The 247912-nt window shown below is 46.3% G+C and overlaps 5 protein-coding genes and 2 long non-coding RNA genes across 28 annotated transcripts; 3 read left to right on the top strand and 4 right to left on the bottom strand.

The window, feature by feature from the left end:
• Window positions 1-3673: 3673 nt before the first annotated feature.
• On the bottom strand, window positions 3674-20742 carry FOXRED1 (FAD dependent oxidoreductase domain containing 1). The gene is made up of 10 exons (XM_032946800.2): window positions 18683-20742; window positions 17595-17705; window positions 14502-14620; window positions 13936-14030; window positions 11298-11399; window positions 10090-10148; window positions 8748-8962; window positions 7824-7953; window positions 5605-5709; window positions 3674-4648 (listed from the first exon to the last, which is right to left on the bottom strand). Exons 1-10 carry the CDS (start codon window positions 19118-19120, stop codon window positions 4394-4396), a joined length of 1629 nt encoding a protein of 542 aa, XP_032802691.2. The 5' UTR covers window positions 19121-20742; the 3' UTR covers window positions 3674-4393.
• A 2886-nt stretch (window positions 20743-23628) lies between these two features.
• Window positions 23629-30379, top strand: LOC116938994 (uncharacterized). The gene is made up of 2 exons (XR_004402355.2): window positions 23629-24666; window positions 26443-30379. It is a non-coding gene; the product is annotated as an uncharacterized LOC116938994 (long non-coding RNA).
• On the bottom strand, window positions 25630-35335 carry LOC116938993 (thioredoxin-like). The gene is made up of 5 exons (XM_032946801.2): window positions 35161-35335; window positions 32886-32990; window positions 31164-31226; window positions 28612-28677; window positions 25630-26475 (listed from the first exon to the last, which is right to left on the bottom strand). The coding sequence occupies exons 1-5, from the start codon at window positions 35185-35187 to the stop codon at window positions 26413-26415; spliced, it is 324 nt and encodes a 107-aa protein (XP_032802692.1). The 5' UTR covers window positions 35188-35335; the 3' UTR covers window positions 25630-26412.
• Window positions 35336-52831: 17496 nt separating this feature from the next.
• Window positions 52832-86969, bottom strand: ATF6B (activating transcription factor 6 beta). The gene is made up of 17 exons (XM_032946802.2): window positions 86651-86969; window positions 76975-77057; window positions 74538-74646; window positions 73484-73578; window positions 72976-73156; window positions 71766-71930; window positions 70751-71166; window positions 69446-69631; window positions 67546-67640; window positions 65689-65844; window positions 62415-62528; window positions 61443-61536; window positions 60736-60800; window positions 59739-59853; window positions 57759-57843; window positions 56682-56857; window positions 52832-56282 (listed from the first exon to the last, which is right to left on the bottom strand). Exons 1-17 carry the CDS (start codon window positions 86721-86723, stop codon window positions 56133-56135), a joined length of 2358 nt encoding a protein of 785 aa, XP_032802693.2. The 5' UTR covers window positions 86724-86969; the 3' UTR covers window positions 52832-56132.
• A 16846-nt stretch (window positions 86970-103815) lies between these two features.
• LOC116939283 (uncharacterized) lies at window positions 103816-140668 on the top strand. The gene is made up of 5 exons (XM_032947491.2): window positions 103816-104249; window positions 128264-130080; window positions 130555-130802; window positions 132094-132332; window positions 135340-140668. The coding sequence occupies exons 2-5, from the start codon at window positions 129757-129759 to the stop codon at window positions 136170-136172; spliced, it is 1644 nt and encodes a 547-aa protein (XP_032803382.2). The 5' UTR covers window positions 103816-104249; window positions 128264-129756; the 3' UTR covers window positions 136173-140668.
• An 8473-nt stretch (window positions 140669-149141) lies between these two features.
• LOC116938997 (far upstream element-binding protein 1-like) lies at window positions 149142-216402 on the bottom strand. Of its 22 annotated transcripts, none has more exons than XM_032946820.2 (23): window positions 216273-216402; window positions 202458-202560; window positions 193775-193837; window positions 188265-188303; window positions 176259-176298; window positions 174804-174932; window positions 173953-173999; window positions 172865-172936; window positions 171577-171646; window positions 170767-170920; window positions 170260-170406; window positions 169271-169369; window positions 168685-168787; window positions 165858-165967; window positions 163896-164046; window positions 163460-163626; window positions 162736-162818; window positions 161761-161894; window positions 160541-160636; window positions 159946-160023; window positions 159180-159248; window positions 156830-157020; window positions 149142-154454 (listed from the first exon to the last, which is right to left on the bottom strand). In XM_032946820.2, the coding sequence occupies exons 2-23, from the start codon at window positions 202507-202509 to the stop codon at window positions 154446-154448; spliced, it is 2103 nt and encodes a 700-aa protein (XP_032802711.1). In that variant the 5' UTR covers window positions 202510-202560; window positions 216273-216402; the 3' UTR covers window positions 149142-154445. The 22 variants fall into 22 exon arrangements, with proteins under 22 accessions (XP_032802711.1, XP_032802697.2, XP_032802700.2 ...); XM_032946806.2 differs by lacking the exon at window positions 216273-216402 and adding an exon at window positions 215357-215478; XM_032946809.2 differs by lacking the exon at window positions 216273-216402 and adding an exon at window positions 215324-215478 and having other exon boundaries at window positions 170308-170406; window positions 171577-171640.
• A 106-nt stretch (window positions 216403-216508) lies between these two features.
• LOC116938998 (uncharacterized) lies at window positions 216509-227254 on the top strand. Its single transcript, XR_004402356.2, has 2 exons — window positions 216509-217383; window positions 222230-227254. It is a non-coding gene; the product is annotated as an uncharacterized LOC116938998 (long non-coding RNA).
• The last annotated feature ends 20658 nt before the right edge of the window (window positions 227255-247912 follow it).

Consider the following 247912-nt stretch of genomic DNA (forward strand, 5'->3'; position numbering starts at 1 on the left):
GCTTTTTATTATAACTATTTGCATGTTATAAATGATTTTGACCCTTTTATCTGGCAACAAAACTGACACCTTTTTACAAGGGATCATGTTTACATTAACCACAATACCTGCGGTCAAAATGCAAACCAAAAACAGCACTCTGATAATGTTTGCTTTGTCCTTGAAATTGATTGGTCCACACCAGAGATATGTGCATGTTTTGTTAACGCCCACTTATCCACACATAATTGCCATGAGGTCTGGGTTAAGCATATGAAACTTGATCATGAATGATTGTAGTTTGTATTGAAGTATGGAACCTAAGGATTTTTCAGAACAATATAAACAATAAGGTCTCAGAGTACATGCGGATTAGATCCATATACAGTGAGGGAAAAAAGTATTTGATCCCCTGCTGATTTTGTACCCAAGATTTGACGGTACATGGCCCCGTCCATCGTCCCTTTGATGCGGTGAAGTTGTCCTGTCCCCTTAGCAGAAAAACATCCCCAAAGCATAATGTTTCCACCTCCATGTTTGACGGTGGGGATGGTGTTCTTGGGTCATAGGCATCATTCCTCCTCCTCCAAACTAGGCGAGTTGAGTTGATGCCAAAGAGCTCCATTTTGGTCTCATCTGACCACAACACTTTCACCCAGTTGTCCTCTGAATCATTCAGATGTTCATTGGCAAACTTCAGACGGGCATGTATATGTGCTTTCTTGAGCAGGGGGACCTTGCGGGTGCTGCAGGATTTCAGTCCTTCACGGTGTAGTGTCACCAATTGTTTTCTTGGTGACTATGGTCCCAGCTGCCTTAAGATATTGACAAGATCCTCCCGTGTAGTTCTGGGCTGATTCCTCACCGCTCTCATGATCATTGCAACTCCACGAGGTGAGATCTTGCATGGAGCCCCAGGCCGAGGGAGATTGACAGTTCTTTTGTCTTTCTTACATTTGCGAATAATCGCATCAACTGTTGTCACCTTCTCACCAAGCTGCTTGGCAATGGTCTTGTAGCCCATTCCAGCCTTGTGTAGGTCTACAATCTTGTCCCTGAGATCCTTGGAGAGCTCTTTGGTCTTGGCCATGGTGGAGAGTTTGGAATCTGATTGATTGATTGCTTCTGTTGACAAGTGTCTTTTATACAGGTAACAAGCTGAGATTAGGAGCACTCCCTTTAAATGTGCTCCTAATGTTAGCTCGTTACCTGTATAAAAGACACCTGGGAGCCAGAAATCTTTCTGATTGAGAGGGGGTCAAATACTTATTTCCCGTCATTAAAATGCAAATCAATTTATAACATTTTTGACATGCGTTTTTCTGGATTTTCTTGTTGTTATTCTGTCTCTCACTGTTCAAATAAACCTACCATTAAAATTATAGACTGATCATTTATTTGTCAGTGGGCAAACTTACAAAATCTGCAGGGGATCAAATACTTATTTCCCTCACTGTAACCTCCACGCAATTGCGAATTCGTGTAAGTTGGGGTTCCCATTTATGAGTGTATATAAAATGTAAGAGTGCATATAAAATGTATATAAATGCACATAAATGTTTAATAAAGTACTATACTGTACAGTAAATGATTAACTAATCATTGGTAGCATCCAGGTCAGATAGAACACTCTATTTTTTTGGACTCATTTCTTGTGCGGGCGATACAGTTACATGCCCTCAAATGCATCGTTCGCGTGATGGTAGGGGGTAATGTGACTCGCTTTCCACCCCGTGCGTGTAGTGAAAGTACGAATAATAAGTGCAATTATGAATTGGGGTCGGTCGCGTATCTGAGCCTGCGTACTCAGAGACCTTACGGTAATACTAATTACGCCAATTCTCCACTACCAAAAATAATCTATTCAAGGGATATAACCAGAGCTGTGCCTGGCCGCCTTTGTCTTCCCAGTGGCGATCTTTACATGCCGCACCAGGTATTCGGGGGGGGGGGGGAGGTGGGGGAACCAGGACCAGTTCAGATAACCGCCAGCGTGTTGTAAATCGGAATCAAACTCGGCAAGCCAGGCTCAATAGGAGAGGGGACAAACACAGGCATGACAACCAGTGAGGGAGGAAGGCCGTTTCACACTTAAACACATGTGCTACAGACACACACCACATCTAAGGGCTAACTTTCATGAGTCGACATACATCACAAGGGGCAATTAAGTGGGTCAGGTATGGCGGTTGCAGATTCCAGGATCCACTTTTCTACTTCATCCAAAGAGCCTTGGCACCATACTCGATAAAAAAAAGTCAGTGCAGATATAACCTGGTGTGTAGCGTATGATCATTGCCACACATTCGGTGTATTCTCACTACTCGTGTACTTGCTTAAAACAGACTGTTAGCTGTAATAGCTTGGCTGTAGTGAGGCTGTGGGTTCGCACAACCGGTAGGATGTTTGTTTAAATACCGCGTTTCAGTGTGATCACTGAAAAAAATATTTTAAAAAACTACCATTGTAGTATGGTGTTGTAGCTTAAACAGTGAGGGCGAGTGAGTAGATTACATGAGTGGGCAGGTGTGCGTGTATGGCACGGGTACCGTAGCGCACTGCATTGTATGAACCCTGGATGTAAGCATTTTGGTTATTGAGTTTAACATTTGGATAGTGTGGCAACCGACCTTGACCCGCATTTTCTCTTTCACGTGGTGATCAAACGACATATCCTAGTTGAGTATGGTGTCGAGGGTCTTTAGATGAGTAGAAAACTGGATCCTGATGTCTGCGACCGCCACATCTGATTCTCCAACAATTTATTTCGCTTGAGCCTGAGTGCCAACCAGCAGTAACCTCCAATTTTCCTGGATTAAGCAGCATTTAGTTCCATTTAGTTCCATGCAAACCAAACGAGCACTGCTCGCGTGCAATCTTCAAGGTTACTGAAGCTCTCCTTATCTCACTTTGACTTCACTGCAGTGTACAATCGTGTATCATTAGCATATTGATGGAACTTGATGTTATGGGATGAGATGACATCTCAGCTTGCAAAAGAACTCGGCCGTCGGAGGAGCCCTCGTTTACAGACACCACCTGCATGGTGGTGGTTTTATCCCTTCTCCCCCACGTTGCCTCTCCCGTGCCTCACGCTAAATTTTCACCCAGTTACCTCTTTCTTTGAAGTTGTAGAATTCGCGTGGTTAACCCGAGCCCCCTGAAGAATGTTTTCTTTCCTACATCACTCACACCCCGTATGTCTAGAGGGGCTACTTGAAACTCGCTCCGTCACTGGGGACGGCCAAACAACACGCCCGCCCATGCCACCCTCGGACTGACCCTCGACGCACGGGGCTGTAGGGTCAAGCCTGGCCTGGACCGGAAGTGCACCATTGCCACCATTGCCAAACCTGGGTGCAACAGCTGGAGGAGCCGAACTATGTGGACAGCCATCCGGACAACTCTGGCTGTCGGCGGCCAAATATACTCACTGGGCGACTCCGCTGCCAGTGAGTACACGCTACGTGCTCTTACAGTGCCAAGTGTAGTTTTAGTTGGGCGCCGTGGGCACCTGTAGCCCTGTGCTTGGGAGGTATGGCTCACAGAGTGCGAGGGTCGATCTCGGCTCACGCCTCCGGCACGGAATATGTAGAGAACCACCAAGAGGCATCGGTCAAAATTGTATCCGAAGGACCCTCGATCTCAAACAGCAGGCAACAAGTCACATCGAGGGGGAGCCCAGTCACACACCTTGTATTTCCCATTTATTTATCCTTCAACACTCTCTCTCACAATGTAAAATCAATTGCATCAATAATAATTTTGGGGGAAAATCTTGTCCCGGTGTGTCTATAGCAGCAGACCTGTCAGGATCACACAAATTACAGGGCAAATGTCCAAGGCCAGGGAAGACAAGCACCAATGAGTTTGCACAAGAAACACATCGTTGTAATCAAAGCTCTCAGAGGGTAACGAGGCTAAATAAATGACACGGGCCATGAGAACAAGGCAAGGCTAGAATCAATCTCCCATTGTCGTATATGAAATGAATTGACATCAACACAGTAAATCTGGATTTGAACAACACAAATCAAATGCAATTTAAGTACAGTTCGGGGGCATAAAAACAACGTAAAGGCAAGATCTACCATGGGTGAATGCACGTTTGATAACATTCCAAATCTATTCTTATTAACCCAGGGCCACGTCAGCGCTCAAGCAATGATCAAATGGCATTTTATGAGTGGGCAAGGAACTTGTCATCGCGTGTCCCTGGAAGCCCTATTCGGCCATAAGAGAAAGGCCGCCGCCCCCCCCGCCATCCATCTTTCCGTTATACAAGTGGTTAAGGTGCGAGTTCACGTGTGGCGGCCCGCCAAATGTATCCTATTCCTATCCAAGCCCTCCGAAAGACCCCACTCAAGCCTCACACCGCTGGTGCCCACCCTCCCCCCCCCCCCTCTAGCGGGCGTCACACGATATAGTCCTCGAGCAGCGGCTCGCCGTCTAGGATGCGCATGGGCGCGAGACGGCGCAGGTCGAGCGTGGTGAGCTCCCCGTCGGCGAGGATCTCGGCGGCGGCGCGCCCCGCGGCAGCCGCGTGCTGCAGCCCGTGCCCGCTGAAGCCGCCCACGTGCAACAGGTTGGGCACCTCGGGCAGGAAGCCGATCACCCCGTTTGAGTCAAACTCGTTGTGCTCGTAATATCCGGCCCACGCGCTGCGCACCTGGTGGTGGGAGGGGGGGGGGGGGGGGGAGATGCGAGGGAAGGGATGCGTAGGCGCAATGGGACGCGAGCCACAAGGGGTGGTCGTGAAACGACGCGGCGGTAACACGTTTGCCGCTTGTGGTTTGCGGTGAAGCCGCCTTAGTGATCTGGACCACGCCAACCTGCATGGTTCATGAGCCAGGCCAGCTTGAATTTCAGAGATCATGGGAAATGCAGCATGAGCATGCGGGCCGTGACACTGGTACGATTTTAAAACATACACAACAATTCTGAAAGTAGTGCAGTGGTTAGCACATTGTGCTACAAACCCGGCGACATTAATGTAATTCCTGCTCACAGCTAACATCGGCGGTGGATATTTGAACCTGTCCTAGGCCTCCCTTAGATCAACTCGACCTTAAATGGGTACCTTGTGTGGCAACAAATCAGCACCGGAGAGACAAAGGCGGGCCAGGCATGGTGTTACCCATCCACAGCAGTGCATACTAAATGTGGTGGTACCTGCTATGATTACAGCAGTGCATATTGTGGTGGTACCTGCTATGATTACAGCAGTGCATACTGTGGTGGTACCTGCTTTCACTACAGCAGTGCATACCGACTTTGGTACCTGCTTTCACTACAGCAGTGCATACTGTGGTGGTACCTGCTATGAGAACTGCAGTGCGTACTGACTGTGGTGGTACCTGCTATCATTACAGCAGTGCATAGTCTGGTGGTACCTGCTTTTAAAAAATAAATCGCGCTTGCCAACCGCCAGGCTTACGGCATGGTACCTGGCAAAACATGTTTTACATAAGCCCCACCGTTTGAGAACCAAATCCCTTGCAAGCGCGTGAACACACAGACAGAGAGACAGACAAAGAATGACATATATAAGATGCTCACTAAAAGCAGTCTGTTAAAGGTTAAACTGGGGGGGATATTTGCCTCTGCCGCACGTGCTAGCCTCACCTTGAGTGACTGGAATGCCGGCACACGGTGTGCCAGGAGGGGCCACACCTTCTCCTGGAAGTAGTCGTAGTCCACGTCCAGGTTGTCCACGCTCGGCTCCTCGTCCTAGACAACCCCACGCAGCCCGGCCCCAATTACGGATTCACCCGGCGCAAGCTCTCTACGCTCTATTCCGCATCGCCAACCTTATGATCTAAAATGTGTTTATTTATATACCCTGGAGAGCCACACTAAGTTCAAGCACTTTTTTTTAAGAGGGCCCTGTGTTGGGTTTTTATTTGAAGATCTTTAAAGCCAATTATTGATGAGTGTTTTGACGTGGGAGGAAAGTGAAGCACCCGTAGGAAACCCAAGCGTGCAAGAGGTGGGGGGGGGGAGGCAACACTCTATCGTGGTCCAGATGGAAACAGATTGAGATTAGTCCACTTGTTGTATTGCATTCTGCTGGCGAGCCAGGGTATGGCTCCTCCTTGACGCCCATGGGAAGGGAGTTTCCACAGTGCTGGATTACAAGGTCACGTACATAGCCACCACTGCCAAAACATTACTTTGTCCATCACACAAAAAAATAAACACGCTCATCAATAGCACTGCCTTAATAAATGTAATAGGTGCTGTTTCGAGCAATGGTTCTTTTTCATTGGGCATAAATAAAGCAGGGCCATTTCTCACAACGTCACCTCGTATATATTTCTTTTTCAGGCCAGTGTTATTGACAAATATGTTGACCTATTTGTAAATTGCACTTGTGCACAACTGTCAATACAGTGGAAGCAGCGTCAACAAATGATAAGTTTAGTTTTCACCGTAACATTTTAGTGTCAAAAGTACTTGGTCCATCATGGTGAACTTTATCACAGTTAACTTTCTGATCTCTATCGTTTCCTTCACCAATAGGACGGAAATCGTACATCAACACGTGCAGGCCTTTTTGTTAATCCACTGCTGGATGAGGGCCTACCCACGTCGCGCAACATCGTGGGAGTTGTACGGGTTGGTAAAAGCGGGGAGCATACACGTAGAAGCACCGAAGTCGAATATAGCAAATGGATATTGCTACACTGCCTTTTGTTGACAACGCAGGAACCACACCAGCCTTCAGCTCGTGTTTTATGTATGTTGAACTTCTTTTGCACCGTACGTAGCCAACCGTGCTAATTTTAGGTGCAATGGTCACCCATTCAAGCACCATCCAAGCTCAACCATGATTAGCTTCAAAGATCTGACGAGAAGAAATTTGAACTGGTGGATCGTTTTTCAGGCCTAAAACCTCCCCACATTCCGACAGCAGCTGAACAGACAGGAAACCCTCGTCATTTGAGAGGCAATTTAAAACGCCGATGCGACGTTCCAAATAGCCAACTCTAAAAATAATACAATTTATAACGCACGCACTGTTGCGGATCGAAGATGCAATTCTGAGGCGCGGAGCCGAGCTTAGTGTCAGATTGCATCGCGCGGTTCCAGGGAGACTCCATTAAATGTTGAGCTGAAGAGATACATTTTTAGATGCTGTTTGAACTAAGATCATTATTTTACGGATGAGAATAGGGATGGCGTTCCAGATGACGGGGGCTACAACGGAGAAACGACAACAAGCAATTACAGTCCTTGTCCTGGGAGTTTCAAGGAGGTTCTGCGTCGCACCGCAACGATTTTTACAATTCAAGTGTAAGGCGTCAGCAGAGAACTTAGGTATGGCGGGTCCCCGGATAATTCTGGTTGAAATGGGAAGCCAATGAAGGGCACGAAGGATGGACAGGGAATCAGGGCGAGGGTTGCAGGGGCCGTGGACAACTCGGGCAATGTGATTTTGGAGGCGTTGGAGCTTATTTTTGTTGCTTATAGTGGACCAGACGAGGACGGAGTTACAGTAGTCAAGCCGCGACCCAACGATGCTGCAGGCGAGTGTATTCGCGATGTTGGAGGTGATGAGCGGACGTAGATAGCGGAGGACCCTGAGATGGTAGTTGCGAGAATGAGGTTGATATGGATGTCAAAGAAGAGAGTGAGATCGAGAGTGACGCGGAGAAATGTCAGATGGTCGGAGAACGGAACGAAGCGATTGAGATGACCGATTTCTCCTCACATTCGTAACAGTATTGCGTCTGCACCGAACCAAACATTTATTTCGTTTCATTCATCTTCCATTGCATTATTATGGCCATGAGCTCGATGAGGACGAATGCACAGGCGTTAGTTAAAACATGTGCGCGTACCGGTGGAGGAGACATGCCCCCGATGTAGTTGCCTGTGATGCCCTCCCTCCTGAAGTAGGCCCCGCTTGGGTCCACAACGAGGGGACAGTCCAAGCCCGGCCCATCGGGGCAGTGGAACACGTACACGTACCTGGGCCGGCGGCGGGCGGCACCACCACCACGGCATCACCACGCCACAGTTACATCACCGTCAGGCCAAGATAAAAGCAGCGCACTGCAAATACTTCATCACACCAACGCTTGCAGAAGTTTGCCCCCTCCAGAAGATTATTTTGGCCTAATTTTCCATGCTGGCCAAACATCATGTGTATCCACACTTGTGCATCAAGAAGCTGGGGTGGGAATTTAATAAACCTGTCAAGTTTATTTTCTGCAGCGGCAGGTGACTGAACCGGTGGCTTCTGGAAGTCGTGTCGCTAACTCACCATTTTGCCTAAAATAACAAATGCCGTTGAATTTTTCGTGCGTGTGTACCGCTGCCAATGCCATTATAGTTTTTTATTTGTGATTTGGGCATTTATACACACACACAGAAAGTTGCGTACCTTCACAAGGGCAAAGAGAACCCGTATATTTCAAACTATTTTATCTCTAAAGTTCGTTTTTTTACTCTTGAGGAAACACTAAAGTGTGAAGCCTCAAATGGCCTCCGCAGATTCATGAGCCGCACCCCAGGACTGCTACGTGCCTCTAGTGCTCCTACTGCCGCCAGTGATCGGGCAGAGTATGTCAACCAAGCAACACTGCAATTCGGAGAGAATTGATATGTTCACATTTCTTGACTATGGAGATGTGCTCATTAAGTACCACGGCTTCCAATGTGCTCAAAACTACGTGTAGATAACCTCACATACACAGCCACTCACGCCACATTGTAGCCACGATCAAAACCCCGTGCCGCCGCCGCCCCCTCACCACTGTCACCTTTTTCTAGGCCCAATGGGCAGCTGCGGGAGCAGGGGGCCGAACTCGGGCCGCGTGTCCGGCAGGGTGTGGGTCACACGGCCGTACGCGCCCAGGCCCTGCGCGCCCGAGCCCAGGGCGGCCATGCGCGCCACCTGGCCCATCCAAGCGCCCGTCGCGTTCACCACCATCGAGCAGTCCACGGGCTGGTACACGCGGCTGTGGGGCGCCATCACCTGCACCCACGTGCACGTACGCACACACACACAACACACACGTATACACATGCACACAGACGCACTTACACACACTCGCATAACAAAAACACTTGTATATACAAAGACAAAGATCACCCGTATAGCCTCAACATACTGTTGGGGCAAGTGCTGTTAGCGAGCACCTATAAAGGCCGGCAAGGCACACAAGGGGGTGGGTGGCCAACACCACGCCCGGCCGCCTTTGTATCCCTAGCAGCGATGTTTACACACCGCACCAGGTACTCATTTGAGGCTGAGTCGACCTAGGAGAGGCCCAGGACCAGTTCAGATCATCGTCACTGGTGTTTGCCACGAGCGGGAATCGAACCCGGGTCGCCAGGTTCGTAGTGCAGCGCGCTAACCGCTACACCACCGCTCCCCACATGCACACATACAAACACAGGTGAATAGATACTGGTAGATAGCCAGGTAGAGCGGTAGGTGTGTATGCAGTTAGGGAAGTATATGTGTTGGTGGGTAAATAGCTAAATAGGTGGATGGCAAGGTAGATTGATGTAAAAATAGGTAGATGGGTGACTGGGTAGGTAGTTTACTGTCAGATAGGCAGGAAGCTAGATACACAATTAGGTAGGTGGGTATTAGGTATGTACCAATGCATTGGTTTTGTAAAATTGTAGATTGTATGGATATAATGCAAATGTGTGTTTAGAGGTGCTTAGTTTAGTACTGGTAACTAGGTAGGGAATTGCATCTGAAGGTACCTGGGTAAGTATGCACTCATGAAGGTGAGCAGGCAGATAAGTAGATGTGTAGTTGGATAGGTTAGTGGGCAGGCAGGTGAATATGTTTGTAAGTACGTAGAGGGGTAGGCAGGTAGGTGGTATTATTGATGGGTGGGTAGGTAGGTAGTGGATGTAGGTAGTGTGTGGGTAGGTATATAGCTAGGCATATAGGTGGGCAGATAGGTGGGTGCTAGCGCGGGTAGGTAAGTAGATGGGTAGGCAGATGAGTAGGTTGGTAGGTGGGTACGCTGACTTATCAGTGGGTGTGTAGGTAAATGGATAGGTAGGTAAATAGAAGGCAGGTGGGTGGGTAGGTAGGCTGGTAAATGGATAGGCTGGTGAATGGATAGGCAATAGACTTACATAGACCTTGTGAATGATCGGATTGCTGCTGCTTCCCATCCAATTGGAGAACTTAAACCCTATGACATGGGGATAGGGATAAACAATTCCTAACATTACGCATAATGAGACTCACTGCATTCACCATTCTTCGGGTTTCATGTGAGACTGACGAAGGCTCTAACCGCCAAACTAAGGCAAGCCAACCGGGACGTGTGAGCCGAGGAGAAATATCACCACAACAGGCATGCGCGGGCACCTTGTGAAATATTCTGCTCATTGGTGATCTCCTACTGTTGTCGGAGATCACCAATGACCATCGCCAGCAGGGTCATCTACAAGATGTCCTGCATCCAGTCCCTCCTCCACTGGTTTCCTGTTAGCCCCAGCAGAGTCGGCTACAAGATCACCTGCTGCCTGTGCCACCACCGCGCCTCGACTCTCGGTCATCCACCGTGTTGTTTGCTCGCTCCTGTCACCCTGCGATACAGCTCAAGGTGGAACTCTGCAGGAGCGTGACTAGCGCCCTTCCTTCTCGCCACACCAAGAACCAGGACCTGCACTGCCGGGCGTCGTTTCGCTGTGGCAGTCCTCGCCGTCTGCGACACGGCCAGCATCCGCCGCACATTCCCAGCAGCGTTCAATCTACACTGACATTTATCATCATCGTCAAGATCCATGGGCAGATAGCCCGTAGGTGTCCACTGCACATTTTATCATTTATTTCCACTTCTTGTACCAATATTCTCAGGTAGTGGCCACATCTTTCTGGCACCAATCTGTTATGTCGTCATCAAGCCATTCTCTGTTAGGTCTTCCTTTTTTTCCGGTTCCTTCCATTATTCCGAACAACACACTTTTAATTTTCCTGTTGTTGTCCATCCTACATATCTGTCCAAATAGTGCCAGTTTCCTTCTCATCACTGCGTGCATCATCAAGTCTTCTTCTATGTGCAACCTTTTTATTACTTCTACATTGGTCACTTTGGGTCGAGCTTATATGCAATATCCTTCTGTATAAATATATTTCGAGTGCCAACATCTTAGATACTTAAAAGACCCCACTGGCTCTTGCCTGGTTTTCGAGTGACAATGAGCTTGACTGCGCGTCTCAAGAGTCACGGTCATTTGCGTCCATGAAATATTGCGCGCATTGCAAATTGCACGACTATTATTATTAGGGCTTCGTGTAATCCAGTGAAGAGTTACTCGGCAATGTGGGGACGTACCGGTGACCTCGCCGCTGTAGTAGTAGACGCCCATGGAGAGCGCTTTCCTGCGCAGCGCCTGCAGCAGAGCCCAGGGGTCGAACCAGCCCTCGTTCTCCAGCCCTGGCCGAGATACCGCACCGTCGTGACAGCCACATCACCGTCAGCGAGTTCCCGTTGGGGGTGACGATTGCATTCACAGGGCACGTTCGTTCAATGCCTCGACAACTCGAGGCGCCTTGCATCAATGTATAATCGCAACCACGCCGATGCTCTTCAGTCATCTAGCCAAGAGAGCTCCTGGTGGCAGGTGACGCCGTGCGGCACACGGTGAACGCACCGCCGGCCTGAACGAGGGAATTAGTCTGCCAGGAGCAGGCACTGTTGTAGCTCTGTAGCGTTTCCCAAGCAATTTGTAATTAATTACATTTGGCAAATTTGGACCCTGACACCGGCATGCATATATGCAAACTGTCATTAAAAAATGTAATCAGTAGAAGAGAACCCTCCTAAAAAAGGGTCTTGAGACTCTGTGAGGTTTTCCTGGATACATTTGTCGATTAAAATTAATTCTGTAACATATTACTGTTTAGCAAACTCGCCCAGCAGTGAGTTGGCTGACTGCTAAGTTACCAAGTTGCGTTGGCTGCGGAGAGGGGGGGACTGTTGGACTGCCGATTGGCACGCGTAACGATCCAGCCCTTGCACGCCATTTGATTGTTATGTTTGAGGGTCACCGGTGCCTGTCTTTTTCTAGACCTGTCCAAAGCTTTTGATACAGTAGACCACAACACCCTGCTTAGTAAACTAAGTTGCCTCGGTTTTTCCGAAAACGCAGTAAAATGGCTACAAAATTACCTCTTTTCTCGCACCCAAACTGTATTCACAGATGGTTGGAGGTCAAACAGTGTTAAGATAACAAAAGGGGTTCCACAGGGTTCCATTCTCGGCCCCGTTTTGTTCTCTCTTTATGTAAATGACTTGGGCACTGACCTGGATCATTCCAGGGTAAATCTTTTTGCAGATGACACGATACTGATTACTGTTGGCCGCTCTCCGGATGACGTGATTGCTAAGCTACAGGGTGATTTCAACTACAACATCAGCTAGTTGCTCTTAAACTAGTCCTGAATACCTCCAAAACCAAGGTGCTATGCTTCTCACCAGGACTAAAGCAGGAAGTTATTTTCCCCAATTACATTCCTTAAATAATTATCAAATAGAGCAAGTCAAGCTCTATAAGTATGTTGGGGTCGTCCTGCTTTCAAAACTGAACTTTTGAAGATCACATTGATTATATTGGTAAAAAGACAAAAATAAAAATTGGTTTTCTGTATTGACACAAGCACTGCTTCCCCCAATGTTCCGTTTGGAATTAATAAAAGCTACCATACTGCCTCTACTTGACTACTGTGACAACGTGTATAAATCAGTCCCAAGTACTGTACTGAAGAAGCTTGATTCCATCTATCACTCGGCCTTAAGATTTATATTGAACTGCCCATACAGGACTCACCACTGTGATCTCTACATTGGGTCAAACTTAACATATCTGAATGCTCGACGGCTTGTACACCAGATCTTATTTATTCACGATGTACTTACAAAAAAATCCGCAGACTACCTGCTGGATCGCCTCTCTGTTTCAAAGAACAAATTTGACCTCAGGTCTTCGCTCATTTACCAGCTTCATATTCCCTATTGCCGTACAAAACTGGAGGAAGGGCCTTTGCTATTGATGCCCCCAGGGTCTGGAATACTATTGCCAATAAACTGCAACTTGAATCGCTACCAATGAGATCGTCTCTCAAAACTGCTCTGGAGGAGTTGTACACCCCTAGCTGCCACTGCTATTCATTGGCGTAAAATAAAATAAAATGTTTCGCTCCGGATGACGCTGCAAAGTATTATCTGTATTTTGATTTAGCGTGCTGATCTTAAAGGTGCATTGAAAAATGTGATACTCCGACTGATGCTTCTGTTGTTGTGGAGTAACTCATGCAGCCAGCTGTGGCTCTAGGATTTGGTGTTACATGTTATTTATGTAGTTAATTGTAAAAATTCGGTCACAGTCCCTGTGATCACTGTTACGTTGCAATTATGGCTTTATTTTTTGGTGATTTCGAAAAGTTTTTTGGTTTGGACATGTTTGTATTGTTGTAGTACGGAGTTAGACTGATGGCCTTAATCTAAGTTTTCTTGTGGTTATTGTTGTTGTTGTTTGACTTGCATCCCACTGGGATTTTTTGCACACAGCGTTGGTGTACGGTGCTTTTTTCAGGAATATTTTGCTGGTTTTTTTCATGGACTTTCTGTTTGCACAGTCACATAGTCACTTTAAGATGTTTTTCTTGTTCGTGTTTTTGTTTTTTTGTTTGTTGCGGTTGCACCCGATTCAAGAGCCGAATGGCTCACAGGGCTATACCAAAATAAATAAACTGAAAACTGAAACTGAAAAAAGTTGCATATTTACGTAATCATTTGTATCGTTTCTTGTTTGTGTTTGAGCCATTCCATGAGTCTAAAGGTCAAAATGTCAAATATTTGACATGGAATTTGCATGAATTGTAGATTATTGGTGACCATACCACATGTTCCAGGATCAATGTTAATCATTGAACTGATGAACTTGTTACAAACGAAGCAGGCAGTGCATTACCATATGTAGCCAAGGCGATTCCCTCTGTGTTGATCCAGGGGAACTTGGTCTTAAGCTGGGTAGGTGAGAGGAGATCCACCTTGCATTTCTCTCTCCTGTGAGCACCAACACAGCATGGTGAGGCCACGGATACCAGCCCCGTAGATTCCTCGGTGCCGCAATAAACTAATAATAACAAATATTTGACAGAAGTCTACTCAGCCTATCGTCTCTCTGGGGTTCACATAATAAATTATTACGTGGGAAATCAACAGTGAATCATCAAATCAACAAACTGGCATCTGCCACTGGAATGTAAACTCTTCTACTATTTCAATGCCCATTTGGGCAGGGAGACAATTTAGCTCGTCCTGTCTTTTTAAAAACCTAATCTAAACCATCTTGAAGTAACGTTCTACGGACCACTATACAGGCATATCAACGGCAGCGCAGAAACAACTGTTCACTCGAGGGGGCAATGCAGCACACACACAAGTCCCCTGCAGCAGCCACAGCCACGCACGGGAGAGGCCCTGTGCCGGGCTACGTGGCCACTGCCTGTCTCTGCAGGCCACAGTTTCTCTCACAGCAGATTGCGGTGTTTCTCCTCCATGGCCGCTGCCTCCTTTTCGCTGGCCAGCATGAGGTATCCGGATGGGTTGAAGAACACCTCGGGGGGGTCCTCACCCGGAATGGTCAGGTGGTCCTGCAGCAGTTGACAGACACAGGACTCGATGGCAGCAGCAGCGGAAAGCGACGGAAGGGACAGTTCCACAAATTTGGCAACCTCGCAGGGGAAAATGTGAAAATCACATATGATAGTTTTCGAAAATATGCCTTATTTATGGAACGAGTCAACGGTCTGACACAAACATTACTACTATAATAAGCCAAGAATGTGTGTGTCCCGTGCGTGATGTCACTCCACATGAGGCCCACCCCTCCCACGTGACATCACTGCACATGAGGCCCACCCCCCTCATTAATATTAATGAGCGGGTGGATTTTTACACTTACGCAGGTCAAGCGGGAAAAAACTACAAATTTTGCAAATTCGCTTTAAGTTTGACGTATCTTTATTGAAAGTGAATCTAATAAATAATTATGTGCATCAACAAAGTGGATTTGGTGTCTTTATTTATTTCTTCAGCCCTTGAGACAAAAGGTAAGTCTTCTACATTATGCTAAATTGACATTTCTTCGTGATTTTCCAGATATTGTTTCGAATTCAAATTTATTTGAACCCCAGCAACCGAAAGCAGAAGTATAGAGCAGTGATTTAAAGCTTTCGTGACTGCAGTAATTCATATTCTTAGCTCTTTCGGTAAAGTAACGTTAATAAAATAATATATAATAATATGTATTATATATTTTATTATTTAATATATATTTCATTATTTTATTGTTTCCCTTCAACGTGACTTTACCGAAAGAGCTAAGAATATAGAGCAGTGAATTTGAACAAATTGAAGGTCAGTTATATACAGTGCTACAGTGAACTGCAGTGAAGTATTTTATGACTTCGTTTTGTGCCAGATTCACTGCCATTAAATTTACACAAGATACAATTGTATCTGGCTCAATTTTTCCATAAATATTACAGCTTCCATCCTAGGAGGGGCAAACAAACGGTATGACACATACAGTGAGGGAAAAAAGTATTTGATCCCCTGCTGATTTTGTACGTTTGCCCACTGACAAAGAAATGATTAGTCTACAATTTTAATGGTAGGTTTATTTGAACAGTGAGAGACAGAATAACAAAAAACAAATCCAGAAAAACGCATGTCAAAAATGTTATAAATTGATTTGCATTTTACTGAGGGAAATAAGTATTTGACCCCTCTGTAAAAAATGACTTAGTACTTGGTGGCAAAACCCTTGTTGGCAATCACAAAGGTCAGACGTTTCTTGCAGTTGGCCACCAGGTATGTACACATCTCAGGAGGGATTTTGTCCCACTCCTCTTTGCAGATCTTCTCCAAGTCATTAAGGTTTCGAGGCTGACGTTTGGCAACTCGAACCTTCAGCTCCCTCCACAGATTTTCTATGGGATTAAGGTCTGGAGACTGGCTAGGCCACTCCAGGACCTTAATGTTCTTCTTCTTGAGCCACTCCTTTGTTGCCTTGGCCGTGTGTTTTGGGTCATTGTCATGCTGGAATACCCATCCATGACCCATTTTCAATGCCCTGGCTGAGGGAAGGAGGTACTCACCCAAGATTTGATGGTACATGGCCCCATCCATCGTCCCTTTGATGCAGTGAAGTTGTCCTGTCCATTAGCAGAAAAACACCCCCAAAGCATAATGTTTCCACCTCCATGTTTGACGGTGGGGATGGTATTCTTGGGGTCATAGGCAGCATTCCTCCTCCTCCAAACACGGCGAGTTGAGTTGATGCCAAAGAGCTCCATTTTGGTCTCATCTGACCACAACACTTTCACCCAGTTGTCCTCTGAATCATTCAGATCTTCATTGGCAAACTTCAGACGGGCATGTATATGTGCTTTCTTGAGCAGGGGGACCTTGCGGGCGCTGCAGGATTTCAGTCCTTCACGGCGTAGTGTGTTACCAATTGTTTTCTTGGTGACTATGGTCCTAGCTGCCTTGAGATCATTGACAAGATCCTCCCGTGTAGTTCTGGGCTGACTCCTCACCGTTCTCATGATCATTGCAACTCCACGAGGTGAGTTCTTGCATGTAGCCCCAGGCCGAGGGAGATTGACAGTTCTTTTGTGTTTCTTCCATTTGCGAATAATCGCACCAACTGATGTCAGCCTTGTGTAGGTCTACAATCTTGTCCCTGACATCCTTGGAGAGCTCTTTGGTCTTGGCCATGGTGGAGAGTTTGGAATCTGATTGATTGATTGCTTCTGTGGACAGCACACTCTTAAAGGGAGTGCTCCTAATCTCAGCTTGTTACCTGTATATAAGACACCTGGGAGCCAGAAATCTTTCTGATTGAGAGGGGGTCAAATACTTATTTCCCTCATTAAAATGCAAATCAATTTATAACATTTTTGACATGCGTTTTTCTGGATTTTGTTGTTGTTATTCTATCTCTCACTGTTCAAATAAACCTACCATTAAAATTATAGACTGCTCATTTCTTTGTCAGTGGGCAAACGTACAAAATCAGCAGGGGATCAAATACTTTTTTCCCTCACTGTAGAAGAGAGGGAACTGACCATCAGCATTCCCAGCAAGTCAATTTCTTTCAAGTACGTCCAACACCTGCGGTATATTACCATTGCTCCAATATCAACAGGGCACCATGGTGGCGAGATGTGAACTACCTCGCGTAGTATGCAGGACGTCGTGGGTTCAATCCCAACCCTGACGCCTGCATATTTGGAGTTTGCATGTCTCTCTCCCCGTGGTTGCGTGGATTTTTCTCTTCCGAGTCCTCTGGTTTTTCCCTCCACACTTAGAAACATGCGTTTAGGTTATTTGGCTGTTATACATTTGCACATGATAAGTCACTTAGCTGCCCTCTCATTTGTGGTCAGGTCGCTTCTGAAAAAGAGCTATATCGCCCAGTGGACCTTACCTGATAAATTGTAAAATGAGTTTAATGAATATGGATACATTATTTTTTATCTGAATAACAGTCTATATCGGTTCGCATACTATGCCCACGTACCAAGCTGCTTCCTATGTATTATACCGACAGCTGTGTACCTTGATGTTGCGCAGAAAGAAAGCCCCGTACATGGACATGTGGATGTTTTCGGGGAGGCTGAACTGCTGCCGAATGCCACCCACAGCAAGCACGGACGACGCACGCTTGTACTGGAGGCAAAAGCGTGGAGACAGAGCATTCAGGACATTATTTTGCATGGCAGCAATATGTTCAAGAGATAAATTCCAATGTTGAGGTCTTCTAGCCACGGCGAGAGGGCTTCGGGAGTTTGTGTAGTTTTGCTATTCCTCTGTTGAAGGAGCGTGGCCTACAGTGGTGTTATATATGGTACTCTTCAACATATCTCGATCTAAATGTTGAACTTCTTTCACACCATACATAGCCATCCGTGCTAATCAGAGACAAATGCACTAATATATGGGTCTCTATGTATTTCTACGGGTCTCTATGTATCTCTGTGTCTCTATGCACATCTACGGGTCTATTTAGCTCCACGTCTCTATGGGTTTACTATACGGCCCATAGTTTATGGTTGTACGGCCACAATCCCACTGTGCCTTGTCCCCAATTTGACGATCATGAAGGAGCTGAGTGCATCGGTCTGTTGATGCTCTGATGCGGTTGGTGGCTACATCGGCAACCATCTCGAATGAGGCGTCTATTCTGGACGTCCACATATCACTCAAGTGGGATACTAACAGAGGAGGAGGAATCATCATCCCCCGCCAGCAATGTCCATAGGCACAGCTGCCACTGGGGGTGCCCTTTCTAAATATTTGATCAAAGATTTGACGTTTCGTGACTGCGGTGGATCAATACTCCTTGGTTCTTTCGGTAAAGTCACGTCGGTATAAAATACAATTAATTGAATTTATTTTACAAGGAGTATTTGAGTGTCACACTTATTCAGTGCGGGGTTGTGAAGGCATGGAAGCATAGACGACGGAACACAGAGGGACGAGTACGAGAATGGAATTTTGCTGCGCTGCCTGTTCAGCCGGGTGGGGGGTCAACCCCTCCGGGTCCGACTGGGGGGGGGGGGGTCAACTCCTCCGGGTCCAGGCCGGGGTCTCGACCCCTGCGTGACCCCCCCAACCCCCTGCCCCCGCTGGCCTTCGCTCCCCACCTGGGGGTCTTTCTCCACGAGCAGGACGCGCTGGCGCTTGCGCAGCGTGGTGCCCTTGCGCGCCAGCCAGTAGGCCGTGGACCAGCCCATGACGCCGCCGCCCACCACCACCACGTCCGTCTCCTCGGGGGGCAGCTCGGGCAGGTTCGCGTCGCCGCACACGGTCGGCACGTCGCCCTCGGGCAGCAGGGCCGCCACCTTGGTGCGGACGCTGTCCCAGGCATCGCCAACGCCGGCGGGGGTCCGTCGCCACGAGCTGAGGCGGCACACTGGACCCGCGAGCGGAGGAGGAGAAGGGGAGGAGACCACGGCCTCGCCTAGCCGCCCCGCCGGCTTCGGGGCCACCCTGCCCGGCTGCAGGAGGCGGCCGAAGGGGGTGGCGGGTCGGGCGGTGGCGCGCACCGCGCTCGAAGCGGCGACCGCGATGGCCCAGCTCATGGCGGTGTCGTGGAGAGTTCCTTCTTGTCGATGCGTGGATGTGGATATGGCAGTGAAGCGCGTTACAAAGCGTTACCCATTAACGTATCCGTGTAAACTATTGACGTATTGGAGCGCGCTGGTTGTGTTATATTTATTTTTTGTTGTTGTTGTTGTTGCAACTTGTGAGGTTGGTGATGGTTGCTGCTGTGCCGCCTGCCGTTGTTCGCGAGCTTGTTGCGGCCGTGATGTAATTTAGTTGTACACTACTCCTGACAGCGCTACACCAACACGCGTGTTTCACTGACAGTACAACACAACACGTGTGTTTCACTGAGTACAATACCAACACGTGTGTTTCACTGACAGTACAACACAACACGTGTGTTTCACTGACAGTACAACACAACACGTGTGTTTCACTGACAGTACAACACAACACGTGTGTTTCACTGAGTACAATACCAACACGTGTTTCACTGACAGTACAACACAACACGTGTGTTTCACTGAGTACAATACCAACACGTGTGTTTCACTGACAGTACAACACAACACGTGTGTTTCACTGACAGTACAACACAACACGTGTGTTTCACTGACAGTACAACACACGTGTGTTTCACTGACAGTACAACACAACACGTGTGTTTCACTGACAGCGCTACACAACACGTGTGTTTCACTGACAGTACAACACAACACGTGTGTTTCACTGAGTACAATACCAACACGTGTTTCACTGACAGTACAACACAACACGTGTGTTTCACTGACAGTACAACACAACGTGTGTTTCACTGAGTACAATACCAACACGTGTTTCACTGACAGTACAACACAACACGTGTGTTTCACTGACAGTACAACACAACACGTGTGTTTCACTGACAGTACAACACAACACGTGTGTTTCACTGACAGTACAATACCAACACGTGTTTCACTGACAGTACAACACAACACGTGTGTTTCACTGACAGTACAATACCAACACGTGTTTCACTGACAGTACAACACAACACGTGTTTCACTGACAGTACAACACAACACGTGTGTTTCACTGACAGTACAACACGTGTGTTTCACTGACAGTACAATAACACGTGTGTTTCACTTACAGTACAACACAACACGTGTTTCACTTACAGTACAACACGTGTGTTTCACTGACAGTACAACACATCACGCGTGTTTCACTTACAGTACAATACAACACGTGTGTTTCACTGACAGTACAACACAACACGTGTTTCACTGACAGTACAATACCAACACGTGTTTCACTGACAGTACAACACAACACGTGTTGTGTTTCACTGACAGTACAACACAACACGTGTGTTTCACTGACAGTAGAACACAACACGTGTGTTTCACTTACAGTACAATACCAACACGCGCGTGCACGGCCATGTGTGTTACTGTACAGGACAGGTCAGGCCTCGGAATCGTTAATCGAATCGCAATTGTACAGCGCGATTCAGCTTCGATTTTTTTCTTACACATTTTATCATACAATTTCAACACGCTTCCGCGCAAACAAACGGTAGTTAACATCGTTTAAGCCAGCTTTAAATAAAATAACAATTGCAATCTTGACCACCGGATAGGTATTTGCGAGTGATGTCATTCAGAGGAAATCGCTGCCTGGATCGATGACTAACTTTCACGATGCGACGATTCCACACGGAGCGGGAGGCGTGGCCGGATTGCCGTGCCCCAATGACCTCATTGGGTCTTAATGTTGAGGCTGCAGCAGGAATCTGATGAGCTATGAAGCTCTTTATTCACAGATGTCCAGTTGAGCAGGGGGTCAGAACGTTAGAAAGCACAATAGCAGTGCAAAGTATAGGAAATGTAAACAAATCACTTAAAAATAGATACACATTTTTGGGGGGTATTTTTACAATGGAAAACTATTGAACTTCTCACCCAGAATCAGAATATTTATCCTGGAGGAATCCGATGAACTAGAAAGCTCTTTATTCACAGGTGTCCAGTAGAGGAACGGGGTCAGAACGTTAGAACAACAACATACAATACAAAAGCACAATAGCAGTGCAAAGTATAGGAAAGGATAAACAGATCGCTTTTAAAACTATACAAATAAAACGAAACTATGTTTTAATATTACCATGTTAAATGTATTGACCCCCCCGCCCCAACCCACCCAGTGGTGGGGTTAGGGTCACTACCCAATCTCCCGATTACACAGAGCTGGACTCAAACACATTTGTAAATAACAGTGACCTCAAAAGGAACAAAAAATATGAGGGCCATTGTCCGAAACGTCAGCTGTTATGGGCCTTCTTCATAGCACGATGTGCTGTGAACAAGGGCCATTGCCTGAAACGTCGCCACGTGTTTTTTGTTCCTTTTAAGGCCACAGTGTTATTGACTAATGTGTTGAGATGTGACGATTATCTGAACCGGTCCTGGGCCTCCCCTATGTCGACTCAGCCTCAAACGACTACCTGGTGCTGTGTAAACATCACCGCTATAGGGAGACAAAGACGGCCGGGCGTGGTGCTGGCCACCCACCACCTCATAGGTGCTACTCGCTCACGGCACTCGCCCCAAAAGTCTGTTAAGGCTACACGGGGGATCTTTGTTATATGCGCACCACTGCCAACGCAGCAGCAACATCGCCGAATGATTGAATGTACCGGATTATCCACTGCTGGATGAGCACCTCCCCACGCCGTTGCGGGTCGTCGAGGCTTGAATTTAACCATACTTCACTTAGCCGCGCGGGTTCGTTAAAGTAGTGGGATACGCAGAAAAAAGGTGGGATAATGCCACTGTAGGAGAGCACAGGTCATCCATAATAAAGTAGGGGTTTTTTGGGGGTTAGGTCGCGTAAATATAAATGTCTCGTTAAAACCCGCCACCATCCGACACGGTCAATTAGTAAGGCTTGTGACGTAAATAGAACGTGCCAATTAGTTAATACTTCAGCACACCGGTGTGCTGGAGAGTAAACCCGCAACATTTTAGTTATTTTTTTACACGCTTTCTATTAACTCACTCTATCTGTTGTTGTATCCTCAAATTTTGCAACTCAATTTTAACCCACTTCCCAATGTGGTATCGACTGCAAACGTGGTATACTTATGTCTTACTAATGACAATACTGTATTCTATCATTACAAATAAAATATATATTTTTAAACATTATTTTTTAAATGTTATGTTTCGCCTTGGGTCTAATTGTCCACGGTAAACTGACGTTGGCTGTAAATCACCACGGGTCCCCTTACGTTGTGGCAAGCTTCGGGGCCACTTCCTGGAGTCGTGGAGTTCTTCCATTACTAGTAGGGTACATTTCATTAAAGCGTGTTTAAAATAAAAGGTTTTTTATATTATTTTTTCCTGTAAGCTCTCACCTACTCTCAAATAATTTGTAGGGGGGCAGGGGGTGGGGGTTGTCCCATATAGGGAAGTTTATCTGCTGTCATTTATAAAGTAGAGTAAAGCCCTCTTGTGCAGAGCCTTAGCTGGACATTTGAAATCTGTAAAAAAGGGCTTCATGGCTCATCGGATTCCTCCAGTATAAATAAATATTGTGATTCTGAAGATGGCATCCTCACAACGCCCCCCCCACCCCCGTCCTTCCCCCCATCCCCCCCAAAGCTCAACCTCTCTGACCTATGTGCTGTGAAGAGGGTTGTTTGGTGGATCGCATACATGTTGTGAATCTCCTTTATCCGTGGGCTTCGAGGTTTTAACTACCTCGCCTGCTTTACAGGAGGTCGTGGTTTCGATCTGTTATATATTTGGAGTTTGCGTGTTCTCCCTCCACGTGGTCGCGTGTATTTATCTCCGGGTCTGCCGTGTTTTCGCTCCACGTTTAGAATCAACACACGTTTAGAGTACGTGGATGCTATACATGTCCACGTGATAAGCCACTTCGTTGAGCTATCATTTGTGGCCGGGTCGCTTCTGAAAAAGAGCCTTACAGCTCAGTGGGCCTTAACCTGGTCAAATAAAAAGTGTAGTCATACACTGGCTCACAAAGAGAAGTCAATAGAGCAAACACGTGGGCTCCACATGTGCCGGTTGTATGGGATAGAGGATTTCCCCCTCGCACGCGTGAGTTTTGTCCAGGTGCCCCGGTTTCCTCCTACATGTATAAACACTCAGTATTATTGGCGCTGGTTCGCCATGTGTCTGCCTTGGGGGCCGTCCATAAGTGACGTCACGCACCTAGGGGGGGGGGGGTCAGACATTTGTGACGATGTGTGACGAGGGGGGGGGGGTGAGAAATGTGACGTCACATCAAAATGCGCAACTTTAAATATAGACAACACGTTCTACTTAATTAAATATACTTTTTTTAATAAATGTTTTCTCCTACAACATCAGAGCGCAGCGCCACATTAAATACGCACTACAATATCATAAGTTTAAAACGATTTAAAGCATGTTTTATATTTTTTTGGGGGGGGGGCAGAGCTTTGTGACGTCATATTTTAGGGGGGTCTGACTTTTTGTGACGTCGTGTGACGAGGAGGGGGGCGGGGTGTCAAAAATCGTGTGACGTCATTTACGGACGGCCCCTTGTCTGTGCTTCCTCATCGCGCCTCTTCGTCGTCATCCTCTATGAGTGTGGTACAGTGCATTACAAGTTGAAATTATTATTTCCAAAACATCACCTGTCATGTACTTTTTTTTCTTTTTTTAAGGCCACGGTGTTGTGACAAACGAGTTGAGTGTTGTGCGTGTGTGTGTTATTTCTGCTTGTGCAGGCGCAGCAGCAGAAATCACCAAATAATTTGCCCAGATAAAGGCGAGAAAAAAAACAATGGCCATTTGCTACAAGTTCGTTGTTCAACTGAAGGATATCTGTCGGAACGACACATCACGGAGTATGCATCCCCAAGGCAGTTATTTGAAAGTGGACCGGTCTCATAACGATGACAATACAGTGGTGAACGCTTTTGGGGAAAATGTTACATTCTAATGCAGAGCAACATAGCAGTGTGCCTATATAAGAAGAAGGTGTTCCATCATAATAGAGCGCCTGTCATAATTACCGAAGAAGACACTGAGTGTACTGCGAGCGATGGTTTCAAATAGACACCGCAGCCCTGTTATGTTGCCGCTCGCCGTTTCCTCCCCGCTCACGTGAGCGTTGTGATGGTGCTCCGAGCAAGAGTCAAACAGCCCACGTTGCCACAGCTGGGGAGACGTAGTCTCGTGCGAGTCACTTAAACACTCATGAAGAGGGTCCTGTCAGAAGACGTTTTGCCAAATACCTCCTTGCTGCTGAGAAATACTTGTGTGTACAAAAGAGGGAACCCTAAATAGCCGGACATGGCCACGCGCGAGTATAAACAACACTCAAATATTGGAAGACGTCAACAGCCTCCTTTCTGTACTGTCTTCTCCTGGGAGCTCCAGGATGGACCATCCGTGCCCCCACCGTGCCAAGATCTGCAGGTCACGGATTGGCCTATTCACCCATGGCCAGCCAGGTCCACCTTACAACACAGATAAGTGACAACCTGGAGGGAAATCATACTCGACTACGAGTGATCCCAGAAGATCCCCTGGTGTCGCAGGTAGGTGTTTCACTCACGAAGATGATCTCCTCTGTGATTCACAATCCATGCCCGCCAAGTAGAGGACTTCAGGTGCCCTCCATGCGTTGCTACAACCGCACTGGGGACACGTGCCGCGGAATGATTTACCCTCTGGTGATTCCATCGTTCATCACGACTCGGGGTCACAGTTCAATTCAAGAATGGATTCTTTGTTTGTCCTGGTTTCACTGTCTCCATTGTTTCTCCTTTGTTCTGCTCAGTGCACCTGGCACTGAGCAGAACAATGCACCAACCCTCTAAATCTTAAGGAAATAATCTGGTTAAGCCAACTGGCGGTTGAATACAGAAATTGAAGGTTTTAGAAACCACAAGTCGAGGCAATGTATGTATTTTGAACTTCTTTAACACCGTACGTAGCCAACCGTGCTAATAGGAGGTGCAACAGCCTCACCTTTATGAACTTTGTGCAGCTTGGCGTATTCATGATGTGGAGTGGTGGTTGGCACATTTGTGCTATGAACCTGGCTAGTGTGATTCTCAGCCATTGCTAACATCAGTGGTGAGTGATATCTGAACCTATCCTGTGCAAAATATTAATTAACTTGCACTCACCGGCATGGTGAAGCAAGGTCGAATAACCTCCATGTAACACAATGTTTGCAGCTATTTTCCACATCAATGTCAACCCACTAATATCAAAATCTGTTCAACAGTTTTTAATCATCAGCAGCCAGGACTATCCACTGCTGGATGTCTATCCACTGCAGTTTATAAACCCAAATTAAAAAATGTTACATCCATCGTAACAATTTATGTTGTTAAAACAACTGTAGTTTTGGTACTTGCTAATTAAGTGGCAATTGATATGACATTGCAAAGTAATAAATGCAAAGATGATCACACCTATAGGTTTTTAAAATTATAGATTACATTGATGATTACGTTTTATGAAAACACCTTGATGCACGTAAGCAGCTGTGAGCATGTTACCAAGTTTAAAGTTTATTTTGTTGAACTGGGTGACAACTCAAGAGACCAAGATGAGTCTCTCTTTTGCAAGCGTGACCTGGGGTTACCAACAATGACAAAAGCAAAAACCCAGTCAAATAAAGTACAGCAATGAAGCGAATAGAAATGAGAGCATATACGGAGTTGACTGCGTTATTGGCTGGACCACATAAAGCAACATTGGGGGCTCCCTGCAAATGTCATGGGGAATTCCTTGGACATTTAAATTACGTGACCAATTATGATGTTGATATAAGAAACACGTGATCGATGTTTTTTTTTTAACGGCACCACGTGTTTTTTAACGGCACCACGTGTTAAAACGCCAAATAAATTCACACAATCATTTAATTGCAAGGCCATTCAAAACGGACATGCATGATGTAGGTTTAATTTAATGCAAATGTAATCATGGTAAATGATGATGAAACTTTATGCTGCTGGAGGAACTTTTAATAGAGGGGGCCATTGTTGCCAATTCACCTAGGTCTGGACCCAATACCACTTGAGTCTGCCACCTTTGAGGTCCACAAAAACCTGGAAATGTCAAGGGAAGAAGAATAACACAATACCGAAAGACAGGAGAACAGCGTGTGATGTCCCAAGAAGACTTAGAGACCGCCAGTGATGATTATCTCAAAAAGCGCTCACAGTGGGAGAAGCCCATTTCCTTGCACATTCGGTGCCACGATTACACCTTAGCCATGTTTTTCATTCCGTGCTCTGACTGAACCCCTTTGCTCCCACGTGCCGTGTTCACTCGTATTTCTCTATCCGTTTTCTCAGGTTTCCTTGGCTCCCACCCTCCAGTTTTTCCAGCTGCAATAAGAGAGAAGAAAGCATGAACGTATTGGAGAAATGAAAACAAACTCGGAAAGCAGCACAGTTACAATGCCTAGCCTACCATCGGGTGAAATACCCCAGACGGCCTATGAAAAACCGGAATACATCATGAGCCTGTGGAATTCGTGCTACTTAAAGTGACCGAATTTCTGGGAGAGAATTTCTGGCCAGCTCCTCCCTCCGCCAGCTCCACCCACTATTAAAATAGCCACGTCCACTCAGTCACTATCCCGCCCACACAGCGCGTAGTGTCCTCCTCACTCAATCTGACTTTGGCCCCACGCACTGCTCATGGGTCACGTCCACTCCCCCTGCCAACCCCACCCACTACTCCGGTAGCCCCACCCTTTCGCACGCATCACCGGTTGAATAGAGACGCCAGAAAGGACTTAAATCGGGACAATATTCTGGTTTTCACAAATGCTTTGGGACGCCGGGAATGTTTTTTGTGAAGCTGGGACTGTCTCAGCCAAACCGGACCATGATTTATTTTAAGTATGTTGAATTTCTTTCGCGCCCTACATAGCTAACCTTGTTAATCGGAGGTGTGGCAAGACACTGGGTTTTTAATTTTTTTTAATGTACCGCTGAATATTTATTCCATTAAACACGTGTCGCAAAATCAACATGACGGATACCAATTTACACTGAAAAATATAAATAATCTACTCACTGACAGAATAAAACGTCATACATCCTATATTTATTTTCTGAATAAACGCATTTATGATGCAGTGGATGCGAACAAAAACTATAGAACTGAGCTACATGTGACAAATTCCATCCTATCAGAGACTGCTTTAATTAGGAAGCTACTGCAAAAACAGCACATTCATAAAAAGTACACTTACACCAATGGCTGTTAACAGGACACAAACACATTTCAGAAAAATGAAACATCGCTCAAGTTGCACAAAATAAAATAGGGCAATTTAGTTTAGCAAGGATGACGTTATTGCTTCTGCTTGTTAATATACATTTAGTGAGTTTGACGTTTGATTTTTATATTACATTTTGGTAAAAATGTCCAGGACAGAAAATAAATACGGTAGAAATCCAAAAAAGTTGCAATTCAATAGCCCACGAATTCCTGTAATTTGCTGACTATCGGCGGTTCACGAGCGCTCCCATAATCCACGGCGCACTGCGGTGGATCGCAAACCGCGATGCGTAGAAGTGAGCAAGGCTCACGGAGAGCTGCAGAGCCACGCTGCAGCAAGAGCGGAGGTAAGATTTTATTTTTTTTACGAGCAGAGAACCCATTGCACTGCAACGGGAAATAACAGACAGCTGTCATTCATAATCTGATTTTTCATGTTCGGAAATGCCAAGATAATATCTATTGTGTGTTTTTTTATATATATCGTCTAGGATGTAAATACTCTTCTGGTGACAAAATTGCATTAATCGAAAAGTTAGAGCGATTTAAAATGAACCGTGTCAGTCTTCTGTGTTCGTTACTCCCACCTCTTCGATGTCGTTATCTGTTAAACGTTTTCCGAATTTCTTCCGCCTTTTCAATTCAACTTAATGTTTATTTGTTACACTGAAAATCCCGCTTAGCCAGTTACCCAGCTAGTTTCGGTGGCAACGGCCTGTAGCAGACACTTAAAATCGAGTTATTGTTGAGGTGAAGAGGACTCCTGACAGCAGCTAGCCAAGATTTATTGAGTAGAAAAGCATTTTTGCACTTCTAAGATTTTGATATCAGGTCGAAAATGTTTTTCAAAATCGTCTAATATCGATCCAATGTGGAAGATTTTGTTCTTAGAAAAATTGTAGCCTTTCATTCTCGAATTGACCATGGCTTAATTTAGCCACTAGTTACGTGCTTTGCTTCGCCTGTCATCTGCAATTTATTTGTGGATTAATGTAATCGCGTGGCTAATTCCTCCCGTAATCCGTGGCACACTACATCACCGCGGAAGAGAGGTCTTACCTCCGCGGTGCACAGCGGATTACAGGATCCATCATATGGTTCCCCCTGTATCAACATGGATGATTGGATTTTGGCTGTAAAATTATTTCCGATTGGTACAGATATGTACAAGGCAGTGTGAATGATGACGATGACTATGATGAGCGTTGGTTCATTTTCAATTTGATCACTACCTGGATCCCGTCCTTGAAGAACACGAATGTTGGCATGCAGTTGATGCCGAAGCTGCTCAAAAGATCCTGCGTGCAAAGAACAAAAACAAACATCAGAGAGAGAAATAATCTACAATCAGTGAGCCCCAGCCAGTGGAATGTGGAGTGTGTGCAATGCACAATATCAAATAATTATCTCTGCGGTGGAGAATATTCAGGCCATAGAGCATGATGGAAACAAATTCCACAACATGACATTACTTCTGTGAGCAACGTCTAATCACTTTACGCATAACGATCGATGATTTCTTGGCATAAGAGGTAAACCAATACTATATTTTGTATTAGCGTGCATAATTTCATTGTTGATTCCAGCAACAACGCAGACACAGAGGGGAACATACCTACACAAAGCCAACACTGACATTAATCAGGGGCAGAGCCACAGGGGGGGCTGAAATTTTGGGAAAGTCGGTAATCGGGATAACCGGATATCCGGCTGCTGCAAAATGCTGCAGGCTGCCACCTTGTGCTGCCCTGCAGGCTGCCACCTTGTGCTGCCCTGCAGGCTGCCACCTTGTGCTGCCCTGCAGGCTGCTTGAGCGGCAGCCTTTAGAACTTATCGAACTTATTAGCCACATCAGCGGCTCCGACCTATTAATAAACTCCGCGTTCAAATCCAATAAAATTTGTTTTATACATTTGTGGTGCCCATTGGAAAACATGAACACTGGATATCTCAGAATATTGACGTCAGTCCCCCCAAAGTCAAAATCCTGGCTCACCCCCTGACACTAATACACGTACAAATACCTCAGTTAACCCTATACAAAAATCTCTCGGTGATGAAAGGCATTTCCAGAAACTTCAGCAGTTATATAGATTTGTTTTTCCTTTGAAGGAAGTAGTATTGTTGATGAAGGTATTGAGTTCAATTATTGATAACCAGAGGCAACACTTCAAATATTCGTTTAAAGTTAACCACTCAATCACTAACCTTGATGTGAACATCATAGCCTCGGTCAAATTATCTTCACATTCCTTATTGCCGTACAAATACTGGAGGAAGGGCCTTTGCTATTGATGCCCCCAGGGTCTGGAATGCTATTGCCAATAAACTGCAACTTGAATCACTACCTATGAGATCTTCACTCAAAACTGCTCTAGAGGAGTTGTACACCCCTAGCTGCCACTGCTATTCAGTGGCCTAAAATAAAAATAAATGTTTCGCTCCGGATGGCCGCTGCAAAGTATGATCTTGTGTTTTGATTTAGTGTGCTGATATTGAAAGGTGCATTGAAATTTTTTTATACCCCTACTGATGCTCCTGCTGTTGTGGAGTGACTCATGCAGCCAGCTATGGCTACAGGGTTTGGTGTTACATGTTGTTTATGTCGTTTATTGTGACATTTCAGTCAGTTCCTATGATCACTGTTACATTGCTTTTATGGCTTTATTTTGGTAATTCGAAAATGTCTTTTGGTTTGGCCATGTTTGTTTGTTGTGGTACAGTGTTAGAATGATGGCTTTAATCAAAGTTGTCTTGTGGTTATTGTTGTTGTTTGACTAGCATCCCACTGGGATTTTTGCACACAGCGTTGGTGTACGGTGCTTTTTCTGGAAGATTTTGCTGTTTATTACTGGATTTTTCTGTTTGCGCATAGTCACTTTAAGATGTTTTTCTTGTTCGTGTTTTTGTTTTTTTGTTTGTTGCGGTTGCACCCGATTCAAGAAGAGCCGAATGGCTCACAGGGCTATACACCAAAATAAATGAAACTGAAAACTGAAACTGAAATCTGGTGATGCTGCTGACATGATGGCGGTGGTGCACGAGCACCAATAACATTCGTCGTTATCGCTGCGTGGCCTCAAAAGAGATTAACAAAAATATATAATGTTTTGATTTAAAGCTTTCGTGACTGCAGTAATTCATATTCTTAGTTTTTTCGGTAAAGTCACGTTGAAGAGAAACAACAAAATAACAAAATATATATTATTTTGTTATTTTGTTGTTTCTCTTCAACGTGACTTTACCGAAAAAACTAAGAATATATATATAATGTTGTTTGGTTCTTTTGATAAAGTCACGAAGATAGAAAATTAAATACAAATAAAAATAAAATAATTTTATATAAAATATTATTTTTATTTTCTATCTATTCTTTTCAATCAAAAAAACATTTTTTTTATATCTACTTGACTTCACCGGAAGAACCAAAGAAAATGAATTCCTGCAGTCACGAAAGTTTTAAGTAAAAAAATATATAATAGCTGACGTTCCAGGCAACGGCCCTTCGTAGCACATGCGGCACAGCTGCTGGTTTGGGGATTGCACTTAACGCCATTTAAAGAGAATCACATTTAGTTAGTTACCTATAATAGTAGCTAACGAGTAACAGACAATAACTATCGCCAATCAACTCTCCGCAATACAAAAGCAGATGTTCCACTCACTGGTAATACTCAGTGTTACGGTTAATAATCCTGGCTGGCCATCAGATATTCAGGGCGTATGTGCGCACTCGCATATGGGCACGCGTTTGCAAAGCATGTTCGTGTGTTTAGCATCTTACCGCGGCCTCGTCCACATCGACCTCGCAGAACACAGCGTTGTACTCCTCCTTCTCGGCCATTGTCTAAACAGAGGGCACGACCGAAACATTTCCATCATTCGTGATGGCTTAAGGCTACGATGATTTTGTCGTGGTTGACTCAAGAGTGAAGTTCACGGTGGGGGTTTCGAGGACACAGGAACACCACGGCACACATTCCAGCTTGCTCGATCTTCACGGCATACCGAAGCAGCAAATCCTAACTGCGGCACGTGTAACTGAGGGAGTTGAGAGGGCCAGGGGTGGTGGCTGACGGCCGTCTGCCTTCGTGGAAAGGGGAGGGGGGGAGGAGTCGGGGCTGGATCGGCTACCGAACGACACGGAGGAGAAGTTCGTCTGTCCCAGCGTGAATAACTCTGAGCTGCTTTCTTTTCCGGTGATTCTGACAATATCGAGGAACACCGGGGACTTTGCCTTGCACCGGTTGCAAAGCGCTGACCAGGAGGAACGCAGTGTGAATTAAATAAAGAGGTCGTCTTTGTGCAGTCGTTAGCGAGACACACTGGAGCGGTGTTCTATATTGGAAGGCCCGCGGGCCACTGGCAGCCCCTGGTGGCCTTTAGTGCAGCCCCTGACGTGGGGTGCCTGACAATACACAAATGTAAAAACACCCCTTGCAGCCAGTGACAAAGCAAGCAAAACGTTACCGCAAGCCCAATCGCCCCAAGGGGCCCACGTATTCATTTAAAACAAAAAATAAAATCAATGGACCCGCACTTGGATGGTGCAGTGAGCCCACTTTTTCCCCCTTTCATTTGGGCCCCTGTCGCCTCGAACTCGGGGCTGCTGTTCATGGAACTTTTGTACTCCCCCCACCACCGCCGCCGCCTCTACGTTCGGTGATCGGCGGCGCATCGTATCGGGCTCGCGTTGAATTGTAATTAATTGATTAAAAGTGGAAAGCCAAATACGGCCTCGGATTTTAATCCTAATAAATACGGCAACATTAACATAACAGACGTTTATGAATCTCTATCATCCGCATTTCTCTTCTCTCATGTAAACTCCACCTTTGTCTCTTTTGTTGTTCCCCCCCAATGCAACATGCATTGTGTACATCTCTCTCATGTCGCTACATCTCCGTCTCATATGTGCGTCTTCTCTCTCTCTCTCTCACACACCACACCTTTATCTTTCGTCTACGGTTATGTAATCTCACCACATCTAATATCTCTTTTGACATTTCACGAGAAATGTATCAATCCAAAGAGGGAAGCCCAAACAAAGTATGTTCTATAACGCGGTAGTAGTTGCGTTCCTGAAGAACACCGCGTTGTGGAAAAAAAAATCGTGATTGTAATCAATAATATACAATATAGGTTAAAGCGCAGTCCGCGAAAGCACGTGAGATGCGTACGCAGGCTAAACAAAGACTGACGCACGTGGGTAGCATCTACAAGCATCCAGCAGCATCCCATCCTTGTGTGATGTTACGCCAAGACAGCCGTACAACCGCTTATTCCTACTCACACAAAATAGTTCTGTTCACTCGATCGCGTTAAATCCAATTCGCATCCGCGTTATATATATTTAAAAAAAAAAATGTGTTCCCGAATACATTCACCGCGCAATATCCAATTCGCGTTTTGAAAACCACTCGCTGTCGGAGAACAGACTGTTACGTTATCTTCTTCGGGCCCCCAGTAGGCCAACAACGCCAACGGACACCTTCCCTGTACGTACGTGGTATGGTTCTTTGATTTGCTGGCACGGGCCACACCACTTTGCCGTGAAGAACAGAATGATGAGACGGCTCCCTGCGCATCCCTTTATCTCGTCAAAGTCGCTCTGGGAAGAAAAGTAAAATGTTACATGCCCGGCGCGTGAGGCCAGCAGGGACTCAATTAAAACTAAACGAATAAAAACATAATACAATTTTGATTTAAAGCTTTCGTGACTGCAGGGATGCATATTCTTGGTTCTTTCGGTAAAGTCACCAACACGTAGAAGGGAAACAATAAAATAATAAAATAATATAAAACAATAAAATTCTCACGACGTTTCGACTGCAACACAAGAAGCAATCATCATCAGGTGTGAAAACCACAGCAAGAAAATAGCAGCCACTTTTTTAAAATTTTCTTACTGTGGTTTTCACACCTTATGATGATTGCTTCTTGTGTTGGAGTCGAAACGTCGTGAGAATTTGATTGTTTTATATTTGTATTATTTTATTGTTTCCCTTCTACGTGACTTTACCGATAGAACCAAGAATATAATACAATTTGTTCATTTTACCAGGTAAAGCCCACTGAGCTATGTGGCTCTTTTTCAGACGCGACCTGGCCACGAATGATAGCTGAAGGAAGTGGCTTATCATCATCACGTGGAAATTTATATCAGCCAAATAATCTGAACGCATGTAGATTATAAATGTGGAGGGAAACCCGGATCAACATCCACGTAACCACGGATAGAGAGAGCGAGAGACACGCAAACTCCAAATATACAACAGGCATCAGGGTTGGGATCGAACCCACGACCTCCTGTATACCAGGCGAGGTAGTTAACATCTGTTAGCCACCGTGGTGATGATGATGATGAGCGAGAGAGAGACACGCAAACTCCAAATATACAACAGGCATCAGGGTTGGGATCGGACCCAGGACCTCCTGCATACCAGGCGAGGTAGTTAACATCTCCTAGCCACCGTGATGATAATGAGCGAGAGAGAGACACGCAAACTCCAAATATACAGCAGGCATCGGGATCGAACCCACGACCTCCTGCATACCAGGCGAGGTAGTTAACATCTCCTAGCCACGGTGATATTCACCAACGCGATGGTGCTGCTACTGCAAGAGCACCGGCAGGGTCGTCTCTCTCGTCTTTCTGCAATCCCTTTGGACGGAATTTCTTCATCGACAGTCTTTTACAGCGCTTTCTCTGTTCTAAACGTGCGCATCATGGTGGCCAAATATTCAGGCGATAAATGACAATGTTGAGGTCTGCTGGCCATTGATACTGCCATGCCAACAAATGTGGGTTTCTTTGTAAATCAATAATCGAAACGATAACTGTCGCTTCGATTATATCGGTAGAGTAATCGATTACTTCAATAATCGAATACCCCACCTCCCCCTCCAGCCATAATCATCATCAACCCGCATCACTTAACTTAACCTCGGGACATGAGTCACAGCAAAGTGGAGTAGATATAAAACCATTACACGCAAGGGTGAGAACGAAGGCAAAGTTATTCCCTATTCCGAGCCAGAAGTCTCCTGTCCCACTCAATAATCTCTCATCGTCATCAGCAACAGCACAATGTCTACAACCGTTGCAAAACGCCAGTCTTTTTTTGCGGCGTAGACTTGGGGAGAGCGACTGGGCAGGAGAACGAAACAATGGCATCCGCCAAACATGTGATCGCAATCAATTTTGACAAATTAAATGCGGCACGTTTGAGAGCAACCCCTATTCAGCAGCACTCGTCCCTGGTGGCAGGACTGAGCCATGAGTGCTGGAAAGTTCTACGTTTTGCTGTGGTAGGGCCAAGTCAGCCCGTAAGAACATGACCAATGTGCATTCCCTACGAGGCGTCAAACACAGGTTTTAGACTTGTAACCTTGGCAGAGTTGCAATGCTGCCAATCCACAAATGGACTTTAACCAATAAAGAGGCACCATTCATGGCTGAACCTGCACAGTACATACACATGCATCACGCAATCCAAACAGATTGAACCAGTGGCAACCAACAAAAAAATGCGGAGTTCCTGTATCTCAAAGACAAAGATCCCCAGTGTAGCCTGTAACAAGACTGTAGGGGCAAGTGCTGTTAGCGAGCACCTGGTGAAGGCTACCGGCACGGCACACGAGGGGGTGGGTGGCCAGCACCACACCCGGCCGCCTTTGTCTCCCTAGTGGCGATATTTACACATCGCACCCAGGTACTCATTACACCTACCACGCGCACACACGCAGGCGCGCATTTAAAAAAAAGATGCACCACTTGCCTGGCTTTGAAGATGTTTCAGACCCATGTTGGATGGTGGCGCGTGTCGACGTCTCCTGCCGAGGAGGAGGAGAGGCACCTGGCTCTGGCGAGAAGGCGGTCGTACGGCGGCAGTGATGAACGAGGGCTCTCTTGAACGCGAAGGTTGTGGAGCTGTGGGTGCGGTCCCTGGGTCTCCTCCCAGCAGGGGCACTCAGCACCTTGCCTGCCCGCCCATCCCCACCACCCCCCCAGGGCTCCCCACCCCACGATGGAGCGTCTCACGCAAGAGGGGCGTGCGAGAGGCGTAGGCGAAGCTAAAATTAAAAAAAAATTCAGGCGGCACCCATGCAGCTCAAGGTGCCCTACCTGCATTCATGAACACACACACACACAAACAGGAAGAAGCTAATACCGTCTCGAAATCAGATCCGAATAATTTCGTAAAGAACAAATGTGTCTATGTTGTCTGTACCTCTCAACTTCCATCTTGCTATAGTTTCTGTTTTGTATCAGCATTTCTCTCATCTCACTCCATCTCGATCTCTTAACTAAAATCTCTTCCGTCGTCTCACGAGGAGTTTAGGAAATTGAAAGTGCCGTGGGGAACTCAAAAAATATTTTTGTTTTACTTTGAGCCCCCAAACATACCACCGAACAGAGGTGGTCACCGCATCGCGCGCTTCTGCGATCGTCTGGAGCGCTCTTCCTTCCGATATTAGGACAACACTGGAGCTATGCAGTTTTAAATCTACATTGAAAACGTATTTTTTTAGAACTGCTTTTTGTGTTTAGTGTGTTTCTCCTTCCCCCGCACCTCCGTTTAGCACAGTTGGCCCAGTACGGTGGGGAAAAGGTTCAATATACATACACAAACATTGCCCCACGCAGTGCGGTAATGATGCCACGTGTCATGTAGGATCCACTGGGAGGACCGATCGCGTGGTCGGTCACGCTCTTCTGCTGTCTCGAAATCACCTTCTTGCCGGAGTTTTGCTCTCAAGGGTGGATGGGTGGTGGGATCGCATTCGACGCGATGACGATTAATTAGCGTTACAAGTGCCGTGGTGAAATGTACATTGCGTTGAGTGTCTTGAGGGCGATTGATTTAATAATTGAGAGAGATTATTTCCAGATCGACCCTACCCACTGTTTTAAAAATATATAAAGGCACCATATGGTGACACGTGGCAAAACATGCTTGGCATGAGCTCAGTGCCGGATTATCCGAGTAGCAAAAGTAGCTACATATGTAGCTACATATGTAGCTACGGGCCTCGCCCTTTCAAGGGCAACGCGCTAATTGCCTTCAAGCTATCAGTTCGGGTTCAGTGATTGTGCACTTGCTCTATTGCTATAGTACTATACTGCCTTCAACTTTTATGAACGACTGGGTGTTTAAGGTTAGCGATTTGTCTCATTATCAAGCTGTATAGCAAATGAAAAATAATACAATAACTTTACTATGCAAGTAAAACATTTGTTTTAACATGTTTTAATTTAGGGCCCCTTTATAACATATGATACAGGGCCTGCACTAGCTTAATCCGTCACTGCATGAGTCCCCGGGGTGAGGAATTAAATGGGCATCCCTACCCAAATGTGCCTCCTCTTAGTAACCTGGCCCCCCGGTGTCAACTGAAAACTGGCGGAGAGAATGTGATGACGAGGTGTCATGGCATCAACAAAGATTCGAAGGCGTTTGCTTGCAATTACTTTTTTGTTTTTCAATCCTGCCTTTCACTGAAAAGAATTCACCGGGGGCGTGCGCGTGCATATTGAGCGATAAGTCAATGCAACAACTTGCTTTTTGTACCAGGCGTGATTCAACCGTGATTATAAGGTGTAATTTTAGGGTGTGGGTGACATAACCAGTCGGACCGTGACCTTGTTGGCAAAGAGCACCTGCACGAGTTCTTTACCAAACTACAAACCACCCACCCAGCAACCAAGACGTCAACAACAAAACCTCGCCGCCGACTCAAGTCCCGATCCTCCCCCCTCCCCGCCCTTCTGAGATCGGGCTGCTTGCCGTCACCGTCCTAGAATCTCACCCAGGTACGGGCGAACGGAGTGGAACAACGCGGACGTCCAGAATAAACGCCACGTTCGAGACCCCGACAAACATCGCACATCTCCTGACTTTGACATTACTCGTAGACACCGGTGTGACCAGCAACCAGATCAGGACACCAACAGGCGGCTGTGCACATCTCCGGAAAAAAAATGTGAAAGTAAAGACAAGTGTTGCACACTCGAAATGAAGGACGTTGGGCAAGTGCTCCAAATCGAGGGCAAACACATTTATTGTGAAATTTTGATTTAAAGCTTTCGTGACTGCAGTAATTCATATTCTTAGCTCTTTCGGTAAAGTCACGTTGAAGAGAAACAATAAAATAATAAAATATATATAAAACAATAAAAATTCTCACGACGTTTCGACCATAACACAAACGGTCGTCATCAGGTGTGTCGGTTTGCATTAATTTGAATATATACATTTATTGTGGTTAATCTGTAGAATGCAACAGCACGTGGCGTCATACGCAGCAATCCTCAACCGAGTCGCCATTAACCACGTGACTGGTGTACACGTCCGGTTAATCATTAACCCTGCTAGACCCCCTCCACCCACAGGCCCAACTCAGTCATCACATGCTGGTGTACACACGTGCATTGATGTACTGCACAGCACATAAGGACTTATTAAAAGAGTGGTCCATTCCTCATGTGCCACACAAGCCACAGTAGTGTGATTGTGGCAATGCAACCCAAACTATGGACCATATAGAAACCTAGATTTGAAGCTTTCGTGACTGCAAGGATTCATACTCTTTAGTTATTCTGCTGTCACCTGAAGACGGAAGCTTGTGTTGCCTCCGAAACGTCGTGATTTAATTGTTTTATTTTATTTTACCTACTTGACTTTACCGACTAAAACCAAAGAGTACATATAGAAACCCACTGGAGTCTGCACTTCTTCAATGGAGGAGGAATAGAAAGACTACAACAACTCTCACCTGAAGCCCTCGTTGTCGTTACTAGTAGACCTCAATGTTGATATTTAGCTCCCGAACATATTTCCACGATACGCAAGAATATAACCACACACACACACCTCTTTTCCACGTATAGATTAATGCCTCCTCCTCCAAGCCGTCGTCATATGTCTCACACTCCTACGCTGTAACAAGTGTCTCAAAACACTATTTCACGAGGGCTCTGCTTAATTATGGACGTTAAATATTGTATGCGTGGGAAGATATAGCGTAGTGCCTGGAGAACACCCACTCATTAGGAGACCAACACTCAAATATTGTACGGATGGGTAATCAGCATACTTGCTGGATTATCTTACGGGCACGTTTGAACTAAAATAGCGTATCATATGCGCATAAGTTCACAAGGTTATGCCCCAAGTAAAGTATATGAACATGCAGACTTCGCCTGCAGCTCATCTCACGTCACCTGCAACGATCATCGCCATTCCTTGGAGGGGAGGAGAATACGGATGAGCTCAATTTATTTAGCTGCGATTAGAACGCCTCCCTTGCCTGGGAGCTCATGCTTGTTTACTACGATGAATGACATCGCTGTTTAATTTACGGTGGATATCCAATTTTACTACCTAAAGGTGGGGGGCGGGGGGGGATGTTGGGGGCGGAAATCATTATCGGTGCGTGCGACTCCTCTTACCTGCACGACGAAATGCAATTAATAGCAGATTATGGGATGAAATTTGCACGCAAATCAAGCGGTGGTGAAGTGGCTTCTTCGAGCGCACTGTGCTGCCTGAGTTTGATTCCCAGCCGCGGCTAAGATCAGAATAATTGAGCATTTTTAAAATAAATCTAAAAATTTACTCTTTTAAACTTGCTTTTAATTAGGATTCTATTATTGTGTTATTTCTACGATGCCTTCGCTAGAAATTTGTTACAACGTGATTTTATTCTGCCTAGAATTTCATTTTTATTGTTCTTGCCTGTAAAGCACTAAGGATTGCATTTTTTGCACGAATAGTGCTATAGAAAAAACGTTTGATTGATTGATTCAGTAGCCCTCCGATGCTTTTTCGGGTTGTACCGCGTGTTGTTGGGCACGATGTCCGGCGTTTCGCTCCATCGTGCCGAAAAACGCACCGTGCAAGCTGAAAACACATCGGCGAGCTATACAGCAGCGGTTTCGGTGGCGAGCGAAAATCCGAGCCGGTACGGTGTGGGGAGGACTTCATCCAGCAGTGGATTGACAAAGGGCTGTAAATGAACTCATAGGTAAGTGCGCATAATAGTGTTTAAGAAATGAGAATAGGATTTTTCGGTGATTTGATTCACGCGCGTTGATAAAAGGAAGACTGGTTAAAAGAGCAGCAGAGGACACGCATGATATTACGCAATTTGTTGAGGCCATCGAGACCAAAACTCTTATTTATTTTTTTCAAAAGAGATATGCCATGCGCATTTGACCTCTGAGTATTCAACGAATTGTCATTCATTTCCCGCACCTCCGATTAGCACAGGTTGGCTACGTACGGCGCGAACGAAGTTCAACATACATCAACATACCTACATACAGTGAAGTATTTTGGTGATTCTTCTGTCGGCATTGGTGCGCATGCACAATTAACATAAAACACTAAACACACATCAATAATACTGTGGCCTTAGAAAATGTAGATTTATAATAGGCGAAGTTTTGGCCAATGGCCCTTCATCATAGCACATCAATTATTATTCATGTATTGTTACGGTGCCTTCAGTCGTTGTTCTGGAAACCGGGAGATCGATGATTGATGTTAGGTCACCGGGGTTGATGATGGCCACGAGTCGTGATTTCTCGCCGAACAGTGGGCCACATGGAGGCTGCCATGATTCATGTGTTATGAGGAAGAGCCGTTGCCCAGAAATGTTACCGATTATATTGTTGCTTATTTATTTACGGCCACAGCGTTGTTACTGAATAATGCACTGAATGTTTTTTTTCCTTCACGAAGTGAGATGAGCAACCAGTATGCAGGTCGTCACAGACATACCCACACCAAATGGCCACCGCTCACATTCACATAATTGGGCCATAGCTGGGAGCGATTTAAATACATTTCCCCCCCCAAAAAAGCCCCAAAGTGATGACATTCGTCGCGCGGTGAGATACTCGGCAGGTGAACAACCTCCTGCAGTGACTGCGGCCACCCTATCCACACGGTGGAACTCATCGCAATCAACTGCATCATTCTACTTGGGCCCCGCTCGCCGGCGGACTGGGCAGCGTTGGTCGGGCGACTCGCAAAAGCTGTCACCACATTTGCTCGCAAACTTAAACGTGGACGTGTGTTTTACGCGTAACTTGCCATACACTTCAAGATGCTGAGGCTGAAAGGGAAGTTTGAATTACGATTGAAATGTCAACCGTCCTAAGAAATGCATGTTTTGAATGAAATATTTATAATGTTTTAAATTATACATAGACGTATGTCGTGTTTTTTTTACTTTTCAAAAAAATGAAGCTTAATTAAATGCTTCGTGCCAGCAGCTCGTAAAGCTGCATTCCGGTTGAGTGGCGAATGACAACTTGCCCTCGTATTAACAATACAAGAATTCACCAATGTAATTAAATTCCCAACGCGCACGTTCCATATATACATACTGTATGCATCCCAAGTTTAAGAATCAACTACAGCAATGTTGATTCACATGTAGACCATGAGCCAAGTGTTTGGTCGGTACCACCTAGAGGGTTAACTGCCACCCCTGTCCACCATTGGGCAGTATCCACCATGGGTAGAAAGATTCGTGTATACACTTTTTCACACGCACAATTCATATTCACATTTCGTGGACGTTTCATATCACATCAAAAACATGATGCAGTCATTTTTAGTCTGTTGATGGTCGGCGATGCGGCAATCGACTCATCTCGACGAGCTGTACACAATGCACTATTCAAAGTTGAATTTTTCGACAATGGATTTTTTTTATGCTAATGTTTTGCGTTTCGACATCGCGGAGTAGCACTGATTTCGGATTTATTGGTACCCCAGTCGCAGAGTTAAGTACACCTCTGTAAAAAAAGTGTCCCAGAATTAAAATATTTATATTGCCTCGGCCATTTTGTATTATTTGGTACCCCGGGGTACCGCCATAAGGATCAAATGTTCAAAGAAATCCATTGTTAGTGCTTACAACCCTGCGTTGTACCAATAATACATTTTGGGCCAATCCGAATGTGTGATCACTTTTCACAACTTAATCATTAACAGAATCACACCATTACATATGTAGTGACATCAGAGATGTCACTGTATGGTGCCGGCCCAGAAGGGTCGTGCCAATTGATGTTCCGACAATGTGGACAGCACCGTGTGGGTGGCTGTGTGTAATACCAGTCCTAGCGGGGCTTGGCGAGAACTGGTATAGTGCGTGTACCACGCACAGCGTGTGGTGGGGGCTCCCCCAAGAGGGAGGGGGTGTGTGTCAGCCCAGGGGCAGGGTTGCCCCGGGCCATGGCACTCTGGTTGACCCCGTAGACACGTGATCCGGAATGTCCATACAGGGGGCCCAAGGTGGGGGGACTAGGGTCTAATCACGTGTCCGGAGAGAGCTCTTGAGAAGGATCAAGGACGGAGCGGCCCCGACCGGAGAGGGATATAAGGCGGGTCCCTGAGAGGGACCGGGGTCTCTCTTCGTTCTACAGGCTGGAAGTTCCATGTCTCAAGCTGGAAGCGCCTCGTCCTACGGTGGACCACGTGGTCGGAGACCCGAGCGAGGGTCCGACCCTTTGTAGCAGTAACTTCCCTGTATAGTGTAGTTAGCATGGTGGTCACCACCCTAGGTTGTATCTGGTAAAGGGCAGTTACCCCTTTGCGTTACAGTGTTACAAATAAAGGTGTTGCCTCTAAAAGGAACAACGCCTGCGACTCAGTTGGACTCACTACAACTGGTGTCAGAGGTGGGATTCACAATAGTTACTCAGCTAGCCGTAGACTATGTCCAAACGTCGCAGACCACGTACCAGGACGTCGGACAGCGAGGACGAGGACCTCGTGCCGCCTACAGCTCCAGAGGATGCGGGGGAGATCCTTCTGGTGGGGCAGGGCACCAGCTGGCCGCTCGATGCTTCGCCGTCGGCAGGGGCGTCCCTCCGAGAGGTGCGCGGTTGCCTCGCGGAGCTCCTCCTTGCTGCGGCTTCGCTTTTGGCGGAGATCAGCCCCGCTGTCTCGCCGGCGAAGGAGGGAGCAGCCACGCCGCTCGTGAAAGGCGACTCCGCCGCTATTTCGCAGCAGGCGGGAAACTCGACGGCGCAACCCGCGCTTTCGGCCGCCATTTTGTCATTGGCGCAGAGCGCGCAGCCCGCCAAAATTGAAGACGCGCCGTCGGTGCCGATGGACATCCTGGCTCTCCGACGGTGACTTTCCTTCATTAAGGAGTTCGCGGTTACTAGTGGCGACTGGGTGGCTTTCAAGCGGCGATTCCTCATGAATGCTGACTTGGCGGGATGGACAGAGGAGGAGGCGCTGCGTGCGTTGCCCGCCGCCCTCGACGACGATGCCCTTGCAGCATTTCTCGCCATCAGCAGACGGTTGGCATGGACGGATGGCATGGTCGAATGGCTACATAGGATTTTGACCTCCATGTTGAGCCACCAGGTTAGCGAGTCACAACTCAATTGGGATTTTCATATCCCTGCGGTCCTCGCTGCTTACAGGATGGCCCTGCACGCATCCACTGGCTCCTCGCCGTTTTTTTCTAATGTATGGGAGGGAATACGCCCCCCCCATCGATGTACAGTTACGGGCCATGCCGGCGAAGTACAAATCTAGGATTTCGGACTCTGTTCGCTTCACTATTCAGAAGCTTTCCGAGATGCGGTAAGCCTCCAGGGTTAATTCCGAGTCACGACAATTGGCCAACAAACGGCTTAATGGTGTGTGTAATTCTCTATATGAATGGACGCCTGGGGACAAGGCCTGGTTGCACTGCCCGCAGGTGCCGGTGGGTACGTCGCCTAAACTACTGCAACCCTGGCGGGGGCCGGTCGATGTCGTTCAGGTTGTTCGACCGTAGTAGTGTGTCCAGATCAACTTCGGTCGGCGGAGTTGGTTCGTGCATCCCTCTCGCCTGCAACCGTTTATCACGCCGTGCGAATTCGTTTCATCTCCACATCACAGGGGCCGAGTGTTGATTGTGTCCGACGAGCCGGGGTGTGTGCCCGTTGAGGTTGGTCCTCAGCGGAGCAATTCTGTCCCGTCCCCAGGAGCCGCGCGACTGACGTCCCCTGCACAGTCGCACATACCAGAATCGCAGGTTCCAAGCACGGAGGATCCGTCGACCCGGCCTACTGCTCTCCGTGAGGAGCCGGGTTCGGTGGAACATTTGCACATTCCCCCCAGGTCCTCCAGGGTGAGCGAGTCCACCTTCCCTGGGGGACTCACTCAAAGACTTGGTTTTCGTGATCCTCTTGCACACACGCTCCCACGCTGTCGGTTGTTTGTCACGCTCGCTGGGTCCTGGCGGTCATTGCCTGAACCTGGCCACCATCGAGCTCACGAGCGTTGTTACACGGCGAAGGTGGGAGGTGTGATGGTACGGGGGATCCCGTGGTTTTTGCGTTTCCTTATTTAATTGTTGCTGTGTTGATGTTATGGGTTCGTGGTTTGCGCCCCTCTCTTGAGGTTGTTTGTACATTCGTATATAGTGTAATTTTTGTACAGGTGGGTTGGGGTATTTATTTCTGTTCTTGTTATTGTTGAGGCACACTGTGGTTTTTTTTGCTCGTGCATTTCACTTATTGTTCGTTGAGGGGGGAGTTTACAGCCGGGACGGCTGGATGCTACGAAGGGGGACGGTGGTGTAGTGACATCGGGGATGTCACTGTATGGTGCCAGCCCGGAAGGGTCGTGGCGTGCGATGCATTATCATTGCGTACACCCCGTGGTGGGTGTAGTACCAGCCCTAGCGGGGCTTGGTGAGGGCTTGGTGAGCGCTGGGATAGCGCAGGCACAACGCATAGCATGCAGTGCGGTCTCCCACGAGGGGGAGTGGGAGAGTGTCAGTCCAAGGACAGGATTGCCCCGGGCCATGGCACTCTGGTTGACCCTGCAGACACATTATCTAGAGTGTACACAGAGAGGCCCCCAGGTGGGGGAACTAGGGGGTGATCACGTGTCCAGGGAGAGCTCTCGAGAGGGATCGAGGGGGAGCTAGAAGGCTCCAGAAGGCGGGCGGGGCCAGGGGCAGAGTGGCCCCGACCCGTGGGGGAATATAAGGTGGGTCCCTGAGAGGGACCGGGGTCGCTGCATTCTACAAGCTGAAGCTCCACGTCCATCAGCTGAAGCTCTACGTCTCAAGCTGGAAGCTCTACGTCCTAGGAGGCAAACACGTGGTTGTGGACCTGAGTGAGGGCCCGACCCTTCGTAACAGTAACTCCTCTGTATAGTGTAGTTAGCTGGGTGGTCACCACCCTAGGCTGTTACCCCTTCACGTCTGCGACTCAGTTGGACTCACTACACAAGCATGTAAACACTTACATATGTTGCAACTGAATGTACAGAAGGTCGGTTACCACATATATTCCAAATACATACATTCACCAGCACACAAAATCTCTTCCAAGGTTAAATTGGACCATCATCAACATGATGGTCGTAGTAACTGGGCTCCACCACTGGGCTCCACCACTGAACTGGGCTCCACCACTGAACTGGGCTCCACCACGACGGGAATGTGGACTTTCCAAAGATCAGGAGCAACAGAAGAACCCATCACTGTGTAAAGGATGTGGGGTGTGTGGGGTTCAACATACATACATTGCCACTGATGCAGAGAAAGCAGTTAACACGCACTGACAAGACGCCAGCTCTCGTTTCATTTCGCAGTAACATACAAGTTCGTGAAACATGGAACACACTTCTCAATTCGATCCGCATCTAATACTTCACCGATGACAGCACGAGGATGATTTATGCCCAGCAGTCACAGCAAAATTCATGCCAGCGGGTGACTCTTTTTGACGCTGACTTCAGTGCTACCCTTTCAAGTTTCAGTATATTAATGAGCATCGACAAGTTACCAAAGCCTCCGTCATCGAACGGCTGGAATAATATGCAGTATAAAACTAAGCAATGAACCAGCCCAACCCTCAATCGTGTTCTGTACACTTGTATAATCTAAATGTATACACGATCTTTAACAGCGGGAGTGGTGAATGCGTGTGATCAGCCACCAAATAAAGTGAGTGCCCAAATTCTTATACGTGCTTCTCGGACGAATATTTAGGGTGCCACGTTGGCGAGATGTTGACTACCACGCCTGGTATGGAGGAGGTTGTGGGTTCGATCCCAACCCTTACGCTTGCTGCGTATATGGAGTTTGCATGTCTCCCTCTCCCCGTGGTCGTGTGGATTTTTCTCCGGTTACACCGGGTTTGCCCTCCACATTTAGAAACATGCGTTTAGAGTATTTGGCTGCTATACATTTCCACATGATAAGCCACTTCGTTGAGCTATCATTTGTGGCCAGGTCGATTCAGAAAAAAAGCTCTACAGCTCAGTGTGCCTTATCTGGTAAAAAAAAAATTGTAAATATTTAAGTAGCTGTAATAGTTTAACGTTGTTTAGAACACTATCGACATTTGCATTGTGTAGGGACGTGGCCATGAATGCACAACGAATCCCAGACACTTTTCTCACAAATGCGGAAAACCACGGATCACGCGTACACACACACACTACACCAGTCCTGGCTTACAACCGCACCTTGTAGAACGTGATTAATTCTTAAAATTGTTCAGGAATGTGAATGTACGAATAAAAACAGCTCTGCATATGTAATACCCTCAGATTATTAAATTCCAGGTAAAAAGACATGTTGGGGCGTTCAACCAAACTGCTTTAACACGCTCTGGCAGGGCCAATTCCATTCCCGATCACGCGTGACGAACCTTTCACGCTATTACTGTACACAAACCCATCTGGGTGTATATGGTGCTTGGAGGACTGAACTCACAGTTGCAAGATCTCATGAGTTCAAATCTTGGGTTGGCCCATCATTACTCCTGTCAAAGATGCAAAAATAACAACAAAAAACCCCAACACATTTGTCAATTACACTGCCCCTAAAAAGGAACAATATAGGTGACAATTTCAGCAACGGCCCTTTCTTTATAGTATAATGATCATTGATTAAGAGAACCCCCTATTATAGCCACTGAAGCTATGCACTTTTACATCCGGATTGAAAACGTGTTTCTTTAGAACTGCTTTTTGTGTTTAGGTTGTTGTCCCTCCAACTTGCGCACCTCCGATTAGCACGGTTGGCTACGTATGGTGCGAAAGAAGTTCAACGTACATATATACGCCTACAGGGCAGTGTTATGGACACGTTTGTGGGTTGAGTTTTTGTTTTGTGTGCTCCTGGGTGAGTAAAACAACTGCCACTTTTTGGAGAGAAAGACCTATACAGTACATGGTGGAAAATGTGGAATTTCCACCAATGGCTCAGCATTGTCAGTGGAGCCAAGCACCGTCCCACAACCGTCTGAGCAGGTAGACGAGCGGCACTGGTGAGTCGCAAGCAGCACCTAATTCGGGCACGCGCAAGAGTCTCCCATCCGTGTCCAAGATGACAACGAGCGTGGTATTTGTCTGACGCCATCTACACGCTAATGTATCGATGTTCATGGGCATGGGCAATTTCAAGAGGGCTTCGTCAGTCCTGCATATCTAACGGTAGTTTGCGATGAACTACTTTGGGAGCTGAAAAGTGCTCAGAGAATTTCCGTAAACCTTTGACCCTTGTGTTTAGCAAAGCAGAGCGGATATTTACTTACTGTCATGCAGATCGTTTAAGCTATGTTGAAAAGTACGTGCACACACATCGTGTCCTGGTTACGTATTGAAATCGTACAGGTGTAGTGACTGACTCAGAGACACTAAGAGTAGGAGGCACTGTTTATTAACACAGCCTAATGGTTAACACTTGGTGACTACGGTTCCCAGTCAGGACAGCTGGTAGACTGCCTGACTGGCGACGCCGAGATGGTGAAGACGGAGATGACGGTGATGACTCCAGCAGCAGCACCACGGGGATCCCCCCACTCCAAACGACAGCCCTGAGGTCCCCTCCCGGGGCCCCTCTTTTACTCTCAGCGTGGCTTGGCTCCGCCCCCAGCCACATCCCTTCTGGAACCTTCCAGCAGGTTCTCGATGTGTCCCTTCTGTGACCTTTCCCCTAGATCCCTCTCTGGTGTATCACATGGCCTGCCGTCAGTCAGGGCTGCTGTAACTGCAGATCCCCTTCCCTGCCAGCAGCCAGCGCTATGCTGCTGCATGACTGATTCTATGTCACTACACAGGTTTACATCTTTCGTACCTATAAATGCCATTTTTTGTCTGTTTGTCTGTGTGTCTGTGTGTGTGTGGACGACATTTGTGAAGGATTTGGCTCGCAAACCGAGAGGTTTATGTTTTAAAAAAAGTATCCAGGTACCACGCCATAAGCCCGGTGGTGAGTCAGCACTATTTCATTTTCGCATCCGTCAACTTTAAAGTAGTTTAATTAACCATTTAATGCTATTTATTATTGATTTACTTGTGCCGCTCAACGCGCGCCAAAGCACGCATTTGCACATGCACAACAAAGCTGACTGGGGGTTGCCCCTAGCAATGGACACCTACCATCGATGGACGTCAGGGTCGGTTCGGGGATCTGGAGACCGTGGGTGAGGCCACGGAGGTTGTGTAAGGCCGTGGCACTCTGAGTGAACCCGGCTGGACACGTGACCGGATCAAGGTGGGGGCCGGGGGCCCCGGGGGTACCTTAGGGGGCCACGTGGACAGCCGAGGAGCTTCGAGAGGGTTCTGGAAGAAAGGCGTGACCGGGGTGGGGCCCGGACACGCGAAGGCACATATAAGCAGCCTCCTCACCAGGCTCGAGGCTGCCCGTGTCAAGAATGAAGATACATTGTGAAGATGCCTCCTAAGAAGAGTCAAGTCTCTAGTCAGCGGACCCGCCAGTAGCCCACCTGGCTGGGTCACGCTAGTGTATCCGAGATTCCGTGTTAGCGAGTGACGGTGTGTGTTAGTTAGAACAGGTCCGTGTATACCACCCTATGTTAAGTGTAACGTATTGGTGTTAATAAATTGTGTTGCCTCCCAAGAAGTCGTGTGCGCCTATCTGAGCCCATTACACAAGGTTACGATTCAGGAGCCCCGTCAGCCACCTACTGACTGGGATCGATACTGACCGCCCGTATACATACACCTGCTGTTGAAACCTCGAGCAAATGGGACCTTAGAAACTCAAATTACACTATTGCTGCAGAAATAAATAACTGGGAGGTTCCCATATGTATTGTGCCACTAACAAATGAAATATATACATATTTCAACACAAGCGGTCGTCATCCTGTCACTGATGACGACCGCTTGTGTTGCGATCGAAACAACGTGATAGTTTTTGTAAACTTTATTTTCATTTATTATTTTATTGTTATTATTTTTTCTATTTGTAAAATTAGGGATTTCGGTTATGTTACTATTTTTGTTTTATGGTTTATTTACCAGGTAAGGCCAACTGAGCTATGTAGCTCTTTGTTTAGAAGCGACCTGGCCACAAATGATAGCTCAACAAAGTGGCTTATCACGTGGAAATGCATAGCAGCCAAATACTCCAAACGTGTGTTGATTCTAAATATGGAGGGCAAACCTGGAGGACCCGGAGTAAACTCCACGCCATACAAGGGCATGTTTTGAGGGGAAGTATCACATAATCGTTGTTTGAGGTCTCCTTCTCAGCGAGTGACCTCTTCCAATGTCACGTAGGGTTTGCCGGACGGCAGCAGAAATTTGAATCATTGACCCCGAGCGAACAAACTCTGTGATGGGCACACGAGCCGCTACATTACCCATCCATCAAACACATCCTCCTGATGGATCTTTACACGTGTTTAGAAGTTCGCTATATGACCCAGGATGTTATGAAACCGTATCTGTGTGAAACTAGACATTAGACTCTCTGCCATTTTTGTCGTTTGTTGAAACACAAGTAAACGTTGACGTTGGAAAGTTCCTGAGATGAGCAGTGTTCTTCACTAATTTTCAGAGGTGGTGGTGGTGGTGGGGGGGGGCACTTTCACCGACACATCACCAGTGTGAGGGCCACAACACCGCCTGCACGGGGTTGTTTTCGCATTTCGTGTATTATCGGGGGCCGCCAGTGGCCAGCAGACTTTGCAATGACGAACACTTCATTAAAGCTCACGCGTGAACGATGGACGTTTTCACGATGAAAATCCTGTAGGGCTGCTGACACGTAGATCCTCGATTACCGTGCACTCAACGTGCGCGCGATGCCGACGGAGCGAGCCGCGCGCCTTCAAGAACGAAACCCATGGCCAGGGATGCGTCCGTTCCTGACGCAATGCCGTCAAGGGTTTTAGGATTACAAAGTGTTTCATGACGCTGATCTAAATACCCCCAAAAGCAGATTTTTAAGGTTGGTCATTAATAATCAAAGACGGTTTCGAGCAGTGGTTTCTCAACCTCTTGTGGCGACTGAACCCCTTGGTTGAATTTTGGTTCTTAGAAATAAATGTATAAGGAACGTTAATATTGTAACCAATTGTAACTTTTGTGAGTATTATCCTAAGCAGCCGGTAACTGCAAACGACAAAAAAATTGTTCGCAGATTGTTTCGGATCAATGAGTTCAGAAAGGTCTTCGATATATTCTAGGTTACCATATGGGTTTTCATTTTATCGTAGTTATTTTATATTGGCATATTCATACATGATTATTCACCAATGACTCTCGTGTACGATGTAATATCACACGTTTGTAAATCACCTCGCGTACCCCCATGGATCCGCACAACCCCGGTTGGCAACCCACTTGGTTATTAGCTATCGTCAAATTGCGGCTGAAGTTTAAATTAGTTGTCGTAAAATGTGGACTAGAATACACGAATAAAAGAAAGCCTTAATGATAGATAAGTGTGCAGACCAACGAGCGCATGGCCATATGGTCACGAGTTAAACTAAATACACTATTTGTATTTTACCAGGTAAGGCCCACTGAGCTATAGAGTTATTTTTCAGAAGCGACCTCGTCACAAATGAAGCGGCTTATCACGTGGAAATGTATTGCAGCCAAATACTTTAAACGCATGTTGATTCTAAATGAGGGGGAAACTAGAGGATCCAGAGAAAAATCCACGATCTCCTGCATACCAGGCGAGGTAGTTAACATCTCACCACCGTGGCAACCTTTTAAAATAATTTCAGCACCACTTGTTGGACGTGCAAGGGCGGTTACCCCCAGGGGAGAGAGGGGATGCCCCCCAATGGATTTCATTTCATAGGATCTTGGTCGACGCACTGCTGGATGAAGGCCTCCTTCACACGCCGTATGGGTTACATGGGGGTTGTTGGGTCATACTTCACCATGCTGGGTCAGTGCGGATTAGTAAAAAAAAACTATGTGATTTGTAACGCCGATCTTTACTTGTGCAGTATCCATAGTTCAATATTAATGTCATTTTATTGAGGGACTATTATATCTTGGTGTGGTCTGGGACTTTAAATTTTTGCTGCCTTGCCAAGAACTTATAAAATGCATTTTTGTTTATATTTCATGACTAACCATTTCTCTATTTTGTACTCCTATCGTTTGTTTGTATTGTTTGATGTTGCAACTTGCTGACCCGCCCATACTGGAGACCTGTGATAAAGAACGTCACAGCTCATCGGATTCCTCCTCCAGTCTAAATATTCTGATATAGGACCGGGTGATAGGACTTGACAATGTTGTTCACGTGATAGTCCAGAGAGGGGTCTAGGGCAGACATGGGCAAAGTACGGCCCGCTGGGCTTTTTAATCCGGCCCGCCTAACTTCTCCAAATATTATTATAATTATTAAATTAAATTTTACCTTTCTCCTGTAATGCCCCCATTTCCCCATTAAATGGCGCACTTTTACCGGGAGTTACGACATGTGTTTGTATTGTTCATGTTCGTGCAATTTGTTAAATTGCCTTGCAAATAAATGCATTGCTACCTGTTAAAAGGCCAAATCCTTTCATGTAATGATTTTTACATGTCATTTATATCAGTTCACACAAACACTCCATCCGTTCCTGGCCCGGCCCCTCTTGTCAAATTTTAGAACCCATTGTGGCCAGCCAGTCAAAAAATTTGCCCACCCCTGGTCTAGGGAAAAGGTCACGGAAGGGGCACATCGAGATCCCGCGAGTAGGTTCCAGAAGAGGGCGTGGCCGGGGGCGGAGCCAGGCCACGCTGACAGTAAAAGAGGGGGCCCAGGAGGGAACCTCGATGCTGTCGTGTGGAGTGGGATCCCCGTCGTGCTGCTGGAGTCTTCACCGTCGCCAGTCAGGCAGTCTACCAGCTGTCCTGACTGGGAATCGTAGTTACCAAGTGTTAACTGTTAGGCCGTGTTAATAAACAGTGCCTCCTACTCTTAGTGTCTCTGAGTCAGTCACTACACAGGTATGAGACGTTTTCACCAGTGGACCAACTTCTCCCATCAGACAGAGGCACTGCCCACTACTCATTATTAGCACAGACACCAACTGCTAATTACAAAGGAGTGGATATGGATTGACAATTAGAGCGAAACAAAATACTTTTTTAGGTGACGTGTCCTTTGTGCACAGAGCAGCTCAAGGATTTGGTGGAAAAAAGCATGTTGAAAAGTAAAAAAAAATTGCAATATTTACTATTTTAATGACTTATCCAGGAAAATCGTAGGACTTTTTCAGGTTCCTGCAATAGGTTTTAATTTTAAGATGTTTTCAGCCAAGTGTTTTTATACGCGTGGGAGGAAACCGGAGAAAACCCACTTGCGCAAGATGGCAGCACTAGCCCCATATAGATGGAAACAAATGGTGATTAGTCCACTTGCTGCACTGCCTTCTCCTGGAGAGCCAGGGTATGTGGTACCTCGATGCCCACGGGAATGAAGTTTCACGTGTGTGATCCACAAACCCTCACAGTGCGGAATTACAGCCATGAATAGCCACCACCGCAGATGTCTTTTAGTATTGTACCACACCTATGCATGTTATATGTTGAACTTCTTTTGCAAAGTATGTAGCCAATCGTGCTAACCGTACGTGGCCAACTATAATAAACGTCATTCCCCCACTGTTGTGAGCTTCTTCAGGAATAACCCAAAACACCAGTTGCGGTGGTTCGGGCCACCTTGTAAGGACGGCCCCCAATAGACTCCCGCTGGAACTCTACCGGGAATGTCCCAATGGGCGGAGATCCCGGAGCTAGCACAGGACACGCTGGCAGGACGATGTCGCTCGGCTGGCCTGGGAACACCTGGAAATTCCCCAGAAAGAGCTGGAGTCTGTCGCCAGGGAAAGGGAGGTCTGGACCGCCCTACTCAGCACGCTGCCGCCGCGACCCTCACCAGGACAAGCAGACTGAGAAACGAACACCTGAGACCTACACAGCCCAACCTACGCAGTGAAAATGAATGGGGAAGGTGTTCACGTTCACCGTATACTCGTTTTTGGGGATAATGGGCATTCGAGATAAAACTATGCAAATAGATGTGGCATAACCCTTGGAAGAGACATGCAAGCAAGTTCAAAAGGAGCAAAAACAAGTCTCATGAAAGCTCAACAGTCATTCTCAAAAGGTTCCCCCCACAGAAGGGACACAAATGAAGCCACCGTAGGTCGCACAAACCCTTTTCTTTACTCAACGCAATCCATAAATATCACGTGAAAAACATTAGGTTTTAACAAGCACTTGGCATATTCTTTAAAAAAAAAATAAGTTTCTGAACAAAATGTGAAAAAAGGATAGAACAAAACATTTGGTGATACGCTTATAACAATGCTTCTGAAAAATAGATTAGCCAATTGTCGCAAACTACCATATTTTATATCTAGAGCTCCATAACATTGTTCTCATCGTCTGTTTTTCAACAGAGTAAATGTTAATTTAAATAACTATACCGTCACACACTTAAAAATGCTTACATTATTTAGTAATGTGCAGCATGTTTAGACTGATTTTTATCATCAGAAAAAATGACCGTCGGAAATGTTCAATACATTTAACTCAAGACATGTTGAACCGATACACTTCACATGGTGCATCAATGTGCCAACAAAAGTATCTTTATGGGGGGGGGGAAAGTGTTTGGAAAATAGCGATGTAATGTGACACACGTGAAGAGAAAAGCGTCTGAGAAATGGCATCCACCAAGGAGATAAAGCAGTGAAATCAATTCGGGTAAAGGTGTTAGGTGGATTATTACATCACAGGTTGATAAGAGATGGTGGTGGCTTGGTGAGGTCTTCATCCAGCAGTACATTGACCGTGGCTATGAAGAAGAGAGTGATTTTCTCATCAGGCTTATTTATAGTTGTGCCGACTAGACAGCCACCCTTCAGTCGACAAATTCTGGCACGTTATTGCTTAGTTGCCATCTGTGTGTCACAGTCAATGCAAAAGATGTGTAATGTGGCTACATTTTACTTCAAAATTGTAAATAATTAATCTAAGTTTCGATCGTAAATTCATTGGGGTTACATGTATTTACTTGGTTCGTTAAATAGTTAGAAACAGTCAGATCAATAACAATGGAAATCATACACAACCATCAGTTGCTAGTTCATTATAACTAATTTTAATGTTTTCTCAACAAAACTTCAGTGACACATTCAAAAACGTACAGAGCATATTGGATGCTGCCCTGGTGTAACGGTTTGCTCACTGGACTTGCAACCCAGAGGTCGCCAGCTCGATCTCCCATCCAAGCATTATCCAGGCTTAATTCCACTTAACTTCCGAGGTCTGACGCATTCCGGGCGAGTTGGTCATACAAGGGAGTCCAGCAATTGTAATCACAACGATGCACACTTCCTAAAGCGTGACCCTTGACAAACTAGTCTCATCAATATTCCAATGAAAAGTGTCACTCAATAGATATGAACGTTGCAAGCCCCATTCAAAACTTTAAAACGGACTCAAGAGCAACACTTCTAAAACATTGGACAGAAGACACTTTCTCAAAACGTACAGAAACCATCATGGGTCATCTGGGTAGGTGGCACTGTGGCAAGAGCGCAACTCAATCGGAAGGTCACGGAGGTCATATTACAGTCAACAATCAGCCCATCATTTATCTGGGGGCTGATAAAAATGAGTATCACTTTGCGGGAAGTCAACAGTGGTTAATCCTTGGGAGACTCGATTTCCACCACCAACTCTAAATAGCTCAAACATCATGAAAGGGACTCTCTCCTCAAGACACTTTGCATTGCATTGGTTTCACGTGTGCCGTATTAGGAGCAAAGGGGGCACAAGACATTGGCTTTCGCAGGCTGAGTGCAGATTGCGCTGAGAGCAGGAATGGGTTAATACAATTAATTAATCATTGAGCCTATGCTTCTCATGAAAAAGTATCCCGTCATATTGGCCCAACGTTCAGTTTTTTTTTAAACGTCAGTGCAGCATTTAAGTACTGTAAGGGACAAAACAAAAACTAGACGTTAAATTAAAAACAAAACCATTTGAATAAATCATTTCCCACACCAAATTCTGAAGCAGTCGCCATAATTTTGGTTTCTATTGCAGAACAAATAATTGGACCCGTTAGCATTTATTCCCTTTGCAATGCTAACGACTAAGTACTACATATACCTACTATAGGTCAGAGGGAAAATAATCATGTATAAATATTTATAACCTCTACAATATTCCAACAAAGACAACAAAAATAGTCAGACTGGGAAGTCATGACAAGCAGTATAATCCACAGGCGAAATCTGGCCAACATTATTATATGCAAAAAATATGTATGTAAATGGACACACACACATATGCATACATGATCCACATACATATATACACAATGTATATGTATGCTATCCTAGTATGGACTAACGTCTGCATACAACTGGATCAAATATTCTATGTGTATATTTTTAAATAATTAAAAAAGTGATTCATGTTTCTATTAAGCTAATAGGCATATAACGAATAATATTAACAGTACATACACATGACATGCCAGTTAATGTTGCAGCCAGTAAGTCGCACACTATCGGACAGTAATGTACAACAGATAATGCCAGATGAAGCCGGGTGACACAAACCAAGCCAGTGGTCAATGATTATAGGGGAGGCAATGTGCGCACCTCAGATATAAAGGCCGATGGGCAATGCGGGCTGTAGTACACTTGGTCCTAGACAGGTCTCTGATGTGTATTGTGAATAAAGTCAATTCGCATTCATTAACAATTGGCAGAGCTACGGTCTCTGACAGCATCATAGAGGGAGTTCTAATGGGTGGGGGAATTTACCCATGGTAAGCAATTTGCCATTGGTGAAATTTATTGATGACAACTGAAATGCGCGCTGTGTCAGGATTACGAGTTAGGTGAATGCATAAAATTGTTTAATGTCCTGCATTTCTTCTCACTGCACAGTGGAAAGTTCATAGGGTCACCAAGTATAGCTGACCTATCCAGAATTTACAGCTGTGTTGGTTAAACGCAGTAGGGAATCACCCTCAAATGTCTCGGTCGGGGATTGGAGCATTGCATAAAATGCCAACGTATTTCTCATGATTCTGGGAGGAGGTGACATGAGTAGCTTTCTAAAATATATACTGAGAAATATTTCCAAAGCGCTTTGCATATTAAATGCTATTAACAGTTAATTGACGAAAATGCGGTGTTCCTGGTTGGCTAACGCAACGCAGCTGTATGCACCGACGTGGGGAACTGTGCAGGGTTCTTACAGCCTGACATACGGGTGTCTGCGGTGCTGCTGCATTAACATCAATGCCTGTTGTAAACATTTTTGAGAAAAAAATTACCCAAAATTGTCTTTCCTTCTGAAATACAGTCATTTTGGGCACTCGGCTCCTCATATCTTTTTCAAAGGTGATTGTTGTGGGGGACTCCTTTGGGTGACGTGTATAACAAACGACGTGAAAATAATTTAAAATCGTTCGCGCCCTAAAAGTCGCCCTCCCCGTCGATGCTCACGGGGACCTGAGCATTCCTGTAGGCATCCGAGGCGTTCTGGGAAGCCGCCCGTTCGAGCCGCCGCCTTGAGAGGGCCGCTCTCGTGCGCAAGGGCGGCTCGTCCCCCCTGTGAGCGGGGTCCTGCTTGCGACACAAAGACAAAGAGTTCCCCCCCCCCGTGTAGACTTAACGGACTGTTGGGAGGCCATACGCACAGAGCACGGGTCATATCGCAGCAGCAACGTGACGTCATGAGACCACAACAACTCCAATCCTCAGATTCAGTCGCCACCGCGTCCCACGTCCAACCTAGAATCGATTGCAACACTGCCCACCCCCCCGCCCCCCAAAAAAAAAAAACCTCCCATGTGGAATTTACCAACCTCATCTCGCATTACTAGCCCCCCCTTCCCTTCGTCAATCCAACGACAAAAGGCACGATGACATTACGACCCCACGCAAAATGGCCAATGCGATGATTATCCTGCATCTTGTAAAGTATGACGTATCGTCGCGAGCCTGGCGGGGCACCGTTTGCACCTGCGGACTCGTGTCCTTGTTGGTGGAGTAGGAACCCGTGGCGTTGTCGTGGGACGCTCGACGTAGGCTGGGCGGCACCGAGGAGCTGCGGATGCGCACAATGCGCGTGTTGGTCACCTCGCAGTCCACCTGCATCATCGTCTCGTAGCCGGCCGGGCCAGCGTCCACCAGCGAGTCTGCGGGCAGCACCCACAAAAGCACGCACAAAGACAAAGACCCCCGCCCCCCCACGTAGTCTTAAACAGGCTGTTGGGGCAAGTGCTGTACGCGAGCAGGCTATGAATGCCGGCGCGGCACACGAGGGGCAACTGCACCAAGCGCAGTCGCCTCTGTCTCTCCAGCGGCGATGTTTACACACCGCATCAGGTACCAATTTGAGGCCGAGTCAACCTCGGGGAGGCCCAGGACCAGTTCAGATAGTCGTCACGGGTGTTGGTCCTAAGCGGGAATTAAACTCGGGTCACCGGGTTCGTAGCGCAGCGTGCCAACAGCTGCGCCACCGCTCCCCTCAACACACACATGACAAGCAGACACGGTTATTGCTCGTGTAGCATCACAGAGGGTGAGGGGGTTATGGTGGCGCAGTTTGTCAAATAATTTGGCAGTATTCAAAAGTTGTAAGTGCCCCTGATTTAAAAAAGTGTGCGATGGTAATCATCTCCATCGGCGGCAATTACCCCGTGGATAAAATTCCACAATCATATGGCTGAGGTTAAAATACTCCCAGCGAGGGGACATGGAGCAATGAGATCAGTCAGTGAGCAGGAACTGCACTGATGATTGTATTACAGGATAACGAGAGATGGCGATGGGCTGCAGAGGTCTTCATTGAGCAATGAGATATATCATGGCCGATCATGATGATGGCAGTGGCCAATCTTTGCATCGAATGACCACGACTGATGTCCTACAAAGTGGTACACATTTAATCAAATTTGGATTGACTGAGGTGACACCTGCTTGGGTGTCAACCCATCTCAGCTGGGTGAAAACAGGCTTTTAGATACGCGATTGACAGTGGCGAGGGCAGTGGTTATGATGTGTGTATGTGTGTGCTGCATTCATGAATGTTTGTACCGTTGAGAGCCATTGCCGGCATGACCAAAGACATCTTGGGTCTCCGTGTCTTATTGTGGCTCATAGCGGGCAGCAACAGATGATCCTTGGGAGTAAAAGCATCATCCTCCTTATAAATGTACATAAATCAAGCCTTGTCCAGCAGCCTCGCATTATAATCCGCACTCAGGGAGGTAACTCTACCCACCTCCCTCTGCTGTTCTCATAGTCTGGCTTTCCCCTTGTTGTACGTCCACATCATTCACTGGCAAGGTCCGTCTGGGCTAACAGTCTAAAGTGGTACATGCGGCATTAATAAACACCCACTTAAAGGTGCATGGTGATACACAAAACAACATCCGTGACTTATGATTCAACCAATTATTTGGTGATACTGCACGAGCACAATTAACAAAATAACTCATTCGTCAATAACACTGTGGCCTTAAAAAATAAATATATAGTGAGCTACGCTTAAAGCAATTATGTGACTTCATCATAGCACACAAATGTATGACTCATGAGATCATGAAACACCTGTGGAAGGGACAGACTGATCCTAGCCTTCAAATTTTAATGTAAATCATATGCAAATGAGGCAATTGTACAGTATCTTCATAGACCAGTGTCTAATTCCACTGAACTGATACTCAAATAGTGTACATTAGATAAGCTACTAAAGGGTGCGTTTCATCACTTCAATCAGTTCAAAAACCTAGTAAATATAACCAGCTGAATGAATGGTTACACTTACTAAGCTATGACTGCCATTTATTGACATGCAGACACACAGCAGAAGTGTTTGCCGTATCTGAAAAGTATTTCATTCAATCGCAGACAACGCCTACCCGTCACACTGCGAGAACCAAACACGCCTGGTATGGTATTCATGGAGGGAAATGGAGAGCAGGTTTGATAACCAGTTTGTCTTAACAAAAAAAGAGGCAGCAACATTCCAAAGTAGCCTTTACTGAACAAAGTGAGAGCCCACCCATAGCCGAATCCCTCTACCTAACTATACATTTATTAGCCTTTGCTTCCTTCGGTAAAGTAACGTAGAAAGAAAATAAATTAAATAATAGAGTACGACGTTTCGATTGCAACACAAGCAACCGTCATCAGGTAGAACTACATTTGAGAGAGAGACACACAGACAGACACGGAGAGACACAGACAGACACACAAGCAGAGAGAGACAACACAGACACGGAGACACACAGACAGACACACAGTTCTACCTGACGACGGTTGCTTGTGTTGCGATCGAAACGTCATACTCTATTATTTTATTTATTTTCTTTCTACGTGACTTTACCGAAAGAACCAAAGAGTAATTCCTGCAGTCACGAAAGCTTCAGATAAAGTTTATATATTTATTTTACAATTCAGTTCGTGAATAAAGAACAAGTTCGTCTTGGAACATGACAATAACATACATTGAACTACACCTGCTAATTTTACGGGGTCTTTCATGTCCGCTTCATGGAACTTATACACTCTCACTGCAATTACTGTGCAAGTTGGCTCAATGGTTATTACAAATGAATGCTGGTCTACCCGGCTACCATAATTTATGCTCTATATTTTTGATGCTATCTCATATCAATAATAACACTTAAGATGAAAGTATATCTCTGATAAAACTTTACTTGCAAGCAAATCCAATTAAGTAAAGGCAAGGCAAAAAGGTACAGCCCTGCAACCGCCTGTTCACACCACTGCTGACAAGAAGGATCGTCACTAGACGGAGCTCTCGAGAAACCCCCTCTAAGCGGGTATTTGGCCTACTTTTCCACACTGATCAGATGTTTTAAAAGAGATACCCACAATTTACCCCACCACACATGGCCTGCTGATGGACTCTGCGTACCCATTTTATACCACCGGTTGGACGGGGGCGATGAGATTTAAGGAACCCGCCTGTCGTTTGAAGTGCCGCGCCCTGGGAGACTGAACGGCAACATTTGTATTCATAAAGTAAAAGAGCAAAGCGATGCTCACCCGGCTAAAGGACACAACGTAGAAGGTGTCATCTTGTCTGTCAATCGCCTCCAGGAAGTCTATGTATCCCTGCGCCGGGCCTCCATACAGCTGAAGCTGATTGGAGGGCATTGCCCTGTTTCCACAGACACACGCACACACAAAACATGACTCCAACGTGCACCAAGAGACCACGTTATATTCCCGATGCCATCAATGCCTCCTCCCTGCTACCACTGACGAAGGTGAATACCGACGCAGTGGCGTGTGTGTGTGTGCATGCGTATGTGTACGTCACATATCCGCATTGGCCAACTAAGCACCCACATCCAGTGCAGTTGTTGAGCATGAGGGTGTAACTGTCATTTTATACAGATTATCAGAAATCTGATCTCATCGCAGAGAGTAAAGTGTGACTAATCTTATGTTAAAGCTATGGGTAAATAATTTATTATTCTAAAAAAAACTCGTTACTCATATTTTTATGTGATTATAAGTCGAATGCTTTGCAGTTTGGGGGTTTTTGAGGGTCTGATGCACGAAAAGGTTGGACACGAGATCTAGAGCATTATTCTCATATATTTAAAGTAACACACGAACAGGAACCAAGAACACCGTGAGATCACTTAACACAAGGTCTAACTATGCTAGACAGCCCATCAACAGTCCGGTTTGGCATGCTCTGCACAGAGGGCCAGGAGAGACACAACCTCCCTGGAAGCTTCAATTCCTGGCGCACTGTCTTCTGTGACCAGAACGCAGTTGTTATGACAGCCGTATTGGCAGGAGTGGAATGGGTCTCTGGGTCATCCCGAAAACGAGCAGGCAGTCCGATGGACCTCTCCCCGTCAATCGGGGAATCACTCTTCAGCCTGACGACTCCTGATAACGCCCTCACAGCCGCCACCACCTCTAAAACACCTCCTCTTCAGCCCCTCACTGGCTTACGCTCCACATAGCATGGCTGTAACAGTTGCCTTGTACTTTGTAGAAATATAATCTATATATATACACCCACCTGGTGGCGTCAGGGTGAGGTATGGACAGGATTCGCCCAATGGATGACCGCTTGGTGGTGAATTTCTGAAGGAGACAGAGGCAAGGCTCTCAACACGAAGATCGCCCACGGCACTTGCGCCAAATCAAGCACGTAATTGCAGAGTCGTCAGGCCATAAAGCATGAACGACATTTGTTCCTGCGTTCAACGTAGGGTGGTGCTTATGCATACGTTTGGAAAGTATTCCGATTATTTGTCCAATCTAGTTCTATCCAAGATAAGATAAGATACACTCAAGGTCACAGCATGCAGTTTGACAACGATGAGATCTAGTAATACTGTGGGTCATTAATAAAGCTTGTCTACATGTACACAGGAAGGTTTGGTCTGTGTGTGCGTTTGCCTTGAGGGGAAATGGGTTTTGCATGTGGCAATTCTTTTGTGCACAGCACTATAATACCAACTACCTGGGTTCAACTCTCAGCCACAAACAACACCATATGGTATATGAACCTGTCTTAGGCCACCCCTAGGTCGACTCAGCCTTGAATGAGTACCCAGTGCAGTGCGGTGACATTAGCACTGGGGAGACAAAGGTAGCCAGGTGTCGTGTTGGGACACCCACTTCCTCGTGTGCTGTGCCAGCCTTCAGAGGTGCTCGCGAACATCACTTGCCCCAACAGTATGTTAAAGGCTACATGGGGGGCCTTTGTCTTTGTATAGGTACCGGTGGGCTGGGCGGCTTGGGCTGCCACCGTTTAGTCACTTTGCGCCGCTCCACCTCGTGACGGTACACCCAGCCTCTCAACTCATCTGCAAGCCTGCACACAGACACACACACGCCAAATCAATCAACAATCACACACACCTCATCAATGAGATTTCAAATATATAAGAACCGCTGAAATACTGGGTTCGAATATGGGAAACCACCTGTGATGAACCTGGGTTCTCAAGAATCCAGTTCAGGTTTACCTTGTTTAACAAAACAAACTTGAAAAATGCATTCAATCACGATGGCATTAAACACCCATAATGTTAATTATGATATTTAAATTCACACAGCATATTCCAGCTTTGAAGAGCTGGAATAATGTTGGTTTGAAGGTGTGCTTGTGTGGGGATGAGGCCAAGTGAAGAGTTTTTTGCCACGACCTACGAAGACCATTTTCTGACACGTGATGATGTGATGTCACACTGCACCACTGTAAGAGTTCTGAATAGAATTTCTCTGTGGTCTCATGGCGTATCACCAAGAGTAAAACTGGAATTTAAATGTAAAATAAACATGTGTCTTCATCCTCACAGCATCCTTTGGCCAGCGATCGTACAAAGACGGTCACTGCATCGCGCACTTTCAGACGCGCTTCCGTAGCTGTCTGGAACGCTCTTCCTTCTGATATTAGGAAGCCGTATTCTTGGTTCTTTCGGTAAAGTCACGTAGATAAAAAAAAAATCATTACAAATAAAATTAAAGCAAAAAACCCACGTTTCCATTGCAACACAAGCGGTCTTCATCAGGCAGAGAGAAAAGTCAAAATTAGGAAGCCACTGAAGCTATGTTATTTTAATCGACATTGAAATACAATTTATTTACAACTTCTTTTGGTATTTAGTTTGTTGTCCTTCCCCCGCACCTCTGATTAGCACATTTGACTATGTACAGTTCGAAATAAGTTCTACATACATACATACATACCGGAGAGACTCGGTCTTATTGAAGTGTGGGCAGGATGGTGGCCGGAGGCTGGGTAGGGAGCTGTTCACAGTTACCAGCAGCTCTTTTCCATTGGCCAGGGATGTTGTCTTGTTCCTAAATAACAACAAGGCAGGGTGCATACATTCACCTCTTATCAAAGGCAGGTACAATAGGTGGTGATGTGTTGAACTTTCAAAGTACTCGTCGCAACATGAATGCTAATATGTGCGTACGCTAATAATCATAAGTGCCACCTGGGCAGTGATGGAAATTATACATTTTCAAGGTGACAACAAGCCTATACATTACACACTGTTGACTCTACACAAAGTAGTAATCATTGTATTGACATCAGAGAGGTGACGGACCGAATTTAATTCGATGCAGGATTTTAAATTAACACTTTAGAATTGTCAGTGAGCACTTTAACCAGTGTCAAACGGCCAGATCAATATTTTGATCAATATTGGCCATGTGTGCCTGAATAGAAATGCTGCTTTTAGATGCAGCTATGAATCCAAAGTGTATCATATACGCCAAGGAGTTTACGTTGCAAGATATGTAAAATGTCAATATCCGGATTAAATGGTGGATATTCCATGTTTATTACCCACAGCTGCTGAGCACAGGCCCCAAAAAGACAAGCTGCCAGCAACAAACAACACTATAAAAGTTGTAATAGATAAGAGCTAAGACGTTTCTTGAACTGAGCAAGCTAATAAGAGCTTGAGAAAAGAGACGATGGGAGAACATTCTAAAGTCAAGTAGCATGAGGCAAGAAGCAGGGGTAAACAAAAAGATTTCCAAAACCATGAACAAACACAAGATCCAGGTCCGATTTAACACAGTACATAAAATTTGTGATCTGATCTCATCTGTGAAGGACAAGATTCCTGACATGCAATATCCCGGCGTCTACAAACTAAGCTGTATCTGCGGCAGCAGTTACATTGGGGAAACTAAGCAACATGTCTCGGACCATGTCCATGAACATAAAGCAGATTTAAAACACGGTAGGACCAATACTTCTGCCGTCGCTGATCATTAATTTAATAAGGCTGGCTCAGACGAAATAGATTTCTCTAAGATGATGGTACTTTGCAAGCCTACTGGCTATCAACAAAGATTCGTTCATGAAGCCATCCATATATACAGACAGAGACAATTTCAACCAAGAGGAAGGTTATAGACTCAGCAATTATTGCAAAAATGTCATCAACCACTTTGGGTCATGACTTGACTTGTGTTTTCTTGTCAATCAACCTCCAACTTCAGCAGTGTGGTGTGTCGAGCGGGGTGCAGGGATTTCTTGGCGGCCCTTTGCTGCATTGCCATTGCTGCTGCATTTGCATTGCTGCAGCGCCCATGCTCCTGGTGCATGGGCGGTGCTACGCCCATCCCTAAACCTTTATAAAGTTTGCCTTTAGAGGCTAACTCCTTTGCCTGATGACGACCGCTTGTGTTGTGATCGAAACGTCGTGATATTTTTATTCACTTTATTTTTATTATTTTTTCTATCTACGTGACTTTACCGAAAGAACCAAAGAATAAGCAGAGAGGAAGTTCATTGATCTGCATGATGTTCAGATGAACACTAAACCAACGTTTTTTACTTTACCAGGTAACCTGGCAACAAATGATAGCTCAACGAAGTGTCTTACCATGTGGAAATGTATTGCAGCCAAATACTCTAAACACATATTTCTAAATGTAGAGTGAGAAAACTGGAGGATTCAGAGAAAAATACATGTGACCATGGGAAGAATATGCAAACTCCAAATATACAGGCGTCAGAGTCGGGATCAAACCCACAAACTCCTCCTGTACACCAGGCAAGGTAGTTAACATTTCGCCACGTGGCACTCACTGATTATGATAACCACCACTTGCTTCCCACGGTGTCACTCATTGTGTCTCATTCCGAAGAATAATGATTTGTTTTAAAAAAAATGTCACTTTGGAACCTCCTTTGCCAGTAGCAAAATATGATAATTGTTTTTTTACCCTTCTATCTGGCAACAAAACTGACAACTTTTTTTTCTGCGCCTTTTGGCGTCATCTGGTCCAACACCATGTGAGACTAGGCTCTAAAGAAAGCAGTCTCGGGTGTGGACCAATCAATTTCAAGGACAGTGCATACATTATCAGAGTTATGTTTTTTGTTTGCATTCCGACCGCAGGTATTGTGGTCAATGCAAACATGACTCCTTTTTAAAAAAAGGTGTCAGTTTTGTTGCCAGATAAAAGGGTAAATAAAAAACAATTATCAAAATTTCACTTGATCAGCCAACCGTCCTATACATCCAAAGAGAATCCCATCAGCAAAACTGACGATGCACAGTGGAGTGGGCCCATGTCCAATTTATCTAGAATTTGCCCAACCTCAACAGATCTTGGAAGCTAAGCCTGGATAGTGTTTTTGGATGGGCAACAACCAAACAATTGCCATGTTGGTTGTGTGACTTCACGGTGGGCAAGTGAAGAGAATAGTGCAGCAAAATCCATTGTTGTACTGTACTTCTAGGTTTTCGTGTATATGGTCCTCGCCTTCACCAACCTGCAGTGACAAGCGTAGTGATGTTTGGTCAAATTACCACCGCAACCGCACGGGCTAGGAAAAGGCTCTCAGCCGTAGTGGACTGAGCAAATAGGGGTGAAGGTTAATTGCCAGACAAGTGTGGACAATCGTAGATATTGGTAAGTAAACAAGATTTTTCCAGATTGGTTTGAGAGGCCAGTAATAGAATGAGCCAAGAAGAGGCCCCTCCTCCAGCAGTGGACTAACAAAAAGCATGTCAGAAAGAGAATCAAAATATGTACTTATACTGGAAGAATCATATGAGCTATTCTGCTCTTTCTCACAAATGTCCAGGAGGGGTGGATCAAAACGTTACAACAATACAAAAACATAATAGTGCAAAGTATAGGAAAGGTAAATAAATTATTTAAAATATATATATACGAATGAAACCAAACTATTTTTATCTTACCAGGTAAAGCCCATTGAACCATTCACTTATTGCTCAGAAGTGACCTGGCCATAAGTGATAGCTGAACAAAGTGACTTATCACGTGTACATTTACAGCAGCAAAAGAGTCTAAATAATAAAAATGCATGTTTCCAAATATAAAAAAAAAAATCCACGCGACCACAGGGAGAAGATGCCAACTTCAAACATACAGTAGGCGTCAGGGTCGGGATCGAACCCCCGAGGAGGCCGGCTAGCCAACAGCGTGCATGCGTGCGTGCTTGCTTGAGCGCTGGGTGGCATACGTGTAGACATGGTGCTTGCGGGGGCTGTGCGGGTGGGGCTGGGTGTGGAAGGCAGGCGGCTCGCGAGGCACTGCCAGCAAGTGCCGCCCGTGTCTCAGCGTCAGCTCCGCGGGAGGCTGAACCGCGCCCAGCGGCACCGTGTCGCTCTCCATGAACCTGCACGCGACACGTCCGCACATTAACGAGTCGGCGCTCAGCACCGGCACCACGGACATCGATGATGGCCATTGTGTATTCTTTAGCCAAATAATTGTGCACCAGTATGGACCAGAAGTAGTCACACTCGACATGTTTGATGGCCAACTCAAAACTGCAATGGAGTGTGTCACGGGGTCGACTTGAGGGCTACAAACACCCTGAGCTGCCCGTGCTGTCACACCCTATCTCCCCCACCCACCCATTGCAACGCTGCAAACCTCTCCCAAATGTAATCACGATTGTGCTATCGGCATCATGTAATGAGACAAGGAGTCCATTTGAAAATCTTGCGGAGGAGTACAACCCTTTGTGCGAGATAATAGCCCACAAAAGTGGATATCACAGAACTGCTTTTGGAATCTCTTCCAGCGACATCTGGTCCACACAGATGTAGCACTTTTCCACCTGCCCTGCTACAAGCAGCAATGTTCATCGCATGACAATCAAACTGACATTCAAACCAAATGATGTGCAAAATCAAATTTATTGCGATAGTTTTTTTGTGCAGTCATTGATGACGAGGCCGAAACCAATAACTTATTCCACCCGAGATCCCGGTTTAACCACGGTCAGCTGCCTGGAATCAGACCCAGGATCCCAAGTTGTGACAGCCAAGTGCTTTGACATGTGACACCCCTGCATCAGTTATGAACATATTATCACACAGCAAACATATTCATTGGCAGACTCAATCCAGTAGCGGAAAATTGTACAAACGTATGGCGAGGGGTTAACCACTCCATAGATAATCCCTATCGACTTTGCCCAATGTGTATTTTTTACCAACCCTGCAAGCACTACCTGGTCATATCGTGAGGACTGCTGTGCAATCAAAATCACAAACAGCTCTCCAGATGTCCATGTCCCTCTCTTTGTACAGCATCTCGATACTTGTTCACATTTAGATGTCATGTAATGTATCACATGATATACATAACTAGACTGAAAACTCATTTCTTCAGAACTGATATTTTTGTGTTTAGTTTGATGTCCTTCCGCCCCGCACCTCCAATTAGGATGGTTGGCTACGTACGGTGCGAAAAAAGTTCTACATACAGACTTGCCTAATGTAAGCAGGGGAATGACACTTAAAAATGATTACAAATGATTACAATTAAACCACCAAAAAGGCAATGTTAACTTCGAATGTGGGTTTTTGCAGCCAATATATTGATCCAAGATTCATAATTGGTATAATAGATCAACAATGATCCATGTTTGTTTTCAAATTCTGACAAATAAACAAATATGGATAAAATATAATGTACTGTTCTTATAATCTATGTGAAATTTAATAATAAGTGTTGAGTTAGCGCGACCAAAGAGTGCTGTGCAGGAATCAAGTTCCACTGCGGGATCTTGGTGAAGAAACCGTTGACGCGATGCGAGACACACTCAAACGTGGCACATAAAGAGCCGACAAACTACTTGCTGCACTGCCCCCAACAGAAAACGTTGCCGCCCTGCATACAGGTGCCTCGCACACGCGATGAGCCTTTGAGTTGCCGTTGTTGTAAGTGTGCGTCAGCGCCACCACATCCCATTTAGTGCGTCGAGGTGGAGAGGCGATCGTGTGTTTTGCGGTGGCAGCGAGACGTGCGTCGGCATGCTTGCGCGCGTGCTGTGCTGTGCGGGTGCGCGCATGTTCGCGAGCGTTACCTGCCAGGACTCCACGTCAATGCCAGGAAGCAGAAGAGAGCCATGACGCACACAGCGCGTCTGCCCGATACGCCGCCTCCTTTCAACTGGGTGTTCTAAGTAAGAGAAGCGCGCACGCAAGCACACACACACACACGTGACTTCGAATTAACCCGACTGTAACAATAGGCCGTCCCGATGCTGAAGTGCAGCGTAGCGGTTCTCCACTTCACTTGATAGGAAACACGCAGGCAGGTTTCATCACCAACGTGGCGACGTGCTTCACGCACACCCACGTGCGTGATTCACCATCAGCCAGACCGCTCGAATGGAAATCCCTAGCTGTGATGCGCAATGCAGTCATGTCTGGGCAAATCTTGCCTGCTTTATGCATCGATTGCACACACACACACACGTGGATCACTGTCAGGCCACGGTTGTGCGTTCAGTGCTCAGTTCTGCACTCCTTCAACGGAGGAACAGCACAAACTCTCTCCTGAAGCCCTCTCATCGTGGCTAGCAAACAACAACATTGGCATTTAGCTCCTGAAATATATTGCTATAAGCAACGACAGAATTAAATAAAGATGAAGAAAAAAAAACACATTGAAGCAAAATATTCATTTAACAGGGATGTTTTTTTTAATCTGCTCAGAGCAGCAGGATTTCCTCACAACCAGCAACAAGATCCAACATCAATATATCTTATGGAGATGTAAATTTATCAAGATCAACTGAAATACATGCATCGAATTGTGTGTGTGAGAAGCATTTATCTAAGATTTGTTAAAATAATATTTTTTTGCTAACATTCAGGATGAAAAAGTTGCACGAAGGAGAAATTGAAAAAAGATGAGGTGGCTAGTATGAACAAAAACTGGAATTAATTAATAAAATTGTGACCCAGAATTGCAATGAATCGAATCTCTGGAAGAATGAATACCTAATACTTGACAATACTGGAAATAATGGTACTAGATCATGATATAAAGATGCCATACCAATCAGGAATATTTTGAGGCGGAGTCGACCTAGGAAAAGCTAAGGCCAGGTTTCAGCTACCCAACACACTAATGGCGGCTGTGCATCTTTGGCCAGGAATCTTTGAGAGATTCGCAACATTAAATTATTAATACTGGAAGAATCCGATGAGCTGTAAAGCTCTTTTTCACAGATGTCCAGAGCGTGTGGAACTGTCACGCCATCGGCACAGTGGTCGTCCTTGCAGGATGGCTGAAGTGGATGTGCAACTCAAGCAGACAGTGAAGGGACAGTGAAGTTGAAGCACTGTACTAACAACCATAACACCCCCCCCCTTTCCCAGGCACACAAAGGCAAATTTACCCTATATAGCCTTTCAGGCGATAAAGACAAGTGCTACATAACCAGTACCAAAACCTGGCTACCTTTGCGAACCCAGTGCAGACGTTTGTTCACTGCACACTCAATTGATGCCGTGTCAACATAGGTAAGGCCCAAACCTACGTTGAATATTCCATTTGCATTAGCCAGGAAATTAATCCAGGTAGGCATGATTACCACGCAGCTCACATGGGTGGTCAGTTGCCTCGTTATCACTCTTCTATCCCTACGGTGATTACCTTTCCCACAGATATCACTCCTTGATTCCTCCACCCATGCTGGGGATGCGATCTCGCCAATACTGTTTTGTCTTGTTCATACTGTATTCCACCACCATACTGCAGGTCAAACACTTTATCTTTAAGCTTCCTATCTCGCACTGCGCGATGTTGGACTGACCTCCCATTGTATATACGTTCAACTTCATTTGCACCGTACGTAATCAACCGTGCTAATCGGAGGTGTATTTTTTTCTCCCCCCAAGTTCTAACAACCTTGCTCAATTAAAGAGCCGCCCGATAAACCTTTACCCTATCACAACATCGAAACGGGCACCTACCTCGGTTATCAGCCCTTCCAGCCTCTGCTTGAGCTCCGCGTTGTCTCTCCGGAGCCGCTCGTTCTCGCCCAGCGCGTCTCGAAGGCGCGCCTCCAGGCCCGTCACGTACTCCTTCTTCTTGCGCCGGGACTGGCAGGCCGACTCGCGGTTCTTGATCATGCGCTGCTGCCTCTTCAGCACCTTCACCTGCTCGCACAACGGCACGGCATTCCCTCGTTATTCGAGAATACGTTCCGGAGATGCTCGCACCTCCGATTAGCACGGCTGGCTATGTACGGTGTGAAAGAAGTTCAACATGCATACATATGAATGGTAAATGTTGCCGAAAATGATATTGGCACATGAAAATATTTTTAATGAATAACCTGGAGTACAGAAATAGCTATTAAAAACATGAACCTAACACAAAAAATATAAAATTGGTTGTAATAAACAAAGTAAATAACAATAAATATTAAATAGTTTATAAATTAACATGAATAAAATTAAGATGCTGCACTTTCTTACATCACATTCTCTCATCACTTCATATCACTTTCTTTCTCTCTCACTCACTGCAGTCGTGAATATTTCCAGATGTGATTCGTGGATAGGCAAAATTGCAGATAGCCAAGTTTGTGAATAATGAAGGAATGCTGTACAAAAAACTCTGAGAAAATGTGGAAATTCCACGTCGTGGTGGCCAAGGGCCAGTCTCCCTCACATAGAAATCCACTTGTGTACATAATATATGGTTTGTTTCTGTTTGTAAAGATCCAATATCTCCATCAATATGGCATTGAAAAGTGCAAGGGCAGAAACTGCCTTTCGGGGTATAGATGCAAGCTACCAGAGATTGCAATATGAGACACTGCAAAGTTATGAAACAAACTATAATACAAACACCCCTTTATCGTTACTGACAAAACACTTTGTGTGATTTAAAGCAAAATATAATTGAGAAAGTATCCTTATCAAAAAAATGCGACCATGCCCAATATCCTAATTTCCAGATACATTTGTACATTTTAGCCATCATGGGTGGATAATGCCAGATTAAGTGAAAAACCAAACGTTAAGATTTCCCTGTGCAATCATTGGTGCATGGGTTGAGACCACCAAACTAACTTGACTTGGAAGTCTGATTAAATCAGATATATGAAAACTATATTCATACCTAGACCATATTCATCAGTAAATGCACAGTAACTCCGACAAGGCCATCAGTATGAACTCACTGAGCCACCTAGCCACTTCCGCTAGCCACACCGTCCAACGGCAACATCTGACAAATCACGTTGAAATCTTTGTGCGGGCCCAACGTACGTCGACATCCCTGCCGTACGGGTCTCTCGACGGCGGTTGTAGCGGCACGATCCTCTTGACGACGGCGGCAGCGGCGGCGGCGGCAGCAGTGGTGGGTGGTGCTGTACTGGCAGGCGGTGACAGGCAGGCGCCCGGCGCAGAAGCAGACACGGAGCCCACAAACGTCGGAGAACACAAGCCAGCCACCGATGTACCAGTCACCCCGTTTGCCATCTTGGTTGTCAGGCCATTGGCCATTCCCTTGGCAACAACGCCATTAGCTGTGCCATTGGGTAGTCCGTTTGCCAGGCCACCCGGGGGCAGGTTGCATGGTCCATGTGCGAGCTGCGTGCGGCCGAGTCCAGGCTGCGGCTGCTTGAGAAGGCACTGGGCTGGCAGACGAGTGAGCCCACCTGTGGATAGGACCACCGGTTGGGCTGTGTGTGTGCATGGATGACAGGGACGGAGGGGTCACAGGGCAGTGTGGGATAAACGAGGACGTGGTTTAGCTAAAATAATTCTCTAGTCATCGTGAATGAAATACACTATTCATATTTGCATCAAACATACGAGTAGTACGTATATGCTTTGTCTGCCGAGCGTCACGTGATCACAACTGATATACGAGTGCTTTGATATACGAGTGCTTTGGATTAAAAAACGTTTCTGGAACGAATTATGCTCGCAATCCAAGGTTTTACTGTACATAGATTTCAAGAAACAAAGCAGTTCTACTTACGTGCCCGTGCTTAATTTGTGTTTTCTATCATTTATCTTCTAAATAAATTCCGGCATGTCTCACACCCCCAGAAAGGGCATCTCGCACCCCAGGTTAAGGACCACTGCTCTTTATGTTATCCACTATTCATCTCCAACCAAGGGGTAATAATGTTTAGTCAACCCCTGAACAGGATTTAAACTCATTTTTAAACCGTTTAATTTTGAGCTGAGGTATCACATTGTGTGGGGTGCGTTCTGCTGCGCCACTGCTAAGCGACGGGAGATGAACTGCAACCTTCAGGTCACATCAACCAACCAGCAGGCTTTGCCTGGAAAGCGATGGTTTGCGGCACCAGGGAAGTCACCGGCTGCAGGATAAGGGTTTTGGCGGTGTTGGGTGCTGCAGTGATGCCAGAAGACAGGGCAAGGTTGGACTGCAGCAACTGGGGTGCCTTCTGCTGGCACTGAGTTGGCACCAACCCTAGAAGGAAGATAAAGTTTTTTCATTATTTATATATTTTTTAGGCAGGAAAGTATCACTAAGTCTCATGGCTCTCTTCCGTGTGTTTAGATTGTTGTCCTTCCCCGACACCTCTGATGAGCACGGTTGGCTATGTAAGGGTGTGAACGAAGTTCAACATACATACATACGTACTGCCCATGATGATTGCTGTATATAATTTAAATTGAGTCATTTGTGGGTAATTTTTCTAATTTGGCAAATTTGGACCATGCCGCCAGCCAGCACACAATGACTGACGATATGGGATCTTCAATGTCCAATATGCACTGAAGCAGACTGCGTGTATTTTACATTTAACACACCCGCAGTGTTCACCAGGCCAGCTGCTGGATTAAAATCGTGAACAACTGCAACAAGTGGCAAACATCCTTTCACTCGGTCATGTCACAGCCGAAGTACACATTTGTACACGAAAAAACACAATTCACATATGATAAACCATTAATTGGAAAGGAATGTGATACACTCAATCAAGCAAGGGTCCATAAATATTTAACTCTCTTGACCAACAGTAGTTACAAACGCTCCAAGTGGTGCTGTTGTCACGGCAATGAGTAAATTGTAAGCTTGAACACTGACACGCAATGGCCTAACCCTTACCAATTAGCTCATCCACCTTACAGATCAAGAGTACACTGGAAATTTCTCACAAAAGTTAGGAGGCAGCTACAGGTATCACTGTTACCTACATGTCAACTGTCCTAGTGTTCATCACAAAGCAATTAAGCCTACATTTTAAATCCTCAAGAGCTAAAATGTTGAATAAAGGAACAAGCCAAACTTAACATGAGTTTTTGTGGCATCATTGAAATCTGGCTTAATCACAGATAAGTTGAAATCTGGATATGAACCGAGGATGTCAGTGATGTCTCTGGGCCACCTGGCCACCGTGGCCTTCTACCAGTTTCCCCCCTCTTGGCAGTTGCATTTTCCTCTCACGCTCCATGTCCAAACGTGCCAGTGCATTAAGTGACTTGCTCCTCGGCCTAGCTAGCTCGCCCACCTGTGGCCGGTGCAAGAGCCTCATGTTTGGGTTCCCGTTTGGGCCACTCCAGGATGGCCTGGGTGTGGCTGGGTGGGGAGCCTGAAGCCTGCGTCCGTGGCGGGGAGGGAATGTCCCCTACACAGTACGGCGGTGTTGGCGGCCCCTCCAACTTCACTCCGAGGCACGGTGCAGCGCTTGCCTGCGTTGGGCAGGGAGAGTTGAGAGGTGACGCAAGAGGCTCTTGATTTCACAATTTATTAAAAGTTTAATGTCATGGAGTCTCTCCATGAAAAAACAAGTGTTGTGCGGTGTGGGGTGCTTGTCTCCACCGGTGGCCACGAGCCACATTCCTATGATGGGGGTTATCTTACCCACAAGACCATCATTGTTGGGTTTATCTCACAATAATATTATTTTATGGACACGAAGAATGATGGCCCTGGGTTAAGATAACCCAGTAAATCACCGACTACATTTTTCCTTCATCTATATAAAAATCATCTGCATTGTCCCTGCTTCCTCGTACCGCCTGCTTTTGTGAAGACTCCACCACGGTGCTGATGAGGACCTCGGACGAGTTGGATGAAGGTGGAGAGGGAGGCTCCTCCTTTATTAGCACGTCTGCATTAAAACAAACCAAAATCACCTCCATTGGACCACAGTGAAAAAGGAAATGCTCTGTAAAGCACAGGCAAGTGGACTAAACACGAGGAAGAGGCGGTGTCAAATCAACCCTGCCCCTTATAACACAAACAAAAAGCTCACACGCGTTCCACACTTAAACCAATGGGACTTGTGCAAAATCCACCCACAAAAACCCTTGACATCTGTATGCTGCCGCTATCGGTAGACATACTGAATTTTACAAGCAACGCACAGCATCAAGAGGGCCACAATGTGAAGCTAGTGATTCACTCACATCGCTACCCAAGGATGTAGTGGGTCCACACATGCATTAGCCAAAGATAAAATAACACGTGACATAACTTCCTGATGGGATGCATGCAAGGCTAGGGGCAGGGTAAGGAGCCAGATAAGATAACAATTGTCTGATTGGCCACAGAAACGATGCCAGATGAAACCATTTCCTTTATCACTCCATTGTGACCTGAAATAGTAGTTCATTGTGCTGCACATAGCAATGACAGCTTAAAGCTCGAAGCATGAATTATTCTCATTCTACGTGACTTTACCGAAAGAACCAAAGAAGATGAATTATCCTGTTCTTGAGCCTGTAAAAATCACCATGTGTGAACCAGGATTTATGAACAGAGGATGACTCAACTTTTGCCAATACTTTGCACTATTAGGCTGATGCAATTGAGTGACAGTGGCCTCAATCAAGAGTCTTGCGTCACCTCCCAACGCTCCCTGCCCACGTCACTTAAAGAAAGTGTCACTACTGAGAGAGCACGTAAGCATCAACAAAGCTTTAAAGCTTTAACAAAAGCTTTAAAGTTTACCAAGCAATGATTACCGTGAGAATGAAACAACAATGTGGCATGTCGGAAGACTTACTCGTGTGCGTTCACACTAAAACTCTTCCACTCTCAAGACTTGCAAACACCTAGCACTTGTACCTTGGAAAATTTCGGTGTAAACGTGTGACCAGGGGTCACTGGAGGACGACGATGACGAGGAGGGGGAGAGAGATTCCAGCTTAAGCTCGATATCGTTGTCCTCGTCCATCTGTGAGAAGCGCAAGTGTGCGTGCTGTGAGATGCTTTCGTTTTGGTTGGTCAAGTAAAGTAAATATCCCGAGAACAGGAATTAGAATGGTGACAAAGCCTTTGCCGTTGCAGCCCCAACGTTTTGAAACAACCTTGTAAACACCCTGAACATCGCAAATCTTCCATCAAAAAATATACTGAAGCAGAAGTTGTGATTTGTAACTTTGATCCTTACCTGAGTATTATCTATAGTTCAATGTTAATTTGCCATTTTATTGAGGGACTTACTACTGTGTGCTATTATCTTGGTGTGGTCTGGGACTGTTTTGTTTTTGTTTTTGCTGCCTTGCCCAATCTTGAGAAATCTGACATATATAGTTAAAGCATTCATGATTTATTTATCTTTTGTGGCTTGCTTACCATTTTCTCTAGTTTGCACTCGCAACGTTTTTTGTATTGTTCACTGTTGTAAATCGCTGACCCGCCCAAACTGGAAACCTGTGAAAAAGAGCTTCAAAAGCTCATCGGAATCCAACTGCAGTCTAAATAAAGATTCTGATTCGGATTCTGTTTTGGCGAATTGGCTGGATGACTCGCAGGGATTATTCCATGTTGGAGCACTAAACCAGCAGGGCAGAGCCCTGGTTTGAATCTGTTAGTCCATCTGCAATTAAGCTGCATTCTCAAGCATTGTGAGCTACTCCTCTCAGCTTATTTCCTTTTAAATGCACATCATATATTGTAATTCATTTGGATTTTCACTTAATGCGGCATATTCCAGCTATACGAATTAAAAAGGAAACGTCTCTTTGTGGGAAACCAACAGTGTTCGTCTAACAAGAGGCTGATTGCTGCCCTTGGAGAGTAAAATGTTGGCCGCTGGACCGGGGTCAGCGATGGAAGTGAACGGATGCAGTCCCCCACACGCTGTGAGCAATGCGACTGTGTCGAGGTTTGTTCCTTCCCACAATGCTCCCCCTCCTTGTCGAACCTCTGCAACCAGAGGGTAATACAATTTTTAAACATATTTTCAAAACCCTTGAACGAATGCTCATACAACATATAACGACACAATGCCCTATCCGCAAATTAGAAGACATCGCAGCGATACACTCCGCTGCTCCTGACGCGGTTATTTGGCTTGACCACCTGAATGTGAAATTGTAGTTGTTGCTCTGCATCTATATCAGCCCTATGAAAGAATAATTAATGCTTGGATGAGGTCATCCCAAACATAAATATATTGTTCTATAATTTTGTACCATGTGAATGTTTTTGAACAAAAACAGGCAATAAAGTTATACTAAACAAGGGTTCCTATCGATTGCACGTCTTACATCCACATTCATCTATATTTATTTATTATTTTATTTCGCCAGGTAAGACACACGGAGCTATATAGCTCTCTTTCAGAAGCGACCTGGCTACAAATGATAGCTCAATGAAGTGGCTCATCATCGTGTGAAAATGTATAGCAGCAAAAAACTAGAGGACCCCGAGAAAAGATCCACAAGCGACCACAGGTAGAACGTGGGATGCAGCCCACGACCTCGTGCATACCAGGCGAGTTAGTTAGCATCTCGCCACCGTGGCGCCCCATGGACCCTGCGATGTCCAGAATAGTTACAAGGGTGGCCCAGGTCAAAAAATGTGCCTCACTTCTGAAAGAGTCACATGGTATGCTTAGTGTTGGGTCGGTCCCCCTAAGAGCTACCTTGAGAACCTGGACCGAGTCCGCTAGCCTCGTTCGTAAATCCCGCTAGCCTCGTTCATAAGTCAGCTCGACTCAATGGTCATGGAAACGCAGGTTCAGTGGTGTTTACTCGGTGCTCCAACAATGCCATAAGCCATACAGCCACATATTTCTTCAATATCATTCGTGGGAACTATGGCTGTTTCAGTAAACAGTGACAATGTATATATTCACAGACATCAATTTCCCATTTTTATTTGTTTCCAATATCAAACCCAGGTGAAGATATTGCCATACAAGGGATCACAGAAGTCTTCCCATTTGATCTAGAGCAGTGTTCTTCAATGCAAGACCTGTGGAGCCACTGGCGGCCTTTAGTGCAGCCCCTGACGTAAAGCCCCAGGCAATGCACAAATGTGAAAATGCCCCATCATCGTACTGTCAAACCCAATGGTTTCAAATGTGTGGCAGCCCTCACACTGATGTCTTATCAGCGAAAGTGCCCCCCCTCTGATAGTTAGTGAATAACACTGATCTAGAGCGAATAAACAACATCCATAGGAATAGGACCGATCCAGACACACATTGCCACACTATGCATTAAGAGAAGTGTCTATATTACTGAAAAGGTTGGAAACGCAGCAGCACACTCACATGGGAATGATCGCGAAGGATGCCAAAGGGGTCTTCGGGATCGTCTGGAATGTCCATGTTTTCCAGGTCATAGAGGCAGCCATCTGTAAGGATGCACACAAGATGGGGTTACGGTATGTTAAGATGAATTCATTGCTGTTTTTCGGACTGCAGCGCCGTTATCGGGAATGTGGTTTCAATCCGGCTGGGTGGCACTGCAACACAAGGATTGGTCAAAGGTTTCAATCTTGGTCAAGGAGCCACACAGCCCATAAACCCCATCAGGATGGATACAATGGGTACCACATTTTCAGAAGTCAACAGTAATTGTCCTTCGGAAAAAACGTAACACACCAAAGGAATGTGGAATTTCCATCACTGGCGTATGGCCTCTAAGAGAAATGAGCATCATACCTTGACTGTTTGAGCAGACAAATACTTGGAATGATCGATGTTGCCCATCATAAGGACTCATGAGGTTTGTGATGAGCATCATGCTATGACCACTGTGTACCTGTGATTGTGTGATCACTTTTCACAATCAATTAACTTCTGAGTGAAAAACAACAATGTATCCAGCACCTTTCAGGGAATAGGGATTATGGCATGATTAGGTGGTAGATAAACAGAAGGTCGTAGTGTCACTAATGCAATACAGTGCAATGGCCATGTCCAAATTGGCCAAAAAAATACCTGCAAATTACTCAATTCAAATATTCATAGCCATTGTTGCCTTGCACTGTGGAAATGTGGCAGGACCATCTTGATAGAGAGTCATGAGACTCAGGCTTTCCTGGGTAAACAAGTGTTATAATAAATAAAGTGGCTTCTAATAATAATAAAAAAACAGATTTTTTTTCCAGAAACAAGGAGTTGTTGTTGGGAAAGAAAATGTCGCAAAAAACACGTGATCTCTGCACAGGAAACTGTTGCACAATTTGTGACGCAATAGTTGGCTAACAAAACAAAAGTTTTTGAAACCAAAAATGTGGTGGACTTGTCCTGCCCTTTTTTTCCCAATCGTGCAGTTGTTTTGCATGGCTGAGTTGTGATATTTAAGCAACTGTGCCGCTTGCAAAGGTGTGCAGTGTAGCGTTACGTTTCCGTGTGCTCAGGTCTGTAAAGCCTGCATGGGCGTTGCACTCAAAACATCTTGAACCTGGACATTCGTGTGCTATATTTATGCTGCCAGTCAATGGCCTTTGTTGAATCAGATGAGCATCCATTGTGAATCGCAATCCTTTACCACAAGTAAAACCTGATCACCCTGGCAGTGGCGGCTCTGCACACCTGCAATGTAATCGAGCACTGTGGAGGCGACCGTTGGCGAATCGCACAAATGTTGTGAAACTCCTTTCCCGTGGGCGTTGAGATGCCATAACCTGGCTCGCCAGCAGTAGGCAGCACATCGAAGTGGACTGATTGCCATCTGTCCCCATCTGTGCACGGATAGTGTGTGTTGCCACTTCGCACGTGTGGTTTTACTGTAGGTGTTCTAGTTTCCTCCCACAAGCAAACACATTTATTAATTGCCTGAAAAAATTCTTATAATAAATACCCAATACATGACCCTCCTGAAAAAAGAGTCCTGCAATACAATGTGGCTTTTATGGATAAATAAGTAAATGATTGACAATGGTTATATGGGGTAAGATCTTTATTTTCTCTCTCTCAATTATTTTCATAGGCAATTTAAATATTTAACACAGGCAAACAGTAGTCTACTACTCTTTGGTTCTATTCGGTAAAGTCACGTAGGTAAAAAAAAACCACGACATTTCGGCCACAACACAAGTGGCCTTCATCAGGTGAAGGGACCAACCTGTCCAGAGGACAGCGTTCACTCCAACAGGTTGGTCCCTTCACCTGATGAAGGCCACTTGTGTTGTGGCCGAAACGTCGTGATTTTTTTTTTTTACCTACGTGACTTTACCAAATAGAACCAAAGAGTATGGATCCTTGCAGTCACGAAAGCTTCAAATCTAGTAGTCTACTCTTGGGAATGATGTCCCATGGTCTTTAACATGGATTTCAGCAGACGCTGCTTTGGCAATTCCAAAATAATCTATTCGTGGAAAGTTAAGAGTCAACTCCTGGTGACTACTAACATTTACTACCCTATTGTAGTGTTACACGTACCACCATAATGACCTTGCCCATAGTTAATTTTACTGTTGTAGAAATTAAACAGGTTATATGCCTGTGGTCTAGCTAGGATGTAAATTGTAGGAAGGACCACAGACAATTACTGAGGTGGAAGATAATTAGTGTGAACAGCAATTGCCATGATAATATATAAAATGGCAAACATTTTTAATTTAAAATTTTCACAATGAGTACAGGCTATACTTGGCAATTTGATCGTGCTTGATTTGTAACAAATTATGTAAACTTTACTGGATAACTTGACTACATTGCTGCACCCAAGTCAAAAAGTCTGGGTGATTAAAACGATCGTAGAGTGGTACTAGTCGCCACTGTTTGTCCAGAGCCAGTGGTAGAAATTCCACATTCCCACGGTGCTGCCCATGAGAGGCCAAGTTGATCTTCGACCTTGATTTTAAACCTGCAATGTTCCGGCTGCAGCAAGCAAGGAACTCCAGCCACAGCACAACCTGGCTGGATTCACTCTCACACCTGCAGCACTCCATCGGATCTCACCAGAAAAATCAGGGCATCTCCTTATGTCGACCATTATGAAAATTACCATTATTCTGCAGACCATAGTGAAAAATACACATTAACGCTGCTAATTCACAGCAAAGTCCCTTGACGAGAATTTAACGTTTTAACAACATCAGCGTTCAGTGTCACTCTGTGTGCAATAGTCTGCCATGTCAGATAAAATTATATTTGCATTGAATGCTAATTCTTAATGAATGGATGGTCTGTTGCACACTGCCAAATTCAGCTACGATGCAGTCTCATATAATCAACACATGGATGCCTTGAGACATTTGATATACACCCTTTAGCAGGCAGGTTCAAATTCCACGTGAAACACTACTTCAATGTAAAAGGAAAAGCTTAAAATCTAATACATTACCCTTACACAGAGAAGCAGATACGCATCTGTTTTCTAACCCCCCCACACCACCCCCCTCCGCTGAAGCAATTTCGCAAAGTGCTCCTCGTAAATAAAGGTTCATCCTACAATCCACAAAAACTATTCACTTTACGAAGCAACACTGAAACTAACGTGTGTACAGTGTGCCCCTCCGGCATCGTGCCAACGTTCAGGTGGCAAACTGAGCCACGTGGAAAACCGCATCAGCTATGATGGGGGCAGCTTCTAACACGTGATTTGCGGAGCTGAGTAGTTCGCTGCCTAATTCAGATTTATGCCAGATCAACGCACGTGCAAAAACCAACGAGGTTTTGCCCGTGCGTTATTTCTTCGCTGAGCGGTCATAAGTGAGTAGACGCTTACGTGACCTGATAAAATGAGCCCGATTTCTCGGTAGTAGTAATCTAATGTGCACCTCCATCTGTCGCTTGTCGGCAAACAACACAGCTGCTCGAGCAAAAACAAGCGTAGTAAACAGACGGTAGAAACCCAATACGTTTGGGTGGGCTGTGAGAGCGATTTTAACATGGACATGGTGTACTTCTGTTTAAAAACCAATAACACGGATACATGTTAAAGTCACAATTCACATGAAATAATTGCTCTCATTGTGTGAAAGTTTAAACACACACTGTGGCTGTCAATAGTACTAACCTTTCAAGACAAAATAGAGAGCAGAGAAATGTTTCTGGGGCAAAAATTATTCTCCAGAAAAAGAAATCACCATATCCAAAAGTGATAGCCAACTAAATTTTGTTATGCTATAAGGCAGTGTTAAAGGATACGAGTTTTCACATTTATCTACACACCACCACCATATCAGTCCTTTTAATTTTGCATCATTTTTCATTTTAGTAGACCAATATGCTGGCCAGTGTCCCTCTGCTCATCTCCAACGACTCTGCGAAAATTGTAGAAATTCCAAATTTCCATGACAGAAACCGGTGTATATTATATAACCACGGTTGCAATGCCTTTAAACGGTAATTCCTCTTATCAATCTCAGATGTAAGATGGGCTGATTCGACCCCCCCAAACCACAAGTACAAACCACAATTGCAGGTCATGAGCGCTCTGACCACAGTTTCACGCGCCCGGATATTGGCAGGTTAAAGTATTCGATAAATTCTATGAACGGCATTTCACTTTTTAGAAGCTCATGTTAATGTACTTGCAGGGAGTATTCTTAAACATTGCCTTGAGTCTGGTGGAACGAATCTACGTTGCTTTTCCTGGTGGTTTACAGGAATTGTTGTGCAGCAGTGTTAGTTGATAGTGAAAGTCATGCGACATTTTGTTTATTAACGCACACTGCTGTGGTTTTTATTTTGCTGTGTAACATGCATGCGGTTGATTCATTTTGTTGATTGTGCCGTGTGTTATGAGGTGGTCACTGCTCTGTGTGTCAATAACAACCGTGGAATGCATGCTTGATGTTGCTGTTAGTCCTGCAAGTAATTTTGGGGGCCATCAAGGGCCACTCTTAAAAACAACAAAAGCACTTTGCTCCATTATTTGCAACTCAAATATTGGGGCACCGATGAGGTCTACATTAATGTATTAAACAGGCCAGTTCAGACACTGTGATAAGTTATCGCTTTGCACGAGACTGTAAATGATACTTTGGACTGTGATATTTCCACACATGAGCTCTGCCACAAAGGAGTGTAACAATGTATTGACTCGACTTAATTACATTATGCTCATGATGCAAGCATGACATTAAGTGTGACTTACATATTTAAATATATGTTGTATATTATTTGTTCGTGTCAATAGAGGCACTGCAATTCACGAATTTTGGAACAAAATCAATTCTTAAACTCAACCACAACCCTCAATTCTGACCATTAATCCAACTACAAGGGGGTGCGCATCATTACAGACCAACCATTCCAGATTAATTTGAGCAGAGACATTACCTTTAAAAATATATCTAACCTGCTTCTAAAGAAGAGATACCATACACATAATTCTAGTTTAGTCAAAAGTTGTTTTGGATGAATGCGTCCGTGTCGCTAACGTGAATCTAGTAACTACACTTTCACAACAACACCCCCACGCACACAGCGTGCCAAGTGAAAGCCACCATTATGGAATGTGGGCTTCATAAAGAACTTTAGCCACCGCCCTGTACCCCAGATCTATTGCTCAGTCCTCCTATTTGTCTCATGGTTTGAAGCAACATCTGTGGGTATGGGAACCCAATGCACTTTTGAATCTAAATTTAAAACTCATTTCTTTAAAACTGCTTTTTGCGTGTAGTTTGTTGCCCATCCCCCGCACTACAGATTATCACGGTTGGCTACGTATGGTGCGAAAGAAGTTCAACATACATGCATACAATGCCAAATCAATTTCCCAGATCAATTTCAAAATTGCGCTCACCATCTTCAATATCCTCCCTGAACTCGTCCACGTCTACATATTGCATCTCATCCCACTCTACTTCCCCTCCAAACGACCAGTCAACAACCTTCGCTCAATGGGAGGTTGCTCTTCTCCTGTCGCCCGCACATCCTGTAACTCCCTTCTTCCAGCTATCTGTGCTGTTGAGTCTCTATGTCCATGCTCAGGTCCATGCACAATTACCTTGTTTCTCTGCCTGTATCTGTACACCGTCTTGAGATCGGGTAGCGATTACACACGATATAAATTCACACTGTTGTATTGGGGGTTTTATTATGTTTTACCTGGGGTGTCCCAGTCGACTTAAAATGTAATGCGTTGATGGGAAGACGACTTTCATAAGCGGTGAATGAATAGGACACGTGACTCATCGCAACAAGCTCAGCGATCATGTTTTTTGTTCCTCACAGTTGCCCTCATAAGAGCAAGCAACTATTTGGCTTAAAAAAACTGTACATTTAATATCAACAAGTCATAAACCTACAAAAATATTCATCATTTAGTCTTTCCATGTGTCTATTCGTTTGCGTATGAATAACATACACTAGGCATCGCTGCTCAACAGTTTACAATCAAACGCTGAACAAGCCGTGGTCGATGAGGACACGACTTGACACTGTGACAACAAGGGCTTAAACAACCATACTCTTTGGTTTTATTCGGTAAAGTCCCGACAGTTCTGTTCCTTCACCTGAAGAAGGCCACTTGTGTTGTGGCCGAAACGTCGGGTTTTTATTTATTTATTTTTATTTGTTTTTTACCTACGTGACTTTACCGAATAAAACCAAAGAGTATGAATTATTGCAGTCACGAAAGCTTCAAATCTAGACTTAAACAACCAGTTTAAACAAAGCAGTTAAAGGTATTCAACAAGTGTGCCATGTTGCTGGTGTAGCTGAGCTTGTTTTTCCGGATGCGGCTATATTTTTTTTGTTTAAACGAACGTACGCCAGCTCTTTGTCAGGCAGCCTCCGCCCTCTTTGAGACGCGTCTAAAGCCGTGCCTTCTGGGCATCCATGTCGACCACAATTCCTGTGCAGAATTTAAGTTTAATTTCCAAATACAGCGTCCCCTCCCCCCACAGTGTGCTGTATGTACAGCAAAGCTCTCATCGATATCTGAAACTCGACAAGTTAACCTGGGAGCCACAGGCACTACATTGGCTAACCATAACCCGGTTACCAAAGCCTATAAACGTGCAGATGTAACACGATTGTGTGGGAAGTCAACAGTGGTCGTCGAAATCGAGAAATTGTCCTCTGACATAGGAGTGAGGATTTACGATCACTGGCTAGGGGTGGTCAACAGAAACACCTCCCCCGTTTCCCCTTGATGTTTCTTTGCAGTGATACTCGTACATCCTTCACAGGTTATGTCCTCAAGCTTTATGCCGTCAATTGTGTTAAGTTAGTGGCTTCGTCCATTCAAATACAGTACCATGTTATTCACTAAAAAAAAGCAAACTGCTATACACGTAATACCAGTGCTTCATTTATAACCGAATCCACTGAAAGTTGACGGACACACTACACTGTACTATATAAGACTCTCAAATACAATATATATCCTATAGTAAGAGAAAAGATTATAGCAGGAATAATCTGCCTCATTAAAAAAATGCACATTAGATTTGCATGAAAATGCAAATACCAGCCCTGCCAGAAAACCACAAGTAAAAAACACAAGGAAATGCAAATTGACAGCAGAACCAGAATTGGCTGGAGAACCTGCATGTTGGGTGTGCTGCCTGATAGTGAGAGCACTCACCAATGTGATGACTCACAGATGGCCCTCTAATTCCCGTGGGGAACGACTAAAGCATGCTAGGTGCTGTTACGTTGCAAAGTAAATGTTAAAGAGCTTGCATCATTATTCTGAAACACAGATCACTGTGCTGGTGTCAGAGTTCAAACTCCAAAACAGACAAGTGAATTGCGAAAAAAAATAATTTATTAAAATTGGCATGGTCTGTGGACCCAATTAGACCCTCTTTGGGATGCTCTGTGAATGGATTATATAATTAGGAGTAGGATGATGGTTGGTTTAATAAAAGCAGAGCAAGAACTCTCCATCTCAAAGAGACTTTAATTAAACTTTCAACTATGAACTGACCAACCACAAACAACAACACCCTATCAAGATAGCAACACTCAGTTAATTCATGTGGTTACCAACTTGAGTCCTAAACAACGATTTTGATAGTGACATGGCCTGATAATGGTTTCAGTGAGGCTTGTACGCTGAACCTAGCCAAAGGGTTGGCAATAAATAACGTTGGCTAGGGTCAAAGGCGGGGTTTGGTATAAAGCAGAGAGGTAAGTTAAGCAGAGAAAGTGTCAGAAAGTGTTAAAGGTTGGAGCTTGTTAAAAAGTACCTGAATGGTATAATCATTCATCTCATTCAACTGCACAGCACGTGGTAGTTGTTAAAGAGAACACACAATTAAGGATGTATTGTGGGTTCTAAAAAAGTGAAGTTATAGACAAATAACTCCACACAGTGCTCACTGGTCAAAGTCCATCTATGCACACTAACCAATCATGAAATGAATGTAAAGGAGTTCATCATTCCACCTGCGAGAAAATGGAGGCAATGGATTTAACGTAGAAAGGTGAGGAACCACAATCGCCCAATCCTGTTTAGGCGAACGCATTGTGCAAGAGGCAGGGCAGCTGTCTCATCGCACTTGACAAGCACGCGATTGACATCTGTGTAACACAGTTACGTGAGGAGGGAAAAGGGGATAATTGCCAGTCATGCATGCAGTCTTCTGCAACAAACGATCAGCAACACTGTAAGGGTAAAGTATAATTTCTATTGCACAAGCTGCCGTGCAGTACATGGACACAAAACACGACACAGGTAAACTTGCTGTATTCAACAACCATGTGTAATATGGTTGCAGCCCTAACACTTTCAGTTCAAGCAAACATCCTTACAGATGGTCGAAATTACAGTTCCCCAAAAGGGCATTCATACCTACAAAAACGTAATGCAATATAAGCATGTCAAATAATAATAATATATACCATTGCATTACCTTGGTGTACCTGCTGCATAACTGTGGTCACAATACACCAATTTTATTGAAAACCAAACTACAATGTGGGTTTTGTATAGGGTCGCTTACAAATGAATCCCCGGACAATGCATGGCTTATAACCGTCTCAGCAGATCCTGCATGAACAACAATGCACTGCATCATACGGGTGCAGCAGAGGCACGGTGGTTTTCCGACTACACACTTACAAAGCTGATAACCTAAGTTCGACTCTCCGTCAAAGCGAGCATCAGTGGCAAGTCTTGAACCGGTGCTGGGCCTCCCTTCGCCATTCACCAAAGTGCACTGCTGACCAGAATGGTGAAGTATGGTCAAATTATGACCCCCCCCCCTCAACTCCCCCACTAATGACAGCGTGGGAGAGAGAGGTCTTCAGTCAGCAGTGGCTTGACAAAAGGATGTGATTACATGATACACACACAACGAACGCATGGTCACCTATGCAAAAATTACGAGCCTGGTTAGGCCCCATTCATTCAGATTTCGATCTCGCAAAGCCCTCTAAGCAGCACGTGTAATTGAATGGTCTCATGCAGTGCAGCATTCGCAGCAGCATCCTGCACGGTGTCCGACGTTTCAGGAAAGCACCACTGTCGTACAATTCAATACAACAATCAATAACAATGCACCCACTGCTAACGTGATTGCATGAGACAGCATTTAAAGTCAGCTGTCAATCCATCGCAGGATGATCTCCCCATGCGGTGTCAGTAATGGGGGGGGGGGGGGGGGGTTGACCATACTTCACCAGGCTAACCAGTGTGGTTTAGCGACGGTGGATTGCCCGGTACGGGTTCAGATATCTCTCTCGCCACTGATGTGAGCCGTGCACAATCGGAGTGGCCAAACCACCGCGCCACCACCACCACCACCACACACACAGGGGCAGAAGACTTGCAGAAGGAAGCGCCCTTCATTATCTCCAGTGAACCTCGTCTACGGCTCGCTCAGCGCAACCACCGACAAGCGGCAACGGACCTGCACGCAATGGCGAAGTATGGTCAAACAGACCCCCAATACGCGTACGGCATGGAGAATGGATACCGGCGAAAGGGGGGGGGGGCTATGGATTATTATCACGACAACCACCACCGCCGCCACAGTTATCAACAAGTGAAAGCGCACACACAACCGACGAACGCCACTGTCGCCGCACCTACCCCAGTCCTCCTTCATGAGCAGGTTGTCGGCAAAGAAGCGGCTGTCCAGCTCGCTGATGTATTCGGTGGCCATGGCACCCGCAACGCGCTTGCCCCACGCCCGAACCGCGTGCTTGTCTGTGGGTGTTAAAGGGTGGACAGAGAGAGAGCGAGAGTAGAGAGAGAGAGAGACACGCTGCCTGTGTGACGGGCCTGCGGTGTGTGTCTGCGTGTCTCGTCAGACGTCTCCAGCCGCCTCCCACCGCCTCCTCGCTCAACGTGGACGGCGTGTGGGACCCAAGATGGCGGCGGCGGTGGCTCGGGAACCGGATCCCGGAGGAACCGGATCCCGGAGGGCCACAACGCCCGGAGGGCGGATCCGGATCCCGCGGTTGCCATGGATACCGGGGCACGGCCCAGTCTAGACCAGGCCCCGTCAACAACAATAACAACAATAACTTTTGATTTAAAGCTTTCGTGACCAGGCCCCGTCAACAACAACAATAACAACAATAACTTTTGATTTAAAGCTTTCGTGACTTGGTTCTTTCGGTAAAGTCACGTAGAAGGGAAACAATAAAACAATAAAAATATAAAACAACAGTAACAACAACAATCATGAAATATTATGGATGATATCTGTCGTGAAAGCCTTAACGTTAAACTGATTAACAGCAATACTGGATGGAAAACAAATAATAATAACAGGTGTTTACCCCTTTCTGGCAATAATAAAAAAAACAGGTGTTAAAAAAAGTTGTTCAAACTATATTCATATTTTGATTTAAAGCTTTCGTGACTGCAGGGATTCATATTCTTGGTTCTTACGGTAAAGTCACCACGTAGAAGGGAAAAATAAAATAATAAATAAAAATATAAAACAATAAAATTCTCACGACGTTTCGACTGAAAACCAAAGCAAGAAAATTTTAAAAAAAGTGGCGGTTATTTTTAACGTTAAGTTCTTTCGATAAAGCCACGTCGATAGCAAACAAAAATAAAAGATAAAATAATACAATTAAAAATGTAAACAATAAAAAAAGATGTTCAAACACAAAATAGATGATTACCTTTTGCAAGGGATCGAGTAGCGAATTTATCACGCACTGTATACTTGTGGTGAACATGCAAACAAACATATCTGATATGGGGCCGTCCATAAATGACGTCACGCACCTAGGGGTTGGGGTGGTCAGACATTTGTGACGATATGTGACGAGAGGGGGGTGTGTGTGAAATATGACGTCACATCAAAATGCGCAACTTTAAATAAATATAGACAACACGTTCCACTTATATTCTTGGTTCTTTCGGTAAAGTCACGTAGTGACGTGGTGACTTTACCGAAATAACCAATAATATGAATCCCTGCAGTCACGAAAGCTTTAAATAAAAACGTTCTACTTAATTAAATAGACTTTTTAATAAATGTTTTCTAAGTTTTTTTGGGGGGGGGGAGGCAGAGCTTTGTGACGTCATATTTGAGGGGGGTCTGACTTTTTGTGACGCCGTGTGACGAAGGGGGGGGGGGGAATGGTCCAAAATCGCGTGACGTCATTTATGGACGGCCCCTTACTCTCCAACACACCGGTGTGCTGAACTGGTAACGAATTGGCACGTTTTGTTTACGTGACAAACCTTACTAATTGACTATGTCAGGTGGTGGTGGGTTTTAACGACACATTTATATTTAGGCGATGTAAGCCAAAAACCTCTAATATCAATATTATTTACTAACAACACTCAATTCTGGATATTGGTCGCGAAAGCATACGTGTTAATAATAATGATGTATAAAATGGATATACAGGGTGGTCCAGATGTCTTGTGAACCCCATATAATTCTCTAAAACGCAAAACAATTTCACTATAGGCAGCTTTGAAATCTATAAGGAATCAATTATTTACACCGGCGTCTCTGCCAGAACTTTCCATTGTTACAATCCGCGATAAGAAATCTAGTCGCGTGTGCAACTGTTGATATCTGTAGTAGCAATTCTTTAGTCACATTGTTGTTGTGTTGCTCTTCAAAACTGTGTATAGTTAAGCTTGTCCAAAAACTGCCCAATCACTGAGTTTTTAAATCATTTTGATGTTGACCCAGCTCACTTGCAAACGAGACTCTCCTGGCCTCCTGGGTTGTAATCTGGTTTAAACAACATTGAAACGTGAACTGAATCCGCCTTGGTGGCATTCCTCCAACTTGTTTTACTAATACAGTATTTATCTTGAGCCCAACCTTTCAGTGTCCTTTGATAACTTATTCAGTAATTGCCTGGAGTTTAATTCCATTGACATTTGGATGTACATTGTGTGTAAACATTACAATGCCACAGTAACTAACTTGGGTGTTTACTTATTCGTGGTTTGTTACTACTGCACAGGTTTTGCCATCTTCGTAAATTATGTTGATCACTGAAAAATGTTAAGGCATTTGTCCCAGTCATTCGTAACCTCTTTCATAGTGTGCAGAGGTCAGGCTTAACGTTCGTTGATATTCATGTGTATTCTCTAGAATCTGACTGAGAGTGTGTATCTAACAATTAAGAATAGGTTTGACCCTTTCTCGCAATAAAATAGGTGCTAAGATGTTCGAACATCTAATTTGTCCAATATTTTGTTCCGTATGATCGTCGCAAAAATTGTATATCCTGCGCTCTCCTATAATATGATTTATAATTATATCGTACAATGTAATTCAAGATAATGTACAAATACAGAACATTGATGTGCAATTAAGAAGGGTCATTCACCGAAATGTCACATATTGGTTGTTTTCCCTTTTAAAGCCACACTGTTATTGAGGAATTGTGTTGAGGTTGTTTTGTTCCTGCTATACCAACGCACCATCACCGTATTATGTGTCTAATACAATAGCATTATATTACAATGAAATGCCCTCTGCAAATACTATATACTATTCAATTACAACGTAATATAACGTGATATATTGTACTAATTTATCATGTAATACAAATACTGTTACAATTGAACTACAATCACTATACTATACACTGTAAAACAAGATTCTACTTCAATAATATTGCAATGCAATGAATTACAATTACCATGGTAATTCAATTACAATGCACAGTTCTTATCAAATGTAGTACAATATAAACCGCTACCCTTCCAATACAATATGCTAACATTATAATGTTACGTAATTCCACTACAATATAATGTTTAAAGTATTACAATACATTTTAATACAACCTCAATGCACCATAATGTAGTACAATTACAAAAGAAAAGATACTATACCAATAAACACTATATACAATTAAATAACCAGTATAATGTGATTGTATACAGCATTGTATTCGCACAAATGACGTCACGCATCTAGGGGGGCGGTGGGGTTCAGACATTTGTGACGATGTGTGATGAGGGGGGGGGGTGGGAAATGAGACGTCACATACAAATGCGCAACTTTAAATAAATATAGATAACACGTTCTACTTAATTAAATAGACTTTTTAATAAATGTTTTATCCTACAACATCAGAGTGCAGCGCCACATTAAATACGCACTACAATGACAATAGTTTAAAGCGATTTGAAGCATGTTTTATTTTTTTTTGGGGGGGTGGGGGGCAGAGCTTTGTGACGTCATATATGAGGGGGGGTCTGACTTTTTGTGACGCCGTGTGACAACATGGGGCGGGGGGGGTCAAAAATCGTCTGCAATCGCGTGACGTCATTTATGGACGGCCCCATACAGCATGTTAATTGAATTGACAAGTCTCACACCATTTCGAGTGGTCTGAAGCCATGGCAAATACAAAGGACTTAATTCTAGATTTGAAGCTTTCGTAACTGCAAGGATCCATACTCTTTGGTTCTATTCGGTGAAGTCACGTAGGTAAAAAATAAAATAACAAAAATTACGACGTTTCGGCCACAACACAAGTGGCCTTCATCAGGTGAAGGGACCGTGCTGTCATGAGGAGTGTCTTCACCCGATGAGGAGTGTCCTCATGACAGCACGGTCCCTTCACCTGATGAAGGCCACTTCTGTTGTGGCCGAAACGTCGTGATTTTTGTTATTTTATTTTTTACCTACTCGACTTTACCGAATAGAACAAAGGACTTAGTTTAGCCACCAGAGGGTGCACATGGACACAGCGCAGCCGTCGCAAGAACACAACCAGAGGCGGATGGGTGGCAAAATTCTCTGCGGGGTTAATTATGGCAACAGCAGAGCGAGAAATGAGACAGCACAAAAACTTAAGGCCCTGTGCTGTGGGTTGTTCTGTTTGGGGGAGTTCATAATGGCTGTGTCAAGAGCGGTCCAAACATGACTATGTAACTAAAACTAATCATAAACATCCTTGTGGAGAATAACAGGTCCCTGCAGGGTGGGAATTTTGGAATTTTGCGTAATTTTATTTTTACACCCCAACAGCACGAGATTTCACTTCGTTAAAGTATTGAAAGGGGACGGACGGACGGACACATTAATCTATTGCAGGCTGGTACACTCAGTTTACAACTTCGTTCCCACCAGTATAAAGTCACCTTCATGTATATATATCCATCTACAAACATAAAATATATATTTCTTACGCAACCCATAATCCACACAGCGTTCTGGGAGTGCACAATTTCAGCAGCATTGATTCCAATACAAGCACAAGTCTGGAGTAGGTTCGACACGCAGCGTCTCATCAGCAATCAGGCTTGCTTGTATGTGCTTCGATGCTGCTGAAACTAAACACGCATACCTCGTTCTCATGAAAAGTCGACTCCAGTGAACTGTAGTTGCCCTGAACTCGAGTTTTAGTCGGGAACATTTTGATGTTTTTTGTCCTGGATTTTTTTGTTTGCACGTGCACAAAGTCACTTTAAGATGTTTTTCTTGTTCGTATTTTTGTTTTTTTTGTTTGTTGCGGTTGCACCCGATTCAAGAGCCGAATGGCTCACAGGGCTATACCAAATAAATGAAACTTTGAAACTATGAAAACTAGTCGGACAACCTAAAGTTTGTTAACATAGTGGCTTTCTCATTAGTTTTAGTGTTATACTGGTAGGAACGAAGTTGTAAACTGAGTGTACCAGCCTGCAATAGATTAATGTGTCCGTCCGTCCGTCTCCTTTCAATACTTTGACGAAGTGAAATCTCGTGCTGTTGGGTGTATAATTTGTCCGAAGAACCCTCAACGATTTTGAAGGCAAAAAGGTGGGAAGACGCTCTCAATTTGCACAATTTTACGTAACAATGTCATAAAATTGCGCAAAATTCCAATGTTCCTACCAGCCCACCCTGCAGGGATCTGTTTCTTTCGAGCAAGATTTTGTCGGAAATGCTTGCGAGTGACACGGTAAACACGGAACGTTGGGCCAACGTTGATCCAACGGTTTCAACCACATACCAACGTTGACCCGGCATTGCATGTTTACCGGATAAAAGACCAAAATCTGTTTTTGACAAAATGAGAGGTTAAATTAAACGGTAACTTAAACATTGAAGCCACCCCATAGAATATATTTTTATTGTTAACATATTTTATCATGTATTTCCTCTCGGCCAGAATTCTGATGTAGTGGCAGGGAATTCAGGCCAGTCCATGAACTGAAATTCGCCCGGGTAATTCGGGCTGCAGGTCAAATGGCAGGCAGCTGAAGATACTGGGGAAGCTATTCGAGTTTGTACTCGTGTTGTGTGGCTCATTAGAGCACATAATTAGTGGGATCATGATGTTAAGTATTTTTTCGGCATTGTATATATGTATGTTGAACTTCTTTCGCACCGTACGTAGGTAACAATGCTAATCGGAGGCGCGGGGAAGGACAACAAACTAAACACAAAAAGCAGTTCTAAATAAATTAGTTTTCCATCTAGATTTAAAAGTGCATACTGTAGCTCAAGTGGCTTCCTAATAAAATTGTATAATAATCCACACGTGTGGTGATTATTTTCGCAGAAATATTGTATCGCCTTGGTAACTCGGATCTCCCTTGCTAAACATAAGATTCCCAGATTCAATGGGTGCTTACCTTCTTTGAAATATATAAATGCTTATTTTGCGTTGAACTTGTAATTATGTATGTTGAACTTCTTTCGCACCATACGTAGCCAACTATGCTCATCGGAGGTGCGGAGGGAAGGACAACAAACTAAACACAAAAAGTAGTTTAAAAAATAGTTTTCAATAAAGATTTAAAAGTGCATAGCTACAGTGGCTTCCTAATATCGGAAGGAAGAGCGTTCCAGACGGCCATAGAAGCGCATCCGAAAGCGCGCGATGCGGTGACCGTCTTTGTTTGATGGCTAGCCAAAAGCTGCTGTGAGGATGACCGGAGTTTGCGTGATGGTTCATGTTCCTTGACGGGATCAGCAAAGTATTGTGGTTCATTTGTGGCAAGCACTTTGTGTGTAATGAGTGTGACCTTAAATTTTTATTTAAAGCTTTCGTGACTGCAGGGATTCATATTATTGGTTCTTTCGGTAAAGTCACGTAGAAGGGAAACAATAAAAATATATTGTTTTATATATTTTTTTATTATTTTATTGTTTCCCTTCTACGTGACTTTACCGAAAGAACCAAGAATATGGGTGTGACCTTATAATGTATTCGTTCAGCAACCGGAAGCCAATGCAGCTCAGCAAGCACTGGACGGACATGGTCTGATCTTGCAGTACCCGTCCCGACGCGTGTCAAAGAATTTTGTACAAGCTACAGCTTGGTAATGTTTTTGGATGTTCCCATGAGTAGTGACTTGTACTAATCGAGCCTTATCGATACTCCGCTACACCCATACGGCTAATGAGACACTGTCAAAAACCAGTGCAGTGTTTTGCTTGCACTGAATCAATGCTGCCAAAATGATGCACTCCCAGAAGGCCGTGTGGCCAATGGGAGTTGTGTAAAAAATACTTGTATTTTCTACGAAGGAGACATTGTCTGCTTATTTACAGTATTTAGTTTTTTTAAAGGAGATCTATATTTTTGCCACAGTTGATGCCGCTGGCGGAGGACAGGTGAGGATGGAAGGGCTTGGTGAAGTCACTGTCCCCATGACCCGAATCAGTTCGGAAAAGCGGGCCGATATTGATTCATTTATATATTTTTTTGCCGAGAGGGCAAGACACAAGACAGACAGACATAAAGGGAGGCAAAAGAGACATCAACTTTTATATTCTGCAGACCGCCGAGCTTTCCAGGAGTGCCATTGGATGTTCGCATGTTGATAATAAATACACATCCCTTTGCTGATTTACTGCTGGACGAAGGTTTACCTCTGCTCTGTCAGTAGTAGGGATTGTTTAACCAGACTTAACCGCACTGTTTGAGTGCTGGTTCACATGCGTAAATTCTGAGATCTTGTAATTGAATCCATGCAAACATCTGTTAAACTACTGGACAATCTGTAAAACTACTGGTCATCCGTGAAAAGAGCTTTGTAGCTCATCGTATTCCTCCAGTATAAATAAATATTCTGATTCTGAGTGTTGGATACGAGGGCCCTACTGAGGTGGCGAGACGTCGTGTGGCACAATTTTCCAGCGCCTATGCCAAATGTGATGTGGGGCTGCGTGCGGAATTCAAATCTGGAAATGGTGAGAAATCTCTCCATGACAGAACGAGTGAGCCTTTGCACACGCAGTGCACACCGTCGTGTGCTGGTGATGCAATACGTACGAAATGGAGAACTTCCAAAATGACTTCCCTATTCTCATGAAACTCCACGGGGGGGGGGGGGGGGGGATTTGCATGTCGAGTACAGTGTGTCTTCAAAATAACGTGGGCGGATTTGCCATGGATATACCAGAGGTTTCCTTGGGAGACCCATAACAATTTAAAATCGCACTACCAAAGCTCAAATATGGAACGGTGTCTAAAGCAATATTGATTTGTTACCCAATAAACATGCAAACGTTGGCCCACGGTGGGATTACGTTGGGCACACGGTTTGCTGACGTTGGGCCAACGTTGGTTCAAAAGCCACAGATTCAAGAATACTTAATACTCTAGTCCAAAGTCGACCAATATTGGCCAAACTATTCCATGTTTACTGGGCAGCTGCGTCTCCACGCTGAACAGAAACGTCATGTACCATATTTAGTGACTTGCTCAGCTTTCCTATACTTTGCACTCCTATGTGTTTTTGTATCGTGTGTTTTTGTGACTTTCTGACCCATCCCTTCTGGACATCTGTGAAAAAGAGCTTAATAGTTCATCTGATTCTACCAGCCGAAATAGTTCAGAACAGTAGATTAATGGATGTAAGCGTTGGATTGTGAATTCCAGTTTTGGCTTGTGATTTTAAGTTATGTTTTCTTTTGTTTACATCATATCATTTTTGAAACATGTTGTGTTTATACTCTTTGGTTCTATTCGGTAAAGTCACGTAAAAGTATAAAACAACAAAAAATAAAAATAAAATAATTTTGTTTTATTTAAAATCACAAGCCAAAACTGGAATTCACAATCCAACGCTTACATCCATTAATCTACTGTTCTGAACTATTTCGGCTGGAAGAATCAGATGAGCTATTAAGCTCTTTTTATTTCATTTTTATTTTATTTTTATTTTTTGTTGTTTTATACTTTTACGTGACTTTACTGAATAGAACCAAAGAGTATGGATCCTTGCAGTCACGAAAGCTTCAAATCTAGAATGTTGTGTTTAGTTTGTTATCCTTCTCCCGCACCTCCGATTAGCACGGTTGGATAGTATAGTGCGAAATAATTTCAACATACATACATTCATAATAGAAACGCAATATAAATAACGGTAATGCTGTAAATGGACTTAATGTTGACAAAACGCATTTACTAGGGCACCCCACCCATGAGTTGAATATTCCCAGTATTTTGATGGCTCACTGATACAATACAATAGGAGATACAAAATAAAGCCACTTATGAAAAAGACAATCGTTTGTTATGTTCTTGTAATTTAAAATGTATTTAAACATTACCGTGTTTAAACAATGAGACCACCATTCCGTTTCTCTAGCATCCATGGTTAAATACGATTTTTTTTATTTTATTTTCATGTAAGCTTTGCAACGCGTGACTTCGTATTGATAACTTGGGACACCCCAAACTTTTTAAAAGTATTATTTTAAATGACCACACTTCAACCACAGCAATGTGAGCTTTGAATGACCCGTGGGTAAGAATGATTGAACAGCCATTCAAGAGATCACATTATTTGGCGATACCGTATTGGCAGTGGAGAGAGATCACGTTGAAGTAAAGACACTTACGCAAGGCAACAAGGTATTTGTGTGAGGCAGTACACAAAGTACGCTGCTAACCTATTTGTATTGAGCGTTAAGTATTTTTTGAATCCGTGGCTTTTTTTCCCTGGTTACTTCTGTTTCCTCATCATCAGTCATGATCACGGGTCGGCAACCAAAATAACAAGAAGAGCCATTTAAAAAAAAAATTCGAATTCGGTCAAAACGAGACGGTGGGCCCTAAATAAGTATAAGTCAGGAAGCAGTCCTTAAAGAGCCGCATGCCGCTGCGGAGCGGGGCAAGTCGCCGACCTCTGGTCGTGGTCAATGTACTGCAGAATTAAAGGGCTTCCCAGGCTGCCGCAAGCTCTCACAATCCTGCGAGCTCCTGTACGTCCTCTCTGTAGCGCTCCCGCCTTTGGCTGCTGCTCTGTCATTCGTCTTGTCCACTGACCGTCATCCCTTTTGGCAACATGATCTGCCCTAGGCCGCTTAATTTTCCTCACGACCGTGAATGATAAGTCTAACTTGCGTAATTCTCTAAAAAAAAAATCCTCGTGTTTTATCTCCCCGTCCCTTGGTCTAATTCCAAGCGTGCACTTCTCCACCTTCATTGTAAAATTGTCAGCCTTGGTTACATTTCCTTTGTCATTGTTCGTGTTTCTGATCCGTAAATAATAGAAGGGAATGTACACTGATTGAAACACGTTCACGTTTGGGCATATTGCCATGTTGCTTTTCATTCGGTTCTATAGAACAACACAAAAGACTCAAAAGTTATTGACCAGGCTGCCTATAAAGCAAGAGCAACAACTGTCCCGAAAATGATCCTAGAGTCTCAGCCAAGGATTTTCTGGGCAAATAATGGGCATCTGTATTTCTATCATTATTCTGCCGACAGCCCGTATGGGTGCCCATATTTGGACTCGTGCTCACGAACAAGGAGGTTAACATCTCACTTGGGAGATCGAGGCAGGGCAGCTGGACACAGGGAGGGAGGCAGAGGAGCAGGACATGTGTGTGTATGTGTGTGGCCTTGCTCCCCTCTATGGGGAGCGGTAGCGCTACGAACCCGGTGACCGGAGTTCGATTCCCGCTCGCGGCCAAACACCGGTGGCAAAATATCTGATACAGGTCGTGGGCCTCGCCAAGGTCGACTCAGCCACAAATTAGTAACCGGTGCGGTGTGTAAGCATCGCAACTCGGGCGTGGAGCCGTCCTACCACCAACTCGTGTACCTTGCATGGCATGCGTAGGTGCTAACAGCACTTGCCCCGACAGTCTGTTAAGGCTACACGGGGGATCTTTGTCTTTGCTCTCAGCTCCCGAGCGATGACAATCAGGCGCTGTCGTCGAGTGAAGGCAGAGGCCTTGGAACAAGTGGAGGCTGTCGCACAGAGAGAGAGAGAAAACCGCCCCGTCATATTCACAGGGCAGCCCGCACATAAAGTACAACACCCCTCCCACACCAACACAGCTGTTGTCACAAAAACGGGGCCCTTCCTAAATTAGCCCCTGCCACAGCTGTTGCGCACACATCACGGCCGATCTCAAACTCATGCAGCCTATAAAACTCAAAGACAAGGGTTCCGCTCGTTCGTCTCAGAGGCTGTTGGGTAAAGTATTGTTGGCGAGTGCCTATTTAGGACTGGTCCCAGTGTTGAGGTCGACACATCGTGCTGGGTACTAAATTCAGGCCGAGTCAATATAGAGGAGGTCCAGGAATATATTCAGATTTTTGTGAATGACTGGGAATGAAAGCAAGGAGTCCGATATTGTAGTACATTTTACTTTGTGTTTAGTTTGTTGTTCCCCCCCCCCAACCCCGTCTCTGATTGGCACGGTTGACTATGTTCGGTGCGAAAGAAGTTCAACATACGTACAATTTCAACATACATTGTGCTGCACTAAAGCTCCACAAACACACCGTATACATATACACACACACACACACACGTGTGCCAAGACAAAACACCTCCCTTACCATTTAATAATCAAATTCATACTGAATGCACCCGATTTTATAAGATGTCAGAAGCTAAACAGCTTTGAGCTTGGTTATTCATCAAATGTGCATTTCAGGTGATATAGGCTTGGGCTCTAAGGTGGCAAGGATACTACTGTAGTACTGTACAACAATGCATAGCATGTGCTAATGTAACTGGTCAATATAGGATCGTCCTGCAGATGAGTCTTGGCAATAAAAGGTATTGTTATTATCAACAACCTGGCAGTGCGTGGCCACCACTTAATCTGTTAGCGGTGAAAAATAAAAAATACAAATTTAGATGTCGAGGTTAGTTCATATTTATATCGATAACAGAACACATTGGGACGTAATGACCTTTGCAAAGGAGATTCTAGATTTGAAGCTTTCGTGACTGCAAGGATCCATACTCTTTGGTTCTATTCGGTAAAGTCACGTAAAAAAACAGCAAAACATAAAAAAATTCACGACGTTTCGGCCACAACACTAGTGGCCTTCATCAGGTGAAGGGAGCAGACTGTCTAGAGGACAGAAAATACACGAGTGGGAAAATATCAGTAGGACTTTTTTTACGAAAAAATAATAATTGGCCAAACATCCTAATGAGGGACTGCAAGTTGTAAGATTTCTGTAGTTAATGCATTATTATTATTCTCTGTAAGTCAAAGTGATTTTTAGCTCACGTGAGCATTTAGGCGGTGCTCATCTCCTGGGTACAGTACTGAGCCAGTGATGGAGATTCCACATTACTATGGCAGGATTAGCACAGTTGGCTACGTATGGTGCGAAAGAAGTTAAACATACATACAACCGCTGTTTACTTCATAACAAAGTGTTATTTATTTAATCAACCCACGAGGATTGATGAGCTCAGTAACCCCCCCCCCCCCCAACCACGATGTGAACTCACAACTTTCCGATTGCAACCTGCTCGCTTTTTTGCTCAGTCACCTTGGCTGTTATTGTTTTAAGACCAAACAAAAAATCTTATGTAACTTTGTGCAAGTAAACAAAATGACAATAACAAGCAGATACATTTTGAGATGAAAATAAACGCTACCGAATAACGAAACATACGAACATCATCATTATTATCAGTTTTATTCACAATCAAGGTTATTTTGGGTGACATCGCGTAAATATAAATGTGTTGTTGACCCACCACCACCAGCTTCATCAGGCAAACCGCCTGATGAAGCTGATTGTAATCAACAGTGAAACGTCGTACTCGAATTGTAAATGTTGTGGGTTTACTCTCCAACACACCGGTGGGCTGAAGTAATAGCTAATTGCCACGTTTTGTTTACGTGACAAACCTTACTAATTGGCTGTGTCGGGTGGTGGTGGGTTAACGACACATTTATATTTACGCGATCTAACCCAAAAATAACCTTTATTATTAATATTATTGGTCGCGAAAGCCTACGCATGACACACATGTATCCGTTGTAGTTTGCATCTGTTGATCAAATATGGGAACTTCGCCTGGGCCAGGTTTCAATATCAATTGGCATTTATGGCGTATCCAGGAATAACACCCAGCCGCCACCTCTCCACCACCACTACCACCACCACAAAAGTTGTGTAAAATCAGTTAGCGAGCGCCCATTAAGGTGGCAAGCCACCCCGGTGTATGTGTGGGCCAGCAACACGCCTCACTGGCCTGGCTGCCTCCCAGTACTCACGTTGATCAGATCATCACACCGACTGGACCGACTCATAATCTTGGGTTGAGTTGACTTAGTGGAGGGCCAGGAGGCTCCGTTCAGATGCTATATGCATTCCGTGACCATGCCCCCACGACACACAAATATCCCTTGCATGACCTGTTACAGAAGATGATCTATGGATTTTTTGTTTGATATTCCTCATGTTTGAGAGTGTACGGGACAGCTTTGTTCGCATTCAAAATAAAAAAAAAATTCCGCCTCTCTCCGATGCTGAAAGTGCGGTGTAAGCGGTTCGTCAAATAATATAAATTGATGGGGAACGCACGTACACCCACACCACACGCATGTTTTATCGCCAATGTGGAAACGCGCTCACACACGCCCGCGTACGTGATTCACCATCGAGCCTAACCGCTAGAACGGAAATCCCCGTGCCATGACGCGCAATGTCTTCTCGTCTGGGCAAATCTTGCCTGCTTCACGCATCGATTGCACACGCATGTGGGTCACTGTCAGGCCACGGTTGTGCGTTTCATTGCTCATTCCTGCGGTCCTTCAACGGAGGAGGAGGAGGAGCAGGAACAGATAAAACGACATGGACAAACTCCTGAAGCCCTCTCTTGTCGTGGCCAGCAGAACCTCGGCACTGGCATTGATACTCCTGAACCATATTACCATAGTATGCAAGAATAAAGGAGAGAATCGGCACTTTAAAAAAAAATGTATATTCAAATGTTTCGTCCTGGGTAATTATATCATTGAGATGTAACCGTTCGTTTGTAATGGTGTCTCGGGGTGTCGGTTGGCACACTTAAACATGTGTACGGACGCACGTGTGTGTGTGCGTATATGTATGGAAACATCTGCCACAACGGTGTAATGGTTAAAAGTAAGGCTGAACGATTAATCGATTTCAAATCGAAATCGAAATTTTAAACAATGCGATTAGCAAATCGCAAAGGCTGCGATTTTTTGCGATTTGAAAAGTCCTATTATTTTCTTATTGGAATTGTTTTATTTTTTTATCACTATAACTTTATTTATTCAACTTAACAATTGTTCTATGTTTGATTATTCTATTTAAATTAAAACATTTTAATAAATACATGTTGGAAGCAATTCATACAGTGAGGGAAAAAAGTATTTGATGCCCTGCTGATTTTGTACGTTTGCCCACTGACAAGGAAATTATCAGTCTATAATTTTAATGGTAGGTTTATTTGAACAGTGAGAGACAGAATAACAACAACAAAATCCAGAAGAACGCATGTCAAAAATTGTATAAATTGATTTGCATTTTAATGAGGGAAATAAGTAGTTGACCCCCTCTCAAGTAAAAATATTTCTGGCTCCCAGGTGTCTTTAATACAGGTAACGAGCTGAGATTAGGAGCACACTCTTAAAGGGAGTGCTTCTAATCTCAGCTTGTTACCTATATAAAAAACACCTGTCCACAGAAGCAATCAATCAATCAGATTCCAAACTCTCCACTATGGCCAAGACCAAAGAGCTCTCCAAGGATGTCAGGGACAAGATTGTAGACCTACACAAGGCTGGAATGGGCTACAAGACCATTGCCAAGCAGCTTGGTGAGAAGGTGACAACAGTTGGTGCGATTATTCGCAAATGGAAGAAACACAAAAGAACTGTCACTCTCCCTCGGCCTGAAGCTCCATGCAAGATCTCACCGCGTGGAGTTGCAATGATCATGAGAACGGTGAGGAATCAGCCCAGAACTACACGGGAGGATCTTGTCAATGATCTCAAGGCAGCTGGGACCATAGTCACCAAGAAAACAATTGGTAACACACTCCGCCGTGAAGGACTGAAATCCTGCAGCGCCCGCAAGGTCCCTCTGCTCAAGAAAGCACATGTACATGCCCGTCTGAAGTTTGCCAATGAACATCTGAATTATTCAGAGGAAAACTGGGTGAAGGTGTTGTGGTCAGATGAGACCAAAATGGAGCTCTTTGGCATCAACTCAACTCGCCGTGTTTGGAGGAGGAGGAATGCTGCCTATGACCCCAAGAACACCATCCCCACCGTCAAACATGGAGGTGGAAACATTATGCTTTGGGGGTGTTTTTTCTGCTAAGGGGACAGGACAACTTCACCGCATCAAAGGGACGATGGACGGGGCCATGTACCGTCAAATCTTGGGTGAGAACCTCCTTCCCTCAACCAGGGCATTAAAAATCGGTCGTGGATGGGTATTCCAGCATGACAATGACCCAAAACACACGGCCAAGGCAACAAAGGAGTGGCTCAAGAAGAAGCACATTAAGGTCCTGGAGTGGCCTAGCCAGTCTCCAGACCTTAATCCCATAGAAAATCTGTGGAGGGAGCTGAAGGTTTGAGCTTCCAAACGTCAGCCTCGAAACCTTAATCACTTGGAGAAGATCTGCAAAGAGGAGTGGGACAAAATCCCTCCTGAGATGTGTGCAAACCTGGTGGCCAACTACAAGAAACGTCTGACCTCTGTGATTGCCAACAAGGGTTTTGTCACCAAGTACTAAGTCATTTTTTGCAGAGGAGTCAAATAGTTATTTCCCTCATTAAAATGAAAATCAATTTATAACATTTTTGACATGCGTTTTTCTGGATTTTTTTGTTGTAATTCTGTCTCTCACTGTTCAAATAAACCTACCATTAAAATTATAGACTGATCATTTCTTTGTCAGTGGGCAAACGTACAAAATGAGCAGGGGATCAAATACTTTTTTTCCCTCAACTGTACCTTTTAAGTTCTCATCCTTGCATCAGAATATTTAGAGCAGTTCATATTTAGATGGTATCACGTGGTAATGCTCCATCACATGTTTTAAATACATTACACAGTGAATATTGAACTGAAGCTTCACTTGAAAAAACTGTAATCGCAAATCAAATCGCAATCGCAATATCTGTCAGAAAAAAATCGCAATTAGATATTTTCCCCAAATCGTTCAGTCCGAGTTAGCAGCGCACTGCACTTACAATGCAGATATCACCGGGTCTATCCGACCTAGAAAATACACGCAATTAGTCCTTTCTCAGGTTGCGTTTTGGTGGGGTAAAGTGTGGGCAGCTCCGATCTCTTCCAAGACGTCTGGCCAGCGTAGAAGAGTAGGCCAAATGCCATCCAGAGGGGGCTCTCTAGCGGTCACTCGAGTGGAGACCTTTCTGCCAGCAGTGACGTGAGCAAGAAATTGCAGGGTTGCACCCTTAGCTTGTATATGAATATATCGGTACATCGGTGTATATTACCAGCTCGAATATGGTATGTTGAACTTCTTTCGCACCGTACGTAGCCAACCGTGCTAATCAGAGGCCGGGGGGGGGGGGAAGGACAACAAACTGAACACAAAAAACATCGTGTATCCTTTTAAATCCTACTGTAACATGGGTCAGACCGATGAAACACACTGGCAACGAAATTGAACAATAGCTGAAAAGTACACAAAAGCCAGTTGCTTGGATAATCGTTGCTTGAAATGGCACTGCGATGAAGACGGACAATGGAATGACCAGCTTGTGTACAACAGAGCGAGATGTATTGTTGATTGGCGATCATTTGAGGGATGGTATTGGGTTGGAGAGAGGCGTTTATCCAGCAGTGGATAGCCCGTGTCTCTTGTTGTCGACGGCGATATCCAGTTGTATTAATTGTCATGTTTTTTTGCTGGCACGGACAGGCTACTGCCCTCACGACACACAACTGATTCGAAGAGAAACGATTAACACGGTTGGCGACGTACGGTGCGAAAGAAGTTCAACATACATACATACATACATCCGTACATTCGTGGTTGTTTAGGCAAGTATTGTTCGCCCCTATCTATGTGTGGGGACGTGGTAAGTGACAGCAGTACCACACACACCCAACTGCCTCTATCTGTCAAATTGCTGGGGTTATGATGACACCAAAGCATGCTAGGCTGTGCCACAACCAGTTAAAAAAAAAAATTTACGCAGAGCGCCACCGCTCCCAACTCACACAAAGACAACGATTCCCGCTATAGCCTTTAGCAGACTTTTTGTGGGGCAAGCGTTGCTAGCGAGGCACCTATGAAGGCCGGCCAGCACGGCACGCGACGATGTTTACACACCGCACCCCTGTGAGCCGTAGGACCGGTTCAGATAATCGTCACTGACATCGGCCCTGGGCGGGACTCGAACTCGCGTGGCCAGGTTCACAGCGCGGCGCACTAACCACTGCGCCACCGCTCCCCCCCCCCCCCCTCACTACTCACACACACGCTGTCAATCAGTAGACGCACGCGTGCACCATGCCCCCTCTCTCGTTCTCTCAACCCCCCCACCCCCCCACATCAACCTCGCCACCCGCCCGCCACCTCCGGCCACAACCCAACCAACAGCGGGCTCCCCCCCCCACGCCCCAACTCCACCACCCAACCAGACAATATTTTTAGCAGCTCTCAGTATAGATCAATATAGGGTTACACTCCGATCGTAGTAATGCGGCCCAGCGCACCGCCAACACTGTAGGGGGCTTGTGCGCATAACGGTGTGAGCCACCACGCGGGCTACTTGCCTCCCACCACCACCATCACCACCACCCCCCCAAGTCCCTTATCTGCTCCGTCAGGCAGTTTCCTGCACGTGTCCTGGGTGAGCATTACGCCGCAAGTTGGCCCACTTTGCAACTCGCCGCGTTGTTTGCTCAACGTCGCGTGGTCGGAACAATAGCGCGTGGTGGTGGTGCTGCAGCAGCAGCAGCAAGCAAGCAAGCGTGGAGACGCAGCAGAGCACGAGGGGAGCGACGTTGAGGTAGGGAGGCGAGCGGGCTGTGGCGAACACCTCGTGGGGTTTGAATGAGTGGCGTACGTGGGGACAGGAGGACAGGAGCGCACACAAAGACCCCCCACCCCCACCCACCCACCCACCACCACCCCGCCGCCCCGTGTAGCCTTAACAGACTGTTGTGTCAAGTTGCACACGAGGGGGTGGGTGGCCAGCACACCACTCCCGGTCGCCTTTGTCTCTCCCCGAGTGGCGATGTTTTACTGCACACCGCAGCAGGTGCTCATTCGGCGGCTGACTCGACCTGGGTGTTAGTCCAGAAGCGGTTCAGAGAGAGAGAGAGATAGATATCTCGTCACTGGTGTTGTTCGCCGCGAGCGGGAATCGAACTCGAGTCGCCGGGTTCGTAGCGCAGCGCTAACCGCTAACCGATAACCGCTAACCGCTAACCGCTAACCCTGCCGCTCAGCACTCACGCGCGCACGTGGGGAGGTGAATGTGTGGGACTGGAGGAACGAAGCGCGTGGACCTCTCCACAAATCTGGCTGTCGCCTGATGAAGCTGGTTGTGATTACCGGCGAAACGTTACGGTACGCGGATTGTGAATGTTGTGGCTTGGCTCTCCAACACAACCGGTGTTGCTGTACTAAGTGACGAATTGGCCACGTTCTGTTTACGTGACAAACCTTACTAGTTGGCTGTGTCGGAGCGGTGGCGGGTTTTAACGACACAACATTTATACATTTACGCGATCTAACCCAAAACACCTCTATTATGGATGATATCGTTCGCGAAAGCCGCCTACGTGTTGAACTGGGACAGAGCGTTGGGCATTCGGGCCAAATGAGTGGACGGTCAAAGTGAGAGGTGAGAAACAGCGAAGGGGAAGCAGGCAGTGAGAGACAGACAGGGCAACTGCTGTGCGTGTGTGATGTGTGTGTGTGCAGAGAGTAGGGGCTTCGACGAGAGCGTGGCTGGAAACACACACAGAGAAAGAGAGAGAAATTAGCGAATGGCGTGGTTGGTGGTGGTGGTTGCGGAGACAGACGCGTGAATGATATCGGTCAGCGAGCTGCTAGGAGAGACGGGACAAGCGCGGCTCTCACAAGAGACACCGACGCAGGAGAGTGGAGGTCGAGACTCGTGGCGAACGGCTCTAAAGATCGAGACGAACGGGCGTCGACGAAGCCACTTGAAGGACCGACTTGGTGACTTTATTTATTCAGAACTCGCCGTCTCGTAGTCACCGCAGTGCATTTGCCGGCTAACTTGACAACGTTGAAAGTTGTTCTTGTTGTTGTTGCTTACCGAATTAGATTTTTGTTTGTTAAATGCCCCGTTATTTTTGATTGATCTAGCAGGTCGCAGACGCGTTACAGAGACAACATGCTGGAGAGTCGCCTTCTGACAGCTCCAATGTCACCGTGGCAGGCGCGGGTGGCGCGTCCCTGCACGCGAGTGGGGCCGTCGCCGTAGAGCTCAGGGTGGGGGGGGGGTGTTGCTCGTTGTTGTCGTTCTTGTTGTCATCGTTGTTGTTGTTGTTCTTGTTGTCATCGTTGTTGTTGTTGTCATCGTTGTTGTTGTTGTTGTGGGCGCGCAACGGCCCCGTCACGACAACTGCCCCCAAAGGCGGCCGCGCGCGTGCGGGGTCCCAAGCGTCCAGACGGCGTTGGCAGCTAAAAGTGTCGCACCTCGCCTCCCCTCCTCGTGGTAGGGGTAGGGGGGGATAGGGGTAGGGGGGGTACCTCGCCTCCCCCCTCGGGGTAGGGGTAGGGGGAGTACCTCGCCTCCCCCTCGGGGTAGGGGGAGTACCTCGCCTCCCCCTCGGGGTAGGGGGGGTACCTCGCCTCCCCCTCGGGGTAGGGGTAGGGGGGGTACCTCGCCGCACCGAGCAGCTCACGAAGCCGCCACCCTTGCTGCTTCGCGAGCCTCAGGACGAAACGGCGGAAGCGAGCCACGCGCGAGCCTCCTCCATCTCCCCCTTTCCTCGTCCCGCTAAGCGACTCCGACGCCCTCTTTCATCCCCCCGGCCTCGGCTCGCTCGAGGCCGGGGGCTCCACGTTGCCACGCTGCTGGGTCGGCAGCTGTTTGGAAGCGCCGCTCACAGACAACGCCCGTCCCGACTTCTCTGGGGTGGGCTGGGAGAGGGGGGGGGTGGTGAAACATCTGTGGAAAAAGAGCTTTATAGCTCATCTGATTCCTCCGGTGTAAATGAATATGATGATTCTAAATTCTCCTATCCGTTGTCTGCCAGCCGTCGCCTCCGGCCCACCCACCCTGTAAATCGCTTTCGTTGAACCTCGTTTCGATATTCGTCGTCGCGCGTTTCAGGAACGCATCGTGAAACTCGGGGTGTTTGTTTCTTTATTGTGGATTGTGCCCCAGATGTCTTGTGACCCCCGATTAATTTTCTAAAACGTTTTTTTTTTTAAGTAGGGTTTATTTAAAACAGAAATGAATGTGCAAAGGGGAAAACATTTAGGGCCCTATTAACGGGGAGGGGGTGGGGTCGCAAGAAATATGGACCACCAGTATTGTACTGTGAATGTTTCCCATGCTGTTGGGAATGCCGCTCTCATATCTGGGGTGGAGCAACCGATTCCTACTTCACTCTACTCAACATAATTCATTGTTAAACACTCGGGGTGTGACTTCCAGCAGTTACCGATTCACTCTGCAGTCATTCTCATACCGGCGGTAAACCGCCTCTATTTCACTCTTCTATCGCTTGCTTAACACGGGTACGATTCCGTGGTGAGGAATACATACCCTGTCAACCCATACGGGATACCCGTATTCTTGTACAGGGAAATTGAGTTTTCAGGTTCATACGGCGTGCAGCCGTTTCAATACGGCCAAACAATGTTTCGTCTGTTTGTTTGTGTTTCTCCCTTGCGATGGGACTTTGTAGGATGAATATTGAGATTTATAAGAGCACGTGGTGACCAATAAGGTCTGAATAAGCTAGGCACTGTTAAGGAGTTAACAGGTATGGGAATACCAAACTGTCTCGTCTCATCGCCAACGTGTTCAACCACCATCATCACCACCACCACCACACCAGGGCCGGATGAATATTATTGTCGGCCCTATGCACTTTCTGCTTCGTAGGCCTTCAGCGATAACTTTCGACAGTCGCTGCTGCTGCTGCCCAATGTTACTACCGCCGCCGTCACCCCGCTGGACTGACGTCGTTACCGCTCACACCTTCATTATTTAGTCTGCGCCCGAATTTGAATGGTTAGTGCGCTCTGCGTGCCGCAGATAAGCAGATTCAATTTGAAATTATTTAAGACAAAAAAAATTACGAGGTGAGCCTAGAAATATTACAAGCGAACATTTCTTCAACAATTTTTTTTTTACTATGATCATCATATCGGATGACGCAGCTTAGAAAGGATGCCGTTCATTTTCATCGATAACAAATTCAATGTCCTGACAAATCGACCGCGTGGAGAGCGCCATGTTGCTTTACTTTTCATTAAAGCTTAAATATTTATCTGACTGTTGTTTCAGGTGTAATACGCCTCGCTTGCAAAGAGTCAGCGACTTGTTACCCCTGCAAAGAAATCGCAACGACGAGCAGCCCATGTCAATATTTGTTTTATTCAAGAAGATATCTTGGTGACATTTTTTTTGTTATCACGCAATACGGCCCTGCACCACACTGCAACTCACGCTCGTTTTTATTCTTCCCATCGCATTGCTCCACTTTGTAATGCCCTCCTCCCATCATCGCCTCTTGTCACAAATTTGGATCATAACCTCACTCGATGCAAGAAAAAACGTGTTGACGCTTAACTATTGTCATTTCAATAGTGCGGTGTGTTCCTGGCCGCTTTGCGTTGTAGCCAATGCGATTAAAAAAAAAAGTTATTTCTTTGCTGCGTGAATATCGTTATCCTTACCAAAGACAAAGATCCCCAGTATAGCCTTAACAAGCTTTTGTGGCAAGTGCTGTTTGCGAGCACCCGATGAAGGCCGACACGCACATGAGGGGGTGGGTGGCCCACACCACGTGACGATGTTTGCACATCGCACCAGGTACTAATTTTAAGGCTGAGTGGACCTAGGAGAGGCTCAGGACCGGTTCAGATGATCGTCACTGGCGTGGACCGTGAGCGGAAATCAAACTTGGGTCGCTGCGTTCGTAGCTTAGCGCGCTAACCACTGCACTACCGCTTACCACTTGTTTTTTTTATCCTAACCAGCTGTCGTTTAACAGTGGTTGTGGAGCACGTGAGCTCTGGGCTGGGGTTCTGAAAGAAGTTCTGATGGCTCTCGGCGCATTTACCACCCAACAGCCGATGGCCCAACCATGATTTCTCAACTTGGAATTTAATGTTTCCATTCTTATACAATTACTCTTGCTGCCACCCCACGCCGCGTCGAGCGTGAGGGTTGTTTGACTGACCATACTTCACCACACTGATCAGTGCGGGTTGGTGAAGGGGTGGGGAGAGGGACTCCAACACCAATACCGGTTCAAGTGGCTGGGTTCATAGTGCAGTGCGCTAACCACTGCGCCACTGCTTAACAAAATTATGTTGGTTTATTAGGTTATCCTGGAAAGACATCACTCTTTACTCTTTGGGTCTTTCGGCAAAGTCACGTAGGTATAAAATAAAATAAATTAAATCACCAAATACATTTTATACCTACGTGATGACTTTACCGAAAGAACCAAAGAGTATGGATCCCTACAGTCACGGAAACTTCAAATCAAGAGGTCACTCTTTTTTTTTTACAATCGGTTGTATTCAGACGAGTCATTTTATACTTTAGACACGTTCCACATATGGGTCCGGCTGAGTAGAGACGCACACTCACACTTTCTTTCCGGGTGAGTGGCAACAATTGGTTTAGTGATTTAGCGAGCAGCTCGCCATTGGAAAGTTCAAATCCCAGGCAGAAGGCCAGCCAACCTAGCATCATCTCCCCAGGTTCACCAACACGAGTAAACTCCGTGGGATCTCACCGCGATACCAATTATATGGCAAATTGGCGTCTGTCCTGAGCAGTCGCATCGCTGTCAGGAGCGCAGGCGGTGCAACTGCGCACTGGCCGAAGGGGTCCAGGCACCGGGCTACGAGGATGGAAAATCTTTGACAGGGCGCCCCCCTTCCCCGCCCCCCTCCCAGTGCCATTTCTTAGATCAGGGCCCATGCCAATCACGCTGCTGTGCCACTCGACACGTGAATGTGTGAACTGTTGATATCCATCACTGGCTCAGAGATAGCATTGGGGTTGATTGCCAGTATATGTACCGAGTACGATTGGCTACGTATGGTGCGAAAGAAGTTCAACGTGGTGATGATGTTGCTGCTGTGCTGGCAGTGATGTACAAGCACAGCCAACAACAACAACAAAACAACTAAATACACTCAAGGGCCATTGCCCGAAACGTCGCCAATTATCCATGTTTATTTTAAGGCCGCAGTGTTGTTGACTAGTGTGTTGAGCTTTTAGTGCACGCAGTATACTGTAAATGATTACTCCGTCCCCGCGTGATCCACCAACCCCGCGTGCAGGGTCGCCGGTTTGAAGGCGTGCGGCACTTCGCCCACACAACAACATTCTCACCGGGCGCTTACTCCGCCCACACAAGGGCCCGCTCCCACCCCGCGCCCCGCGTGGCCCCACAGAGCCCCTGTCGGAGCTCACGTATATGTACGTTGAACTTCTTTCGCACCGTACGTTGCCAACCGCGGTGCTCGGAGGTGCCGGGGGGAGTGGGGGAGGGGAAGGACAACAAAAAAAGGTCCGGCAACCCCCATCGGCTCCCTCCTTCCCTTTGCGTGGCACCAGCGGTCGGCACACAGTGGCTTCACTCGTGTTCGTGGTGACATTCCAACTGGCATTTCCATTCCACGACTCCTGTATTTATAGCGAGCGGCATGCTTTACCCGTGGTGCTCGTGAAAATTCCCCCGCGCTCGTTTAACGCACGGGGGTACTGTAACTTGGAACGCAGTGCGATGCCTTACGTGTGAATGGTGAACTTCTTTCGCACCGTGCGTCGCCAACTCTGCTAATCGGGGTTTCCGGGGAGGATAGGGCAACAAGCTAAACACAATCATCAGTTCTAACGAAATGGGTTTTCAATCTAGATTTGAAACGTTTATATTTCGCTCTCTAATATCGGAAGGAAGAGCGTTCCAGACGGCCGCACAAGCGCACCTGAAAGCGCGCGAAGCGGTGAGCGTCTTTATTCGATGGTTAGCCAAAAGCCGCCGCCCTAAGTTAGGAGTCGGCGAGTCGCCTGTCAAATGGTGGCTGTTCCCGTGAACGTCACTCATTGATTCATCCACCCACGTTGAGGAACTCGGTGAACCAGACGCTGATTGTTTCGTCTCATCGACCACACTGTGTTCAATCAGCACCACACTACAGATTACAAGAACACACTCATCCTCACACTCACTCACCCACCCACCGACTATCTCACTTAACCACCCACACTCACACACCACACTGCAGATCACTAGAACGCAAAAACTCGCACACTCACTCACCCACCCATTAACTCACCCACCCACGCAATCACTCAACCACTCAACCACTCGCTCACCCACTCACTCAGTCACCACACTGCAGGTCACAGCTCTTGTTGTTTCTTCGCTCACACTGCTCCGTTTTGGAATTCTCTCCCATCATCGTTTCTTTGCTTTAACACGTAGGACGCTTTCGCGACCAATATCATCCATAATAGAGGTTTTTTTGGGGTTTGATCGCGTAAATATATAAATGTGTCGTTAAACCCACCACCACCCGACACAACCAACCAGTAAGGGTTCGCACGTAAACAGAACGTGGCCAATTCGTTGTTAGTACAGCACACCGGCGTGTTGGAGAGCCAAGCCACAACATCTACAATCTGAGTACGACGTTTCGCCAGTCATTACAACTAGCTTCATCAGCCAACAGCCTGATGAAGCTAGTTGTCTCTTTTTCAAAGTTTTTACAGTACCCTTGTTCAATTCGATTGTGCTGTTTATTGCGAATCTGGCCCCTTCGTGGTGGTAAACGTTAAACACCTTCAACTGAGTGACTCAGGGGCTCATGGTGGCCACGTTGGTGCAGTGACCCAGAACTGCAGACATCCTGGGTTTGAATCTGGCCATGCGTCCGTGATTAAATCGGCGGGCAGTGTCAGTTCTTACGCTTACAACACGCTTATTGAATCGTGTTGTTGTTCTTGTTATGGTCGGCCTGTAACTTTTTACTGGTAGGCAAAGGCCTCCCTCAAATTTTATAATAAAAAAAAAATGTTCCTTGCCTCGGGTTGTTCTTGTCCAGTTAGTAGCCGCCGAATGATTTGATTTTGATCTCATTGCTGCCATCCCTGCAGGCAGCAGGGAGGGGTTGGTGGATCCATAAACACCAATTGTTGTGAAACTTCTTTCCACCCGTGTGAACCATGGAGATGTCATACCCTGGCTCGCCAGGAGAAGGAGTTACAGCAAAAAATGTGAACTCGACATATTCCGTCTGTATGGGGATAGAGTGTTGCCCCCTCGCATGCATGGGTTTTCTCTAGTTGCCCCAGCTTCCTCACACTTGCATAATTATCACTCATAAATTGATTTAAAATATCTTCCATGCACGCTGAACTTATTTCGCAACGTACGTAGCCAACCGCGCCAATCTGAGTGCCACCGTCTCGCTCCGCTTCTCATCCCTTCTCAGCAGTCTTCCGCTCACGTCGCTTGATTCTGTCCCTGGTCTCTCCGCGGTTGTCATCGCGGGCGCTCGAATCTCTCCTGCTTCGACAGCAGCACCATCGGGTGGACCCTCCTGTTCCTTTTCTTTACGTCTCGATCCCTCAGCCTATCCATTGAACTCACTCCTAACATACTCCTGAGATAATGCTTCAACGCGTGCGTGTGAGAATCGTAAAACAAATGTAAATGCGTAAGCCGTGTTTGTAATGGGTTCGTGTGACGCCTGCTGCCACTACAGGCTGCTACACTGACCATAACGGAAACATCTGAATAAATTATTGCACCCCAACCGTTGGCAATTTGTCACATCGCAAGGTGGCACAAATCATTCGAAGTTCTCGTGACCATTGCGAAATCTTAACTACCTTGCCTGGTATGCAGGATGTCGTGGGTTCGATCCCGACCCTGACAATGCCTGCCGCTGTATATTTGGAGTTTGCGGTGTCTCTCTCCCCGTGGTTCGCGTCGATTATTCTCCGGGTCCTCCAGCTCGCTTCTGAAAAAAAAAATAGCTCCATCGCTCTGTGGGGCCTTACCTGGTAGAATAAAATAACAAAAATAGCTACCAGTGTTTTTTTAGTTGAATTCACCTCTTGTGAACCGACGGAATTGTTCACACGAGTCGTTACGTAGCCGGCCCCCCAGGCTCCCGCATGGTTCCGGGTGACGCGGCGGTCACACAGCACGGGCCTCCAAAAACCGTGCAAACCCAGAGACGCGTCACCGTTCATTTTGTATTTCATGCTCAAGCCAGGCCTTGCCCCACCCATCTCCAAGGGCAACATATACGCCCCGTGCCAAATGATCGCCCCCATCGCCGGGACACCGCTAGGTTATGGAACTTGAATGAGCGGTGACTTCACCGGAGCCTCCCCCCCATTCTCGCCGCCGATTGATGGGGAAGGTCGCCGGCACGATCGTTTCGCTGTGCCCACTGACTGCCAGGCGATCGATGTTTCTGCCTTCGTTCAGCTTCATGACGTGGCCTAAATACACACCACAACTGTGAGATTGTTGCTGAATATGCAAATAATCGTAACTTGGTTTAAAAGACAACCGTACTAGGGGAACTTGCTAATTCAGTGGGCGCGGAGCGGTGGCACGAAGATTATCACACTGGGATTTGAGCCCCAACAACATGAGTTTAACTCCCAGCCACGGCTAATCTCAGTGGTGATATCTCAACCAAGTCTGGACTCCTAACACCCCGCTCCCCCCACTCCAACACTGACCTTAATTTACCACGGTGGTCACTGCGGCCGGCATGGAGAAGCCTTCCTCTAGCAGTGGATTGACAAACTCTGGCGATGTTTTTGTTTCCTCCGCTATGCCAGAGACAAACTCGCCAAACAGGAAACAGAGCTAAAAGAACAAAATATGAATCAGGGACAGAACGACCAAATAGAAATGTAATTGGCCAAACAAAAGCTTCAATAGATCGGTTTGTTTTTTTAACTTACGGAGCATAAAATCCACGTTTCACCTTTGCCTTCGCGCGAGATGACTTATGACACCCTGCTTACACACAACTGCGACACCATGTTATTGTTTCCAGACAGGGGCATCGATGCGATGCATGAATAAGAATAATAATCATCGTAATCATCGTCGTCGTCTTTGCGTGCGTGGTGCCATGCGACAATGCTTCTTTCATGATCAGCCGAGCCTCCGTTCCCCCCTTGACACAGAAGACGGGGAGGGGGGCATTTGAGTGGTTAACGGCACTCGCGTTATGACATCGCTCTTGCGCAAATGCCTCGTGATGAAAAATAACCTCGCCACGCGGGCATCCCCCGCTGGGGAGGCGAGGCGCGTGGCAGCGTGGGCCGCGTTGCTGCCGCCGGCATTACAAGCGGCAAAACGACAGCTCGGTCTGGGATTGCTGCCACTGTGGTGTCAATGGGCACGGCGCAATGGACTCGTACGTTTGTGCCGCACGTTGAACTTCTTTCGCACCGTACGTAGCCGACCGTTTCTCATCGGAGGTGCCGTGGGGGGGGGGGGGGGGTGGGAGGACAACGAACTAAACATACAAAAAAAATATTTTTCAATCTAGATTTAAAAGTGCATAGCTCCAGTGGCTTGTTAATATCGGAAAGAACAACGTTCCAGACGGCCGCAGAAGCGCATCTAAAAGCAACCGTTCCTTGTTCGATGGCCAGCCAAAATCCGCTGCTGCGAGGATGACCGCGTGATGGTTTATGATCTTTGACGAAATCAGCAAAGTATCGTGGCTCATTTGTGGCAAGCACTTTGCGTGTAATGAGTGCGACCATATAATGTATTCGTTCGACAACCAGAAGCCAATGCACTCCAGAGGTCGCCGGATCGATTCGATCCTCCGGTGCGACCAGTTGAAACAACGGGGCCCGAGTTTCTAAAATCCCTATGCCTCGAGTCCACCCAGCAGTCTCAATGGATAACACCACAGTGAGTCGATTGTCAGGTCGCGTATGCTGGGGTACTGTTTGGGTTACTCCCAGCTCTTCCAAGACGTCTGGCCTAGCGTGGAAGGAGTGGACAAATACTCCCCCGAGAGGGGGCTGTCTCTCTTGAGCGGCCTTCCGCCAGCAGTGGCACGAGCAGGAAATTACAGGGCTGCGCCTTTACCTGTCACGGGATAAGTGAGCATGGCGATGATGACAATTCCCGTCGTGGACACAACGGCGTGGCAACGTGCAGATCCAGCCATGGCTGCGCGCGCGTGAGAATTTATTGGGTTTTGTGTTTTTTACAATCCCCACAGAACGCCCGCGAGTTCTGAACGTCCAGGCGAACGGAAAGAAAAGGGGACGGACAACAACACAAACGCGGCGAGGATAATCCACTCGCGAATCTAATCGCGGCCCCCCGGATTGCGACACGCGGCGCCGGTCCTGCGCGTTCGCGGTCCATCTCGCGCGCCACCGCGTGACCCCCCCCCCCCCCCCCGGACCTCGTAAACGAGCCGTAACCTGCGCACAGAATCAGAATCTGTGCTTATACAGCAGGAGGAATCCGATGAGCTGTGAAGCTCTTTATTTTTCACAGATGTCCAGTAGGCGCGCTCCACCACTCGTCTGCCGATCCGCCTCTGTTTTAATCCGTCGGTATGTCTGTGGTCCGATTAGCGCGCACGGTTGGCTACGTATGGTGCGAAAGTAGTTCAATTTGCACACATTGACATGCGTACATAGATGGACATACATACAGTGACATGCGTTTCCCAAATCGTTTATATGTTTTGCTTGTTTGATTATTATTCTTTATTGTGTGTGGGGGGGTGGGGGGTCGTCACAAATGATATCCTCATTGTGAAATCAGACGGCTATGACCCACGAGGTGAAGCAACGCTCCTGCTGAATCAGCTGGCTCAGCGGCGCCTCGTGTCGTTATAGTTAACATCTCGGCACGATGGCAGCGAGATGTTCACTACCTCGCCTGGCATGCAGGAGCTCGTGCGTTTCTATCCCGACCCTAACGCCTGCTGTATATTTGGAGTTTGCACGTTCTCCTCGTGATCGGGTGGATGTTTCTCCAGGTCCTCCGGTTTTTCCCTCTAGATTTAAAACCAACGCGCGTTTAGAGTATTTGGCTGCTATACATTTACACGTGATAAGCCACTTCGTTGAGCTATCATTCGTGGCCAGGTCGCTTCTGAAAAAAATAGCCATATAGCTCAGTGGAGCCTTCCCTGGTAAAATATAAAGTTTATTTTCAAAAAGCTTTGATATCAGGGATTGCCTACGAAGACAATGCCAGAGAACCAGCTCGAGTGTCGCTCCAATATACCCCGAGAAGATGCTTCTTGCAGTTCTGCAGAAGAACGTGTGGCAGTGCGTTCTGGAAAAGTTTTGTTTCAACTTCAATTGATTTTCCCTTACCAGAACTCCAGACACAAGGATGAGTCCTGTGTGCGAGGGGTGACCCGGGTCACCAAAATGATGGAACTTAACAGCAGAGACAACCGAATAAAAATCAGAGCAGACAACAAAAGTCACCGCATTACAAGGAGACATAAAACAGTGAAGGAACGTACATAAATAAATACAAATATACTTCCTGTAACTAAATTTGGCTCGGATAACTTACTTTTAGAAACCGCGTACTGTACGGTAAAACAGGGTGGCCGTCAAAATAGTCAGGACGCGTAGGGTTATTTAATTAGTTTTAACACTGGAATTATAGCATTTAAATTGTTTGTTATTCAAGTTAATATTTTATCCATTGACATTATTAATATCTGGGGTTTTTTTCTCTCCCTGTGGCGTCACCTTATATCCGTCGTTAAAAAACATTTCGACCAAGAACCCGGAATGAATTGAGACAAAGCAGAAATGATGGATGTTCAAATATTATTCCTGTAACGTGAAAAAAAACCTATATTAATTCAAAAAAATAATTCATGCGCACACACGTTAATGTTAAAAGAAGTCGGTTTGAATATTCTTACAATAATTTAAATAACCCTATGTGATTTGTTAAGCTTAATATAATAACCCTATGTGTCCTGACTTTTGGGCCGCCCTGCATATGTATGTAGTGACTGACTCAGATACCCTAAAAGTAGAAGGCACTGTTTATTAAACAGCGTTAACAATTCACACTGGATAACTACGGTTCCCAGTCAGGACAGCTGGTAGACTGCCTGACCGGCGACGCCGAGATGGTGAAGACGGAGACAACGGCGGAGACTCCAGCAGCACGACGGGATCCCCCCACTCCAAACGACAGCCACGAGGTCCCCTCCCATGGCCCCTCTTATACTGTCAGCGTGGTCAGGCTCTGCCCCGGCCACAGCCTCCCTTCTGGAACCTACTAGCAGGTTCTCGATGTGCCCCTTCCGTAACCTTTTCCCTACATCCCTATCTGGTCTATCACGTGACCTGCTGTCAGTCAGGGCTGATGTAGATGCATATCCACCTCCCTTCCAGCAGCCAGCACGATGCTACTAAGTGACCGTTTCTATGTCACTACATCACCCCTACACCCCCCGTAAAAAAAAAAAAAAACAGTAGTCCCGGCTGACATCCATCCTCCGCATAGCAGGAACTGCAAGAACCATATAAAACCAACCGGGAGAATTAACAAATACCAACGAGAACCCACAGTAATGAACCCGGACCCCAGGGATTGAACAATGTCCGACGATCGCCAGCGTGCCGCAGCCCACTAGCGTCGGGAAGGACCCCAGGTCAACCATTAGCCACTGCCTGGCTCGCGTCTGCGGCCACCTGCCAGACGGCGTTTGAACTAATTTGGTCAACAACAAAAATGGGCGGGCTATCAAAACCTAACAGTTTTAGAGCGGGTCCTCGTCCCCAGGCCCCCAGGCGGAACAAGAATGGGCTTCCTTGGGACCCCCGGGACGATGTGTAAATGGCCCAATGGGCGCGACATCCCTTGGAGATGTGGCCCCGCAGGCCGCACTTAAAGCAAGCGACCGGGGACCTCCACGTTGGAAGGGGGTCCCTCTTCGCCGTTCTCGCTCCCTTCGTTGTCCCGTGCCATCCTTCCCATGCGGGCTCCTGACAAACGAAGCACAGGATTGCTCCGGCTCCTGATGCTCCGGCTCGTCCTCGTCCTCCGAGAACCCTGCGCAGGCGGCCACCCTGGGCCACCGCTGTAAGTTGAAATGGGCTTGGATGCATTGGGCTAGCTTCAAGGATGTTAAGTCGTCCTCTTCTGTGGCAGGCAGAGAAACGCCCATCTCCTGGGCCAGCGATAGCAACCTCTGAAGCGCCAGAGAGTCCAGCGCCGTCTGCTCGATCTGCGGATGTGCGACGTAGCCCAGTCACAGCAACACGCTGTGAAAGGCGAGGGGCGTCTCAGTCTCCCCCCGTCTTGGCAGCACGAATTTCCGACGCGCGTTGGACGGCGGGTCGAAAATGGCAGCCATCTGGGCACACGCTTGAGGCAGCGTCGCTCTGTCCGCTGCGGAGATTGCATTGAATGCCACCAAGGAGTCAGTGTCCAAAGTGGCGGGCAGAGCCCGCAGCGCCTTCTCGTCAGACCATCCCGCGAGGGCGCAAGCAGTGGTGAAACGGCGCTGGAAAGCTGTCCAGTCACCCCACGCGGCCACAAATTCCTGGACGAACAGCAGCCGCTTCTGAAGAGAAGGCACCTCCGGACGAGACGCCGACGGCAAGTTGAATTTGGCGGGAAGCGTTTCCCGCCCAGTCGAAAAGAATGGCGGCCGATTTTGGCGCCCCGCTCGCGGCGGGGGAAATGGCGACCACTTGCGTGGGCTGGAGCTCCGCCGTTTCCCGCGCTTGCCCGACGGCAACGGTTGATATGCCCGCCCGCTGCCCCCGTGCTGCAGCGTCCTCTGCAGGCACTGCAACCCCCAAGCTGGGCAACCAGCTCTGCCGCAGCAGAGAGCAAGCCCGCGGGGGCGTGCGTTGAGCTCGCGCCACCATTCTCCTCGATTCCGGGGCCGTCGGGGAGATAACGTCCCCGTCGTCCTCATCACCCGAGGACACAATAGCTGGAGTCTTCTTCTTGGCCGACTTGAAAATACTGACTAATTCTTTCGACACTTCTGACTCCAAATGTAGTGACTGACTCAGAGACACTAAGAGTAGGAGGCACTCTGTTTATTAACACGGCCTTAAGAGTTCACGGTTCCCAGTCAGGACAGCTGGTAGACTGCCTGACTGGGGACGCCGAGATGGTGAAGACGGAGACGGCGGCGAAGACTCCAGCAGCAGCACGACGGGACCCCACTCCAAACGACAGCCCTGAGGTCCCCTCCCGGGGCCCTCTTATACTGTCAGCGTGGCCTGGCTCTGCCCCGGCCACGCCCCCCCTTCTAGAACCGACTAGCAGGTTCTCGATGTGCCCCTTCCGTAACCTTTCCCCTACATCCCTCTCTGGTCTATCATGTGGCCTGCTATCAGTCAGGGCTGCTGTAGCTGCAGATCCCCTTCCCTGCCAGTGCTATGCTGCTAAGTGACCGATTCTATGTCACTACATGTGTAGTAGTCACTTCAGAGACACTAATAGTAGGAGGTACACGTTTATTCTATACTTCCACAGTACAGGGGATAACTAGACACGGGTCAGGATAGCCAGCAAACTGCCTGACCCACAATGCCGAGGAGGTGAAGACGGGGATGAAGACTTGCGTAGACAACGTGTTCCATTCCAAACGACAGCCCCGACCCAGCATCGGGACCTCCCTCTTATCCTCCCCAGCGTGGCATGGCTCCGCCCTCGGCCAAATCCCCTTCTGGAAACTACCAGAAGATTCTGGGCTTCGCCCCACATGTCCCCTCTGTCACCTTGACCCTACATCCCTTACCCCGGCCTATCACGTGCCCTGCTGGCAGACCGGCTGCTGTGTCCTTAGATCCCTCCTCTCTGCCAGCAATCGGGGCTATGCGCTCCAGTGGTACATTTCACCTGCGCTGCTGGTAGACCGGGCTACTACACCCACAATCCCGCTGTCTACCAGTGACCAGCGCTACGCGCCCTAGTGACCCATACTATGTCACTACACATGTATATAGGTCAAATTAATTAATTTAGTTTTTATGCCTACATGACTTTACCGAAAGAACCAAAGAGTATGAGTATATAGGTCATTCCCCGAGATACGAACATCTGACTTACGAACATCCGAACTTACGAACGAACCGCCGTAACATGTTTTTGTCTTTGACCACCAAACTTGCGAACGTGCGATTGCACTTACGTACTTACGAACCGAACCATGGAACTATTTTGTCTGGTGGAGCGATCCTCCGCAAGATGTAATGAGTCCCAGCGTCCCACGTGACGCACAACGGCAGTGAACCGTTCGACTCAAGCTCAGGGAAAATAAAAAACTATATTTATTTCTCTCTTCACTTTATTTTGTTTTATTTATTTACTATACAGTATTCGTGATGGTGTTACATGTAAATGTACAATATTTATTTTTATCTATGAGTTTAACAATACTTCCCTTTTTTGTTGAACCACAATACACTTATTCTATGGTTCTTTCGGTAAAGTCACGTAGATATCTACTTAGATATAAATTCCTGCAGTCACGAAAGTTTTAAGTCAAAACACAACACACTTTATAACACTGACAGTTGCGTACAACTGAATACTGAGTTCCGAGGGTACGAACAAATCGACTTGCGAACGGGCTCTCAGAAACGTGACCCGTTCGTAAGTCGATGACTTGTCTGTACGTGTGTATGTATACACTGCGTGTAGAACAATCATACTGGTAGGAACCTCTGGTTACAACAGCCCACAGGGGATTATTGTGTCCGTCCGTCGTGCATCCAAAAATGGGAGGGGTGGGGCTGGGTGGAGAGGGGAGGGTGGGGAGGGGCTGGGTGGGGAGGGGAGGGTGGGAAGGGGCTGGGTCGGGAGGGTGGGGAGGGTGGGGCTGGGTGGGGGGGTGGTAGGGGTGGGGCTGGGTGTGGAGGGGCTGGTCACCCCGTGGTGCCCTTATAAAACTCAACGTTTAACCTACTCACGCCGGCTTGTGCCCGCCCTCACAGTCGGGCATATTGTGCGGAATACACCACGTGGTGCCGCCGTTGACCCTGGTCATTGACCGAGCAACCCAACGTTCCTACCAGCTCCCTCCGCAGGAATGTGTTTAATGTGAAAAAGAGGAATGTAACCAAGTACGCTCATGCAAAGCCTCATGGAAAACAGGTGACGCAAAGGGAGGGGGGGCAATCTCAGCCGCCGTCTTCGATCGCAGTACACAAGTGCGCGTGTGTGTGAGCTGACGAGATATAATTAGCCCCGGTCATTCCTCAGCATTTGGAAAAGAGACTTGGGAGAGATAAAAAAAAATTACTGCTGCCCAAACGCAATGTTTGTGGCTGCCTGTCTGCTGTACTCATAGCACGCACGGTGCACATGCGCGTAAGTGTCCGTGGTGGTGTATGTGTGTGTGTCTGAGTGCGTATGTGTGGGTGTATGTGTGCGTGTGTGGGTGTATGTGTGCGTGTGTATGTGTGCGTGTACGTGTGGGTATACGTGTGTATGTGTGCGTGTGTGGGTGTATGTGTGCGTGTGTATGTGTGCGTGTACGTGTGGGTGTACGTGTGTATGTGTGCATGTGCATGTGTGGGTGTGTATGTGTGGGTGTATGTGTGGGTGTGTATGTGTGGGTGTTTAACTCGTGGTTTCGTGGTAATTAATTGAAGGTGGAGGGGTTACCAGCCCCTCGCACTCGTCCAGAGCCCCCGTTTAGCCCCTGTGGTGGACACATTTGCCCTGAGGGGAGGAGCCAATCAAAATTGGATCTCCCCCCACAGCACTGTCCATGACAGAGATCTGGGCAAGGTCCCATCGGTGAGCTCCTCCGGCGGGCAAGGCTGCGATGGCTGGGTCATGTAGCCCGCATGCCCAGCCACCGCATGCCGAAACAGCTTTTGTTCGGCCGGATCAAGGGGGCTAAGCGGGCGCGGCACGGGCTAGAGAAGAGATGGAGTGATGTGGTACAGGATTACTTGGAGCTGAGTGGACTTGCCGATGACTGATACCAGCCGTGTCAAGATCGGCTTCTGTGGAGGAGGCTCGTGAAGGATGCTACTGGGCAGTTGGAGGTAGTCGCCCTCCAACAACAACGGAGGGCGGAGAAGCGACGCTCAGAACAACGAGCGGAGCGCCGGGTGGCTAAAGCACAGCAGGTTCGCACAGTAGGGGGCACAGGTGGTGCATCAGCCAGTGATCTCAGTCAGTCGACCCGTGGCACCTGGGTCTGCCCCGTGACCTCCTGCCAGCGGGCGTTCGACACTTCACGTGGCCTCAGGGTGCACATAGCTTGGCACAAGCGTCGTGGTGACGTCACCGCCACTTAGTGGCGAATGGCGGTTGTTGTGTGGGTGTATGTGTGGGTGTATGTGTGCGTGTGTATGTGTGGGTGTATGTGTATGTGTGCGTGTGTATGTGGAGCTGATCTGCCCTCTGACCATCGACTAGTCATCTGTAAGATGCGCCTGCCATTCTTCCACTCCGGTGGTGGGTGTACACCCAGGACCCCATTCAAACCTAAAGTGGCCTGGTCTCAGTTATCTGATTAAAGTTGCAAGCGAGAATTTCATCATCGCTTGCGGCTGGGGTTGGCATCGACCCCCACTCCTCCTGATGTCGAGGGTAAATGGGCGAGGTTTAGGACTGTGACTCTTGCAGCTGCAATGGCTGCTTTGGGTACACGGTCCAGACCTCTCCAGAGACCCTGGCTGACAGAGGAGATGTTCAGGATGGTTGAGGAAAAGCGACAGGCCCACTGTCATCGGCTACAGAATCCCACGTCAGAGAATGAGGAGGCTTACCGCAGCCTTCGCTCGGAGGTTCGGAGAGCCGTGAGGCGCTGCAAGGATGGGTGGTGGTCGCGGGTTGCTGAGGAGATGGAGTCTGCCTCAGTGGCCCGTGATCACAAATCTCTATTTAACTCCATCAAAAAAGTAACCTGCAGCGCCACACCTATTACCATCATTAGGGGAAAAAACGGTGATCCAATCTCCGACCCCCAGGAACAGGTTTGCAGATTTGCTGAGCATTTCTGTGAGGTCCTGGGGGAGAGAAAATCCCTCAGCCAGGAAAACATCGTGGCACAAAGTGAGGATGACCCTGCTGAGGCTGCGGTGCCTCAAATATTGGAAGAAGTCACCCCCTGTGAGTGGCTGGCTGAGGTGCCATCTGTTGAGGAAGTACTGAAGGCAATCCGGAGTCTGAGACCAGGAAAGGCAGCGGGCAGAGGTGATCTCCCAAGCGAAATGCTGAGGGAGGGTGGCGTTTGTGCACAGACTGCCCTATATGACATCATAACAACGGTCTGGACCACTGGACAAGTTCCGCAGGATTGGAAGGATGCCCTGGTGGTCCCCCTTTTTTAAGAAGGGGGACCGCACAGACTGTAACAACTACAGGGGCATCTCACTCCTCAGTGTGCCAAGAAAGGTCCTGGCAAGGATTATTCAACATCGCCTTGCCAAGCACGCTGAGGAGAGGCTTGGAGAGCCCCAATGCGGTTTCAGGAAAGGGCGGTCCTGCACACATGCCATATTTTCTGTCCGTCTGCTACAGCAGAGGTGTAGGGAATTCCAACAAGACCTACATCTCTGCTTTATTGACCTGGTCAAGGCCTATGATACCATCAGTAGGCCTGGGCTCTGGGTTGTTCTTCGTGCTTTTGGAGTACCTGACCCTCTGCTCACGATCATTAAGGACCTTCATGATGGTGAGCGTGCCCGGGTAAAACTACGTGGCCGGGAGTCAGAGCCATTCCCTGTACACCTTGGGGTGCGACAGGGATGTCCTCTGGCTCCCACATTATTTAACATCTATTTTGACCACGTAGTTCGTGAAGCCTTCAATAGCTGTACAGGGGGAATCTCCATATGGTACAGATATAATGGGAGGCTGATCGATGCCCGGGTGCGGTCAAGGGATGGCTCCCTATTGCTCAACCACGTTATGTATGCTGATGATTTGGTAATAGCTGCTCATTCAGAGGAGGAGTTGGAGACGCTGCTGCTGAGACTGGAGCGTGCCACTAAGAGGTGGGGCCTTACCATCAGCCCCACCAAAACTAAGCACCTGCCTGGGTATTTTGTACCATCGGGCACTCCACCCCCACAACTCCCAATCGGTGATGGGGCAGTTGTGGAGAGAGTGGAGAGTTTCCCATACCTGGGCAGTGTGCTTATGACCGGCTCCAGTTTAACAGCAGAGGTCTCACTCCGAATCAGTCGAGCGGCAATATATTTTCATCGGTTGCGTAACGCTGTGTGGAAGCTACCTGGTCTGTCGCTCCGCACTAAGCTTCAGGTCTTCTCGGCCACGGTCATTCCCTCCCTTCTCTACGCTTGCGAAACGTGGACCCCCCTAATGGAACATCTTCGCCGGTTAGAAACATTTAGGCTGGCCTGCCTACGATCCATCTTGGGTTTAACCAGACTGGATTGTGTGAGGAGCTCACAAATCCTTGAAAGATCTGGGCAAGGTCCCATCGGTGAGCTCCTCCGGCGGGGAAGGCTGCGTTGGCTGGGTCATGTAGCCCGCATGTCCAGCCACCACATGCCGAAACAGCTTTTGTTCGGCCGGATTGAGGGGGCTAAGCGGGCGCGGCACGGGCTAGAGAAGAGATGGAGTGATGTGGTACAGGAGGACGTGGAGCTGAGTGGACTTGCCGATGACTGGTACCAGCGGTGTCAAGATCGGCCTCTGTGGAGGAGGCTCGTGAAGGATTCTACTGGGCAGTTGGAGGCAGTCGCCCTCCAACAACAACGGAGGGCGTAGGAGCGACGCTCACAACAACGAGCGGAGCGCCGGGTGGCTAAAGCACAGCAGGTTGGCACAGTAGGGGGCACAGGTGGTGCATCAGCCAGTTATCTCGGTCAGTCGACCCGTGGCACCTGGGTCTGCCCCGTGACCTCCTGCCAGCGGGCGTTCGACACTTCACGTGGCCTCAAGATGCACATGGCCTGGCACAAGCGTCGTGGTGACGTCACCGCCACTTAGTGGCGAATGGCGGTTGTTGTTGTTGTATGTGTGTGTATGTGTGGGGAGCGATAGTGTAGTGGTTAGCGCTACGCTGCGCTATGAACCTGGCGACCCGGGTTCGATTCTCGCTCACGGCCAACACCACCAGTGACGATTATCTGAACCGGTCCCGGGCCTCCCCTAGGTCGACTCAGCCTCAAATGAGTACCTGGTTCGATGTGTAAACATCGCCACTGGGGAGACAAAGGCGGACGGGCGTGGTGTTGGCCACCCACCCCCTCGTGTACCGTTCCGGCCTTCATAGGTGCTCGCTAACAGCACTTGCCCCTACAGTCTGTTAAGGCTATGCGGGGGATCTTTGTCTTTGTGTGTGTGCATGGGGATTGGTGGTGCAGTAGTTAACCCACTCGGCAATGGTTCAATTCCAGGCGAGGCGAAACGTAAATTAACTTACGTATCACAACCTCCATTGGGCCTCCCCTAGGTCAACTCATCCTTGCATAAGTACCTCATGGAAGTGTGGGAACAGTATTACCAAGCAGACAATGTGATCCGTCTTGATGCTGGCCACAAATACCCCCGTTCGCATGTCATTCTGCCCTTCATAGGTGTCCGCCAACCGCACGCGTCCCTATGGTATATCTGTGCCCGTGTGTCCGATCCCCGTTGGCTTTCCCGTTCGCTGTCACCACGGCCGTGGTGATGATGATTATGATGATGCAGCGGCCCGATCTGTAGCCCTGGCGAGCTCACCCAGAGGGCAGGGACCAAGAGAGGGCCCCGTGCCAGTCCGTCACACAACGCCAGGGACGCGAGAGACGCCCCAATTCGCGTTCAGAGGCGATTTAGACCCCTGCGGAGAGAGACGTTCGCGTGGTTAGCGGTGGTGGTGGTGATGGTTACGCTGCCTGTAGTCCAGCACTGTGCAGGCAGCAAAGAGGGTTGTTCGATCACCACACAAATTGGATTGTGAAACTTCCTTCCACACGTGGGCGTCGTGGAGGTGCCATACCTTGCTAGGAGAAGGAGCTCGCTAGGAGAAGCAGTTACAACAAAAATGTGAACTTCGCCTGGTCCGTATGTACGGGATAGAGTGTAGCCCCCTCGCACGCGTGGCTTTTCCCTGGGTGCTGCAGTTTCCTCCCGCTTGTATAAACATTCAGTAATTGACTGAAAACATCTTCGTGCATGTATGTACAGTATGTTCAACTTATTTTTGCACCGTATGTAGCCAACCATGCTAATCGGAGGTGCAGAGGAAGGGCAATAAACTAAACACAAAATATAGTTTTAAAGAAATGAGTGCTTCATACATCTATAAAAAAGTGCATAGCTCCAGTGGCTTCCTAATATCGGAAGGAAGAGCGTTCCAGACGGCCGTGGAAGCGTGTCCAAAAGCGCGCGATGTGCTGACCGTCTTTGTTCGATGGCTCGCCAAAAGCCGCAGCTGCGAAGAATACCGGAGTTCGCGTGATGATGGTTTATGCTCCTTTACGAGATCATAAAGGTATCTTGGTTCATTTGTGGGCAAGCGCTTTGCGTGTAACGAGTGCAACCTATATCGTGTTATTTGTTTCGGAAAACCGTTCAGAAATTATGGATGCAGAGAAAGAAAATTTTACAAAAGTGAATTCATATTCTCTGGGTCTTTCGGTAAAGTCACGTAGAACAAAACATTTCCAAAAAACTACGACGTTTCGATCTTTTTTTTTCTTCCTGATGACGATTGCTTGTGTTGCGATCGAAACGTTGTAGTTTTTGGTAAAAAAATATAGTTCTACGTGACTTTACCGAAAGACCCAAAGAATATGAATTCCTGCAGTCACGAAAGCTTTTAAGTTAAGATTAAAGTGAAGAGTTCACTCAGCAGCTCAGAGCGATGCATGCTGGCAATCACACTGAGAGACACAAAGAGGAAGATGTGGATTTACAGAGAGCATACGCAGGTAAAAAATTTTAAAAAATGTTATTGTCGTGAGAGGTCATAACTCGTCGCTAGAAGAAATCGTGGCCAATGGCCACGCACGATGACGGGGTTGTGGTCAAAGGAAGACTCGGGCTCAAAAAACCATGCCCGTCGTGGAGATGGAGCAATGAAATCGGCTACAGTGCAGCTGCTAAGTGGATTGTTGCACTGGTGCGATGTGTACACATCGCCGCTCGGGAAACAAGGGCGGCCTGGCACGGTGCTGACCATCCACCACCTCTTGTGCCGTGCCGGTCTTCATAGGTGCTGCTCGCGAACAGCACTTGCCCCTACAGCCGGTGACGGCTACACGGGGGATCTTTACCTTTGTTGCAACGCGGAACCGCGGAAAGTGTCAATGGCTCGGGGGGGGGGGTCTTCATCCAGCAGTGAACTGATCATGGCTGACGGTGATACTTTATCTTTGTTAACGGACTTATCTCTGTGATTTTTTTTTTGATTTAAGCGTAAGCTACTACTTCCAATAGTAACGAAGCATGCGATCCGGCACGGTGGTGCATTGATCGGAATGCCCAACACCAAGGCGGAAAGTGATACGTTCAAATCCTGGCTGTGGGTGTCTCGTTGGCTCATCACCTCTCCGAAAGGACTGGCCCTTGCCATAGCAATGGGGAATTTCCACCTCGCGATGAAAAGCGACACGAGGTTTTTTGTGTGTGTGCGAGGACGCGCAATTGCCATCACTCTTTCTCTTCCAGTGCGGGCGAGAGGAATGGCAGTGACTTTCAGAGTAACTTTCAGAGTAACTTTCAGTAACTTTCAGAGACACCGTATGGTTGGCCTCGCTCTGAATGATGCTTCTTGTCGTACGGCTGCTGATGAAGACGCAGAGGAACAAACTACAATTTCACATTCAGGTGGTCAAGCCAGACACAGTAACTTCGTCAGGAGCAACGGAGTGTATCGTTGCAAGATGTCTCCGTATTTCTGGATCGGGCATTGCGTCTTTATTTGTTTCGAAGCTTTCGTGACTGCAGGAATTAATATTTGGTTATTTCGGTAAAGTCACGTAGAAACTAAAATCAAATAATAATAGAATACGACGTTTCGGTTGCAACACAAACAAACCAGGTAAGAATGAATGATAAAACACAGACACGGGAACAGCATAGGCAGACACACGTGCAGAGAGAGAGACACACACACACAAAGACACACCGAGCGAGTGTGTGTCTCGCTCGGTGTGTTTTTGTGTGTGTCTCTCTCTCTCTCTGCATGTGTGTCTGCCTATGCTGTTCCCCTGTCTGTGTTTTATCATTCATTCTTACCTGATGATGGTTGTTTGTGCTGTAACCGAAACGTGGTATTCTATTATTCTTTGATTTTATTTTCTACGTGACTTTACTGAAAGCACCAAAGAGTCTTTATTTGTTGTTACGGTCTGTTCTGAATGACGACAGTCGCGCACTACTGGAGAGTTTTTTCAATTTCCATTTGTGCCTCAGGTATCCGCATCTGCCCTGGTTTGTACGGATGCGATTTATGGTGGACCATCATCTTCGTGGAAGGTCAAACACTTGGGGATCTTCTGCGTTGGGTCTATAATCGCGACAAGGTGTTTCTGAGTTATTTTTCTATTGAGCTCTGCAAGCTTCATCGGGTTTGAATTCGCATTGTTTAAGGTTACACGAATGGTTCCAAAAGGGTGTTGCGTGACTTCAAACGATGACGAGGGACGCCACTGAGGTCCTGGATGAATGGGAAGGCGACCGTTTTCCTCGATTCGCAGGATTTTCCCCACAGGGTTGACAGCGTCGCAGCGGACGGACGAGTCGGTGAGAGACGGTGGGACTCGCGAACAGCACTTGACCCCAACAGTCTGTTGAGGTTTTTTTAATGGGGGGGGATATTTGACCTTTGTCTGCGTTTGTGTTTCTCAACCGGCAGGATGTAAACACAACCAACGTGGGGACGTGGATCAAGAACGGGGGAGCAGTCGCGCAAACCGCACACCCGTCGCGTCGTTCCGAGTCAAATGACACCGAGAAGATGAATCGCAACGTGATGCGCCAAAGCAACTGAAACTCGTGACAGGCACAGCAGAGCTGGGAAGAAGAAGAAGAAGAAGCAGAAGAAGGGGGGGAGGGGGGGAGGAGTGGAAGAGGAGAGGCGATTAGATATCACAAAGCCAAACAGCCGGGGCGCGAACGCGACCATTCCCAGACGAGCGAGCGAGGGGAACAAAAAAAGAATAGTTTGAGAAAGAGAGGCCGAGAATCCCGGTGTCACGTGCTTCTATTGACGAGGAGGGAGGGCACCATAAGCCCGGCACTGCTGATATCACCAACCAATGCTGCAACTGAGACGACTAATGCCTCCGCTGTCCAAGAGCTACGAGACGCTCAGCCGGCATGCGTTCATAGTAATCATCGACGTTTAAGTGTGAGAGTAGGGGGGGGGGGTGTAAAGTGGCAATGTCTGACCAGCAATTAAAACATTTGCGCTCAGAGTTTTTGACCGAGGTCGGGTCATGGATCCAGGAGCCGATCATCTCGGCGTGACGGGGACAGGCTGTCACCATGCGGGACCTGAAATGCAGCCTCGACGAGGAGCTACTGGAGATCTGTGAAAAAGAGCTTCATCGCTCATCGGATTTGTCCAGGATAAATGATGAGTCTGATTATTCTGAGTCCCACCGAGGATGTTCGTTTAGCGATCTTCTTCGAGAACTGTTGAGAAGACGCTGCTGGAGTCTGTAGCGCCGGGAAACTGCAGCTGAAGGTCAGAGACCGAGAGCGCTTCTGACGGAGCCAGAGATTATGCTGCTGCTTCTACTGCTGCTGCTGCTGCTCTGAATCGCCACGCCCTGGGAAGGTGGTGGACCGTCGGCGACTCGCGTCACCGGCATAAAGGCGAAGTCCTGCCAGCAACATCACCCATGAATTCGGACGCCCGATGCACGAGAGATTATGCAATAAAGTCGCAGGGTCGTATGAACGTTTTTGTAGGTGTACGATTTATTTAAACATATATGTGTCTGTGTGTGTGTGTTAAAGCAACATTTTCCGGGCCGTTCTTCAGTCTGGAAGAAGATCACGTGCACTGCCGCCGGTGAATGGCACCGTCCCATCCCTGTGCCTCCGTAGCCATTGAGCCTGCAGGCCCACCGACCCGAGCCAGAACGCTCAACCACGCAACCTCCCGTGTGGCACCCGCGTGGAAGCCACATAGAACCACCCACAGGCCTCTATTATTAGACCTACCTATCCCTATGAGACTAGCCCATATCTATTAGACTTAGCTATCTCTAATAAAAGACCTACCCATCTCTATTAGACTTAGCTATCTTTAATAAAAGACCTACCCATATCTATTAGACTTAGCTATCTCTAATAAAAGACCTACCCATCTCTGTTAGACCAGGTATCCCAGCTGCCACCATGGGGTGTCTAAGCTGCAAGCCGTCCACCGGGGCGGTCACGTCCAACGGGGCCGTGACCTCGTCGTCCACTGTCGTGACCCCCCCGCCGTGCACATCCGACTACGGCGCGGCCCTGAAGCCGGGCAGCCTGGACGCCGCACCGCTGCTGGGAGGGACGCGGGGGCCTTGCTCGGTGGCGAGCATCGCCGCCACGCGGGCCGACCCGGGGGGACCGCCGGGGCCGCCGCCACTGCAACTGCCGCGGGCCGGCGTCGTGGCCAACGGAGGGCCCCGCTCCGTGGGGGGCTTGGGGCGCTGGGAGGCGCTCCACGGGGAGCATAAGGTGAGCGCTGCGTTCGCTTTGTCGATGAACTCGACGACGGAAATATTTGTCGAGTGGTGGCGAGACGTCAACTACCCTGACGCCTGCTATTGCAGGAGGTTGTAGGTTCGGTCCCGACCTTGACGCCTGTTGTATATTTGGAGTTTGTGGTCGCGTGGATTTTTCTCCGGGTCCTCCGGTGTTTGGCTGCTATAAATGTCCGCATGATGCTAAGCCATTTCGTTGGGCAATCATTTGTGACCAGGTCGCTTCTAAAAAGAGCTACATAGCTCAGTGGGGGCCTTCACTGGTAAAAAAAATGAGACCCAAAGAATATGAGTCACCGATGATTGTGAGTGAACGGCAATATCACCAAGCGCGAGCATGGATACGTAAAATCATATTCCGTGCGTAATTCCACTCGAGTTTGGCCAGAGTTTTTAGTCTTGACCCGCCTCTTACCTACCCCCCCCCCCCCGCCACGACCGTTTGCAGGTCCCGAGCCGGGAGGACGTCTCAGCGGACGACTTCGTGCTGGAGGAGGTGCACGCCTCCATCGAGGAGTGCCCCACGCGGCTCGAGGAGGACTCGGCGCTGGTGCTGCGCTACGTGACACCGCACTTCACGGCGCGGGCGCGCGTGCGCGTGCCGCCCGTCCCGCGCGCCGCCGAGCAGTGGCACGTGGGCTGGATCCAAGCGTGCACTCGCATGACCTTCCACAATATCTACGGAGACCTGGGCCTGTGAGTGGCGCGGTTCAGGCGGGTGGAGGGGGGGGGGGGACCCCCACCCGCTAGCCTCTCCCCCTCTGTCTTCCTTCCCTATTCGTGACCCGGCTCTGGGACCACCCCACTCCAACCTGTGGGGAAGGCCTCGGTGCAATTGCACCGCCTGCACGCGTTTTCAAAAAAATCAATGCCACCGAGTGGCGGATGGGCGGAGAGGCGGTTTACCATGACCCAGGGAACGTCAACGCAGGGTGGCGCCGGATGAAGGCTTCCCTGTGCCGTGTCGGTCACGGTGGCTCGTTGACCTTACTTCACCACGCTGGTCCGTGTGGGTTGGTGAAAGTGGTGGGGGACCATGGACCGGTTCAGATATCGCTCCTCACCGACTCTCTCTGTGGATTGAGCAGCGCGCTAACCGCTGCGCCACCGCTCCACCCCGTTAAAGTGAAAATCGATTCAGAATTGAACATCGCTAATGGGAAGCATGGTGGTGCCTCATTTGTACAGTGTATGCTTTACTGTTAATTTTCAGATCTTTGGCAATTCGCTGATGGATCAAGGCCTACCTGCAACCTGTAGGCCATGGGGCTCTGTTTGACCATAATTCACCACGCTGGTGGGACAGCGACGGTGTGGGGAGGCTTTCATCCAGGAGTGGATGGACAATGCATGATGATGATGATAATAATAATAAAAATGTATTCTGTATATTTGGAATCTGCATGTTCTCCCCGTGGTCACGTGGATTTTTCTCCGGGTCCTCCGGTTTTTTCCCCTCCACATTTAGAATCAACATCACGCGTTTAGAATATTTGGCGGCTATAAATGTCCACTTGATAAGCCACTCCGTCGAGCCGTCATTTGTGGCCAGGTCGCTTCTGAAAAAGAAAAGCGAATAGCCCCAGTGGGACTTACCTGGTAAAATCATTTGTTTTTTAAGTTTCAGTTTTTGTAAATTATCCTTCTTTGCCATGTGAAACCAAATGTCCAACTGATGGGTTGATTGCGCTCAGACATCCCGCTCCATCACTGCTGCGCGTGCAAGCGTACACAGGGGCCCGGCTGGGAGATGCCGTGGCGCGCTGAAGGGAATGCGCCGAGCGACCACAAAGTTCCCCGCAACGTCCGCCCCGAGGAGCCGCTGCCCTAAGCGGGTGTCGGCGAGTCGCATCCGGGAAGCCAATTTGTGTCCCATGTTTGTTCGGTGGCTCCTGTGGGGAGGCGATGCCGTCGGGTGGTGCCGATTTGACATCTGCGACGCCGTCGCCTCTTCCTCCTCCTCCTCCTCCCTCCGCCGCGTGGACAGGTCGAGCTGGGAGCTGCCTCCGCTGCGCGACGGGCGAGTGCGCACGGTGAGCGACGCGGACGGTTCGCTCTACCCGTGGTACGGCAGCTCGGGCGAGGTCCTCACCGTCACAGGACCCACGCTCACCCCCACCACCTTCTCGCTGGGCATGAGCGACAACTTCTACCCGAGCGTCACCTGGGCCGTGCCCGTCTCGCTCGCCGCCACCGCCGCCACCACGGGGTCCGCACACAGAGAAGGTGGCGCGCGCATTCACTCATTCATTCATTCACTCGGTTTATAAGAATTTCCACTTTTTTCTGGCCCTGCCCTCTCTCCACCCCCCCCCCCCATCTCTCTCCCCTACGGGCCGATACCAAAATATAACCGCGTGTCACGGCAGCGCTCTCGCCTACTTCAGCAGCTTTCTTGCTGTAGTTGTCTCACCTGATGACGATTGCTTGTGTTGCGATCGAAACGTCGTGATCTATTAGTGTTTTCTACCTACGTGACTTTACCGAAAGAACCAAAGAGGAACAAAACAGTTGCGTTAAGATGTTAAAACACCGAACTGAAACCTTATCTAAGGAATCATGTCTGCATTAACCACAGATACTTGTGGCGAAAATACAAACAAAACATGCTCTGACAGTATATACAATGTATACAATGTATATACTGTCAGAGTATGCTTTTTGTTTCTGTGGTTAATGCAGACGTGATTCCTTGTAAAAGGTTTCAGTTCGGTGTTTTAACATCTTAACACCTGTTTTGTTGCCAGAAAAAAAGGGGAAACCAATTCTAATATTTTGACACTGGCAAAGGAGGTCCCATGATTTACTCGGTTATTTATTAATTTACCCTTTCATCCGGTCATCCTCGTAGCAGCAGCAGCAGCAGGAGGAGTGGTGGCTTTTGGCTGAGCCATCGAACAAAGACGGCAGCCGCATCGCGCGCTTTCAGGTGCCCTTCTGCGGCCGTCTGGAACGCTCTTCCTTCCGATATTAGGAAGCCACTGAAGTTATCCACTTTGAAATCAGAACTGCTTTTTTGTGTTTATATACTCTTTGGTTCTTTCGGTAAAGTCACGTAGGTATAAAATTAAATAAATCACGACGTTTCGGGTGCAACACAAGGGTCCTTCATCAGGTGGGAAAGCCCTTCTGCGGCCGTCTGGAACGCTCTACCCTCCGATATTAGCTTTCCCACCTGATGACGGACGCTTGTGTTGCGCCCGAAACGTCGTGATTTATTTTATTTAAAAACCTACGTGACTTTACCGAAATAACCAAAGAGTATGCATTCCTGCAGTCACGAAAGCTTCAAATCAAGATTTTTGTGTTTAGTTTGTTGTCCTTCCCCATACCTCCGATTCGCACGATTGTCTAGGTACGTTGCGAAAGGAGTTCAACATACAGCCATACATTCGTCTATTCATTCGTTAACTCGCTCATTCGCTTATTTTCCCGGCCATTCGTTTGATAGCTATTGAACAATTTACGCGTTAAACAAATTGGCAGGGGCAATTATTCACAATAGGGACAATAACAATTATCTTCCTACTTTCCATCTGTGTACACTCTGTCGACATCCCACAGTATCAAGTGCGAATGTGGTATTTAATTGTGGACACGTTTAATGTTTAAGATATAATTTTTTCGAATTTTTTTTTTAAAGCGTGCACGCTGAGTCCTCGCTTAATGCGCGGTGTTCACACTATAATAAGGCGTTTTCACCGGGACGTGGTTCTTATATTCGGGAATACTTTTCGCACGACAAGTGACGCGGAACGCAGACACCGAGAGTGAGCTTCCTGAGCGGTCGTCCTCTAAGAACTACTTTCATGAGCTGCGCGGCTGAACGGTACTGTGATACAAGACCGTAATTATAATATAAATTGGGGGAGGGGGGGGGACACATCCCCCTCAATATTCAAATATGCTCAAAATGCCGCCCCCCACCCACCCCCCCCCCCCCCCCCCAATATATTGCTATAAAATAGATTTCTGTTTATATGATTGTGGTTATGGTTGTACTTTATTAATCCCTGATCTCTGCCATTACATACAATGAAGCAAGAAAATATAAAAATATATATAAAAACAGAGCAATGCAATATAATACACTATTAGACATTATTGTAAAAAATAAAATTCCATCCTATGTGTTTGTGAGTTTTTTTTATATTTTAGGCAGGAAATTCGTTTTCAAATTTAGATTTTTTTTCTGGGGAGGGGGGACCCCCTAAAAGATTTGGTCCCCCCCAATGTTGACTCCATGGCTACGGCCTTGCTGTGATACAATGCGGAATTGTACAATAACGCATCTCACTGCGCGGTGTGTGTAGCAGTAGTTGTTGTACATCGCATCACGCCAAACTTTATCGTGACATCATTTATGGGGCGATTGTATTTTGCTGAACGCATTTTTTCGCTCAACGCGGCACTTCTCAGGAACACATCTACCGCGTTAAACGAGGACGCGCTGTTCAGTATAACTTGCAAGATGTAAACTCTGTAAATCCCTCCTCCCATTGTTTACCTTCCCGTGTTCCTAACATCATCATCATCAATCGTCGAGTTCCACACGTGCATTTCTCCCTGCGACTTTGCACACTGTACGTTTGCGATCCGTTCGCGCCGAGACCCTGAATAAACAAAGTCGGATATCCGACTACCCGCATGTAACCTTGTTTCAGTTCAAGACAAGCGCGCCCATTGGTGCTCTAAGCTACTGGCTTTGGAATGTTATTATCACTCGCGCTTTTTGCTTTGCAATATAGAGACCCGTATGCTCGGCAGCAGCGATTCCCCTACCCCTCCCCAAAAAAAACTGTCGCCTTAAAAGTATCTTACATTTTGATTATTTTAAGGCCACAACAGTGTTCGTGACCAATGTGTTGCGTTATTTTTGTGTTAATCGTGCTGTGTGCACCGCTGCCAATGCAGCAGCAGCAGCGTCACCAAATAATTTGTTTTTTTCAGAATGCTAAATACAACTTTACGTGGTGGACAGCATGAGGGTCTGCCTTGCAGCAAGATCCATTGTTGGACCGCACCTATATGCTGGAACAATTTTACGCGGCCTGGCTGCACTGAGCTGCACGAAGCAGCGTGGCGGACGCGTCGCCAAATAACCCCCGCGACTCGCACGCTGCGGGCAGGCGAGGCCCCCCCCCCTCACACAGCGGTTGGATCGGCAACGCGAAATGGTCCGTGCGTGAATCTGAACGGCGTCTGCGTGCTGCGTCTCTCCTTTCAATGCCAGCATCGTCCAGGGAGCAGCAGCAAGGGCCGCCGAGAGAGACGCCCGTCACAGCACCGCCTCGGTGCGGCTCACGGCCTCCCACCACCACAACCACCGACACCGCCACCACCGACAGTGCCGACCCGGGAGGGGTCGCGAGCAGCCAGAAAACGCCACGGACGCCGCCCAGCCGGGACCGTGGCTCGGCGCGGCCCGACGGTGCGACGCGCGAATCCCCGCCGGGACGCAGCGGAGCCGACGACAAGACCACGATGACGGCGGCCCCGTCGTCGCCCTCCTCCCCCTGCCTGCTCTCGCCGGGCCAGCCGGCGCTCACCGTCGTGCTGCGCGACCAGAGCTTCGTGTCGTGGCTGGCGGCGCGCTGCGGCGGCGGCGGCGGCGGCGGCGATGCGGCGCGGCCCGTGGTGCTCGCCACGGTGTCGTGGCGCATGCGGCTCCGCGTGGCCGTGGAGCCGGGGGCGCCGCTGGGGCAGCGCGCGCGCCTCTTGGGGCCCGCGCTGCAGGAGCCGCCCCGCGTGTGCCGCTACGGCGCGAAGGGCCGCGGGGAGGATCGCTGCGGGGAGGGCGGCGACGGCGGCGGCGGCGGGCCGAGCGTGGGGAACGGGCTGAACGGGCTGGAGGAGGCCCTGCGGGGTCTCGCGGGAGTCGGCGAAGGTCGCGAGCGATGGACGCGCGACGGCGGCGCGCCGTGCCGCTGCGGCCTGGCACCGTGGCTCCACGCGGTGCCCGACGAGGTGCTGGGCCCGCCCAACGCCAACGGGGCGCAGGTGCTCATGTGGAGGCCGAGCGTGGGCGAGCCGCTGCTCGTCATCCCGGCCAAACTCCAAATGTGAGAGCGGCGGTGACGGCGCGCTGGCCAGCGTGCTGGCATCCGGCAGCGGAGTCGCGGACAGCTGCTGCCCGTCACAGGGGACTCTCGGAACGCCAGGAATAGTGGATGCGTGACAACAGCCGGGGAGGAAATGTCGCCGTCCCTCGCCGTGTGTCTGTCTTTTTTTTTTCATTTAAAGAAGACGAGGATTCTTTGGGTTCCAGGCTGCGTTCGCAAGTTGATTGAAGGCGGCTCCGACTGCGAGTTTGTCGTCGCACACGATGGGAACCCACCACGTTTCAAAACTACAAAGTAGTCTCGCTCGACACCTGGACTTGAATCACGAGCCCGACACTAATTCAACGTGAGCTGCACCATTTGCCGCAGAGATTTATATATTTTTTTTGCTGTTCGCAGCACGGTGTTTCAAGCGAGAGTTTTGGGACGCGTGGTTTCGGGGCAACGCGCGTCTCCGGTGAGAATTCCGGCGTTCGACTCCTCGTGTTCCGAATGCCACTCGAAGGAGTAACCGACGGCTTCTCTCCCTCGAGGGCGAACAATTCGGACGCCAGTGGGTCGTTTTTTTGGGGGGGGGACGTTTACATGCGTTTCGCTCAGGCGGAGGACTCTTCTTGGAAGCAACGAAGCGCTTCCACTCGGCATTGCGGACTATTTGATAATTTATTTTGTGTGTGAGTGCGTATGCGTGCTTTAGTGCAAGCTGTAAGCCGACGGGGGGCTGTACCGAATAGTCGTTAAAATTGTTTCTGCTTCTTTGACATTGACCTGTAAAAATGCAAAAGGCCTAACTGTGAATCGTGCTGTGGCAGACGCCGCCAATTTTTTTTTTTTAAACGGCGGCGTACGTCTTCGCGAACGCTTAAGACGAGCCGCGGACAACAGCTGAACAACGCCGCCACCGCTCTTAAGCCAGGTGGCACCCGACAACGATGCTGTGTTTCTAATGCCGGGGGCGGCTCGCTCGCTCAACTCTCTGTTTTTCTCACTGCGAAGGCCACTTGCTGATGACGGGAGCATCGCACGTCGGTGCGCTGAGCTTCTTTCGCACCGTACGTAGCCAACCGCGCTTCGTCGGAGGTGATAATGATCGATTAGAAATGGAAGGAGCGACTGATGGGGGCGGTGGGGGGGGGTGCGTGACCGCTGTGTGGCTCACCAAAAGGGGTGTTTTGAAATTCCTATTGAGCCCTCGGTAAGGAAGACAGAGGTCCCGCGCCAACTTACTCGAAATGCAGGGAAGAGCAAACCCACAAACCACTGAACTACAGTCGCTGTCTTAGCAGGGAGGCTCACGAGGAGACTGTGCCTTTGCCTGTAGTCAGGAAAAGTTTAACGTGAACTCGGGTCACGTTCGTTTATGCGAACGTTTGAATTAAATAGAAATCAATGCAGCGCTGGGCTACGTCATCCATTGTTGTAATCATGCGTTGTTGTAATCGTGCGTTGTTATAATCATACATTGTTATAATAATGCATTGTTATAATCATGCAGTGTTATAATCATGCATCGTTATGAGCATGCATTGTTATAATCATGCATTGTTATACTCATGCATTGTTATACTCATGAATCGTTATAATCATGCATTGTTATAACCATGCATTGTTATGATCATGCATGGTTATAATCATGCAGTGTTATAACCATGCATTGTTATGATCATGTTTTGTTATACTCATGAATCGTCATAATCATGCATTGTTATAACCATGTATTGTTATGATCATGCATTGTTATACTCATGAATCGTCATAATCATGCATTGTTATAACCATGCATTGTTATGATCATGCCTTGTTATACTCATGAATCGTTATAATCATGCATTGTTATAACCATTAATTGTTATAACCATGCATCGTTATACTCAAGCATCATTTTAACCATGCATTGTTATACCCATGCATTGTTCCAACCATGCATTGGTACAATCATACATTGTTATAATCAAAAGCAACGTTGTTCAAAGCCGAATTACAAGTCACCTGGCTTTGGTCACCCCCTCATCCTCACGCCTTTCAATAATCAGGAGTTCATTTACTCGAGTTAAGAGAGGGTCGACGATTATAACGCAACGCGAGTGTGGGGGATACCGTTTAGTAGCAGAGTCCCCGAGTGGTTAGGACAGAATAAACGAGTCCCACGGTGTGAATGATAAAAAAACTTATGAAGTCCAGAAATTACGACACTGTTTTGTTACTCGTGATGAATGCATCGACAAGAGGAGGCTGCGTCAATATCGCTCACAGTTCCCAAGCGCACAGGGTAACTTTTCAAAAGCGAGGTTATTTAAACTCCTGAAACTACTCTTTTATAGCTGTTGAGGTACAAACGTTTGCAACTCCTTTACAAAGTATTATTATTATTCAATTGCCATTTACGAGGGCGGACCATCATGAGTTCTTGCGATGTTCACGTAAATGTATTTTTTATACTACGTGCAGTATTTCTGCTTGCGTGATTTATATAAGTCGCGCACGGTTCTCGGTACAATTTCAGAATCAGAAGATGTATTTATACTGGAGGAATCCGATGAGCTATAAAGTTTTTTTTTCACAGATGTCAAGTAATAAAGGTTTTTGGGTTAGATCGCGTTATTTATAAATGTGTCGTAACCCTCCACCACCCGACACGGCCAATCAGCAAAAAAAGGTGTCACGTTGACAAAAGACAAATAATTCACTACTTTAGCCCACCGGTGTGTTGAAGAGTGAATCCACAACATTTACAGTTTGAGTACGACGTTTCGCTGGTAAATACATCCAGCATCATCGGGCAATTCGCCAGAATGGTAAAGCCCTCGCTTGCTCCCGGTTTTATATAGAGCAGCAGGGTGACGTCATCACTTAACTCATATCAGGTGCAGTGATTAGAGGCGGAGGGGGGGGGGGTATTGTAATTATATAATCGATTAGTAATCAGTCAATGGTTATGATTAGTAATGAGTTGCAGATTAGTAATTAGTTGTAATGTGTGTTAGTGATTATATGCTATGTTAGTAATCCGTTAATTAGTATGTGTTTCCCCTATAAGGAATTGTAATGTGCATTCATATTCTTAGCTCCCTCGGCAAAGCCACGCCGAAGGGAAACAACAAAACAACAAGCATATATATTCTATTATTCTATTGCTTCCCCCCAACGCGACTCCACTGTATATTTTTTTCTACGTGCAGTATTTGTATAACATAGCATATAATCACTAACACACATTACAACTAATTACTAATTTACAACTCATTACTAATCATAACCATTGACTGATTACTAATCGATTATATGATTGCTGCTCTATTTAAGACCGGGAGCAAGTAAGGGCTTTAGCATTCTGGCGAATTGCCTGATGATGCTGGATGTATTTACCAGCGAAACGTCGTACTCAAACTGTAAATGTTGTGGATTCACTCTTCAACACACCGGTGGGCTAAAGCAGTGAATTATTTGTCTTTTGTCAACGTGACACCTTTTTTTGCTGATTGGCCGTGTCGGGTGGTGGAGGGTTACGACACATTTATAAATAACGCGATCTAACCCAAAACCTTTATTATGAATATTGGTCGCGAAAGCCTACGTGTTAAACAGATATCAAGTAGTTTCACAGATGTCCAGTCGCTACGTGGCATATTTAAACAGAAATATTATTGAAATGAATTAATTTTGTGCGAGCAACTGACGTTTACTATACAAAGGTGATCCATGCATAGACATCCGACTAACGTGACAATGTGGAGACGTGAAAAGATGCCGAAAGAAGCCGTCCATAAATGACGTCACGCACCTAGGGGGGGTTAGACATTTGTGACGATGTGTGACGAGGGGGGGGGGGGTGAGAAATGTGACGTCACATCAAAATGCGCAACTTTAAATAAATAGACAACACTTTTTTAAATAAATGTTTTCTCCTGCAACATCAGAGTGCAGCGCCACATTAAATACGCACTACAATGACAATAGCTTAAAGCGATTTGAAGCATATTTTTTTTTTATTTAAAGCTTTCGTGACTGCAGTAATTCATATTCTTAGCTTTTACCGAAAGAGCTAAGAATAGGATTTGAAGCATGTTTACTTTTTTTTTTGGGGGGGGGGGCAGAGCTTTGTGACGTCATATTTCAGGGGGGTGGGGGTCTGGGTCTGACTTTTTGTGACACCGTGTGACTAGGGGGTGGGTGGGGGGGGTCAAAAATCGCGTGACGTCATTTATGGACGGCCCCTAAAAACATTTCACTGGACCTCATCCCCACCAATCGGAACACACGAGCTCTCCCCCGCCCCCACGTTACGGGAAACCACCGCTTTCACAGTACAGCAGTACCCCGGTTTAGGACGGGGATGCGTTCCTGAACGGTGCGACGGCGAATATCGAAGACGCAAGGCTGAGAGACGACGGATCACGAGACACGACGGACGATGATTGCGGTCAGCCACGTGCGTGTGGGTTGAGGCGACGCGAATTAAGGCGGCGGTAATAATAATAATAATAAAAGTCTTTATTCTTTCGTACGGCTGATGTCGGTGCAGAACGAACGACTACAATTTCACATTCAGGTGGTGAAGCCCAGACAGTCACGTCAGAAGCAGTGGAGTGGTGCATCGGGGGGGGGGGGGCGGGGGGTGGGGGGGGGTAGCGACGACGTTAATCGGGCGTGTTCCTGTATTCAACCAGCTGTTGAGAAGTGAAGATCGCACTCGACATCAATGGGACGGGGGATCTATAAATGGATCCTCCTGTCATAGGCGCATCGTTGTATTGTCCACTCGCGCTCACAGCGTGTTGCGGACATCGGCCAACAACGAGCGACGCTTGTCAAGGATGTGGCGGGCGGGCGGGGGGGGTCGTCACTGGGCCTGTGCCGAACAGAAGCACACACGCGCACGTGTTCAAATCCATACTCTTTGGTTCTATTCGGTAAAGTCACGTAGGTAAAAAAAAAAAAATCACGACGTTTCGGCCACAACACAAGTGGCCTTCTTCAGGTGAAGGAACGGAACTGTCGGGACGACAGCGCTTCAATGACCGCTGCTAAGATTCGCAGCGGCTTTTTAAGCTCGGTGGGAGGAGCAGGGCGCTCTTGACAAAGGAGTTTACATATCAGAAATAGCTGTGTTAAAGTGTTGAAACAGCAGGGTGTTAAAGTCAGAAAATTAGCTGGGGGATTAGCATGTTTTTGTTGTGTAGAGGGTGCGGAGGATGGGTCACTGTGTGTGTGCAATAGAAACGGAAAAAAATGAAGATTGGCAAGAATGTGCTGTCAGGGGAGAGTAGAAAAAATGGTTTAATAGAAAGTTCGGAAGGAATAAGCTTGGTATACCATTACTTCAAATTGCTGTTAGAAATTAGTTGACGTTTGGTTGATTTAAAACGTCTTTCCAATGGTTGCTTAATTTGAAACCATCCTCTCGGTTGAAGTTATGTCTGTGTTTGTAAATCTGAATGGCTTCGTGGACAAATCTCTGGTGATAACCTGTAGGTTTACAGAGAACCTTGGTATCGGAGAAGACAATCCCATGATCACCCATAGCGTTGTAACAATGATCAGCCACAGCAGATGAATTCGTTCTGCCGTGTTTCAGATCTGATTTGTGCTCGCGAATTCGGTCAGAGATATGTGTTCAAATTCATCGTCTTTTATGATATGAGTCAGTGCCGGAGTAAGCTGGTGTGTGGCCTGTAGCATGATATTATAAAGGGGCCCTAAATTTAAAAAAACGTAGATATTAAAACACATTTTTTTTTACTTGCACAGTAAAGTGATTGTATTTTTTCATTTGCTATACTGCCAGATAATACGACAAATCGCTAACCTTAAACACCCAGCCGTTCATAAAAGTTGAAGGCGGTATAGTACTATAGTAATAGAGTAAGTGCAGAATCACTGAACCGGAATTGATAGCTTGAAATCATTTAGCGCGGGGCCCTTGAAAGTGCGAGGGCCGTAGCTACTACTACATATGTAGTAGCGACATGTGTAGCTACTACATGTGTAGCTACATGTGTAGCTACATTTGTAGTAGCTACAACATATGTAGTAGCTGCAACATATGTAGTAGCTGCAACATATGTAGTAGCTGCAACATATGTAGTAGCTGCAACATATGTAGTAGCTGCAACATATGTAGTAGCTGCAACATATGTAGTAGCTGCAACATATGTAGTAGCTGCTACATATGTAGTAGCTGCAACATATGTAGTAGCTGCAACATATGTAGTAGCTACATATGTAGTAGCTACATATGTAGTAGCTACTACATGTGCGGATTAGTGAAGGGAGATGGATGCACGTATGTTTAACCTCTTTCGCACCGTACGTAGCCAACCGTGCTCATCGGATGTGCCTTTAAGGATAACTAAACACACACACAAAAAACAGTTCTATAGAAATTAGTCTTCAATCTAGATGATGATTTAAAAGTGCATAGCTCCAGTGGCTTCCTAATCTCGGAAGGAAAGAGCGTTCCAGACGGCCGCAGAAGCGCATCTGAAATCGCGCGATGCGGTGACCCATCGTTTTTGTCCGATGGCTCAGCCAAAAGCCGCTGCGAGGATGACCGGCAGCTTGCATGACGGTTTATGCTTCTTGACGAGCTCAACAAAGTATTGTGATTCATTTGTGGCAATCACTTTGTGTGTAATGAGTGCGGCCTCATAAGGGACTCAGTAATGTCGCACTCATTACAGTCGGTGGGCAAGTCAAGGACCAGTTCAGATATCGTTCGCAACTGGCGTCAGCCGTGACCGGGGATTTGAACGCAGGTCGCCGTGTTAATAGGCGAGCGCGCCAACAGCACCGCCACCCGCCTCCACAAGGCGTTTGTTTTATAGCCTTGAACGCTGCGCTGGCGAGCGAATCCTCATTAAATAGCACGGGGTGCTACTCAAGCGGACAAAGTGGAGAGGAATTAATTGCTGGACCGAAATGGGGTCTTCTTTCCGAAGCTGCCAACAGTGTCATCCGGACAGTGAAGTAAAACAAACATGAGATTGAAAGTAAAATTGTGTTGGCATGAGTGGCAAATGCCCTTGCCACAACTGCTATTCAAACGAGTGATTGACGAGTGATTCATGAAATCGCATCGTGTTTTGATTTTTTATCCCCCCCCCGAATGATGTCCAATCACCCGCAAAGGAGTGGCGACATAGTTCGTGCACTGCACCATCGCACCTCCGATGAGCACGGTTGGCGACGTACGGTGCGAAAGAAGTTCAACGTAAATGCGTGAGACTGGTGTCCCCGAGTTTGGTTCCCGGCCGTGGCTAACATTGGTAGTTGCAAGCGAAATCTCAATCGGACCTGCCGACACCCGGCAACCTTATTAACCCGCCGACGAGCGACACGGTGTGTGGTTGGTGCCTTTACGCAGCGGCGGATTGACAAAGGGCTCTAAATGATAACGAGACAAGAGGATATGTATAACTCTGTGGAAACGTGCCTTATGCCCACCACCTCATCGCACAATCGCGGACGCCAGAAGCCTCCGGCAGGCTGACGTCAGCGTGAACGTCGCAACGCAACGCCGTAGGTAGGGCCCCCGAAAGCCTGCTGTAAACGTGGCCCACGGAACGTCTTAATAACAATGTAGGAATAGCAATTTAAACGATTAAAGAATCGTTCTAAGGGCGCTACGCACGTGAACGGCGGAAATTGTTTAACATCAACCGAGGAAAGAAGTGAGAATGGCGTTTAAAAAAAAAACTAAAGAGAAATACATTTTAAACAAACGGATTTAAAATTTCGATTTAAAGCTTTTGTGACTGCAGGGATTCATCTTCTTGGTTCTTTCGGTAAAGTCAAGTAGAAGGGAAATAAAAAAAAAATGAAAATAAAACGTAATGAAATAAAAATTTTCACGACGTTTCGGCCACAACACAAGCAGCCGTTCTCAGGTGAAGAAACAGAACTGTCGGAAAGACAGCGCTCCAATGAACACTGCTAAGCTTGGCAGCGTATTTTAAGCTGGGTGGGAGAAGCAGAGCGCCTTGACAATGGAGTTGACATATCAACAGAATAATTTAGCATTGAAGTAGCTATATTAATGTGATAGATTAGCAGGATGTTAAAGTCAGAAATTAGCATGTAACTGGGAAATTATATTAAACATTACACTGCAAGGTACTAAGAGATTAGCAGGATGTTAACGTGAGAAATTAGCATGTAACTGGGAGATTAGCATGATGTTAATGTGAGGAATTAGCATGTAACTGGTCACAGAAGTAGCTATGTTAAAGTCAGAGTTTACATATCAACAGAGGCATTTAGTATATTGACGCTAGAGAACTGCAACTAGCCAACTATCATACAATAAACCGATGTGAAAGAACTAAATATAAACTACATCAATATATATTCTTAGTTTTTTCGGTAAAGTCACGTTGAAGAGAAACAACAAAATAACAAAATATATATAAAACAATAAAAATTCTCACGACGTTTCGACCATAACTCAAACGGTCATCATCAGGTGTGTCGGTTTGCATAAATTTATTTTGAAAACGGCATATTTATTTATTTATTTATAAAAAAATTTAACGTTTGCGTCACGCGCAACGATTGGCAGTTTGCCCAGGACTAGTCCATCTATTTTTTGAAAAGAGGAGGGGGGAGACGAAATTTGTTTTTATGTATGCTGTCTGAAAGCCACTGTAAGCGTGAACAATCAATCAAGAACTGAAATGATTTATATATATTTTGTTATTTTGTTGTTTCTCTTCAACGTGACTTTACCGAAAAAACTAAGAATACATCAATATAATCAATGTACTCAATATATTCTCCACTAAGCTGAGCTACTAACAATAAGTCATTATACATTACACTTCTATGTCGCAAAATTATTATAATATGCCTCCAACTAATCTTTTTATTATAAACTGCCATAGGGTTGGTATAATAATACAGTGTAATATTACAAGTCTAATATTATTATAATCTAAAGTATAGGGTAGTGTATAGTAACGCAGTGTACAATTCAATGTTGGGGTCAGTCTATGACAGTTTATAATACGGGGTATAGTCGTGTGATGTAAGAAAAAAGATTAGTTGGAGGCATATTATACAATTTTTTGCGACATAGAAGTGTAATGTATAATGACTTATTGTTCAAAGCTCAGCTTATTGGAGAGTATATTGAGTATATTGATATATTATTTTTTATCGGTTCACTATATGGTAGTCATTATATAGTGTAGTGTATACCCAGTTACTTAATGTCAATAGTTTAACTTAGTGGAGAATATATTGAGTACATTGATTATATTGATGTTAGTTTATATTTAGTTATTTCACATCGGTTTATTGTATAATAGTTGGATAGTTGCAGTTCTTTAGCGTTAATATAATAAATTCCTCTGTTGATATGTAAACTGACTTAATCATAGCCACTTCCGTGACCAGTTACATGCTAATTTCTCACCTTAACATCCTGCTAATCTCTTAGTACCTTTCAGTGTAATGTTTAATATAATTTATTTTGTAATATATAGTATCGTAATTGTATAGTGAATATACAGCAGTGTGGTATACAGTAGGGTTGGTAAAATAATACATAGTGTAATATTACAAGTCTAATATTATAATCTAAGGTATACGGTAGTGTAGAGTAACGCAGTGTATAATTCAATGTTGGGGTCTGTCTATGGCAGTTTATAATAAAAAAATATTAGTTGGAGGCATATTATAATAATTTTGCGACGTAGAAGTGTAATGTATAGTGACTTATTGTTAGTAGCTCAGCTTAGTGGAGAATATATTGAGTATATTGATGTAGTTTATATGTATGTCTTTCACATAGATTTATTGTATGATAGTTGGGTAGTTGCAGTTCTTTAGCATCAATAAACGCTAAAGAACTGCAATTACCCAACTGACTTTAACATAGCTACTTCCGTGACCAGTTAAATGCTAATTCCTCACATTAACATCATGCTAATCCCCCAGTTACATGCTAATCTCTCACATTAATATAGCAACTTCAAAGCTAAATTATTCTGTTGATACGTAAACTCCTTTGTCAAGGCGCTCTGCTCCTCCCACCCAGCTTAAAAGACGCTGCCAAGCTTAGCAGTGTTCATTGGAGCGCCGTCTTTCCTACAGCTCTGTTTCTTCACCTGAGGACAGGTGCTCGTGTTGTGGCCGAAACGTCGTGAGAATTTTATTTTATGTATTAGTTTTATTAGTTACCTTCTACGTGACTTTACCGAAAGAACCAAGAAGATGAAACGGATGAGTCGAGATTTGATCTGTACGTGCCTCTGAAGCCCTGACCTCGAAGATGCTACGAGTTCGAGTTTAGGTGCCGCAGTTGCAAACGCACCCCACCCCTCCCCCCCAAATTGTGTAGCCGAGAGAACGTGGAACAGTGACCAATTCACAATCTTACGACCCCCACCACTCACAAAAAGGGGATTGTGGGTCAGGTGGTGTGGGGGCGAATCGTGGTGGCGGCAACCGCCTCAAAAAAACTTGCCGTACAACACATTCGTGGCCCTGGGGTGGGGTGGTGGTGGGACATGGCACGTGTAACCGCACACAGAAGATTCCTGTGAACGCCGTCATTGACGTCAAACAAAAAAAACCCAGTGCCGAGCATGCAGATTGCAGAGCTCAAGCCGCGACTTGCACCAAAGACAGTGAATGGACGGCACACTTTGTAGGGCAGTTAAGACTTGCGGGTCGTTTGCGATGGAATAAAGTGTGGGTATCCCTCCTCCTTTGGTTCTTTCGGTAAAGTCACGTAGAATGAGAATAAAATAATAAATTGATAAAATAAAATAACGCAATAAAATTCTCACGACGTTTCGGCCACAACGCAAGCGGCCTTCATCAGGTGAAGGGACGAGACTGTCTGGAGGACAGCGCTGGAGCGAAAAAACCACGCTCAGATCGCGACCTTTAAGCTGTGCGAGAAGAAACAAAGCGCCTTGACAAAGGAATTAGCATAGAATTTAGCATTGAAATGGCTGAGTGATTAGCTTGTGACTGGTCACAGAAATGGCTATGTTAAAGTTAAAGCATACACATCCGCAGAGGCACCCCTTGACAAAGGAATTAGCATAGAATTTAGCATTGAAATAGCTAAGTTAAAGCATACACATCCGCAGAGGCACCCCTTGACAAAGGAATTAGCATAGAATTTAGCATTGAAATAGCTAAGTTAAAGCATACACATCCGCAGAGGCACCCCTTGACAAAGGAATTAGCTTTAAATCGAAATTTGTGGGTATCCCGTCCACCTCTTCTAAGACGTCGGAAAGGCGTGAAAGAGTAGGCCAAACTACCATCTAGGGCAGCGACTCTTAACCTTCACTGGCGCCTTGCACTCCTCTTTTTGTCTCAATCGTGAAAGGATGTTAATAAATACAAAGTCTTGATGAAACAAAGTTGGACTTACGTGCCAGTGCTTCATTTGTTTCGGTGATTTACCTTCGAAAAAAAACTTATCCGGCCATGGCCTCGCACCCCAGGTTAAGAACCATTGCTCGAGGGTGCTACCGAGAGCTCCTTCTAGCGGAGGTCTTTAACGCCAGCTGTGGGGAAGCTATTGTGGGGCTGCGCCTTTACCTTCACTTAACGTCGTTATGCAATAACCGCAAATGGATTTTTTTTTCCTCTCTCGCAGCTTTGCTAAAAATTCAAAGCGCTAGAGTTACACTGCAAACCCGTGGAATCTGACTTGTGGTAAAGATGTGATCGTGTCCATTACGAACAATGGGAGCCATTTACCCAGGCATCGATGCGCTTTGGGTATTTCACCGACGCGTCGGCTTGACCAAAAGGAATCTCCATGCGCACGTTGAGCAATACGGTCACGGCTAAACCACCACTGGCGCGCGCTTCTGAGCCAGAGGTGAGAATTCCACATTCCCATGGCTGGCCAGTCTATAGGACAACCCACTGCTGACTTTCGTGCGGCTGTAAGCCAATTTTTCAGGAGCAAAAACCAAATATGAAAAATTAATTTTTCAGTTGAGTGGTGTTTGGGAAAAAAAATATTTTCATAAAAACGTACGCGTCAACCAAGTTAAATTAGCCATCAAAATTAACGCATATACAATGCAGTTCAACTCGCCATTAAAATTAACGCATATACAATTGAGTTAAACTCGCCATCAAAATTAGCGCATATACAATGGCGTTCAACTAGCCATCAAAATTAACGCATATACAATGGAGTTCAACTATTATCAACACGGATTTGTAAAAATCAAAAGGTGCACAATGGGCCGTGTATTTTTTTTTATGTACACTGCCTCTGAGGTTATCATCCTTAGGTGATGTTAATTTTACTTTACTGCCATATTAATTACCCAATGTACCAGACAAATAAAAAAATGTTTCTACACTGTAATTTTCACCCACACTCGTGTTTCCTGACGATTAAATATTCTATTTACCCACAAAAGCCACACCCATTGGACCAAAAAAACCCCCACACATTTGGCAACAACGCAATTTCTGCCAAAATTTTAAAGGATATACTAAGATTTAGAAAGGGCTTGCACTTAGACTTTTGATCAAATGATTGTATGCAGTACAATAGAGACATGCAATCGATAAACCAACTGTCACCGCACATTAACGCTGCATATACGTTCCTGATAATCAGTGGCATTAACATAAAAACAAGGTTGCCCTTGTTAATATAAAAAAACACCAGGGTGTGTTGTATTCTCAAGGGCCCACTGGCTAATGGATTAGATGCATTTAATTTGATTACTGTTGATAGAGCACTTGATTCTGACAGGATTGTTCAAATATTGGTTGGTAGTCGAACCAGCCCCTCGTGTTTTTATGGGTTAATACAATGAATGACTTGTGGGAAATACAGTTGCCAGTCTACGGAGGGAAATCCACACCACAGAAATGTGGAATTTCCACCAAAAGGGAGATGGAGAGCATATGCTCATTTGCACAAGGAATAACACTGAATTAGAATGTGGGGCGTTTAATTGCCACAAAACCATGCGGAGCAGTGTTTTCAACATGTTTCCCAAATCAATTTATTAAGTATAAAACATGGGCACAGTAAAATGACACAGACAGCTTGTTTCTCATTCGGTACATGCTACAACGTTAGGACGCAGGGCAGAGGGACAAGGGGGAGGGTGGTGGTGGGAATTCGGGAGAAGAGAGCAAGAGGGTGGTGCCGAATGCTATAAACGGCACACGCATTAACAAAAAGAGAGAGAAAAACTAAACAATCCTGAACGAAGCTGTACAGTTCAGACCCCCATATCGCTTGTACAAAAAACGACATCTACCGTTCGACTGAACTGTAGTGTAAAGTTAAAAAAATGATTCACTTCACACGAGAGAGAAATAATAACAATATTAATAATAAACCAAAACGATGTACGTGAAATTATTTATTTTCCTTGGAATTGGCTGGAAAAAAAAACACACAAAAACTTGTTTTTATATCATTTAGCATTAATACCATCGCCATCAACGTATGAAAAAAAATAAACCCACATTATATTAACGAACATCGCCCCCCCCCACCGACCCCGCCCCCGTTAACCATTCACCGCACAGGTCTGCAGCACAAAGCGCCTCGTCCTTCCCAAGCAACCTGGGGGGGAGGGGGGCAGCCTTGGGGCTGGCGACAGGGGCCTTCGCGCTCTTAAAACCACCCAAATCCTTGACCATTCTCCCACATCCTGGGAGAGATGCACGCGCCAGCAAGTATGGATGTGCAAAATAAATCCGAGGCGATGAAGGGAGGAGGGGGGAGGGGGAGAGAGGGGGGGGGCTTAAAATGGTTTACTAAAGAAATAAATTGGATTTAAAAAAAAAAATCTATTTTTTTTTTAGATTTTTCTAACAATCCGTAGAAACTTTGGAAGTAATGTTCGTTTTTCAAATAATTCGCTCTAAAAATTACAATGTTTCGCATTACGTGTTTCATAATTGTGCCCATTATGAGCAACTTGAGATGTGGTTATATACTCGTGTAATCTTAGACATTACATCAATCAAATCCGCGACCACATTCAACGCGCCAAGATAACCATGAGACGATAATCGCTCTATCAGCACCGGGGGGAACGATAAAAAAGACCCATGCAAACAAAGCTCATTCACCAGAGAAACAAAAATTAACCCTTCACCCCCCCCCCCCCCCCACAATGAAGCTTACACCAGTTTGTCACAACAACAAAACGTTGGCTCATTAAGAATTAATGAGGCGAGAGATACAATGTTATGTGGGGGGTCAGATTCCGCAGGTGTCTAGGACTGGGCACACCCACGCTACTCTTCATAAGCGCAAATGCACACTTCAGGGCCGAGCGATGCAAAGAAATCCTCCAGCGTACCGCAATCCCCATCATTTTACTGCCGGAGGCCATCATTCCCGGACGCCACCGATATTCCACAGGTGCCCGCTCCCAAACTCTGCGCACTGCCAAAACCCGCGGCCGTGACGGCGAAGACGCGTCTGCCTTTCGACACCTCGTCTTACCCCGTCAAGGGCATTCCCCCCCACCCCCCCGCCCCCCCAAATAGATGTGGAATCTCTGCCCAGGAATGAGGGTGTCGAGATGCTCTTTCTCCGAGGCCCTCTCTCCTGCCGAGTTGGTTCGACACATCAGCATTATTTTCGCTTGCGGAAAGATACCGTAGAATGCGCGTGCAAATTTTGGGTTGATTTACGATTGCTTTTTAAAATCAGACCTACGAGGGGAGGTGGGGAGGGGGGGCTTGTTACGAAAAGTTAAATTAGTTTTGTACAAATTCTATATGTTCCAATCGAGAAATGTGGCCTGTAAAAACAAGAATCAATAACCCGTTATACTTTTAAATCAGGTTAAAATTGTCCATTGATACGCGACTGGTGTGTACTTTCCAGCCTCTCAACGACAGGAATTACCTCCTTGGCTGCAACAGAAACACTCCCCCCTGCAACTGGCTCATCGGTGCAAAGGCCGACTAGCAGGTCACCAAACAACCATATAAACCCCTACGCCAAACCGAGGCGACAAATGCCAACGCGGAAATTGCTCGGTGGAAGGAATCGCAGCCGCCTCGGCCACATTGACGGTGCTGCTAATTGCACTTACTAAACAGGTCAAATGGGTTCAACGAACAAGGATGTCTCTCTCGTCGCCTGATGCCGTTTCAAATAATCTACGACAGACGACAAATCGCTCAGCCCTAAAAAAAGCAACGTCGTTTCATTTTGAAGTATTTTTTTTTTGCCCCAGCCTCAAAACTCGCAAACAGACCAAACGGAAACGAACAGAAAACAGCGACGGAATTTTTGGCATCAGGCGCACCGTAGATTGTGACAAAATGGTCTCCCCCCCCCCCCTCCGATATTCAACGACGATGCCAAATTGGCAACAACCCCAGTGCTGCAAAGAGACTATTGCTAATTCACGTACGCTTTCGCATCGTCGATCAGTAGTAGAGCGAAAACCTTTCGCGGGTGACTTGGGGGGGGGGGGGGGGGGAGTCATGCAACATTCAACAACGGGGTCCGGAGGGAGTCTCAAATTTTCGCCGTTGAGGTCACGCTGCCGGCGCGCAGCTCTGCTCAAAAGTTGGGAGAGCGAGCTCTCAAGCTGATAGCCAACACCGCCAAGTCTCCATTAGATTGAGAATGCTGCCAACGCAAGGCTGGTTGGGGGGAGGGGCGAACGCAACGTTATCAAAAATACAATTAAATTGACGCTTCGAAATGATCAATCGAAATGTACATTAATCAATAGCGTGGCCAACGGGCTGTTATCAGGACTGGCAAGTAGGAAGGAGACTGAGAGAGGGAATGGGGGGGGGGGTTTGTGGGCGTAGAGGCAGTTGTGTAAAGCACATGTAGCTTTCGCATCACACAGCGTAAAAGCTCTCGCCACAGCTTAGCTCTTACACAGCTGAGGCCGACGCAATGTGAACGTAAAACATATATAGCATGTATACTGTATGAAAGCAAAACAGCTGACGTTTCAAGACCCAAAGAAAATCGTTGAAAAAATCATGGGAGGTTTTTTTTACTTTGGTAGCGAGAGGAGGAAACGAAAGCACTTGCGCGATTTTGGTTCACAGACGGGCGGAGGATTTCAAAACAGGCGCCTCGTCCCCTGCTGGAACGAGCGCGGGCCGGCGCTCATCTTCAAACAGCCGCTCTGGGAATTGCGCCACCCTGCGGCCTATCCACGGTACAAACACCATAATGTAACAAACCCTGAATATTTAATGGGGCCCGAGTCTACCCAGCCACTGGGATTTAACGTCTGAAAACCTCGCGGCTCCCGAGTTAAAGGCTCTAACCGCGGCAACCACCACATTGTGCATTTTGCCTGCGACCTCCCCTCTCCCACAACGATCCACTTCCTTCTCCCATGTTTTTTTCAGAAACACAAATCTCGCAACACATTACGGACGACCTGCAGAGCATACACACACACACACAAAACGTGTGCACATGCTACGTTTTAAAATAAAAACAGCAAAAATACCACATTACGCGTTTTACATAGTTCTGTTGAATCGTGGGGCCGACCAAATATTTCCGATACGACACTTAAACGACTTGTCCAATGTCCAAAGCTTTCAAGTGGAACACAAGCGAAAAAACACGATACTGGCAAAACGAGATAATTTTTTTGTCATATAAAGAGACGCGCCAAAAAGTCTTGTCGCGTCTCGACTCCAGACGGACGCATCACATTTGTTTTACGCAATAATTGAAATACAGTGGTACACACACTCCTTTTTTAATATGTCCTTGGAATTTTCTCTCGCTCATTTAAAAACCGCCATCGCGGCACACAGCGTGACATTTTAAAAGAATCAAAAAATCCAAAAACAGTTGTAGGCGTCAATGTTCAGCAACAAGAGGAACTGAAGAGGGGGGTGGCGGTCGATCGAACAAAATACATAAAGCGTGTTTCCCCCTATATAAAAGGCCTGCAGAAAAATGAAACGGCACAGCACAAAGTTTTCCTCGTCACCAACTATATATATGTTTCTTTCGTGTCATTTTTAGCACAGCCCTAATCCCGTGGGCGGTTAAGACCGACGCTGGACTTGGGGGGGGGGGGGGGGGGAAATCGTTCGTAGTAGAGAGGGGAGAGACGAGTAGCGGCACTACTCTGAAGTACAAAACGCTGGATATGTGTGAAAGTTACACCTCTCATCCCAGGGCTTCGCTGTCAAACCTTTGTCGAACGGAACAACACAACAAAATCTCCCTGCCACGTAGAAACGTCCACCCATGCCACTTAGACACACAGCGGTATCACCACCAAACACAGCGCGCCAACCCATTTCACCTACAATTAGGGCGACAACGATCAAAAGAAACATATGGCCAAAAACGCCAACTTTCTTTTAAGCATCGTTTTTTTTTTCTCCTGTTTATGTCGGAAGCTATTAAAAATGTTTCAACCGAGTCGTATGTGTACACGTTTTCTGTTACTTCATTTCGGCAACTACCAAAGTAGATCCATTCCACCCCCCCCCCCCCCAACTGAAAATAAAAACACGAGAAATAATTAACACATCACCACCACGTTGTTAAAAATAAGTTAGTCCTGCTGCGTATTATTTCATATGACCTGACGTGAAACTCGAAGTGTGGAACGCACACACGTCTTGGCGCTCTCAAAAGCGGTCCCCCCGCCCCTCCCAAACCAAAACCCAAAAAAGCCTCAAGTCGCCGTTACACAATTTCTAACACATAGAAAATATATACTCGTTTTGTAGTCCAACAAAAGGGGAAGAGGGAGGTGCAGCAGGGTTAACAGGTGAATCACAAACCACCGCGCAGTGTCTGTGTGCGGGTGTGCGCGCGTGCGTTGCGAGGCCTGTGCCAGATTACGGATTAGTTTACTGTCCCCATCGTCTACCGGACTTCTTGGTTCGTTTTTTTTTCTTGAGGTTTTTTTTTCTTCCAAAAATACCAACAACAAAAAAAACCCAACAACACAAACACACAATGCGAATAATAACACGCACGTGAGATAAAAACAAACGGAAAGGAGGGGAAAAAAAATCATTAGTCAATCATTCTATAAATTGAACAAACAAAGAAATTACCATCACAATAAAATACCACTTGGTTTTATCATTACATTAGACACAAACAAAATAACCAATGCGTTTAACATTATTATCGTCATCATGAAAAATGAAACGAGATAGCAGAAAAAAAATCGTATTATTATTTTTTAACAAGAGTTCAATACACACAATCGCGCTAAACGCTGAGGGTGGGGGGGGGGGGGGTGGCTGGGTGGGCTGGCGGGATGGGCAACAGCACCTCACGGCTTGAGCTTCCTCAGTGGCCCTGTGGGGGTGGGATACAGCAGAGATTGGGGGGGGGGGCACAGCAGCCATGAGTAAAATACGACTCGCCAGAAAACATTCTACATGCAGGCGTTCATAAGCCACAATATAATTCACGATTATGAATCCTCGCAGTGATAGGGGCTTTTGGCTGGCCATTGAACAAAGATGGTCACTGCATCGCGGTGCTTTCTGATGCACTTCTGCGGCAGTCTGGAACGCTCTTCCTTCCGATATTAGGAAACCGCTGGAGCGGTGCACTTTTAAATTCTCGATTGCAAACTCATTTATTAAAAACTGCTTTTTGTGTTTAGTTTGTTGTCCTTCCGCCCGCACCTCTCCGATTCACACAGTTGGTTACGTATGGTGCAAAAGACATTCAAGATATACATTAGGTTTATAGGTTTATTTTTGCAGAGGTATAAAACCCATTGGGGTAATAGATGCTCATTTTCAATGGAGACTTGCTACACCATAGAAATCTGGTCACCGGAGCAAAAAAAACAGTAACAAAACAATCCACAAACTGATTTAAATCTTTCGTGACTGCAGAGATTCATATTCTTGGTTTTTTCAGTAAAGTCACATAGAAGGGAACCAATAAAATAATAAAAAAATATAAAACATCTGAATAACTGCCAAATCGCTCTCCGTGGTGCTAACGTTAAAAAAACACGCCACTTTTTTCAAATTTTCTTGCTGTGGTTTTCACACCTGATGATGATTGCTTGTGTTGCAGTCGAAACGTCGTGGGAATTTTATTGTTTTATGTTTTTAATTATTTTATTGTTTCCTTTCTACGTGACTACCGAAAGAACCAAGAATATGAATTCACAAACTGTAATCTCTAGCAAAATGTAGAATAAAAACTGCCAACATTCGCTTTTCAACACTTCAGTTTGTGCCGATAAACCAAATCATTCGGCATATTTGCCCCCACGTGGATACTGGAGGGTAAGTAAAACAAATGTAACATGATACCCTACACAGTGATCTAACCCAATACAAATTATGAACCGCAAACAAAAGGCGGCTCTTTTTTTCCTCAATGCTCCATCAGCACCCGCATTTGTCTTATTCTCCACTGAAGCTGATGTTGCCACTGCAAAACTCCTGATTCAGTAAATAAGTGAATGTGACGAGCACAGAACCTCGTGGGGCGATCGAGCTGTGAATATACACCCCTGCCGAGGACTTCCACCACCCCGTTGCCACCAAATTATTCACGATTAATAATGTAACAAATCCTGGTGTAAAGAGTATGGAAAATTAACTCCCTTGGCGAATCAAGAGGAGGAATGCGTGTCGACAAGAACAAAAATAAGGTAAAAAGTTTTCCATGCACACACTTTTATTTGCACTCAAAAGTAGAAAATACATTTTGACCCCCAAATTAATTAAATTTTACGTGCTCAATGAAAGTGGGTGGCTTGCATAAAGAAACTTAAACATTGAAGGAACGCCGCCCACTTTCATTGAGCACGTAAAATTTGACTAATTCCAGGGTCAAATTAATGCATTTTTAATTTCTGAATGCAAATAAAAGTGCGTGCATTCAAACGCTTGGTTTGCACCAATTTTATTTTGTACTTGTTGCTCTCGCGCCAAGCACAGTGGCCGCTCCAGCGCCATGACGAGCAGCGATATAAGCACTCCTTTTTATTGGTCATGGGCTGGCCAGCAACAGCCGCTTTGATTGGACAAGACGTTGGCCACCGCAGGTGGGCGCGACTATTTGCGATTTCCGGGGGGGGGTTCAAATGTACGATTATTAATTATTAGAATTAAGTCCAAAACACGAATATCCCCATGATGAAATCTTGAATTGTCAAGCGAGGTGAGTCTGTAGAAAATTTCAGCTCGTTAGACTTCATAGATCCGAAGATATGAAGCGTCAAAGAATGTAAACAGACAGCACGGCAAGTTCAATAGAAGTGTGTAATTACTTCGGCGCGATTAAGGAGAAACTAACAGCGATTCAGGGGGGGCTTGATCCAATCAATAAATGTTAGTTATTTTCCCCACTCTATGCCCATATACAACCTCCAGTGGTAAGAAACACACGTGAAATGGTAAAGAATAAATTCTTACAATTTGATTCACAAACTTAAGAATCAATATTGACGAATCATGGATAAATGCAGCAGTGGAAGACATGTAGGTCAATGTTTATAAACTCCAGGCTATGTCCCCCCACCCACCATGATCCACTGTTTCTTAGTTATCAATCTTATTCATATGCAAAGCACACACCTGAAAGTTGGTATTCTAAGAAAAACAACGTTCCGTGGGGGGTGGGGCGGGTGAGTGAGTAGCAGTGTTTGACACCCACCACTGGTGTAGGCGACAATGACGGAGGGGGAAAGGTGGCTTTACCTGCGGCGCGTTGGGGTTGCCCTGAGCCCCACCGGGAGCGTAGTACGCCTGCTGGCTCTGCTGCCGGTAGTACTCGGCCCAGGCGGCACTGTAGTCCGGCTGGCCCCCCTGCTGCCCTGGCTGCCCCTGCTGCTGCTGCTGCTGCTGCGACCCAGGGGCCGCACCACCGCTGCCTTGTCCCTGGGCTTCGGCTGGAAGCAGAGGGGAGTGGGTGATAAACAGCATGCGGAAGATTCGTAAATCGCATCGGAATGGACCCCCCCCAGAGTGGATTCCGTGACCCGCCATGTACAACAGCCATGTGCCTCTGCGTGTTTTGTGCATTTTTCCCCCCTAATTAGACCACTACGGAGGTTTTTGCAACTGTGAGTTTGTACGTGTTGAAACGCTCCTGCAAAACTGCTCCCGAGCAGGTGGAGCGAAAACATAGGACATCGCGCCAACCAACACGGTACAACCAAAAACCAAAAAAGAAACATCCGTCGGGGAGAGAGATTTTTCCTCATGGTATTTTAACTGCGGTTATCAGCATCCTGTTGCAGGACGTTTCCACCCCGGGGCTCTCGCCGAGGGCGCCGCATCACCCGAGTTAAGGCATCTGTAAGGCGTCATCAACGATCTGCTTTAAAAAAAATCTAGATTGAAAACTAAAGTTCTATAGAACTGCTTTGTGCGTTTTAGTTTGTCCTTCCCCCGCAACCGCCGATGAGCACGGTTGGCTACGTACTGTGCGAAAAAAGTTCAACATGCAAACATAATCCACGCAGTGTAGGTGATGGTGTCATGTGGCATGCAAGTGACCTCTAATCCACACTCACTAAGGTCTGACTTTCCATGCTTTTAGGTATTTGTCATTGACATTGAAACCAAGAATATTGTCAAATAAAAGATAGCACAAAATTCACCATGATTTTTTCATGCAGTCTCTGTGGCAACTAGGCCAAGACCACCGAATCGTTACGCCTGAAAAGCTGGTTTATTCGCTGTCCGGTGACCGGACTCAAACCCAGGTTCTCAGCGGTGAAGGCTCAGTGCCCAGACACGAGCCATCTGAGACACCCATCCCCGCCCTACCTGCGTCGCATAGCGCTTTCAGATCGCGCTTCTGCAGCCGTCTGGAACGCTCTTCCTTCCGACATTAGGAAGCCACTGGAGCTATGCACTTTTAAATAATCTAGATTGACGAACTCATTTCTTTAGAACCGCTTTTTCTGATTAGTTTCTTGTCAACCCCACACGGTTGGCTACGTACGGTGTGAAAGGTGTTCTACTTACATACATTTTGGTGAATGCGAGATGTCTTAGAACAGAGAGGTGAATCACCCACAAATGTGTCACAAGGTACCCTTGGTTAAATGTATATCCCAAACCACAAATTAACTCTCGTCTCGTAGACATATACCTAGGCCGTGTGCTATTTATTATTAGGCTTGTTATTGCAGAGAAGCCCGAGTCAAACGACTCATTGCAGGAGGGTCCTGCCATGTTTTTGCCGGACAGGGCGATGATTACTACGCGCATTCCAGGTTAGTAATTTGCGGGTAATTTTTCAACTTTAGATCGTGATGCAGGAGCACACAACCTACACCGTGGGATCTTTTAATTCCGCTGTGAAGCAGACGGTTCCGTTCGCATTATCGCGGTTAATTCACCCGCAGCATTAACCAGGGCAGCTGCTGGATTAGAAATGTGAGCCTATACAACAGCGGCGAACGCGCTACCGTGAGGGCAAGCTCAAAGCTGCCTCCTGTTCCAGGCTGTCCTAACACATCTTTGCATTTTTATTGAGATATTAGGACATTATAATTGGTCAGACATGCCAACATAGCACACTCAATCAAATCAATGATTGATGTGTTAAAAGCGTATGCAGGTGACGCCTTTTTTGTGCCGTGACAAACACACGTATTCATGAATGTAATATACGATGTGTCATTAACGAAGCTTCGTTAATGACAACTTGTGTCAGATCGCCCAGCTATACTGGAGGACAGTAAAGTAACTAACTGCTAACCTTCATATCCAAGACACAAGCATTTGTCTTGTCAATATAGTTTGGAGCACTGCTTGTAATCAGGGCATTTGGGGAAATGGTCTTTGTGTTAATTACCTAAACAAATACGCACAGGCAAACGTTGATGCCAAGTAAATTTCTAAGGTACCAAGATAGTCTTATTCATAATCAAGTGGAAGGCCCTGAAGATTTGATGCCCCCTTTTCACAACTGCTTATTTAACTACTGTATACCCAGGTATAGAGAAACATGCCTCCTTGGAACATACTGTCAAGTCCTATCTATATATAAATGCCCTATTGCTCACAAATAACAAAAACGCTTGCCATAGCTTACCCTGCTTTTTATAGTATTCCTCCCAAGCCTTGCTGTAATCAGGCTGCTGGCTGCTTGGATTCTGCTGACCTGCAATGGTGATCATGCACGCACGCACACGCACTAACAGTGATTCACCGCTAAAGCAGTTGTAACAGCATCATCATCGCACACGTAACCAGGGGGTTCACGTTAACTAGGTTAACGTCCCCTTGAAGGTAACGGAGGATTCTGAATACGGCAGAATGGATGAGCTTAAACCGCAAAGCAGCCGATCTGTTAGGTTGGGAAGAACTGGGGGCAAAAGGTGAAGGGAGTTCAAAACCAGAACTGCCAACACTGTGCCCCGATGACCTCATTGTTAGACCAGTCATGGGAGATGGATGGAATAGTCACAGGACAACACACACCTGCCTAAGACTCCTGCACGTGTTCACTTTGGAATGGGATTGTTCGCATGGAGCTGTCACATGCCAATCAATCTTTGACTTTACAAAATAGTGAGGGGATAAGGGAATGGGGGTCTGTACTGAGACGCGTGGGTACGATTTGGCAACCACTGGCGACATGCCTGCAACAGTGTTGCAGTCTCAGCAGGTGACACTCATCTTAAAGACCCCGGAATGATGATGCGATTTCGTCAAACCCCGACTGGGATTTTAACTCATTTAGTTATAAAATGGCAGCTTACTAGCCAATCAACTGCACTACATTCTGAACATTATTTCTACCCTACATACATAAACACACACACACACACAAGGTAACCCAAGAGGAGTCGTCGTACCAATTTTCTTGTAGTACTCTTCCCATGCCTTGGTGTAATCAGGCTGTCCGTTCTGCCCGCCTGCTGGCTGGCTCGGATCTGCCGTTACACAAACACAGAGGTCAAACCTTGACGGGAACCAGATGCAGTGATCAGTTGGCGTGCATGGCGAAGAATGAAGCGCGGGTCTCACCAGTATTACAGAGCAGGAGTAGCTGAAGGTACCAATGATGATGCATTGTTTGCAATGCACCGGCTGATGCATGCACGTACAGAGACTTACAAACAATGCCCTGCCATATGGTTTAAGTGCTGCAGTGGAAGTGTGGAGACGTCCATCCTGTGGTGTGAAAAGGTGTCCCCTACAACTGGTGAACATAAAGGGAGATGTACCCGTGCCTGTCGTGTGTATACAGAGGTGAACTCTACACATTGTGTGTGTGTGTGCAGGAAATGCCACTAAACTGTCGCGCGTGTGTAGGTAAGTGTACCTACACCCTTCTCTTGTGTGTGTACACATGGAAGCATACCTACACCCTTGTTGTGTGTGTGCACAGGGAGGTGTACCCGCACCTGCTGTGTGTGCACGTGCGTGCGTACAGGGAGACTCTCTCACCTGCTGTGTGCGCGGGGTTGTGTTGCGTGGGCTGCTGTCCGTAATACTGGGCGTAGTATGCAGCCCAGGCGGCAGAGTTGGGGTCTCCTGACTTACCTATGCGTGTACACACACAGATATTATTATCGTGACTAATTCGATAAGGAAACATGGCAGATTCCAATCCACCGCTGGGTGAAGGCTTCCCCCATCTCGTGTCAGTTATGGAGGATGTTAGCCCATAACACCACGCTGCTCGATGTGGGTTGGTTAAGAGTATGACCAGAGTGTATTATTGGTGGTAAAAACTAAAGTTTATGCACAGTCCATTCAGCTTGTGAAGAGAAGGTTTCTAAGTTATTGCGCATTTGAATTTGTGCCTGAACGTCTCTTGGAATGGTAACTTATTTGCTCAAATTAAGCCAATAGAATTTTTTTCATTCGAAACTTACGAAGCAGGATGCCCGTATTGAAGTACAAAGGTGGTAATTTGACCAATTAATACAAATAAGAGTGTATAATTCTAAAAACGTTTGTATAACTTTGCAGGCATGTCGTACGTATGGCAAGTCCTCACGAAATGCGTTTTTGCTGTTAACGGCGGTCCTTCGATTTGGAAAAAACTTGTAGCAGAACACGGAATGCGCAGCCGTTATGAAGCGGTTTCTGAGCTAAAGTAGCTCGACAACGAACTACTTTCTTGAGCTGCGCAGCTGAGCAGTACGATACAGTACGCGGATTTATACAGTACGCAGCGTAACCTCATCTCACTTCTTTGTCCTGCCATGGGATGACTGCAGGTTGATTTTCAAGTTAAAATGTGATTCAGTAATGCCACGCTTCACGTAATTTTCGGTTTATGTAGCACTTTTCAGGCACGCATCTACCATTTTAAACGAGGGATTACTGTACAACCTATAGCGAATCACAAACCAGATTCTTGAGCACAGCAGAGGCATGCATACCTTATTACCAATAGACGTCTCAAGGCCACATTTCCAGTGATTTTAGAATGCAATAATGGCACACTTTACAGAAGTTGTAAAACTTCCGTTCTCTTTAACAAAGCTCATGCAGACGGGGCACACGAGTCTAACGGCTGTTAAAAAGTATCTTGTGGTTGAGTCTTCACTTAAGTGAATACCTGGTTGTTGCTGGTTTAGTACCACAGCATTATTCCCCAGCATATCTAAACACCAGTGTGTGGTGGCATGTATCCTCGCTCATGCAGCACTACTCACTGGGGTCTTGCGCAGCAGGGTTCTGCTGTGGCTGCTGCTGCTGCTGCTGTTGTTGCTGCTGCTGCCCCTGTGCCCAGGGTTGGTATCCACCGGGCCACCCACCCGCCTGGGGAGCGAAGGCCTGCCCGGGTCCACTGCAGCATGGAGGGGGATGGGGGGGGGGTAGTTAAGGACGCATGCACTAGTTAAGATCTGGTATCCACACACCAGGGCTGCAACAAAGCATTCCTCGTGCATTCAACAACACTCGGCTGTAATAGTTCACAGGCCTTTGTCAATCTACTGCTGGATGACGCTGACCCCCACTGTGCTGCTATAAATTTCCACATGAGCCACTTCGTTGAGCTATCATTTGTGTTAAGGTCGCATCTGAAGAGCTATATAGAGCTCAGTGGGCCTTACCTTGTAAAATAAAAAAGTTTAGTTTAAATTTATATGAAGTCACAGGTTTGTTTGACCATACTTCACCACTCTGGTGAGTGTTGGATCCCCCCAACGATCTTAGCTGTGGCCGGGAATCGAACTTAGATCGCCGGGTTCATATCTCAATACAGTAACCCTACGCTTCACCCAACACTCAGCTTTACACCAACGCTTATCAGTCGCTAGCAAGATATGTCTGCAATTAGATGGTGCAGTGATTAGGACATGCAAATCACAATAGGAATTTTGGGAGTTCAAATACCGGTCAGAGGTTGACTTTACCCATCATCCTTGATAAAATAAGAAACGCACGGTGTGTAGGAAGTTAAGCGTTCATCCTCTTACAGAGATTGTCTCAAATCCCAGTGAAGTTAGATGTCCACCACCAGCTCACTGGAGCAGCCAAGTGTGATGGCATACCTTGATGTTTTACCACTAAAAGCAAGAGCAGATATGGGAATGGATGCATACAAAAACCGGCTCAGTGGTCGGTGGTCTGCCTGCTAGTGCCCAGCCACCAACCACGACGGTAGCAGAATGAACGTCACTTACTTTTGGTGAGGAGGGCCTGGGGGTCCCTGGCCATAGGGACCCTGTCCGAAAGCGGCAGGTGGTCCCCCGAAAGCAGAAGGTCCCTGGGTGACACGAGAGCATCAGGGCAGGTGAGAAGAGGGGCATTGGACGAGCAGACGGGAAGCGCACAACCATCGCCCCCCAAAGTTAAGTCGGCTACAACTCCGCACACACCTGTTAAACTAGGGCCTCCACATTTGTTGAGAGAATTAACAATGACACCGTGCAAGAGTGCCATCAGTCAAGGCACGAGGGCAAAAATAATATTCACTGGAACTCTTTAGTTCACAGAAATTTAACATGGTCATGAGGGCAAAGGCCCTGGCGGAGACATCACAGGCCTGTGCCATATACATCCTTTACCCAACACGGGTAATACTCAACCAAACTCCTTATGTTGAGATTCGCCTAATCTTCCAGGAGAACTTGTATTTACAAACTTTGACCGTTAAATCTGGTGACCAGGCTGAGACAATCAACTCATGATCCTTTAAATAACTTTAATGTTGGGTGGATTTGAATCCAGGACTTGAGTGGTGCTTGCCAAGTGTACAGACACCGGACTAAGCATGAATATAACCCCAAAACCACCAAATCACACCACACAATGTATGGTCCCCCCCTTCATCAATGATATGCTCGCATGCTGGCTTAGTCTTAAAAAGCAATGGGAGCCCATGCTTTTACCAGTGCGGACACTTACCCCGAGCCCCATCTTCTCATCCATGAGGTGCCTCGCGTGGTCCACTTGCTGCGGCGAGCCCCGGATGAGGAAGATGCGGATGTTGGGATCGGTGTTGGGGGGAGGATTCCTCTGCAGCTCTACCCGTGCGCCCGATGTCTGGCTGATGTGCTTGATGGTCTCCCCGCCTGGCACGATGAGTACAAGGGTCGCACAGGTTACACGAGGATCAGATGCGGTCCAACAGGTGCCTGGATTATCACAACGAGGACCTAGCTGGATTTTGTATTATGAGAATGATTACTCGAGAAAGTGTTGTGAATAATAAAGTGACCCGACCGACCGACCAATGGACAAATGAAGCTACGTAACGTATAGATTTACACGCTGGAGTCAGGCTGCATTCGCATGGGATGTATCCCACGATGTGTAATGAGCTGCGGCGTGTCGTGCCCACCCTTGCCAATGATGATGCCACACTTCTCCGCGGGCACGGTGTAGGTGATTTGGTCCTGCATTCCTCCCGGAGGCCCTGGGCTCCAGTCCCCGAAGCCCCGCCCACGGCCGCCCCTCCCTCGTGGTCCCATGCCACCAGGGGGTCCTTCGCGCTGTAAGCACACACAGTCGGGCAAACGTGCCAATGAGGACACGTACGTATGGCAGATAAATGCAAAAAATATCCCCCCCGTTACAGCCATGCAGACTGTTGGAACAAATGCTGTTTGCGAGCATCTATTAAGGCCAACCCCAGTACACGAGAGGACAGTGTGGTCAACACATCGTCCAGGCTGTCTTTGGTAATACTCATATGGCTACGAACAGCTAGAGGTAGGACCAAGTTCTGTTATCAATTGCCAATGAAATTAGTAGTAGCCGAGAATCAAGACTCGGGTTACTAGATTCATGGCGCAGTGCACTGACCAATTTGTCAACGTTCTCAATACACTTACACTCTCACACACAGCTCACGAAAACACGCACACAAACCCAAGTACGCATCCTAACCATGCGTTCACGCAAAACGCACACGGATATAAAGATACGCAAACCCAGCTGTGATCACATGCAGACAAACTATACATGCAGGCATGTACCCACAAATATAAGCAGAGACCGAAACACAGACCACAAGTACAAATACAGTACATCAATTAAAAAATATTTATCGCTGCGAGTGTACCCTTTTAACTTTGCTCCCACTTATTTATTTTATTCGGGTCACCCTTGTCAAACTCAATTTGCTCAGCGCCTCCTGCCCCATGTGAAACAATAGGTTACCACCAAGTGAACCAGAAGCATGTTCCACTGTAAAACCGGGTGGCTTGAATTTAATGAGTTACGCACACTGGTTGCAGGGTTTGCAAAACTCCAGTTGTCGGAACCCACCAGGCTAAGTTTTTCCACATTCACCAATTTACTCCCATTTCAAATGAACATCTAATTCAAAATAAGATTGAGATCTCAATGCGTGTGTGTACACATGTCCCACGTGACTCAAGACAGCATTAATTCCTTGGGGCGTATTTAATTATCATGCGGGGCGTTTGCAGCATGGAATTACTTAATTTGTATTTGAATGGCAGTAAATTGGTAAACCCGGAAAGACATGAGCGTGGTAGATTGTGAAGACTGGAGTTTGGGAAACGCTGCACTCATGCCTGGGCCGAGTTTTAGTTGTCAGCGTCGCATGCGTTCACTTAGCACAGGGACACTCCGAGTCGGAGAAACGTGTTTTACCGCTCCAAGTATCTTGTCAAATGGGGGGAAACGTTATATACGCTTGGGCATAACTTGGCCCCGTGTGCATCAGTTCAAATATGCGTGGGCCGTTGATATTTGCAGACAGCTCTAAACCGGGGTGAGAAACTTTACACGATTAAGATGGAGGCCAAGATAAAGTGGTACCATATTCTCCACATTTTAAGGTGCACTTTTTCCTCCTGGATTTTAAACAACAATTTTTGGTGCATATTATAATATGGTAGACGTGTGTGCATGTGTTGTGACCAGATTTTCATAACTATGGACACAGGTCACAAGTTAGCACATAAGAGCCGGAAACACATTGGAGAGCTATGTACAAAGTATTCCCGCGTTATTCATCAACTTGCTATTCGTGATTTTGGCTATCCGCGAATCAGAGGTGTGGGGGAAGGACAACAAACTAGCATCAGTGCTCAATGAGCTGGAGAATCTAAAAGAACTTCCCAACATCTGATCTCTACACATTTAAAAAATCACCGGCCCTCAGTGGCAGCTGGCCCTGTGGGCACAAGGTGTCCCCGGCACCCGGCCTGAAAACAGCCATCAACAGAGTAATTTGCGGGCAAATTTCAAATCTGGCAAGTGTGGACAGCTGCGTGAATGTGTGCGTGGATGTGCATGCGCAAAAACGAGCGAGCATGTGCAGTGGCCGTACCCCTTCCATCTGCATGCCATTGATGAGCTCGATAATCATCATGGCGGCTCGCTGGCAGTTCTCCGGGACGCCCATGATCTGAGCCATGCGCTCGGGCCCACTGCCGTCATCTGCGGAGCCCCGGGGGGGGGGGGGGGGGGGGAGACAGGCGAGTTGACGTAACCACTCGCTCACAGATCCAACGGTGAAGGTTAAACCTTCATACAACGTGCAATTTATGTCACATTGGCAAAGGTTAAACCTTCGCCAAAGAAATATAAAATTACCATAGGAATGTACAATTCTTACCACTAGGTCAGGATCGATAACAGAGCCTGCAATGCCCAAAGTTTACTCGGAGAGGCACACCAAAATACATTTCTGTTACGGCTTAAAAAACGTTAAAAGCTGCAGGGGCGAATGCTTATCTATCAATCATTCCTCATGCATGATCTTATCCCCCATTTCAGCACAGATAAGAGGTATTGTTCATCATGTATCATCTGGCTGGACACGTCTGTTTTGTGCCTGGTTGTTGCCCATTCAAGCACTATCCAGGCTCGACCAGTCCCATAGTATGACACCTGGGTCTATCCCGTGACCTCCTGCCAACGGTCGTTTCGACACTTCATGTGGCCTTAATGTGTACCTCGCCTGGTGCAAGTGCCATGGTGATGTCACCACCACTTAGTGGCGAATGACGGTTGCTGTTGTTGTGATGAGGCCCGAGGAGGATTAACTGTCATGCACCCCATTTTCCCGTGTTTCTGTAAATCGAATATTGAGCGCATTCCAGGTGAATTTGGTCATCGGCCACAACACAAATGTGCCACACCCTGAGCAAAGAGACTCACACCACCTATAGTGAGGGAAAAAAGTATTTGATCCCCTGCTGATTTTGTACGTTTGCCCACTAACAAAGAAATGATCAGTCTATAATTTTAATGAAAGGTTTATTTGAACAGTGAGAGACAATAACAAAAAAATCCAGAAAAACGCATGTAAAATTTGATTTGCATTTTAATGAGGGAAATAAGTATTTGACCCCCTCTCAATCAAAAAGATGTCTGGCTCCCAGGTGTCTTTTATACAGGTAACAAGCTGAGATTAGGAGCACACTATTAAAGAGTGCTCCTAATCTCAGCTTGTTACCTGTATAAAAGACACCTGTCCACAGAAGCAATCAATCAGATTCAAAACTATCCACATAGCCAAGACCAAAGAGCTCTCCAAGGATGTCAGGGACAAGATTGTAGACCTACACAAGGCTGGAATGGGCTACAAGACCATTGCCAAGCAGCTTGGTGAGAAGGTGACAACAGTTGGTGCGATTATTCGCAAATGGAAGAAACAGAAAAGAACTGTCAATCTCCCTCGGCCTGGGGCTCCATGCAAGCTCTCACCTCGTGGAGTTGCAATGATCATGAGAACGGTGAGGAATCAGCCCAGAACTACATGGGAAGATCTTGTCAATGATCTCAAGGCAGCTGGGACCATAGTCACCAAGAAAACAATTGGTAACACACTACGCCGTGAAGGACTGAAATCCTGCAGCGCCCGCAAGGTCCCTCCTGCTCAAGAAAGCACACATACATGCCCGTCTGAAGTTTGCCAATGAAGATCTGAATGATTCAGAGGACAACTGGGTGAAAGTGTTGTGGTCAGATGAGACCAAAATGGAGCTCTTTGGCATCAACTCAACTCGCCGTGTTTGGAGGAGGAGGAACGCTGCCTATGACTCCAAGAACACCATCCCCACCGTCAAACATGGAGGTGGAAACATTATGCTTTGGGGGTGTTTTTCTGCTAAGGGGACAGGACAACTTCACCGCATCAAAGGGACGATGGACGGGGCCATTTACCCTCAAATCTTGGGTGAGAACCTCCTTCCCTCGGCCAGGGCATTGAAAATGGGTCCGTGGATGAGTATTCCAGCATGACAATGACCCAAAACACATGGCCAAGGCAACAAAGGAGTGGCTCAAGAAGAAGCACATTAAGGTCCTGGAGTGGCTTAGCCAGTCTCCAGACCTTAATCCCATAGAAAATCTGTGGTGGGAGCTGAAGGGTCGAGTTGCCAAACGTCAGCCTCAAAACCTTAATGACTTGGAAAAGATCTGCAAAGAGGAGTGGGACAAAATTCCTCCTGAGATGTGTGCAAACCTGGTGGCCAACTACAAGAAACGTCTGACTTCTGTGATTGCCAACAATGGTTTTGCCACCAAGTACTAAGTAATTTTTGCAGAGGGGTCAAATAGTTATTTCCCTCATTAAAATGAAAATAAATTTATAACATTTTAGACATGCGTTTTTCTGGATTTGTTTGTTGTTATATCTGTCTCTCACAGTTCAAATAAACCTACCATTAAAATTATAGACTGATCATTTCTTTGTCATTGGGCAAACGTACTAAATCAGCAGGGGATCAAAAAGTTTTTTCCCTCACTGTACATTAAAGCAAACTGTCTGGCATATATTCCACCAACACATCCCAATGACAAAGATCCCCGTAATTGCTTTGACAGACTGTTTGTGGCAAGCGCCGTTAGTTAGCACCTAATAAGGCCGGCACAGCACACGAGCAGGCTGGGTTGGCTGACACCACGCTCGGTCACCTTTGTCTCCTCAATAATGGTGTTTACACATCACACCAGAACCAAAGAAGATCACACCAGGTACTCATGCAATGGGCTGAGAGGACCTACAGGAGACCAAGGACGATTTCAAATATTCGTCACCGTTATTGGTCACGAGAGTGAATCAAACCTGGGTCGTCGGGTTCGTAACGCAGTGCACCAACAAATGGATGAACACTCCCCACAACAGGGCACCAACGGGAGGTACTTACCAGGCTGAAACTGTATGCGGACTCCAGCCTCGTTCTGCAGCTTCTTGATCATGTCACCACTTCGGCCGATAACCACGCCCACCGCAAATCGAGGCACAGCGATCTGCATGCATGCACACACAAAGCCACAGATCAAGTCTTCCTGTTAAAGCCTTAAGAGACAGCTGGGGCAGCATATTGTGTCAGCTAGAAAATGAATAACAGTAAAGGACTGTACAAAAGTACCGAGCCTCGATTTGACTACGGGGGTGGGAGGCGGAATTAGCGGTTGGATGGCCAGGGATAATTACAGACTGTGCAGCCAGCAAAGGAGGATGAGCGACCTCCCACTGAGCCAAGATTGAAGGAACGGATGGCAATGCCCTATAGAAGGCTCCTGAATAAGAGTGGCAAAGCAACCTTAACAGTTGGTCCAGAATATCGCAAACCAGCGCAAGCATCTCAAGCGCTGAGAAGACATGGCTGAATTTACAAGTACTTATGAGAACCATATGGAAAAAAACCCCGATATTTCTCAAGTACAATGTGAGATGAGCTTCTTAACCTTGCCCATGTACGCAAGATGAAGGAACTAAGTTTGGCTCACCTTGACAGACTCGCGGCCTCCCGTCCGGCCTGCAAACTCCCCGAACCTCTCGCGGTGGTCCTCCTTCCTGAGGAACTCGATGACCATCTCCTTGGCTTGCTGCAGGGACACGTACGCACGCACACGCTCAAGGACATGTGCACAAACGGGCTCACGGACGCACCAACCCAATGTGGCGTTGCCGATGGAAGCGAGACAACACGGCAGCAGTCCCCCACCGGGCGATGCGGTGGGCAGGCGAACGAACCAGCCCCCCGCCCCGCCCCCCCCCCCCCCACCGCTTAAAGAGTTACACGGCTCAAGCCCATACACGTACGTAGAGCCCTTCTCTATCAATCCACGCACGCCTCCCCACACCGTGCGGATCAGGAAGGTTTATTTGATCGTACTTTGCTATCTGATCCTACTACGCCACCACTGATCATCGCGAGTTGGTGTCAGGGGGAATGGACGTTGGTAGGGGCGGTGCATTTGAGAACAGTAAAACAATGCCTTTCGCTGCTGCACTGCTCTCTGCGGCCCACAAGATAGTCACGCAGCCTATAACAAATGTTGTGTAGAATGATTGCCAAGCCAAGCACAATCTAGGCTCGACCTGGCTTAGATTTGTAGATTCTAAGAGGTTGGCTGCATTACGGGCAACTTGGTCACAGGCCAGGCTGTATGGGGTCCATAGAATGAGTACCACTTCGTGGGACGTCAAGTGGTTAACCCTATGGAGGGAATGTTTCCTGACATACGGATATAAGGGGCAGTGGCCACTTCTGTGCTTCCAGATGCACGTTTAGCATGATTGGCTAAATTGCAGCTAGAAGTAGCAATGGCACATACGAAACTAAGGTTATCGATGAAATCTCACCTGAAGAAACGACAGCCGTTTAAAATTAACAGGTAAAAAAAAAATAACTTATTAAAAAGTGGGTGGGACAAAATTACAAGCAAGCAGAATTCATCTTAGCCCGAACAGGTTTTTTGCTTTAACCAATTACCGAGCTTCTGGGAGGCAGCCTGCCCTGCTGCAGTGGCGGCACACCGACCTGGACTTTGTAAGGGTCGCCGGTGATGCGGAGAGGTTTATCCACGCCCGAGTTCTGCCGGTTGTCCTGGATCATGACCATCTTGACACCAGCACGGTCCTGATACAAGTGGGTGGTGCGCGCATGCACACACGCACACACACACAGGATCACGTAATTATTAGGCATTTATTACTCCGCTTGTTTACCCAAGGGAAGTCTTAATACCACTGGGCAAAAGGAAAAGGTTATCTGATGTAGTCTTCACGAACCGTTAGGGCAAGCGATTGACAAGGCCTATGATGTTGCCGGACCCATCACGCGCTGGGAAACGACACCTAAGAATGACCATACCCATCAGCCGAGTTGGATAGATTAATCCAATGAGAAATCAATTTCGTGAGCCCAGCAAAAGCGTGCGTAGAGTTTGTGGAGACACGGCGTGCGGCGGCACGGCACGTTTGCGGGGTACACTCGTACCTGGAGTTGCCGGATGGTCTCGCCTCCCTTGCCGATGACCAGCCCCACCTTGTCGGCAGGGACAATGATCTCGACCATTCCATCAGCGCCGTTCTCCGAGGGGCCCCCGTTCCTGCACCGCTCGATAATCTGGTCGATGAGACTCTTGGCGTGCCTGGCACACGAACACGACGCCAAGCAAAAAATAAATCACGCTTACCACATGCAAATTATGCAGTTCTTTCCAACATACTTTAAATGTTACCACGTAAAGCCCACTGAACTATATAGCACTATTCACAAGTGACCTGGCCACAAATGATAGCCCCAATGAAGTGCCCTATCACGTGGAAAAACCGGACGACCAAGAGAAAAATACACGTGACCACACGACGGGTGACATGTGACATCACAAGATAATGTTGCACACGACGTCACTGGAAAGGACAGCGTGAGCACATAAGAGGTTTTATTGCCAAGTTTTGGGTAACCCTTTCACAAAGTCGCCTGGCTACACATACAGGGCTAGTCCCCAACAACAATAGAACTGCAATCTAAAATGTAATCTATACTGGATCATCTGAGAGTTATCGTGACTCCACGTTACAGCAATGCAATACATGCGGCGACCAAGAACTTGTGCATATATTTGCTTTTTCCCATAATTATCCACAATAATGACTTCCGGGTCATCTCCCAACCTGACGTGCGATTCCGTTTCGATGGAGCCACGCGACCAATGGACGTCAGTCAAGGGGGGGTGGGGGGGGGACAAAGGAGATGAGGATCGCTGCGCTACAGTGCATGCAGCGCGGCGAGTGCGTCACTCACTGGATGGCCTCGGGCGGTCCCATGAGCATGCACGTGCGTTCCATGAGGCCAGTGGCATCCACAACTGCATCTCACACGCGTAAACGCGGCCAGACCGAAACGGGTTACACACAACACTCGCAGGGGAATGAGCATCAAACAAAGCAGAAACAAAACAATAACCACCGCTAACACTGCCCGAATAGGAAATACAGAGGAGGCTGGTACTTCAGGTGACAACCCTTCGCAGCAGAGTGACTTCATAGAAGGGCCTTGGCACAAAAAGTCAACCCATGATATAAGTTTCTGTTTCCAAAGATGGCTTACAGCGGTGGCCAAAGGCTCTTATCAGAAAAATGGCCACTGATCAAAATGTGAGTATTACTTTATATATTTTCCTGTTACAAGGCAGTGTTCATGATGCGGAAGGCAATATTTGTTTTGCTTGCGATTGTTCTCCACCTGTAACGCAGACCCTTAACATGTATTTGTCAGCCTGGGACATTTCTCTAACAATTCTCAATTTAGATTTGCAGTTTTGGTGACTGCAGAGCAAATGTTTGGCTCTGGACCATTGAGGTACTTATTCTGAACTTAAAAAATTAAAAATATGCCTTTAGTTAGGCAATTACGGGCCCATGGTGACCCGGTTGCTCAAGCACATTGGTTGTGATAGTTTGGAAAAATCTGTTTTCGAAATCCAGCCAGGTGGCACTTTCGTTGAGTGCACCCAACACACAAATGGACAAATTAGCGCTAAAAAACAGTTGGGATTTTCGGGTTAAATTGCATAAATGTGCCGTTAAACCACCACCACCTGATACAGCCAATTAGTGAAGTTTGTCACGTGACCAAAACATGCCAATTAGCTATTACTTCAAGCACATTGGTGTGATGGCGAGTAAACCCACAACATTTGCAATTAATTGAGTACGACCCTTTGCTAGGGATTACAACCAGCTTCATTTGAGCAGTTGGCGATTGACTCATCAACCCCATTATCATCATCATCGCCAATTGTGAATCAAGCTAAATCAGTACCACTACGGGCAACCCGCCGTGATGGTCCCATGGGACCCCTAAAAAACAAGGTGATATGTTCACCAATGGCTCAGGGCCATCAATGGAGTTGTATGTATGTAGCCAACCGCGCTAATCGGTGGCACTGAGTTAAGCGAGTGTTGCCACATGCCTTGTATGAGCAGAAGGCAGCACACACTTCAAACTTTTTTTGCAACGAGAATAATTCTTGTGCATTATTACTGTGCACAGCTCAGCAAGGGAGAGCATTGTGTGCATTATGTTATACCTGGTGAGATCTGGATTTTGCAGCCGGTTTCAGTCTGAAGCCTTGAAACTTGCTCACCGCCCCTGCCAATGACTGTGGGCAATGCAAATGTGGAGAAAAACATCACTTGAGAAGGTGGGGAGGGGGAAGCAGAGAGAAAGAGAATCTTAACAAATCACCAATCTGTGTAAACGTGTGTGTGTGCGCTTGCAGCTCTCAACAAAAAGATACCCGTGTTCCTATAAATGACCGACCTTGACTTGGCCCATGTCTCGTCACTTATATAAGTAGTTTAATTATCAAAATGTTAAACATATCAGCTGCCGCTAGTTTATATCACATACAAAAGCCTTTGTTACAGATTCATTGCAATTACATCCCATGTTATTTGGCTGTAACGGTGGTGTATTTATACAAAATACGACGTAAAATATATGAAGGTGGAAATAATCAAAGCATAATAAAAAAAGCTAATATCACCAAAGTCTTAAAACAATTTTTTTCAAGAGGGTCCCTTTGAGTGAGAAAATTCCAGAAAAAACCCACCACAATCCAAGGGGGTAACAGTGCCTTGCACACAGAGTGTTCAAGAATCCACTTCTATACTACCATCTGTTTATTTCACAACCCAAGGCTACAACACCCTAGCACTTTTAGGGAGTCTCACATACATGTACTAATATGGACCAACCCTGCTTAGATTGAGATCTAAGGGATCTGACAGAGGGAGATCTGGTTATAAGCACAATCACCCCAGGTTACTTGTTGAAAAGAAAAACTATCCTTGCATCTCTTAATTTCTCACCTGGTTAAATAAACACACTTTTAAAATGTACATTGCAGGATTCGAACCCAGGTAATGTGCCTCATTTCAAAAGCAGCTTCACTATGCCCCTAAACCAGATGTGAGAAATCAGTGGTTGGCTGGCCTGTGGATAGACTTGTCTCCACCAGGGCAGAGGCACCAGAGCGCAGTGCTTGTTTAACCAGGGAGACACGTGGAGATTAAACATACAAATCATGACGGGGGAAATAATGTGAATGGGTGGTAACAACAAGCGTGCGTATGGGGGCCTCGAGCGTGTGTTGTGTGTCACTGCGTCACTTACTGAATCCAACCATCTTATCGGGGATTTTCATTTCCTCTGTTTGGGCCCTGTCAACGAAGCACAACAAAAACAGGCAGAGGTATTACAATCACCCACGTGATTTGCTTTTCTGTTTCACCACAAAGAATTTGGCAACAGCAATACGCACATGTACAGGTACAAAGCTTATGTCAATGTACTGCTGGATAAGGGTCGCCCCATGCTGTGCAGGTCATGGGGTAAGTACAGAAAATATAGAATATTGTACTCTACTTCAATGCTCCCGCGTCTACGCTCGACATCTTCACCGACACGTATTGACCAGCTACATGAAGTATGGCTTGGTGAAGGTGGGGAGCTAAGAAGTTGAGAATGAGGAGTGCTGTGCAAGACTGCATTGATGAAGCATCAAACGTTTATTTGATGTTTAATGAAAAGACGACAAAATGAATTTCCACTGCTGGTTCGAGGTAGTTAAAGCAGACCGCTGCCTCGCTGCTTGCTTATACGTGGAGGTACTTCAACCAGATTTTTTTTACTTGACACGATTAATCAGTATATCCAGCCAATGCTTCCTGGTCAAAACCTGTGTGCGCACACAAAGATCCCTCACATTGCCTACAAAGGGCAGGCACAGCACACAAAAGCAGGTGGGAGTAACTAGCAACAACACCGCAGCCACCTCCAGTCCTGATCTTTACACACCACACCAGGTTACTTAATTAAGTCTGTGTCCACCTAGGGGAGGTCCAGGAACCAGTTTAGGTACCACCACTGATAGTAGCCATGGCCAGGAATCTAATTGAGATCGCCAGGTTCGCAGTGTAGTTTCACTCACCAATACACTATTGCACACACGCATACACACACACCTGGGGTTGAGACCACCTCCGCCTCCGCCTCCACCGTGATGGGAGGGCGGCCAGTGAGGGTCCCCGTCCGGGGAGTCGAACCGGGGCGGTGGTGACCATCCCATCTCGGGGGCATCTCCACCTCTGCCGCTGCAACGAGAGGCTGCCATTAGTCGCGGCTCGCAAAGGCGCGGCGATGGGTGGGTATGCCAAAGGCCTACGAGGTCTGGGCTTCTTCACATGGAAGACGAAACAAAAATCAAGTGACATTGAAGCAATTTTTTTTGGAAGCGAAATTAGTGATGAAAATATTAATTCGACAACGCGTACGTTGTTTTATTCAACAGTGACCATGAGTGGACACAGATCAGCGAGCATGATGAGAAATACAGCTACCCATAAAAAGAAATTCTGCCCAGAGTTTGAAGAAATGAAATTCGTGAGTCTTAATGACGAAAATAATTTAGTCGGACCAATAATGGTAATTGGTTATACGTGTATTGTTTACCGATTGGATGACTTGGGAAAATTTGTGGTGGTGGGGGGTGGGGGGAAGGGGTAAATTGGGCGCCTCTCGCACCATCATTTGAATAACTGCGAAAGCACTAAACGTGCGACTGTTTTCATCCACGAAACTATGAATAAATAAATGCCCACAAAATTAACAATGCATCACGATCCATGGTGCTCACTGCTGGGTCAGACAAGGGAAGCACAATTCCCACAGCAGCTGCCCTGGAAGTTTTACAGAGTTAGCAAAGCATGCCGCTGTGCTACCAACATCCTTCGTCATGACAAGTATATTACTTTTGCGTTGGGGTTTACAGCACAAATGCATTATTTTGAAATTAATAAACCAACAAAGTTGTAAAATAACCAAGTGGAGTAGAGAACCAATTGATTTTGCTGCCCTCTCCTTGTCACATTATCTACAACACCTGTTCTTGAACATGGTAACCCATCCAAGCACTATACATGATCAAACCTGCTTAGCTTCCGAGGTCTCACGAGATAGGGTGTATTCCGGGTGATTTGGTCGTTATCAATACAAGTCATGATCCACGGCAAAAGAACCAGTCAAAATTTTCTTCTGAAAAAACTAAACTCGATTCACCACTCAATTCCGAGCTCTTGGCCACAGGACAGACCCGCTGCCATTACGGTTTTAAAATCCCCCCCCTCCATGCGCCAGGCTACACAGGTTCACACGGAGGCGGCTACCGGCTTGCATTGCAACATTGTGGGTATTTCAGCTTCCATATCGTCATATCGTAAAGGTTATAGGCCTGACATGCGGCGGCGACATCACTAGGGGGGCACTATGGCAGTGACTCTCCTGCATGTCAGCCACGGCCATGATTTCAAAAGTATATTTTTTCTGCTTTTTCACGACTTTTCCAAGTCGTGGATTGCCCATGAAGTGCAAATGGAAATGGACAGGCTGACTGTGCTGTTGGATGCACGAGTTCCACACACCTCTGCTGCTGTTGTATCGCTGCCAACTGAGCACCAATTGCTGACGAGAGAGAAAACACACAACACAATCCACATGGTGGCATTAATTCACCGGCATCACACATCGCAATTCACTAAGACATGCCCAGTCAATGCTTAGGTGGCACCTTTACTTAACATCGACACATTCACATCCTATGCAAGACAAGTTCAATACGTGGCTGACGAACACCAACCAGTGTTACTGTTACAACTTCAATCTCTATTTTCACTATAGATAGAATTTAAGACAAGCAATGTGTTTAGGGTTTGAATGCATGTAACACTGTGGTTAGATTTGTGGGTTGATTTAATAAGTGGTGGTACATGGGTGTAGACTGCTCTTTGATACCGAGCATGAGAACTGTATGTAACTTATATACAGTGAGGGGAACAAAGTATTTGATCCCCTGCTGATTTTGTACGTTTGCCCACTGACAAAGAAATGATCGAACAGTGAGAGACAGAATAATAACAAGAAAAACGCATGTCAATGTTATAAATTGATTTGCATTTTAATGAGGGAAATAAGTATTTGACCCCCTCTCAATCAGAAAGATTTCTGGCTCCCAGGTGTCTCTTTATACAGGTAACAAGCTGAGATTAGGAGCACACTCTTAAAGGGAGTGCTCCTAATCTCAGCTTGTTACGTGAATATAAGGCACCTGTCCACAGAAGCAATCAATCAATCAGATTCCAAACTCTCCACCATGGCCAAGACCAAAGAGCTCTCCAAGGATGTCAGGGACAAGATTGTAGACCTACACAAGGCTGGAATGGGTTACAAGACCATTGCCAAGCAGCTTGGTGAGAAGGTGACAACAGTTGGTGCGATTATTTGCAAGTGGAAGAAACACAAGAACTGTCAATCTCCCTCGGCCTAGGGCTCCATGCAAGATCTCACCTCGTGGAGTTGCAATGATCATGAGAATGGTGAGGAATCAGCCCAGAACTACACGGCAGGGATCTTGTCAATGATCTCAAGGCAGCTGGGACCATAGTCACCAAGAAAACAATTGGTAACACTACGCCGTGAAGGACTGAAATCCTGCAGCTCCCGCAAGGTCTAACTGCTCAAGAAAGCACATATACATGCCCGTCTGAAGTTTGCCAATGAACATCTGAATGATTCAGAGGACAACTGGGTGAAAGTGTTGTGGTCAGATGAGACTAAAATGGAGCTCTTTGGCATCAACTCAACTCGCCGTGTTTGGAGGAGGGGGAATGCTGCCTATGACCAAGAACACCATCCCCACCGTCAAACATGAAGGTGGAAACATTATACTTTGGGGGTGTTTTTTTGTTAAGGGGACAGGACAACTTCACCGCATCAAAGGGACGATGGACGGGGCCATGTACCGTCAAATCTTGGGTGAGAACCTCCTTCCCTCAGCCAGGGCATTGAAAATGGGTCGTGGATGGGTATTTCAGCACGACAATGACCCAAAACACACGGCCGAGGCAACAAAGGAGTGGCTCAAGAAGAAGCACATTAAGGTCCTGGAGTGGCCTAGCCAGTCTCCAGACCTTAATCCCATAGAAAATCTGTGCAGGAAGCTGAAGGTTCGAGTTGCCAAACGTCAGCCTCGAAACCTGAATGACTTGGAGAAGATCTGAGGCGTGGGACAAAATCCCTCCTGAGATGTGTGCAAACCTGGTGGCCAACTACAAGAAACGTCTGACCTCTGTGATTGCCAACAAGGGTTTTGCCATCAAGTACTAAGTCATGTTTTGCAGAGGGGTCAAATACTTATTTCCCTCATTAAAATGCAAATCAATTTGTAACATTTTTGACATTCGTTTTTCTGGATTTTTGTTGTTGTTATTCTGTCTCGCACTGTTCAAATAAACCGACCATTAAAATTATAGACTGATCATTTCTTTGTCAGTGGGCAAACATACAAAATCAGCAGGGGATCAAATGCTTTTTCCCTCACTGTACATAATAAAAAAATTGAATATATGCTCATGACATTCACAACATTGCTAAACATACATGCAGTGCTCATATGAGAGCTTTGATATAAAATGTATGGTTTAGCCTTCTTCTTTAGATCTTGATTTAACCCGCCAGGACAAGAGTGTCTTAATTCAAAATGCATCATATTGGAAGGACAATGGAGCACCAGAATGAGAAACTTGTGTATGTTGAGATACAGATTGGGTGTCAATGTAATTAATTATACAAAATACTCCATTGCAGTGCATAATGAGTTTACAGAGCAGATGAACCTTATGGCAGTACCCTGGGGTACCATAGTACCGCGGTTCTTGAATAATGTCCGTGATGCAGTAATTTTTAGTCTGCCGATGGTTGGCGACGCGGCAATCAACTCATCTCGACGAGCTGTACACGATGCACCGCTACGGTGCGTGCGAGCGTTAAGGGTTTCAGCGCAATCGTCCTCGCTCGGTTTCGACATCGCGGAGTAGCACTGACTTCGGACCGATTGGTACCCAAGTTGCGGAGTTAAGTACACCTCTGGAAAAAAATAGTGTCCCAGAAATAAAATATTTAATTGCCTCGGCCCATTTTGTATTATTTGGTAACCCGGAGTACCGCCATAAGGATAATTTAATGTTTTTGCCAAGAGGATCCCCATTGCTCAGAGGGAGCGCTCTCAGCAATAACATATTAAACCAGCAGTACGTAAAAAAAAAGCTGATGACCAAAGGCATAACCAGTCCAGGGTTCATTTAAATGAATGTGGTTGGTTAAAGTGAAGGTCAAAACAAAACAAAAAGTATATTATTTTCATGGCAGACACACAAAAGAAAATGTATTTAATTCCTATAGTCACAGGTGACAAAGCATAAATACAATGGATGGCAGCAACCTCGCGGAACCAAGTATAGCCCTGAATACGTCGTCGGGTTGTAAACAATGTTACCACAAGAGGGTGCTTGAGACGCGTGGACAGACATGCACCAGTGTGCCACAACAAACGATTAATTCCTCCATCTACAGCATCCCCCCCCAAGAAAATAAGAGGCATTGTTTCCTTGAGTATAATGAAGACCGCATTAGCCAACAGCTGTCGAATGACAGCCGAGCCAAGTGATAACTTGCAGTTACACTATTCCTTCGTTATTCACGAACTTCCTATCCGCAATTTTGGCTGTACACGAATCGCATCTGGAACACTGTACGACTGCATCGAGAGAAAGTGACGAGAGCGAAACTTCAAGGCTTTAGAAGCATTTGCAGACGTTGCGAGGACAATATTCGTTGGCCAATGTCATTATCCGCGAAATTTGCGATTCACGAGCAGCTCCGGAACATATCCCTCGCAAATAATGAGAGAAAACTATACGGAAAATGTGCCCAAAATTATTATTACGCATTACCCCGGCAGATTTTGGGTCATAAAACCCCACGCAAATCCACATTTTGGTATAAATACAGCTTGATTACACACTGCAGGCATAAATATGCAAGTGTTAAGAGCTCAAACGCATGTCACCCTATTAAATACCACCGTAGAGTTCATCGGTGTACACACACAGTACTGTCTAAACATATTTCTCTTTAAAAAATTATCACAAGCGGCGATTAAGATCTACGAAAACGTCGCTAAATTAGCAAATAACGCATTTCACGAAATATGTAAGTATTTACATAAAATGGCACAGCAGCAACAATACATAATAGCAGCTTAGTGCTGGTGAGAGTCCTTCTAACGAACTCAAAGATAAATATATTAAATATCCAGCTGCTGCCAACGTGCTGCTTTGAAATTAGACAAGTTTAGACGGGCACAAAGATGGTTGAAATTGACTGACAAAACATTGAAGTTCAGCATTAAAACGTAATTAGGTCGGCTACCTCTATCAAGGCCATTTATTCTGCGGTTAAAATTACTGTAAGTGGAGCGACGCGGCTTGGCTCACAGCAGCTTAATGAGTTTGTTTGGGTCTAAAAATAAGCGCGTAAAGCCCTGGGTATTAACCACATATAGTGCATCCAACAAGGGATTGGACATTTTAACATAGACGGGGACAGAACATTCACAGTCACCGTGAGACCAGGCACGGAACGTGTTGTAACTTGAGGCGCGGGTGTACACGCAGAAATTCTCGCACGTGCGCGACGCAAACGGTACAACGAAACAGCGAGGGTCACGTACCGAATAAAAAAAAAAGTATTAATGTTTCCCTGCTCAAATGAGCGTGAAACGATGCCAATTTCCATATGCCCCACCGCGCTAGTAATGAAAACCCAGATTCACATCGCAGGGCCTAGTAACTCCACTGGAAAAACAAAATAAGACTCATTTACGTGCAAGGGGGTGATGATGGGCTGGGCCAACCAACCGCATCTTTGCCGACTGGGCGGCACAGCAGTAACGTTCATGCACAATGCGTAGTAGACACATTCCGACATGGGGAGTTGGGAGCGCTGAAGGTTATGACAGAGGACTTTGTAAAAATGTGTTTGTCAAGACGAGCGTAAAATAACATTTCGCAATATAAGACACTAACCCAGAAGTGTAATGGCCAGAAACCCAAGAAGCTAGGTCAGATATAGAAAAACAGGCAAAGAAAATTGCCTAAAATACACAACATACCATACACAATCCGTCAACAGCCACTGAAATGTTTATCAAGCGGTAAGCTTGTACATTCTGTATATGCAGAGGGAAACAACAGCAAAATGGAACGTTACTCAAGAAGAAAAAACATAATTGGTGACATTTCTTGCAATGGCCATTCTGCACAGCAGAGGTGCTGTGAAGGGCCACTGCCAAACACTGTCACCTGTGACTGCTCATTCCTCTTAAGGCACTGTTCTTGACGAATGTGTTGTTTATTATTTGTTGGTATGTGTGCACCACTGACAGCGCAAAATCAACAACAAAAAATCCTATTTAATTGGGTCTCTTCAATCTGAAGCCAAGCATGAATTCGACTCTTCCATGACAAAGGAATACCTTTAGAATCCATACTACAGAGGATGCGTGGCAGCATTAATCAGGGTCTTGGTGGCTCGATACTCCCCATGTGGCACAAGCGTTTGATGGTATCAGTGTTCCCGAAAAAGTCTGCATCACTCCAAAGTAACGTTTTAAAGTAAGAAAATATACATCGAAGGGAGAGACCAGTAAGACACGAAGATAACCTGTCGTTCAAGTAACTCACGGCGACGTAATGTCACTAAAATTGCATTGGTGAAATGATCAAAAGAATAAGTAGAAACATTACCGATTAAATATTTGCCGATGGCAGTCAACACAACCAATACGAATTAATTACAGAAAACTGAAAAAAAAACCAAGGGTACAAAGTTGGGCTCAAGAAAAATACGAGAAAAAATGAAATTTCAAGTCCTTACGAGACAGATCAGAAACATGGATACTGACAAAGAAAATGGCACAGAAGCTGAAAAATGCACAAAGGAACAAAGTAGAGATCCATGCTTGGAATTACAATGAGACACAAAAAAGGGGAACAAATGGATGGGAGAAAAACTCATTCTACAGGCACTGCTGTTGACTTGTAAGAAAGTATGTAGGCTTGGGGCAGGATACGTCGTAAGGGTGGCCCGGTGGCAGAAAAGCAGCCAGTGGAGAAGCACACTACCGAGACGTCCACCAGAGATTAGCTGGTGTGCAAGAGCTATATGTATTGTTGCATCTTATGATCGGCGAGGGACGGCGACAGCTTGGGTAGTAAGTTATTCATCTAGCAGTCGGCAAATCGAGGCTGATGATGATTAATTGTACGATGTAACATACTTAGTGATAAACTACATTCGGAACACAACGAAATCCCTGGCATACGTAAAGATGCAACCCAAAGGCCAAACAGTGCTTATTTCATGGACAGACATCAAGGAGGTGGATGCGAGGACTGTCCGATACAAGCCTGAAGCTTTGTTCGAAATGGAGGGGAAAAAAATACTTCAAAGTGACCCTAAGGAGCGTTCGGGCTCTACAGGCGTTGGACTTTGAAGTATTTTTTTCCCATTAAAGCAGCGAATGTGGGACAGCCCAGGACAACAACACAGATACGCATCTGCACAGAAATGTTTGCTTCAGGGTTGCATCTTCCTTTAGAAAGGGTGCGCACTTGACAATATGTTAATATTGACGATAGCCTATGCTAATCTCTCTAATGATGAGTGCATGTCAAGCGATACAATGGTTTTCAAACACAGATAATTAATATTTTATAGCTGCCCTGTATGCAGAACCTCTGCCAAGAGTTTGGATTTATAAACAGTGGTGGAGTAGTGGTTCATGCAATGCTCTATAAACCTGGTAACCCGAGTTTGATTCCAAGCCACGGCTAACATAGGAGAATGATAACTGAACCGGTCCTAAGCCACCCTTTTTACCAACACACACTGACCGGAGTGGTGAAGTACGGTCAAACAACCTCGAATGACCAACACGGCAGGGTAGGGGGGAGGGGTAGCCTTCATCTCACAGTGGAATGACAAAAAGTTGAAGATTCTAATCATCAAATTCAACGGCTTTCAAAGGAATCGGATCACGTGAGTTGCATTGTACACAGAATCTGTGCTGCGGTTTCAGCTTCACAAAGGCTCATCGGCAAAGAGTAACCGTGCTGCTCTACTGCCATAATTGTGTGCATGTCTGTTGTATCAAACACTGCGGCGCAAGAGATCTGCGCAAAGTGGTCGAACAACTAGTGAGACAAGGCCACAAGGAAGGCTCTCCGCCAATAAGTTTTAAAGATTGCTTTTATCAGTGCATGCATGTAGAACTTCTTTCGCACCGTAAAATAGCCAACTGTGCTAATCGGAGGAGCGGAGCATGTTTGTTTGCATGTTTTTTTTTTACCACAAGCATGTGTGGTAAATGCAGACTTGATGCCTTGCAATGTCTGAACATCTTAACACCTGGTGTATTATTGCCGAGAAAAGGATGAAGTCGATCATTGTTTAATCATTTCTATGCTGCCAAGCAAACAAGATCCCATGGACTGTAACGATTCAATGGCACGTAATGCGCGCGGGAAAAGCAACCGACATATTGCCACATCCCTGCTTCGTTGCCCTGCGTGGAAAATGTAAAAGGCCCACATATATAAACAGGAAGCGGTCACATCACCCTGCTATACAATGTCGAAATGCTCCAATATCTCTCGCAGTAACGCTTGCTGCCGCCCGTTGCTCAGATTCAGAAAGCCGTCTGCCCTGTTCGAACAAGCAATGAGGACGCGGCTCAAGTCTCTGACATCGTCTCGTAACCATTACAAAAGACAGAGATATAAAAGTACAGTGGGTGGTGGATAAACACATTTCTCATATAGGCAACACCCTTACATCACGATGGTTTGGGGCAATGGGCAACATCCGATACATCTGGCATTGCTCCCAGTGGGATGATGTGCTTATATAGAAGTGCCACGGTGAGATGTGAACTACCTCGCCTGGCGTACAGGAGGTCGTGGGTTTGATCCCAACCCTGACGCTTGTATATTTGGAGTTTGCATTTTCTCCCCACGACTGACCCCCACCACCTCCCACTTCGCGGCGAGTGGGATTCCTCGTCGCGATTCCTCATCAGAAACGTAAACATTCGCGTGTCATTTGCATGAATCGCATAGAATGGAGTCTCGCGAGTAACAATCTTATACACATGCTGCGAGCGCGAGAACTGATAATAATCGATAGTGGAACTAAGTCAGCGCTACGGGGTGGTGCCCGAACTTGATTCACGGCAATTAAGCGCAAGGCGCAACCACCGGATCCGCACGGGAATCAATGTTTATCCCTCCATTTATGCTTTACGCAATGGGTAGATGCCACCCCTACAGCTACTTAAGCTACCACCTCCCCACCCAATGATAAATAAGGAAAACCATGCGTATGTGTGTGTCCTGTAACCCTTTCCAACACGCATTTGTCTCTGGAACACAGTATTTAACGACCTATAATTAAAGGATTCCATCTTCTTTGGTTCTTTCGGTAAAGTCACGTGACTTTACCGAAAGAACCAAAGAAGATGAATCCTTGCAGTCACGAAAGCTTTAAATCGAAATTTAAAGGATTCCACTTACAATCATGACGTGCCTATGGACAGCAACACACCATCTATATGCCTATGTGCCTCGCATGTCCTGTGTACACCCCGCCGGCAATCTATGTTCGCGCATGCTTCCATGCATAGTGTCTGGATTGCGTATGCATACAAATGAAATATCGCAGAAGCTCACTTGGACAAGGCGGCTCTTCAGGGGAAACCAAGATTTTCCTTTCCCCCCTTACGCAACACTCTAAGCACTAATTTGGAAGACGGATCAAATGAATTAAATTACCTTTGAGCATTATATAAAAATGCCTTTTGGCGTCCTCTGGGCGAACACCATTTGAGACGAAGAAAGTTGTCTCTGGTGTGGACCAATCAGTTTCAAAGACAATGCATATACAGTGAGGGAACAAAGTATTTGAACCCCTGCTGATTTTGTACGTTTGCCCACTGACAAAGAAATGATCAGTCTATAGTTTTAATGGTAGGTGTATTTGAACAGAGAGACAGAATAACAAAAAAATCCAGAAAAACACATGTCAAAAATGTTATAAATTGATTTGCATTTTAATGAGGGAAATAAGTATTTGACCCCCTCTCAAACAGAAAGATTTCTGGCTCCCAAGTGTCTCTTTATACAGGTAACGAGCTGAGATTAGGAGCACACTCTTAAAGGGAGTGCTCCTAATCTCAGCTTGTTACCTGTATAAAAGAGAACTGTCTACAGAAGCAATCAATCAGATCACAAACTCTCCACCATAGCCAAAACCAAAGAGCTCTCCAAGGATGTCAGCGACAAGATTGTAGACTTACACAAGGCTGGAATGGGCTACAAGACCATTGCCAAGCAGCTTGGTGAGAAGGTGACAACAGTTGGTGCGATTATTCGCAAATGAAAGAAACACAAAAGAACTGTCAATCTCCCTCGGCCTGGGGCTCCATGCAAGATCTCACCTCGTGGAGTTGCAATGATCATGAGAACGGTGAGGAATCAGCCCAGAACTACACGGGAGGATCTTGTCAATGATCTGAAGGCAGCTGGGACCATAGTCACCAAGAAAACAATTGGTAACACACTACGCCGTGAAGGACTGAAATCCTGCAGCGCCCGCAAGGTCCCCCTGCTCAAGAAAGCACATATACATGCCCGTCTGAAGTTTGCCAATGAACATCTGAATGATTCAGAGGACAACTGGGTGAAAATGTTGTGGTCAGATGAGACCAAAATGGAGCTCTTTGGCATCAACTCAACTCGCCGTGTTTGGAGGAGGAATGCTGCCTATGACCAAGAACACCATCCCCACCGTCAAACATGGAGGTGGAAACATTATGCTTTGGGGGTGTTTTTCTGCTAAGGGGACAGGACAACTTCACCGCATCAAAGGGATGATGGACGGGGCCATGTACCGTCAAATCTTGGGTGAGAACCTCCTTCCCTCAGCCAGGGCATTGAAAATGGGTCGTGGATGGGTATTCCAGCATGACAATGACCCAAAACACACGGCCAAGAAGAAGCACATTAAGGTCCTGGAGTGGCCTAGCCAGTCTCCAGACCTTAATCCCATAGAAAATCTGTGGGAGCTGAAGGTTCGAGTTGCCAAACGTCAGCCTCGAAACCATAATGACTTGGAGAAGATCTGCAAATAGGAGTGGGACAAAATCCCTCCTGAGATGTGTGCAAACCTGGTGGCCAACTACAAGAAAAGTCTGACCTCTGTGATTGCCAACAAGGGTTTTGCTACCAAGTACTGTCATGTTTTGCAGAGGGGTCAAATACTTATTTCCCTCATTAAAATGCAAATCAATTTATAACATTTTTGACATGCTTTTTTCTGAATTTTGTTGTTGTTATTCTGTCTCTCACTGTTCAAATAAACCTACCATTAAAATTATAGACTGATCATTTGTCAGTGGGCAAACGTACTAAATCAGCAGGGGATCAATTACTTTTTTCCCTCACTGTATTAGAGTATGTTTTTTGTTTGCATTCTGACCACAAGTATTGTGGTTAATGCAGACATGATTTCCTTGTAAAAGGTTTCAGTTTGGTGTTTTATTATCTTAACACCTGTTTGTTGCCAGAAAAAAGGGGAAAACCGATTCTCATATTTTGGTACTAGCAAAGGAGGTCCCATGATGATGAAACCCTTAGCTTCTTCAAATTCCTGAAATAGTAAAAATATTGAGCTTTTTTAAGCTATGGACCCACTGCGGCAATGCTATTCTCGAGATCTCGCATTATTAGCAGATAACTATAATTTACAAATGGATAAAGAGTACCACTGGTTTATCAAGCCTCATGTTGCTCATGAGGCTCAGTATCTCTGGAAGCGGCGTACCGGCAAACGCTCCTGCAATGGGTTAGTCTGGAAGGAGGGCTGCAGCACACAATAGACTGAATGTTCCTTTCAGAGAATTTATAAACAATCCTACATACCCATCTTGTCTGCCTAAGGGGCAGGTCTTTCGTTTAAAGCTTCCTTCCTTGAATTCAAACGAACACTTCCTTCGTCACATCGTCAGGTGGACGCCTTCTCACATCAAAGTTGTGAGCAGTGGCTTCCGTTTTCTACTGCATGTCCTTTTCCCATACGTTCCAACATCCTTCCTTCTTGAACTTCAGAATGATATTTACATAAAATGGAGAAATCCGGTGGGCTAAAAAGCACTTTTTACATGATTAAGCGCTTCAACTCTGACAATTCGCCAAACATAACTTTTGCCTTCTATGAATGACACAAAAGACGTTATTTACACTCAAGATTTTCCTGAAACGTTTGTGTCGACAACCTGCGTTTCACCTTTAGCTCCTAGATTCTCCATGTAACGCATTTAAATATCCACTCCCTACCTGCCTGTCTTCAGCGTACGCCAATTACGTGCGATACATGCCCACACCACATGTGCCTTGAACTCACAACCCTAGCAAACCATGCACCACTTTACAATATAACTATCAAGACAAAAATGGAATCCCACTCGCCCAAATGTGAAAAGTAAAAAAAATAATTCGCTTTTTCCCCTCTTCACATTACTACAAATGAGGCGTATGGATAATTACGCCACTAAATATTTCATTACCACTCAAACCCGTGTGCTTTCCAGCGAGACGCGCGCACCTCACACCTCCGTGACTATTGACGATTAAGAGAAGAGCACAATTGAAATTTGTATGGCCGCATAAAACCACCGCTCCCAAGATGGGCTAAATTGGCGCACGATTTCACCGTTAATCCCAACAGCTGCCCGTAATTTTTATGAGGCTTCCTGTACACGTCAACAGTGGCCTCAAAAGACCCCGTGACATCCTTCGCAAGAGTTGGGGGACACACCGCGAGTCACTCTTTGCATCTCCCATATGCAGAGGCAAATTATTGGTTAAACCATACAATATATTCCATGCCCTGCGGTGAAGAGTGTTCGACGAGCAATAATAAGATCACAAGTGCAAATCCTGGTTGAGGACAGACTATACCCGACCACCCCTTCGAGGTCCATTAAACTTTGTATGAAGTCCACCAGTCGCTATCTTACGAAGAGACAGGCCTCCTCCACCATAGAAATAGGGAAGTTCCACCACTAGCTCGGGGCAGCCAATTTAGGCAAGATCTACCCTATGACTCCATGGGGAAGACCCTTTAAGACGATTAAAACCAATCATTTATATAAAAAAAAACGATCAGACATCTCCGTTCGTTCCCACATCAGATTTCAAAGAAGATATATATTTTTGGACACCAACCTTAAGCAAAATTTTTTCTGTTTTCCCACCCAATGGTTTTGAATAATTAGGCAACAATTTCGCAACCCCCATCACGTGAAAGCTTCGTAAAGGAATATCCGGAAATGCAAGAGCCGCATAAATGATTACGATTCACGAGCACCAACGACTCAACGGTGACAACGATGCCCAACAGAGAGGCGAGGGTGCTGAGGAACCCAGTAAATCCGCTGGGTGACATGCCAATGGACAGGGGGGGGTACTACTTACGGTCACTTTGTGGCGCCATTTTCTTGCTGTCAGGATTGTCTGCAAGAGAAAGAGACACACGCTGACCAAATATAAATATATGTATAGTAAAGTTTGCTCGTTTGTTTGCGGTGGCGGGTCGTTTGGACGGAGGGAAAGAAAGTCCGCAAACAAACTGCACATCCGAGTGCCTGAATTTGCAAACTCGACCAAACTTCACAAGGGACCCCCCCCCCCCACCCCTTGGGAGATTCTGCGAGCGCGCAAGCGCTGCTGTACCCCCCCCCCCCCCCCATTGGGGTTACAGTGAAGGGAAGTGGGCAGTGAACAGAGGAGAGGGTCGGGGACGCCAAAGTACAACGCAGACACAAGAGGAAGCGAAATGTGCACACGCAGACGCCACACAAGTGTCACGGCACACAGACAGTCACGGGGGGACAGGTACACAGACAACAAGGCGCACAGGCACACACGTGTAGAGTGACGCACCAGGAGATTTTACGGTTTACGCGGAAGCAAATCGCTCACAACACAGGATGACGCACGCGCGCGTGTGCGCAAATCCGCACACAGGTACAGCGACATACGCAGAGCAAACGACTCGCTGCTAACTACTCCGTGAAATGCAAATACTTCTAAAAAATAACCAGATTGGCACTCGCACCCGAAATTGCCATGGCAGCTATTCTGAATAAATTTAAGCAACTGCATTTTAGTTGGTGTAATAAAGTAAAAGCCAAAATAACTCACCACCTGCGTCGCCAACACTGGCTTATGATGGGAGGACAGCAGGCTATCGTTTTGGAAAACAGTCCTTTTAGAGCACAAGTTGGTGGCAATCACTTGGAAATATTAGCCGACTAAATATTTTTCCTCTCATAACATAACGTTAAGATCGAAGATGGAGAGATTATTTTACACGTAGGATTTCGCGACCAATATTGTTCATAAATGTTTTTAAAAGGGTTGAACGCATAAATATAAATGTGCCGTTAACCCACAACCACCCGACAGCCAATAAATAAGATTTGTCATGTAAATTAAACATGACAATTCGTTACTACTTCAGCACAACGCAGTTGGAGAGGAAACCCAAATTTACAATTTGTAAACGTTTTGTTTACATGACAGACATTTCTAATTGGGTGTGTCGGGTGATGGGCAAACGACACATTTATATTTACACGATATAACCCAAAAACAAAACCTTTATCATGGAGAGATTGTTTTTGGTGCGTGCCTTCACCACAGTCTTTGATTTAACACGAAGGCTTTCGTGACCAATATCATCCTTAAGAGGTTTTTGGGTTGGATCGCGGGGTTGGATCGCGTAAATATTTACGCGATTTAACCTCTATTATGGACAGTCTTTGATGATGGAGATTCACTGCCTGTGCTAAGTTTACAATTCAGAGACACAGCAGGGCTCGGTGTATCGTACCTAATCAAAATAATTAAAGCGTACCATTTAAATTATTTGGTCGATGTTAATGGGTCCTATTTAGGAGCGGTCACATGCACAACCCACAGGTACGTGCGCACGCATGTCAGGCAGCCATCCGTCTTTCCAAACAAACGGCTTGAAACTGACAAAACAATTCCGATTTAAACCATTTTGCTTTACATGTAGATTTGCTGTTATCAAGTAACATTATCGCCATAATATACAGTGAAATGGATGTGTAAAAATAAATATATTTTTGGTTGTTATAGATGCCATGTGACGGGTTGACGTTACCATGCAGCCACCAGGGGCTGCCACTTTCACCAACGACTGCAATGTTAATAATAATTGATACGTAACAATTAATCCAATTTCCAAAGACAGGTGGTGGTGTGGGGAATCGCTACCCCCGTTAGACACACCAAAACAGAAAGGCAAAAAATTAAAGATATATTTCTACCTTAACAGCTATTCGAGCTAATTATAATCTTACAGCAATATTCCAGATGGATGAGCGGTCATTATTGAAAGTGAATCATCTAAACTAAGATTCTCTACTTTTTTTATTCAAAAAGCTTCTGAGCGAACATGTGTGGTCACTTAAAATCTGGCTTAACATTCACAGAGCTGCACGACACACAAACCACACGCGTGCCCACACACACCACTCTGCTCTTAAGAACAAAGTAAAACACACACATGCAGGCAGACCAGTCAGGTGTCCATGGGACAATGTCGCTGTCTTTCTGGCTTCACAGAAATTTCTTTTTTACATTTATACACACACTGGGGGGCCCGCCGACCAGCAATAATCAAACCAGTGGATTCACTTTAATGCACACAGCTTCTTCGGCCACAAAAAGCAAAATGAAGAGCAACAATGTGCACACGGTTGTTTGAGAGAAAAAAGCCTCTCGAGTTTTAATGAATTAGACTACCTTGATCTCGAATCCCAGATGTCTAAACGCTGCGCGAGAAACGTGCCGGCAGCACGTGGCGGGGGTTATCGCTCACGCGGCACGGGGCTTGATAAATCATCCCATGGAAACGGGAGACATTCACAAGTGACACGCGCACACGCACACGCAGGGAAGCGGCCAAGCATCCGCGGGCACTGGAGAAACACAGCAGGGGTGGGGGATTGGGTAGGGGGAGGCAGGAAGTCGTTTGAGATCCACACTCACGGTGCCAAGAACAAGACCCGCAAGGCTCGGTTAGGGAAAAGAATAGAGATTCAAGTGGATTGTGCCAGCAGAGTTTGCTAAAAAAAAATATACATCGATTAGAGATTATTTTAAGCACAGCTGTACGTGAAGTGTCAGGCACCGCAAAATCATATCTATGCGTCAATTTTCAAAAACCGGTAAGAATTTTTCTTTTAACATTACTTTATTCAGCCCAAAATCCTTCACCTTTAAAAAATGAAAGGACCCCACCAAAAAAAAAAGAAAACAGGATAAGTAAAAACAGCAGAAATGACAACAAAGCGGATGTGAGAGAAAAATAAAGCAAAATCACAAGACGACACCACCGTCACCACAAACATTTCCAAACAGGCAAACACACAAGCAAAGTAAAAGGAAGGCAAGTTAGTTATGAGAGAGATGAAGGAGTCACTTGGTGTGACGGAGGTGTTTGCCCTCAGCTGGACGAAGGTTGCATTTAACTTAAGGCCGTGTTGTTTCCAGGCAAATCTGGTACCTTTTTAAACGTGTACGCATTGCGTCAACTTCATTGTTTTAACAATTATGCAATTTCATCAGCAATGGCACCCCAATACTTTTGGCTCCTCGATGCAGAACAAGTGGGCCCCATCTTTTTGCTTTTCCTCAATTCCTTTTCATAATGCCACAATTGTCTATAATTGCGACGTACCCTAATCAACTACTCCGACATCACAAAAGTGTGGCATTGCATTACAAGACACCTCGAAGATACGCTTGGCTCCAGAGGTGGAACGCAACGCTGCGTGTGTCACTAACAATGGTATGTAGGTCATTGTATGAATGTCAATAAAAAACCAAGCTAGTTTCTGGCAGCCCTATTAAGCCACCTCACAACAACAACAACAAAATCCATAACTCACGAGGTGACCATCTATTACGTCAGCAAGCAATTCCCCACTTCGTAGCCAGAATTTACACCAGACTCCGTAGGATTCGACGAATTATTACTAAAAAAAACCAGGCCAAATCTCGTATCATGGCGGGGGGGGGTGCAACTGAGACTTAAAAACACTGCCAGAATTTTTATCTACATCGGCTAATGGGTTTCCAAACTAGCAAACCTTTCGCAATGAACGCATTTAGTTTAGAAGTGAAGTAAAGCTGAAAATGAAAGTGACAAAAACGGCATACAAGATTTGATATCACGTCCTAAATTAACCTGATCTGTAGGAAGGGTGGGTGGGGGGGTAGTGCGTTTGGAAGATATAAGACAGGAAAATATCACGTGGCCATCGGGGCCTAATGAATTATCGGCAAAACTAACGAACATTCCTGTAAAATCCATGGGCTGAGGAGCTCCACTTGGGCCCGCAGCTTCCATCAACGGATGCACCATTTACAGCCACCAAACTGGTGTGTTCAGAACCACCAGGTACCGAGTTACGCAGCCTAAATTTGACAAGTTTAAATACACCACAACATCTGCATACATGTAACTACATCTATGTCTTATAGAACAAATCCATCAGGTCTGATGTACTTATGAGCGACCTCTCAAGTCACAATATTGTTTTAATATAATCGCCACCAAAATATGCCAGCGTAAAGCTGTAAATGGCTTTAAGTAGCCCCAAACGCAACCAAAACTTATCATAAATCAATAGCTATAGGTAACAGTCACCCCCGTTAAGCATTCATGTCCAATACCAATTTAGATCAAGTTTCCTGTGTTGTGCATTTATGTCTCCATTTTTCACATTTAACCTAGACCGCCAGTGCAACGTGATAAACACTCGCTGCGCTCCTACTGTGGACTCTTACATGGCCAGATCATGAGATATCGTGACAAACTGCGGAAGACTTCAACCTACAGGACTGTTGATGGCTAACTGAGATAACGACGGAGTGGTCGAGTAAAAGTACAATAAAGCCTTGCTGGAGGAGCCTCTGTTACAGATGGCGACACCAATGTATAACGGATTAGCCCCCGATCCTCTTCTCAAAGCAAAGTGAAAAATATTTTGCTTGAGCAGGCAGCGACAATCTTTCTGCTGCCTTAACGTAAAGGATCACTTCACACCGGTCTAGGAAGTTCGTGAACGAAGCAAAGGGACAATGCTCAAGAGAAACATCTAATGAGGAACACATCCTTCAAGGTGGTACAAAGCTAATCGAACCAAGGGGTTTGAAGGTTTAGCTCGTGCTGAAAGCGAGGTGGTGGCTGCTTTGGGTAATATATTGAAAACAATCCACTATTGTTAGAGGGCTGCCAACAATGATATATAATCAGCATCCACAGGCCTCTCGGAAGCAGGGAAAAATTCGCTTGATAGTTTTACCCATTTGGATCAAGATTAAATAAGGATGTTTTGACCAACTCATGAAAGCATCCTCAGAATGTGTACAGCTACTACCTCAATACCACTAACCTTGAAGCAGAAATTGGTTACATTTGTCAGTAAAGGGTAAACAATCAGGCAGGGAAAATGCCAATTTCACAGCCTCTTCTGAAAAAAGATGCCAATGACAGTTAGGTTGGAGGTGTGGCCTGACGTGCTATTTGTTGCTGGTCGCTGGACATTTTGGGCCTATGCTCGCTAACTGTGGTAAAAACAAAGCTTCCTGTTCTACGTCTATCAAGGGTACTGGATCGCATTACAGAGGTAGATATGGCGGCTGTTGAATCGTGGCAAAGACCCGAGAGCCAAAAGTGCTGTGCTAAATATACGGTTATTTAACCACCCTGTCAAGAAACACGAGATTCAATTTTAACTCCTTCAAGCTCGCTGAGGGCAACCACGTGCACAAAGAAAAAGACAAGCAGAAGGAAGATGGCAGAGGATTTTTTTGTTTCGGTTAAAAACAAAAAGTCCAAAATCAAAAACTCAAAAGCGGAAACGAAATGGAACATGACTCCCTGCCTGGAGGAGACAGCGCGAGCTCCAAGCCTGCTCTAGTGGGCGGGGGGCCCGTCCAAGGGACATCTACGCATGGACACAGAGAGAGGGGGGAACACGGTTAGGAGACAACCACACACAACGGACGGCAGGGTCCGGCAAAGCCTTGAGCTCCGCCGCTCGCTCGTTCCACCTACCCACAACACGAAACCCGAGAGGGCTCTCGTCAATCGGTCCCTTCGCCTCAACTGTGGAGAAACTAAACCATTAAATTATTAAAATTTTAACAGATTAAGCCCCACCAAGCTATAGAGCTGGTCACAAACAATAGCTTAACAAAAAGTGGCTTACCACGGTGAAAATTTATGACGGCCAAATTACTCTAAACGCATGTTGATTCCAAATGCGGAGGGAAAAACCGGAGGAAACTCAGAAAAAAATCCATGCGACCACGGGGAAGGGGACAGCAGGCGTCAGGGTTGGGATCGAACCCACGCACTATTGCATACCAGGCAAGAGAAGTTAACATCTCGCGAGTCACCGCGGCACCCCGGTGACAAGTGAATGCTGCGCACATCTGTTGGTGACCCCTTGGCTAACGGTACAAGTTCCACACTTCTGTTGCAGGGGGCAAAGGGGGACTGACTTTCAAAGGATTACTTCTGTTGATTTATGACAAAGTGGTTCGCATTTTAATGACCCCTCCATGAGGACAGCGGGGTGTGTTGCCAAAGGGCATCGGAGTTTGATACCAATAGCGGATAAAGCATTCTAACCCCAGCAACTCCACGGGCACCCAAAATAATTAATCTATTCTTAGTTCTTTTATTTTTTTAAGTAATGCTTTTGGTCAGGTGTAGTCTACTACCAGATAACACATACATTTAATATATTAATATAATTTAGGGTCACGACTTTTTTAAAAAAAACTTCGTTTTAACAATTGCATTTGTACTTCCTATTTTTTTCCGTCTCAATTGTACAATTTTGCCGATATGTGGAATTCACACCTTTGGATCTGGGGATGTCATCAAAAGGTTGCCACCTAATATTAGGACTAATAACGTTTGCATGTAAAGTTTTCAAGGGGGGGGGTTAACGATTTGTTGAAATGTAAAAACAAGTGCCAAATATCGCTATCTCTGCAAAATCATAATTAAAAAACACTGGGTGCCAAGATATTGGGTCAAGTGCTCAGGAGCAGCTGTGGAATTTTATAGCTACAAAACCCACACTTATTTAGGGGAATTCAATCAGCAAAAAAGGTAACGCCCCCCAGCTCACAATACGATCCAAATTAGATTTTTTACAGAAACGTTTTTATTTTTTTACAGAAGGTATGCAATACGTAGGCAGGTATCATCTCCGCAGACTACGACGTGACATTTTACTTTCTGCAGACACCGCTCTGTTCACCAATTGCACTGATATATCATAATTGATGAATCAATAAAGATGACATTAACATTGGCCACAGCAAATAATATATTAATAACTGGTTAATTAAACAGCAGTGCCTATCTCGCTTTTCATTTGCCATGACAAATCAACCATGGTGTACACCACTGAGTAATTATTCATTGATATCGTACAAACGTTTGGGGAAAGGGTCCAAATGTAACTGAAACCCAATATATAAACGTGCTGTGCCAGCACAGGAAATTCCAATGCCCGATGCTCAGGGGGATGCACCTCTCAAGCAGCCAATGATGTTTTATTTCATCCTTGGCATAATAGGGGCCTACTCCATTCACAGCTATTAAGTATGTCTCGCTGCGACCTCCAGCGTCAGCAATTCCACCCCGCAGCACCACCACAGCGTCACTACTCGGCTCGCATTGACGCAAAATATCTTTACGGCTGTAGCGACGAACATTCTGGCACGGGCAGGGACTTTTATCTGCTATGCATTTAAGTGGAGTTGGCAGGCTAAGAAGATTTGAGACACGTTCACAACCGCAGTAAAAATTTTGAGATCCAGCGGCTTGTCGCCCGGCACCTTTCAAGATTAACGCGGCAACAGATTCATCTAACGGGCATTTGCTATTCGACAATAATGTGACGCGTGCACATGCAAGTATTTGCAAGTGTTTAGTTACTACCCATCGGTTACAGTTAGTTTTTACAGCATTTAAATGCAAATCAAAACATTCATTAGTCCAAAGCTATTTCTTTCTCTAACTCTCCACTCGGTAGATAAAAAGAACAATCCTTGGAGCAGCTGTTCGGCTGGATTCAATTCTACGCAGATGCCTAAACAAATCACTTGAAACCTTGCAGAGATCACACCCAGAGTAACTCCGGCACCCAACACATTTAGAATCGCAAGCGGTGCAGCCACAGGCTGTAATGGGGTTTGTGTGGTGGCAATTCAGCAACTTGGAAGTCTACTTGTGGGATCGTATTACATGGTGGTGCTTCTAGAAGGTAGTGTACAGCAGCAGGCGGATTCCAGATCGATGTCCTTTCACACAAGGGTTGGATTTCTTTGTGCACTCTCGTTAACTCAACACGCAGAAATGCTCAAATTGTTTACTTATTCCAAGCAACGCTGCGGGAAACATTTGAGACTCGGTAAACCTTTAATGATTGAAGCCTTCAATTATTATTGTTTATTACACTTGCTTAAATAAATACATTTTAATCAACTGCACAAACCTTGCACTTTCGCAGTGCAAATAAATGCTCTTAATTGAAAGGAAAAAGTACAATAATTTATGCAAAGTGCTGGCAAAAATTTCAACCGGCATTGTATATATGTTTGTAGTTGTTTTTTACTCCTTTCCTGCTCTAATATTAACGAGCAGTTTGTTTGCATAGCTTGCAGTCATTCATTACAAAATCAATTTCAATCCAGTTTGCCCATCCTTAAAAGCAGTGCCTGTAAGTAAAATTGGCCAAGAAATTTACGTGCAACGTACACGCATCTTATCTAGCAACACTGCACGAGTAGCTAATACCCTAGGTAGTCACCAAGACAACTCGAAAACAACTTAAGGAACTTAAAAAAAATGTACCCACACACACAGACGGAAAAGTACACAACACAAACAAAAACACGTTTTAGAAAACAAAAACAAACTTAAAACGAAGAGACACGACACGAAAGCAGAAAAGGGAAATGAACACGAAAATGAAAACAGAGGTGGGGGGGGGGGTTTGTGAAGTTTGGGCGAGAGCATTGAGGGCCCCAGTGGCCACTGGTTCACCGCTATTACCATTACCTTTACCCTTGTCCATTACTTTGATGTTAATATTATTGTTATTCTTTGGTTCAGCGAGTGCGTCTTTACACTTGCAGGACAAAGCCACTCACACACAACAGCAGAAAATGCACGACACCGACTTCATGGCTTCGGTCACACAGTCCCTCAATTCGGTGCCGAATTCACATTACCAGAGATGGGCACATTTGCGTTTCAGCGGTGCGGCCTTGGGGAGGAGAGTTGTGTGATAGCGACAGCCGACCAATGCAGATCTTTTTAAAATGGCACGTTTGAAAATAAATGAGCGCGGATGAATGGCAAGTATGTATGTCATAAATATGAAAATCTTTCCCCAATTTCAAAAATGTGCACGAAGCATTGCGGTAACAAGTTTCAAGACGCGTGGATTCGCCCACATTTCAAAAGCATTTTAGAACTTTACGCAATACCTTTATCTGCCAATTCACATTGGTGAAAATTAAAATGAGCATTACAAAAATAACGCTCAATGAAAAATGTAGAGTCGTGAAAACATTAACGAGCGCAAAAAGAACTGAATCCGGTTTAAAAAAATAAAGGCAAAGAAAACGGCTACTATACGGCTTCTACTGTCGCCGAATATGTCCCAAGCTGTAATTTGGATACAATGTAGCAATTCGTTTCAGTTCTGCATCAATGGTCACGCGGCCTAATTCCATCGGATTGGACAAACAAGCGGTTAGCCGTCGCTATGTAACCGGCGCTTTAAAAAAAAACAAATCAACACGAGCCCAGTGCGGTCATTTCAATTTGCAAATCGGCAGCCAATTGGCATCGTACAATCAGAAGCCATGAACACTCTGCCGTAGTAACAGTGCACTTGTTGCGTCGTCGAGGGGGATGGGGGGGGGACAAGAGCTTTCTTGGTGGAGTCCGCGCCTTGGATCGATGTGCACATGCGTTGGAGCGCATGCACGAAGTTGTTGTGTAGCGGTGCTTGGGTAAAGGGGGGGGGGGAAGCGGAGAGGGTGGGTTCCGCGCGGCGAGCGGGCTTCCCACAACAGACCATGTAAACACGGGGGGCGGGAGGGTCGAGGTGACGTTTTGGCTCGGTGAGGCGACGGTATGGGACAGGCGCGCTGGCAAGCAGCACCCCGTGGAATAGGTAAATTGATTCTGCAGCTGCCGTTTTCAATTCAAGCAGGAAATCGACCAAAATCTTTTTACAAACTAAAGGACATTGTGTTTCCAGCGGGATTCACAACAACAAAAAACCCAATTAATTTGTTTCACTTGTTTATGCTATGCAAAACGCAGCTTGTAATTATTCGGTCAAGTGGCACTATAACGGGGGGGGGGGGGGGGAGACAATCGACATTGTCAGGGATCGGCCGAGACCATTAACCCTCGAGGGTAAATTAGAGGCAATTAGTGATAGTCAACTGTGGTTGTTTTTACGGAGAGACTGGGCATTGCCTTGCGAATGCAATTTCCAATACTGGCTCTACGATACCAATGGCGGTGAGTGCTGCAAAAATGTTTGATTGATCAGGGAGACGGTATATATTTTAAAAAAATTTTATGAACAATTCCCCCGAAAAGCAATGCTAATCCATTATTAGTTGAAGTGATGATGCATCTCGACAAAAGGTGAAACTTCATTTAATCGTGCCAACAATTTGTCTCGCACGTAACGCCAGAGGTAATCGACACGAAGGCGATGCCTAGCCAGCCTGCACCTTTTCAACCCCTTTTCTTGCTATTATAACTTTGATACCATACACAGCCTCACCTGTGAAATGCATAACTAGAAAACTTTACAAAAGCACAATTTTCCCAGTGACCTTTCCACTTAACCAGCATCAGTAGGGCCCTGCAAAAGTACAGGCGTGCACCTGCGCGGCAACACAAACGCATTCTGACGCAGGGCACATCCCTGCGCCTTGGGGATCGTACATGCGGGGGGGGGGGGCAATGGGTACAGCAGCATTTGTATCGCCTTGGAAAGCGTGCGGATGAGTGGCAGCCAGGTATGGTCAGGGTGGGAGATCTCATTCAGAGAGCTTCATTTTAACACGTTGCCACGTGACGACCCGAACCCGAGAGCCTGGAGGTTAGCGTTGCACGCCGCAAAGTCGGTTAACGCGGCCAACGGCTCAACTCCTGCAATCGCCCGGTGACCTTTGTGATGCAATTACACGAGCGTGCACTCTCTCCGGTGAAACGAGGCATTCAAAGACCCTATGACGTCATTTGTGCGAGCAGGCGGCTCAGTGGCGGTTTAACAAGCTAAACCCTCGCTATCAAACGCACCATTCTAAACCATAAATGTAGTTACGAATAAGTCCCCAAAGCAACAATGAGGATACTAGTGTCCCAGCAAAACAGGCGAATACATCTCTACAAGGGCTACTATCGAGTTAAATATTTAAACGAACGGTTTATCTTTTGGGAGGCGTTGTCCAGAAAACGCATTACTTTCCAAACTAATTATATTGATGTATAATTTAACAAAATAATTATAATCGAGGTCTTTCAGCAGGCAGATGAGCACCGTGCCACTGCCCATATAACCAAAGAAAACAATATGATATATACATACATGTACGTTGAACTTTTTCGCACCGTACATAGCCAACCGCGCTAAACGGAGGTGCGATTAGCAACAATACTCGCACGGTTCAATTTATAAATTGACATGTTCCTTTCTGCCCGATTTTCTTTTGACAAACAAGTATAAATTTCACCCATCAAGCGCATGGCAATAAATACACGTTCACCACAAAGGCCCTAGAATCTTACGAGCTCTATTAGGAAATGAAGCTCAGGAATGAGATGCCTAAGAGCGATTTTGTTGATGTGCATGCAAGGCCATGCAAAGTCCGTCCGTTTTTCTCCAGGCTCCCCCGCTCGCACGTCCCAGGCGAGGAGGAGGAGGGGGGGGGCTACGTTGGTCGGTGCTGGATGCTCGTGCGCGCGTTTGTTGTGTGCGCTGTACGGGTTTGTTGCGTGCGTGCGCGCGTGCTATGCGAGTTGGGTGCATGCGGTGTCGGGCGCTACTCAGCCACGCAGAGCGCAGCTGAGCCGTGCCTCTACCCATGCAACTAGCAAGGAGACGGCGTCTCGGCGACAACGCTTGCCAGCAAAGAAGCACACGCTTGTGGAATGTTCTACAGATGCGAGTGCACCGACCTGTTGCCGTTCTTTACATTTGGTTTGTACCTTCGGTAAAAACGTGCTTAAGATGGTTGGTGTCGCCACCCACTGGACTAACGTTGTACTCTACTATCGTCATGCAATGGGCAGTGATACGAGCACACAACGCCATGTAAAGAAAATTGGTAGCTTAGGGGACAGAGAACCTGGGAAAGCGCAGATGTTTTACATCAAAATGTGTACCAGTTAAAATCCTGCTCGGAATTTACTCAGCCAATCATGAAACCATGGTTGATTAAATGATTACTTAAGTGTGAAGTCAACAGCGGTCCTCGTGTTAATTGATACTGGCCATGTTTTTCACCACTAGCTCGTGGCAACCATATTAAATGAACAGTCTCATTGCTTCTTTGAATAATAGGCAAACATTCAGATTTTGGCAAATCCATATTGTTCGGTGCTCTATTGAACCTGAGGGTGCATACAGAGGTTTCACATGTTCCATGAAAATTATCCTATTCCTTCCCATCTGATACATCTGCATTGGTGCTTGGAATGTATTTACTGTGGCAATGACCCAAAAAAAATTCAATGATGGTGAAATATTAGCAAAATGGGGCCTGTGAATAAGAGTAATTTCACACTTCAATCACTCGCCAAGGATCGCCGCGGCGATTTACTGCGTGCAGAGCGGCTGCGCTTTTTAAATCTAGTGGTTGTTGGTCAACAACACTCCCAAGCATCCGGGTTTTCTATTTTTAAAAGTAGTTCAAAAGGTTGTTAGAGCGTGATGACAGCGAGTAGCGTATACACGTGGGACTTTTGGGAAGACTTGGGAGCCGTTGCCTAGTGTCGAAAAACGAGCGTGCACGCCGGTGACTACACGAGTGCATGCGCACTCGTGTTTTGGGCTGCCGACACCCCATACACGCATCAGTACTACCGCTGTATAACATAAAAAGGAAGTTATGGCACATGTAACCTACAATACAATATATATTTGAATTGCTTCCTAACATATTACAATTATATATTTTATGGAGATTACATTTTCCTATCAATCCAAATTGAGGATATTATGGAATATTTATTACAAAGTGTTCTCCTAGTTTAATGGGGTTTTTTCTCCCATTTTTTAAAGATGAAATAATCAAATTGAAATACAATTCCTATTCAAAATGCAACAGCCTCATCCCATTTCTGGATCTTGCATAATCTATCATTGAAAATTCAAGTAATTTGTAATCGCTTGAAATAAAAATTGATTTCGACAGTGTAGGTTTTTTTTAACACGTCAAAACTGTCTCCCTGCTCAAACTTATCGTGTTGCTGCTCCCACTATCGGCCCGCAGCCAACGATGTAAATTCCACATTGCCATGGAAGCCAAAAGTAGTAGTTCAAAAGGTTGTTAGAGCGTGATGACAGCGAGTAGCGTATACACGTGGGACTTTTGGGAAGACTTGGGAGCCGTTGCCTAGTGTCGAAAAACGAGCGTGCACGCCGGTGACTACACGAGTGCATGCGCACTCGTGTTTTGGGCTGCCGACACCCCATACACGCATCAGTACTACCGCTGTATAACATAAAAAGGAAGTTATGGCACATGTAACCTACAATACAATATATATTTGAATTGCTTCCTAACATATTACAATTATATATTTTATGGAGATTACATTTTCCTATCAATCCAAATTGAGGATATTATGGAATATTTATTACAAAGTGTTCTCCTAGTTTAATGGGGTTTTTTCTCCCATTTTTTAAAGATGAAATAATCAAATTGAAATACAATTCCTATTCAAAATGCAACAGCCTCATCCCATTTCTGGATCTTGCATAATCTATCATTGAAAATTCAAGTAATTTGTAATCGCTTGAAATAAAAATTGATTTCGACAGTGTAGGTTTTTTTTAACACGTCAAAACTGTCTCCCTGCTCAAACTTATCGTGTTGCTGCTCCCACTATCGGCCCGCAGCCAACGATGTAAATTCCACATTGCCATGGAAGCCAGTATGTCCATACGACATTCACTGTTGACTGAGTTGACCACAACGGAGCTTTGAACACACAGCAGCCGCCTTTCAGATAGCAGGACTAACAACAGCCCGATCGCTGTGCATGATGGACGCAGGTGAAATGACGATGCCTCGTTCAACCGAATGAGCCGTGCGTGCGCAAGTCCACGCATCACCCCATTCCTATGCGCAATGGGACCCCATGCAAACATATATGTACGCACTGTCAACGAGCGGGCTGGGCTGTGCCTGTGTGTTTGCGCTGCCTCTGTGTGTGTGTGTGCAGTTGGAGGGGGTGGGGGGGGCCGGCAGGCAGCGCCCGTGTGTGCTCCGAGTCCCACTAACCGGCATCCTCCAGTGGACGTTTCTGCCCCGGGAAGCCGTACGCCGATGCCATGTCTATTGCAGCACCACCCGGAACTGGGTCCGAGCCTATCTTCGCTGCTATCTGTACACGCAGGGATACACACAAGAGGGACCCACACAAAGAGCGACACACACAGAGGGACCCACAACACGTACACACACACAGTGACACACGTGGCACACAAGAGGGAACGCAAACAACATAAATGCATACAGATACGCAAAGATACAAAGAGATAAAGCACACGAGCACATGACAGAAACACGTGCGGAGAGATACGCACAGATAGTTACACACAAACGCCGATGTTACACAGATGGGTATAAATTGAAAACAGAGATGCACACACAGAAATGGGCACATACAAAGAACGGTAGAGAAAGAAAAATCCACGCACAGATAAAGCAGAACGCAAGTGGATAAACACGGACAGACACGCACAGCAATGCATGCACAGACATACACGTTGAAAGACACGCGCACACAGGCAGACAACCACATACGGACAGAAAATGAGGCATAACACAGACACGCCACAAAAACAAAATGAAGATGTGCATGCACAGAAGACACGGAGAAAATAGCCATTAACAGCAGGACATTGCACAAAAAACAAACACGAACATCAGGAGGCAGAGAAGCACATGCAGGAAAGCAGGCAAACACACACAAAACACAATTAGTTTGAGTTAAGAGACTCCTTTTAATTTGTACCAAAAATATCGTTCAAAGCATCACACACCTTTTTTTTATTATTGAAATACTTCAAGCCTACGTTAAAGACAGCAGGCAGAATGCAACAACCAAAACAATAAACCAATAAATTAAACAGGCAAGTCCAACGCGACCGGCCAATTCTGCAAATCATCCTGTCAGTGGAGGATGCGGAATAAAAACAAATTGTCAATCGTGGGTATTTGTAGGAATGTGGTGTAGAATGGAAAATATTAGACGCATGTCTAGCATGCAGCAGATGTGGAAGACAGAATTTTGTTCTGCACCGCCAGAGTTTTGTTTCGTAAACTGCATAAAGACGCACAAAAACGTGAATGCACGCCATCTGAATTGGTTCCCCAGAAACGTGATTCAATGCTGCACAGAAGCAAAAGTGGCCCTGGATCAGCACATAAAATAGCACACATTCCCAACATTTAAGGGGGACAAAAATAATGCGGCTTTCACCGCGCAGTAGGGAAGGCACGCCTCTGGCCCCAACTTCAGTGTACGCCAATGTTACAAAGCCTAACCACCCAAGCATAAATTACACTCGCAACAAGTGTCATGTAGCCGTTTTATTTGAATTCTCCACAAAATATATGTTTTCGACCGAAAAGCCTCACATCCGAGCATTGATAAATAATGGTGGGAGTCGAACCATGCCATGCGCGCGGGTGCGTAAAATGGCACCACTCAATTTCCCAAAGTGCCTGCCATGCTGCCAGTACATCAGGACTACTGCTCAAAGTCTTCACAAATATGATGGCCCTCAGCGCTCGCACACGACGTGAGCTTTGTATTCTCTCTGCTGCCACTGGGCGAGGAGTTTTGAGCCACGTGCTCATGCGATGCTGGCACTCCGAAGCAACACGCCTTCCCAGCGATGGGGCTCAACGGATCAAAAAAAACTACTCGCAGCGTACGTCACAGCCTTCACCACACATCGACGGTGATTTACGTCAGCCAGAGGCGCCCAACTACACCCCACCAGCGATGTCTGAAGAGTGATCTGAGCTGGAAGTCGTATTAGTTGTATCCGCTCGGAAAATTAGGCATTGTAAAAACTGACCACCACTCCAACCCCTCCCCCCCAAGATTATATGAACTGTCATCTTTCGGGTTCGTCATTCATTTGAATAATCTTTCATATCGTACGCATTCTGTCTGGTTTGCATCCGTCTGTTTTGTAACGTGTTTTGTTCCGTCTTGATCGTTCTGATGACAAGCGAAGTGTCAATGTTTGCTTTACGCTTGTATGGATTGAAAAAAAATTCGATTACTACACACAGATTGCAACGCACGTATTACCAGAGTAAGAGTCCTGATAAAACGGACTTTTATAAGTAATTAATTAAATTTAGTGCCTTTGCTTACCATTTTCGCTATTTTGCACTCCTATCATTTTTTTGTTTGATGTTGTAACTTCCCGACCCACCCATACTGGACCATCTGTGAAAGAGCTTAAGAGCTCACCGGATTCCTCCGGCTGTCCGAATAAAAGATTCCAATTCTGAATATTTACAAGCACTGCCAACAAACAGGGCGACTGCGTGGTTCGACACCACATATTCCGGGTTCAAACCCACAGGTGGGATAAGCAATAGCTAGTTTCGCGCGAACAAGCGTCTTGGGGCGAAGCGATAACCAGTGTACATCTTGTGCCCCCACACCCCCTGAGGTTTGGCACCAACATTACTTGCCATCAAACGTGACGCCATTGTTTGAGGCCACACAGATGCATCACGCATCCCTCCCAACTCAGGGGCACCGTGTCCTCCAGTAGGATTGCCACAAAGACAGTGCTTTACCCTCAACTGCCAAAAATGAACTTACCTAGGCGCCAAGGTACAGATGCTGCCCTGCAAATGCTTGCTGATACCACACAGGCAGGATTTCCATTTTCCACGCACAAAAACAACCATGCTAAAATTACAAACCGAATGGTTTTTTTTTCTTCATACGGGCACATTACATTATACATGTCTCTAAAGGCTTTACCAACAAGAAAACTTAGAAAAGTCCAGTCGTACGGTACTTGTATACATCCAATGTAGAGTGCTTCAACGTTTGCTCCCCACCTTCACCAAACCACATTGACCAGTGTGGAGAAGTATGTTCAAATGACCCCCACGATACGCACGGCATTAGCAGGCCCCTCATCCAACATTTGTAATACGAAAAAAAACGCTGTGCGTGTATAAATACTAGAATCGCATTGAGCCACAGTAACTTTACACATGACATGCAAACCCTCAAGGACTGCACACGCACGCAGTGTCCGTAAATGCACCCCTGCGTGCTCTGTGCAAGCCAATTGCTCACAACTCACCAGCAATGAATACTGCCACTGCGTTCTATCTGGTCAAGTCCCGAAAGCTGCAATGTTACATTCAGCTTTGCGGCGTCGCCACAAGATGGTGCTTTCTGGGGGAAACCTGGAGGCGGGTTTGGACGAGTAGTGTAAATGACGACTGGGTGTAAACCAATTCCAACATTTCTGTAATGGATGAAAAAAATCATGGTCCTGATGAGTCCTAAAGAGGATGAAAAACAGCATACAGCAGTCTCATTGTACTGCCACTGTCTATAATCACGTGGCAATCATTTTGATTTCGAGTTGGAGGCCGGCCTAAACCAGGGTGGTCTGTATTATTCACGAATGCATGTTTGGAGGGCAGATCCAACGGTCAATGTCATGCCTTTTGTGATACAGAAGTCCACTTTTTAGCGTATTATTATTCTTAATGACTGTTATAGACGTGTTTGGTTTTAACAGTGGCTTGTTGGTTTGACAAGGTTAGTGGTTTCTGCCTGTCCTTTAGGTCATGGAACTGGTGTTAACAGCCAAAATGTAGTTTTGTTTCCCATCTGTTGTAATCTAAGCCTATACGGTGATAACATCCACTTACAACAGCACAAAGCATTCTTACTTCTACTATTCGCCCTTGTAGGTAAATAAGCTGGATTACATGAATGCACGCATGAGACACGTGACCCCCCAGGACCTACGATTAAATACAAATATAATAGGACTCACACGTTAATACTGTCCATAATGACAACGGTAATTTATAACGATCAAGCATTCTGCCGTCGGCGATAACATATTCCACTATCATTTGCCAAGATGTTTTTTCTTGCTCGTGTTTTTGTTTTTTTTGTTTGTTGTGGTTGCACCCGATTCAAGAGCCGAATGGCTCACAGGGCTATACCAAAATAAACTGAAACTTAAAAACTGTATTGATGATGCTCATTACTGCAAATCGGTGAATTAATTTGAAATCAAGTCAATGAATAATAATGGTGCACAGCCAAAACTGCCATGACCTAAAGGACAAGCAGAAACCAGGGGGCAAATAGGAGAAATAAAAAGTTTGACATATCCCACGGGTGTAAGTGTCGAGCGGTACATATGTGATAGTACAAATGTCTTAAAATCCCTTAGAAGGCTAAGCTGGCAGCAGTAACAGCCACAAGGTGCATTAAAACTATACCAAGTCACTAAACTATTCGAGCGCGCAGGAACTCTCGACGCTTAAATTAACGGCCTTTCATAGACAGCATTCACCCTCGTGATCGGAATTTCACACCCTCCGGCAAGGGCAGCGATGAAAGAATTGAGGGGAGGGGGGGGAAAAAACTCAAACACGTGCGCCGCTGCCACCCTGCCACCAAACACACTGGGCGGTTTCACTGCGAAGAGACGAGAAAAACACAGATTGTGGTTCACGCAAACGTGCCCAGGAATCCGACCGAATTTAACCATCCGGCTCGGTTTTGCTCGTCCGCCTGCAACAACGCGCGGACGCCACCGGTGTCCACACCCGCCCGGCCCCCCCCCCACTAGTGCGCACGCCCAGGAAACTCGATCTCACCTTCCCCCGGGGTGTCCACGCGCAAGAACAGGCCCGCGCCGTCCCCTAGAGATTGTGTGCCACCCTCTTCAGCAACGCAACTCTTTCGCTTTAAAAGTCCGCTTCAATTTACAGTGCGTCACACGCACGGGCGCGTACGGGGCAGCAGTTGCAGGGTCCAACCCCACCCCCCACCCCCCCCTTTAACTCGTACGGCCTGTGGCGTACATGAGACCCCGAGACAGTCGCCACCAAGCTCACTTTTCGTGTCAATAATCACGTATTCCTCCGGCGCAAAGTTGCGCAAGCAACGTGTCGCTAAACCGACGGCTTGCAGATGTGAAGTCATCGTTTGGTCATCAAAGGCGGTTATTTTTGTGAGAAGTGGTGACACAGTATGGGCTCGAGAAACAGCTCAGAATCACAGACAAATCATGCACGTGGTATTTTTAAACCACCACCTCTCTGCTGGATCAATTTGTTTTACAACTGAGCAAATGAAAATAGAAAAGCACACCTATTACAAACATTTCAACTCGATGCTAGCGCTTGTACTTCTGTGCAATCCCTGCGCTCACGTTCGGCGATTGTCAGTGACCGTGACGGCGCATTGCGTTGTCACTGCGTGTGGGCATGACCTACATATGCGGAGGGAGGGGGGGACCCGTGGGAGGGCAAGCGTGTGACACTTGCGTGGAGCGTAAACGCTCTGGTGCGTGTGGCACTGCTCGTCAGAGCAATCCCCTTCAGCGGCTTAACGCAGACTTTTCACGTTGACAAGTTCCTCATGAAGCAAGCCTTCCAAGCGAGCGGGGAAACATTACAATGCGATTCCTGGATGCTGACTGACACGAGCACCACAAACAGCAAATCAATTCAATGCGCTCCTGCATGAAAACCATCGAGCAAGGTTGTACACTAAAAGTCTCAAGGTCCACAGGAGGCAAGTTATGCCCGGGAGGTTCGTATGCACTAACACATTCACTCATCTGCAGTAAACATTACATTCAAATGAAGCAGCTTGAAACGCTGTTATTCGCAGAAACGGGCCAATGCATGCTGCTGTCACAGCGGACGTTCCAGACGTTAGGCATACAATTCCTCAGCTCTCCTTACTAGAGATTCCCAATCTCCGTGGATATTCGCCTGGTTAAGTGTCAGTAACCGATGCACAGACGTGCAAGAGATTTCAAACACAATGCTCCTTGTTAAAAAAAACCACAAAGATTCGGCTAAAAACTTTCGTTGTACTTTTCAAAAGCACACACCAATTGGATGTCACTGTACAAAGCAGAGGCTGAAACCCTAATCCTATATACGGAACAGAACACTTTCAAGTCAAACGCGATTCAAATGGCCCTCTTTGCTCCAAAGAGCAATGGCGCAGCACTCATCTCAATGGTGTACCTTCCACGTGACAAAGGTGGCGATTTCTCTTCGAAACAACTTTCCCACAAGTACAACCATCTCTGCCTTCCAAGTAGAAATGTGTTGTCATTCAATAACATTAAGAGCAACGGCCTTCCCTTACAGCAGCACAAAGGGAAGGCAGAAATGTAGCTGAAGCAGCATTTGACTGTGCAGTGTCCTAAATTCATGGCTCACGAATTACAATTGGTGGTAGTGTATTCATCACGTTAATGCAAAACCCATACGTTGTATCTACAACACAAAACTACTTTACGACTAAAAAAAGGTGAAAACGCACACAGAAAACTAAGACGCTTAAACCAGTGCAAACAAAACGACATGTGAGTTCGACAGACCACCACCCCAACCAGGAACACAACACCCCCTCTCCTGCAAGACCACAGAAAGTACAATGAGTCGGCCATTATGTTCCCTTCAGCGCAACACTGGTCAGCATTTTGAGCAATAAAGGGCATTTTCAAATCGTCAACTTGAGTATCTCAAAAGACCCGAACACTGTGCAAGAAAAATGCATCAAATGTCAATGCAAAGCGCAGTACCACTGTGGAAAGGTTTAAAACAGTTTGCAATCAGGTTTCTCAACTGTACACACACACACGGTTGTCTCCTCGTCAACTTATTCAACCCTGGTATACTGTGCCGCGCTTCAGCCTTGCTTACAAATTAATATCACGCGTACAAATAAGCTACGGTTTTTTTACTCCACTTGTTAAAATAAATCTTTCTAATCTCAAAAGCTATCACCCGACTCAATCACAAGGTTGAAAATGTCCGAGGGTCAACTCGGCATATGATCTCTCTGTGGTCGCTGAGTGGAAAGTTAACAGCAATTGTCTTATGTGAAAGTGAGCTCAGCCATGGATAGGTGGAATTAACAACATTGGCTCAGGACTGTCAATGGTAATGAGTGCAGCTCCATTGTTCCCTTGAGCAGGTATACACTAACTTGGGCATATCCAATGAGCATCGTCGGTACTACACGGTGGGATTAAGCCCAAAGTAAGATTTAAAACATTTTAATCAGCTACCATTTTCACACTCTAACGGTAGAAACTTTAGCCCACTAATAAATGAGCATCTCAATAACGTACGAAAAAAAAACCACCTGGAACTCCCAATTTCAATTTAAGAGAAATGCAAGTATGTTTACCGGGGCCTAAGAAAACATTCCTTAACGACCTCCATAATAGGTTTTCTAACGTTACACATGACCAGATGTGCGTGCGCAAATCGACACAGATTCATGTCGCCAGCTTGCACCCGAGCGATGCCTGCCGTGGCCGAAGCAGCTGTATTTCTGAGTAATGACGCGACGCATAAACAACAAGACGTAGCACGCAAACGATCCAGCGCCAATTCAATGACGGTGTGCTTTCGTTAGGGAAGAAAACAAAGCCGGGATTCACACCTACGCTTTAAAAAACAAGGCCAACAAAAACCCAAGGATATGGCGAGGGACGGCGGAGCAGATATTTTGGCCAAATATGACTCGGTCAAGAAAACAAATGTTGTCAGGTATAAGTAAATGTCTTGGTCTTTAACACCGAGTGATCATTCATCTCAATTCTTACATTACGGCACCTCGAAATACACAATTAGGTGAGCAGTAAAAATGAAGAAAAAAACCACGTGCTCTCCAGCGGCACTATACCGCACTTCCGATGAGCACGGTTGGCTACATATGGTTAGAAAGAAGTTCAACACAGTAAATACATACGTACGATGGGCCATTTTGATGTGACCGTAGGCTATGCCCTATGCAGCGCAATCGCATAAACTTTACTCCAAAGCCAAATCACAACTTCAACAGCACAGGCTTGTCGACGGGTGCCGTCACAGTGCCAAATTAAACATGCAGCTTTCGAAAGAAGCGAAAAGGTGACAACAAGCATGCCTGTTCCAGTACGGCAGGATTTTTTTGTATCTATCGCCATTCACGGTGTAATATAAACAGGTACATTTAAAAAAAATAGAAAAATATCATCAAGCGCACATCAAATGTCTTGCTGGGAGACCGAAACCACAGACATTTGGAATGCGTATGCTTCGCAGAAAATTATCAGGTCAATCAAAAGTTCAAGACTGAAACACAAAACTAGAATACACATCCCTAATCCAAAATTATTGCCGTGCAAATTCCTTGCAAATCACTCCAGAATGTATACAGGGCCATTACGTAAGAGTTACAGTGCGAATTCAACTCCCCCCCCCCCCCCTGCGCATTTGCTCGATGAGAGTAAAGTCGAGTCGCAATGTCTCCACGCTCTAACGAGCCGGTGATGGGGGAGGGCCTCTCTCATCACGCTTGGCGGGCCCGTGCCGCTCAGTGGAGACAAGCGGAGGGCCCGCGTCGTCACGTGCTCGTTGCTACGACACTTTTGATGCCGCTTGGGGCCAGTCGCGGGATGAGAGCCGTCTTTTGATTCGCGGGCAAGCGGATCGCTTCATTCACCCTACGTGGTGGTGGGGAGTGTGCGGGTTCTCTCTCTCTCCTGTAAAGCTGCCCGCAACAACAAGTGGCAGCAGAGGCAGGGGCAGTGCGCTTCGCGCCTGTGTTCACTTGAACACGTGCCAGGCGGTGGGGCTCTCTCTCTCTTATCTCCCCATGTGCCCACTGTAAGCACACGACGACGACAAAGTGCGCGGACGGCAAAGGCATGCGAGTATCTGTGGCACGGCCCGATGGTATGGCCTCCTCTTCGCAGATACATAACGATCAGAAAAGTCCAACTTCGCGGGTGGACTTTTCTGACCCCTGCACACCATGTTCAAGAAACTTTGTGAAACCACCTGTGAGAGTAGTAGTAGTAGTCACTCCCCCCCCCCTCTGTCATTGTTTGCCTTGAATATACTGCATACCTTTTTTTTAAGTTCCTCCGTGTATTTTTATTTTAATAAGAGCATGAAAATTTTGAGTTTTAGTTTAGCTCCCACGAAAGCCATTCCCGTCTAGAGGAATATACTTAAGACTTGAAGATCGTTATAATGACGAGCGCAGGTGAAAGAGCAACTTTCTGCAAATAATTTTCCAAACGTTGGGTAAATTATACTCGTTTGCCGTCAAATCAGCCGGCAGGTAATACATAGTACTGCACACTCAATGACGGTGCAAAAACTACAAGCCACTTTTGTTCCCATTTCTCATTACATCATGAATCACGATCAAATTTTACCTAAAGTCATACAAAATGTAGCATTGCCTGCAACTACAAAGGGGTTGAATTCGAGGTGCGGCCCCAATGTAGTAATAGGTCTATTGTACTGTGCTGCATTTTTAGACCCGTCATTAAACTACTGTCGGGGCGTTATCTGAAGTGCACGAGGACTGTACACCACCCCACATCCTCTCAACACTGCACATTCGAGGTATCGTTGTTTAAAAACTTTACATAAATCGGACGAGACAAATTAAGATAAATACGTCTCTTTTTGTACCAAAGGACGGGTCAAAGTTAACTTAAATACAATGAAAATAAATACAAGGACTTGTTAATTTGTATACATTCACGGCCACTTTTTGTTAATCCACGACTGGAGGGGGAGAGTCCCCCTTCCCACGTCGCCGATCATGCGGGGGGGGGGGGGGGGTTGACCTCATTTAACCAGACTGTTTAGTGCGTATTGAGCGATAATTACAACAAATACTCCCGGTTATAGAAATACAGCAGCACGAGATCACCTACACACGAAGCGAGTGGGTTTTTTTTTTACCTGCGGTACCGCACCAACCTTCCCCCGGCTCAAAATTAACACAATGGGCGGGCGGCACTCGTTCTCTTCGGCGGCCCTCGAAGCCGACAGCGGTAATTCCACATTCCTAATGCGGTCGGGTCAGTCTAGTCGAAGAACAAACCCTAACGTTCACATCGCACAAAAGTGCCAGTGGTAACGCGGCTTCACATCATCCGTCGACCTAACAAGTGGTAAAACCAACGCGCCGCGCAAAAAAAAAATAACTTAACCCGACACGTACAGTAGTTGCTGTGTACACGGCGCGATTTGGTTTCAACCCAAATGACTACGCTCTCTTAAAATATAAAACGATGAAAAACCAACGTTTAAGTTGGAAGATGAGGATTTAGAACAACGAAACACACACAAAAAAATCAGACGCACTGTTGCGGATTTGGAGAGCAACAACAACAACAACAAAAAGGCTCAACAATGGTAGCCCTTTATAATGCGGCGTAACACACAACGAGATACTTACGGCGCGGCTCATGCGGCGGCGGCGGCAGCAGTAGTAGCAGTAGCAACCGTAAATACACGACCTAGCGTATAGCGGCCCGAACGCTAGTACACGACGGATAAATCAATACAAGCGGTGGGGATAGCAAACAGCACGACGACTTATTATCACGCGAAGGCGCACACGCGGGCGCCGAGAAGCGGGGGGCGGCTAGGACGATGCGGGCTGCGGAGGCCTCAACACGTGTCCACGTGGAAAGGCCCAGGGCTGCGCGCACACGCCTCCCAACACTCGCACGCCTTTCCTCGCCGAGAACTCAACTCGGGGAGGGAGGGAGGGACGGGAGGGACGGACCCTAGTCTATCGCGCTCAACATTCACGGCGACACGGTTTAAATTGTGTGTGTGTGTTACGGGACACGTTGCCTCGCCAGCACTTAGCACGACCTCGGAAAGGCCCCCCACCCCCACCCACCACCCGCCTGCTGACTTACTGTACTACAGGCCGCGACGAGGTTACGGCTCCCAACTCCACGCTCTTCCTTTAAAGTGTCCACGTTATCGGGGCAAGGGGGTCTTCTCTCTCTTCTCTCGCGTAGCAGGCAACCCCCCCCGTCTCTCTCTCTCCCTCACTGAGCCGTCTTGTTACACCCTTTCCTTTCGAATAAGGGACCCCCCCCTCCTCTCTCTCTCCCCCCGTGCGCCACGGGGGCTCGGGGGACGCGACGAAGCACCCCCCGCCCCCGCTAGGCGGGGCTCCAGTGTAAACGTGGGTGGGGGGGGGTTCACATGAATCTCGGGATTCCGGGACAGGTCGCGACCATCATGGATTCAGCCTCCCCCCCCCCCCCCGTTCCATGGCTCCTAAACAAAAGTAGGTTACGACTTGTCCCCTGGGTTTATAGCGGCTGTTTGACTAGATCCGTGTCCACATGCGGTTCCGACGTTGCCCCCTCGGTCCCACTATTGTAGTTAGTGGCCACGACACCAGGTCTCACACTCCCTGGGCCGCGGATAGATAATCCCTGGGCCCCGTGCAACAGGAGTCACGTTCCGCATGGGCCCCACGTTCTCTCCCTGGGCCCCCCAGGCCCCATGTTCTCCCCCCCGGGCCCCCCAGGCCCCACGTTCCCCCCCTGGGTCCTCCAGGCCCCACGTTCCCCCCCGGGCCCCCCAGGCCCCACGTTCCCCCCCGCCGGGTCCCCCAGGCCCCACGTCCCCCCCCCGGACCCCCAGGCCCCACGATCCCCCCCCGGACCCCCAGGCCCCACGATCCCCCCCCGGGCCCCCCAGGCCCCACGTTCCCCCCCCCGGGCCCCCCAGGCCCCACGTTCCCCCCCCGGGCCCCACGTTCCCCCCCCCGGACCCCCAGGTCCCACGATCCCCCCCCGGGCCCCCCAGGCCCCACGTTTCCCCCCCGGGCCCCCCAGGCCCCACGTTTCCCCCCCGGGCCCCCCAGGCCCCACGTTTCCCCCCCGGGCCCCCCAGGCCCCACGTTTCCCCCCCGGGCCCCCCAGGCCCCACGTTTCCCCCCGGGCCCCACGTTCCCCCCCCGGGCCCCCCAGGCCCCACGTTCCCCCCCCCCCGGGCCCCCCAGGCCCCACGTTCCCCCCCCCGGGCCCCCCAGGCCCCACGTTCCCCCCCCGGGCCCCCCAGGCCCCACGTTCCCCCCCCCCCCAGGTCCCACGTTCGCCCCTCGGGCCCCACGTTCGCCCCCCGGGCCCCTCAGGCCCCACGTTCCCCCCCCCACCCCCAAGGCGAGGGTTTACCATCGGTCGCCCGCGTTCGCGCCAAAGCGCGGCCCGCTAGACTAGCTTCAGGCCTCGCCACGATTACAATGGCAATGCAAAGCACCGATGATTATGATAATAATGCGTAAACTCGCATCACGAGCCAGGGGGGTCAGATTGCACGGAGAATGTAGTGCAGAGCAACTCGATGTACATCGGCACGGTAATGATAGCGACCCTCGAGAAGCATGGGGTCAGCATAGGCCCCACAAAAGACACGAAGAGGCAAACAAACAGACAAGACTGTATAGATATTTTATGGCACACCCATGGAGACAAAAGACACAGACACGCGAAGACACTGGAATACAATGACAGAGCCGGACATGGAAATCGGACACGTGCTTTGTACATATACAAACGAAGACGCATTGACCCTACACATGGGACAGATAAACAAGGCGACAAAGGCAAAAATGTACCCTAAATGGACACTTGGACATACAACACACAGCCGCACACAGACCCTACAAACGGGGAGACACGTGAATGTAGGGGAGACGCCGAACCCCGTTGACTCTACACACGCACACCACACACGGACCTCACCCCACACCTACATCGACACACATGGGCCCTACCTGGACACACTTACGGCTTACACACATACGAGACATACATGGACCCTACGCGGACACACACACACGCACGCACAGGCCTTAGCAGACACGCTTAGAGACACAAAGGGAACCCCCGACACAGAACACAGAACACCCCGAGACCCGCCACACACGAAGGCCGCAAGCGCACATGGAGGCCGCAGGCGCACACACACACACACACTCTCGGGGCGTCCCCCGTCGCGGCCGCGGGAGCCCCCCGACGCCTCCGCAAAGCGGCCGCGAGTGCGTGTCGAGCCGAGACCTGTCGCGCGCGCTGCACGGCGTCGGCAAACACCTCGGGCTTGAGGCTCCCGGCGCCGCCGCCCGCCGCCGCGGCCGCCTGCGCGACCCCGAGAGAGAAGTCCGCCATCTTCCCCCCCGCGAGCCCCGAGCGCGACATGGCGGCGCGGAGGCCCCGCCCCTCGCTCCCTGTAGCCCCGCCCCCAGCTCAGCCACGCCCCCCGCTCCCTGTAGCCCCGCCCCCCCCCCGCCTTCTTCACCCACTTCCGTGGAGACGACGAACCCCGGCCGGGCTATCGCGCGATGACGTCAAGCACAACCCACGCGCCCCACCAGCCCGTCTCTGAATGGTTCGGGGCCAGCCTCCCCCCCTCGCCGCCGCCGGCTACGCGAGTTCCGTCAAGTTGCACAACGGACCCGCGCCTTCTTCACGTGATGACGTCACGTAACCACCCCCTTACGTTTTCCGTCCAGTAGCACGGAAAACGTAAGGGGAAACCCGGGCTAACGCGCGATGACGTCATGTAAACCGCCCCCCTCGCGGCCACACAACTTCCGTCCAGTCACACAACTGGAACACGGGCCCGTGACGCTACGTCACGCCCCCCTTGCGTGTTCCCGCTTAAACTGATGACGTCACATCCGTCCCATCACCCCTCCTTCCGTGTCACTCCGTGCCCCCCCCTCCCCCGGCAAAGATGTTTACTCCCTACTCTTTGATTCTTTCGGTAAAGTCACGTAGGGTAGAAAACATGATAGATCACGACGTTTCGATCGCCACGCAAGCAATCGTCCACAGGTGGGATAGAGAAACAGGCTGCTGAAACGCGTAAAGCACGCGTCACTTCCTCCCGCCATGCAAACGCATATCTCTTCGTGGGATCGTCACTTCCTCTCTTCCTGAACAATCCGGTACAGTCACTCATTCCCGCCGATTTGATGATGATGACGACGACGACGCCGCCACTTACCTCTCGTCACACATCAAACGATAACCCTCTTCGTGACCGGCCTCCACGCGTCCCCTCGCTCACACTTAAACCGCGCCGACTTAGGGTGACGTCACTTCCTCTCCCCGGCAAAAATCCGCGTGTTGACGTCACGTCCCTCGTCCCTTTCCTCAACCCCACCCCCCCCCACTGAAAAACTGACGTCATTGCAACCCCGTGACGTCACGTCACTTCCAACCCCTCTTGGTGACCTGCCTCCACGCGTCCCCTCGCTCAGACTTAAACCCCGCCGAATTGTAGTGACGTCACTTCCTCTCCCGTAAAAACCCCCGCGTGGTGACGTCACGTCTCTCTCCTCGCCCCTTTCCTCAAACCCCTCCCACCGAAAAAAATACGTCATCTCACACCGTGACGTCATGTCAATCACACCACGCACGGCTCACGCAGTCTGGGTGACGTCTCTTATTCGTCTTTCGCTCGGCGCGGCGATTTTGTCATTAAACTTGAGACCTCAACAAATTGTGAAACCGCAAATAGAAACTTCGCTATTTTCACTTTACCAGAGATAGTCCAACTGAGCTCTTTCTTTTTTTTTTCAGAACGCGACCTGGCTATCCCAAAACGATATCTCGACGGAGTGTCTTAATATCGTGTGGACACTCACATGGATACACATTGATAGCTGCCGAATTATACTAAACGCGTGCGTGACCACGGGAAGAGAGACGCCGCAAACTCCAAATAAATACACAACAGGCGTCGGGGATCTGGATCCGAATCGTTGTTATAGGAGAGGGAAAGTGAACGACGTCCTCACCCGCCGCGGGTCAGCTCGCCAACGCCGCTGTCGCCGCCGCCACCACCACCACCACACCGACGAGGAACTTCTTGTCTGAGAGTTCGTGTCGTTTCGCTACTCTCACGTTGAGGGAGCCACGTGTTGACAAGTGGTTCACGACCTGTGCTGCGTGTGGTGGTTCACGACGATGGATGATGGTGATGATGGGGTGGACGGTGGTTGGCCGCTTTGCCGCACTGGAGGAGCCACGTGGATTCGCGTGTTCCTGTGCGGGGGGGGGGTTGTGTTCGTTGTGCGGATGGATGCAAGTTGATAAGTCATCATAACGCGACTGTAAGTCTTGATGTTCCTGTGAAAACTACTGGGAATAAAGAGCTTTGTAGCTCATCTGATTCATCCAGTAGACATGCATGCATACATATGGGTGATAACCTTAATGGTAGCATCGTGTTATGAAGTTTAGTTTAAATTGTTAATAACTTTGAAAAAATGTTTTTTTATCACAAGTTGAGCACAGGCTGAGAGACCCAAAGTTTGCAAGCAGCATGGATTATGTTTCTTAAAGCAGGCAGGGTTACAATAATGTGTGCGAGCAAATACAAGTCTGAATCAGAATCTTTATGCTGGAGAAATCCGATGAGCTATGAAGCTTTTTTTTTCCACAGATGGTCAGTAAAGTGTTTTGCATTATGGTGGTTGAAGACCGTGTGAATGAGACTCACTTATACCAGTCGGGTATAAGAGGGTCCTTCAATACGGGTGAAGAAAGCAATTGAGTGGAGTTAATGAGAATAGTGTTTGTATGATCATTGGTTTTTTTACCCTTTTATCTGGCAACAAAACTGACACCTTTTTTTACAAGGAGTCATGTTTGCATTGACCACAATACCTGCGGTCGGAACGCAAACAAAAAACAAAACTGATAATGTATTGGCACTGTCCTTGAAATTGATTGGTCCACACCCGAGACAGCTTTCTTTAGAGCCTAGTCTCACATGGTGTTGGACCAGATGACGCCACATGGTGTTGGACTAGATGACGTCAAAAGGCGCCCTGACGCTAAAAGGCGCCTTTTGGCGTCATCTGGTCCAACACCATGTGAGACCAAGTGGCGTCATCTGGTCCAACACCATGTGAGACCACGCGGCGTCATCTGGTCCAACACCATGTGAGACCACGTGGCGTCATCTGGTCCAACACCATGTGAGACCACGTGGCGTCATCTGGTCCAACACCATGTGAGACCACGTGGCGTCATCTGGTCCAACACCATGTGGGACCATGTGACGTCATCTGGTCCAACACCATGTGAGACCACGTGGCGTCATCTGGTCCAACACCATGTGAGACCACGTGGCGTCATCTGGTCCAACACCATGTGAGACCACGTGGCGTCATCTGGTCCAACACCATGTGGGACCATGTGACGTCATCTGGTCCAACACCATGTGAGACCACGTGGCGTCATCTGGTCCAACACCATGTGAGACCACGTGGCGTCATCTGGTCCAACACCATGTGGGACCATGTGACGTCATCTGGTCCAACACCATGTGAGACCACGTGGCGTCATCTGGTCCAACACCATGTGAGACTAGGCTCTAAGGAAAGTTGTCTCGGGTGTGGACCAATCAATTTCAAGGACTGCCAATACATTATCAGAGTTATGTTTATCGTTTGCATTCCGACCGCAGGTATTGTGGTCAATGTAAACATGATTCCTTGTAAAAAAAAGGTGTCAGTTTTGTTGCCAGATAAAAGGGTAAAAAAACAATTATCATTTTGCTCCTGGCAAAGGAGGTTCCGATGGTGTAGTGTTTGTATGTTTACGATGTTGGCGTGTGTAATCCTAATCGAGAAATTTGCGGGTCATGTTTCACCATTGGGATGTTTGGCCCAATGCCAGTTATACAATCTGTTTTCATTTTGATTTAAAGCTTTCGTGACTGCAGGGATTCATATTCTTGGTTCTTTCGGTAACATTTTTTTAAAATTTTATTGTTTCCCTGCTACGTGACTTTACCGAAAGAACCAAGAAATATGAATCTGTTTTCACTTTGGGAGACATTGGGGAGAACATACAAGTTCTACAGAAACGTTCGCGTGTCAGGAGTCGAACTCGGACACATCTTACTATGAGTCACGAAAGTTAACCACTGTAACCGTGACATCCGTAACAATGGGTTCGTAGCGATACAAGAGTGATACGGAGGTAAATTACCGCCTGTGACTTGAGTGAATCGGTGAGTTACCATCACTTTGAACACTACTGCTTTTTAAGCAATAATAGGATAAGTACGATAGCATGTTATACCGTGATCATGGCAGCATGACTTGACACTTCACGTGGAATGTTAAGCATGTTAATTATTCGCCCCCCCCCCCTTTGCCGTTGAGTTATATGTCACGATTTGTGGTCACGATGCAAATCATGATTTTTTTGCTTTATAAATTGTGATCAATGTAGCAGCGCCTCTAGTGGCTGCGGAACATTCGTCATGAACGCCGCTGCTTTAAAAAAATACATAATAGGCGACGTTTCGGGCATCGTCCCTTCATCCGAGCGAATATACACCGCATACATACGTTGTATAGATGTCTACGGAGGTGTAACAGCTCGTTTATAACATCTATTCCACGTGGCAATACGTTATAGGCCAGGGGTCTCACGCACGACGCATGCGTGGTTATTTTTTTTTTTAACCAATCTCGCGCAAAAGCGCTGTGGGGCGCTGTTTAATTTCCAGATTTTAGTTAGGAATGAAATGGACATAACAGTTACCACGCGTCAAATCGCACTTTCATTTAAAGATAATGAAGGAGCATTTGCTTGAAAAAAACGTAATTTAAAAATGTATTGTATTATGAACCCAGCGATTTGATTATTATTCAGTGACGAGTGATACACAGTAGAGACTGATTCCGCACTGACCAGCGTGGTTTGGTCAAATGAACCTTATGGCGGGACCCCGGTGTCCCGAATAAACGGAAGTTGTAATGAATTTATTTCTTTTTTGCCGACTCCGTCCCACCACGCACATGAACGCCGCGACCCACCTGGCCCAGATCGTTCTGTTGTCATGTCATGTCCAAGCGCAGCAGCGAGGACGAACACGCAGAAGAAATAAAACTTTGAAACTTTGATGAGCGCATCGTGTAGAGCTCGTCGAGATCAACAGATCGCCGTATCGTTCGCCTTCAACAGACATAAAATTACGTCGCAAAGCAGTTTATGCGAGAGCCGGGGGCTGATGGGACCCCGGGGTCCCGCCATGAGGTTCAAATAACCCTTTTGGCCGAATTGTTTGTGGGGGGGGAAGGTGGCTTTAACAGTTAATTGACAAAGACGATTTTATTTTGTACATCCGTTCACTCACCATATGAGCTTCGATATGTACATTATTACCTCTCGCATAAGTCACATTAAATAAGCTCTTGTGCCGAAATCACCTTCAGTTTTTTTTTGCCATAACTTCTGTGGATATCGAGTAGTAACGCGTTTTACACAATCTGCCACAAACGTGAATCTCGTGCCGTCATTTTGATTTCCAGTGAATGTGAGTGATGCTTTGCTGCTTCAGGTCGCTTGCAGAGGAATTTGCTACACCTACGACTCCAGCATCAGAATTGTGACAGCCCGTGGTAAAATGTAATCGTTGTTTTTTTTTTTAAAACCCCTTCCAAAAAGCCACAATTATAAATCTGACTTGCGCCACACTGTGAACAACAGCCTGGCAAGACAAAGGCGCCTGCGTTCCCATGGGTTGGGCCAGGGTTTCCCAAGGCTTGGCCCAATTGTTCGGTTGACAGATGGCCCCGAGTAACGCCCTACTGAGATAGGCCAAATGTCCCCCCAAACACATTGACATGAATGAAAACACCGGGGCAGTGTGTGGGGGTCGCGGTTGGAAACAGCAGCCGCAGCCAGGCAATGAACATTTACTCTGAAAATCGATGATGAAAAAACTGCCAATAGATGTGTTTACATTTGTTTTACTAAAAAGGCAATTGGCCGAAATAAGTGTTAGTGGCTTTGATTAAAAAAAAAACACATTACTTGGTTGGATTTTGCGGTTGATCAAATCTAATGGTTTATTAATTGCACACAGACGTGTTTGTATATAACTCAATTATAATTGAATGGATTTTTTTTTTTACAATCTGAGTAGTGTACGATACAATTTTGCCCAAAGTTTACGGTTTGCCGGTCAGCAATTGCTATTGTTTACAGGATTTACCCAAAAAGCCTGTAATGTGCTGCAAAGTGGACACTGCTGAACCTGGTGTAAATATCCATTTCTATTGTCTGCAGCTACGTGATGAAATGTCAGCTTTCGTTTTAAAGCTTCGGTGACTGCAGGGATTTATATTCTTGGTTCTTTTGGTAAAGTCACGTAGAAGGGAAATAATAAAAATAAAACAATAAAATTCTCACGACGTTTCGATTGCAACACAAGCAATCACCTGATGATGATTGGAACACAAACAATCACCTGATGATGATTGCTTGTGTTGCAATCGAAACGTCGTGAGAATTTTATTGTTTTATTTTTATCATTTCCCTTCTACGTGACTTTACAGAAAGAAGCAAGAATAGAAATGTCAGCTGTCGGCTACATAGGTAAGAGACCATTGAGATGCACGTCTTTCTCAAGAGAGACCTTGGGGGAAAATTACCACCCGATAAAAATGATGAAGTCCCAAATATGACCATGGTTACCAGGGTCTTTCAAAAGTGAGAGTGAACCAGACTGGCTCGTAACCTTGCAAAATAAAGAACAATGGCTCGCGTACAGTACAGCCGTGCGTCATGTACTTATCGACCGAAGTGGTAAGATGAATGCGTTACGTATCGCATGACTGTCCGAACACGTAAAACGTGCAACACGGCATTACTTGCTGCAATGAAGCAGCCATGTACTCAGCGCGTTAATAAAAAACAAAAATACGAACGGGAATTCCCAATTGGCCCTAAACGAATTCGCGCAGCTGAGCGCTCTGCATGCTAATCAATTTTTTTTCTAGAGGCACAGAGCTCAGGCCATGATGAAGGGTGAAGGTGAAGATAAGTCGCTTTGTCCCGACGGTCAGTTAGGCGATCAACAAAGCACAGCACTCCGATGTGTGTGTTTTCGGGTTGTGTTACCACACGTTATTCGGCACGTCTTTTACGTTTCAGTTCGTGAAGAAAATCCCAGCACGTGGAGCGTACCGGACGTCATTCTGAACGACATGCTCTACAGACAGCTGTGTAGCACAACCGTGGACCCGTACACAGTGGGATCTACGAAATATTCGACTTCTTTTATCAGCAACACAAACGCGGCACGAAGAATGTATATGTAACATAGCTAGCTACATGTGATGTGACAAATACAACTATTGTCGTTTATTTATCTCCCGTTCCACGATGTGATTGCTAAATTACATGCTGTACATCCATACAATGTGTATTCTTTATATACGCCAAATGGTAAATATTTAAATATTCATTATACGTTGTAAAGCTTTATCGCATTCAATTCAAATGGGTTTTTTTTATCAAATGGGCGAGACTGGTGATGGAATCGCAGCCAAAGGAGGGAACGCATCAAGGGGGCCAACCAGCACAGCGATCACATCAGTTCATGTGCAGGAGGGAAATGGATATTGTTTAAAATCTCCGAACCATAAAGGATGGCGAGAATCATCGGAGGCTTTCATCCAGCAGTAGATAGACATTGGCTGATTATTATTTTTTAACCGATGATATTTAGTTCCTCCGCCATGCCACGCAACTCATTAAGGTAATTAGTCAAACATCGTGCTGCAAGAGTCTCCTGGAAATCGGCCTTGAAACTCGATATGCTTTCCTCGCTAAATATTGAGAACCATTCTATGCATTCAAATATTAAAATAAAATTTCGGCACGAATCAATCAACTTTTGTTAGACGTTTCCACAGTTTATACTTATCATTTTATAAAAATGTATTTGTTCTCATTTTGCACTGAAATATTCGTACCTAGTTCCCTTATAACCTGCATTAAACTCGACTGGAGATTCATGGCTGTCAATTGTTGGGGCGAGTCATACACATTGTGCTTTTGTGTTGCATTCACCCAAGCCCTGTTTTTTGGTGGAGCAATGGCTCGCTCCACCAAAGTGAACTTGGTTTGATTCCCAACCAAGACTTACATCGCTGGTGAGCGATAATCGAACCGCTCCTGTGCAATTGTCAATAACCCGCACTGACCAACGCGGTCAGGGTGTGGGAAGGCCCTCGTCTCGCAGTGGATTGACAGGCAGTACGTGTTGTACAGTGGAAAGATACGACTTTGCTGCCATCATGTACGAGTAGTAATCCAGTGTTAAAACAAGTGGTCTGTTTTGATTTAAAGCTTTCGTGACTGCAGTAATTCATATTCTTAGCTCTTTATTTATTTATGCAAACCGACACACCTGATGACGACCGTTTGTGTTATGGTCGAAACGTCGTAGGAATTTTTATTGTTTTATATATTTTATTGTTTCCCTTCAACGTGACTTTACCGAAAGAGCTAAGAATATGAATAAGTGGTCTGTTATGAGTACTTAATCAGGTTACTGGTACTTAGCAAATACAGCTTGACTTTTTTGCCCCAGATTACAATATTTACAAAAGAAAACTCAATTATCGCGTCAAGAACTTGGGTTACATGTGTAATAATAACTTACGGGCCCTTTTGTCAATCCACTGCCAGATTAATGCCCCCCCCCCCCCTCCGTGTCATGTCAATAATGGTTGGTGGTTGCTCTGAAGACAAGGAGAAGGAAAAACAAATCTACACGAACTCTGGAATTTATTTCGCAAGTATAGTCACACGCCATAATATCCCACTTCCGCTCATGTTTTTGAATGTGCGTTTGTAACATTGAGTAACGCCGATGACAAATCATTTCCACACTGCCAGAGCATTTCAAAGTGGGGCTTTCACAACGTTCAGGGCACGTCTTATTAGCTTCGTGTGTGCAAAGTCAAAGCCCATCGCTCTATTTGGAAATGGAACTGTAACAGATTAAACAATTGGCAGTATGTATATTGGAATGAGTGTATTCCTACAAATATCCAACCATTGTTTTTGTCCAGATATTGCGCGTTAGATATAAATCGTATATAGTGTATTGTATTTTACTTTGTGTACTCTTTGTTATGGATGATGTAACGTAGTTTGTTTAAAATGTATTATATCATTGGGTACTGTATAATATCGTGTTTAGCGTATTGCATATATTGTCGGTAACGTAATTGATGTATTGTGTCATGTATTGTGATTATGTAATGCATTGTGTGTGTTGTGCGTATTATGTATTGTCATGAAACACTGCCTCCCCCTGTCTGCCCCTCCCTCGTGTCCCACAGGAACACAAAGGCGGCCGTGCTATTTTGAGCGCTATAGTGATGGCCCGACTCCCCACCACACACGCACATGGCTCACCAACATACACACACACACACGTGGCTTACCACACACACACACACGTGGCTCATCACCATACACACACGTGGCTTACCACACACATGGCTCACCACCATACACACACTCACGTGGCTGACCAACACACACACACACACGTGGCTTACCACACACACACGTGGCTTACCACACACACACACGCACATGGCTCACCAACATACACACACACACACGTGGCTTACCACACATACGTGGCTCACCACCATACACACACTTGGCTCACCATCATACACACACTCACGTGGCTCACCAACACACACACACATACGTGGCTCACCACCACACACATACGTGGCTCATCACCATACACACACGTGGCTCACCACCATACACAACTGGCTCACCACCATACACACACGTGGCTCACCATCATACACACGTGACTCCCCACCACACACACACGTAGCCTCACCACCATGCACGCACGTGGCTTATCACACACATGGCACCTCACCACGCACACGTGCGCCCCAGATCACTGTTTTTTTTTATTAAGGGACAGGAGATAATGCGCGTCGAGTTTGGTGCTTGTATCACCATTTGAACAATTACTCGTGGTATCTGCTCCACTGTGAGTCTCAGCCTCCACGTCGTCGTACTCGCACGGCGACTTGGCGGCTCCATGAGCAGCTAAGCCAACGTCACCACGATTAAATGTCTCCAGCCAGTGCAGAATGTAGACTGCCTTGGTCTTAGCCGCCGCTCAGCTCAGGCTTGGATCTGCATACCTCTAAACCGCTTATCAGTGCCTACCTTATTACAGACAATTTCAGATATTAATGGTCACCCCGTGCCCTTGTGAATCTCAACGTTTGAAAGTCCAATCACACCCTGCAAGGTCCCATCACAAGGGAGAAACACAAACAAATAGACAAACATTTTTTTTGTTGTTGCCCGTATTGTAACGGCTGTACGCCGTATGGACTTGAAAACTCTATTTCCCTGTACAAGGGTACGGGTAAACCGTATGGGTTGACAGTTATGACTCTGGCTCAAGTGAGCTGCCCCAAATCCATGCCTATCAACTTCCATCCGGCTCCTGAGAATGTTCCCAGCCGTGCTGAGTGAGGATTTAAATGAGTTGAGCCTGAGTCCAAGTCACTGCTGAGCCGTTCGCCCATGCCTCTTTGGAAGAGAATTAGCAGCTCGAGTCTTGAGCCGATCCGTGTTAAGAGGCCAAGCCACAGCCGAGCCGTGACTGAGAATAGCTGGACGCTGGTAGTTGCTAAGCGAGTGGCCTGTAATCCAGCACTGTGGAGGCAACGAGAGCTGCTGGATCACACACAAATTAAGGGGAAGCCATACATTGACTGGCCACATAAAAAAATGTGGACTTCACCTGTTCTGTCTGTATGGGATAGTACTATCCCCCCCTGGCACGCGTGGGGTTTCTCCAGGAACTCTGGTTTCCTCCCACATGTAAACGCTCATTAATTGGCCAGTAACACGCCTTCATACACAAAGAGGATCGCAGCGCTTGGGAAATTGTTGGCGCTGGATCACCGTCTGGCTGCCTTTCCGCTTGTCTGTGGTCCCTCCTCGCGCCTCCGAGTCGTTCTCCGTCTACGAAAGCGAGCAAATACTGCGTGGCACGTTTACAATGTTTTATTGCCACGTGTCTCGAGATGCAACGCACAGAGAACTACCTTGTGGTTCCTTCCTTCCCAGGAAACGTGTTGGCTCAGCGTTGCATGTTTATAGGGCTCCCCATGCGTGACTTTGGGTGTGGAGTTTTCCTTTTGGCTTTCTGGCTCCAACGTTATGAAACGACCTCTCTTTTGAAACATCATAGGACGTAATGTCTAAACACCAAGAAGATATGCTAACTCCAACCGTAGAGATTTAATATCCGCACAATTAAACAGCCAATCATCTATTATTTAGATTTTAAGTATAAATGTCTACTGCCAGAATTGAATGTTTTGCTAGCAACATAGGAGCAGATAGTTTTGATGACCGTACATGTCAATTTAACACGTAGGCCTTCACGATCAATATGATTCATAATCAAATTTTAGAGTCAGATCTCTCCCGTTAAACGGATGTCGCACACCCTCCTCCACCTATATATATGAGCGATATAGCTCGTCTATCAGAAGCGACCTGGCCACAATTGATAGCTCAACGAAGTGGCGTATCACGTGGACATTGATAGCAGCCAAATACCGCAAACGCACGTTTCTGGATGTGCAGGAAAACAACTCAGGAGGATCCGAAGGGAAATCCACGCGACCACGAGGAGAACGCGCAAACTCCAGGGTCGGGATCGAACCCACGAACTCCTGCATACTAAGCGGGGCAGGTAACATCTCACCACAGTGGTGCCCCAATCTAAGAAGTCACGTGAACAACGTTTAACGTGTTGGTAGAGTACCCATTTGAAGAGTACCCATTTGTTAATTTGCTGTGGAATACTTTCCAACATGCCGGCGTGCTGCTGGCAGTGATACATTGGCACTGTTTGAATCACGTGACAACTTCTATAGTAGGCTTTGTCGGGCGGACGAGGATTGAAACACATTTTACTTTTGCGCTCAGACCCAAAAACGAAATCATGAAATGTAAACGCGATTCAAAACGTACTTCTTTGTTGCATCTGCATTGTGCCACAAACATTTGGGAGCGCTGAGTATCGGTATTTGCCATGTTATTCCTTGACGTTAGCAACTGGTCCGAATTATAATTATAATACACTTGTTATGTTTGTTACTGTATTGCCATGGGTGCGTTTATTTATCCAAAACTTAAGCCAAAAGCGTTGGGAATCCATGTAAATTCTATTTCGCGTAAAGCACGCTCTTTATGCACGTGAAGGGCGCTCCTAGCGCTCAATTAAGATGCTGTCACAGGCGGCCTCGTGCATAGCATCTCTGCACAAACGGCAATGGAGTTGCACGTATCTCCTTTGACTGTCCCGAGCCAATGGTTGGGAAATTCCACATTCCTATGCCATGAATTGTTTGTTTTTAACCCGAGTGGCGCTCACGTTATTGTAACGTCAACTCCACGAGTGGTCTTAAAGTGTCGGACCACGTGTTGCATACGTCCTCTCTCGCGCTTGCAGCACTGCAGCACACAACTGCAGGTAACTTTAGAGGAATGCCACCTGGTCCCCAACCATCATCACGTATCCGTCGCTCCAAATCAAAGTGTTGATTACGTAACCCATCGGCCGCGAGGCCTTTTGGAAGATGGGTCATTTCAGCAGCATTCATTCAGGACAAGCGACCCTTAGACCAATTTCGACGCGCGGTGTCTCAACAGTCCGGTTCTTGCTTGAATTGGTTCTGGGGAACTCGTGATTTTATAGAGGCAAGGAGCATTTCTGAACGCTGTGGATCCCTATATCGATATAAAATAATATATATAGACTGTCGAGCACAATTCAACTTACTCGTTAGCGTCATTGTGGAGAATATTAAAAAATAAATACGCAGACTATATGGATACTAGCCTTTTGCCCGTCCAAGGACGGGTGTATTGCAGTTAAATCTGAAACTTGCAAGCGAAAATCAGACCGCGACGTGATATGTTCATTGCTTCAATGCGTGTGCAGTTTGTAAGGGCGCGTTGACACAGTCCTATTTCATTTAAAGGTTATAATCCCTTGTTCATCACGACGTCCTTTTTACTTTGATGTCTCAACAACAGCGTTACGGAGTCCACGTGACGTGAGGGTTCTGCCTTTGTAGTGAGGGTTGTCAGTTGACGCCGAGGAGGGGGGAGGGGCCGCCTCGCCCCCCCATGTGGAGTGACGTCAGCCGCTAATTATTATGAATGGAGGGGATGTCCATTTGGAGGACGTCACCTGCGCATGATTATTAATGAGGGGGGAGGGTGCTCCATGTGGAGTGACGTCACCTGCTCATGTGGAGGACGTAACCTATACTCTTTGGTTCTATTCGGTAATCACGTAGGTAAAACATAAAACAACAAAAATCACGACGTTTCGGCCACAACACAAATGGCCTTCATCAGGTGAAGGGACAAACTGTCCAGCGGACAGCGTTGGAGTCCGCTGGACAGTTTGTCCCTTCACCTGATGAAGGCCACTTGTGTTGTGGCCGAAACGTCGTGATTTTTGTTTTATTTTTTACCTACGTGACTTTACCGAATAGAACCAAAGAGAACGGAATAGCTGTTACCAAGTTCAACTTGGTGGCCTTGTATCGTCATCTGCCCCCTTGAAATGTTGGGTTGGTCTATTTAACTTTAGAGCGTACGTGCTGTTAAATTTACGGGTAGGTGAGCCCCCCACCCAACCCCCCAAATTGTTTGAGCGAAATTAACCTCACAGCGGTGAATGTATTTCCTCGGAAGGGAAATACGTAATCTCATAGCGTTCTCGCCCCGGCTAAATATAGGCCACTTAAGGAATGGTTAGTTTGGCGCTTAATCACTTAAGAAGGACCCCCTCCTTTGTTACTACGACGGCAGAACATAATATTTATACTGGAGGAACCCGATGAGCTATAAAGCTCTTTTTCACAGATGTTCAGTCGGGGCGGATAAGAACGTTACAACAACAAAGCAGTACAAAAAGTAATATTTTAAAAACTTTTTTTTAAAAACACGCTTTAATGAAATGTACCGTACTAGTAATGGAAGAAGTCCACGGCTCCATGAAGTGGTCCCGAAGCTTGCCACAACGTAAGGGACCATTGTAATTTACAGCCAACGTCAGTTGAGCGTGGACAGTTAGACCCAAGGCGAAACATAACATATAAAAAAAGATTGTTTAAAAATGTATTTGTTTTATTTTTCTATGATAGAATATAGTATTGTCATCAGTGTGACGTAAGTATATACCAAGTTTGCAGTCGATACCACATTGGGAAGTGGGTAAAAATTAAGTTACAAGATTTGAGGATACGACAACAGAGTGAGTTGATCGAAAGCGTGTAATAATAACAACGATAGTCGTGCAAAGTACATGAAGGATCAAACAAATTACCAAAACAGCAGCAGCAAACGCTCACCCCCGCCCACCCCCGTGCCACCACGCACATGCGAATGCACGAGAGTAACGCCAGCAAATATTTAGGTCACCAGTTGGGCCCCCGAATCTCGTAAATCTCAACCCGTTCAGCCAAACCGCCCTCGACGCTGCCGCGCAAGACAGGGCCCACGAGGAGAGACAGGCGGACGTAGGGCACGTCAAGGGAATGTTCTAGAGTTGGACGGTCTCAGCCCATTCGCCAATGATTGCACAAGAAACACCCGTCGCATTAACTTTGATTCTTTACGGACCTTAATATGTGTTCAATTTATGCTCCTAGAATTCAAAAAAATTCTAGTTTTAAGTGTCACGCGACACATTAATGTAACTGTGCTTTCGGATTGTGTAGACCAAAGTTCACTTTAAAGAGCTTTCAGACGTAGCTCTGTGATGTCCACTTCTGCAGCCGTTTACGAACACACAAACGACGATTGCGCTGCTCTCCGGTGAGATATTAAAATATACTGTTGGACACTTTGGTTTCGTGAGGTGACACCGATGGCACAATGCAGATCACATTTGAACGAAAAAGGCAAAATATACGATCTTCGTGAAAGAAAAGACAACTCGGACTACTTTTAACCGATGTTTCGCTCACAACAGCTGCAGCCGCCTGGATATGACCCCGATTCACGTAGCCCTGCTCGCCTGGGCTTGCTCGGGCAAGTCTTTGTTTGGCCCGCAGTAAATGCTGCTACAGGATATTTTTGTTGGGGGTGGGGGTGGTGGGGGTGGTGGACCTGGCATCGGCCAGCTTGGTGACTCTCTGTGGTTTAGAGGTGACGGTGGGTGGCGCTGGATTCAGGCTCTCTGCATGCCCATGCACTTGCCCGCTTACACGTACTGTATGTTGAACTGCTTTCACGTCCGACGTAGGCAACCGTGCCAATCGGAAGTGCGGAGCATGTTTGTTTGCATGTTTTTTTTTTGTAACCACAAGCATTGTTAAATCCACTGCGCTGGATGAGGGTATCTTTGGGTCGTGTGAGCCCGTGAGTGTTAATTGGCCATACTTCACCACACTGGACACTGCGGGTTGGTGAAGATGTACAGCCCTCACCACGCCGACTGCACCCAACCGAGCACTTATCAAGGTTCGAGCCTGCTGAGCTGTCGAGGTCTAAAGGCATGTGATGGGATCTGGTGCATTCCGAATGATTTGGTCAGATGATCACTCTTAATTATATCAGGACCTCAGAGTGTGGTTAGAGATTGGCTTGGCCCATCGTTCCTCCACGGTGATCACATCAGTGTGGAAAGTTAGCGCAATAATTATAATAGTACTTTGGAGACAATGGTTGCCGTCATAGGAATGTGGAATTTTCACCACTGGCTCAGGGCCACCAGTGGAGACGAGTATCCCTATGGTCCCACGCTCATCGTAGTGGGAACACTTTTAAGGTGACCTTTGACCCAATTATAATAGAAACTCGGATCTCAATTGAACACACTCCTTGAACACAGCACGCGCGAAATCATCTGTGATGGGCAACAGAGGGCGGTGCAGAAAAATTCAGTGTTGTACTCCACTTCTACGCTCCCGCGTCTATGCTCGCAGCCTTCAACTCGTCCTGACCGACAAGCTCACGACCTAACCCCGTAGCCTTTAACACATGTCACTCACGATGGTTGTCCAACCAAAGCACCGTCCAACTCTGTTTAGCTTCTTCCAAAGGTTTAGACGAGATCGGGCGCATTCCAGCTGATTTACGTCATAGGCGACGTCCCAGTACACTTGCCAACGTTGGGCCAATTGTTGGAGTGTAAAACTATAAAACGATTTAAATTTTTTTATTTGACCAGGTAATGCCCACTGAGCTGTATAGCTCTTTTTCAGAAGCGACCTGGACACAAATGATAGGCCAACGAAGTGGCTTATCATCACGTGGGCATTTATAGCGGCCAAATGCTCGAAACGCGCGTTTCTAAATGTGGAGTGAAAACCCGGAGGACCCGGAGAAAAATCCACACGCGACCACGGGGAAAACGTGCAAACATCTCGCCACCGTGGCGCTCTAGATGAAACCATCGGACCAACGTTGACCCAACGTTGGCCACAACGCTCCACGTTTATTGGGCGAGTGTGGAGAAGCACCCCCCCCCCTCAACCAGCAGTGGACTGACAATTCGGGCATTGACCGTCGCAAGGTGATTAACTCACTAGGTGCAATTCTCACTTTGACCACGAGGGGGGAGCACATGTTTAGTAGTATAGGACACTGTGACCTCTGGCGAGCTCAGACCCTACGCTTCTTCTACAACAACAAAGGGCTGGATGGATGCTAAGGGAATTCATTAATTTCAGCCGGGTCTGGTGATGTTGGAACATATATCCATAACGGGGCACACCACGTCCAGTATACGGCAATGTGACTGTGGCTATTTGCCACCTTCTTTCGGTCTCCCAGCAACCCAGAAAGCACGCGTATTCAGTGACAAATCAAGCCGTTGCTTCTAAGGGACCGTACATAAATGACGTCACGCGATTTTGGACGATTTTGCCCCCCCCCTTCGTCACACGGCGTCACAAAAAGTCAGACCCCCCTCAAATATGACGTCACAAAGCTCTGCCCCCCCCCCCCAAAAAAAATGTAAAACATGCTTCAAATCGCTTTAAACTATTGACATTGTAGTGCGTATTTAATGTGGCGCTGCACTCTGATGTTGTAGGAGAAAACATTTATCAAAAAGTCTATTTAATTAAGTAGAACGTGCTGTCTATATTTATTTAAAGTTGCGCATTTTTATGTGACGTCACATTTCTCACCCCCCCCCCCTCGTCACACATCGTCACAAATGTCTGACCCCCCACCCCCTCCCTAGATGCGTGACGTCATTTATGGACGGCCCCTAAGCAAACAACAACAACTATGAACGTGTCAGCCATAGCCTCACTGGACATCTGGGAAGAAGCGCTTTACAGCTTATCGAATTCCTCCAGCATAAATATTAAGATCCTGAAGCCTCCTATTACTACAGAAGGCCTCTTGGTTTTCCGTTACCACCTACTTGCCTCCCGTAGTAATTTCCTGAAGCTATAATTGAATGTATTTGTTTCATCAAAAAATATATATCGCGTTCTTAAATTCATGTAACCCTGGTCGCCCTTGTAAAATAGGCGATACTGTTACGTGGGTTTCAATTGGCTTTGTTTATTATCGTGGTTAAATAAAAAAAAAGATACGTCCACAACAGTGGCCAAGTCCTCTGCTCAGATCTCCCTCGGCTGGGACGGGACGTCCCAGCTACTTGTACTGTGAGCGTCTGCGTGATGTTAGTCTAAACGTGAGCACTGGGAAGACAAAGGCGGCCGGGCGTGGTGCTGACCACCCACCGTGTCAGCCCTCATAGGTGCTACCCGCTAACGCCACTTGCCCACGCAGTCTGTTAAGGCTACACGAGGGATCTTTGTCTTTTGTGGCAGCGGTCACCCTGCGTGATGTATGTCTCCTTTGTGTGTGCCCGCATGTGCCTTTGAGGAGCGGTGGTGCAGCGGTTAGCGCGTTGCACTTTGAACCCGGCAAACACCAGCGAGGAATATCTGAACCGGTCCTGGGCATCCCCTATGTCTACTCAGCCTTAATAAGTCCCTGGTGCGGTGTCTAAACATCAGCACTGGGGAGACAAAGGCGGCCGGGAGAGGTGATGGCCACCCACCCCCCTCGTGCTGCTACTGGATACCAGCACTTACCCCAACAGTCTAAGTCTATGTGCGTATAGTAGCCATCACACCCCCCACGTGATGTTTCCCCTTTGTGTGCTGTGTGTGTGAGTGCCTGGCTGTGAGTGTAGCAGTCATCAGCCACTGCGTGTGTTTGCCCTTTGTGTGCTGTGTGTGTGTGTGCCTGGCTGTGAGTGTAGCAGCCATTACCCTTCCCCCCCTCCCTGCGTGATGTTTGCCCTTTGTGTGTGCTGTGTGTGTGTGCCTGTGACTGCCCGTGTGAGTGTGTGAGTGTAGCAGCCACCACCCCCCTGCGTGATGTTTCCCCCACAGCCCCAATATAGCCGCGGCCAGCGGGCGTGTGACTGCTGCCGAGTGACTCATCCACATTCCGCAAATGCCGCGCGCACAAAGCGCCCGGGCCTCCCACGGTCTCGTCGGGTTCGCGACGTTACGCTCCCTGCGTGCCTGTTTATTCACGCGTGTTGTGTCTATGTCGTCTGCAGTGGATTTCATTTTTGTGTGGGGGGGTTTAAACTTAAAACTAACAACGCGCCTTTTCCCCCCCACCCCACCACCCACCACCTTTTTTTAAAACAAATTATATTTTACAACTTGGGTTCTTGAATGGCAATTACAAATGTATATTAAATTATGTAAACAAAAAAAAACCTAGCAACGTTCTTTTGGACGTGATCGTTCGTTCCTCCCTCCAGCCAGACGGCAAAACTTGTTTTAAATACTGTATGTACATGATAAGAGTGTGACATCGTTTTCGGTGTGTAATCAACGTCGTGTCATGGGTTATGACACCGGACGTTCATTCAGAGGTCGTCGGTTCGATCTCCCGGTGCGGCAGTTCAATATAAGGGCACATCCCACAACCACCACCACCACCACCCCTACCTGCAGCCTGTCCACCTATCAGGGAGAGAAAAAAACCCACAATGCCGGGGTAAAATGTGGGTAACTCCCCACCACCTCATCTGAGACGTCCGGTAAGCGTGGAAGACTGATGGAGGTGTTTTTTCTTCTGCCAGCAGCAGCGGCGTGAGCGAGCATTTGCAGGGCTTCGCCTTTACCTATGTTGCGTATATTTCCGATACCGGTTTGTTTTTGAACGTTGTGTGTCGTAACGCACCGAGTAATTTTCTCAGATGCCACCCCCCCCACCACCCTCTCCCGGCGCCCAAGCCTTTGTTCTGGCGCTTCGAAATGAGGCACTGGACGGGAGATGCGGCATAAATAATGAATATTCTAGATTTAAAGCTTTCGTGACTGCTAGGATCCATACTCTATTGGGTAAAGTCACGTAGTCTCGTCCCTTCACCCGATGAAGGCCGCTTGTGTTGTGGCCGAAACGTCGTGATTTTTTGTTATTTTATTTTCACCTACATGACTTTACCCAATAGAACCAAAGAGTAAATAATGAATACTTGATGACAATTTTTGGCACCTCACTGGTAGAGCGGGTCCTGGCACGTGAATTGACGAAAAACTATCATGGATGTGGTGTGCCGGATGCGCAGATATCTTACAGATCGTCAACCCGGAGAGGGCCAGCTCAAATCATCGTTGTATTGTACTTCTATGCCCACCTCTGAGACACACTTAAGCGGTGTGCTTTCGCTAAGTTGTGCCCACCTGAAGAAGGCCGCTTGTGTTGCGCCCGAAACGTCGTGACTTTACCGAAAAAAAGTATGAATCCTGGCAGTCACGAAAATTTCAAATCTAGAATTCTATGCCCCCCACCCACGCACCCTCGTACATGCGTGTCAAATTATCTCTAGAATATTTATTTTTTATTTTACCAGGTAAGGCCCACTGAGCTATGTAGCTCTTTTTTCAGAAGCGACCTGGACATCACAAATGATAGTTTAAGTAGCTTGTCACGTGGAAATTTATTGCAGCAAAATACTCGAAAAGCACGTTGATTCTAAATGTGGAGGGAAAATCGTAAGGGCCCAGAGAAAAATACACGAAAACTCCAAATATACAGCAGGCGTCAAAATTAGTCGGACCTGAGCCAGCTGTGGAAATTCCACATTCCCATGACGGTGGTGAGTCTCTCAGTGTGAGTACAGCCACAAGCTATTTCTTTATTATACCGCACTGCGGATGAATACTAGTTTAGATGACAACGTGTACCTTAACTCATTTCATGAGCAATGTGTATGGAAGGTGCTTGCACAACATTTGATTTTCCTGCATTGCCCTGTTCTGCCAATCGTAGCCCCCCGAGCCTTATGATGACAGCACGTTGCTGAGTAGTGAGTCACCACCCATCAAAGCATTAGCAAGGCTCAAACCCAGCTTGCCTTCCCAGATCTCACCATGAGATTGCGGCGCGCATTCCAGGTGATTTAGAATCAGAACATGTATTTATCCTGGAGAAATCCGATGAGCTATGATGCTCTTTTATCACAAATGTCCAGAATGTTTTTTCACATATTCCGCCACAGGCAGTTACAAATGCAGGTTATCCGTACAGTACAGCATAGGTATAAGCGATTATTTAAAAGAGGTTATATAGGACAGCAGTTGAAGCAATGTTGACAAAATAGCTCATTGGTATTGATGAAGTAATATTTATTGTGAGGGTCTGATCCTTATACACCTCCCATGTGTCCACCGTCCTATTGGTAACACATCGCATCGAGATGCGAGTCCCAAGTGCTCTTCAACACACGTGTGATTGTGCCAACTCCTCTTTGTCATGCGCCGATAAGGATCAGCGTGCCTTTCTTTTTGGTTGGTGCCAAATACCTTATTTACCCTTTCACTGAACCAAAACATTCAACCGCAGTTCCAACTGCTGTCTCATATTGTGCAAAAATGCACTGCAAATATTTTGACCCTACTTATACGCGCGTAAAAGGTCATCATCATCCGTCTCCGTTACATTTCCAGTGTGAGATTGCGTAATCGTGGGGGAAACATTTCAAATGCTGTCTCCGTTAAAAGGGAGCAAACCAGGGATCGTGAAAGGCACATTTTATTATTGGCACGGTTGAAATGTATCACACCCAAGATTTATATCCGCTGGCCCGCGACTGAAACTGAGAAAATAAAATGTAACGTGATACTTTAAATCTTGATTTACCGAAAGAACCAAAGAGTATGTAATACTTTCGATTTGACAGTTTGTTACGGCAGTATAAAACGTAAGATTGTTGAGTTTCGTGGATGTTTTTGTTTTAATTACTTAAAAAGTCGCTGGTCCCATATCGTAAAAGCAAGGGTCATTGGCTGGTAATATCTGGGCACTTCACCAGCATTGATTCAAGCGAGCTTGACTCTGCTGATAAGCCACTGGAAGTCTAAACCGGTCCAGTTTTGCTTGTCTCGAATCAATATTGCTGATATTCTTGGTTCTTTCGGTAAAGTCACGTAGAAGGGAAATAATAAAATAATAAAAACAAACCATAATAAAATACAATTCTCACGACGTTTCATCAGAACGCTGTCTTTCCGACAGCTCTGTTTATTCACCTGAGGACGGCTGCTTGCGTTGTGGCCGAAACGTCGTGAGAATTGTATTATGTTTTATTTGTATTATTTTATTATTTTTCCTTCTACGTGACCTTACTGAAAGAACCAAGAATATGAATCCCTGCAGTCACGAAAGCTTTAAATCGAAAAATGTTTGCCGATTTTATGCGTCCCCAAACAACTGTAGCGGCTGATGGATTGTGTTAGAATCACCGTGTGTTGTATTTTTTATGATGTGGACAGACGTAAATGTGTGAAAAAGACAATGATTGTGTGCCCATTTGTTTCGTTCAAAAGTTCTGTGAGTAGGTAGGAGGGGGGAGGGTGGCTTCAAACTTCCTGGTGCTGTGGCAAGGCAACGTGCCCGACTGTAAACCGGTTTCTCTGGACAGGGCCACACAAACACAAGCTCGCTTTATACAGTACACACACACACACGTGTTGGGTCTGCGTTCGGCACATTGCTCACCTTTTCATGGAAACGCTGCTAACAAAATAAGTCCCCACACAAGCTCATAACAACGAGCGGAGACCACCATCAGTATATACAGAGGGGCTTCCCACAACGGTGTTTACAAACAGCGGCACTTCGCTTCCCAACACAACGGAAATTATTTCCCAGAGCACAATGGGCGCGTATTGTAACAATCTACCTGTAAGCTTCCGTGGTGGTGGTGGTGATTGTTGCTGTTGTTGTTGTTGTGATGGTGTTTTGATTTTGTGTACACAGCACGGGCAAAAACAATACATCCACCAAACCCGTCCACTGTCACCACTGCCTTACAGCACAAATCACAACACAGGGTGATGATCCACGTGTAATTACCTCATTCAAATAATGTGGGGTAAATTACGGGGAAATCGACAATTTATTTAAAAGCCTCCGCATGTCCCCCACGAATTTCAATGCACTTAAGATTCGCATCTTACATCGATTTCTCACAATATCAAATGACCTGCTCAGAAGAACATTAGCGTGTCATAAATCAATGAGGTATCTATACACGGATCGCTATGCCGTACGTAACAGGCCGGCTAACATTTCAATAAATGGGCCTTCTTAAAACCCAACAAGAAAGGGGAGAGAGGGGGGGTGGTGGGCACACAAAGTTGAAGTTGTAGTTTGGGACCGCACAAGCGTCGTGCCCCGAAGAAAGTGGGACATTTTACATGAGCGAAGTTGACACGAACATTTCTGAAATTCGATACTGTATTAGGGAGCCACTGCACTTTTAAGTATAGATTGAAAACGAATTTCTTTAGCCATGCTTTTTTGTGCTTCGGTTGATGTCCTTCCACCGCGCTTCCGATTAGCACAGTTGTTTACGCACGGTGAGAAAGAAGTTCAACGTACATACGCACATACATGAAACGTATGAGAAAAAAACAAATATTTCGATTTAAAGCTTTCGTGACTGCAGGGATTCATATTCTTGGTTCTTTCGGTAAAGTCACCACGTAGAAGGGAAATAATAAAATAATAAAAATATAAAACAATGAAATTATCACGACGTTTCGATTGCAAACACAAGCATCATCAGGTGGTGTTTTATTTGTGTTGCAATCGAAACGTCGTGAGAATTTTATAGTTTAATTTGTATTATTTTATTATTTCCCTTCTACGTGACTTTACCGAAAGAACCAAGAATAAAAAATAATATATAAGTAAAAAAAAACTTAGTGTAAAAAATATATATATATACCTCGTGAACATATTTACAATAAAATTACATTTTACACAATTATGTGACTGCAAAACGGCATCACAGGACGTGCCACGCACTTATGTAGGGCCCATTATGATGCTGAATGAGTGGTTTCCTGTGGTAAGCCCACAGCCATTGTTGGCGTTTGAATAGATGCGACCGAGCCATGCAGCACAGTTGTGGATTTCCATGTACGTCTGCTTCATCAGCTTTGTACTCGTAATTCCGTTATCACGTTGGTGACCGTTTCCACACCGGTTTTGCATTGAAGGTCTCTGTCGCAAAGGTGTGAAAAAAAATGTTAATTAGAGATAATAAAAAAAATTAGATACGCACTTCACTCTAAACCGCCAGTAGGCGACTGTGTCATTAATTAGATGTCGGCCTAATTAAAATTACTATTAATTAAATCACCACCATCAATGTCCCATTAATCAGATGACAGCTTATTTAAGATAACAATATTTTAATCAAGTGAAAATCTCCTGAGATTATTTCCTTCCCAGGAGATAGCTGAATAATATGTAGATTGATAGGTATTCACTTTTACACATTTTCGCTATTTGGTCATTCAAGTTTGTGAACTGGGCAATGAAACCATGCAGGCCTCAAATTTTAACTTCTGGTCTGGAGCCATTGGTGTAAATTACACATTCATATGACGAGAGCCAGCCCCTCCAGATGCTCGCCTGTCTATTGTGTAAAACCGTTTATGGCCATAAAACAACAAAACAGTTTGTATCCACACATTTACGATTAAGAAAAAGAAGTGGACCTGGGCAAGACACGGAAATAGAAGGGATTCTGGCCAATGCTCGCGACTAATTATGGAGAGTGGCAGCCAAAGGAGGAACCACAACCAAATTTGTCCACCATGGAGATGGATCGATTAATTTAGCTCACGTAGCGGTAGTAGATATATTTTTCTACATCGTTGGACCAAGAGATGGCGACGACTTGGGGAGGCATTCATTTGGCAGCAGATTGACCTAAGTCTGGTGATGATGATGATAATGATGATGGTGGATGCCCTAGAGGATTACAAGAGGTTGGATTGGGAGGAGGTCCATGAAGGCTGGTTTCCGTTCTCCCTCCCACGGTTAAAAGCATCACGGCTGTAGCCTGTGTTGACTTCTGAAGAGAGAGGGGAAGATGATGCAACAGCGTGCAAGGCCAACTGCGCACATCGCATGCTCGACAGTAAAAACAAAATATCGGACCCCTAGCATAATTCTCCAATGGATGTTTTCATGTAATTTGCTGTAAGAAAGCTGCATTATTCACCGCACGTTCCAAAAACAGCAGTTGGCGCAGTGGGTCACTATCAACCCAGCAACCTGAGTTCGATTCCCGGCTATGGTTGACATGAAGTGGTGAGTGATATCTGAACCGGTCCCCGTGCTCCATGCTTCACTGACCAGCGCCAATCGGAAGTGGGGAAGTATGGTTAAATAACCCCCGATGCCCGACACAAAATAGGAAGGCCTTCATCCAGCAGTGGATAAATAAAGGGAAAGAAAATACAATTATCACGCCAAAAGTCAAAGGGCCAGGTTCACATTTTGATTAAACTTCTGAAACACATAGCCCTAGCAATTTGCCATTTTTTGGCGGAGATATGAGTACAGTTTTAGTGATAAATGATGGAACATTTCATAGCACATGAACTAGGCACGAAGTGCCTCCCTTCTGGTCGGGATGTATCCTTGGAGTCTGAGCCAGTTTTTCAACAGACCTACATTGGAATGCATAATCAAGGTTTTCGGGTTAGATCGCGTTATTTATAAATGTGTCGTAACCCCCCACCACCCGACACGGCCAATCAGCAAAATAAAGTGTCACGTTGACAATTAGTTCACTACTTTAGCCCACCGGTGTGTTGAAGAGTGAATCCGCAACATTTATAGTTTGAATACGACGTTTCGCTGGTAATTACATCCAGCATCATCGGGCAATTCGCCAGAATGGTAAAGCCCTCACTTGCTCTCGGTCTTAAATAGAGCAGCAGGGTGACGTCATCATTTAACTCATTTCAGGTGCAGTGATTTGAGGCGGAGGGCGGGTATTGTAATTATATAATCGATTGGTAATCAGTCAATGGTTATGATTAGTAATGAGTTGTAGATTACATGGAAAAGTTTGAAATAAGAGCACTTGCCTCGAGCACATTAAAACCATCTTTTTGGTTTAGATACGTGGATGACACTTTGGTTGTCTGGCCACATGGTAAAGATACACTTAATGATTTTCTAAATCATCTCAATACACAAAACCCGGCCATCCAGTTCACCATGGAAATGGAGGTGAATAACACACTCCCGTTCCTAGATATTTTGCTTGGACATGGCATAAACGGTAAAATAACACACAGCGTTTACAGAAAGCAAACGCACACTGATGCCTATCTGAATGCAGATTCGCATCATCATCATCCAGCTCAGAAATCCTCTCTTATAAAGACGCTCATACATCGGGCTAAAACAGTGTCATATGGTGAAAGTCTAGTGAGACAGATCAAACACGTTAAAGAAGCATTACGACATAATGGCTACAATAATACTCAAATTAACAGAGCACTGAATGCCAAATCACGATCGCAAAGCAACACTGCTGAAAGCGACCAGATTCTTAAAACAATTAAAATTCCATATATCTCAGGAGTAACTGACAAATTAGCCTGTGTTTTGCAAAAGCAAAACATTACAGTAAGATTTGGTACAGTACACAAAATTCAAAAACTAGTATTTTGCACGAAAGACGAATTACCTAAATTATCAACAGAAGGTGTATATCGGATTAATTGTTTATGTGGCAGATGCTATATTGGACAGACGGGACGGAAAAAGACTAAAAGAACACCAAATAAATATTAAATTATCTCGACTATACAATCCGCAAAGCTATCACTCAAACCATGAAGAAGGACCCTCTTGAGGAGCCTTTAAAAAACATCACTTTACCCTACATTGTGGGGATCACAAAAAATATCTCCAAAATCTTGAATGAACACAAGATCCAGGTCTGTTTCAACACATTATATAAAATCCGTGATCTGGTTCCGTATGTAAAAGATGTGATTCCGGACATACAGTACCCTGGTGTCTAAAAACTAAGTTGCCTCTGTGGTAGTAGTTACATTGGAGAAACCAAACGCCATGTCTCGGACCGCATTCGTGAACACAAAGCAGACCTTAAACACGGTAGGACCAACACCTCGGCCGTGGCAGATCATTGTTATAATTCAGTGGGCTCACATGACATTGACTTTTCCAAGACAGAGGTTCTTTGTAAGCCGTCTGGCTACCATGAGAGATTCGTTCATGAGGCTATCCACATATACAAGCACAGAGACAATTTCAACCGAGAAAATGGATTCTGGTTTAGCAATCATTGGAAAGATTTGATTAACCATTTCAGGTCTTAATTGATTGTTCACGCTTACAGTGGCTTTCAGACAGCATACATTAATTTTTCGTCTCCCCCCTCCTCTTCTCAGAACATAGATGGACTAGTCCTTCTAAATAAACTGCCAAATCGCTGCGCGTGGCGCTAACGTTTTTTTTATAAGTAAATAAATACAGCGTTTGTAAATAAATAAGTTAATGCGAACCGACACACCTGATGACGACCGTTTGTGTTATGGTTGAAACGTCGTGAGAATTTTTATTGTTTTATATATATTTTATTATTTTATTGTTTCCCTTCAACGTGACTTTACCGAAAGAGCTAAGAATATCAAACACAACTGTCGGCAGTGGCAGAACATGCTTGTCAACAAGGACACTCAATTGATTTTGATAACGTTGAAGTGTTGTGTAAAACTAATTATTACTGGCAAAGACTAATTAGAGCATCCATTGAAATTGAAAGAAACAGAAATAACTTTAATCGTTCCGATAGCTATAGGCTTAGTGCGGCTTGGAAGCGTATTATTAAATAATACAATTCCTTATAGGGGAACACATTAATTAACGGATTACTAATGTAGCATATAATCACGATAACACACATTACAACTAATTACTAATCTACAACTCATTACTAATCATAACCATTGACTGATTACCAATCGATTATATAATTACAATAACCCCCCTCCGCCTCAAATCACTGCACCTGAAATGAGTTAAATGATGACGTCACCCTCCTGCTCTATTTAAGACCGGGAGCAAGTGAGGGCTTTACCGTTCTGGCGAATTGCCCGATGATGCTGGATGTAATTACCAGCGAAACGTGTATTCAAACTGTAAATGTTGTGGGTTCACTCTTTAACACACCGGTGGGCTAAAGTAGTGAACTATTTGTCTTTTGTCAACGTGACACTTTTTTGCTGATTGGCCGTGTCGGGTGGTGGAGGGTTAGGACACATTTATAAATAACGCGATCTAACCCAAAAACCTTTATTATGAGTAATATTGGTCGCGAAAGCCGACGTGTTAAACTACATTGGAATTGTTGCAAAGGGCTTTCTATGTGTGATGAGTGAACATGCATTCGTGATGAACGGGAATTAAGAATAATGCGCGATTAAATGGGGCAGAGTTTATCATAAATCCACATTATTATGGTGGGGTTCAAACTTCCTTTAGGACAACCACTGTCAATTGTTTAGTTGAGCGTTTTTAATGCTCGTGCTGTTGATGTTTTTATTTGCACAGAAAGGCCGCGTTTTTTTAATTATAAATGTTTATCTTTATAGCTCATTTTGAACTTATATTGCGACTCTTTTAAATGTTTTAGAAGCTGTTAGCTTGTTTGTTTACCACTTTGCTTCCGTTTTTATTGTATTCGCTGTCCCTTTGTGATTCTGCATTTGTTTCAATCCAGGCTTCCTTAAGACTTTCAGTCACCGTGGGTTCTCCCCTGGTCATTCAGGGCATCTATCACAAATTAGAAGACCAACTTTCAACGGACCCCACAAGGCTCCTAAGATATGAGGTGTGCTTTTTCCTGTCTCTTAATCTATGTGATGCTCTGTTCACGAAAACCCCCTTTATAATTCGCAGAAACATTAAAGTGCAGTCTCCTACTCGTGTTATCCACTCTATATCTCCCTCTCTGCCCTATTGATGTGCTATGAATAATGGACATTGCCCGAAAACGTCACCTATTACTGTATATATTTGTTCTTTAAGGAAGTGTTGTCGACGAATGTTTGATTTGTTTTAATTATACATTCTGCTTCTTTACTCAGGAAAGCGTCATTAAATCAGTTTCAGGAGGGTCCTGCCAAGTTTTCACAGTAGGGGGTCTATTATTGTTGTGTATGTTCCAATTTGCGGCTAATTTTTTCTCAAATTTGGTAAATTTGGACAATGTCGCTAGCACAAAATGGCCCGACTGTTGGGAATGATGTCACGGGATCTTTAACCATCCACTGTGGAGCAGACGGCGCTGTAGTATTATCTTGGTTAACACATCCGCAGTATTAACCAGGGCGGTTGTTGGATTCGAAACGCGAATCCTCTGCAAATGTCCTGCCATTGGCCGCGTCATTGCCCACAATATAATTGCCCTAAATCCACCCCTCCCCCACTCATTACAGACAGAGCGGTTGCCACAAATGAACCACAGTACCTTTATGATCTCGTCAAGGAGCATGAACCATCACGCGAACTCCCACGATCATCCTCGAATCAGTTTATTTTGGCTGAGCCATCGAACAAAGACTGTTACCGCATCATATGCTTTCAGATGCGCTTCTGCAGCCGTCTGGAATGTTCTTCCTTCTGTTATTAGGCAGCCACTGGAGCTCTGCACTCTTAAATCTAGATGGAAAACGAATTCCTTCATGCTTTCTGTGTTTAGTTTGTTGTCCTTCCCCGCACCTCCCATTCGCACGGTTGGCTACGTGCAGTGCAAAAGAAGTTCAACGCACATACATCCAACCCCCAAATAGCATTGTCAAAATCTCACCACTAACACTGAAATATAAGCAATACACATAATTTAGTCCAAGCAGCACTTTGTTAAGCAAGCAAACTCTGCACCAGTTTCGACCTCCCGGGTCTCATTATTCTGGGTCATTAAGTGACATTAACAATTACATAACTACACCATAAATCACACATTGTCGCTATTTTTTTTGTATTATGTACAGTACTTGGCTTTTCAATACTTTTATTTTGTTAAATAACCTCACACTCTTTAAACAGAGAGGAATTCACTGGTGGAAATTCCACATTCCTATGGAAGGGGCCATACCTATCAATTGCGTGTAAAATGTTCGCGTGTCCAACGTTGGGATAATAAGCAATTTGGCAAAGTTATCTACATCCCAGAACATCAATGTGGAAGCGGTTCAATAGTTGGTCCTAGGCCAGTTATAGTGTGCCCTCTTGCAATTCGATGACCTATTATGAAATGAGCTCACGATTCAATTCAACAATCAATAATTATCTGTGGGGAACGTAGCGTCTCTAGTGCCCGCCAGGAATCATTTGATATAATCGTACCGTGTATAAAAATCAAAGGTAATTAGTTTTCACACCCTGACGATTCGATCCATGCGTCATGAGCATGATAATTTATTTTAAAACGATGAATCAATACGTTGTTGCATGCTTAGTCATTCATTTATTCGTCACAACTTGTCGCTGTCGAAGTCATTAGAATAATGTTTGTAACTTTCTATTTATATCCAAAAGTTTAGAGGCCACTATTGGCCATCAACAACTGCAGGAAGAAAATGGAAGAGGCTTTTCCCCATCAGCGGGAAGTGTTCGTTTGACTTCAATCTTTGGACGCGTATATTAAGCTGTAAGTACAGACACGAGTTAATGAATTGCCTTACTAAGAGATAAGTCCAAAGGACTTGTGACTGTAAGACAGCTTTCCTTTATCACTAAAAAGATACTGGATATAAAATGTATGTTTCTCAGTTTGTCTGAAATGTATTTACAGTACAAATAAAATTAAGGACGTGTGTTTTGCCAGTAAATAAGATTCATTACAAGGTGGAATTTTCCACATTTATACATTTTCCAAATCTTTATTCAAATATCTCAATCTGAGAAGAAAAAAAATGTATAAACCCCATGTATGCTACAGGACAGAGAGGAATGAAACGCAATTTGGACCATTAATTTTATGTGAAGTGGTACCAATAGTAAGCGCAATAGTGAGCCTGGACATCAGAGTTCAATTCCGGGCTATGGCTAACATCAGCGATGAGTGATATCTGAACAGGTCCTGCCTGCCCTTCCCTTCACAAACCAGCACTGACTAGCAGGGTGAAGTATGGTCGAGAAGAAACACCCATGACCAACATGGCGTAGGCAGGCATTCATCCATAAGGGTGATTGAGAATCACTTAGATTTATCTTATTTTGTTATGGGTGAAGAGGTGGCAAAGTCGTTCGCACACCATGGAAACGACTTCATCAATCCAACCGTGGAATTTCCGGGTTAGGCTGCATGTTGAGCATTTTTTTTATATCTCAACCATTTGCCACGCACCACTGTAACATTGAGTTGAAGAAAATAACCTCGCCGCTCCACCCTTATGTCGAATTTGTTTTGTTTAGTATGTCCGAGGAATGTCTAGACATTTCCAGCTTTCACCACAAGACACATTGCCATAGGGAAGACGGATACAAGCCGCGTTGAACTTTAACAGCTCTTCTTCAGTCCAAAACGTTATCAAGACATGCAACTGGGTGTGCCTGTAAAGTCCCAGACTACCCGAAAGAGTAGACTTTGTCCACTCTTGTGAATCACATGCCTACATTGAGTCCACTCACATGTTTCCTTATTGATCTCCCAAGACCTGCCCTCATCACATCTGCAAAATGTTACCTTATCACTTCAACGTTTATTAGCCGATGGCTCTGCTTTCTCTTTGCAAGCCATCACTCTTTCCACACGTACTGATTTCTAGAAGTCTCTTTATAATCCACATTTCTCCCATCACATGTTGTTCCATCCGTTTACAAATAGTCCATGTTCAGTATAGCAATACTGACGAAACATGCAGGAGTATAGAGCAATATTGACCAAACGTAACATTCAGTACTCCGTGCATGTATAACGTATTGGTTTTGGCTCGGGATACCCTGTGGGGTGGTTCTTTGAGCACGTGGCCCGTGGGAGAGCCACGCGCATCACGTGACCGGAAGCACGTGGCCTATCACGCCCTGAAGGCATTCAGTACAAAATACTAAATGTAAAGTAAATATAAATCTAATATAAATAATATGTAAATTAAGATATCATGAAATATATCCGTATGGTGTAGTGATGAGCAAGTTGCACTGCCACCCGAGTTGGATTCCCGCTCACGGCCACTAATCTATTTGAACCGGTCCTGGGCCTCCCCTAGAGAGTCCCAGTCTCAAACGAGTACCTGGTTAGATGATGTATCATCGTTACTGGGGATATAAAGGCGGCCGGGCGTGGTGATGGGTCACCCACCCGCTCGTTCACCGTACCGGCATTCATAAGTGCTCGCTAACAGTCTTTTAAGACTACACGGGGGGGGTCTTTGCCTGATGGGCCACGTGCTATAATACTCTTTGGTTCTATTCGGTAAAGTCACGAAGATAAAAAAAATAAAACATCAAAATGCACAACTTTAAATAAATATAGACAGCACGTTCTACTTAATTAAGTAGACTTTTTAATAAATGTTTTCTCCTACATCATCAGAGTGCAGCGCCACATTAAATACGCACTACAATGAAAATAGTTTAAAGCGATTTGAAGCATGTTTTATATATTTTTTGTGGGGGGGGGGGGGCAGAGCTTTGTGACGTCATATTTGAGGGGGGGTCTGACTTTTTGTGACGCCGTGTGACGAACGGGGGGTGGGGGGGGGGGAGTAAAAAAATCGTCCAAAATCGCGTGACGTCATTTATGGACGGCCCCATGGAAGAGGCGTCGAGTCGTCCACGTGTGCTGTAATCTCCTCGGCGCTCGATGAGAAGGATTACAGCCATCGGCAGCCGGCCAAACAGAATCTATACAGAGCACAACAGCGACAACCAGACGCCGTTCAACCACTCAGTGACGGTGCCAAGCTAGGTGCACACACACACACACAAAAAATGAACAGTAATGTACACATCGTATAAACACACAAAGTAATGTAATCGTCTCGAATTGCAACACACATTGCCTATAAAGTCACTGTACAGTGCGGTACAGTGCACACGTGGTCAGGGCCACTGTACACCACAGCAGCACTGAGCACGTCCCGTGTATGAACCCCACACAAGCGGACGTCTTTAGCTGAATTAAAACAAACACGCCAGGTGCCCCCCCCACACACACTCACACTCGCACAGATAGCGGTAGTAGTGGGGGGGGGAATTAAAACGCAAAGACGAAAATTCGCTTCTAATCAATAACCCATCCCCCACAACACCCCAGGGGAGAGGGAGAGAGGGGGGGACCTCGTTGTTCTCAACGCTCACGTGACCGACCCCGGGGTGACGTCACCCGCGCGAGGCGGGAATGACGTCACGTGGAAAATTCCGGAGGGGGCGGGTGGATTATACGAAGTGGCCGAA

Source organism: Petromyzon marinus, chromosome 5 (genome assembly GCF_048934315.1).
Source record: "Petromyzon marinus isolate PM22_M1 ecotype Great Lakes invasive population chromosome 5, UKy_Petmar_22M1.pri1.0, whole genome shotgun sequence".
NCBI classification, from domain to species: domain Eukaryota; kingdom Metazoa; phylum Chordata; class Hyperoartia; order Petromyzontiformes; family Petromyzontidae; genus Petromyzon; species Petromyzon marinus.

Bases quoted from the DNA above. Each gene is read 5' to 3' on its own strand.
- FOXRED1 (XM_032946800.2), bottom strand. From the start codon at position 19,120: ATGAGCTGGGCCATCGCGGTCGCCGCTTCGAGCGCGGTGCGCGCCACC. The intron at 11,400-13,935 runs GTAATGCACTGC...TATCTCGGCCAG, and splicing joins AATCGCCTTGGCTACATATG to GGCTGGAGAACGAGGGCTGG. The intron at 8,963-10,089 runs GTAAGTCTATTG...ACGTGGGTGCAG, and splicing joins CGATCATTCACAAGGTCTAT to GTGATGGCGCCCCACAGCCG.
- LOC116938993 (XM_032946801.2), bottom strand. From the start codon at position 35,187: ATGGGTCTGAAACATCTTCAAAGCCAG. The intron at 32,991-35,160 runs GCAAGTGGTGCA...TTTTCTTCCCAG, and splicing joins TGAAACATCTTCAAAGCCAG to AGCGACTTTGACGAGATAAA. The intron at 31,227-32,885 runs GTACGTACAGGG...CCCTCTGTTTAG, and splicing joins AAATCAAAGAACCATACCAC to ACAATGGCCGAGAAGGAGGA.
- ATF6B (XM_032946802.2), bottom strand. From the start codon at position 86,723: ATGGCCACCGAATACATCAGCGAGCTGGACAGCCGCTTCTTTGCCGAC. The intron at 71,167-71,765 runs GTTGGTTGATGT...GCACACACACAG, and splicing joins TTTCCAGGCAAAGCCTGCTG to CCCAACCGGTGGTCCTATCC. The intron at 61,537-62,414 runs GTATGTATGTAT...GTCTGTGTGCAG, and splicing joins AATAAGACCGAGTCTCTCCG to GCTTGCAGATGAGTTGAGAG.
- LOC116939283 (XM_032947491.2), top strand. From the start codon at position 129,757: ATGGGGTGTCTAAGCTGCAAGCCGTCCACCGGGGCGGTCACGTCCAAC. The intron at 130,803-132,093 runs GTGAGTGGCGCG...CCGCGTGGACAG, and splicing joins ATCTACGGAGACCTGGGCCT to GTCGAGCTGGGAGCTGCCTC. The intron at 132,333-135,339 runs GTGGCGCGCGCA...TTTCAATGCCAG, and splicing joins GGGGTCCGCACACAGAGAAG to CATCGTCCAGGGAGCAGCAG.
- LOC116938997 (XM_032946803.2), bottom strand. From the start codon at position 215,461: ATGTCGCGCTCGGGGCTCGCGGGGGGGAAGATGGCGGACTTCTCTCTC. The intron at 172,937-173,952 runs GTAAGTGACGCA...CATTGCCCACAG, and splicing joins CGATAAGATGGTTGGATTCA to TCATTGGCAGGGGCGGTGAG. The intron at 165,968-168,684 runs GTAAGTACCTCC...GGGGCTCCGCAG, and splicing joins CCGCATACAGTTTCAGCCTG to ATGACGGCAGTGGGCCCGAG.